General features: G+C 32.6%; 8 protein-coding genes and 1 long non-coding RNA gene across 15 annotated transcripts in view; 4 read left to right on the plus strand and 5 right to left on the minus strand.

The window, feature by feature from the left end:
* Positions 1-742: 742 nt before the first annotated feature.
* On the minus strand, positions 743-43,022 carry Mitofilin (inner membrane mitochondrial protein mitofilin). Of its 4 annotated transcripts, none has more exons than XM_011070431.2 (15): positions 42,887-43,022; positions 42,423-42,511; positions 41,519-41,584; positions 41,127-41,345; positions 41,008-41,051; positions 40,673-40,780; positions 40,392-40,602; positions 39,896-40,307; positions 39,607-39,741; positions 30,627-30,855; positions 11,393-11,551; positions 9,080-9,183; positions 8,143-8,330; positions 2,573-2,768; positions 743-1,870 (listed from the first exon to the last, which is right to left on the minus strand). In XM_011070431.2, the coding sequence occupies exons 1-15, from the start codon at positions 42,929-42,931 to the stop codon at positions 1,865-1,867; spliced, it is 2,211 nt and encodes a 736-aa protein (XP_011068733.1). In that variant the 5' UTR covers positions 42,932-43,022; the 3' UTR covers positions 743-1,864. The 4 variants fall into 4 exon arrangements, with proteins under 4 accessions (XP_011068733.1, XP_011068731.1, XP_011068732.1 ...); XM_011070429.2 differs by lacking the exon at positions 42,887-43,022 and adding an exon at positions 42,574-42,845; XM_011070430.2 differs by lacking the exons at positions 40,673-40,780; positions 42,887-43,022 and adding an exon at positions 42,574-42,845.
* mRpL35 (mitochondrial ribosomal protein L35) lies at positions 42,947-46,064 on the plus strand. The gene is made up of 4 exons (XM_011070432.2): positions 42,947-43,079; positions 44,549-44,705; positions 44,807-44,947; positions 45,749-46,064. The coding sequence occupies exons 1-4, from the start codon at positions 43,049-43,051 to the stop codon at positions 45,978-45,980; spliced, it is 561 nt and encodes a 186-aa protein (XP_011068734.1). The 5' UTR covers positions 42,947-43,048; the 3' UTR covers positions 45,981-46,064.
* Positions 46,065-46,729: 665 nt separating this feature from the next.
* Positions 46,730-56,584, plus strand: LOC105154721 (oxaloacetate tautomerase fahd2, mitochondrial). Of its 2 annotated transcripts, XM_011070426.2 has the most exons (7): positions 46,730-46,999; positions 49,522-49,683; positions 50,230-50,265; positions 53,954-54,170; positions 55,474-55,802; positions 55,873-55,960; positions 56,092-56,584. In XM_011070426.2, the coding sequence occupies exons 1-7, from the start codon at positions 46,851-46,853 to the stop codon at positions 56,152-56,154; spliced, it is 1,044 nt and encodes a 347-aa protein (XP_011068728.1). In that variant the 5' UTR covers positions 46,730-46,850; the 3' UTR covers positions 56,155-56,584. The 2 variants fall into 2 exon arrangements, with proteins under 2 accessions (XP_011068728.1, XP_011068729.1); XM_011070427.2 differs by lacking the exon at positions 50,230-50,265.
* A 255-nt stretch (positions 56,585-56,839) lies between these two features.
* LOC105154720 (nucleolar protein 16) lies at positions 56,840-58,972 on the minus strand. Its single transcript, XM_011070425.2, has 3 exons — positions 58,738-58,972; positions 57,170-57,494; positions 56,840-57,102 (listed from the first exon to the last, which is right to left on the minus strand). The coding sequence occupies exons 1-3, from the start codon at positions 58,842-58,844 to the stop codon at positions 56,971-56,973; spliced, it is 564 nt and encodes a 187-aa protein (XP_011068727.1). The 5' UTR covers positions 58,845-58,972; the 3' UTR covers positions 56,840-56,970.
* Positions 58,973-62,986: 4,014 nt separating this feature from the next.
* Positions 62,987-174,941, plus strand: LOC105154771 (atrial natriuretic peptide receptor 1). Of its 2 annotated transcripts, none has more exons than XM_087407471.1 (22): positions 62,987-63,114; positions 63,566-63,740; positions 63,950-64,158; positions 112,322-112,436; positions 116,032-116,366; positions 118,162-118,253; positions 118,506-118,644; positions 119,127-119,208; positions 124,718-124,853; positions 125,722-125,799; positions 127,075-127,152; positions 127,367-127,471; positions 128,337-128,583; positions 129,491-129,649; positions 139,220-139,296; positions 139,701-139,792; positions 150,235-150,384; positions 155,098-155,290; positions 157,555-157,729; positions 158,976-159,074; positions 170,014-170,105; positions 172,435-174,941. In XM_087407471.1, exons 1-22 carry the CDS (start codon positions 63,033-63,035, stop codon positions 173,062-173,064), a joined length of 3,540 nt encoding a protein of 1,179 aa, XP_087263597.1. In that variant the 5' UTR covers positions 62,987-63,032; the 3' UTR covers positions 173,065-174,941. The 2 variants fall into 2 exon arrangements, with proteins under 2 accessions (XP_087263597.1, XP_087263589.1); XM_087407463.1 differs by lacking the exons at positions 62,987-63,114; positions 63,566-63,740; positions 63,950-64,158 and adding exons at positions 68,332-70,579; positions 82,997-84,144; positions 100,902-101,297.
* Positions 121,733-166,370, minus strand: LOC147911005 (uncharacterized). Its single transcript, XR_015545555.1, has 3 exons — positions 162,975-166,370; positions 162,007-162,050; positions 121,733-121,783 (listed from the first exon to the last, which is right to left on the minus strand). It is a non-coding gene; the product is annotated as an uncharacterized LOC147911005 (long non-coding RNA).
* Positions 174,225-179,719, minus strand: LOC105154718 (trypsin-1). Its single transcript, XM_011070424.2, has 8 exons — positions 179,300-179,719; positions 178,356-178,495; positions 178,131-178,273; positions 177,980-178,074; positions 177,310-177,634; positions 176,209-176,453; positions 175,529-175,689; positions 174,225-175,295 (listed from the first exon to the last, which is right to left on the minus strand). The coding sequence occupies exons 1-8, from the start codon at positions 179,397-179,399 to the stop codon at positions 175,134-175,136; spliced, it is 1,371 nt and encodes a 456-aa protein (XP_011068726.2). The 5' UTR covers positions 179,400-179,719; the 3' UTR covers positions 174,225-175,133.
* A 12,760-nt stretch (positions 179,720-192,479) lies between these two features.
* On the minus strand, positions 192,480-196,660 carry LOC105154717 (uncharacterized). The gene is made up of 3 exons (XM_011070423.2): positions 196,402-196,660; positions 195,647-195,870; positions 192,480-194,519 (listed from the first exon to the last, which is right to left on the minus strand). The coding sequence occupies exons 1-3, from the start codon at positions 196,449-196,451 to the stop codon at positions 194,236-194,238; spliced, it is 558 nt and encodes a 185-aa protein (XP_011068725.1). The 5' UTR covers positions 196,452-196,660; the 3' UTR covers positions 192,480-194,235.
* A 16,592-nt stretch (positions 196,661-213,252) lies between these two features.
* The window catches only part of Sema5c (Semaphorin 5c), a 110,204-nt gene continuing 35,098 nt past the window's right edge, over positions 213,253-288,358 (plus strand). Inside the window, exons 1-2 of one of the 2 annotated variants that reach the window (XM_011070419.2) lie at positions 213,253-213,665; positions 252,447-252,561. In XM_011070419.2, the coding sequence (XP_011068721.2) occupies positions 252,471-252,561 (91 nt within the window). In that variant the 5' untranslated portion in view covers positions 213,253-213,665; positions 252,447-252,470. Of the gene's footprint in view, positions 213,666-229,747; positions 230,333-252,446; positions 252,562-288,358 lie in introns of those variants that run through there. The other variant, XM_087414079.1, reaches the window with a different exon arrangement.

Here is a 288,358-nt window from a genome sequence, read left to right on the forward strand (position 1 = left end):
ATTCTAAATCAATGCGTGATTTGTAAGATAGTTGAAAAAGTAAAAGAAATAAATTTTATTATTTATATTGCTTGTCAATTTAATTCGCGATTACTAGAGTAGTTTTAATTGCGTATAAACTATAAAATGTCCGGAAAAACAATTCGGCGTACTTTGAATTATTTAAAATATAAAGATCCAGCTTCGTAATAGGAATTTAAATTTCTAGTATTGATTCTATTTTCTCACATATGCGGTCTAAAATAAAGATTCTTAATATTTTATTATTTATTTTCAACATTATTACTCAACAAAAATTGAATAATGTAGAAAGCAAATTATCTATTGTCTTCGGGTCCGTTTCTAACTCCAAGAATATTTTCACAGACCGTCGTAAGTACATGACCTATTTCAAACGCCAGACGACTAATTAATAGCAACAACGTTAGACAAACGATACCGTCGTTATTTCAAGACTTTCCATGAGTTTTCTATTGTCTACAATCAAATGTCCGGCATACTCATCTTTTATTCTTATTCACATTCCCTATTTCAAAAGAATATCGCTTTTCTTTACTGAAAAAAAATTCAAAGAATCTGTTTAAAAAAGAAACTAAAATATTTTTGAAATAAAGACAATGTTTTTCGAAATATTTAAAATATTCCATATAATTTTCGAAGAATGCAATAATTAGTCGTCTGAAAGGAAATGATGAAATATTATTACATATTGAGTTTTCGTTGGATCAATTAACAGGACACATTATGTCACGAAAAACAATTTTATTTCCAATTTTAACAATGATATCTAGCGTTTCCCCGTCCGTCCGAAATCACGAAGAGGTTTCGAGTGAGAGGCAAAAGACGAGGTAACGGCACGCGGCATGCGCGACGATCGATGCGATACGAGCGACGAGAGTACGGCGCGCGGGAGAGAGTAATATCCGGTTATAAAGTAAAAGGCATTCAACCAGGATAGATGGATGGATGGATAGATGAATGGATGGATGAATGGATCAAGACGAAGAGTTCGAATACATGCATGTCAAGTAATCGTCGTAAATGTAAGTGCGACAAAATGGCGATTTCAGTGGTTGCGGTATGCGTGCAAGACGTAACTGCGTGTCATGCGTGTCGATTGTAAATAATTTAAATATTCATGCGTAATGCGCTGCAATAATCGTAGGACACATTTAATCGATTTTTTTTTTGTATCGCCGTCCTTAAAACAAGACTACCTTCGTTATTTACACTGAGTTCAGTAACTTTTTACTTCGTCACGATTCGTTACTTCATTCATTGGACGAAAAAGTGGTGAATAAAAATAAATGTTTGATATATACCGACTTTTTCGTGCACAGTTACTTTGGCGAGATTACTTTGTCAAATCTGGAATTCTATTCTAGATAGAAAATTCGACATGATAAGAGAAATGAATTTATCAGATAAAATGTTTATTTAAATAAAGTATTATCAGATAAAAAATTTCATATCATTGTTTTGTTTGACTCTCGAAATCTAGCCGAGGTATTTAAAATTCTGTGTATTTCATGTGTATTTCCTACTGAAAAATTTAAATCGAATCCAGAAGGCGGTATCTTAATGCGCGTAAAGTGTATTTATGTGCAATGATCAGGATGGAAAAGAAAAACGTCTCACTGTATTCGTCTCTTCCGGCACACGATATTCCTATTTTTTTAATTGCTAGAAAAGTGACTATACAAGGCTGGCAGCGATATCTCTGTGTTTTTTCTTCGTTCCTTCGTTTTCTTCACTGTCATCGATTAACGCCGTCTCTCCCTATTTCCCTCTGTCATCCCCGCCCCGTTCTTCTATGGATACCCCCATCTCGTGGTTCGGGACAGTTTTCTACGCTCTTCCCGCTTTACTTCTGCTGGAACAATTCGGACAACACCAAAAGGAAAATCAAGGGATGCTCACCACGTGGATTCACTTCCAATTACTGTAAATGCTCTTTTGTACATAGAGTACTACATTGGTAACACTTAAAAAAAAAAAAAAAAATCAGAACGAAAGTCACTTCCCATAAATTTTTGAACACTGAATACAATTTCCAAACTGTTCTACAATTCATATAATACAATTTGGAAAACAGATCGTATTTAATATCCAAAAAATTATAAAATATGACTAGTCTTCTTCCGGTAAGAAAAAGTCATTTCTGTAATTAAGTTGCATTCAAGAGAAGTAATAATCAAGTAAATACATAAATTAATCAATGTGTAACATAAAATGCTTTCTGAAAAATTATTATGTTTAGCTGAAAAAAATATTCTGCTTATTCGTAATTACCATACGCAATGCAATAAATACATTTTTTTGGCAACAAAAAAATATAATTAATCCAATTTGCAAGTGCTATCACACAGGAAAGCTATGCAGAACCTGTGTTATATGAAAACATCGTTTAATAAGCGAGTTATCATTGTCCGATATCGGAGAGCTCCCGCGGCTAGCTATTAATTACCGGAAACATATTTGGTCCACACGCATTTCTCAATGTGACAGGCCCATCGAGAGCATATCTAATCGCATTGCTTGTTTAAGGGGTTGTAACTTAGTGCGTACTGACCTTTGCGGGATCGCCGGCGCTGAGATATACGAGACCGATCACACCTGCGTACGCCAGCAGAGTGTCGATTGCTTGCTGCGTTTCCAGCAGGATCCTCGTCTCGTTCATCCAGTCACTGGCGACGCTTCTGGGAGCACCCTTGAGTAGATTCATGTACCTCAGGGTCATTTTGAAATTGCCACGATCCAACCAATATCTGAAATAAGTTAGGGGTGCGATATGTTTAAAGCTGCAGTAAAGAGATTCTCGTCAAATAATTTCATCTTTGGAATAATCCTTGCAGTCCGCTTAAACTAAAAATTGTAAAATTCAAAAAATGCAAAAATATGATCAGGCAATCAATGATCAAAATGATCAAGATCCACCTTAATCGATTATAGCCTTTTTCATTTGTTTGTGTCATTCATTTTTTTTTATCGATGCATTAATAAATGTCATACCTTTGGATAAATTCATATTGATTTGTTAATTTGATATAATCGAATGCTTCGCAAGCAATGAGCGATCGCGGTTCGCAATTTGCGGGAAGCAATCAGCATGGAAGATTTGTTGGCCGATTTCTCTATAGTTATTCATGAGTTCAACCGATTGCTGGCCACTTCATTCCAAAGTTTAGAGATAGACGAGAATATTCCTCTCCTTCTTCTTCTCCTTCCTACTCTTCCTCTCTCGTTTTCAGAGGAATGCTAGAGAGATTGCGCAATAGTTTGGCGAAAGACACTCGCGACAGAATAATTGGTGACATCCGGTAGCCGGAAGCCGCACTATTGGGCGTGATTTTCCAAAAGGAAACATTGCTTTTGGAGAGAGAGAGAGAGAGAGAGAGAGAGAGAGAGAGAGAGAAGCTACGGTTTGTTAAAATCTTCTGACCGAACTAGTATCCCTCACGAGTCATTTGTTCGTTCGTTCATTCAAGGGAAACGTTTATTCACCGGCTTAAGATTAAGTTAGTGATATCCACCGGATGTCGCTTTTCTCCTGGTACAGCAATGCTGAGTTCTCTAAGAGAAAACCGCATGCAGGATAGAATATCGACTGAGAACTTTATACACACAGAATACCGAGTCGCTTCCGATACGATAAAGTGAGATTAATGCTGTGTATCCTGGTAGATTAAGGGAGAGAAAAAAATTTTCAGTGTTTTTAAGGAATACGAGAGGATTTCTAAACAAACGTATAATTGAAAAACATTTTCTTTTTCATTACACCGTAATATCACCATTCTTAAATCGTAATGTTTATTCTGTTTATGATTTATGACAAAACGATTAGAAGAACAACGCTAATTTATAAAAGACGAAAAATATTACGATTAACAAATCCTCAAATAGAAACGAATTATTTAAACTTAATCATGTTCTTAGTTCTAAATATATATTTTCATCTTTTTCAATTTGCTAATTTAATAAATAAATACTAACTAATATGTATGTAATACAAAATAAATAAATGTTAATGTTTTCGATTATCGAGTGAACATTTTATGTCTAATAATAAACTTTGTAAATTTTCTATCTCACTTTTATGATTTTGATAAATAAATTACCAATTATTGTGCAGTTTTTTTGAAATGAAAAAATATTACACTGTTAAATTGATAATCAATTTAACTTTATTGATGCTGATAAGCATAATATTAAAAATTAATTATCGGATCTTGCTTGATCGCATATTGCTGAGATTATAGAGAAAACTAGAGGATCTTCTGGCTTTCAAAGAAAACCAGAGGATCAACTGACATCACGAACAATCCGACGTACGTCGGATGCTACAGTGCCTATCTTCTCATTACGACAGATCCTATGGAACAGCTACGTGAAATGGGACGCAGTGCGGTATGACGTGACGCGGTGTGGAACGTTTATCCATCCCTTCGGTATCTTGAGAGCGATTCGAACGTAGTCCACGTGGCCTAATTCGAGGCACGGACGCGCAACGATCATGGATACTGAAGTTTCTTGCTGCTTTTAGATTTCATATTCGGCAATATCGCTCTGTAGGAACTTTCCTGCTTGGCCTTCACTAAGACGAGCGAACAATCCTCAAGATCTATTAAGAAAATCTTTCGTTTTTATGAGTAATTTTGCTGTAGATCGCGAATAAGCTCCGGTTGTAGTAGTGTGTGATATCTCTTAATCTTCTCGTAATAATTTTAATTAAACTCTCATATAAAACAAATAATTCATTCCATACTTCCGTTTATCTACAAATTCTTCAGCCTATCTGTTTTCTTTTTTTTTTTTAACAAAGAAGCTTTTCTTGTATAAGAAATTTAAAGCTTTTATTAATTTAAGAAAATTTTGTTCACTTATTTCAAAGTAAAGAGAGAAACCTTTTAGTTTTAACTTCAGTTTTAATCAATATTTAAGTCAAACTTTTCACAAATACAATTTATTTAAAAATATCCACTTTCCTAATTCAATTTAACACTAGAAGTATCAAGCGGTCATATATTCAATTTTTTTAGATTAATACTTATTATAGTTCTTGTGTAAAATAGTATTCTGGCATTTTTGACTTTTCAATAATTGTATCCTTTATATTAATAAAATATCTAAAAATTTAGCCAGATACAGATCTAAAAATAATTTTATTGGACTGTTTATCAAAATAATTGGGCATCTCAAGCAATACTCCAAAAAGTTTTAACATTTTAGATATTTCAACAAAAAATTATCCTTTCCATGCACTTCATTATTAGTTTATTCGCCTTTTTAGTAAAAAAAGAACGTTGGTTCTTTTAGTATCAAGGAAGAGAATCGACTTTCGAAATGAAATGCAGATTATTAAATAATTAATACGTAAGGCAACTACATTTGCGCGTTTCCAGCTAATCAAATGAAAGTTGGAGATTAAAACGCGTATTCATCAAATATTCATTTGCAAAAATCAAGACAATAACGCCCCTTTCAAATTCGTGAAATCTGATACGAGGTATATACCCGTGATATATCGATCGTACTCAGCGGGACACTCCCCTGGAGCTTGCGAATTTTACTCGCGGACGTTGAAAGAGCGTGTGCATACCGCAGTGCGCCCCGAAATTAAAAATTCAGAAGGCTCACGTCCGCGTTTCAGCACGTGTTCGTTCATAGACGATGGACGTGTCGCGCGGATTATATATGTTGCACGTATTGGCAATTTTAAAGGTGCAACTTATATCAGCGTAACTTATTTCAATTGATCTACCGTAGAGATCGACCTGAAATTTATTCGCTAATAAAATGTGCCATTCGCATCAGCAACATTTATTATTTATTCATGTCGTTGAATGCCATTCATAATATCTGTCGTGCGGCAATATCAATTTATTTTGCATGAGTTCTCACTTTGTGTATAGAAGAAAACAAAGTATTCTTGAATAGAATAATTAAGTATTCATCAGGATACCGCTCATGCCTTCTATGAACGGCGAGGGAAGAATACAACTCGAATTGTTTCGTGAAAAAGCTTTGATTAAAACAGCACGTGTCGCTGCAAATTCTGCTCTGTGAAATTACGACATTACATATATTAAAATGTTATGAGTATGCAAAGACGTCAACTATTAACTGAATAAATTACATTTAATTTCGCAGATCACGATCGTATACGCCTATTCGAGAAATTACGATTTTTTTTCTTACCATATACGCTTCGCAAAAATATACCTTACGCATCGATAATGAACTTCGACATTTTTTCTTTTTTTTTCAGAATCCATTCGGAAAATATTCTGAATAATGCAGTTTTAATTCATAGAGGAAAGCACGAAGAGCAGCGATGTGTGTAGATAAGAGAGAGAAAGGAAAAAAGGAAATATAAACTGCCAGGAAAGTTGGAGTAGGGTCCATTTTCTTTTGCAGAAGACAGCTGACACTTCGCGAGTCACAACGAGCGCGAGTAAGTGCTCTTAAGTATGTAAATCTATCGTGGCATGTGAGAGACACTAGCCGATTGCTTCTACAGTATTTTATGCCATAGCAATAACGGCTGGTTTAAAGATATCCCTCGTTTGTGCATAGCGTTTTCCAGCTTGAAATTCTACCACTGCGATTAAGACACGATCGAGCAATGAATTTTTCATATGGATAAAAACATGAGTCACTGTTCTCGCAGATTTTTGTACGTAAATCCGTTCAAATATCTGATATCGTGCCAAAGCGTTTTCTCACAGCTGTACAAGAAATTCTATCGTCAAAATAAAACTTTAACGATAAATTCTCTCGCGTATCTCAACTGTAAAAAATTTCATGTGAAATTACAAAATGGATAAAATTATAAGAGAATATAGTGAATAATCTTGAGACTATTAAAGATGAATATTTACATACATAAATTAGAACTTACAAATAAAATTATTTTTCAGTAATTAAATAATTTACAAAAATAAATTTACAAACTAAAGTTTATAAACATATTATATAAGTTTATAAAATATTTACGTAATAATTCGCCGACGAATTATAATTTTTCTTAAGCTATGATATCCATAAACATAAAAATGCAAATATAATAATGATATTATCATTATGTAATATAATATTATAGAAAGCACATTTACATAACAATAGAATATTATTATTGTAATTTTTCGTCTAATTTAGATAAATATTTACAATTAGAAGTAAAAATATTAATTTTTTCAGTAAAAACTTTTTAGAATAATTTTATATATTTCTACTAAAAATTATGCAATTTTTGCATATTATTTATGTAATTTCACATATTCTTTTTACAGAGTACAGTCGAGTACAGTAGAGCGCTTTCGCACGTTTCATTTTTCGCGTAAATATTTAATTAATGCTGTAAATATTAACGAAACACGTTTGTAATGCTTTTATTGGATACATAATATTTTTCCTTGAAAAAATATAATAAATTTAAGCGAGCTGCAATACATGCCCTGCGAGGCACATACGTACGCTTATCTTTATTTAGTGTTACGCAGAATAAATCGAGAACACCTTTCATAAGAGCCAGAAACCAAAGGGCTGCTGGCACGAGAAAAACGAAGGGATAAGTCGGTAAAACGGCTTGCTAGCGGATTTTGCCGGGGATAACCTGACGAGTAGTAAATGGCGGTGTTCTTTGTCAAAGTGTACGTGGCGGGTATTACGGCAGGTGTTTTCGTCTTTCCCGCCTCGTTGATGGCCGGCCGGATATATTGCTCTACCCAGTCTTTAGGGTCTCGTAAGGATAATTTATAGGGTCAACTCGGGACTGAGCGAACAAGAGAAAGGGAGATGAAGCGTCTTGCGTGACGCGGAAATTGCCGCTCGAGTTACGAGTACAATAAAAGTACATTTAATCGGCAACACAATAAATTTAATCGTTGTCCAACATCGACAATTTTACGCCGTCGTTGTTCACTTTCGTAATCCGTATCGGTTTCGTAAATTTCGCAAGATCGTGAAATTTGCAAGAAGGAATGCAGGTAATCAATTTGCGATAAAAAAGATATTGAGGAAAGTATTTCGCTTCGTTTATAATCCGGCACGATCTCGAGTTTCTTCGCGCACAATAAATTCATTTGATCTTTTATCTTTGAAGATATGAGGGAATCTTTGACAATTTACGAGAATTCTTACCTGGCACGTTGGAGTATGTCGTACGTATTCAGTGAGTTTACGTCGATTGGCTCATCTTCGAGCTCCCTTTTCGGAATTGAATTGGCCGTTTTGATGATCAAGAAACTTTGAAGACAGCTAAGAAGATATACAGGCAGGGCTGCACCTTCTTCAGGCACCATGGCTAATCTTCTCGCCACGCTCTCTACCTAGTAATGTACAACGAGCGAACCATTTTCAAAAATTGATATTATCATTTACATAAAAGAATTTCGTTTGAGCTGATACTATAAAAAAGTTGTAAATAAAAAGAGAAACTCTAAAATGATAATGTTGTCATAAGTAATTTCTTACATCATAATAAGACGCAATAAATTTAATTGAACTTAATATCGCTCCCTTATTTACACAACAAATTAAATTTCTTAGAAAAAAAGAGAAAAAATTATTTTTCAACTTAAATAATATCGGCAAAAAAAATAATTCTTAATGTGATCAAATGTCATTCAAACTTTTTTTAAAAAACTAGCTTTTTTTAATTGTAACTATTCTGATGATTTTTTTCTCAATCTTTTTTTTGACAATTCTGAAAATTTTTTATGAGAGATTTATTTTTGATAGTTAATAGGGTAGTGTTACTTGATTTATTCGTGGTAATAACTTGAAAATTATATTTTCTAGTTGTGTGTCTTTCATTTTTGAAGTAAGGAAGTAAAAATATATATTAACAAAAATAATATAATATCTAAAGTCTATCAATAAATAATACAAAATCAAATTAATGTATAGTGTAAATAAATGTAAATTGCACAAAGTATAATTTTTTATATTATAAAAAGCAATATAAAATTCCAACGTTAATTCGCTTGTCGTTTAAATCACATATTAGCGATCTCAAAGATCATCTCATAAAGCAGAGCAATCTAATTCTAAAGAATGTGGGAAGCGCGGTAATTACCTTGAGGAACCTCTCGCGGAGGATATCCTCCGAGAACACGCCTCTCTTAGCCGCCTCCTCGGGAATGGTTTGGATAGCGGCGTGCACCAGGGAATCCTCCTTCGCTAGAATCAAAGGAAACATAAAACTGAATTGACGCGAATGAATGTGTGGCGGCTTTCTGTGGCTTTCTATTTAATTAATTGACGAAGTATCAATTTCGTACATTTCTCGTACGTCATTCATTCAGCTGACATTTCGAGAATTTCAGCAAACAAAATTAATCAGCATATGAATGTTAATTCGTATGTATATACATATATAACCAAATTTATGCTGTAGTCCAATTTGCTTTGTGGCCACCATTCATGACATTCTGGTTACGTTTTTCTTTCATTAAATGTATTGCTTACACTGCGTCTATAACGTGTTATGATACGTTCAGATATGTTTCAAATTGCAGTTATTTATCGCGAATAATAGGTATATATACATACAATAAATTTATAAAAGATTTTAACGTCAGATAATTGCACATTTATGAAAAGGGTTTGAGCATGGCAGTCATCGATTGAACTATGCGCCTCCGTATATAGTGTAATCGTCGAATTTCAGTGAAAATTGAAAATTACAAAGGTGATTTTGTGATGGAAAATTTTAAAAAATGGTGAAAGCGCTCAGGAAAAAATTTATAGACACTTGGCGCAATTAAGGGCGAATGTTCACGGTAGGGGAATAATTAATGAACATATGCGCGGCGCTCCATCAGGTCGACACGAGCTCTTTTGAAATGCCCACCAGCCTTTATGAAGTTCCACTCCCTTCCGATTAAGCAGTAAATCTTCGATGGTACTCTCTTCTGCGGTTTACCTTGCTCTGCTCTTATCACCTTGGTGGGTTGTGGCCCACATACACGCACGTTTTGAGGAAGAAAGAGAGAGAGGTGAGAGGAGAAGGGAAGAGAAAGAGACCTCATCTATTGTTCCAGCTTTTCATCAACGGTTCGGAACGAAAGTCGTCTCCGGAATAAAGCACGAATTGCTGGGACACGACGGCGGGCGACCGAGCAATTAAAAGTGCGTGCGGAACTCGTTCCCGAATAAAGGAAAAGCCGCTATAATACTCTAAAAACCGGAATAATATTCTTTGTCTCCCTCCAAATCATACAACTTTTGCATGAAACATTTTTCTCTAAAATGTTTGTTTTTGAGATATGAATCTGTAACATTTTAACTAACTCACCCTGTATATATGTATATAATATCGCTCATTCGCTAAAACAACGACATAATCAAAAAATCATTATGTGTGTGTGACGAATTACATTTATGGAAAATGAATATAGAGATATCGAGTACAAAGAAGAAATATCATGCAGATGAAATATATAAATCTCGGCATTTATATGCTCAAACACTATTGTTGTGTAGCAAAGTGCCATTGAAAGCGTGTTTCAACGCGTTAAAAATGGTGCTATGTCATGTCAAAAAATTCGAAGGATGAAACAATAATACGTCCCGTGCAAAAATAATATTTTTCGATATCACAGCACAGAATAATAATAGAGATGTATAAATAAACATTAAGCTGAAATTTAGATAAATTGTTCATCTGTTGTGAAAACGAATTTTTATATATATATATATATATATATATATATATATATATATATAAAGAGAGAGAGTACATTAAATTTTTATTCATTTCAGTCTTACTACTAGTTTTACTCTGCAAATACGTACCTATTTATTTAATATTTCAGAAGTAACAATAACATGAGACTCTACGCAATATGCGGTCAAGTTAATTAATTTAGCCTGACGTCAAATCAACAAATTTCATTTGCGAAAAAACACGCAATAATAACAATATATACAATTACAAGTAATAATAATTATAGGCAACTGCAGTACAAGCGAAACGCAGCCACTCCTAAGCTACAACTGCAAAATCCACGCTCCACGTTTCCACACTCCAAGTTTCTCGCGCTACTTTAGAAGTTATTCGCCATATTTTGTATCAGGCGGAAACCGCAGAGCCCACGGTAATATGAAATTACTTTGGAAGCCCATCGCGTTATTTCTTCGTTTGAAAAGCAAGTGTAAGCCAAATGCATGCAAGTTAGCATATATATGCATGTTAAAATACTTCGAATAAATTATCATTTGCAAGAAAAGGCGCATACATTTGCGTAATAAATTTATGTTTATGTGTGAAAATTTATCAATAAAAATTTTAACGTCTTTAATTTCTTAATTTTTTAATTCATTTATTTATATTAATTGTTTAATTTTTTAATATACCCCTAACGTCATATTTAATCAAGGTACTTACGTGCTGCTTTGAAGATAGCCTTAATTTCAGGTTCTAATGGTTTAATTACTTTATCCTTTGGTGCACCTGTCTGTATGACTTTTACTGTCCTGGCTAAGGCTTGACAAGTCGCCCAAAGGATCTGTACATTCGACGCACCCTTCTCATCCTCTATACGAGCTGAAACAAAAAATATTTCATTTAAACTGATTCATGTTTAGATAAAAATTCCTTGCGGTCGAGAAAAACTTACTCTAACATTCTCGACTATTAAAAATTTAAATAGTCCTGTTAATAGCCTGGAACGAAAGTTTATATCGTACTGATGAAAGCTTGAAAATCGCGCTCGTTTTTTTTCACTAACATAATTTTGCATTTTTGCGGTCATAAATTACTAAAAGAGCTAGCTAGTAGAATTTATATTCGAAAGTTATTACGCGCTAGAGATTTAAATATTGCAAAAATACCAGACGAAAGTTCCACTTAGAATTTAATAATTTACTTGATACATGTCGTATGTGTTCTATACGTTAATATATGCGATAAAACTTAATATTATTTATATCGTTATTAAGTCCAATATTAAATTGAGAATCGTCAATATTTTTCGCGAATTATCAAAAAAAAAAAAGGGAAAACCTGCGATCGATTCATAACATTCGCTTGTCTAATTTAATTTGTACCCACATATCCGTTATGGTTCCCCGATCATTCAAAAATTCTCAAGGGTACCGCTGTGATGTTACTTCAGTGACAAACATTTCGCGCACTTCTGTGACGTAAAATTTTTCAATAACAGCGTTCGTCATGGGAAAATCCGGATATATATGTGAATTATGAAACCATGTTCTCTCGACATATGTGCTCGCATTCTGAAAGGCCGCGCGAGATCGGCGTTATACATAATCCTGTTCATAAACAAAGATAAAACTTGGACGCTAACAAAAATGTAATTCACGGTCATTTGTTGGAACAATAAAATGTTTTCATACGCACCCGAATAAAATTCAGCCATTTATTTATATCTCGCGCTGGAGATAATAATGTATTTTGCAACAGCCATTCGGCACAGATTCACGGAACACAATAATAACTGCAATAGACGGAGAAATAAACAGTCGCGCGATAAACGGACTTTGTCGTCAATATGGTCGAATTGAAAATGTGAATATCGTTTATATCGTGTTAAATATTGTCATACGATTCGCGAATATACGCGCATGTACGCGTGAAAATATTATTTTGAAATATATTCGATGGGTCAATTAAATGGTAATATAACTGCGATATTTGTGTATTTGTTAACTTCGCTGCGACTAATTAAATCATCATTAAATTATCATGCCATGACATAATCGGCATTTAATCGAGGGCATGACGAGCATCCACCTGTCGATTGACGATTGATGAACTGTAAATCGGCTAGAAGGATGTTCGGCATGGCCGTTAACGCCGCTAAGGCTGGCGAGAGAAACGGGATTCAGCTGGATTTCGGTGCTTCTAGCGTGATTTATTACGCGTATCAATCCGGATGAGGTTTACGGAGCGATTTCTTGTCTAGAGAAAATTACTCTACTCGGTTAGAGATTTTCCGTGCTCTCTTCCGTTTCAGCCTATAGGGTAACTCCGATGTATACGCCGCACCTATTAAAAACTAATTTATGAAGTATTATTTACTATGTTTATAGTAAACGAACTATAACAGTAAAAATTTTGTACTGTCTACTACTATGAAAAAAATATTAGAAATCCGAAATATTTATTTTTCATATTAAAAAATAAACTTTTTGAAACCCTTGCATTTTTGCCGTATATCTTATAGGGGTGGGATATATGGCTACTCATAGCGGGGGAGGGGGTATGTACGGCTTATGAAAAATTTAAAAATAATGCATATAAATAAAACGTAAAATGACACAATAACTTATGAAATGTGTTTAAAGTTTTATTAAGGAATAAAAATGGTAAAAATATATATATGAAATAATAAATAATAATTACAATCTTCCTACATATATTACAAGTATTATGACATGAAATAATACATATTTCATATAATGCGTTTATTGCATTTAGTGCACTGAATTCAATCTACGCATTTTGTATGCTTTGAGCATAAATTCTATTCGCTAAAAATGTCGTATATTCCAAACAGATGGGATATACAAGACAACAAACTAAACAAAGAATACAAAAGCAAAGCACTTGTATTTTGCTATACAACATGCTTTACTATTTCACTATACGTATGTATCACGAAATAATCATTAAGTCTTTTACACACCCTATAGTGATCATTTTATGTAGATTATAATTTATGATGGCGTTACTTATTACAGTGACAAATCGATTCAATATCGACTCACAATAAATTCATTAATATTAACAGTAAGATGCTGAAATTATAACACAATACTAATATAACTTAAAGGCATGTAACAGGGTTGCGGGAAAATTACACCCACTCCTCCTATTTTTTCTGATTTCTGCGGCGTAAATCCCAGCGCGGCATATTTGCCGGAGTTACCTTATATTTTCCCAAATCAGGAAATATTGTATTTCCTTTACTTGACTGTACAAAAAGAATGATTTTGTTGAAATAGATATTTAAAAGCTCAATTACATACACACACAGATCTGAAGATAATTTTGTTGAGCTATCAAAATACTTATGTAGGAAGCATAATAGGCAATACTGCAAAAAGTTTTGACATTCTAGCAACAGCTTGAGTTTTAAATAATTCTGATACAATAAAATTATTTTCAGAGCGGTACCTAACTAGATTTTTAGATACTTCAATAAAATCTTTCTGTGTGTGACTACATGTATGCGAACACTATGTCATATGAATGAATAATAACCTTGATTTAGACAAAGCTTGATAAGTTTTAATTCTTGGATTCATAATATAATTTTCATTTTGCTGAAAACGTTTATCTAATTTAACGTTATCGTCGCTTCCCGAAATGACCAAAGCAATTACAGTTCACGCTTGGGTTTCAGAGAGAAGTGCGAAAGCAAATTATGGTCTGTAATAAGTGCAATATTACTCTTTATAACGACAATCGCTGTAAAAGCACGAACGTTTCGAGGACACGTGCGTAATTAATCTCTCGCGATAGAAGGGATCCACTCTTCCCTGCGATTTTATCGCGGCGAGTTACGGGGCGCAATTTTGTCGCCCAAATATCATTATCGTGCTTTTTCATAAAATATCCATAATACGTTCATAGTCAGCAAATCGCCGGTTATCTCTAGTTTTAAATTACTCGGGCTCAAATGATCGAATCTGTGATTCGTAGTCGCGGCAATATCATTTCTCGCAATGGCTATAAAATTCCAGTGCTCTTTAAGCTAATCCTTCGCGGGGTGTATTTTCATCTCCCCGCGACGCTTTAGAGAATGCTGGGGATAAACCGTATTATCAATTTCGCCGCATAAGCAAACCTCGCAAATTCGCAATCACAAACCAGTTCAGACCAAATTACCAAATCCGTCGCGCTATTTCGGCTTTATGGTGCCCGCCGCTTTATTGGTGGTGCATTACTCACAGACCGTCTGTCGCTATTTCCTTTTATGAGTAGATCGAGTGCGACGAGTAATTTTCACGAAAAATTGAATATAAGTCATATCAACTTGTCGGCCGAAATTCCATCCGCGGGATGATATATGCATCCGTCATGTGTATCCTGGAAACTAATTATTCTGTGGCATTCAGGTAGTTATTAAGTCCGCGGTTTTATATTCGTTTGCCAGTCATCATACGGTTTTATTGGCAATATCATTGAATCCGTTTAATGCCACATTGAGCTATCCATCTTATTTTTACGGTTTGGTGTTAAAATATGAATACATTTGATGCAAAAAAAGAAACAATTTTAATTTGAATCTTGCAAATCACGAAATGTAATCTACATAAATAAATATGCAAATATATAATAAAACAAATGTGCGTTTTTAATATTTGATCACATAATACTTAAATCTTGCTTAACTCGCAACACCCACTATTATACGTCCTCAATCGATCAATTTTCATCAACTTTATCGCTACTAAAATGCAAAGTACTTGAAAGCTATATAAATGGTAAAGATAAATTATCGAAAAGATATGGTATTTTAGACCATCGCTTTCTCACGCAGCACTACTTATATTTTCCGCATATAAATGACCGCTCATAAATTAATGCCTGGCGCTCTTCCTTTCTTCTCGGATTCCAAATCGCATTGGCGAAACGCATCGACTTCAATGACTTAAAGCGATCATAAAGCCAAAATGACAGACCGATTGCCCGACGTGCGATATATATCCCGGAATCTGTTTTCCTTCACTCTCTCTTTTTCCTCCGTTTTCTTCCGTGCTTATATTGCCGCGCGATGGACTTTCAGCGAGCGATTCTCACGCTTGAGCAGGTCGATGAGCATCGACGCGGAAAACGGAGAAGGTCGAAGGGCCCGGGACTGTTTCAAGCCGGATCCACTCCATCTCGTGTGTTGGTCCTGTTTCCTGTCCCTCTTCTTGCCAAATGAAATCACGTTATTACGTGGGTAAGGCCGTTCACTGGACCGAATGTCGTCGCGAAAAATTCCCATTAAATCCGTCGTGTATCCATAGGAATTATCAAACTCCCGAATGAACGCGTCCAATTATTCCGGATAATTACCAGTTTGTCCGAGCCGGCGGCACGGCGGCGTATCGTTACTCTGACGAAGTTCCGCTCAGCGGTTTGCCAAAATTAATTGTCTCATGAAGATTGTAATTACTGGACCGCGAATATTTTTTCCGCGTTTATCGACGGACGCAGCGCGTAAGAAAGTAAAAAAAAGAATAAATAAAAAAAACAAACATTTATAAATGTGTCTTTTCAATCCTGTTGTTTTATAAATTGCTGTTACACAACCTAACACGTGATGGTCCAATTCTATACCAACGGTGTTCTAAATTTCATCCGGGTAAATATTGGTTACTGTATATATGTAGAGAGATTTCAGTAAACTGTTTATTTATCTTTTAACTACGTGTATCAATTTTCGTACTTCGTTACCAGCTTTGTCTGTGATTGTCGCTTCATAAAAGCGTAAAGCGGATGTTACTACAACGAATGTTAGTTAACGCGAATTAAATTTAATTACAATGATATATATTTAGAGCATTTCCTCTCTGCGTTACTTGTCTTTAACTATCGTATTTTGCATTTTGTTTCGCATTTTTTTAATCCAATAATCATTTATATGCCTACCGCCGTTTATCGCAAAAAATTCCGTATGTTATCTGGTGGCACCGAGCCAAGTCATACTGCCGCCTATTCCTCTTTTATGTTCTCTCTTTCTCATGAGTTAAAAAATTCCAGTTAATCGATAAAGAGAAACGCTGGCATTAATGTTGCGAGAATTTGTGGTCAAATAATACTTATCGGTTCATTCGAATGAATCCAGACGAGTGATTTTTTTCTCTTCTCTCAATCGTTTCCGGTCCATCGACTTGTCTTTCACAAGGAAAAGCACTGATGAAATCAGTTTGGAGGGGATTAAGCGAAGCTAGACCACGTAATGTTTTACGCTCCAAGAGCTATGCGAATTTCGAGGGCTGCTCTTGAGCTCTGCTTTCATCGCCGTGCAAGCCGTCCCGCAACTTCCGCATTCTTCCTCTCTGTTACTCTTCGTCCTTTCTGTGACCCTGTTTTGCGAACACTCTCGGATTGACGAGCGTAACGATGCGGTCGATGCATGACAAAAGGGTGGATTGCACAATCCCCTATGTCATGCCGACACGCCAAACGCTTTTCCTCTATCCACCGGCACACATTGCGTCATGATGCTGCGTTCCCGCACATCAACCTGGTTAAACATCACGTAAAACACGCGACTATTACCTCCAACTATTTTCCTCCCACAGAGAAGTACCGGCCGCTGGACCAACGGTGGAGATGTGCTCGAGTTTAATCGCGAAATAAGATCGTCCGCAGCAGCAACTTTCTAATGAGGACGACCTGAGTGCTCTAAGCGTAATACGTATGGTGACATCGGTTTAAAATATTTACGATGTGTGGCCGCGCTCTCTTATCTCTGCACGTGACCCCCGGAAAGTTCGTTAGTTAAGCAAATTATTTTAAACGAGTTTTTCGGTTAGAAGATGTATCAAGCTGCTATATCCCGGATGGTATCAGAGCACTAACTCGGCCATCAAGATAAAAGCGGTAAAACATATCGGTACGAGCAAACTCTGCCGAAATTAAATTCCCAGGCCACAACAGTGCGGTCAACGTAGAACAGCGAACGGCCTGTTTAATTTTTAGACTTTAGAATACAGCGACTTATTGCGTATTAATATATAATCGCATTTAAATTCCATGTCTCTTGTACATATTTATTCAAGTTGTCTATTCTTTCCTTTTACTTGTCATTTCATGCACGCAAATACGATTTATTTAATTGAGGTGTACGAAAATGTTTACGCTAGCTGATTGGAACCGTCTTATATCAATATGTACCTAAGTTAAGGGTTACGACAAGAGCACAGATTCTTATATAACGCATAATGCATAAGAAAATCAATCAATAAAAATCTTTTATTTCATAGAAAGGAAGAAATTGAAAAAGTTTGATTGGTTCATTTTCTTATGCATTATGCGTTATATAAGACTCTATGCTTCTGCCCTTAATCTCTTAACACTAGAAGAACCGAGGCAGCCAATATGGCTCCTCGCAAAATTCAAATAACTATAACTTTTCAATTTTGCTTTCACGTGATATTCTTTTGTGATGTTTTATCATTTTTCATGTTCTTACTTTTGATAAAAAAAATTTCAATTATACATATAAAATGGTTGAATTTTTATTTAATTGTTGACTTAGAAGGATCATTGAAATCAATTTGACTTCCTTGTGTCTGAATTATATTCGCATACGTTTTATTTACAAGTTTATGACTTTAAATGTTCAATAAATTAGTGATATTGTCGTTAAAATGTTAAATATAATTATCCATACGTTTCATTACTTTCTATTTGTCATTTACGAAAAATGTATGCTTGGCGTTAGATTGGCTTCTACAGAGATTGTCAAATCTGATTCTTCTAGTGTTAATACGTATATAAATCTGATATTTTTATGTAATAAGTTTATACATAAAATTTACTGTATCTATAGCTTATTATTTTTAGATTAAATCCTAAAATAGAAAAATATAAAAAAGTTATATGAAAAAGAAACATACGCTTCGAAGGATATCACGATGAGAAATACAAAAATTGGAGTACAGACGTAGAAATGCGAAATCCCGCCATCAACGATCTTGCGCTCAAGATAATTGATTGCTGTTCATTCAAAGCTCTATAAAAACGGAAAATCTATAGCTCGAAGATCGGGTAATCGAAAGCTCTAGCAAGTAGAAAAATTCGCACATCGACGATGAGGTAATTAAAGATAATTAATCGCCGCTGCAAACGCTATCACGATGTATTGTCCTGTTCGTAAATTGATAGAAAGCGAACATAGCAGCTGTCTTACAAAAAACACTATTAATAAATCCATCGTGCGAAATTGATCGATTAATCAACCTCTTTTATCGATTGCAATAAGATAGAGTCCGCCGGTCTACTTAATTTTTGAGCGTATTAATAAAATTCTAATTTACAAGTTTGATTACATAAAGACATATATCACATATCAACAAAATGAAAATTTAGAAATAAGAGAGATTACGACAAAATAAAAAAAAAGTAAGACAGTGAAAAGTTTAATAAACTTTTCTTATTGTACTGATTATTAGTACATTTTTTGTATAATTTTCAGATACCAATTGCAATGAACTATCTCAGATTGTCATTATATCTAAATTTTCGTTTCGAGTTAATTGGAAACGAATACGAGTGCAAAGTTGTTTATCGTATGAAATATAATTCGAGCTGTTACTAGCGTGTCAATGTCGTGAGATCAAACGTTACAGTACGCTCGGAACGTAAATTTATACTTTAACAAAACACGTAATATATATAGAAATTACGAGAAAGCCAGCGTTGTTTGACAATTTATCGTTGCGTAAACAAATCGAAAAAGAACTGACATCATAAAAAACAAAATAAAAAAAAATTATCCGTATAATTCGAATTTCAAAAGCAAAAAAAAAGGACAAGTAATATTAATTATACTAAGTACACTAATTTTTCAAGTCTAAAGGATTCTCTCTTCCCTTTCGAAGTGATTTTTTTAATTCAGAAAAAGTTTTTTGAGTCATGCAAAGAGTCCTCCCTTTCCTTCCGGCGCGGTTTCTTGTGAAAATATTTTTTGGGCCGGTCTAGTATTTGTCCTTTTAATCAGAATTCTGTAACATCATCATTCTCGATTACAATCTGAAATCTTTTTTACTCCTACACTAGAATTCTCTCTTTTTCGTCAAATATCAATATATCTATCTCACTTCAAAAGTGACTAGTTCAGCTACAGAAAACAGATCTCTTGATGCGATTTCCCCTTTTATGATTCTAAGGATTCAAATAAAACAATAAGTCACAATAATATCAAAATGGCGTTAAAATAAATCGTTAATGAAAAAGTAATTTTTAATAATAATTTTGAAGTTATTTTGACGTTATTTTTATGTCATTATAACTTGTATTCTGTTTGGAAACATTCCGCAATTTTTCGAAAAACTTTTCATATGTGATAAACGTTACTTCGAGTATTCGCGCGCCTATCGAAAGAACGAAACAAGTTTTGCCGATAGAGGACAATCAATTTGGCACTGCAGCACTGCGGATGGTTTTTGATTTTGTTTTGTCGACAGGCAGACCGTTACTCTCGCGGTGGGCGATTATTTGAAGCGTCTGTAAAAATGACGGTGGACGAAAGAGCAGTGACAGTTCATCATAGTAGATTTCAATTTCAATCCCGATTTTGAGCGGTAATTATCTTTATCCATTGTTAAATCTCGTAATTAACATTTGCATTTTTAAATCACATACATCTATTGGTGTGCTACTTAAAATTAGAGTTAATCGAACGTTATTAAATAACTAGACACTAAACAATGATAAATTCTTAACAATAGAATTATTCACACACAGTATTTACGAGCGCCGATATAATTAATTTTCAATGAATAAAAAATAAGGAGTAATTATTCCCGACTATTTAATTATATTTGCTTCAAATTTACTAAATATACTAAATACATAGAGAATTTTATTTTGAATAAAAATTACGCTACATATTGTAAATAAATTTTCGCTATAAATTATGCGCTGTTGTCTTTCCAGGTTTTTACTGCTTCGCCGCAAGGGCAACTATATCTCAATTAGGACAATCGAGAAAACTTTTAATTGCCACAGTGCCAACGCAGTAGAAGCGTTCGTCCTTTTCGTATCGGCGTTCTACAAAATTCACGAAGCTCGAACAACTCGTTGACTCGATATAGCGCAACAGTCAATACAAGCGTCCATTTAATCGGTACCTACCTCGAGACTTCTCTCATTAACAGCATTGTTTTTCTATCGGAGGTAAAGAAACGTCAGTGACGCGCTGCCGGTCGACATTATTTGTAATCGTTACGGAGAAACTCCACCAGGACTTTATTTCTACTGTCGTACAGTTTCCTAGCATGAGCCGGCACCAGCGGAACACCGCGGGCCATTGAAATACGAGCCGAGAGCCCTAGTACTCGAATACCGGCTGGGAGAGAACGCGACTGACTTTTCTTTTTGCTTCTATCTTCTGACGCTAAAACCACACGACGCGAGGGAGAAATAGGGGTGGACCACTGCTCTCTCGGGGGAAAGTTGCCCATTGCATTTCGAACGGCGACGTAAGAACACGGTTAAGCCGCATTCCGACGGTATGGTATCTCGACAGTAATGCGCAGAAAAAGCATAGGATAGGAGCCATGGAAAGCGAGGATCTGCGATCATTGTACGCCACAAGACCGCGTCGAGAAAACGAGCGCTTTTCAGCTCTTCCCTTTTGGGGTATTTGAAATTTTCACCGCAGCGCTGACGCAGAATGGAAATTTACAGCAAAGATATATATTCAACACAGAAATTGTCGGAAGCAATAAAGTCGACTCTTGGAAATATAAAACGTTTAACTCGTATAAAAAAATGTTTAAAGATTTTTGTATTATTTTTTTTAACGCGAGGAAAACTGAAATCAAATTATCAAACTATGCATGTGTCACAGCTTTACAAATCAGACGATTCAAAACGATGATGACTGCTTTGAGATTCAATGAGCGACTTTTTGTCAAAGTCCAACGCTAGCGGATCCACGAGGGTCATATCTTCTCTTGGAGTTTCATTTTTTTGAAATATTTATGATAAAATATTATATATTTTTTGAATATTTCTAAAATGCTTAATCACACAAGTCTGATTTTCTAAAAATATTTTTTAATTTCAAAAATTCCTAAATATAAAAAAGAATAAATAGATTTTATTATATTATTCTTTTATGTGTTAATATAATTTCAAATAAAATGTTTTATGAATTATACATTTTAAATAATATCTTTCAATGTAATAACTTAAATATTAATTTAATATTCTATCCTTCCATATTTGACCTTAAAAAAATTTTGTTTGTGGGGTACCCAATAGTCCCCTTAATAATTTCTAGATCCGCTAACATGATGCGATAACATTTCTTCTTCATCGCAGATGATTTTTTTCGATATTATCTGTGGTAGTTCGAGTCTCACGTAAACGAGTGCTTTTCTTCTCGCAAATGTTTCCGTGCGAGGGTTATAGACGTTGCAACCACAAATGAAGGGTAAAAGAAAGACCCAACGTGGGAATCTATCAGCTCGGCAACCTATTTTCTTCCTTTTTTTCCATCCCCTTCCGAATTTGCCAAATCACTTTCGTCGGGATGAAAAGCGTACGGGATAAAAACAAACGCATTTTAAACGTGAATTTAATAAAAATGTGCAGGGGTGCGATTAATATGCATCTCAATCAAATACATATTTACGACGGTCATCAATTTTGTGAAAGAAAAATCAATATTTATAGCATATATTATATATATATATATATATATAACAAAAAGTGTATATATAAAATAAAAGTGCATATATTATATATAAAAGTGTATATATAACAAAATATATATATAAAAAAAATAGAGACAAATTTATCCATCATTTATTATTCATCAGTTTAGCTTTGACAGAATATTCGGTTAATATTTTTATGTTATTAGTAGTTTTAATATTATATATGTTTTTGACCGTTAGATTTTCAGCAGGCTCCCAAGCTTAATTAAAATATATATCGGTGGTTTGAAAGGTACATGCACACGCTCTTCCTACATATGTATGTTCCTATCAGTATTCCACCTTCGTCCTGCCCTGCGTCCCAAACTTTTACGCGCTTCCACGTTTATGCGTCCCGCTTCCAGCTGTCACGCTATTAATTTTGAGACGTTTGGCATCGAGAAACACGTACTGTCTGATTTACGAGAGAATTGCGACTCAACGGTCGTCGCGCCATTCGCGTGATCAAGAAAATATTGAATCGTAAACGCTCGAATAGTTGTGATTAAACATCCGATTCTACATTGGCGTCCGCAGTCCCGTCGGCATAAAAAAGTCGACTCTCACGGATATTGGATGTCTTTTTGCAGAGTCATCCTTTTCGCATGGTACACCGGATATATAAATTCATGTATAATATCCTTAAATATATTCACGTTTGCGAATAACATGAATCTGTTATAAGCGAAGAAAAGTTATATCTAACAATAAGTGCACACAGAAAAGTTAAAACGTCGCGCAAACAACCGTGAACGATTTAGCAATAAAAAAGCCGTAAATTAAGGCTTTTCGTAGCCGACTAAGAGATTTATTATCCTCGATTTAAATTTTTCAGCTTTCACGCGAACAATAACTAGAAACACTAATCAAAGCATTTATAAATGAAAAAAAAACTGATGCGTCGAAAAACCGAATAGTCGTAATAAATATAATAAATACAAAAAGTATTTATACAAGGAAAATTTTTATACGAAGTCTTATTTTAAACAAATAAACATTAATTAGCAATTTTATACAATGAATATGTTCTAATAAATAAAAGAGCTTTGTGTGTTCCTGATTTTAGAAGATAAATTTATTAAAACACTTTTTATGTCTCAAATAATATAATTATTTTTCATTTTTGTTTATTTTTAAGATAATATTGTATATTTTAATTATTATATATATATCTTTAAATAAAATTTGAAAAATATAGCCTATTTTATTCTTTGTTAATAAATTGTCAATTAATGTTTATTTTTAAAAAATAAAGTTTTTTTTAAAGATATGTTAATTCTCTTTTTCGAATATATTTCGCATTCACTATATAAATTGTGCATTTTCTGATCGCCATTAAAAAAATTGAACATATTAATATCTCTCTTTAACTTGATATTTTAAAGATACTTAAAATGATATGATATAATATTTTACTGTTTCTAAACACCAATAGTGAGAACTTTATAAAAATGTGTAGTCTATTCTTATCATGTCTATGTAAGAAAAACCGACGCGTTTTTTGTTTTCCCTAACAATAAATACCTTTCCTTCAACAAAAATAATTTATTCAGCAGAAAAAAAAATATATGTACTGCTACACACACACACACACACACACACGCACGCACGCACGCACGCACGCACGCACGCACGCACGCACGCACACACACACACATACGCGTGATGTTCTTCTTCAAAGATGTACTTCCATTTTCACAACATCAATTCAATTTTATGTGAAGGATATCGCGAAAGGAAAAGAATCCAAGAAAGAGATGCGTGAATCATAAACCTTATAGTAATACGACTTGCGCATTTATATTAAATATATACTATCTCTTATATACTATCTCAAATTAAAAAATATCTTTGAACTTTATGTCGTCGTTCGCAAGATTTCGTCAATTTAAATTTTTTAGCTTCCACCCAAACGATAATAGGCAACTCTAATCGAACCAATTTGTATGAGAAAAACCAAAACTCTTTTATGCTTCCGTTTACCGTCTTTTATGCTCCCTCTCAGCAATGCAAAAATAATTTATTCAATAGGAGAAAAAAAATACATGCTTTACACGATACATTGACGCTTTCCTTCAAGGTTGTAATTCAATTTTCGCGACTATGATTCAATTTTATGTAAAAGGAAGCTATCGCGAAAGGAAAAGAATTCGAGAAAGAGATTGTCGCGCGAATCGAAACCTCGCAGTAACGCAACTTGCATAACTATGTTAAGTGTATACCTCGAATTTGAATGCTCTCGTCATTCGCGAGATTTCGTCGAGAAGTTGTCATCTTCAGAACGGTTGAGAGACGAATAGTAAACCGTCAAGTGCAGCTTCTTGCGAAGTTCTCTCGCGTAACCAGCGACGCAGATGAATTTTAACGCAACGTAATTGTGGCGGAAAATATTCAACGACGGTGATTATCAATCCCGTATTTCGCGAGTGTGGAAAATTACCAAGGCAGGAATCATAAACCACATCGACGTCGAGCAGAATAACGTCGGTATCCCTACCTCCCGAAGGATTTGCGTCCAACGCGAGCGGTATCTCGCGCGAGTTGAGTAGCTCGATGTAGCATTAGTTAAGTCTCGTCGAGTACATGAATATGCACTGCGTATCGCAGTACTTGTTAGTTACAGTCTTCGTCGACGAAATGTGAATCGATTTCGTCTCGGCGACAACGAGATTAGACACTATCTTCTCACGTTCGCTGCTATCAATCCACATGCGTTGCTATCGAAAGAGAAACTTAATTTCAGAATTAGACACTTCGTCGCAGTTTCTCCCTTCGAGCGAAAACAATTTGCGTATCCCATTCGCGCTCGTTACCGTAAATTCGACGTTATTATTTTCTTCATGAGAGAAAACTCGTCGCGAGAGTAATAAACGCTCATGGAAGTGCGAGATGCAGCCGCGTTTTTCGATATACGTGAACAGTTACCGTGGCCATCGCTTTTTCTCTTCACCACCAACACTCGATGTCGTAATACTGAGCCTTAATAGCGCTCGCGAGAGACGTATGGCAGAAGTTATAATTGGAGCACACGCCGCATATGTTAGTCGGTTTGTCGAGCTGATAACCGCGACCTACGATCTCACTCGCTTTCCACCTTCATTCATTCATTTTATTGCCATTTCAACTACCTTGCGTACTGCAACTACCTTTATATCATGTTTAAATTTAAATATGAAAGTACATTAAAGGAGCATAACATTTGTACTCGTTTCTACCAATAGTTTAATTTTAATCTAGGTTCAACTAATTCTTCATTCATGATTCTTTTCTAGTTCTAATTAGAAAAAGATAAAGAGTAAGTTGAACGAGATTAAAGTTAATTTATTGATAGAAATAGGCATAAATCCGTACTCTTATTACGTACTCTTATTATAATTATTCAAATTACTCGATAATCGTGTCGTCTTAAAATTTTGCATCTGAAAAGGGCAGGCTATAACGCGGCTAAAGAATACATCTCATCTTATTATACATCTTGTTGTTTACATCACTATTACTCGTTGTTGCAGAGGGGTGACTGAGAGAATTGCGAACATCTAAGGGAAAAGTTAAATAAAACAGACGATTATTTAGCACCAATTGTAGAAGTCTTTATTTAAAGGAGATACTCCAGTTATTTGGCTTTAAACTGTAATAATTAATTGTCCTCTGTGCCGACAATATGGAATTTTAACTTTTCCGTCAGCAATAAGGGTCTTAGAAAACAGAGCAACTTTTTTTACTGTTTCAGATTAAAATCAGAAAAAATTCTAGCGTATTTGTCAAAGCTTTATCAACGAAGTTTTATCATCGTGGAAATCGGATTGTATTTTACTTATTTTTTACAGATTTATCATTACACATTTAAATTTATCTACCAGAATTCATCGTCAAAATATCGACAATGTCTTTATAAAAAAATCTGTATTACTGACAGAAGATTAACACTCATATATTATCAATATCAATAAAAAATAAAAAACTAAATCTTTGTCATTCGAAATTATTCGCCACACGCAGAGGTAATGTAAATGAGTTTTATTTTATACCTATAATTCATATTAAATCTGTTCGCATTGCTTGCACTTTCTATACTCAGCATTTTCGCTTTCTCTGTCTTCAACCGAATATATATTTATCTCATTTTAAATGCAAAAATTTTTTTAGATTTCAAGCAATGCGAACAGACTTAATAATAGTATATAAATGTTAATTATTGTAATTTAAACCAAATAATCTTTAAAAATAAATCTTCGAATAACTTCTAATATAATTGATAAATAATTATCGACTTTATTTAACTTTTCCTTCAAATGTTCGTAATCTCCTTATTCTCCCTTACATAAAAAATATCCAAAACGTATAATGATATTTACGTTAAACAGCGTGTGCGTTCTAGTCATGTATCCGAACATCCGAAGTAACAAAGTGATGTTAAGTGACGTTTTAATAATGTTTTAATGACATCTTTAATGTCAATAAGACGTCATTAAAGCGTCACCTTGCTACTCGAAATAATGGTAGTAACAATATTATTACTGCAAGAAATGAGAAGTTAATGCTAAGTACTTTAATATACTGTAACAGTATCGTTTGCATTACCCCATGTGTTCACAATTTCCTCGTTCTCTCCTATATATAAATAAAAATTTCTAATTTATTTATCCAAATAAAAATTAGAAATTTTTATTTGGATAAATAATCATAAAATAAATGCTAAATGATTCAGATTTGCTGCAGCCGGAAATATATACAGGACAAAATCCAGATCCACGCAATGTTTATCGTTATCATTATATTAATAGCAAATTCGGTAAGTAGAATGATAGCGATAAACTTTGCATGGATTTCCAAAACATAATCTAAAGTCGCCACCTTATATATATAAAGCTTCAAAATCTCTTCTGCCGTTTTTCCTTGCGGTTCTCCGAGATACCGAACATTACCCAACCGCCGTGCTATCACAACATCGCCCACGTTGAAATCTAGAAGTTTACACCTCGACGGCTTCTATCCTCATCTCTTTTCATGCCATCTTTTTATTGCTAATTTCTATTCATGAAATACATCCCTGTGCCGCCGTCGCAGAAGCGATTGACAAAAGAAAGAGAAGAAGAGAGAAATAGAAAGAGAGAGAAAGAAAAAAAAAGAAAGAAGCAGCTATCTTTTTTCTCTTGTTGTCCTTATCATACTTTTTCTCATGAGATGCTTGCGAAAAGTCAATAGTGCCTTTATTTTTATCACGCCCTCACAACGAGGATTAATAAATCACGGGATTTCATACTTTTCCTCTCGAGACTCTTGTCTCTATCTTACGATCCTTCGAGGAACTTGCATTTTATTAACTTCTATCTCCTGTTCATGCGGCTCGCTGCTTTTGAATTTTCAGTAGCAAGTTGGTAAAACGACGTAATTCACTAAATTAAACACAGAACTACTCGCCGGATAATAGATATTATGCAGCGGTGAGCACCGTATTCCACGCGTTTCTTTCACCGCTCTTCTCCTCCCGGAAACCTCTATCTACACTTCCGTCCGCTTGTTGGGCAAAGTTAATTAACGAGCGAAAAGTGTCTCCGCGAGAACAGCCGGTGCTAGCCAGAAATATCCTGGTCGAATCCGATGACACTACTTCGAGAGACAATCCGCAATTAGGACAATAATTATAAGCATCGGTAGACCACCGGGAAATTAGAACGTTTTAATCGAGAAACTCGATGAGAAACGATGCAGTGAAAATATTTCGATAGTTTGTGGGGTGCTAATATTATATTTTCGCGGTGATATAAACCGTTTGTCGGAAATCGCAATGAATTCCAACGAAATTCATTCTGTACTTGAAGAATAGGAAGAATAAAAGATATTAAAAAAATCCTTTCTTATTTAAAAATCCTCCCTACTTTCGTTCTCCCTTTGAATTGCAATAATTAATATTGTATATGCCATAGAATAAACTAAACATCGGGGACATTCTATTAGGAGAAATATCTATAAGAATGAATTATAAATTAATTAAACAGTAATTAATTAAATAATAATCGATAATGCTCAGATAATAAACGTGAACCCTCTTTGGGAAAGGGGACCATTGAAAAAGAAAAAAAAAATATCTCCACAAATGGACAACGATTTTCAATAATATCACGCCTGCGAGGACACGAGCGCGAAGTATCGATAACGTGTCACGTTTGTAATCTATTCAGTGACCGGAAAATTACTCGAACGGAAACTAATTAAAGATAGTTATCGGCATGCGCGTTGTGCAATGAGTGTATATCGTATGCGAGATTTGTTAATCGAGAATTAATCTCGATTGGTCGGATATAGGAGAGTACGGGTAGCGGTGATAAGGGAAACGGTTGGTGCCACCGTTCGGTGTGTTAAACTCGAACAGAGTTAATCCGGATTAAACTCTGGTAGCCCCTCTACTATCAGTAAAACTAGAAAGGATAAACACATATTCTGTGATATCTTTGGTCAGGCGCGTCTCAGCATGTCGTATGCTTCATACGCGGATTAGAAAGTTACCGTAAAATAATAGAACTAACAAAGGTAAGTGTAAGTTGTAAGTGTATACCCGATAAAACTTCGTTCGTTTGTCGAAGTTCGTTCAGCAAGTTTCGTTCAACATTTGATAAACAGCATCGGTATCATTATAGATAACTTTCAGAAACTTCCCACGGTATTTAAAAAAAAATACAGATTTCTTCTTTCAAATATTCTTCGTAAGAATTATTAAGACGCACGCAATATGTATTAGGTGTTGGAATTAATTCGTAGCGTTTTACAAGTGATGGGAAGTACTTTCATTAATGTATTTTTTAATGCTCATGTGAAATATTAGGTGTTGGAATTAATTCGTAGCGTTTTACAAGTGATGGGAAGTACTTTCATTAATGTATTTTTTAATGCTCATGTGAAATAAATAACATTCTTTCATTAAAAACGCTACGAATTAATTCCAACACCTAATAAATAACATTCTTTCATTAAAAAACGCTACGAATTAATTCCAACACCTAATATATTACAATTAAATATAAATAATATCTATATCGTCCCCTTGCTTCAAAAGTTTCAACCCCAAAAAATTAAGTTTTCCAGAAAAGAGGAAATTTGACTTGAAAATTTTTGATCAAATAATTAGCAAAAAGAATTTATTCTTAACACGAATAAATATTGTGTTTGTCATTTTCGTTTCACAACTTTTAAAAAAACTTTTTTATTTGTCATAATTTTGACGACTTTTTTAAAACCATTTTTTTTTAGAGTTGTGATTTTTATGATCGTTTATGTTAATAAAGTTAAATTAGTTCACTTTTGATGACTGATAAGATAATGTTTTTTCATTCATGGTACAATTAAAAAACTATATTTTTTAGTCATGTGACTTTTGAGATAAAGCAGCAATATGTTCAACGTAAAAAAAAATATTATAGAGTTAAAAAATATTACTTTTGTCAAATTTTACCTATATTGTTATTGTCTTTTCTTTCTGTTAGATATAATAACCCATCGATTTAACAACTTTAAGACCACGCTGTTAATATTACTTCTCTTTCGTGAACAATTATAGGATGGTATCTTTTTCCCTTCGTAAATATCCGTACCTAAGTTACATGTCCGGTTCGGTGAAAGACAGAGGGTTTGCAAGTAGCAAACAATACTGATTGCGCAAACGCTACACATTCGACAGTGAAATTCGATCTGTCTTGGTTCGATTCAGGACCATGAGAGGTCCATTACCGTCGAAAAGACAAAGAGATTGGGAGAAGACAAACAGTAGAGGAGATCAAGCGTCTCAAAATGTTGCCGACACTTTCTCAACATCAATGCGAGTGCACGCGGCCTTTTATAGAGACCAAGTGTGTTTTTTTGCCCCTGTAATTAAACGTCAAAGACGACAAAGGCGAAAGCATTTCCCCGAAAGATGATTTGTCGACAGAACGACACAATGGACATTTGTTTACTAGACTGGACGTTTCCATCATAGACTACCATATATGGTGATTTTTACGAGATTTGTCAGTAGTTTACAAACGGAGAATTATTGACAAGCGATCTTAATAAATTAAACAGTATATTTCAAATCGTTTCCTGATTCGCTTAACAATTTTTAATCAGTATGGAGATTTTTTTTTACGTAATAATAAATAAATATAAATCACATTGTACTTCCTTGCGGAAAGATAAACACTGATTCTTCCTGGTTCGAAAAAGGAAGATGTAGAAAGATGATACATACTTACCTTTAAGAGCCGCTGTGACAGCACGTGATCTTCCAACTACCTCTGCGAGCTGTGTCTTGTATTTTATAGAGTCGGCATCGGCTTGTTCGTGGAGCGCACGTTGCAGCGTCCTTTGCGTTTCCTGCTCTTTGGCTGAAAGTGCTTCTCGAAGATGATCGACATGTATCTCCGACTGCAATTTCAACTGGCGCCGCATCTCGTCGTTAAACTTCTTCTGCTCCGATAGCAACTGAAACAAAAAAATGAATATTTAACAGAAGCTTGAATATACTGTGAACGACATGTGTACGACTTCGTTTGTTTTTTATGATTTTTTAAAATACTATATAAATAATTAACACTAGAATCGTGGGATCTAAATTAAATTAATCCAATCGCGGTTCAAGATAAATCCGGCTTTTTACGAGAGAGGGTTGTCAGTCACCATAAAAGTAACCATAAAATTACTTGTAATTAATTATAATTATTCACAAAAATCTAAAGTTCTACGTGCAAATTCAAATTAACTTTAAAAGAAAAATTATCAAATGGATAAAAAATGACACAGTCGCGGTGTTAGTGTTACAGAGAGAAGTATAGTTTTATATAACAAAAATAATAAAATATATTCTTTTCTATATTCTTTTCTAATGTAAAAATGCCATTTTCTTTTTTCCGTATTTTTCCTCGTCTCCCCTAATAGTAATGTAGGTTTATATTTTAATATAAACTTTTTACATTTTGTTAAATATAAATGTGTCGCAAACTTGTAATGTTGCATTCCTCTGCCCTTCCCAATCTCTTATCCACAGGATAAGAGAAAATGAACGTCATGTGAGAGATAAGCCAAAGTTTCAGGAAACTAGATAAGACGTTGCATGCCAGTGCTTTAAAGTCTAGAATAAACAGTGTCTCTCGACAGTTCGGCGACGTTGTTGCAAGGTACAGAAAGACGAGAACCGTCAGTGTCTCGATTCTCGAGGAAAGATAAAATAAAAAATAAATAAATTTTCGAGATCTGCGTCACTTGATATTCTTTGAAAATAGATTGAAGATGTAAGCTAAAAAATTCTTAATTAAAAAGAATAGAATTTAACAAAGACTTGTTTGTCATCTTTCCTTCATAACTGCTGAGAATGTCCTTTCTATGTAAAAAAAATCAGAATCTCTGAGAAGTTCATGTCTCCTGCAATCACGCGCAATCACCACCTTCGGCGTGATAATACCGTTCAAGATACAGGCCCTAAGACATTAGCCTAATGAGACTTTGATGAATTATCCGCACTTAAGGCACCGGGGCCGCCCTCAATGAGCAGCGACCCAAGCCTCGAAAGTCTGGCACGTCCTCTATCTTCTCTCCACCGACGTCGATCTCGACCAACTTAGGTTCACCCTCTTACTCCCTGACCAACGTCGTGTTTTGTATGGGAAACGTCTACAGATTCGTGTTTCTGGAATGGTCCGCGGACATGCACCGGTCCGCCATTGCCTGGAACACTATGTACCGAGAGCCCGTGTCAATAATTAACGCCCGGCTGACCCGACAACTTCGTCGACCCGTTTGAGTCAAGGGTGCAAGAGGGATCGTTATCGATACCGATATATCGAGGCGCGAACCTTCCCGATCATTACGTCCATGTTACATCTTAGGTTCCACGATTTACCAGGATTGGCGAAAGGTCGGTGAAATTCTTGAGATAGTCAATGTCAGTAATGCTGATAATTCAGGAAGAAATGCTGTTGTCTTTACACGACGCAAAATGCGATGGAATCGAGAACAAATGAAAATGAACCGCAATATTAAAGACGGTCTCATTTTTCGTCGTTATTGTGACAAACTGAACATTAAAAGAAGATACCGTACTTGTTTCTTGTAATGAACTTTAATTTTTTATAAAATTTTATAAAAATTATATAATCTTTTCTAATTATAATATTTTAATTACAGAATATCTTATAAGCTATAAATTAATTTTGCCACGTAAATTAGTTAAAATTAATCGACATAAAATTGACATTTTACACGTAATAAAAAAATAACAAAAAAATAACAGAAGACAAAGCTTTTCCGTCCGATTGAGCTAAGCTGGCTCCAGCATAACGTTCTATAATCCATTTCGGCAAATCCAAAACACTTCACTAACACCGGTCGCATGCCGCAATTGCGCCAAGCCGGATTAATTAAATACGGTAGAGGAAAAACGCGAACCGTTTATATTCACGCGAAGTCACGCGAAAATTGTTCCGCTTGCAACAAATACTGCGACAGATGTTTCTGCTTTGTATCGTCAATTATGGGATTATAATATTTATTTTGTCGTAATTATTGTTTTATTAATTATTCTGATCATTTTTCTCTCTACTTTTAAAAAATCCTTATTAATACATGCATTATTTAATCGAGTGTCTATATATAAAATGAAATAATATTTAATGATATTCGCATATTTCTCTTAATTGCAAAAAGACACTTTCATCAGTACTTAAAGATATACGTATCAGATAAAAATAATACCAAAAATATATAAAAATTTAATAGATTATTCTATTATTATGTCTAAATATCTGTGTAAAATTTGAGCACAATTTCCTTATCAATTTAAAAGTTTTTTTTTTCTCTTGATTCTTATTGCGTTTTGTAATATTTATTTGCAAATTTCATAAGAAAGTTATCAAGAATTAAATCAAATTTTATACATCTACTGATCAAACAATAATAAATATTCGTACTAAAGTTTATTTGGATCCACATAAGCGAAATTGTTCCACTTTTCGATAAACTTCCGCTCTAACTCTTTTACTCTCTTACTCTTTTACTCTTTTGTTTATTCATTAGGTAAATTACCATATAGTTCATCCAAAGATGGAACAATCGATTCATTTAAAAGTTATTGATTTGCAGAAAAATATTATATAATTCTACTGTATAAAATCATTATAAACTTTGTTATTTTTTTGTAGTTAATTTTAAGACGTATTCGTGAGCTAATATCATCAAACTTTTTTAATTGATATTGGCTGTTTATTTGACTGATACTTTTAGCTAATATTGCACAGCCAAATCTTTAAGTAATATGGTTATTTATTGTGTCTCTCTGTGAGTAACGTTTATCATTCTCTTTTTCCCTCGCTCTCGAATGTTGACACTAACAAATTCCACTCGGTTCTCGCGTTTATTTCTCACGAAGATTCGAACGAACGAAATCGCAGCAGTTTTTCCTTACGTGTAACTAATTTAATGACGACGATTTGTATAGCAATCTACGTAAGCATCGAGCGACGAATGCAACGACGAGATCCTCCTCGAAAGAAAGGAAAACTGATTTGAGGCTATTAACTCGCGCGGGTCGCGTCTTGCCGACTTGGTCAACCAATCGAAAGTTTGCCGATGGAAAAACTCGAAGCTCTTTCTAGATACCATAGACAGAAATCCGCGCAATTCGCGTCCGCGATGATCGGCGGAAAAACCAGCAATGCTCTTCTTTTTATGTCGATTAAACGAAATCGAGATTGATTTTCTCTTCTTCGTATTTAAAGTAAAATGGCTGTATATAAAGGACTTTTAGAAGTTACGCATATCGCAAATCTCAATATAACTTTGGCGAAACGAAAGAATTTTATTCGCGTCTCTTTTTAAGATCTATAAAAATTCTCTGGACCGGAGAACAGTTCATTCTCATCACATATCTTCCATATCTTCGTTTTACGTTGATAACAAATAATACGTATGAGAAAAGGCTCGCGTAGAATTTATTTGTTAGCTCGCGCATATTCCCGAGTTACAAAATAGATTAGACTTTACGACAACGATTCTGTCAACTTTTCTGACACGCCAATGAAAATATTCTTCCCGTTTTGCGACGTGAGTTGGTCTCTCCATTCAACTTCTATTTAAATAAAATGTCAAATGTCAACTAGCAATTTTGAAAGTGCGATAGTTCTCCAATCAATAATTTCTTATCGGAAATGAAAGACTTTTCATTAAACTTTTGTGACATGCAATTAAACGAGAAAAAATAATCTTATTGTTCATGTCTAATCGAACTTTTATTTTTTCATCAGAATTTCAATTCGTGATTTGATTACTATAAATTTAACATTAAATTGAAAATTTCCAATAGATGAAATCTTACCGCAATCTTCCTTAACTAAAAAATTCTCGAAGTATTCGTCGTTGAAGTAAAGAACGAACGTCTTTAGATACTCCATATTATTCAATTAAAGACTCAATGAAAATTCAGAACGACGATGCCGTCTTTAAATTATTCTAGAATCTTGATGCAAAATAAGAGAGCTAACTACGATTCATGGAAAGAGGCGACAGAAAAAGGGAATCAATTTTCGGATCGGGAGGGAAAATATTTGCGGATGGTATTATGCGGTACAGCACGTACGACCATATTGGCGTTAACTTGAGAATTTCTCGATTTGCAAGACTTTCCCTACGGGAAAGAACGCTCAAATGTTTGTTTTTTTTTGCACGGCTGGTTAGTCGTCCTACACACGTCGAGTAATATTTTTCCTATCGGCAGGCACTTCCGTCGTAAAAGCGGATATACGATCAGTACCATGTCGTGCACGTGCGCTAAAGATCGTTTCTGGAGAACAAGTGCATCACTTTGCACTCGAAGAGTGCAGCCAAACGATTCTTGAAACTATAAAGTTCATGTGCTCAAAGACAGAAAGAGAATTCAAATCGAAATTAAAGGAAGCAATTAAATTAAAGGAAATAATGCTAGAGACTTTTCTGTAGCTTGTGAATATCTATCGGTATATTTATTTTAAGAAAATATAAACTCTATATAGAAAGAAGCATGAGATTTTCGCAGATTTCCATTTATTATTGTGGAATTTATGAATTTCAAACATTTCTGTTAATCATCCATGCAATCTCTTTTTTGTCTCTTTTGTCTCCAACATAAGTTTTTTACTATTAGGTGTTGGAATTAATTCGTAGCGTTTTACAAGTGATGGGAAGTACTTTCATTAATGTATTTTTTAATGCTCATGTGAAATAAATAACATTCTTTCATTAAAAACGCTACGAATTAATTCCAACACCTAATATTTTAAAGAAGTTCTCGCGCTACTTCCTAGTAAATAGACAGTTTATTCATAATAATACGTAATATAATTAAAATAATAGAATAAAAAGATTACTAACAATATCTTATGCCATTATATATAATTATTGTTAATTTTATATGTTATTAAATATTTTCAAAAAGACAAAATAAAAGTTGTAAGATGCTCATTTGATGTATACGCATCGTTCATTTGACATATATTCTAGTTTTTTTCAATGAAGAATATAAATTTCTTATAAATTGTACGGTCAGTTTAAATGAAACTTTACAAGAACAAACTTAAGTGTTTACTTTATAATTATAACAATTTTTTAATTGCTGTCTTATATGCAAGTGTCTCAATTTAAAAGAGAATAACTACAGAATAAGGTTATACTTTCAATTTGTAATGTAAAATTCTATAAACTTAGAATTAAATATCTTTAAAATGGTACGGTAAAAGTTAATGAAATTTTTTCTATTATTGATATTATTAACATTTGTATTATATGCATATTATAGACTTGTCTTATATTTCATCAAACGCGAGAACCTCCTTAAACTTTCATAAAATGTGAAAAAATTCAGAGTTACCTTTCAACATCTCTATTACATTATAAAATAATTCTTAATTTAAATGTTAAAACCTTTATTTACCTAATAAAAAATAAAATTTAAGCAGAAATGAAAAAAATGGAAATTTGTTTAAAAATATATAATAATAAGGAAAATGTCTTCTTTTATTTCAGAGAAATTTGAGAGTTAAATTTCGCTTGTAGAAAAGATCTAGATTGCAAACGGAAGATCGTGAATTTTTATCGCACGATGGTTGTTTGTTTGCGTAGGGACGCTAAAATTATTGATGATACAATACTTTGGTAAATATTGCACGGCGATGCGAAAGCTATGTTAGAAAATGGTATGAGATTCACGGGTCGCATTTTGTTTCTAGGCGATGGTAAGGTAAGCTTTGCACGCGGACGGGATAAAACAAATCGCGACAAAAAGTTTCATCGATAATTCACGTCCGTCGTGGTAAATAACTTCCAGGTGTACCGCCATAAAGATATCTCGTGACCGGGCCACAGACTGAAATCCCAAACGGCGAAGGCAGATAAGAAACTATGAATTTTTCAAGCTCCCTACGATCTTGAGACGTATCCCTACTTTGGCTTAACGGAAAATTTTATTTCCTCGTTGCAAATATACGAAACAATAAAATATTTGATAATTGGCGGCAATTTCATTTAATTTATTTTATATTCAGTATAGATACACTCCAGGTCAAAAGTTTAAAAATATATTTTTTAAATTGATATTTTTGGAATTGCTTATTTATATATATTTATTAAAATGTCTATACATATATTATAATAATCTGTTTTTTTTTTATAGTATAATTCTTTAGAATCAATAATTGTTATTAAATCTGAAGACTCTTATTGTGAAAAAAATACACTGTCATAGAAGAAAATACATTTAAGTAACTGTAACAAAGTGTGTTTACACATATATACAAACATACATACACTCAAGGCCAAAAGAGTTTAGAAAATACTTATGACAATATTTTTTTAACAATAATTCTTCAGATTCAACAGTTACGAAATCTAAAGAATTATTATTAAATATAGAATTTAATGGATCTATAGCAAAATGTTGTGTATTAACGTGTGTATATCTATATTCAATATATAAAATAAAACAAATGTATATTTATATATTTCTAGAAGATTAAATTTAAAAGATAATTTTTACTTGAATTGTTTCAATTATGTTTGATGCGTTTATATGAATGGATATTTTAATAAAAGTATACTTTCTAAAAAAAACCGATAACTTTCTGATTGTACAGTAATGAACTCCATTTTCATTTCGAATTTTTTCTAACAATAACATGGCTATCAAAATATCCAAATATATAAATGAAAGAAAAACTAATTAACTCATCTAACTCATTCGAAAATTTTGACCTGTGTCCTTTCTGATATCGATTTCATTTGACTAATGATTTGCAATGTGAATTTGCTGTCTGCTTTCGTGACGTTAGAAAGAAAACATTCAGAGTCGTTCGCGTTGACGAAGCCGAGTTGTTTTTCCAAGGCGAACTACGTTAATTAAATGATGCGAGAAAGGACCCTCTTTACGCGACAAAATGCAGCGCAAATGCAAAGTTCGTGACGACAATGACATACTTTCATTGCATTTGCCTCGACTGACGCATCGACTATAGCGGAACGAATGATCATTTGTTAACGGCAACTTATGAACAAATTATGCAATGATTACCATTAATTAATTCCGTTATCTTTCTCATATATATATATATATATATATATATATATATATATGCAATTTAATGGATGACGCAGGAAGATCGGTTGGCGATACGGCCGCCTATCTGTGATGCATTTACGATAAAATATTCGACCGGACGTTAACGAGCGGTACCGGAAGCTCGTAGACAAATAGCAATTAGAGGACACCGCTGTTCCCGTCCGAAACGAGAACAAAAGGTCGTGCAAGTCCGCGTGGATCGATTCGACAAGATTTATATTCGACGGCGCATCCTCGGCAACTAGAGACCGAGAGACGAGGGTATAAAGAAGGGAGTCGAAAAAGAGCTGTCGAACAACTATGAGGACAGTGAGTCACAATGGTTCCTCGTGGCGAATACCTCGTGGTAGCACACAAATGCCGTATACTCTAAGGAACTAATATCACCCATTGCTGTCGAAATATTGGCGTTCGGCCAAATGGAAATAAATAAAAGGACCATGAGGGACTAGTGCTATCGAGACCATCCTCTGACGCGACACATTCGGTGTATCACGTATGTGACGTTACACATGCTGCCACATTGCTTTAAATTAATTCGTCAGATATGAACAAAACACCGAAGCACCTGTGCCCCGATCTGAATACAACATATAACTCAATGTGGAAAGCGATTCGGTTTCAATTTGACTTACAAAGTTAGTATGTTCTTATTGAATATAAGAAAAAGAATATATTTTATGAAGGATGATTAAAGCTGAAAAACGCGATAAAATCTTATAAACTGTAACTTTACGAAGTAAATCGAATATTATTTTATACGAGCTATTTATCTGAGAGATCTTGCAATGCAATAAAGTGACCCGTGGCTATGATTAAAATGACCCGTTGTTATTTTCTTCTTCCGTTATTTTCCAACGCTTTAATATGAAGGCCTGTTTTATCATCGTGATCTCTCTATTCGTCCGCTTTACAACTTAAGCACCACCATTTTCATCGCCCGGTTTTTAACTGCCTCCTCTCTTTCCCCATTTTTCCCTTTCATCGAGAAATACATTTTCTCAGAAATTTTTTGCACTTCACACGATTATCATCGCGGATTTAATGAAAGAATCTTTTACGCCATCTCTCTTTAATTCGCGCGAATATATCCGCACTGTAACGACTAGATTTCACGCACAAACACGTGGCCGTGCAATCATCTAAATGCTAAGGCAACATTAATAATGGCGCTAAAGCTCACATCTATTTGTATTTGTATACTAAGAGAACAGCGATGGTGCACGTAAAAGCTTGCAACATTGGCCAGTGCACGATTTACACGCCAAACAAGGAGCTTTGAAGCTATCTGAATCGTGCTCGGATATATTGCTTCTCTCGTTACAAACATGTATATGCGCATTATAGAATTAACATCTCTCTACAATGGAACGAAGACATAATGCAACAGCATACAATGGGATAAGATCGCATTATTTTCGCAAATTAGATATGATTAACAAATGATTAAAAGTTTTGTCATTCTGAGAAATTTAAAATTAATTTTCTGTAGATAAAGTGCTTTTCTGTGCTCGCGATTTTCATATTTCAAATTAAAAATATATTAAAATATTTCAAGTTAAAATATTCAAGCTCAAACTATATTAAAAATTTCTTACCTCTTTCGCTAGCTTATCTTCTAACTCAAGTCTCTCTCGATTAACTTCGAGACAGATCAGAGCGTCCAATTTTTCTTGAGATACGTCTTCACCCGCCGTCCTCAGTGCCGCTTTCACTTTAGTTTCGTTGACTGTCTGTAATTAAATAATTTCTCTTTAAAAATACTATTATTAATGCAATATTAAAATATTAACTCCATGCAAAAATCGTGTGGTTTTGTACGAAAGCGTTTCGGAAATATAAATTTAGAGATTATAATATTTACATTAAACGATGCTAAAAACTCACTCTTAATTTCTCCAGCTCTTTTTGCAGATTGTTGACTTTGTGATACATATGCACGACGAATAAATCGAAGGCTTCTTCGCTAACAGACAGCTTCTTATCATAAATATTTATATTGGGAAACAGAATGTGCAATTCTTCATTGAAATTCTCTCGTGCTGTTTGAACCTGCTTCCAGTAGCGCTCCGCGACGTTACTACTCTGTAATTCATCGGTGTATTTTTTCTTAGCTTCGTTCACATCGTCCATAATTTTTCTAATATTTCGCTTCGCAGCCGTTTTCATATGAGCGGCCGCTTCAAGCACAGGTTCATCGATTGAATTGTACATATGCTTAAGCGAATCTAATGCATCTTTCGCGTGTTCTTCTGCTTGCTGTACAGTCTGTTTCCTCTTTTCTGTTGCCTCTTTTAACCTGCAAACGTGACAAATTTGATTACATAATCGATACATACAAGTGAGGCGTAAAATGATTATGTAAGCATATAGTGATAATTACCTTTGCCAGACGACTCCGCTTACTGTAGTGCCAGCATTTTCAATCACTTTGGCAACATCCTGATTGTATTCTTGAAGCGCGTACACTGCCTTCTGATAGGCCGTAATAGCTTTACCAGCAGCTTCTCCACAGTATGTTTCTAACTCGATGAGATTTTGTGGTATTAATTCATCGCGTCCAGTTTTAGCAGGCGACGCTGGCTTCTCAGCCACTATAAAAATATGAATTATTTAATTATCTTCCACTTAAACTTTGTAAAACGAAAAATAATGCAAACGTACCAACATCGACTTTTTCGCCCTTGTCTTTACTAATACGAATTTCGGCATAATTCTTGTTAATAGGAGCTTCTTTCTGATCGGCCAGTAGTTTAAAAGCTGGCTTGGGCGCTACAGTATATACATGCAATTGTTAAAAGTTAGTGGGAATAATTTATACATAATTACATAATTTATTAAGTATTTAATATATAATCCTAAAAAGAATCGAGGAAAGGAATTAGATCCAGAAGGCCAGAAGAGAAAGTACCAGGAAAAAATAAGGCATGGATAGGAGTTAAGGAATTTGGACTCACGTATATATTCTACAATTTGTGTGTACTTTTGTCTTGTCTGACCTGGTTCTGGCTCTGATGCTTCCTTGATGAACATGCCTAATATTCTGTAATAAACATCCATATTTCAATGAAGTAATTAACATAATTATCAATATTATACATAATTTTTATTTTCTTACGTCTGCTTCACCGTTTCGAACAAGGTAAGTACAAAATCAAAATAGCTGGAATTCTTATCTTCTTGAAAGATAACTCGGATAGTTTCATCTGTACCCGGAATCCATCCTTCGAGGATAGCTCGAACCTTTGGGTTTCCTTTTGCATAAGTTAATATTCCTAAGGTACCTATTGTTACAGCGCCTAGAGTTACCAACAATCCTGATCCCCGACTTTTGATGCTGTTATGAGAAACACAAGTAATAAATAAATTTAGTGATTAAACTAGTGATGACTTCTTTCTCTCGTAACATGATCAAATTTACACATATAAAATCACAGAAAGGTAACAAAAATATATACATTAATTTAATAAATAATATGCTAAATATTATAATTCATATTTTGCATATACCTTTTTGGTGCGGTCGAATATTTCGGCCCAGTAAATCTGGATATAAATCTGACATCCCTGTAAAGTCTAAAAAAATATAAAAATCTATATTTTTGTGTATATATTACGATCAAAACGTTAATTCAATAAATGTATATAAACTTAATGTAGTCTGTTGTAGTTAGATACATTGACTAGTAAGTATATACATTTACTAAAGTTAACACTTTAGGACATGTTCGGATTTTCATTTGGGTGTTCTCCAGTATATCATCCTTATGTCTCGCGCGTTGAAGACTATGTTTTGACGTTGAGACATTACTGTTTCCAGATTGTTTAACAAACATTAAACGAGAATGACATGACACTCGAGAAGCATCCAAATAAAAGTCAGAACATATCTTTGACTGACATAATATACATGCGGATACACAATCCACATATCAGAAAATTATTAAGCCTGTTCTTTTCAAATAAATACTTTTTGTATGATAATTTTTTTCTTTCTTTAATATAGATAGAAAATGAGAAGAGATAAACTGTAAAAGAGTTGAACTAAAAAGAACAAACTTTTTAAATAAAATTACATTGTTCGTCAAAGGTTGAACTCTCGTATCAAATAACAACCCAACAAACTAGTCAAAATGACTCAACAAACCTGACAAATACAGTGGTGATAGAATCATGAACATGATAGATGCCATTCATAAGATTACTCATCAGTCATTTTTATTTAAGAAAAACACATGCATGGACATAACCTCACCACGCTCCGATTTCACCAAATTGCTCGTAAATAACATGAAAACATAGTGTCATTCGCGTTTTGAGATTCACAAAGCACGAGCACGATCTCCACTGAATAATGACAGGTCTAACAAGCAATGATACCTGTCCAGACTTAAACTTCTGTTGAAGAGCTCACCTTCCATCTGGCTCGTACTTGATACGCGCCCGCGGTTCGTAGTGGTACCTGGCGGTTAGATGTGGCCTGGAGGAGCCGTGTTTTTTTACCTGAAAGGATAAACGTCGAGATCAGAGCTTTTGGAGTTATATAAGCCTTCTTAAAAACATGCCATCTTTGTCACGCGTGCGAGCCGGGAAACGTCGGCCGCGGTCGGACGTTCGCGAAAGCGAATTCTCGGGATCGCCGTTGTTGTAGCTAATCCGACTCCATGACGCTCGTCGTCGACTATCGGTGGACGCGCGATAGCCGACGGCGGTGGAGTCGGTCGGCGCGGGATCGTCGCGCGACACTGTCGTGAAGATAAGACATCACGTCGTCGTGTCATCGTGTGGTCGCATTCCTCGCGGTATTTTAACGCGGACGGTCTTACCCGGACGATCGCGTCCCGCCCATCTGCGATTCTCTCGCATGTGATTACGTACCCGATTTAAACCATTGTAAGGAAATTTTAATCCAATTCGGAACATCTTTCGAGTGGCCGGTCAGGCAGCCAGCGGGAAAAGGGGAACTACGGTACAGGGAGAACAGCTGGCCACGGGGACCGGACACCGGACCAGATCGGACGGAACTGCGCGAAAAGAAGAATGTTGCGTGCCGTGAGCGCGACGCTGCGAGGTGGGTATATACGTAGTCTACGGCCGATTCTGCGATCGAGGACCGCGTCGCGAGGTTATCACGCGTCGACCGTGCGCTGCACCATGATACACTAGCTGATTTCACGTCTGGTTGCGTCGCGAATAATGGAATGCGAGACGTCGGGAGGTTAGGTTCGCCTCGCCGCGGTCGCCATGACACACGGCTGGCGGAAGGAACGCTGCGGAATCGGAACGCCAGCGCGTGTTTGAACCTCCACTTGAGGGTTCTCGTCTCACACGAATGTCGAGATCTACATCTTCCTTGGGCATTTTTTATTCGCAGCATTATCATATTTAATTAATTCTTTTTTTAATTAAATTCAATGTATATCAGTAAAAATTACGCAAAAATTCCCATATAATTTAATTATATGGCTGCTGTCGATGCACATCACCAATTGTCTGTACTTATCGATGATCACCAGCAGCATCGGTATCAACTATAAAAAATAAAAATGTGTACATCTATATATACATAATATGTATATAAAATCCGTAGATAGATCTTTGTAATCCCTACAACTTTTATTTGAAACAGTTTTTCAACTTATTAAAACTTATATTTCTTTTAGATATTTCAAGATTCCTGTATTTTTTTCTTACTCTGTATATATGTATAATTTTCATGTTTCAATTCGAAAAAATCAATCTATGAAACAATTCTCAGTGAACACCATCTAAAAGTAGCATCAATGTTATAATCATATTTAACAATATAAAATGTAATATAATACATGTATTCAATAACAGTTACATTAATTATATTTAGCAGAAAAAGTAGCTTTGCAACTTTTGTAAAATTCTTTAGTGTGATTGGTTTCGTTCTTACTTCCTCACTAGATTTAAACGTATAAAATTTATAGATTGCATAGCTTAACAAATTAATTTATAAATGTATAACGTTCATGCATTTAAACCTAGTAAATACATATCAAATCATATTAAAGAATTTTACAATAGTTTTAAAGCTGCTTTTTCTACTGAATATAACCATCATCAAATGTGAAATCATAACATTGATTTATATTACTTTTAATTAGTGTTTATTGTGGAGTTTGACATTCTATTTACAATATACAATTGTACATACATGTTAAAATACTCATGCATAATTAAACATTTTATCACATACACTACCGTTAGAAAATTTAAGAGCGTTTTAAAGACTTAATTTTATGTTCTTTTTATTTAAAATATCCGCAAGTCCAATTTTATTTTTCACTGCAGGATAATATGGCCCTGAGGGTATAATTAAGTAAAAAAACAATTACCAGAATTGCATTATTTGTTTTATAATTTTATCGTAAATTATGTGTTTTAAGATTTAATTATGTGTTTATCACATTGATCCTAAATTTTCTGACGCTATTGAACATTTAAAATATAAGACATTTTTCCTTGGTTTTATTTATCTTGCAAGCACACATATTGGATTTAGTATTCTTTCAGGAATCGCAGCGAGGACGAGTACAAATGCGACAAATTGCATTACTTCAAGATGCAATTCCATTTTGAATTCCATACAACACAGAGAGTTTGGGGCACTATCAATTGCTGTCCAAAAATGGGCAGCTGTCGGACCTACGCAACATAAAACACTACTAAAGTAATGTAGAATATTGCAGAAGTGATTTGTGAAACGTGTTGATTTCTATGTAAGATACTAAAATACTAAGTTACTACATGAAAGTAATATTATCTTTTCAGCCATGCGACAACGGAAAATCGTCTAGCTTTGCCAGCAGAACCTATTAATGTGCCAATAAGAACTGTAATCAAGTTTACTATGGCAAAAGGAAAGCGGCAGACGGTGAAGACAGTCCTAAAACGTTTCTACCGACTGCACTGGTAATATTTCAAGAATATATCAAATACATAACAATACCGAAAATTATAGATTGCATCAAATATTTCTGAACAATCGTATTGGTTGATACTTATATTTGAGATCGTTTTAAGTATCATCTTAAGATGTTTAAGTTTTAAGACATGATAAACCACTCACATTAGCATTTTAACTCTTAATATACATTATTGAGTCAATCATGTCTTGCACATTTTTTTTCTTAAAAAAACTAAGATCACATTAGGTAATTAATTAAATATTCATATACAATTTCTTTAAATATCACAATCTTATTATACAAATATATTATATAAATCTAAAGATAATACTTTTTGAGGATTCTACAATGAGAGAAGCTATCTGTTATCGAGATTATCCTCTTCTGAAATGCCAACATTTTATAAACATAGTCGCAATTCACTTTATCAGGGCGAAGAGTGGTCTGATACTGATACTTTCGAAAGATATTAAAATATATGAAAAAAAATCATAATTTTTCTATATTTGTTAAAGTGATGAAAAATAATCCAAAATACAAATGACTCGTCGTGTGTAATAAAGAATTGGAAAATAATTATGTATATTAAAAATTATGATTTAAGATGGTCTTGAATATTTAGGTCCAGTTTCACAACTTACTCGGTTAATTTTTAACCGAGATTCAATTTATTTCTCATCTTTTTCCAATTCTAAAATTAAGAGGTTAAGAGTAAACTTTAAATTGTGAAACTGGGCTTGAAGAACGAATATCAGCCATTTGTAGAAACTCAAAATTTTGAGAGATATAAAATAAAATGTTGCAGGGGTATCTGGATCAGAACAAGAACAGGTCGACACAATAAGCTATGGACAAAATCGTCCGCCAGAAAAAAAAGGCTGAGGAAACATGTGTTCTGCAATGCCACACAGTCGACGCTTCTGGACAAGATGGTATCCAAGTACTGGAAGAGACGGCACTATTATATTGACGATCCGTATGAACCGTATCACAATCGCGAAGAGTTCAGAAACACTCGGAGAAATCCGTTACCTTAATCATTATCTAATTGTTAATTGCTACATTGTAAGCTTTTGATTGAATATTAAAAATGGTATTAAAGATGATACTATTAAAATAGACCGCATTCTCTTTTATTTAAATATTATATTTACTACGTAATCAAATGCTGTCCATTCTTCTGGATGTATCATAAAATATTCTGTGTAAATATTTATAGATAGTGTTTTAGATTATCATACATATCCATCTTTATATTTTTATCGAGATTTTAAACAGAATGTTAAATAATATTTATACATTATTATTATTATATTAATTTAGTATTATATACATAACAAAAAATATTGATTATGGGAAACACATTTTTTCTTCGCAATTCCTCGCTCCTTCCTCCATTACAATAAAGTTCATATATTTAATTAGATGCAAAATTAGTGACAATGTATACGGTTCTAATGTTTTTTTGTCGCAAATGTTAGAGCTATTTGTCGTTTTAAAATGATAAGATTACATATTTTGCAATGTCATGCTCATCGGTTCGCGTTCTCATTTAACGTACATTCAACAATTCCTTACGTTTTTCTTTTTTCCTCTTTTCCAGCAATCTGTCTAAAATATTGCATAAATCAGTCTTTTTGCTCTTTTTTTTTATCAGGAGATCACGTGGTTGGACCCCTAACGTGCCGCGTGACAGGCGTGCGTGACATTCGTGAGAGTTGAAAGCGTGGCCTGTCGGCCTATATGGCCTCAGTTCTCACTTCTCAGTTGCCTCTTGTCCTTCACGGTGTTCGTATCTCTCGGCTGCTTTTGAGTTTCATTGACCGATTAGCTCCTCATTGCTCCCTCTCGTTCTCGAGTCGCATATCTCTTTCTCTCTTTCTCTCTCTAATTACGCGTGTTAAAAGATGCCGTATCGCGGAAAATTACGATTACTAGGGAGAACGTGCCTTGCGATCGCTAATACGTGCGGGAAGAGTGAGGGCAATCCGTGTCTTGCCGTTGCTAGCACTACCAACTATAGAAACTTCTCCGTGAGCTGTGCGCTCGATATGAGGTGAGCATGCACATTATACAATTCAGGGCTGTAACAGACATGTGGAATCTCGTGCGTTTTGAGTAATCGAACCTTCGAACATCGTAATTCCGTCGTGATTTCGTTGTTCTGGATGCAACAACTCTGAAGTCGCTGTCGCGCTGTTCTGATTTTACGACAATATTCAGAGTTCGATTATATTTAGAGATCGTTTTAATCAATCTGCAATTATTTTTTACATTTGGTACATCTGCAATATATTTAAGACTTTTTTATCCCCAAGTTCTTTTACTGTTCTAGGTTTTCAAAAAAATGTAGAAAAATTCAGGATTATTCCCTAACATCTCTGTTGCATTACCAAATAGTTTTTTAACTCAAATGTTAAAATCTTTATTTACTCCGTCGTTCTTAACAATTGCTATTTTAGAGAGTGAAATTTTGTTTGTGCGGTGTGCCCAAAAAGACTAGCAGACTAAGATGGAGAGTTTGTTTTTTGTTCCTGCACTAAACAGCACTAGAAAATTTGCTTTCTCGCTTTGACCAAATTTCACTTTAAATGTACACTTGTTTCAGAAAGTGCATATTAGTTCAGCTGTAAAAAAAACAGACCTAAGAATGTCAAAATGCTATATAATCGTTTTATATTGATTGAGGTCTGGTTTCATTATATATAAGATTAAATTTGAATCTCAATTTAATTTATTATTTATTTTTTTCTATATATATATATATATATATATATATATATATATATAATTCTTTTTATGTGATTTGTTGAATACATTATTCCCAGATTTTCTGAAATCAAGTTTATTATTGATATACTGAAAAAATTATTATACAACTCTTAATATATGTATATTTTTTTAAGTATTAAGTAAACATTTATTTAAAGTAAATATTTACTTAAATAAATATTTACTTAATAAAAATAATAATTAAATTAATGACCTTGTATCAACTATAAATGTGTTTATACTTTTTAAATATTTATTTAGAATTATTTAAATAACTGTTAATTTAGAACTATTTAAACTGTTAATTACAATTTGTATACTTATTTCAATGTAAATTAAAGTTTCCGATCGAATTGTGAATACTGTTTTTAGACATTTGTGATACTCGGTTCGATTTTACTATTCGTTCATGTCTATCTGGCGCAACAGTCATGTGTAATATACGTCGTGTTATCTGCCTATTAAAAGAGCATACATCCAGAATTACGTCTTTAGAATCTATTAAAAAAATCTCTTTTTCTTCCTCATATGATTACATGTCAGGAAATGATAAGTGAAATCGATGTTAACGCCACTAAATGATTCATAAGAAATAATTAGAGGCTTCTGTATACATAATTTTAAGAATTTTAATGAAAAATGTTATCGGTTGCATTTAGTTTAAAAAATAGAATCGCTAATTGCGATTCTTATCGTTGGAAAACTCTGTTATTGAAATGTGAAACTTACGAAATGTTTGAATTACGAAAGCATACAACATAATGTATATTTTTCTAAATTTGATACGTTATAGACTGTTATGTTATAGACTGTTAAACTGTTATATTTTGAATGCTAACCAACACACACACACACACACACACACACATATCGCGCGCGCGCGCGCCTGCATGTTAGATATTTATGCTAATTAAATGAGAAATATATCGTCATTTTTATTTTAACGCATGTGTTAAAATATTATGAAAGATATTATATTAGGTGTTGGAATTAATTCGTAGCGTTTTACAAGTGATGGGGAGTACTTTCATTAATGTATTTTTTAATGCTCATGTGAAATAAATAACATTCTTTCATTAAAAAACGCTACGAATTAATTCCAACACCTAATATGTTGAAACTAAAATATACAGGATGTCCCGCAATTTTTTGCCAAGCGCTTTTGTGCAGATAAAGCGGACTAAATTAAAAAACTTATTCGAAAAGTTCTTAGAATTTTTTATCAACTTTTTAGATTTTTTGTCAACTGCATTTTCTTATTGGCAACTATTTTTATCAACGAGAAAATATTAAAAAATTAAAAAATTTTGAAAAAAATTTGAAAATATTTTCAGAGCTCTATGAGAAGGAAATAAACAATTTTTATTTCTTGCTGTAAAGTTGAGAGTATTTGAGTAAAAAATTATTGGAGACTAATATTCGGCAACTTTTAGTAATTAATATCTCGTTAACTATTGCGAAAATTGCAAAATAGTAGAGGATATTTCAGCTCAGTTTAGTCCGCTCTATTTACACAAAAGCGCTTGGCAAAAAAATTGCGGGACACCGTGTATACGTATTATTTATTCCTTCCATTAAGAACATTTTATAAAAAATAAATTTTACGAAGAAATAAAATTAATATTTCAAGAACTATTTATTGTTGGGGAGTTAAAATTATATAACTTAATTTTTTATTTTCTACTTCTTAGCATGAAATAATAATAAACGCGTTATCGTTATATCATACGTGACGTAACGATTAGACCGGCTCTCATGTTTTTCCTGGTCGATTAACGTGGTATTAATCGTAATATATTTTTGCAGGTTCGTTCAATTCACAAACAAAAATGGTGGCCCGCAGCATCTTGGGGTCCAGCTGAAGCAGGGAGGTGATATTATCGCCGTGTCCGCGGTTGACTCGCGAATACCGAATACATTGAAAAAATTTCTGGAGGGCGGCGACGACCTTCTCAAGAAGGCCAAAAGGTAGGAGAGCTAATCAATAACTAAATCCGGGCTAACTCAAGGCATTTTGAGAAGCATCTGATCATACAAGATACAAATATTTGCGAAAGATGACGATGATATGTCGATGTATGATAATTACAATAAGATTATAATATGATATATAATATTTGTACAGCTTAATGCGATTTGTAATCATTTAACGTGATGATGTGTAGATACTTCCCGCCAAATTAAATTAGACTGTAGAGAGATTATGATTAGAAAGTGGTTTGGTAATAGATAACCAACAAGATCACAATAATGTTACTCTTTAATATAATAATTATTCTCAATTATGTTATTTTTTAAGACAATTTCCTTGGAAATTAGTTGGATACCTTGGAAAAATACGTCTTTTAATTGAAAAAATATAATTATAAGTTCAACTTGGGGTTATTTCACAAGTTTTTTTTCTTGAGCTTATAATTCTAGACTTTAGTATATATAGATGATATATGAATTACATTAACGGGCGATGTGAAAGAAAAAAATATCCGATCTCAACGTGAACATTTGTTTCGCCAGGGACGACGATTTCGACCTAAGGAAGGCAGTAGAGAGGTTGGTGCTTTCGGAATTCGATTCGTATGATAAAGTAGTTTTCCCCCTTTTTTTCTTTCCTTTCGACTAGTTGTTACAATACTACATTCTTCGCTTACACACATATAATATGTATTGATCCTCCCTTTTTAGGTAATATATCGAGTCATATCTTTGAATCATTTTTTTTAACCGTTATCAATATAGCCTTATCAAGTTATTGATTTTATATTTAATTTTATTTCATTATAGAATTTTTCATTGCTAACAGATATTAACTAAATTCCGAGTTATTATTCGCGATAAACGAGGCGATAAAGTTATAAAAAAAGTATACATAAAACAAGTGCACTCAAGCAATTTCTTACAATCCTATCACATATTTTTTCTTCTCTCTGCGAATAGAAGAAAAATCTAAATTCGTATTAAATAATGTCCTTGATATTTCATACTGTTGGCAGAAAATGTGAGTGACTTTGAAACACGACAGCAGTACACAACATCATGATATGATCAATAATATAATAATTGCGCAACGACAAAATTTTAATCGTGTAAATAAAATTGCTATCGCTTTATCAATAATTTGATGATCAGTAATGTCAGTATGTCCAATTGATAAGGCGATAGCTATTTTATTTGTATACGATTAAAATTCTGTCGTTGCGCAATCATTATAATATTGATTATATCGTGGCATGTGTACTACTGTCGTGTTTCAAAATCATTCTCATATTTTCTGTCAATAACGTAACTTTTTGTTTCAGGAATAAAAATTCCTAGAACAAAAAGTTTTTCAAATTAAACATTTAACAATCAATTTCATAGGCTATGTTTACACTGTGCGCTTAATCCGTGACCTAAACGATAGATGATTTTGTTTAACTTACAGAATAAATAAGAGTACCTATTGTAAGTCGCGGACTAAGAGCACGGTATAAATTTCCAAAGTCATAAGTTTCCAAATAAAACAACCTAACAAATATATATTTGAGAATTTATTACCAATCTGTATATTGTTCCCGAGCATAATAATAATTAATTAAAAAATACGTGTCGCGTGACTAATATATAAATATAAGTGTTCTCGCGGATTTTATTTCTAATCATTAGTGAATGATTACTATGCGTTACGTCATCACGTGACATTTATAAATCGTGCATTGCATGTTTCCTGTTGCTCGACTTATCGATCTCGGCTAAGTCTCGACAAACATCTCCTCTATTGATTGTATCCGCGGTCTCATCACTTTGCTATCATTGAAAGTTTTTGAGCTTTCGCATAACGCATCATATTCGATAATTAAGTCGTTTTATCACTGTATTGTTAACTCTCAATTAGATGCAGCTATTAATACTAAGAGCGGAAATTCTAGTTTTGCATAATACATCACGTATGCATAAGAAAATGAACCAATCAAAATAATTCCTTCATTTTTTCCTTTCCACGAAATTAAAGATTTTGATTGATTGATTTTTTTATGCTTTATACATTATGCAAAAGTCTGTGCGTTGGTCTTAACTTAAGAAGGCGCCTCGTACTTGCCAATTGGCAGTCTGTCAAGTTTCTTTGGGACAGCTGAAATTTTTTAAGTGAAAGTAGTACGCTTTAATGAATAGAGTAACGTTTATTTATCTGCTCGTACAAAATATATTTCCATTTATTTTAAATTGAATTTATTAATCATGTCAGATGATGCTTAGCTATCAAACTAGGACAAGTGATAAGAATAGTAATCGATTCGCTCTAATAGAACATTCATTTATGCAATATCGCTTTCGTTCATTGTTATGGTTCAAGAAAACAGGCATGTTTCTCCGCACAACTTCATTTTACTTAGAAAAGAGAGATAAAATCTCTTTCTGTTAAAGTCGAATGTTTTCTATACATTCTTCATGTTATAATATAATATAATAATGTAGTCATGTTAAAAGTTACCGCATTTTAAAATTGTATGACATTTATGTTATCACTAATAATCATAAGAACTAGTGTAAATTATTAGGTGTACAAATAAGTTTCCGCCGTTTGACAAAAGACGGCGCCACTAACAAGCTATGGTTAAAATTGTCTGATGTAAAACATTATATCGTAAGGTTGGATATCTATCAACAACATAATCTTGAAATACTAGCGATTTTGTATCAGCATCATATATTTTTTTTGTGTGAAAATGTCGAGTTTTGAGTCGAAAAGCGTCATTTGCGGGAATTTTTGATTTACTTCTTTAATTTGAAGAAATCTGCAGCTGAGGCTCATCGATTGCTTGTAGAAGCATATGGTGAGGTTGCCTTAAGTGAGAGAAGTTGTCGTGAATAGTTTCAAAAATTTAAGAATGGTGAATTTGACGTCGAAGACAAAGAACGTAGCGGAAGGCCGAAAGTGTACGAAGACGTGGAATTGGAAGCATTATTGAATGAAGATTCGTGCCAAACGCAAAAAGAACTTGCACTTACATTAGGAGCGACTCAACAAGCAATTTCACAACAATAAATGCTTAATTTTTGATTAAAAACGGCGGAAACTTATTTGTACACCTAATACAATTGTAAACTATTCATTTTATTTCATCTTCTCCTATTGAAGATATTCATGAAGCCTTCCCTCAATAATTTTTGCAAAAAAGAGTGCTATTATTTTGAAAATGATATATATAGAGAAGAAGTAATTATACCATTAAAGCTAGAATAATATTAGAATGAGAGAATGTTAAATCACAATAATCGTCGTTGTTCAAATGAGTATTACATGTACTTAATTATTCAAAATTAAATGTCTTGGACATTTAAAATAGATAATTATAACAAAAGACGTTAATTTAAAAATTTAAGTTAAATCATATCATTTATTACACATTATATTTTAAGGCGCTTCCAGATGATATGTCTAATATATCAACTTTGCACATATTCGTTAAATATTACATTCAATATGGATAATTACGTATGTATTGGGTCATCTAAAAAGTATCCGCGGTACTTTGTCACTAGATATATGACCATCAACACCATCTAGTGACAAAAAAACCGCGGATACTTTTTAGATGACCCAATATGATATTTGCTAATGTTGGTACACGTTATATTGTCTATGTTGTCTGGAGGCGCCTTAACGAGAGAACTTGAGATTTTGCACGCAATCTTCTGTTACGTAATCTCTCTACGAGACGTGAATCGATATGAGGAAAACATTTGCAAAAATTATGGACACAACACGTTGCGCTACAATCGGAAACGATGTCACAGTGAACACAATAGAGACGTAAATTGTGCTCGGCTTGATTAACTGCATGGAATTAACGCTGAGATATTGGACGAATAATTGATGAGATTTAGACATAGAAGTAATTAATGAGGTTGTTCTCATTACCGTAAGTCGGATTTTCCGGGAAAATCCGGTTGTTATCTAGAACCACATATTACTCATCGATTATCATAATTAACAAGATTGTGCATGAATGGGAAGTGCAGGACGCATTTCTGCTTGCGAATTTAATCAAACTTTCTCTTTTTCCATTCTCTGCTGTTTGTTTTCTTTTGCCTTATCTTTTAACATCGCACAGCTTATTTTCTATAGAGACTTCTATAGAGACGCCACAATAAAAAAAAAGCAATTTAATCAAGTTTCATCTCGCGTGCAAGTTGATTAACTTTGATCGGAGATTCCAGAGTCCATCTAAAACGCTGAATTACGAACAATTGGTTACAGAATAGTCGCCGAGGGACGGAGCATTACACCTGAGGCCGACGTGAACCTCCTGGCGCCGATCACGCGCATGGACAAGCTCGCTTGCATCGGTCTCAACTACAGCGGACATTGTCAGGAGCAAGGTATACCAACTCCGGAGAGTCCGATAATCTTTAGCAAATTTCCCAGCAACATCATTGGACCCCGCGACAACATCCTGCTGCCGCAGATCTCGGATGTAAGTCGACAGAAAGAGAGGAGGAGAAAAATGCCGAGTTGATTACATTGTTCGACAATAAAATTATTTTTTTCCTCTTCGAAGTGCCATAGTATATACCCGGAAGATTTTTTCGCGCTGAACTCGCTATTGGCAGAATTTACGTAACACTTCAGAAGTTTGAATAAATTGAGGCAAAATGAGCAAAAATGGTTGAATAAATTGAAGCAAAATGAGCAAAAATGGTATTTTTCATCAAGATTCTTTTGGAAAAACAAAACTTTGTTTCTAAATAAAATCTATGGCATCTAAAAGTATAATTTAAACTTTCAAATAAAAATTTTAGTTTATAATCATACTGACTCATTTTTATTAAGTTATGGTTCGAATTTTTAACTTTTGTATTACACAGTTCAGCAAAAAAATCACTTTTTTTTATTCAAAATGTTATATACCTTAAAGATTTTTTGCGCTGCACACAATGCTATTAGAATTTGCGTAGCACATCAGGATTTTTAGTAAATTGGGATGTAATAGTAAATCGAAGTGATTTTAGACTAAAATTTCACTCCAATTTATTCAAAATCCTGACGTGCTACAAATTCTGATCATTGTGTTTAGCATAAAAAAAATCTCACAAACATGTACTATGACACGAAAGAATTTGAATGTTAAACAGTGTTATCGAAACACGATCTGCTCTTTGAGGATCATGACAATTCTATTGGGAATTATGTATTTTTAGTCTAGAATTACGTCATGACTCCCACTTTCATTGTTATTCTATTCGTTCCCAGCTGTGAACATACTCTATTATGACTCTTTTATAGAGTCATAATAGAGTAGTTTCTCGCGGAGTCTGCAGCGACTGGAGCTTGAATACCAATCGGGTTTGCGTCTAATTGTTCAAAAGGATATCATTAATCATTATGCACTTTATCTTTGACACTCTAAAAAAATATAACATCTGTAACAATATTATGTGTTTTATACAGAGCGTTTCGGAAGACGCGCACGCTTGGTTAATTCTCCAAATACAATTCCTTTGCAATTATATTTTTACTTTCTCTGTCTGCAATCTTCGCTACCTGCAATTTTTTTGTCTAGCCCAAGTTTTTTTTAATGTTCTCTTTCAAAAAGATGTGAAAAATTTACAGTTACTTTTCAACATCTCTATTGCCAAACAAATATAAGAAATTTTAAAAAAGGGATTCCACCCTTCTTTATTTTGGAAAATTTAAGAATAAAACTTTGCTTGTGTGTAAAAAAAAAGACTCAGATTGCAGACAGGAAGTTAAAGCGCAATCGATTTTTGGATTTACAGAAGGTCGATTGGGAGGCGGAGCTGGCGATAGTGATTGGGAAGAAATGCAAAGGCCTCAGTAATGACGACGTCGAGGATTATATCTTTGGTTACACAGTAGCGCAGGATATAACGGCACGTGATTGGCAGAAGCGAAATGGTGGTCAATATCTGCTTGGTAAAGGAATGGACACATTCTGTCCCCTTGGTCCGGCGGTAATCATCAAGGAAGCGATAAGTGAAATCAACAATCTATCCGTGAAGACATGGGTGAATGGCAATCTAAAGCAAGATGGCAATACCAGCGAACTCATCTTTAAACCTCATGAGATAGTTGCTTATCTTTCGCAGTATGTATTTTTCTTGACGATAAAAATCATGCAATTAAGAATACGCGTAATAACGATGTTAACATTTCAGATTTGTGACGTTGTTACCAGGCGACGTGATCCTTACCGGCACCCCGGCCGGTGTAGGATTCACACGTAAGCCACCTGAATATCTGCAGGTATAATTCTATGTTTAATAAATTAATTATATTCTTCTCAGCATGTGTATGATACGTCGTCATTAACATTTATTAATGCGCATTTTTCAATTTATGTAAATTCCTAAATTGTATTCGATTGCGTGTTTTAGCGTGGCGATGTACTTGAAACTGAGATCGAGTGTTTGGGACGTCTGAGAAACAAAGTGATCTGATCTAAGAGACGGAGCACCTTTGGTTAAAGCGTTAACAGAACTTCGTGATCCTTACAAGACTGGACCTATATTCCTTCAGGGATCGACATTCGCGATGTCGTTGAACTAATCTAAGAGCTATGTTTAGGATTTGATTCTACAGATAGGTATATAAAAATACGCATTCAAATACGAATGTCAATAATTTCAGTGTGATTGCGAATGTCCATATCAGAAGTAATATCGCCCCTCTTAAAAAGCTAGATTTTTATTGAGTGTCATTATCGTTATATTGTTGTTACAGCTTTTTATTATGTATTTGCGCAATGAAACAATGTAACGATAATAGAGCACAAAAAGGAAACAGGGCGCCTAACAACATCGATAATGCAACGTTAATTTTTTATCACATATTTTACAAATTTATATAATTAAAGCAAAATTGTTTCTAGTATGTCTTTATCTTATCCCATCCCACATAAAAATTTAATAACAAAAATTTTACATCGAATTATTTAAACGAAAGAATCTTTTTTATCTTGATCGCAATTTATCAAGTCATAATATTTTTTATGTATACTTCATTAAATCATTAGTCTAAAATACTGCAAAACATGTATTTTTTTATATAATCCATTTAAAAACGTATTCTATTATACGTATTCTTATTTGCTAATATATTTTATTACAAATGAAACATGCTTAATGTAATCTATTCTTTTTGTTTTTATCAAATTAGAACAAATTACAATAGTATTTAAGTCGCTGATTTATGTATACATTAATCTCGATGTAAAAATACAATCTCAATAAAATTCTAATGTACATTTATACACGTCAGGATTCCTGCGTACTGCTATTCTCAACAAATTTGTTATATTGTTCCGGAATTCCCTTAAACATTTTTATCTTGGCTCGTATTTGCTTCCAAGTTAATTGATAATGGTTCTTCTTGTCTTTCGACATCGCCTGCATTGAAAATACATAATCAGTTACGTTTGGGGATAACATTAATTTTATTTGTAAAAAATCTCACCTTATAATCTTCATCATATTTCTTTATTAAATAAGTGAGAAATTGTGCTTGTCCTTTTGGCAATTTAAGAAGTCGTTCTCTAGGAGCTTTTGCTTCAGCTTCCAACTTCTCCATCACGTAACTTTTTGCTGCAGTCATATTCATTTCTTCGTTTTCGTGATCTGACAAATCTTCATTTCCTTTAACTTTTCTCTTGGCATCCTCCAACATCTCGTGTTTTACATTAGGAATTTGCACCGCCTCGTTTGTATCATATGCCAAACCCATTTCTTTTAAATTGTCACGAATAGAATTCTTGTTCTGCCATTCTTTTTTTATTTGCTCACTAAAAGTCAAAGTAATAGAATCAATAAATAATATAATATTTACAGTATGCTAAATGTAAAAGTATGTAATAAACTTTTACCAGCAGCAAGTTGTTTGTTTATAAAATATAATAATTTACATTTATCTGTATACAATGTAAACAATGTATGGATCATCAAAATCTATGTTGTTGCAACATACTGAATTAAAACTATCTCACTTATATATTTTTATTTATCAGTATTAAAATATTAGATGAACAATTAAAAAACTTAATTACTTCTTTCTGAATTGTATTATCTAGTTTATAATAATTTACACATTTTACTTATATTGTTTACATAAAAAATATTCAGTAAATATTATGTAATATAACGCTCTCTACTTTCTTATAATTTTGTAAATTTGTATATTTCCACGCATAAAGCATATTTTGAGAAGGAAAATCATCGCTCAAGCCCCGTTTTTCGTTTTATATTGAAATTTCTTATAGCTTTGCAATAAACTAAATTAAATTAAGTTAAATTAAATTAAATCTGTATTTCTTAGCTGAAGTTCCTGCATGGTTCATCTTTCTTCCCTTTCTCTTCATCTTGAAGAAAAAAATCGAAAAGATGAACTGTGCAAGAAATTTAATTAAAATGAACAGGCATTTGTATATTTATCATTCTATGGTACAAGAGAAGCATACTTAATTGGTTATTTGGCAGAACTTATTTTTAAAGAAAATTTAATTTTAATGAATGAATTAAAGAATTTTTCAAGATACTTAGTGAATTATATTTTCCAAATCAATAAATTAAAAATAAAACAAAGATTCTCTGCTTTAATTAATTAAAAACGAAAATTAGTTTTTCTCATATAATTTGAAGTGTAGCAGAGAATAGTTTGTAATTAAAAATTTACTTTTTTAACTCTTTTTATGTGAGTTAACATTTCTTTAAAATATATATACTATAAATGTGTATGTATATAAATTATCATTTTCCTAATAATTAAAAAACTTCGAAAATTAATTTATAAAAAAATGAACTTTTTAAAGCGCCGATTTTCTTTCTCAGAATATATTCTACACGTGGAAATACAAAATATATTTATGAAATTACAGGAAAATCGGAGGCATTATATTGTATATTTACTAAAGATTCAAAATTTAACGTAAATAATATATAAATATTCTGTGTAAACGAAATCTTAAATATATCGAACAACTCTACTTTTACGATGTAATAAATGTACGTGAGTTAGGTTAGAAAGTGTACCATGGAATATTCGGCTGTTTCCTTAATTTATTTCGCAGCCTCTTTCGATTCACATTCTGATTGTACTTCTTCTTACGCTTTAGCTTTCTGATTCTTTTAATTTTCATTTTATTCAAGATGTTTTCTCAACGCACGTGCGTATTTCACCAATTATTTACACCATTAACAAACTTAACAATATGTTCCTAAAAACATCGGTGTTGCATTACCTACAAACTATGTTTGCATTACATTGAGATGGAGAAGTCGAATATATAATATAGCTCGATTAGTTCCAGAAAACGATACTCCACTATAAAGAGTGCTGTAAACGAACATGCAATTGCCATATGCGGATAGTGTGGCGATTCAAATCTGCATCTAATTTTTTTCGTATATAGTATAAAGAATTAAGTAGAGAGATAAATATAAATATATTATATTATATTATATTATATTATATTATATTATATTATATATATATATATATATATATATTAATATATATATTGGGTTATCTAAAAAGTATCCGCGGTTTTTTGTCACTAGATGTATTGACCATCAACACCATCTAGTGACAAAAAACCGCGGATACTTTTTAGATGACCCAATATATATATAAAAGCAGTATTATAAATTAATTGATAAGAACATAGTTGATCAAGTAGCATTAAAATTAAACAATGAAAATTATCTAGTTTTAAACTATTTCTCGATCAACATGCAATAACAACACGTTCAAATGTTTGGACATTAACGCTTTGTTTAAATTAAATGATGTTTAAATTAAAATAAAATCCAAATTCAAATAAAAGAATGTGTCGTTTTTGCATCGTCAAATGGAAATTTATGAACATTTTTCTAAACAATCTTTTATACGATATTTATTTGCTAAATATGTAAAAAATATTAAAATACTAGAAAGAAATATAATAATAATTGCGCAAACTTCAAAAGTGAATAAATGTTTTTTATTTCATCCCCTTTGTATAATAAGCGCATTTTATTTATGCTAAAAATGACTATAAACTAATTTCTTTCCCTCTCTCTCTTTCTCTTTATAGTAATAACTGTAAAGAGACGCAGCGAAAGGATATTTTACTTTTTACTGTACACGCTTTAAAAAAACATGTTTCATGTAAAATTATATTAAACGATCAAAATGCAGACAGATATTCTTAAATTTTAAATATCCGTCCGTAATCACAAATTTCAAAGTTCACTTTATGATTTTAATTTTACATACTGAAGAGGATCTTATCTATAGAAACTCTTATCTATAGTATGTAATATTATATAAACTAATTATATAAACTAATTATATAAACTAATTATAATTCGCAACAATATCTTGCACCAGCTCTTACAAGGAGAGGACGTGATAATAATTGATTACGACGAAATTCGTTGTAGCGATAGGTCTGCATGTCAAGTGATTCTAGATAAAGGGATATAATGCTTCTCAGGCGTTGTGAGAAAATCGATTAAAAAATTTGCCGAATATTTTAATCATTTTTTATTCTAAATACTATCAACAGAAAAACTTTACAGAAAAACTGCAAGAGACAAAAATCATTTATTTTCTTCTCATAAAAACTTTAAGAATTTTTTTAGAATTTTTTATATCAACTTTTTTTTGTCGTATGAAAATACGTATTAAAAAATTTTTTAAAAATTCTAAAAAAATTCTCAGAATTTTATGAGAAGAAAGTACAAACAATTTTCGTCTTTCGCTGTTTTTCTGTAAAGTTGATAGTATTTGAATAAAAAATCATTGAAAACCAACGATTTATTCAACGATTTTTAGTAATTTTTAATCAATTTTCTCACAAACGCTTGAGAAGCGCATTATATCCTTTTATCCAGTACCACTTGATATGCAGACCTATCGCTACAACGAGTTCCGTCACAATCGATTATTATCCCATCGTATCTTCTCCTTGTTAGACGCTTTTTATTCATTTTTATTCATTTCTTTAGAGTTTACACAATTTCACTAATTGTTTTCATAAATTTCAAACTTAATACAGAATACAGCTTAATACGGAAAACAGCGCTATAAACTTAAAAACGATAATTCAATTTGGATAGGCAAATGAAAAAAATGCAGAAATGTTCGAAGAAGAAGCGAATGGAAAAATGGCAGAGGACAATACAGAAACTAACCATCGGAGATAATCCTCTAAACGAGGGTGCGCTTGACGCGGTAGGGAGAAGACCCTCGCAGAAATTCGATCTCTCGAGATGAAATGGAAGCGGCAACCCTCTTGAAGGACTTGGGAGGGGATAGCCATGTGAGTGTGCATATCGGAGTTTTCGATAACTATTATCAATCGACGCGAGATATCCGTGATAAAGCCGCGTGTGTATGTAAGTGCTCGTTTGTCACTGGAACAAGGCGGTCGCGTGATCGTGAGGTGTCAGTGTATTTCCGGCGATCCTGATGTGAATCGCGATGTCTGTCTCTCTCTCTCCTGCTCTTTTCTTTTTCTCGCGTGTTCGGATACCTCCAAAATCTGAATTGACTACTCTTTCACGTGATGCTTTTCTTTTTTATTAATACTCTTGCGTTCTCTCGATATTAATCGAGCATTCGCGTTCTATTTGTGCTCGACGGAGTTTGAGAAAAGACAAAGAAATACGGAAAGATGCGCGAATACACTAAGGATTTTCGTCAAATCTAATAGATTCGGTACTTAGTGTTCCGTGCAAACTCTCACACGTAAATATTTTCTTCGGCGATTGCACATAATTTCGTTGATAGAATTCTTGAAATAGTCGATGGTCGCGTACGATATCCGCTTTAAAAATATCCGCGATATGAAATCTAAATAGTTTTTAAACTAATACGTTACATCTCCGATAAGCACTAGGACTCGATTATAATTACTGTAATCTTCAATGATCTTGTGCTTCTTAAAATAACAGATAACGCAATATTGAGTGGTAATAATTGATAAATTACAGTTGACGTTACATAAATACGCTGTTTACAAAATCTTTCGAAGTAAGCAAGTTTCGAAAAGTAAGCAGACCAGAAGCAGTTAATAGATGTTCGTCCGATGAAGTTTAATTTTTGAAGTTAAAAATTCGTGAGGTTTCTTCGTTTCTTTTATTTTATTACAATTTAATCTAAAGTCTTTATTCTGATTTCGAATTTTATTCTGATTTCAAAGAAGAGAAAAGTGATCATTTTACAAATTAAATTCTTATTAATCTCATTAAAGCTCCACTCAACATTATTTATAGTTTTATTGTAATAAAGCCGATCGTACGAGACATCATAACGGGATAATGCAGTTACACTAATTCATTAGAGAATAATTCGCTTAATGAATCAATATTCGCTATTAAATCAGAAGGAAGCGACAAGTGAAACAACTGTTCGATACGGTCAGACAAATCGGTAGAAACTCGAGAGTACAACGTATCGCGTTTGAATGAATTGCAAAGATCGCAGCGCGATTTTAAGACGAAATAGTGATCATATGAATCGAAATTCTGTACACGGTGGAGAGTTTTTCGCGATGATAAAGATATTTATCGGGTGATTGTGATTGTCGGTGATGTCAGGATGTTTCGCGACTTTCGATTCAGCGTGACGAAGAGCTCGATCTGATCCGAGATCGCCTTCCGATTCGTACACATGGGTTCCCGCATGAGGATCGTCGTGCTAATGATCTTATGGCTGATATATCGGGCAGAAGGCAAAGTTACGTGTCGCGGCGAGATACAATTGCGTCGCGATTGCGAGCACTGTGCAGAATGCGACACACTGTGCAGCGCGAGTCGCGATGATGCTGTTTCTTGCGAACTGAGGGTCGCTGTTCTTCTGCCGGAGGATCCGAGATACGATATTTCTCTGCCTAAGGTTCTCCCCGTCCTTGGTAAGAGCTACTCTGGGAATCAATTGTGTACACTGAAAAAATATACTAAGGATGCGGTCCACTTTATTGGCACTGCAAATTTTAGTATATTTTTTTCAGTATTTTCTTGAAACGGAATAAAAAAGTGAGCAAATTCACCACTCAAGTAGCAAGGTGACGTTTTATTTTTTAATAACGTCTTATTAATGTCACAGTCTACACTCTTGGCATTTCAAATAAGCTGGGATCAGCAAATGTAAAGCTGAATGAAATCAAGTTTTATACGCGCACGTTCAATTTTATGAAAGTTTAGCTTGTGTTAACCTGAACATTGAGAGCGTATTATCTTTTTCTTTTGCAGATTTAGCGGTGTACGAAGCGAGATCGCGAAATCTGTTACCGCACTGGCTTGATCTGAAATTCTTGCCACAAGATGATCATTGCGACGCAATGTACGCGCAAATCGGCGCGATCGACAGCTACTCGCATTGTGTGCACTTATTTCTCGGACCAGCATGCGATTACTGCGTCGGTACGTAATCTTAAATCCTTTTATTTTGAATTTTATTGTATATTCTTTAAAATTATATTTGCTACAATCTAAAAATGATTCTAAAACCCATTTTGATGTTGCTCATGTTTTAATCTACATATAAATTACATCCGTCTGAGAAAACTGTTCCATTATATAAGATTTATTCTAATATGTTATATTAAAATTTCCATAATCTTTTGCATAAAGATGTATATTTTAAAATGATTTATAATTGCAATCGCATGCATTACAAGAGCGAAAAGAAAAATTTGAACAAAAAGGAAAATTGAAACAAATTATTCATTTTTATGTTTTATGTTATGTATTCTCTCTTTACTATTTCTTTTTTATATTTAAAATATGAATATATGAGCATATTTCTTTCAAGTTAGTCTTTTATATTATACGCTATTTTAATGTGACATTAGAGTTAAGAGTTTTCTTTCAGCGGTCGTCGGCAGAGTGGTGAAATTTCTTGGAGCGCCATTAATCACCACAGGAGGCTTTACTTTTGACTTTACGGAAAAAAAAGTTGACTGTAAAGACGAATATTTCATGACCACAAGAATCGGAAGTTTGGCTTTCAGGGATATCGCTAAATTTTTTGTGGCCATAATGGAACAGTACGTACAGTTCAAAGTTTATATAATAATTTATCGATTAAATTGATACAATAAAAATTTATTCTTTGCGTGTTTCTTAATTCTTCATTGAGAGATTGTTGACAATTATGTGATGAATATGAATATTTGATAAAACGCGGATAAAAAAACTAAAGAATATGATGAAGTAATGTGAAATTTTTCGTTTACTTTTCTTTTCTATGAATTAGCTACGAGTGGCATAAAGTACATCTTATTTATGCAACGAATGGGCAAAATCAAGTCGCTGGTAGACATACGTGTCAGCTTATGATGAAGTCAATGGTTGAGTTCATCAAGAAAGAGCATAATATTACTTATGGCACTTTTGACGTCGAAGCTACAACCCCCAGTGATTATCCAGAGGCCTTGAAAGATCACGTTAGCCATTCTTACGGCGGTGAGTGACCTTTAAAATTAATTAATGTAACATTTAAGTCTTGTCCTTTAAAGGATAACTTTTTATATCAGAAAGATGATTTATGTTAAGACGTCGAATTAAATTCAAAATAAATTCCAGACTTATTCAATTAAGTCACATCTGCTTCACAAATACTTTAAGATGCATAATGGAAAATAAATTCTATATAAAATCCCATCTAATATAGTAAGCAAAGAAAATCTATAAAACAGTCATAAATAAAAAGTCAAATTTTATAAGCACTGATTTTATGAGCACTGATCACGTAGAAGTAAAAAATGAAAAAATTGTTTGTTGCTTCTACAAAACTTGACGTTATATGATAATAAATATTAAGAGGTGGATTTATTATTAATAGCATTTACAAAAAGAAATGATTATTAAAAAGTATGAGAATTTTCGAGAAATAACTTTGTTAAGATATTAAAGATTAATTATATTGATGTATATAAAAATCGAAAAGGTTAATTATTGATATATATTATATATATATATATTAGGTGTTGGAATTAATTCGTAGCGTTTTACAAGTGATGGGAAGTACTTTCATTAATGTATTTTTTAATGCTCATGTGAAATAAATAACATTCTTTCATTAAAAACGCTACGAATTAATTCCAACACCTAATATATATATATATATATATATATACTGCAAAAAGGATCATTTTTGCTTCAACATTGAATAACTCGAAGAAAAAAATCGTACAAAACTATAAAAAAGCAAATTGCAAAATGTAAAATGCATTTTTGCAAATGCAAATGCAAATTGTAAAATGCATTTTTAAACATCTCGATACAATGATATTCTTGAAACTTCCAAGCTTTGCTTTCTATATAAAGATTATGCCAGCGTTTCGCAGTTTTCTCCGTGTCCATTCTTGGAATGCTAGCGTTTCCACTAGTAATGGACTGCAAGGTTTACGAAACGCTGGCATTCCAAGAATGGATCTGAACACGCGAAACTCATAATCTTTTATCTCAATACAATGATTTTTTACGAAATTATTCTACTTTTTGAAATTTGCCTGTTTTTGTAGGGTGAAACAGGTAATTTTGTTGAGTAGTGTATATTCATTCAATGATATAATTATATATGTTTTATTTAATCCATCATATTATTTTTCCTCATATAAATATCATCCCATTCAGATGTCAATCATTGTTTCGATGATTAATTTTTTTTTAATCTGAATTGATTATCCATATTTATCACATATCTTTGCTTTAAATGATCAAGATGTAGACAATTCCAGTGCTGTAAACAAGTATTTAAATATAACCATCGTTATCTTAAAATGACAAATTTGTAATAAGAATATTTGGTTCTTTTCAAGAAAGCATAGTTGCAATCGCAACTGTAAATTTTAATATATAGATATCACTCAATAAGTAAAAAATTAATAACTAAAACTCAATTTACTTCAAACGTATTTTGATCAGATATATCTGAAATTAATAGATATGTGAATCTTATCGGAATTTTATATTGACAATAGAAAAAAATTGCTTGTAACCGAGACTTTCTAAATATACATATACTATATTATGTAACAAACTTTTATTGTATTTTTTATGTTATGTGGCAATTAAATAATTTGATAAAAATTGCCTTCGTGTAGTTTTGAATTATTTCATATTAAAATAAGATTTTACTTTACGCGTTGCTATAAATTTGACAACAATCAATATATTTCAAATTACGAGAAATGAAGAGAAACATGATACTTCCCGCACATTAATCATTTCAAGAGGTTTTGCCACAGTTATAAATTTCTCGTTTTGAGAACGTTTTTTTCTCTTAATGCTTAATGTAATGATATAAAAACATATCATAAGTTTATATAAAATATAAATATTATGACATAAAAAGATTTTATAAGAGGAAGAAAGTGCATACAGTATAAATATATATATATATATTTATTTATTTTAATTGCATGTATATATTAAAAAATAAAAATATATATAATTACTCTTTAAATTTCTTAGAGTAAAATCTCATATAAGAGTTAAAATATTGTTATTATTGAAACAAAAAAATAAAAAATCTGCACTCTTGAATAAGAGTGGTAAATTTTTATTCTTTTTTTTTTAGAGTAAGATTCATTCCAAAGGAAAGAACCTCATGCTTTTTTTTCTCATTTCAGAACTGAAGTCTCACTCCCTTAAAAAAAATCTGCTACTCTTATGCAACAGTGTAAATTTATCGTTCTTTGTCAATGACAGTTTTAACTTTTTTGAAGTGAGATTTCACTCAAAGAAATTTAGAGAGTAAAAAAATAATTAATTTTATTTATAAAGTAACTAATTATAATAAGTTAAAATATAATAATAATTATACACATGTGTTTTATATATGCTATAGTATATAATATATATAATAAATATAAAATTGTTTTTTACAAACTACAATATATTGCTGTTGAACAACGTTATCATATTGCAAAGATTTTATCAATGCTAAAAATTCAATATGAAAGCTGGTAGAAGATCCAATTATCAGATGCGGAAAATGTAATCTATTAATAAGTGGGGACTTCAGTTAAAATATTGCTCGTTTGTAATATCTTCAACGGATAAGAAAGTTATTTGCGTAATTTTTTCTTTAACTCTTTTTAATCATTAGGCGAATCATGCCTTATCATATCTTATTTTATACGTTATCGCACTTATCGCGCGGTCGAACATTTCTATTATTGATATCTTCTCACACGGCTTTACACGTCACTACGTCTATATTTAAACATTTCTTTAATGAACTTATAAGATTATATATCTATTTAAAGTATTACAAGGATTTTCTTTCCCCCAGGATTATCTCTTTATATAGTCATTCAAAAATAAATATCTATCGTGCATTTAATATATATATATATACGTAACATCATTGCGTAATAAAATAAATTAATAAAAAATAATATGAAAATAACTGGCAATTAATAGTATTTTATACACGTTGCTTGGATAAAATATGTTTTATTAAGATATATTTTATAGAATGTCGAGAAAAAAAAACAATAAAGTTATATAGCAGCACATTGATGAATATTAATCGAACTATTTCGAGTACCAAAGCATTTTATCTACTGTCGAAAGTATCTCTCACCGCAGTATTCGATTCATGAGAACGATATGTCGGTAAAAATTGTTGGCAATAATTCTATGTGACTTTGCAAGACAAAAAGTAAAACTTTCTGCGTATCAAATAATATGTAATCATGAAATACTAGTGCATGTCACGCAATTACGGTGTATATTTATATCTTTTAAATCTAAAGCTATTTTTGCAATCTTTTTATAAAAGAAAATAATTTCTATTCTCTCTGTTATTGTTACGCAAAAAGCGTAGTTGAGCAAATCACAACGTAATTTTGTAATCCATAATTTTACGCTATATTGAATCGCGAGAAAAGTTGTGCAAGAGACAACAGTGTAGACGCTTGAAAATTGAAGAATTTTACGGATGTGTCACATGTCATTTTCAGAAGCAGAGCAGAGAGAAATTTGTGAATGTTGTCAATACATTATGCATAAAATGCATTGAATATAAGTGCCCATTTGCGTATGCTGTGTTAATGCACGTGTCGTGACGACACATATGCACTGAGAGAATACGTTTATGACACTTTTCTGCGCTATATGAATATTGCATTTTTTATGGAACATGTAATAAGGTAGAATGATATTAGAGCAAGTTCGGAAGCAACTATTGTCAGAAGCGACGTTTTTCATAATAAAGCATACATTAGCATACATTAGCGAATGCTTTTAAATTTTTTCAACTTCAAAAAAACTCGGTAGAATTTTAAGAAAAATCTTTAACAAAAAAAAACTATCGAATGTGACACATATATATATATATATATCTTTTTTTATTTGGATTTGGAGATTACTTTGAATTTTCTACGTTTTTATGCATATGATTTTCTCAATTGATGTGGAGACCACTTTTTCTTAACGAAAATTTAAACGTCTTTTATATTTTTTCCATAGGTTTATTTAAATGTTTTCGTATTCTAATTTCTAGTTAAAACGTTAAAAAAAGTAACAAATATTCAAATAAAAACAATGGTAAGTCTTAACTATACGCGAAATAATGCGGGCTATAATTAAATTCTAATATTAAAAAAAAATTCTTTTGCTTATACATAAAAATATATTTTAAAAATCTATATCATTCTTAACGGTTGCATACATATTTTTTGCGACTGTTGTATTGATTTGCCAAATTGTATGACGTACTTTTTTTTTATCTCGGTAGAAATCTGTTTTTAAATGATTAAAGAACTACGTAGACAATTCTTGCGTAAATGACACGATCGACAGTTCTTTCATTTCGAAGATCAGAAAACTGACCTTGACTTATGATACATGACAAGAACACGCGTTCGAAATAACGATTACGAAAGAGCCCAAAATAGATTCGAAAATAATTTTGGGCTTAATAAACATATATTTTAAATGGTATAAGCTTATTGATTATACATTTTGAAAAATGGGCATGATTATTGCTATCAGAAAAACTTTTTTATTTAATAGCATTAATATTTAAAAAATAATAATTCTCTTTCTCTTTCTCTCTCTCTCTCTCTCTTTCTGTATATTTCTTATATCTTGATTTTTTAATAATATTACATATACATATGTTCGGAAATTAATTATGGAATAATTGAGAATAGATTTATATTCAGAGAAGAGGAACATATAGTTGATAATTGCAATCTCCGATTTATCAGTAATTTCTACTCAGTAATGTTACATATGTGTGATTTAGATACTGTGAAATCTATTTTTTCGTCAATATTTACAGGCATGCGTAGAGTAGAATAATATTTTATCGAAGCGATGTCCTATATTTTTGTTAAAGTATTTACACTTAACAAATTTGTCTGTCATTTCTTAAATTACTAGATTTATATTTATAAGATAAAATTTGCATGCTTTTAATGACCATGACATTCTTGATATAAGGCTAAATTTTTAGCGAGACACTTCTGCGCTAACTTTATAACAGAGAGATAAAAACATCTGAAAAAAAATTTATAGTAAAATTTTATAAAATATTGTTTGTCACTTTTTCAAATCGATTAAAAATATTTTACGGTTTGAATTGCGTCACAAAAAATTTGAACTTGACTTTCCTCCTCTTTCTTTAACAAAAATGTTAAGCCAGATATAATATTTATTCGTTTTTCTAATTCTAATTTTAAACTTCTAAGTAGGTTTCAAAATATTATTTTTATTAAACTTAAAGTTGAGCAGAAATGAATCAACTAACGAAGTTGCGTTCGGATCTATTTACACTCCCGGAGCTTAACTCGCCGCGCACAAATCCTTTTATTTAGGGTGTAAAGCGTGTGTCTCCGATATTACTTTCCTCAAATTTCGCATAATGTTTATAAGGCTTTTGTTAAGAAAGATAGCACTATATTCATCAAGGAGTACCTTTTCCCGAGATAATTTTTCGCGAATTTTTCTACAAGATGCTTCACATAACTATAGACATCATATATGGCGCTTTTCAAAAAGATGAAAGTAAACCAAAGTTTCGGGTATCACTTTTAATCTAAGTAGGCCTTTTAAACACTTCATTCGTAATCCATGGCGATTCAATGCGGAATGAAAGGTGTGGTGTGTATGGAGGGTATATGAAAGGATCGACGCATGCGTTCCTCGTTATGTTTCCTTCGTGGAGGCGCACAGCAATGTCTACCTACACGATCTCGGAGTGGCGTACTCGTGCTCGCCTAGAGCGAGTTGGTTGTGCGATGTGGGGGTGAGATAAAGAGGGAGGACCGGCGGCGAAGATAGCCTGATAGATAGATCGGGAGATGGATAAGGAGAGAAGAGGCATAAGAGGGCGGTGGAGGGCGTGAAGGGAGGAAGAGAGAGAGAAAGAGAGAGAAAGCTAGTGGCTGGAAGAGTACGGTAGAGAGTGAGGGGAGATGAGAACGGAGAGGAGGAGGAGCGATCGTCGACTTCGGTGGGCGATCCAGAGCACCGCGCTTTTCCTTCGGTTCGCTCTCAGTTTCAATCGCGCGTTCCGAGCTTGCTCCGGAAGAGCGCAAATTGAGAAGTCGGAGAGATCGACGATCGGAGAAACGGGAGTCGATATTAAGAATCGCGGCGGTTCGTGCGGAACAATGAGAAATAAAATATGAGTGACGAGGATGGATGATCACAATCGGTTTGATCAATCGCGTTAATCAATTTCAATCCAAAATAAAAAAATCGGCTTGATCGAAATCCTCGTGATCGGTTATTTTTGAAAGAATATCACACACGTGCGACACGTGCTCCATGATGCAATCGAATGAAAAATCTGCGGTATGGTGAATCTGATTGAGCTTGCTCGCGAAAACAGATGGATACAGTGAGGAAATTAATCTTAATGAAGGTTAGAGAACGCACTCCCTATTGTCGCAAACACGCGTTCTCTATATATCACGACCGTATATGATACGATCCGGTACGCGCAGGTCTTTCATCCTAAAAAGAACATCGGCAAGACGTACAAGATTTTCTCCTCTAAATATGATAAAGAACATCTCAAATTAGAAATTGTTAGAATTGTCTTTTGTTATAGCTGTCTCTGCCGGCTCTTTCGATCGGAAAGCACGTGACATTCCTCCACTGAGTATTCTAGACCAGGATTCTTTTCCATCTATATAGAAAAGGATTCAAACCTGATCCTTATACGAATTGATCGGGCTACTCACGTTTACAATCGACAAGCTTCGCAAAATGCGAAAGAAATTTGATGCTCTAATCTTAATAAAATACTATACTCTCACCCAAAGAAAGGTTTCTTTGATTTGAAGAAATATTTCTTTGCTGTATGGTTAAAGAAAAAATTTCTTTGATTTGAATGTAATTTCTTTGATTTAAACATTATTTTTTTAAATCAAATGAAAAAAATTATTTAATTTAAAGAAATTATGTTAAAATCGAAAACATTTTTTTTTTACCGTATAGGAAAAACCGTATAGGAAAAAAACATTTCTTTAGATCAAAAAAAGCATCCTTTCTCTAGATGCTTCATCGCGCCATTTAATTTCAAATGTGGAAAAGATATTTCTGGCATTAATTATACCGAAAAATTTGAATTTTCTTTCTTTCTGTATTTCTATGCGTGATAATTAAAAATTTAAATTGTAATAAGTGCGTTACGTAATAGAAAAAATGAATCAAACATATAGTTCGTAAGATTTGTTTTAAATGAATGGCAATTTCTATACTCGAAATTAAAAATACAAATTAGAAAGTTTTATTTTGGATTTGTTTTGAAAGATTTAATTAAAAACACAAATGAATGAACAGGACCTTATTCAGTCAGGCGAGTTTTAGTGCATAATAATGTATTGTATAAACATTTACTATTTCCAGTTTAAATAAACTTTGTCTTGAAACACGATCTTAGACTGAAGCTGGAGTATGTATAATAATATCACAAATTAAATTGCGACGTCTCCAGTTTCAATCTAAAATTGTGCTTCTCAAGACTGACAAATAATCGACGTATAATTTGTACGTGAATTGGAAATAGTAAATATTCATTCAATATATTATTAGGCATATATTAGGTTAATTTCATTTAACATTAATTAAAAATTCTAATTAAAAATTCTAAATTTATTTTCTATTCTCTAATATTGTTTTCTAGATAAAAATGTTGCTAAATAATAAAATTAGAAAATAGAGTAATCGTCGCTATTAGTATGCCTTTATAAGTTATTTGCTTATTACTGAATTAATTATTAAATATTGCAGCTTTAATTTTTGTTAATTTGAAATCAATGTTTTTAATTATTCCTTTTTCTTATAATATTTTTTTAATTTAAAAAATGTTAATGTTTTATAATAATAATATTAATCTAAATAGTAACATTAATCGGATTCGAGGTTTAAATAATAATGAAATATCGGCAAATAAGAGTATACATTTCTGAACAGTAATTCGTGCGTCAAAAATTCAATTATATTTATTTCTGCTTACATTAAATTGATAAGAACATTCTGACGTTACGACTCAATTCGAAACGTCTTAATGTAAGCAATTAATGTAAGCAGAAATAAATATACCTAATTGATTTTTTCTGCGCAGAAATTTGTATTCTCATTTGTTCTTATTTTGTTATTGAATGTTTTATAATGTTTTTAATGAAAATAAAGAAAATGTTTTGAGTTAGTCCCTAATATACCTCCAATTCGTGTATCTATCCACACTTATTTTAACAATTACTGAAATAGATAATAAATGTGAACTAATTGTTTAAGTTAATATTATATAAATAATTTTAATTATGCTTATAATTTCAATATACACTCATAATATAACGTTGTTAGCTTCACAGAGAGAATACACTAATAGAACAAGCTTAAATTCATCTTTCGATATTACTGGATTCACATAAATAAATTGCGATATGTATCTTTTGAAAAATATTGACTATACTTTAATAGAATATACTATACTTTAAAAAATAGAATATTTTCTTCGGTATTGTGTACATTAATAATTTATCTTAATAAGAAAAATATACTTTCTTATTTATTTGTACTAATTTTTTTATGGTTTATTTAAATATAAAGGCACATTAATAGGGACAGACATAGTAATAGGGACAGTTACATTATATGTGATGCAATTGCAATCGAGCTCTTTTGTCGCGTCCAGGAAAAGAATTTGTTACAATAATCTGCGATTTCGACTTTGACCAACACACTGGCTGTTTCTACGCGCTATCATCCTCGGCCGTCGGTGTTTATCAAGTATACAAAATCACGACATTTGGTACAAATCGTCCAGCTTTTTTCTCAGGAACATCCAATCAGTCGGCGCAAAAACGATCGAGACGATTGCGCGTGGTGTGAATTATAAAAAGTCATGCTAACGTTTTCCTTCCGCGTGAATTGATTGGAGAAAAGCCTGAAACAGCTGCTATGATAATAAATTTTCGGAGATCTTTCGCTTTCTACTTTTTCGACATCGGTTCATATCGGCGACACAAGAAAATATATTCACACGACCGGAAGCCTTTACTTCGTTACAAAATATCATCTCTTTTTCACTGTTGCGATGAACAATCGATATGATCATTCCGAGTCCACTCATTACGCGAATTTTCTATGATCCCACTTCGCATCGCAAAAGGAAGCTTTAGGATAGTTTGATCTTATCCTACCCGATCAGTTCGTGACTTTCATAACTAAAATGAGATTGCATAATTCAAAACTGATGCTGAATTCCGCATGCAGTATGTTAAATAGGACAGCGAATGCAAATATGAAGGAAAAAGAGAATTAATTAACACTGACTGTTGACTGTGTTAATTATCCGTGATTGGCGCTTTTTCAGTGACGTTATTGATGACTGACGTTATCATAATTTTTTAAAACAATTGTAAAGACAAATTTCATCTAATATAAAATTATGAACGATATAAACAGCTACATATATAATAATGTAAAATATAAAGTGCACTATTCGCATTATCCGTGAGGACAAAATCTTATTAATTATATTATATATAGCATTTTATTATTATATGCTTATGGTAATGAAAATTCTACTGTAATACAAGATTCATTGGATAAGCACCGTGTAAAAAGATTATATATATATATATACATATATTGAACAATTCAAATTTTATCTACCAGTCAACAAAAATCTAAATTTTAAAATTATATTATTTAAAATTAATAACAAAAACGAAACATTAAAATTGAGGAAAAATCAACAATGAATGATCACTAAACAATGAATGATTACTCGTAGAAAATTATTTTTTGTTTGCACAATTATATAACAATTAGATAATAATTTATATACATAAATTATAATTTAATTTACATCATTACATAGTAGCAAATTATCTTCAATTTACTAATTACATAGTAATTAGAAATATATATATAACCTTATTTGTCTTACTTCATCACTTTATACGACTGAAACTAAATGAATTACTAAATTTTATCTTCGCTGATTTATCTGTTTTGAAAATTTTCTGATTTAATTCAGATTGTAAGAAATACATTACTTAATTTTTTTTAATTTAATTTTCATGCATATTAGTGTGCACGCTGTTTATATCTTGGGCGAGATACATTTTTCTTAATCAGTGATGAATCGCGAATGGATGATACCGGAATGTTGTCTTACGTGAATTCATAATAATTTTACGATGCAACGTAAAAGTAATTTAGTTTTGCGGAAAGATTAATCCAGATGCTTTTAAGTAAATTAAGCATTATTACGTAATTTGGTGAACGCCATGCTTTGAATGCAGCCTGCCAAACATTAAATACTTTCGGACGTTTACAAAATGTGATTGCTGATGATTCAATTAATTAAATTAGTAACTCTGCCAGTCTCGAGAAAATGCGATTAAATTTTACGCGATATACTTTCTGATCTTCCGCGTTAAATTCCAAGCAAATCAGATCTTTCTCGCGCTAATTCGAAAACTTTAAAGCCTGGTTCTAACAATGTAAGATAAATTTTAATCTTAGTTCAATTTACTCTTTATCTTTTTCTAATTTTAGAAAATTATCTCTAGAATTATCTTATAAAGATAATTCTCTAAAATTAAAAAAGACAAAGAGTAAATTGAATCAAGATTAAAGTTAATTTTATGTTGGTGGAATAAATACATGAACCCAATGAGTTCACTTGTATTGATATTACATAATAAATTTATTAAACACGTTTATGAGAATCTTAAATAGAAGAATCTTAAATAAAAGATTTTGAATGTACAAAGTTGATTATGATATCATGAAGTTTGTAATAATTTGATATTCTGATTAAATTCCGATTCATATGGGCTTCCAGGAAATCTCCAAGAATCTCCAGGATACATGACGTCAATATCTGATAGCAGAAACGGAAAAACGCAAAAACATTTCTTTAATCAAGAGTGTCACTTTTTGCATTGCAGGATACAGTCGTATCTTTCGTTTTTCGCATCTACCAAACAAAAATGGCGAAATGTCAGAGTTATAGTTACATCCAACTAGTTATACGTATTCCATCTCGTTCCGAGTCATATGTATATAGTTATTGAAGAAATCTCGGACTGCATTCGTGCGTATAGTGAGCGTGGACACGTGTAAACGTTGGTGCGATTTCTCGTTTTAGAGTATATGTACCAAATGAAAATGCACACATACACATGCACACAGGCATACAAAAGGCCGCGATGACAGGTTGTTCAAATACATTCTCTGTACTTGACAAACTTGGAAAATGACGGATATAGATGAAATAATCGCGATCGTGTTGAATAATAATGAAAATTGAATAAGGAATAAGGAATAAGGACTGAATAAGGAATGAAAATTGAGAAAATTGGCAAAATTTTCAGTCATCTAACTTTTTGCTGTTTGACTGCATTTTCAGAAAAACAGAGAGTAATTGCAGAAAATATCTTATATTTTTACTAAAAATAATATTTCAATTTATGTAAGCTCTCTCTTGAGGAAATTTATTATTTATAATGACTACAACTGCGGAATATGTGATTATCCTTCAAAAAATGAATCTTGAGAGAATCTTGTTCATGTGTACAAATACTTCTTGAGAGAACCTTCGTTTTATTGGATTTAATATCAGAACGAAAGTATTTTGGCTTTCTATATTTACAAAGCATTTATATTCATTTCCGTATTTCAAACTACGTGGAGTAGATAAAAGTAAAACCTATTAATTTCAAATTCTCCATATTCAAGCTATTTTTATTGTCAGTTTAATGGCAGCAATTATTTCTCTTATTTAGATACAAAACTTTTTTATTATAAATTATCACTAATAAAGGTAATAAAATAATGAATAAAGAGAGAAACAATTTTTGACATTTCTCATTTTATCTCTTAATTTGAATAAAAATTAACCGTAATTTTTATATTAGTGTTGTGATCTGAATAAAAATCAATTGGAATATTTATTTTAACACAAACTAAATAAAAGAAATATGAAAATTGAAAAACGCGTTTTTTAATTTCTCGGCTATTTAGTTTTATATCGAGCTTAATTTTTCTCTTCTCTATATTCGCGATTTCTATATTCATAACATTTTGCAGAATATAAAGTTCACAAATGAGTGTTTTTGTTAAATACATTCTAATTTTACATCATTCTTTTCCTATTATAATGTTTGTCAGATAATTCTATGTTATATATATCTATTAAAACTTGCATTTCGCATATACTCTTTTCTCTAAAACTATTTTTTAGTCATTCCGATTTTGCAGAATATATGCCATATTATATTCAGAACAATATCGATTGTATAATACTCAGAGAAAAAGAGTATTCCATTCCAGTCAATCCTTTTTCTATTTGCATAGATACAATATTCAGGTTTTAACAAAAAAAATTTTTTTATTCTAAAAAATTTTATCAAAAAAATTATATATATATATATAATACATGAATATATTAAAAAAGTCGTTAGCAGTACAAATAAAATAAAATATAGTAGCAATTTTATAATTTTGGAATTATGTAAGAATAAATATGCTAATATATAAACCACTAAAATATAGGAAAGCCGTAAAATATAGGAAATGTACGTGGAAAATGAGAATATGTAAGAAATACGATTACATACGCAATACTTGGCTATCGTCTTCTAGTAGGAAAGCAGAAGAGTTCATGGAAGCATATTCTCCGAACTTTTCTCTTCGGGTCGTACCGGTGGAACACGCTCTTACAAGAGTTTCTTGAGTTTGCTTGACATTGGATGGTTGTCTCGCGTAACAACACGTCGTAATGAAAGATGATAGTACGTTCGCGGGATGAACCGACATCAGACTTACCGAGATCCAAAGTGTGATAGATGACGAACAAGAAAGTGAAGGAATACGAGATAAAGTCGTCGTCATAGACGAAATTTTTTTATGGCATCGTAATTCGAGCAAAGCACTTTTCGGGAAAATTTTTAGTATGCTTTATGATGTGGTCTGCGCTAAAAGCAGCTTTTGAGCATATTTCGCAATTATACGTCTCGTCTGTGCATTAAGTTGCATTAAATTGCGTCACGGTTAATGACTCGATGTGGGATCAACTATAATGTCAGCAATATCGATGTGTGTCTGAATTTAAACGAGTATTTAAAAAAAAAAGTAATCGCATCACTCACACACGAGTGAAATTTTTTTCTTGATTATGATTGACTCATTTTAAATTTTTGTTATGGCGTACTCATGTTAATTAAAAACTTGTGCATCTCAAAAAAATAAAGTCAAAAAATAAATTGAGACATAAAGATCTCAAGAAGGTTAATATGTAATGAATTTCTTAGATAGAAATAATTGAATCGATTTAAAAATTCCTGAATGAATTTCCAATCAAAATTTCCTGTGCTTATAAATATTGATGGACAGTTAACGATGAAGGAAGTTATAAAATTAAATCGAGAGTAATAAACTCTTGAAAAGCTGCATGCATGTCGTATTATATACATTGCATTTTTTGGGTTGTTGATGCACATTCCGAATGAATGCTAAACGTGTAGAGCACATTATTCAAGGAACGTACAAAGCTTTTGACGATTTGCACATTTGACATTCACACTGCGCGGATATAAAGTTCACGCGAGCGAATGTATAAAACAAGGTAACGTCAAACATGGAGCAGTCTTCGCACAGCATCGTGGCTTGCATTTCGTTATGCGACTCGCAATTAATTTTACATTGGCATCGACGTAATACGCCTCGATTGCATTTCATTTAAGCGTGTTTGACAGATCGTGTTCCTTTGCAGATGATGTGACGGTGGTTTGATTAAATTCATCAATGGTAAATAACGGTAGGCGTTTTCACCGACATGATCGTCAATACGATTTCTCGATGATAGTAATATTTATTCGAACGTCACATCTGATCGTGGGAAGGAACATCAATGGTTCTGACAACGGTCTTTAATAAGTTCTATCACCCATGATTTAATTAAACGACGCATTACTCGGCGACTGCTAATTAACTAGTCCGTATGCGAATTTCCGATGAACGTTAATCCACCGTTTCTCTTCACTTGAACTTCGACAAAGCCAGCTCTGGCAGTTTGCGTCTCGGAATAGTATTTCACAAAAGTCGCAAGTAGTGTCATTTGTGGAAAACTAGGCTTATTCACGCGTGATTTCATGACCTGAAAATGGTTTCAAACGCAAAATCAGATCTATTAACGGTATAATGTAACGTTGTAATAACGGGATAATTACATTTGCGATACCATATTATCATATTACAGATACTTTTCGTGTTATACGTAACGTAATTATTATATTTATATTGCGATGATGCCTTATAAATTGAACGATTTTCAACGATTTTGAATTGCTCGTAAATTATATAAAACTGTTTATATTAATTATACATTGCTTGTTCGTTACACATTAATTATCTGATAAATGCGTAAGAGAATTATTGATAAAGTAGACCGGTATATTTATAATATCTATTTTAATTAATGCATGCATTTGCATATAAAACGCGATTTATATATATATATATATATATATATATATATATATATATATATATTGTTTATATACTGAAACGATTTATTCTGATAATGAGTTCTAAATTCCGATAACTGAAATTTTATCGAATCGGAAGATAATAATTGCATCAAAATATCGTATAAATCGCGCTTCCTTCTTACCGCGAAAATTCCGTAGCATTTATTATTAGTTCGAAACTTTTGTTCTTTGCTGGATAATAAGGTGTTCTGAAATATTCTATCCCTACCGACTGCAATATTCGATTCTCGCTTCTAAAGAAGCTTCTCGCTCTTTTGTTTCGCGGATTCACTCATTTCTCGTGCAATTACATATTTCCTCCGTAGGAACGTTTCTATCTTTTTTTTTTAAAACTGCTTTAAAACTGCTTTACAGTGAAAGATATTTCGACGGTTAATTATAAGTCTTTTTGATTGTGAAAGTTTCCTCGTTGGAACGGTAATATTTTATAAATCGATGAAACCTCAAAGAACAGGATTTGATAAAAACTTATTGCGAGTACTACGTGTTGCAATATTATTCTTTTGCATAAATTTATGAATATTCAGTTAACTATTACGAATTGAGACACACTCTCTTTGACGATTTTTCAATAAGGCACAAATACGAAACAAAGGATCTGTTTCAACGAGTTTATTTAATTTGTTAGAGTCCTAAATCCATCATCATTTCATTTATCTTCGGTATATTTCCTATTTAATTGCATGTTAAGCAAATTAGTTTTCAATAAAGAAGTCTCACAATCAGTATATGCATATAGAGATAGATTAAATAAAATTAATGAAATAAATATGTATGTTTTTCAAAGACGGATCTTGTATTTCTCTTGAGTTTTTTCCAAGGACATTTTCTCTGTGAAATATGCAAACAGCAATGTTTGCATATCATTTAAAAATCTCCCTTTATATTATTGGAAAGTTACTCAAATTAGGCTTTGACTATCTGCGTGGGCGGACGCTATCCTTACAATTAAATTCAAATAGTCAGATTACCTATTTCAATTTCGGGAATCCGGGTCGAATCCGAGTTTTTGTCTGCTGTGATCAATTTTCATTCACGCGATCCCGTAATAAAACTATATTATCGACTGTATCAGAAACTTCGTGAACATTTTGTTTCTGGCAATATAATCCTTCGTTCTATTTTTTAAAAGTGAAAGAATTAGTATATTATTAGTAAAGAAATAGTAAACGTTTGTTGATGATTACATTAATTATAAGTGTAACACTGAAATCACTGATTTATAATACTTTCAGAGAGTACCGTTGAATGTGAATATGAATAGGTAAAAATCAACTCTCTACGTTATATTTGTGATTGATCAATGCCAATTTGTAACAAAATGCATGACTGCAAAAGCTTGCTACAAACTTTTATTGAAAGCGTAGTTTTATTACAGAGTGGAGTTTTATCAAAAAAGCAAATATTTTATCATGTAAAATTGATGTAAAATTATAGTGGCACAAACTATAATGTGTTATCCGAACAAAATTGCATTTTGTCAATATCGTAAAATATTGGTATAAATTCTAATAATAGCGTATTACGAATAATTACGAGAATTTTCTTATGACTTATTGGCATATAATCCGAAACATCTGCTACCCTGTTAGCATCCCTAGCGAATGCTCGTATATTTTTTTTTATCGTGGAATCTATGCATAAAATATATATGTGCCTTAATCGAATACGTGCCCGGTAGGAATAAATCAAGTATTAATTCTCACATCTACATACACGGATACGAGAATCCCACTAAATTATGCAGGACGTAAATCCATGCTTTTTCTTAAATTTCCTTACTGCTTCCTTGTATTATGCGATTAAACTAACAGCACGATCTTGTGATTTATTCCATACTCGTTATTAATATACATACATCACGAGTGACTTTAATTATCTGTTGTAGCAAGATGATATAACTTGATGATAAATAAATGTTACTACACAATGCTTATTAATCTACGGGCGAGCAACTTTAAACTTTTAAATGAGCATAATTATGTAAATTACAGAGTTATCGCATCAAGAATAATAATCTAAGAGCAAATCTCATATTGTTCATTTTGTAAGGGCACTGGTGTTAGATTACATCTTACGTCGTGACAGTCACGATATAATAAAAGAGCTGTAAAGCTAGAAACATAAAAAAACGTAAAGCAATATATAAGCAGTAAGCGAATTGACTAATCACAGCAGAGAACTACTTTACAATAGAAGAGTGAATTTGGATTTCCCAAATTTGATTGCAATATTATACTATGCACTATGCACAAGAAGGCGTATTTAAGTCCAAATTTGATCGGTTGTTTCCAGTATTTCTATCATCTTTATGCGTAATGTTATATCTGTCTTATTATCCATGCATGGTGACAGTGCAAGTTTGCAAGTTAAAAAATTACATAACATGCGTGTCTATCGCGACTCGGAAAAATTTTGACGTGTACGGTCACGTACGTCGTGTTTGCCTGACTCTGTCTATATCATGTAATAACATTATTTTTCCATCCCTAATTCAGAAGATGCGTTTTTCTGTATTTGTCTTCTCTTTTGCGGGCGCAGGCCAAAAGCCTGACATGAAAATCAAGAGACGCGACAGAGTAAAGAACGCGTTTACTTACTCCCATTATTTTTTCGCAGAGTAAAAGATTTGATAGTTTTTAGGTTGCATGTCCCGAAATAAGAATTACTCAAAGACTTGAAGAATGAATTGTTACTTTGGACATTGATGAAATGGTCCGGATTATGTAATGAGTTTCATATCATTTAGCTGCTTATCTCGTGTCAAGTTCTTTTACAGCACTGAAATCATTTAAGGATTACTTTATTAAAAAATTCAGGGGTTTAATTTAATAAAAAAATCAGATGTATATGTATAAATATTATGAACTGTTTCATATATATATAATTATATACCTCATGTTAATTTTACAGAAAATAGTACAGAAAATATAAATTTCCAATAACTTTTTGCAGAGACTATATATCAGGAATATCTTTAAATCATATTAATTAATTAATTATCTAATATTTTTATTTGGAAAAATATACAGTATTTTCTATTTTTTTCATTTATAATTAATAAAGTAAGACATTTATATAATGTTTATTTAAAATTTAAATATAATATTACAGATAATAATAATAATAATAATAATAACAAATTAAAAATTAAATAAATATTTTTCGGTACGAGTACAATACTTTTTAAATTAATAATTAATTTAATTAGAAAATATATACAATAACGTAGATCAACAACTTTAAAAAATGCTTTTGTTAAAACTGACTATAAACCATCTAAAATTTTGCAGATTTCAGGATAAAATTCAATTTCTTATTTCACTTGATGGTATATTTTAATGTGTATGTATGATATTTCAATATATATTTTATACATTATCATATGTTCAAGAATTATTTACTACTATGACATACGTACAAATCAATCTCAAGTCAAAATATGTAAAATATGTAAATCTGATTTCTTTAGTTCTTCTTTTGAATCTGACGGCACGTCATCACGGAGATTGGTTTTCAAAAGATAAAATTTTAGTACTGAATTTTTATTTCACACAGCTGACTCAATTTCACGTAGCTAATATTGGCACGAACACAATATGTATGTATTTTATTTCTTTAATTTTTTTCATATTACATAAAATTATGGATAGAATAATCCATAGAGCTTAATATTATCGGAACATAAGTAGGTATTCACAGTCAAATCTTATTTCAAGATTGTCTTAAATAATGTCTTAAGATGCTAATAGCTCTGTAGTTATAAGCTCTGTAATTGGTTTTTTTTATGATTTCTAAAGACTGTAATTAAAATACGGTTTAAGTATAAAAATCGACTATGAATACCTGTTATAATTTCTTATCTTTATAAGAAATCACGGGCACGAACTCTCTTAGGTTCGTAAAAGAAAATATACAAAACAATGGTATGTTATTATCATATTAAGAGGAAGATTTCTGCCGTATATTTTTCAATTTTTCAAGCATCGAGATAACATTGCTAAATACTCACTTTCTCATACGTTACATTACATCTCATACATTACATTTTTCAGATAAAAAACAAATAATTTTCAGGTTGAAATTATGCAATTTAAGAAAATTGGTGATATCTTATTATTCTTTGCGAATCTAAAATAAAAGTAAATGTCAAATGCACGAAATTACAGTGAAGTATAGTGTATAAAATGGATACGATTATACGTGCAATGTAACGAGATTAAACCAAGTATCTCTCACTTTCTAATTTGGAACCTATTTCGCAGCCAAACTTCTAAAGAACACGTGTATTTCGTAATTAGTGAGGTCATGATGTTCGAGATTTCTAATGATTATCGTTGCATCGAAGTTAAATTGGACCGTACCAGGAATTGCAACGAACCTCTCAAGCAAGGAGCAATATCTGACGCTTTAAAGGAGAAGCGAGATTATCTACATCAATTTTCTTATATGAGGACATAAATACACGTGGAGCTTTCAAAGCTCTTCCGTGCATAAAAATGAGTGTTTATAATATAAGAATGGTGAAGAATAAAGACGAACAAGACAGCACATGTTTATCAAAATCACAGAAGACAATCTATTAAGGACACCAATATTTTCTCTGGGAAGAATAAAGGGATGGTATTACTATATGGAAATATATTTAATAAAACATAGTGAAAAAAATCGAAAATAGGAGTCACCGATCTTTTTATTCAAATTCATATCGCATTGGATGCAAATTCCAAGATGTGAACGCATTAAATACGATGAACCATGTTGCTGTGAGATATTCTGCGGTGGAATGCTCCAAGTGAGACTCGATGTAACATCAAAATGCAGAGGGAAGAGCTACCCGAATTCCATGATGAGCAGCCGCGCGTAACTCGTTCGTCTTCTCGCGTAACTGATAGCAACATGGAAAATGCTTTGCAATGTGCAATAATTAGACTGACAGCCCCGTCGAGATAAAGGTGTAACGTACATCAGGGGGACGCGATGGCGTCGCGGACAAGAAAGCGGTGGTGTGCGAACGGTGGTGTTTTAGTGCGACTGACGCTGACCCTTTCGGGTTTGTGTGCGGGTCAGTGCACGAATGGCCTGATGACAATGACGACGACAACGACGACGAGGGTATCGACGACGGAGACGGGGACAACGATGACGGCTGGCTCCAGGGAATGCATTGGAGGTGTACGGACGATGCAGTCTAAGGATGAAGTAAAGCTAGCGGTGATCGCGCCGGGTGATCCTCACCACGAACAGAGTCTGCAGAGAGTGTTACCCGCGGTATTGCTAGCTGTGAAATACGTCAGCTCACCCAGGGGACCTTTACCGGGATGGAACATCAAGGTGGACTATCGCGACTCATACTGCTCCAGCACTTACGGGCCCTTGGCCGCGTTCGAGTTTTACATCAACCAGACAGCAGGTCGCACGATACGTTTATATCCTTCACATTTTCTTTTCTGCTTTGCTCTATTTTCTTGGTTTTTGCTCATATCTTTTTATTTTCCTTGATCGTTATTTTTCATCTCCGACGTAATCGAGAGATGCGGCATTCCGACAAGCTACACGAGTCGAAATTTCATATTAAAGAACTACAGAAATCTTTTGTAAAGATGAATATTTCCCCAAATAACTTTGGGCAATTATTTAAAAGGTTTCACAAATGCACGGTATTCGCATAATTTATTCAACGCGACGATCTTCAAAAATTCATGGTAATTAATGCATTGAAATATTTGAAAAGATAAATAACAATATACAAACAATATTTTAAATAGGCTGGGATTCTCGATTACGTTCAGTAAATACTCAACGTCAAATTTGTTAATCTTTAAATATCGAATTTCACTAACTTTGTTTGCTATCTTTAATACGTTACTGAATGCAAAGGTTTTTTAATATTTGTGATACAACAATATCATATTTTTTTACAATTATATGCTTATACTTCTTTTAATTTCCTCCTTTTGTATGTTTTCACAGTAGATATTTTTAATGAATTATATATATTTAAGACATAAAGTCATTGTAAAAGTTAAAAATCTTTCTTGCATTTTCTGAAAGATTTACACATATATATAGAGATATATTTTCCCATATTACTCTCATTATTATATTTAATATTGCAACTAGAAAGTAGATTAATCAATCATTTTATTAATTTGATTTTTTTTTTGTTTTTTCAATATTAGAAAACTTTTTTAGTTATTAGAATCACTACTTGAAAAATGTATTTATCTAATCCCTTAAGAACTAGAATAAAAATTTGAAAATAAAATTGACATTTAAGAATTTATAAAAAGCCTGGCGCTGGAAAAGAAGTATAGCACATAGCACGATAAATCACGTGCAAAGTCGGGAGGCCCATACATCAAGAAAAGTGATTTGTAAAGTTGTTTGCACTTGCTGTATGTATAGCTCTTTGCCAAACATAAGTGAAAACAGTCATTAAACATGTCCAGATGGTCACTATAAGCCATAATAATACATATCATTTCATATTATTTATCGCAAGCGTTGAACTTCCGAAAAATTTGTACGATAAAAAGTTTGTGTTGGTGTATCACTAACGATTCAAGTTTTCAATGAAACTACTTCTTGACAGCCGGATATTTGTTTTAAGTATTTAGAAGCATTCGATACTCGATTGAAGAGACAGAAAGTGCAATAGAAGCAAAAAGAAAGAGAGAGAGAGAGAGAGAGAGAGAGAGAGAGAGAGAGAAGACGTGAAAAGCACCCTCGAGCGCGCACAGTTTAATTTTCAGTGGAAACGTTGATAAACCTAGACTTTCGTTTCTATTTGCGCGCTTTGAAGATTACTTTTCCCTTTTTCCGGCTTCAAAAAGCGGATTAGATCGACCCTATACAGCGATATACGTATAATTAATCTACCTGTTGGTCGCCAACGCGATTCAAGAATATTCATTGTGCCAAAAGCGTTTCCAGATTTGTGTAACAAACGGATTTCGTTCTTATCGTACCTAAGCCGATTTCGCATTTAAACGGAAACGAATGAAGAGAGATTTGGGATAAACGTAACGTAATATGTGTATGCAAAGATGATTTCCGCGTTATTTATGAGTATACATATATAAAAGGATAGTAATGTAAAAATAAACATGGAAATCACAGTTTTACTGAAGTATCTAGAAATTGAGCCAGACCTGAAAATAATTTTATTGGAATACCAGAATAATTAAGTAGGATGCTCAAGTTAGTTACTATAGAATGTTGCAAAACTTTTTGCAATAATATTGCTCATCATGTTTTTTATATTAATTATTTTGATGGCTCAACAAAATTGTTTTCTGTATGTATCTAAATTTTTAGAAGCTTTAGCAAAATCATTTTTTCCACGTGGAGAAGTAAATTGTATTATCCCTATATATTTTATATATTCCTCGTTTTATCCTCTTAAAGTACAGAATCTGGATAAAGGAAAATATAGTATCAGTAAAAGCTTTGAAATTTTTGTTAATACATTGATATATCCTATGTATCTGTAGACTCCGTAAAGCTTTTGAATATTTCAAAATATTCTATTGCGCGTGCGTGTAAATATTATTTTGACGATATAAATACAAGTAGTGTGCCTAATGAATATAAAAAATTGGAGCTCCAAATTATATTTATTCAAAATTTTCACATAAAAAAAAATGTAATCATTCATTTAAAATTTTGAGTTTTCAAAAAATATTTATTTACAAAAAAACTATGAATATTTAACGAGTATTTATATTCATTCAAATATAAACTAAAAAAAAGCTCCAATAAGCAATCGTTACCCTCAATTATAACCGGCTATTTTAATGACTTTAAGTAAAAAAAAAATGAATTTTATTTATTTTTGTCATTTTAATATTCAAATTTTATTGGAAGGAAACTTAGAAATTTTGAAAAATATTTTAGAAAGTAATACATTTTTAAATATCTATTTGATAGAACGTCATACATAATCCGATATAATTCCGGTTACGTCACAGTAATGTCATAATCATGTTATAAGATATCTTGGGCACATCGTTCATTATGGTCTGTAGACATTAAATTCCGAGATATATTATTTATTTCCAATAAAAATATCTTTGTTTAACCTATAGATTAAAGGACGCCCATTGTAGGTGGCGGATTAAGCGCGCGGTGTAATCATTGTTTAGATTTCTATTTTCTCTTGCAAGCTTGCAAGCTATAAAATGTGCAGATAATATAGAATAAAAGTGAATACGAAACAAAAATATTCGTAATCATATTAAAAAATATTCATTCAAATGGAATGAAAAAGTATTTAGTTGTTCTTTGACGAACAAAAAAAAAGAAGTGTATTCGAATGAGTATGTTCATTCATTTTTTATTCATTTATATGAATATTAGGTGTATTCACTGAACACACAAAATACAAGAGAGATGGTAAGAAACGTCTGGTGATAAAGAAATATAGCATTGAAGTTACAAAAATATTAGGTGTTGGAATTAATTCGTAGCGTTTTTTAATGAAAGAATGTTATTTATTTCACATGAGCATTAAAAAATACATTAATGAAAGTACTTCCCATCACTTGTAAAACGCTACGAATTAATTCCAACACCTAATATATTTTGAAAATACGCGAGAAAAAAGTTAATTTTTTTTCCTACGAATCAAACACAGTCTCGACGTTTTTGCAAGAAACCATGTCCAATCGACATCGCGTGACGTGTTCACTATGAATTAGTTATAAACTCGACAGACAGATGATCGAATGGATTAAACGACGTGCTAATTAGACGTAGGAGTGATCGTGTTGTAGAAAAGGTACATCGACCTCGCGGTGCATCGTCGCCGCGTATTCCAAGGATCGTGTTTTAGAGCTCGCATCATTGTACCAATTAATCAGAGACGATATTCTTCTAAGGGCCCGATGCCGTATGTTCTAATTGGGTCCCGTAGTTAGAGCCGTGCCTTTGCCGCGGCAAACGCCTCGGTAGAACGCGCCTATTTTTATGAGAGAATGACATCAGCTTGTGTCAATTTGCAGCTGCAAACTGTCAAACAAGCTGCCGGCTGCAATGGCATGATGATGAGGATTATGACGACGAACCGCCTCTCGCCGGTCAGTCAACCAAAGCCGCGTCTTTTTTCGTCAGCCCTCTGCGTCCAGACTCCGTTAAATACTGTTTTAATTCAGTTTAATTAATCCCGTTGTGCCGGTGGCTCGCTCTTCTGTTTGAATTAATTGACCTTACGCCCTCTCTCGTAAGCCAATCATTTACTTTCTCAGGAGTGCGTGCAGATCACCGATAAAAAGTGTCTCATCTCTGTTTGCGAGATGAATTTGTACATTAATGGAAATTACGTCGATCTTTCTTTCAAAGGAGCGATGCGAGTGAAAATGAGGTAATTCGTTGCTGTTTGTCCAAAGAAAAACAACTATAGTTAGAAAAATGGCCTTCGCAAATGCTTTCAGTACGAGAGTTTTATAATTACCTGTCTACAACAAGAATTCATTATGAATGTCGACAGAGACAATATATTTTCTGCCGTTTCTATTCGATATTCGATTGATAGTCCATTACAGTTTTAATTCCACTAGCAGAGGCCTAATACGATTCCATTTCATTCTCCTGTCGGGTCTTAATATGAAATTAATGGAAATAGTTATAATTGACCTTTCTATCGATTCATGAAATTGGAATTCATTTTGAATTTTGTATGGTATTAGCGTTACCTACAATTCCTCCCACAATTTCAATTATAAATCTTATCGAAAGATAGATTCAAGCGGTTTAACTCTCAATCTATCGACGAAAGCTAAACTGGTGTATAAATCTATCCTCTTCAATCCCCGTTAAATCAACTCCGGTGTGAGTTTTTTCACGTTCGCTAAAAATTTCAAACGCTGTGAAAAACAGAAAAGAGCATTTCCTTCTTTTGCTGAAGTCGGGTAAACCGAGAAATGGGCTATTAAACATACAAAGCACTCCGGTCGCGTTTAGTCTTCTATAATTTTAATTGAACGTTTAATTATCGAGATCAATTTAAATAATCATTAAGTCTGAATATAAAATGATCATGGTGAATAATGGCTTTCCTGGAAGTTTCCCTTATCCAAAACTTTCACTAACTTGACTGAACTCCAACTTGTCAACTTGAAAACTTCTGTCATTAGTGTTAAAAGTGAAGTATCTTTATGACATTTCGTGTAGTAACAAATAGAACTTCAAGACAAGATTTAGAGATGTGATTAAATATTATCGTTTAAACTTTAGATTTACTTTGATATGGACAAATAAATATATATACAGATAAATTATGTATTACATAGAAAGAATGATTTAACTGAATTATCTACAAAATTAATTAGGTACAGATCTGTAAATAATTTTATTTGAACCATCAAAATAATTACGTAGAACACAAAATTTTCTGTATTTAACTAAATTTTTATATGCTTCAGTAACCTTTTTTTCCATATACATATGTAACTTTCTCTTTAGACTTGTGTTACTTTCTTGAACATGTTCTTCATTTAAATAAAATACGCTACTAACAAATTATGCTATTAACAAATACTAAATAACAAATACTACAAATACTAAATAAAACGCAATCGATTTTACGCTCCTCGAAACGACAGAGATTGATTACGGCAATCTCTCTGTATGTTGCAACTTGTTAATGAAAAAAAAGGTTGATTTTATTAGGCGTTAATTTGCAAACTTCTTAATTGCGATACGAAAAATTTGATCTTTTAGTCCTTTTATCTTTTTTGAATAATTATTTATTTCATCGGTCAAGTTGTAAAAAACATCGCACGTGCAAATTTATTTTCTTCCCGTGGCGAAATTTCAAAGAAGGGAGAGATGCAAAAAATAAAACCTCTCGAATGAAATTGCCAGTCGATTCAGAATATATTGATGTGTTTGTATTGTAATTCGTTTATTACTATTGCGAATAAAATTGCTGGATTGTGACGATGATAGAATTCAGAATATCGTGCTGTAGTATGCGGTTGTAAATAATGTAAATTGTACTGTAAATGCATTATAAAACGCCTTTATCTGCCTACGGCGACGTCGATATTAGTAAAAGAGTAAATTAATCATTCACCTGTTGATCACGTCAGCCTTGGTCGTCGGAAATGACCGGTTCTACACTTAATGCGCTTTGCGATGCTCTTACATCCCGTTTCGAAGTTTCACTCTCAAAGCAGAGGCGAGACAAGACTTCCTCTCAAGTTCTAAATCGCCGCAGCTTGCGAGCAATTCATTCTCTATGATGAATTCGTAATGATTATTCATGATACCTTCTCGTCGGAGCAATCGTGCTGAGTTTTTCGATAAAAGAGAAAGAGAGAGAACATTCGCTCGTGTTGCATATAAAGAAGGGTAAATGCGTATGTGAGGATAGGTTCTGCATAAAGTATACGATAAAAGGTCGTGCGAGATGCAGTAAGCGCATCTCCTTTTTCTTACGACACCCACCGGAGTTTACCTCGCCCGAGCTGTAATGCGAAAATGGTGCTGCTTTACTGTAAATTGCTCTCGGAAACGCATTCTTTTTTCTCTCTTTTTTCCACCTTAACCTATCTATTCCTCTTATGGACCGATTTATGGTGGAGGTCATAGAGATTGTCGATTATTGCGAAAATAACGAGATTTTGCGTCGCTCGTCAAATTGGCGGGAGAAATCTCGCGCTAAATAAATTGAGACACGCATTCAATATTCGTTTTTTCTTTCTGCGAATTAGCGCGATCCGTCACCGGCTGCGCGAATATCGTTCATAAATATTTATTGTGCAAATTCGACGGTGTCACATTTAATATTGATGTATAAATACGAGACGGGGTCATTCAACTTTGTCACGTTATTGTCACTCTATCTTTATTTTTTACTTCAGTGAAATAAGAGCAAATGGGGGTCCATCAACGACACAAAATGTTTCACGCTTTGAGAACTTTAATAAAATTCGCCGCATTAAGTTATATTGACACAAACGGTTAATGTTAACTAATATATCAAATTCTGTTATATGATTATTGAACAAGTTTCAGTACCTTGATCGTTTTTTCTTCGCGTAAAAAAAACTCTCGCTACAGAGGGAATGGATGTCAGGTTTATCCTGTGTAAGGGTTATTCCGTGTACTTCTTTTAATCATTGCCTTTTCAAATGGAAAAAACGAACGATTTCAATCGGCGCGGTGGTAAGTGGGTCGAGGTAAAAGCAGAACGAGAGAAAAAGAAAAAAAATATGAAGTAGGAATGGTTTAATAGGCAAACTCAATGGGCGACGACGAGTATGCGTTACCCGATGAAATTACTTCCTTTTATTCCACGCAGACGCGTCCTCTATCGTTGAACATTCCCGCATAGAGCCGGTCACGCGTAGTTTATTAACTCGATTTACCTTATTTTTGAACTGTTGGCGGGGAAACTCTGATTTGTATCTACAGTATCACGTGTGTATCTAGCTATCGCCAGATTTTTACGCACCGAGGCGCTAGATGCGTGTGTATGCATGAGAAATATTGTTGGTTTAAATTTACATTTTAAATCATCTTCGACCGACCCATAGATTTCCCATCTACCGTTCGCCATTGTTGAATCAAGATATTTTATCGCTCTTATTATTTCATTTTCGAAGAAATAAGAGTATATATATCTATATATATACAATCTTTCAGAGATATTTTGAATTTATTCGGCTGAAAAAGAGTCCATATTCTCCGCAAAAATTTTATTTTTAAACTTTTTTACATCGAGAATAAATAGATTTTCTTTATGGCAAGATTTTAAATAGAATTGAATAAATGTCCTCCTTCTCTTTGCAATACATGGTGACTTATGCATTTTGCTTTTTGATTTTATTAATAACTAACGAAGAATTTTCTATTCCTTTGCAATCATTAAAGTTCTATATATTTTAAACATGTGATAGCAAGACGAGATTAGTTCTAATTAAAATCACTGTTAATAATAATATATATTATTGTTTTCCTATTTAATAGCATTTGAAAACTTTATATAGAACTTTAATGGGTAAGGGTTTTTTACTCATAATTTTCTGAAAAATATAAATAGAAATAAAAAAAACAATTAAATATTAATAGGTACGTTAAGTAACTTATTTTGATAATATTTCTAAAAAATAAAAATTTTAATTAATATAACGTTTTTTTATTGCGAATTCTCGATAAAATTATATATTTAAAGGTTTGTAAATAATCATTAACATAATTATTTTAGAAAATATTCAAAAAAAAAGAAAACAATATCCGTTTTACAACAAAATTTAAAAAGATTATAACATTCACATTTTGTAACATTCACATATTCTTGTCACTGAAGTATAAAAACATCTCAAGTGACTATTCCTGGGATAAGATTAACTCTTCTCAACATCATCACTTACTACTTTTGCTTTTCTTTCGAAGTTAGTCATATGCCACCACTTTCTTTTTGGTAGCAAAAATACGTGCAATAAATGCCTCTAAGTTCATCATGCGCTCCGATGTAATTTACTGCATCGCTGAAAATAAATTTCCTACGTGATAGGTGAATTCGTGTCATTTCGTCGAAGTTATTCCAGGCGTTTGTTGCGTCTGTAGTCGCGATGCACTGTGTTTATGCGCCACGCGGCAATAAATCCGATCTAATCGAAACAGGCGGAAGTCATTAGTGTTCTTGATGCTTCAGATTGATGTTCACCTGATGATGGATTCAGTTACAGAGGCGGCCTACTTTTTGCACCAAGGTCCACAAAAGAACTACGATGCAAAAATTATCTATATAAATTTGATTCGTAAATGATTCAATTAATAAAACTGACGCATTAATCGTTTTTTGTTACAAAATATATCCTGGATTTTCGAGATATTTACAATTTATAATTACATCTTTAAATATAAATTTTTATTTAGTATTAAAAATTATTTATATAATTATTAACTTTTTGAGGGTGTTCTAACAAAGTTTGGGGTTTTGTTCTAACAAAGAAACTTAAAGAGGATTTTTATAAGAATTTTCGAAATCACTAAATTTGATTCTGATCTCACAATTCTAAAATTTAAATTTTAAAAATGTAATCTAATTATCATGAAAAGAGCTTCTTGATATCGTTGAGTTTAAATGTTGTTTGAAAGTATCAAATTTCAAAATATCGAATTTCAAAAAATGATCTCATCCAATTCCAGCAAGGAGAATCTAATATTACAGGACTCATAATCAGAGTTTGAGAAAGTTAAATTGGAAATGAGTAGTAATACTATTTGCATAGTACGACGAACTTTAAATAAAGAAAAAGTGGAAATTTGATACAATTTCATAATTAAAAATTCCTAAATTAAGTTTTGTGTGTGTGTGTGTGTGTGTGTGTGTGTATGTGTGTGTGTGTGATAATAAAATTACTTTTTAAAATTTTATCATGATTTTTCGTTCTGCATTTTGTGAAATTGGAACCCTGAATTTTTAATTTTTGATTTTTTGTGTTAATTCGCCAGAACTATTTTTCATTTTGAGTAGGAATTCCAGAACTCTTCGGAACTGCAAACAAAAATGTCATTTTTTGAAAAATGAGGTGCCAACTTCATAGAGATATAAAAATCGAGTGAACGGTTTACAAAATAAAGAGAGATATACCCAAATGAGCCTATATCCATAAGGATTAATTTTCTTAAATTTTGACTACGAAAAAGTACGTAATATATCAACAAAATGTTATCATCTATATAAGATGTGTAAAATTTTACAAAGTAGCTATTGTGTGTGGTATGTATCAGCAATAATAATTAGACATTGGATTCTTATGTAATTTCATATTTTTTTAGAAAGCAGATTGGAAAAAGTAACATAGAAAGTAAAATAGAAATTTATTTTATTAAAAAAGCATTATAAAAATACATGTATTTATTTGTGCATATTGTGCAAATTTGCATATTTTATGTATGTCTGCAAAAGATACCTGCATAAAAATCGAATGTCTAGTAATACTATAATTTGAGATCAAGCGCGGAAAAACAAAAAAAAAGATATGAACACTATCATTCTCTTTATAACTGGTAAATGGAATAAAAATGGAATCGATAATAATTTTCAAAATGAATTTTCCCATTTCATTGCATTTATTTTCGATTTTTGAAGTACATCTCATTTTTCCTTGAATTTAAAGATGAGCTCGGTTTTCTGTATAATGCAAGTTCGAGTATATGTATATAGGTCGCATCGATGAAAGTAGATGAGTTAAAGAAAGCAATTGAATTGTGACTGAATAAAAATATCTGGCTGTATGTATGCATACGTGTTTCATAGCAAAGATCTATTTATTTTATTTTTACGTTATGTAAGCGATAATCCTGATGTTACGATACATATGACAAGCATGCTCGAGGATTCTTTTGTGTGCTGTAAATTTTTCTCGACCAGCGGCGTTCTACATTTTCGTAATTCGAAATTATTTTGCTGAGGAACCGTGATATGCAAAAATAAAACAATATTCATATTTTCTTATACTAAAATGCATTACTTTTTATCATTAGTTGCAGATAAATAAAACAATAGATCTGTTTTTTATTGCTGCACTTTGAACCGGTGCAATAAGTTGAAGTGAAACACACATATATTTGTTTCATTTCAACTTATTGCACTGTGTGTATTAGTTCAGAAAGTGCAGCAATAAAAAACAGATCTATTGTTTTATTTATCTGCAAGCTCTGAAAATATTTTCATTGCAAATGTAATGTAATTGTATCGAAAGTAATATTATTGGAAATTTTATCGTTTTATTTCATTTATATATTCTGATACTTCAATTATTTTGCAAGTATTTTCAAATTTCAAATATTATCATTTAAACACGTTGTTCTTGTATCAAACATAGCTGATTTATTTTTTCCAAATTAAATATTACCTAAGAGACATTGATTTATATGAGACATTGATTAATATTACATATAATAAAATATATTAAATATTTTATACGAATAAACATTAAAATAATGATACTTAGAATCGTATGTTTTAACATTATATTCTTGATCTTACACATATAATATCAAATTTGACTTCATGAAAAAGTACGCTCCGGAAACTATTTGTCCAAAAACGGAGGTACTTAACAACTTTTTTATTATGAGTGATATATAGATACACATCTATTATTATTATAAAATAACGATCGTTATTTTTGCGAGGTCCTGAAGACGACAAGTTCATTTTGCTCAGGGGTACAGATTTGTGTTGATGGAAACGAGGTTTGTTTTCTATTTGTCTATCTACGTAAAACGTATAGGAAGCAAAATATTTTTATTGGTGTGAAAGATATGTGGTTCTCTCCTCTGTTTGGAATATGTCTGAAAAATATGATGCAAGTGTACATTCTATTTTTTCTTAATATTAAGTATATTATTAAATATGTCTTGTATTATGTAGATTTCCATTATTCATCTTTATAAACATGCCATTCATGTATGTTATATGCAAGCTGATCTTCATTGAACATGAAAGTCCACTTAATAAAGATGAGAAAGCATTTTTTCACATCATGGCTCTCCATTCCTTTGATGGAATTATTATGAAAGTTGAAAGATATAAACACATTGGTTGATTTATTAAAATGCGTTTCATTCACTTGACATATTTTCTTTTTTTTTTTCGAATCTTTCATTACCAAAATTTATGGTATATTTTCTCTTTTCCCGAAATAGGATTAGTCCAATAGCAAAACAACTGAACTGTGTGGTTTTTGTTATTTTAAGTAGAACAATTCTTTCGTAATATACATATTTGAGAGATGAGTGAATCAGTTCGTAGTTTCGATGTCGCGCGACAAATGAAAAAAGTTCCTTCCTGATCTATTCAAATTTCAAGACTTTAACTAGATGCATCGAAACTTCTTTCAATATCTGCCAAAGTTTACCGCGTTACATAAGATTACAAAAACTTTCACGTTAATTTCATTTCGAATGTGACCTCGCATTGGTTCTAGGTCTTGCTTTATCTCTCCTGAATATTAACTTGGAAGTAGAGGTGCAGAAAGCGTATTATGAAAGAAAACAGAGTGCCGCAAAAATCTAACATAACTTTTCATCCCAGTTCTGAAAGTAAACATATTTATGATATATCTTATTTTGTCACGATTGCGGAAAACAATACTCGTGTATAATATCTGAATGGTATGCAACACCACAGGTGTATTTTTCTTGCTACCGAGCTCATCGAGGGCGAAGAAACATCGTGAATTGAAACTAGACAACCGCGGGAGACGCAGTTTAGTTTTTAATGAGACATGGTCTCGTTGCACGTTTTCTCAGCGTTTATTATTCATCACAAAACTTCGCGTTTCATTCTCTTTGACTGTTTTCTTCAGAAAAGTGAGAGCTGGTTATTGTATTTTAAGTTTAACATATTTTTCAAGGTGCATCACACACATACATACAACACACAAAATTATAAGATGTTATAATATTAGTGTAATATTTCTTCTCTTTTTGAAAAATAGTGAGACAAGAAAATTTTTTCTTAATTCATAAATTGACAAATATTTTTTAGTCCTGTTTATGTATTAATACGACATGAAATTTGCAACTATCTACTTATTACTTTCACTCATGATTGTCATAACACAAGGTAATAATCACTGTCTTTCTCTTGCGATTGCACGTATCTTTATAATAGAATTGGATTGTAGACATTATGGTCTTGATGACATTATATTCCCAGTATAGATTACAAGAAATATGAATTTATGTCCGTAATTTAGAGAACAGCTAAAGTAGATAATACCGCGCGAGTATAATTACTCGAAATTATGGAACCGCTCTATCATTAATCATGAGATTTAATCCGAGATATTCAAAATCGTGATAGTAATTCCCATAATCTCCTATTTCGTTTGAATGAAAGACAGAAAACAAGAGCTTTTGTAAGTATAATTCTTTTTTCCTCACATTTTCATAGTAAATGTTAAATTTTTATGTTATATTTTGATATATTGACTTTATGTATACATGTATATACATATATGTATATAGGTACATATAAAAATATATATATATATATATATATATATATATATATATATATATATACACTGTACACATACAGACAGTATAGAATCAACCATGGAAGTACAACAATTATAACAAAATATATATACATGATTTCTCTCTACCTAATTATAATGAAAACGAATGATGTACGAATGTTACAAATTAAACAAAATTTAATTTCTGTGAAAATATTTTATACGTAAAGAAATTATTACTACACTAAATCCAGAATCAGAAAAGTTATTTTACCTACTTACATTTTTTTATTACGCTACAATCTCAAAAGAATAATATAATAACTCTGGATTTGTGTGCATTGTGGTAGCCGACAGTAATTACGAGATGATGTGATTCATGATATTATCTCTCACTCGACAAAAATCACGTAGACATCGAGCAAGTAATAATGAAATTGAGTTTTCGCGCTAAGTCAGCAGTACGTGACGAGAATAGCCTTTATTCTCAAAGATGGGGCTTTCATAGATAGAACGTGTCTTCGATTATCTTTAACTCAGAGTTCATCCCTATAACGCATATCTACGTACGAATTTAGAGAGTAGATAATTTTCGTATACAAAACACTTGTTGCTTTACTCGAGTCTAAAGGATGAGGGATCTGAGAAAGTCTACGAAGATAAAAATAAGTCTGCCTATAATAGTATTGACGATCTATGAAGAGAATTTAGAATATCTGAGCCAGCTGTATATACTATACATTACATTTCTTTTAGCTTAAGAAATAAGAATTTAACTAAACAACAAATTTTAATAAAATATGAAAATAATCAATTTCAATAAAATCCTATTGCACTTTTTGATGGCTATCAATAATTTTATGTTATACATAATACATTAATTTGTTATCAAATATATTTTTGGAATATACACTTTTATATTTGTCGTAAATATCTTTGTCATTATTATCTACTGACTATCGTTATACCGCTTAAACCGTTGCTGTGAACGTTTCAAAAATCGATTAAGAATTATTATTCATGATTTTATCTTTCCTCTCTAAATCGACATAAATAAATCACACTCGTAAAATTCTCTTTTTATTCGTTTCACGGTCTGTATTAAGCGCGTGTTTACATCGTAAAATTTGCGAAATGTCTCGTTTATTTATGCAAAACTATACCTGTATAACCTCTGCACGAAAATATTAGCAGTATACCTACTACAATATGGCATGTGAATACAATAACTCATCACCATCAGGAATGCACTTCGTCATCCGCGGCTTAATTTTCGGCCGAATTTACGAGTCACGTTTTCAGGCTCTCAGGTTTTAGAGTCTCGCGCGGAACAAGTTTTTATTCATTCGACGAAAGAAAAGTTTTAACAGGATATGCTTTTAAAAAGTGCATTCTATATTGAACAATGATTTACACTGAAACATATAATCTGTTTTTATACACTATATTTTTTTACATTATTGCAGATAACGTATATATCGTGCTAACAAAAAATATACGAAGTATCCTATAATAAGAATGATATATAATAAGTCAATTTAGTCTCAACAATTAAAGCAATGGGAAGCAATTGTTTGTCGCAAATTTTTTCTATAATTTTTTTGTCAATATTTAATCTTGAAATTTAATTAACGAAAAATTTTGTAATTAGATATGTGAATTCATATTTATGCTAAATCTCCCATCAAAATTAAGCCTCCCTAAATTAAATTATTAAGATAACCCCAACGTTAAGATAATAAATAAAATTAATTGCGAAACAAATTGTATAAGAAAGTAATTTAAAATTACGTAAGATACTGTTAAAAGTAAAATACTAACAAAGATACGCGCGACTTAATGCATGATCCGTTTACGATGATCGAGTCTTATAAGTTTCCACGAGAATCTTTGCATAGCGTATAGTTGCCATAAACTCCCAACAACTTTCGCAGTCTCATCGGATAAAAGCGACCACATGCATGGCCGCCAGCGACATTGGGGATGCATGCGGCGTTAATCGGACGTAACCGCTTCACGCTGGAATTTGCAGCCACAATGACGCTAGGTAACCTGACACAGTTATTATCATATTACATATAGCTTCAATCGATGAAGATTGAAAGCTCTAAATTGGATGCACGGGGATTCGGCTTGCTGTCAGTACGAATTAATGCATTTTAAACATGGGGTGTATATCGTTCTGACCGATTATTCCAAGGTAATGTTTACCTTTATGCGAAATTGGATATCGATGCAATATCATCTGTGACTACTAATTAGAACCGCGATTCCATAGAGGTACATTGCTTGCGGATAAACACGCGGGAATCGAGGGTTTAGTTTAGTTTCAGGTTTATAACGCGCGGCTTATTATTAACGCGGGGTTCATATAAACCAAGCGAATACAGTTGGAAACTTGTTGCTTGTAAAAACTGATATGCTTTAATTTCAACAATAGGCTAAGTGCATCAACGTGCGTCTTTATTATCATCTATCGTAGTATTTATTTCCCAAATAAGAATAAACTTTTATATGAGCTCAATTAATAAAACGTCTCCATTTCTCTGCCCGTACGACATTTAGTACGAAACGAACGTTACTAATTACAACGAGTATTGTGTAGAAAATAATAGAATTTTGATTCGCTTTTAGTTCGAAATCCCGTAGACAATAAACGTTCCTTGCACAGCGGGAGAGTAACAATCTATTTAATTAACCGGCCGTTCTATTATCTTCGTGTACATGTTCACATTGTTGAGCTCTCCCTCGCTAACCACAGACTCGCGATATATTGGTCGGCGAGATTTTAATTACACGTGCATTTGAAAAACATATTGTATGATGTATGTATAAATGCGTGTGATGCGAGTACATGGATACGAGACCAACAAGCCTTAGTGTCGCAGGGAATTGTGAACTCCACGTGCAATATGCTGACATAATAATAAGTATTAAGTATATTTCTCCAGACATTTATTTCGCGGGAACATTTTTTATAACTGTCACGTATCCGTTGGGCATTCAATATTAATCGTTAAAAGCGTATTTTCAAAAGGAGAATTTACATCGACGTTTCCGTAATCGGTTGCGGTATAATCTAAGTATACCTTCAGCGAGTAAGCCATGTGGGCGAACACGAAATGTTCCAGCTTAATTTAATTGCGCCCACGAATCGATACGTTAATTAACCGTATAATCCGCGTACAAGTGTACGTCTTGTACAACCAAGTCTCTTTGATAACAATGTACACTTGTTATCGACATATCGAATCATACAGGCGACAGTGATAGGATTATAACGCGGAGCCAATATTCGAATTCATAAATTCAGATTCGTGTTATGTATTTTGCTCACGTGGTACTATTTCGTTACATTTTTTTATCATAGCTGGCACGAAAGTGAACTCGATACTCTTTCTACATATTTAAAACTGTATACGACAAATGATTCGCAAGTTCACGTGCACGATAAATTATAAATATAATCATAGAGGTGACTTTTAGAATTACGATCGCTACTTATTTCGAAGCACTAAATTTTCGATAACCTTTGGGTGACCCGTTTCTATATAGAAGAAGGAAATCGCTTTAGGAAATACAGAAAGAACGATTTTCCTAAAGCATTAAAAATTTAGCTAGATACAGATCTGAAAATAATGTTATTGGACCATCAAAATAATTATGTCGGATGCTCAAATTGATTGCTCGAATGTCGAAACTTTTTGCAGCATTATTCATCATGCTTAAGATTCTTAAGCTCCGTAATTATTTAATGGCTCAATAAAATTATTCTTAGATATCTATATCTAGCTATATTTTTAGCAAAATTGTTCCTTCTATGGACACATTTTACAAGCGCTACAATCTTTTATGATTATTTATGTAAGGCATTATACAAGTAATCACAATAGACTTTCTACAATAAGCCAATGCTTAACTTTTAAGTCTTAAGTTATAAGAAATTGATTTACGGTTGAATGAGAAGAATAATCAACTGTAATTAGTCAATTTTTTACTTTAAAACTTAGGTAACGACTTATTGTAGAAAGCCTCTAAAAGATTATATTTCACGGTAATCTCGATTTTAAATGAACTTTTCGATGTCTTGCACAATGGGCCTCCCGACTAACTTCAGCGAAACGCAAACTAGCGCAAAGTACGATAAATCAATTTCCCGAATCTTCTTCTCGGATCACAACAGATGCTTTCCTGGGTCCCGTGTGCGATTACGTGATCGCGCCCGTGGCAAGGTACGCGGGTGTGTGGGGTATACCAGTACTGACAGCGGGTGCACAGGCGGAAGCGTTCCGTCATAAGGGCCAGCATTATCCAACGTTAACCAGGATGATGGGCTCTCATCGTTTGGTGGGTGAGGCGCTCAGACATATTCTACGCAGTTTTGGATGGAAAATCTGCGGTTTACTGTTTCACAATCACGAGATGGCCAGCAGTAAAGGCAACTCCGAGTGTCATTTCACCCTGAGCGCCGTATATACGGCGCTCAATCAAACGCCAGCGCACAAGAGCTTCAACCAGGAGACAGCTGACACCGATGAGTACAAGAATTTGCTCAGTTTCATCGCCAAATCCGCACGGAGTAAGTTCGCCCGCGTTCTCTCATTGCTTTCTTGTTCACGAGAATCTTCTGATTCTTCAAACGTTATACTAAATTTCAACGAAAATATTAAAAATTTAACATTTGATTTTTGCATATTTTTGCTCGCAAAAGTGAGAGAAATGAATTTATTATTAGATATGTAGGTTAATTTAAATGTACACGCGTGAGAAATTCTGAGGAACTATTTTTAACTGGATGAAAAAGTTCATGTCACATTTTTACTTACAATGGAAATGGAACTTTTCCTACATGCATGAAATATTAAAATATAATATGATCTAAAAATATATATTGTATATTCAGGGTATTCATATAAAATACATATTTATTAGAAAAGAGTCAGAATATTAATATACATGATTTTGTAAATTAAATGATAGAAAATAGAGAAAAATTTATGTAAAGTTTAATGGAATAAATCTTTTTAAAAAGTTAAAAAATTATTATACGTATAATAGGATTTTAAAAATTTCTCTTTCCGAGGATTTATATTATATATTTTAGACAAACCTTTTTTCTTTTTATATTATTTTATAATTTATGCAGAGAGACCTTTATATTAATTTTGGGCTCTCTATATTTCTTATTACACCCATCATATATCTAATATAAAATCTATTAAAAATACCTTAAATAATTTTATATTGTGCTTTCTACTTCATGTAGACTTTATATCGATCAGCTTTTATCGAAGTCGACATAGCGTGTAACGTTTAGCGTTTAATACCGTTAAAGGACGTTGCATTATGAAACCGGGCTTGATAGTCTGATAGAACAGTGAACTTCGACACCGTCATTTAACTGATATCGTTTATGAAGTTTGCATATACGAGTGTGCCCCGTGCTTTTCATTCATTGATCGCGTTTGACACTTCAAACTTGTCAACTAAGTTTACACGTGTTATCCAACATTAAATAAATTTCCATTAACAACTTTGTCCCTGTGGATGACGCACAATTGGCAGAAGACCGATGAGAAGCTTTCATCGGCATTGCTTCTGAATAAGACGACGCACATTCAAGCACATTGCTCGTATGTTTCATAATTACAATGTAATTAATCAATAATATAAAATCATAAACATTTCGAAAATTAAATATGTCGGAAGAGTAACCAAACAGAGAGTTCTCGTGTGCAATTAATTAATTTAACGCACTCGAACGCTGTGTTGCAATAATCGAGTTGTGTCATAAATCCCGAGGCACTTATCGAAACATCACATTTTATAGCAGTTTTCTCTTACAATATCGCACAGATAATTCATACGAGAGAAGCTGCATCTTGAAAATTCCTCCGTGCTCATTTCTCATCGCTTTCGACGCGTCCGTTAAATCGCATTACACAGAGTTCATGCGGTAGATTTATCCTCAATAGAAATAAAACAAGCTACAAAGTATGTTCTCGATTAGATGCTATTTGCATATGCACCACTTATAATTTCCAGATAAAAAGCAAATATTTTTGCAAATATTTTTTGACCTAAATACTGAATAATGCTTTAAATTTATTGATTGTAATATAAAGAAAAAGGTTGTTCTTATTTTTTTCACAATTGCAAATTATTCTACAAAGAATAAGAGAATTTCAAGATAGATAAATTAATGGGCATAAAAGATTGAAAAAAAATTTCGCATCTTTTAAATAAAATTCTTTGAAGTATGTTTGTATAAAGAATAATCTTATAAGAGATAAAAACAAAAATAAGAAGAGAGTCAAAAATAAAATCTTATATCTATATACTTAAGAGGAAGTTCTAGTCTAGAGGTTCAAAATTTATGTATTTTTTATCAATTTTTTTCATAAGGAAAGAAAAGAGATATCAAAACAATGCTTTTTGCATTATGTTTTTTATATTTCAATATACAAGAAAAAAGTTTTATTTTTAGAAACGTAGAAAATTACGGCTGTAGCCTACGAGTGCATCAGAGCGTGCAACACGTACGTGGCCAATTGGTGGGAAATCTTGACTGTCGACAGTTTATCTGAGACAACAATGCAATTATTAAAATGTATTAAATTTGTGGTGCCATGAATATCATTTTATTTGAAAAATTTTAAAATTTACAGAATGGCAGCCATTCAAAATTAAGTGTCAATTTTCACGAACTTCTTTTCACTTTCAACCTGTTCAAAGAAATAGTCATTTTCGAAAATTTATTTTTAAGTTCACCATTTTGGCATCATAAAAATTATCTATTTTTGTAAGAATCATCTATTTTTTGTAGGAAAAAACTTTATGTCAATCGGATGATTGGTTGAAGCTATACATTTTCCATCAGTTTGAAAAACGTGAATTCGAGAAAAATGCGTTTGAAGTTTTACTTTACAATAACTTTTTGTTACCAATATTTTGCAACTTAATCAGCGATTCCTGGCCTAGTCAATTTCTCCTCTTGTTCAAAGAACAAATTTTGCTGCATTTGAGTCCTTCTTCTTTTGATTCTTATTTGTTTTGCGCATAATAACTTGATTTTCGACCGGAAATCCAGTTCAAAAAATCATAAATTGCTTTAAAATTTTGAATATTGCAAAATTCTTTTACAGGTATTCTACACACTTTAAAGATGCAAAAAATGTAAAAAAAAATCAATTTTTTTCTCCAAAATAGAATCTCCCTTAATATATTTCACATTTTCTATAGATCATATCCAAATTTTCAAATAAATTTACAATCAATAATTCATTATTGTTTAATCATTATTGTCACCAGCATCGTGCTAAATTCTAATAATTGCGTGTTCAATTGCGACGAACTCTTGAAACGCCGTAAGGAATTCGTGATCGATCAAAATGCTGACACCATTCGATTTTCGAGAAGTCGACATTAACTTGAAAACATGGTGTAGCACGTCGTCACCGATCTACGTTTAATTACTAGTGAATGCCATAAATAGATTGGAATTCTCAAAGTTCCGTGTCTGCCAAAGAAAGGAGAGGGAATTTAAATTTTTATTGAATTTTTATCGTTATCTGCTTTACGAAAGGAATGATGATTCAGTTCTGTCTTGAGTTCTCACGATTGTGCTAAAAATAATATCCGAAACAAGGTAATCTGATAACGGGATATCTGTTTCATGTAAATTGAATATTAATTTTGATATATTGTGCAATATAACATTTAGCGTTATTGCTGTAAGATATACATTTCTGTTATAGTTTATTGTGATATGAAAATATTTACTTTATGTAGTGTATAAATATTTACTTTATATTATCAATTTCATTAAGATGAATATTTATCAAATATTTTGTGTTGATAATCATATATGCACAAGTATAGAGTTTGCTAAATGCATATTTAATGCATTTATGCATATTGTGTTTTATAATTAATTATTTTACATTTAATATGTACATTGTTATTATAGTAAATTTTATATGTGAATATTAATAATGCACAGTTTATATTAATATTATTTTTTTTAATATATTACATTAACATAAATTATTTTTGTCTCTCTCTCTCTCTCTCTCTCTCTCTCTCTCTCTCTCTCTAATCTTATTTGTCTTATAATATCTTATATTATATAATATTTTTTATTATAAATAATAAATTACTTGTGATTATGTAACTTTATTTATCTTTCTCTTTTTATTCTTATATATTATAATAAAAAAGTTCTTTAAAAAATATAAAATATAAGGTTTTATACTTAAATTAATTTATGAAATTTAAAATATTATAATTTTAAAGCTTCCAACTGTAATTCTTAGTTTTTATTAAATTTTCTCGAAACAGGTGGCAAAGCAAGTGTCTGTTGCCAGTATTATCACGTTCTCGTATCGAGAAACAAAATTACATGATGAGTTTACATTTAACTCTATTTGAACGGCTGTCTCAGATACTGTATGTCTACGGAGTAGCGAAGACGAAAGACGTGCTATAAAAGAGAAGTAAGAAGATTCGATCTATGTGATAATGAGACTCTTCCCGGATATACAGACATATAACACCGATCTACCCATTTTACTCGCATCGGCGGTTCGTCTTTTCGTTTTACACGTCGACTGCTTTTTATTGCTGTTTAAATTCTCAATCGATGTAAAATGTCATGCTCTCGATAGTCGAACTCATTGATTTATCATGCTATTCTCTGTATATATATATATTAGGTGTTGGAATTAATTCGTAGCGTTTTTTAATGAAAGAATGTTATTTATTTCACATGAGCATTAAAAAATACATTAATGAAAGTACTTCCCATCACTTGTAAAACGCTACGAATTAATTCCAACACCTAATATATATATATATATATATATATATATATATACTTCACAATCGATTTTTATCACTCTGACTCAGCGAGATTGTTTAATTAAATTTCTTTACTTGTATTAAAGGTAGTATCCTTTACCTATCTAAATCTACTTATCAATTTTCAAGTTCTGAAAGAAGATAAAAGCCTTTCCTTGATCTTTTACGAGTATACTCTTGAAATGCTCTTATAATTTATTCACGAAAACTGAATAAGCATAACGTATCTCCGTTTAAAGGCAAAGGAGTCTTAGGAAAATTTTCTGAACCCGAAAAAATATTAAATACTTATAATCAATTTTCGATAGTGTGACAAAAAAATAAAATTTTTCGAAATTAATTTGTACTAAAAATTTGAATGTACAACCGTGCAAAGAATGCTGCAAAATATTAAATTATACTGAAAAAAATGTACTAAATTTTAATAAATATTTGTTTGAATATGATATTAATTTAACATTTATCTTAGGATAAATAATATTTACTCAATAAAAAATGATAGTTAAATCAAATTAATGATTTTTATATCAAATAAATATATGTTTGCATTTAGTAAATATTCAGCCAGTATTATATATATATTCAACAGATATTTATTAAAATTTAATACATTTTTTGTGTATGATTGACATTCGCTACACTAAGAGAAAAAAGTTACTCTTTCAAAAAAATATTAGTTAATTCAAATGTAATGGTCACGGACTATTAAGCAAATAATATTTATTAATTTAAACAAACGTTTGCTAATTCAAAACAAGCTGACATGATTTGTGTATATTTAACTTAAACGTATAAATACTCAAATTAAATAATCGCCACAAATTAAACGCATTTAATCAAGTTAGCAACTTTTTTCTTAGTGTACGGTATTTTAACGTATAAAACTACATATACATATTATTGAGAAATATTTAAGTACATTAGAACCTATTGTCATTCGGAGCAATTTACTATAATAATCTACTATAATTTGATGTATCCCTGATAAGACTTTTGGTATTTACTATAATCAAAATGTTTTAAACATTGTGGGAAAAAGAAATGTGGCTGGAACAGCGAGTAAACTCCAGCCAATACTGACATCTTTAACGTCGACAGGATGCCTGCTCACATAATGGAGTGAACTTTACCCCTTTGTATCGTATGACTCTTGTTAGTCGTTGTCATCGGCGGTAGCTACGGCGGCGTTAAACGAAGAGCATCTCTAATGAGAAACTGAGTTGGATCGACCCGTAATAACGTAACGACGACGGCGTCTCGCATCTAATTGCATTTCACTGGCGTTATGAGACAATATGTCTCGTTTGCTCATTTTGTTTCGAAAATAACATATTACGACAGAGCGCGAATGAATTATATTTGAGTACGTAAAATTATGTTTGATAATATCAAATTAAACTGAAAGAGAACATTCCATGACACATCAATAAATTGATATAAAAAATCTTTGGTCAATTGGAGTTAAGACAAAAGCGATTTCCGTTACGTTCAACTCTTTTGCAATTGAATTGAAGACCTGGATAATAGCAATCAATTTACGCTGTTATTGCATAATCATCGGAAGTTCTGAAAATGAATTTGATTTTAACAGTAAATAAGGGAAATAAAATATTAAAACTTAATCATGTTAATTAATAATGTTAATTAATTCAAAGATTCATTCTTGTTTTCTTTATCATAATGCATTCATGTTTAGTAGATATATACATTAGTCAAAATTTGTATTTATATAATACTCCTGCATTCTGTGCAATAACAGCGTATATTAAGAAAATTTAATTTATTATATATTTTTAATTGCATTAGATATTCAACCACAATAATCTTTTGAAACGCCTTAGGTACCCTGGAAAAAATGTTTCATATATAATTATATATAATTGTATTATATATATCTAGAATAAGTCAATTTTTTATATAGGATAACTCCGGTCTATACGCCACATCAAAAACTTAATTAAGTATTAGTTACTATGTTTAAAGTAAACAAACTATATCACTAAAAACTTTGTACTGTCTACTACTAAAAAATATTAGAAATTCGAAATATTTATTTTTCATATTAAAAAATAAACTTTTTGAAACCCTTGCATTTTTGCCGTATATTCTATAGAGGTGGGATATATGGCTACTCATAAAGGTAGGGAGGATATGTATGGTTCATGAAAAATTTATAAATAATGCATATAAATAAGATGTAAAATGTCCCGATATTGTATTCTTTCTGAAAATGTATTCTTTAATAAAATAAAGTTTTATTAAAGAATAAGAATGATAAATATATCATATATATGTATAAGAAATAATAAATAATAATTACAATCTTCCTACGTATGTTACAAATGTTATGACTTGAGGTATATATTTCATATAATGCGTTTATTGCATTTAGTGTACTGAATCTACTTTGTGCTTTGGGCATAAATTTCGCTCGCTAAAAATGCCGTATATCCCAAACAGATGAGATATACAAGACAAACTAAACAAAGAATACGAAAGCAAAGCACTTGTATTTTGCTACACAACATACTTTACTATTTCACTACACGTATGTATCACGAAATAACTACTAAGTCTTTTACACGCCCTACAGTGATCATTTTATGTAGATTATAATTTATGGTAGCGTTTATTTATTTATTTATTACAGTGACAAATCACTCAACTCACAATAATTTCATTAATGTTAACAATAAGGAGTTGAAATCGTAACACAATATTACTATACATAAAGACATGTAACAGAATTGCGAGAAAATTACCCTCACTCTTTCTATTTTTTCTGACTTCTGCGGCATAAATCCCAGCGACATATTTGCCAGAGTTACCTTAATATATAATTATATATGTCCATTTATATAACATTTTTGTCCGGGTATTATTAAGATTATTAACAAAAATTTAAATAATATTTAATCTTTGTAACGATTTGTTATTCAGTTATTCAAATTTAAAATAAATACAATACTTTATAAACAATAAGATAGGAAACAAGACCGTTTATATTAAATAACATTACAATCCGAAGCGCCACTACGGTCTAAGTATTAAGATGTTGAACTAATATATATATTATTCAAACGAATGAATTAATTTCAGAAATAATAATTACGTCGCTTCGGATTGTAATGTTATTAAATACAATACTTTAACTTTCAATTTCTCAAAATAAATTAAATTTACTTCAGCTTGTTTCCAGGTTTTCAATTAGACTTCCAATTAGTTTAAAAGTTGTATGGAATTATTTCTTGTTTAAAGTTACGATATCTGTTAATTTGTAGCTATTATTTTGAAATATTAATCAAACGTGAACGAACGTAAGCATTCAGATCAAAGAAAATTAATTCTGCAATCTCTCTCGACGCGTTGATAGATTATCTATAGAATTCCATGATGTCTCTCAAAATGTTAATCTCCTGAATTGTATCCTAGCTGATCCAAAGTTAAAGACGTGGTTGCACCGATTAATGGCGCGTGTTGGACTTGTCGTAAAGCCGGATTATGACTTTGCTTGGATAAACGTTTATATCTGGCTTGGCATGTTGCGGTGCAACCATACGACTAGTCGCGAATATTACTTTGTGAAAGTGTATTTTGCTTAAATGTATTTCGTGAGAATTAAGACATCTGCGGAACAATTTCGCAAGATTAATTTAGCAATTTCTTAAATAACATGTCTAATACTTTAGACGTATTATTTGTTGCAGTAACTTGAATCACACAAAATCATAGTTGAATTCCTAAATTTTTTTTAAACAATATTCGAAATAATCAATAAAATAACAAAATATGTTGCTTCAAATTGCTTGAAATGATAAGATAAAATGAACGTTATCGTTACTTGGCACAATGCATGCAATAATAGTATATAACAGCTGAATAATTATATAATTTTTACTAGCAAATACGAATACAAGAACAATTTTTTAAAAATATGTATGTAATCAAAATATATATGTAAATAAAAACTTCTTACGATATATATAATTTTATATGTGTTGCATACTGCAAAACAATTTTACAAACAATAGTTTTTTAAAATATTAGATATTTATGTGAGTGAATCAATTCTTGAGAACGTCGTAATTGGATTGCTTTTTCTCTCCAAAAAATTCAAATGGTTAATAAAAGCGAAAATATACCAAGCACAAATTTTATTTAGATTTTTTGTGAGACATATATTAAAGTGCTCTTTCTGTGCTACGTTTCAAAACTTTCTCTCTGAGGAAACTTTTACTCGAAATATACGTATAGTACATGTAACGCATACTATAGCACATAGAGTAAAATCTTCCTCGAAGAGGAAGTTTTGAAACGTAGCCTCGGAATAGAAAAACGGAAAAAAACATCACAATTATTTCTGATTCATATATCAACAGAACTTTTGCAATATCGTTTAGTGTTGTTCCTCTATATTATTTTATATAGCAAAAAATTATCGATTTGTCAGAGGTTTGCTTTTGCAATGCTAATCCAGCATTTAATAACATCCACATATTTTTAATATAGATTTTCATCGCGTGTGCAACATTTCCGGATAGTTTTATATTATCGATGTGTGTGGGAGAAAGTAAAATGTAAACGTCGGCGGTGTACAGAAGATTTTCTGAATTCACGCCGGATTTTATACCTTTTACTGTAACATGATAAATATTTGTCTATCCGCAATATTGTAAGCGCGTGTGTGAAGTTTAGATAATGCGGACTTGACAAGATAATCTTTTGATAAAAGATTCGTGTACAAAATCATTTGCGCGTCAAGCATTGACATAAAAGTGACTGCAAAACATCGATCTACGGTATTCCACTTTAAAGTGAAATTCTATAGGGTAATTCTGATAAATACGCCGCGCTAGGATTTACGCTGCAAAGTCAGAAAAAATAGAAGGAGTGGGGATAATTTTCCCGCAACTACTTTGTTACATGTCTTTATGTTATATTAATATTGTGTTATGATTTCAGCTTCTTACTGTTAATATTAATGAAATTATTGTGAATTGAATGGATTTGCCACCATAAATTATAATCTATATAAAATGATCACTGCAGAGCATATAAAAGACTTATTTCGTGATACATACGTGTAGTGGAATAGTAAAGTATGTTGTGTAGCAAAATACAAGTGCTTTGCTTTCGTATTCTTTGTTTAGTTTGTTGTCTCGTATATTCCATCTGTTTGGGATATACGGCATTTTTAGTAAACGGGATTTATGCCCAAAGCATACAAAGTGCGCAGATTCAATTCAGTACACTAAGTACTATAAACGTATTATATGAAATACCTTATATCATAACACTTGTAATATATGTAGGAAGATTGTAATTATTATTTATTACTTCATATACATATTTACCATTCTTATTCTTTAATAAAACTTTATAAATACATTTTATAAATTATTGTATCATTATACATCTTATTTATATGCATTATTTGTAAATTTTTCATGAGCAAACATCCCCCCCCTCTCCCCCTCTCCCATCCCTATGGAATATACGGCAAAAATGCAAGGGTTTCAAAAAGTTTATTTTTTAATATGGAAAGTAAATATTTCGGATCTCTAATATTTTTTTCATAGTAGTAAACAGTACAAAGTTTTTACTGATATAGTTTGTTTACTTTAAACACAACTAATACTGAATAAATTAAGTTTTTGATGAGGTGCAACGTATAGATCGGAGTTAATCGAAATTTCCTTGTGACTTCCCATCTTGCATATATATCTACTTGAATTCTGTGTTGAATCCACTCGATTTAAGCTGGATTGAGTTGGGATGTCGAAACACGACGATATACAACGACGGTTATAAATTATTGAAGTTGAAACAGACGATATAATTTGTTATCTTATTGCTTTAATTTATTATCATATATTTATTGTCTTATAATTTTAGAATTTGTATGAGACTTAAATACATTAGTAGATGATCATCTGTAAACATAATCATCGGCAAATGACTATTAAATTTATATTAATTTCTGCAATCATAAAAAGTTACATAATACTGTTCAACAAAAAATGCACAAGAACAAAGGATAATCATTTTTCAATTTTTGGGCACTCATATTATAATTCTGTTCGCATTTTCCTCAAAATTGCGACGTGATAGAACACTTTGATAAACAGAATCATATTTAACGTTTGAAAAACTACGAAAAATGATTATCTTTGTTCTTATGTTAAGAAAAATAATTTTTTGTTAAATAATATTGTATAATTGAAGAACTTATTTTTTTATAAATCGTAATTCTTAATTTATATTTAAGAAATAGATATTAATGTATTATATATATATGTAAAGTTACAAAAAAACCTCACATAATCTCTAATTTTTTATCTATGAACTATTTAGAAATGTATTTGAGTCGTACAATTATAAATTTTTAAATAAAATAAGAAATAAGAAAAAGAGCAAGAAATAAGAAAAAATGCAGTAAGTTTGCTAATAAAGAGGTTAATGCAAAAATATCTTTTAATATCTATTGGTAACCACAAGTGCAATTAAACTTACCTTTTAAAATATATTTCCTAAATATACACTTGCAAATACGTTAACACACATAGGACTGTGTATTTTCGCATAAAATTAACTAGATTACATACTTATGTCACATTCATATGCAGCAAACTGCAAATATAATTGGCTCGAGCTCGAACGTATATTGTAAATTGGTTCGACCGTGATAATATTTATATAGATCTCAATGTGCCTCGTAAGAAATTGATTTTTTCCCTGTTTCAGTTATAGTGATGTGCGCTAATTCAACGACCATTCGGGAAATATTGCTAGCTGCCGAGCAGCTCGGGATGGTGGACTCAGGGGAATACGTGTTCTTCTCGATAGAGCTCTCCTCTAGGTGAGTAAATTTTAGTCGCAATTTTAGTACTAAGAGTAATATTGCATACATTGGCGTGAATAGCGTGTTATTGCGAAAGTTTCGTGCAAAATAAAAAATAATGATAAACATGTATGTGACCATGTAAACATAACATTTTACGAACATTTAAATGAGACAGGATGTAAAATATTTTTGCGTGTTTCAAACGTACAAGATAGAAAAATAGTTGCAAGAAAAACTCATGCATATCCGAGAGAACGAAATTAATTTTTTTTTTATCTATGTACTGAGAATAGAATTATGTTTGTGTATAACAGTTTTCCCTCTTTAATCCGAGAATAGTCTATTGGGGTGATTTTTATACCCCAGTATATATACAGCAAGAAAATGAAACTCAACCGTAATAGGTTTTTTTATTGATCAGAAATACGCACCTATTTTTTTATTTCATTTTATTTTTTTTTAAATATAAAGTAAATATATATACATAATAATCTCAAATGCTAATAATTGTAGAACAATTGATAATATAAATATCGAGTTAACTTTTTTTCTCTTTTTAATCTGAAGATATTTCATTTAAAATATTCTATGTGTAAAAACTTGTTAAAACTTTGTATATTATATTATGTTGTGTAATGATACAATTGTGAAATATCATTTTAGATAGCTTATGCTATAAATCAGCTTGCAATGCTCAAAATCTAGCAATACGAGTCGTATGTTAAAAAACTGGAGCATAAACAGGGACACTTGCACAGTAGCGCGCGTCTCGGACACTGAAGCCGTTTTATAATTGAAACGAATGTGGAGTCGTACTCGGTACATATGGGCTGGCTCCTTATAGAAGGAAAATTGGCATGAAATACATTGTGTCTGTATTCATGGAAGAACAAAAAATAAATAAAAAGACCTTAATGGACTCGGACGATGCCGAACATTTCTTCATAATAAATTGAAGTATATGTGCTCGTTCTATATAGAGAAAAGATTTTCTATCTATGCAAATTAGAATATAATTTCTCTGTAAAAATTGTAAATATCTTCTGTTATTAATGATATCATCGGTATATTATTTAATATATTTCGGTAGTAATTACTTGTCTCGACTAACAATAAGTAACAAGCAATTTCTGATTATCTGGAACAATGTGCTAATATTAGTTCAGTTATTTAACGTAATATGGTTAGAATGAGACAATTAGGTATTTACTTTGTTCATTCTGCTTCCTTGAGAAGCTTACTTTAAGCTATCAAGAGTTATAAATTTTAGAGTTTAGTTCAACTTAATTTATCTGTTGCCACACATCGATATTATCGACGCATGTGGTTGTGAAGCAATTTGCTCGATTAGATAAACTCACGTACATACTGTATACACAATTAAGTATGTTAATGCGCTCGCATTCACAGACTGCCTGGTATGCGACTCACCAGTCCCTTCTTTCGCAGGCTAAAGCAATAATATTGATCTCTTCTTTCGTAGAATAAAGCTATATTAACTTTGAAAAGACATCCCTTATACGTTAGAAAGAGAAATTTGATCAATGAAAATAAGCATGTCGGACGGCATTAAATTTCTTGTTTGTACGAAGTGCACATCGTACGATCGTGTTATTTAACGAAGATTTGAAAAGCTTTGTCCTGGAAAATTGCTAATCCTGGAACGTCGTAAACGTAACGTAGTATGTGATTCTTTGCCGTCGTAAAGAACTTACGATCGCATTCTTGGATATTATTTTATTTTCTTGATTTTCTTCTCGTCTTATTCGAACAATGGTCCTGTATCTGCGAATGAAATCAAAGTGAGAAAGACAAACCTTGAATTTTAGTGATCCCGATGATAAAGATCGTTCGACGTTAATGATCGTTCAGTTACATAAAGAAAATATCCGTCTCTGTGAAAGCAAAACTATTGTAGCAAATATCCAGTTGCAAATATCTAGTTGCATTTTCGCTTCGTTTTTTGTCTTCTTATGGATCTCGTTAATAAAGGATATCGCACGATTTCGGGTCGAGTGGAATTTATCCATCGGAAACCTTAAACTACAGTCCTTCGTTGAGATAAAATCGAATCAGAATAGACATTGTTACCATTGTAAACTGTATAAGTTACTAAATTGTATAATCTTCATCATTATGCCAGTAATAGCGAAACAATGAAACAGTTTTCAAAAAGAAAAATATAAGCAAAAATTTTCGCACAAATTTAGCAAAATCTTGATTTCATAAATTTTTTTCTAGTTTTCGAGAAACGATGAAAATCGGATTTAACGAGCTTTATGAGAATTAAAACAAACACGGAATAGAAAAGCAGACTTGACCGTTTCATAGCTTGAGCAATTTTTTTTTTATGCTGACTTCAGCAGTAATTGGAATTTTTATTCATCAGTTTTTCCAGCTAGAATTAATCCAATAACCTTTCTACAATTGCTAGTCCATTGCAGATGTTGAAAAAAAAAATATACTACGCGTCTTTTGAATTCACATTTATTATGCAAAAAACGTACTCGGTTTTTTCTTGGATAATTAAGCATCTCTGATGCTTTCCCATCGTATATAAAAAGTCAAGAAATTTCCAGAATGCCAAGCGGAGAAAAACTTTGTGGAGTGACTTAAGATTGCTTTCGAACTATGTCGATTTTTATTCGCTCACCTTAAGCTCGGAAGAGATGTGCAAGATATAAAAAAAAATAAACAAGTGAGTCTTCGTTGGCGCAAACGCCCACGGTGACGCCGTGTTATTCCTGACGACGTCACTTTATTTAATCACGCGTCCCGTAGTCGTTCCACCCACACCATGATTTTTTTACTACTTGAGAATTTTCACGCCTTGTAATTTAAGAGTTACACGCATTACATATGGTAGATGTTTGTGTCTTTTATATGTTCCAATTATAACGTAACGATCGAGCATCATAAAATAAAAGTTATGATCTCTGGTAACGATATAAAGGCGAAAAGCTGCTCGGTCACAGTGTAGTTAAATGATGTTTCACATTGAAACATAAATTAATTGGGTCGCATATCATGGAGTGCTTTAATATCAACGATTTCAGATAATATTCCAGGAAACAAAATATACATAGTTGTAAAAATCTAATGTTTTTAACAATTCTCAGTATAAAATATGAGAGATTATCTTTATAAATTTATTTCAATTAAATGTATTGAGCTTAAAAGAAAAAAAAAAGAAAAAAAAAACAATTTAAATTTTTACATCCTGAATGTTTTTGATATCTATATTTTTTTAAGTATATTTTTCATAATATAACCTTTTCTTAGCAGAATTTATATCACGAGCTGCTTTTATTTACGCAACATTATATCGGCTTTAATATGGTAACATTAAATGAAATGTAATTACAAAATAATTAAAATAATCTATGAAATAATTAAAATAATCTTTTTTGAAGATTTCAATATGATACGTAATAGTTTATTATTTAAAAAATGCTTACTTTGTAACAGCAGTAATGATAAAATTTTCATAAAATTAAAGTCAAATCTTTTTATCTAATGATTCGACAAACACGGGGATTTTTTTGTATCATAATGATATATATCTGTAAAAAACTTATTGCGGAGTATCAAGTGACTTAATGTATTCTAGTGATAATGATTCCAAGGAGCCATGGAGAGTCGACGGCGACACAGACGAGAGGAACGAGAAGGCTCGAAAGGCTTATCAGGCCTTATTGACGGTAACAGCGCGCACTCCAGACAATCTAGAGTACCTGAATTTTTCGCGTGAAGTTAAATCTCTGGCTCAGAGAAAATATAACTTCATTTTCGGTAACAGCTCAGTCTCAACCTTCGTAACGGCGTTTTATGATGCTGTGTTGCTTTACGCTCTCGCCCTTAAAGAGAGTCTGCCAGAAAAACCAGGTGAGGTCAATCTAGATGGCGGTAATTTGACGCGGAGAATGTGGGGAAAAAGTTTCAAGGGTAAGTTTTTCAGCTTTTCTTATTTATTACTTATATTTATAACAGAAGTTCATTCGCGCCAATCAATCAAGCACGACTTTAGCAAAAATTATGTCGATCGTGGAGATCTCTCGCGCGGAATTATTTAAGAATTTACGATAAGCGTTTTCTCATTAACGATGGAAAATCATGTTGTCCATTATCAGTATTTGTTGCATTAACGCTAACGGATCGTCGCATGTCGTTTGTAAATACAGTCGACAAAACTAGCACAGTTTTCTTTAGTAAAAAAAGCTTCGACGATAAATGTAACGATATCGACATTGTCGTTAAGAGATATAGAAAAAACTTAAACTCATAGAATGAGAATCGACCAATAACGTGAAAGAGGATGAAATTGATAATATCATTGTCAATTAGAAGAGCTTTGGCCAGAACAATTAAATTAACTATTCCGATGAATCGTTATTCGCAACAATCTGTCAAAGATATTGTCATGGCTTTCCAATTTTAATAAGGAAATTTTTACATCGTTTTTTTATCTTTCTCTCTCTTTCTAATTCCTTGAAATGTTATTTGAACGTTTATAATATTTTCATTTTTGCCACGTATATAACGTGTTTCAAGTACTAAGCGCTTCTTTGAATTTTACATTGTTCAATTAATTTGGCATCGTCTTAAAAAATATTTGCAGTTGAACGTAAATAAATTTATATTACTCAAATATTTATCAGTCTGAGTTTACGTTATTTTATCTTGCAATATGAGAATACAAACAATTCCTTTTTGCTCTGGCTTTATGTCTCATCTGTCAAGCAAGTACTTTTGAAATATGATTATCTTCTATTTCCTTACATATACATATACATTTATATACGCTACAAAGTTCCGTCCCGATCTTCGACTCGTGAGTTTTCTAAAAGAATTTTATAACTGACGTAACTGACGTAGCTAACGTCAAAAGAAATGCAAGGTTGCCAGTTTGCTTTGTATTTTAATATTTACATTCTGTTCATGTCTTATGTTATATCCTCAGAGAAAGAACGACTTTTCTGAAGTATCTAAGAATTTTGATAGAAATTAATCTGAAAATAATTTTGTTGGACTACCAAAATAATGTAATATGTATTACAATAGAAATTTCAATTAATCAAAATTATGTAGGAAACTTTAAGGACTGCGTTCTATTTAACGTTTACAATAATCCTTGCATGCATCATTTCATTTAATATTTGATAAACAAGGATAAAATGAAGAATCGATTGTGAGCGCTGCGAACGTTACTTAAATGGAACACACTCAAGATGAGTGTAAGATGATGTAAACAGTTTTGACAAAGTTTCTAACAATCAGCTTGGGCGTCCTGCATAATTATTTTGCTAACCCAACGAAACGAATTTTAGATCAATAGCTAGCTAACTGTTTACTTAAACAGAATCGTTTTACCGTGCTCTTATATACATTCTCATAGAGCATTGCGTTCCTATATATTGGTTATATCGAACTGCAGCGATCATCACATGAGATTTTATCATCGTGCGAAATCAAGTTCTTCGAAAATTAACAATTTTTTGCAACTATTGTAATATTCAATTTTAATTAAGTATTAAGTAATTAAGGCCCGGTTGCACCAACGTTACTTTGACTTTAAGCGAGACTTAAAACTCTTTTTATCTTGTTTTAAAGCTGAAAAAGAGACAAAGAGAGTTTTAAGCCTCGCTTAAAATTAAAATAACGTTAGTGTAATCGGGTCTAAACCACTGAGTAATCATAAATGTGTGATGCTTTATTTTTGCATAATTATGATCAATTCCAGGGATAACTGGTGATGTAAATATCGACGAAAATGGCGATAGAATTGCGGATTATTCTCTGCTGGACATGGACCCGGAAACCTCTAGATTCGAAGTAAGACATCTCCGAAAATTAACAATTATCTATTTCTAATTATAAGATACAATTTTACCCAAAGTCCCGCAACTAAAATAATTTAATTTAGGATGTTACGAGTTGGTGAGTGAGTTTAATATTATCAAGCTAACTAATAATACAAAATCCGACAACATCTCTAACGCGTATTGTTTTACTCTGTAACACACTCACGAACTTGTTTCATCCTCTTCCGTGCTTTCATCTTATTTATGAATTAATTCTCCGCAGATTGTAGCCAATTATTACGGTGCGAATAAAACATTGGAATATATCCCTGGAAAACAAATTCACTGGGCCGGTGGTCGTTTAGAACCACCTCCGGATACACCTACATGCGGATTCGACGGATCATTGTGTCCTGATAATTGTGAGTGGGTAATGCTTTTTTAATCTTAGTTTAAATATAATATGCAATATAGAATTGCGAAAATACGATAGAAATATATAATTGCATTTAACAAAGAATAAAACGATTTTTATATTTAATAAACTTTAATAATTTTTCGTGACTAAAAATATGTAATATTTATAACTGGACTGTTTGAAATAAAACAGATAGAACTTTTTTCGCGTTGGCATAATTCTGTGTGATTCTTTTAGTGCATAAAGCAATCACTTGATTCTCTCTCTCTCTCTCTCTCTCTCTCTCTCTCTCTCTTTCTCTCTTTCTTAGGATACATTCCAAAACGTTCTCTCCGAGGAAAATTTTACTCGAAATATAATACACATAACATTACATACTATAGTACATATAGAATAAATCTTTCTAAAAGAGGACGTTTTGGAACGTAACTTTAAAAAATATAGATAATATTTTTTTATCATTTAAATTACATGAATGTTTGACAGCTCTTCCGGGATACGCTATTCTCTCTATGGTATTGAGCTCCATCGTGGTCGTTCTCGTCGTCGGTTCAGTATTTATTTATCGGTAAGTTGAGTTTGCTTTTAAACTAAAATTTCATGTATTTTACGCGAATTTTTATCGATATTGATAACGATATAGATATCTTTGAGTATTACTTTCGATAAATTAAAATTTAGATATCAAAAAATAAAACAGAACTGATAAAACGAGATATTCCAATCAGAATAATATACTTTATCAAATATACTTCGCAAAGAGAAAAAAAGATATCTGTAAAAATAAATGTATTGTTTGTATAAAATAAAAAAACTCATGTAATAATAATTTCAATTCCAGTTATTATCGATAGCACGGTTTAAATTATGTAATAGTTTAAAGTGATCGTTTTCTTTTTCTTACTCTTTTTTCTTATTTCATTTTAATTGAAGAAAATTAACAAAATCATTTTCTTTGGAAATTGTATTTCTTATTCCATTTGTGACAAAGCTTCTTATTGAATATATTAATCTGCAATGATGTATCAAAAATAATCCAATAGTGAATAACAAAATTTTATCGACATATCATTTATATAATCAGCAGAATAATTAAAGTGAAACTGATACTAAAAACAGCAAAAATTAAATAATTAAAATAATTTTACGTTTAAAATGTGAAAACTTAATTCTAAGAGATTTAATCTAATATTCGCGCTGATATGTGTTAATTAGCATAGATTCGCTATTAGAAATTTGAAAGACATTGTCGGTTCGCTTGTTTTTTCGTGAAGTGATTTCGATAATCCCTAAGTAGCACACGTTAACTGCACACGTACCTATTGAGGAGATGTAACTGATTGTGAGAAGATCTTCGACTTCTTTGATGTATGACATGGTTGAAGGGGAGTAAGGCAAAGAAAAGAAGAAGAAATGAATGAAGCGAGATTGTGCTGAAATTTCTCAGATGCGTACTAATCGATTTAATATCATCTCCGACTCTACGTTACTTGTATAGTTAAGTGTTTTTTGTCTCTTCGGTTTGACAATTACAAAAACATTCTTAAGAGCTTAACCGAGTTGTTTCCTTCTATTTCACAGCGAGAATCCCAAAACAATTTAGACAAATATATTCGCAATTTAATAAAAAACGTAAATGCAAAAATTTCATGAGATATTAAAATCGGTTATTGAGTGTTGCCTCAACAATGAATTGTCACACTTATTTAGTTAGCATTTATATATACGAAAAATAATAATTCAAAATATCGAATATCGAATTAAAAATTTCACAAATTTATTAATGATTTTCTGATATATTAAAAATAATATATATATAAATGAAGAATATCAATGCTAAATTTTTTAGAAATTTCAGTATAAGAATTTTGAAAGCTAATGTCATCATTCAATGTCAGCATAATAGATTACGTATACATAGACGATCTATAATATGTGTTAGAATTCATGACAAAATTTATTTCATTAATGCAAAATTATACGAAACGTCAGTATTAAGTACCATATAATATAAGAAATAAATATATCAAAATATTCACAGTCTTTACACCTAACATTTGACAAAACAGAAAATGGTAATTACAATGTGCGAAACGCAATATAAAAATCGTGAAATTTATTGCAAATTAGATTTAAAATTTTTCCATTTTATAAATTTAGATCAATAACAAATTAGATTTTAAATTTTTCCATTTTATAAATTTAGATTAATAACAAATAACGCTAATTGCACACACACAAGTACTGAATTCTGCAACAAATTGCGCAAAATATATATTTGTGAATCTGTAATATCAATGTATCGTTAAATTCTGCACGGGAGAAACTAATATTTAATTATTTTATTGATTCAGCACACCTTTACGTTTTCGTTTAATTTTTATTTATAACAATCAGTAATTATTTTGGAATGCTGACTAAAGTTTAACAACTTTGAGATTACATATTTTCAATTTATTATATATATTATAAGTATTATATTTTTAAAACATAATAATATCCTCACATCCTTATCCATTCGTATGAATATTCATATTTATATCTACTTATTAAAACCTTTATTTATCCGTACTCCTATATATCCATCTTTGTATTCTTATCACGTATTCTATCCGTATGATATTTTTACATATCCCTATTTTTAGCTAGTCACGATTATATCCGAAAGGAAATAGAATCTTAATTCGGACTTATTGTATAAATAATTAAAGTTTTAAATCCTACACGGTATCTTTCCTCCATGTTATGTGCGATCGCATATGCATGCATAGATCAGTGTAAAATTATAAAGTCTATTACTATATCATATTACTTAGTTAACTCTATATACATACATATAGGCTATAAAATATTAAGCTAGATTCGCCTAGAATCGACGAATTGAATATCAGTCAGTATCTAATACATACAGAATTAATTATTTATTCTAATTTGTTCTAGCCTATCTATTTTAAAGCAGGATTTATGAACTGTAATATGTAACATTATAATATTATATGTAATAATTTATCGTAATTTGACATGTATCTATTATGTTTTGATATAATTTTCATAAATCCTGCTATTTCAATGAAAGAATTCACTTTTCACTCACCGACCGATGCGCAACAGCAGAGGAATCTGCTATGTTGACTACGTCGATACTATAACAGACAAATATAAAATCTAAATTAGTACAAAAGACAATGAATATTTCAAATAATTATTAAACACGCGTATGGTATCTATCCGCGTGTCTATCCTATAGGCTTCTTCTTTCTCCCTATTTAGGTTATCTGCTTCGCAGAACTCGACACAAAACTCTCCGGATTGCTGTTTTCTGAATTATATAAATAAACGATTCAAAGGAGAAAAACGATACTTTAGTATATAAAATTATAATTGTTAGGATGATTATTGTCAACTCTGTATTCCCTCAGCACTAAACATTCCTGAAAACGTAGAAAATCGTAATCGCATTTAAAAAAAGTATTATTATCACTTGCGAATTAATTATTATAAAATTAATTATAAAAAGTCTTTTGTTTTTAAAAAAAGTCTTCCAATATTGTTAACACGCTGCTCCTTTATACGATATGACGCGACATAGTGCAATAAATAGCATTGTAATGAGTACTTTGGCTACTCCATCTTTACGATTGTAATCCCTTTTATAGGAGTCCCTTTATCTCCTCTTCAAAATTGTATTCATGAGAAGGATTATCATCATTTCAATAAAAATTGGAATATTACACGAAAAGGGGCATTCTTTATTCTCAATTATTATAATAATAAAAATAAATTACGAGCACCATGCAAAATATGATTGACTTTAAGTACTTGCATTGTTACAGAACGTTATAGATACGATCACAAATGTATGCGTATATCCTTTATCCGCGCGTCTAAAAGATCTCATATATTTCAAAGTCATTCGACACGCTTATGAATCATTAAACACGTAATATATCGGTTATTGCAATAATTATAATAAATGCATTCACTATCTTTTGGTACTTATGGTATTCTGAGAGTTAAATGCGGAGCAGCTATGCACTGTTATCCATTCGTTCGAGTATTGGACAAGAGTTGGTAGACAAGAAATAGCGAAACAACCTTATATTTGCAACAGTATATATCACAAAAATAAACACCAAAATCAACCGCTAAAACTTTATGGCAACTTGATGCCATAAAAAGTTTAACATTTTACACAACAGTTTTATTTCAAATATTCTATGTTCAATTAACTTGAATGAGCTATCGATGCTGATTAAATCTAATGTTTATTTGAAAAAAGAAATTAATGATTATTAATTAATATTATGATATAAAAGTATTCATATAAATATTAAATAAATAATAAATTTAAATTTAATAGCTTTCTCTGTATTGTTACGATACAATCGTAAATGTAAAATTATAAGAAACTATAAATTTTGTATAAATAAAATGTACTATGCGCTTGGCTTAACACAGATAGTATATTTTACACCGATCTATTTTCGATAATTATTATTATTGTCTTTCTATGACTCTTCTTCGGAATTTATTGCGTACCGTTTTGCATTATAACTTTGCTTTACACACGTCATATATTTCCCCAGGATTTTAATCAGAGATGCAATATCGCAGTTGCACAGCTTTATAACTTGCTTTAAAGCACATTATGATCTCTGGTTAATATAGTACTATTATCAAACAACGTATATTGCTTCAATCCAACATCAAATTTACCGGTATCTTTAAAGATCTTTGTCGCAATCTGTTGAAAATATCTTAAATTATTGTGATAAATTAAAAAATTAAAATTAGTAGAATGAAATTATTTGTATTTCTTATTGAGAGAAATTTAATTTACGCGATATTTTTTATTAGAAAGTGCTGAAATGATTTTATAATCTGCGAGATGCAAATGGCAATAATGCGAGTAAAAATTCGTCTCAAAAGACAAATATTACATCTGTAATATTACACATTCGTGAAACGTAAACAAAATTAATTCTCGTAAAAAGTCAACATATTCATTTCACTCGAATGATGAGTAAGTCAATAATTCGCCAAACTTAGGATTAAATATTTGGGAGAATTTGATCAAAAAAGGGGAAAAGGGAAAAGAAAACTGCCAATAATATTTTTTTAAATGACATATTGAATATTATTAGATAACTGCTAGGAATTAAAACTGATACATAAATATATGCGTACTAACATGCGTATATGCAAAATATCGAATTTCAATGCTGCTGGATACGCAGTTCGATGCTGGTACACGAAAGTAATCCATGTGTTTATTCATGAGAGTTTGCAGTGGCGTTATATATATATTTCCAAATCTATGGAATCGATCGAGTTCAGTGAAACTGCACATATCCATGTCGCAACCCTAACAAATACATAGAGTATTGAGCTTTCGTCGGTTGTTTGCAATTCACCCCACGAACGTTTGATGGTGAACTTTCGATGCATATATCGAACTCATTTAGATCGGGAAATTCCGAACACACGAAGCCTTTATACGCGGAATAATATCCCGCCTGGGACAGATAGGCGTGTGGTTATGAGATACGTAGACACATAATTACCCCTCTTGCGCTGTTCAACGTGTACGCACACTGACGTGGTTGCGAACGTTGTTAGTTATATACTCGCGTACGTTCGTATATACATCTCGTAGATATCAGGTGAAATATGTTGAACAAGTAACATATATGTACGTACAAACAGTACGGACACCCACCCACACACATACGCGTGTGCACGCAAATTTATCGAGTTGACAAATTGCATTTTTGTAATGGATGGAGACATCGTGAAAATATTTCACGTATATTTTATATACGCTACATAATAATTACCGTTGATAAAAAGCATCTCGTTAATCAGCGAAGGAAAAGCGTGCAATCCTTTGTCATGAAAAAGAATAATAGATAATGCAATTGTCAGAAATTAATTCACACAATATATACGTTTAAGCGCTATTAAGCGCGCGATTTATCATAAAGCCATAATATATTGCACAAAACATTTTTTAACACACCTCGGCTATAGCTCTGTTCGAGAGTCACCCGCCGATAATATTGTCGTTTGTTTTGCAGGCGTTTCAAACTGGAAGCGGAAATTGCCTCCATGACATGGAAAGTGCATTGGGACGACGTAATCGTGATACCTAACGCGAAGACAAGAGGCTCTATGTACTCCCTAATCGTGAATAAGTTTCGCGGTAGTGAACTGGTAAATATGACGGAAATGCAATTTTCACATGATTTTAGAATTTATAACATCGCCTTACTTGCGGTAACGACACAATTTAATTATCTGGGATTTCGAAAAGTAATTCGAGTGAATTAAGCAAATATTTGTCGCGATGAGTTATAGTGGTTAAAATAAACAATGTCGCGATTGCGATCGAATTTTCATCATAGCTTATCCCGATAGCGTTTCCAATAATTTTCATTCCTGAGAGGATGTGGTGTTCGTACCTCAGGTAGGATCTCTAAAGAAAGGAAAGAGGACAATGGTGGAAAGTATTACTCCGCGAGTAGTGCTTTACCCACTTCCAGAGCATCCGGAGTAGCAACCTTAAAGAAGACTTTATTTCATTGTACGTTATTCTGTTGACGCGTTCTTATCATTTCTCTACATAGCGTTAAGATATAGAAACAAAAGAGAAAGCGTCCGTTTTTAAATTTATTCGTACTTTTTTTCTTATATAACGAATAAGAGAAAGAACAGAAAGAAAATAAGTCCCTTATAGCCTTGACTTTACATTTATTCACAAAGCATGTCGGCGTTTTTTGTTTAACGACAGAATCTTTGACCGATTTTCACTGAGTCCGTTTTAATTTAATTGAAATGTCAAGTCAACAATATTTTTTTCCACATATTAAACAATTATTAGTGAAAAACATTTTTCAAATAAAAAATTACATTATTATGTATTTAATAACGAGAATTTATTTTAATTAACTTTATTTATAAATTCGCGTTTAGTTTTAAAAGTTCGATTACTGAGGCCTTTAGTATTTGAAGTTTATTAATACTCTGCCTTACGTAATTCTCTTCTAATCAATTAATATTTAAGAGATGATTTTTGTTCCAGACGATATATTCTGAAGATAATGCAAGTCTGCCAGATGGTGTTGATCGAAATGTATATGTTCCGACAGGATTTTATAAGGTTAGAGTATGTTTGTTTTCATTTTATCTTTAAATCACAATGCACACATGATGATTATCAATTATGTAATTAATTTATAATGATTTTGGTTGGACATGCGAAGTAGTGCATATTAAAACCGTTATACATTGATTTATATAAGTAAAATGCAAATATATATATATATATATATATATATATATATATATATATTTCATATAAGATACAAATTTTAATATTATGCTTAGCAGCACAATAAAATGTATTAAGAACTTAGTAGTTTAATCCGTTTTTATATTTATATATTAAACACATATTTTTACGTTAATTTATGTACGATGACTTTAATGTGCATCAGTGAGCTCTGAGTGCATCCAATCGAATTCACTATTATATAGATATAAAAGAAATAAATCATGATGCGTAAGTATCGCAAAAAAATTATTTTCCGACTTATTTCCAAGTTGTTTATCGAAGTGCAATTTCCAGTATTAACAGGATTAAACACCAACGTATATTATCTACAATCGAAATACATATATATTCCATTGAACAGAAGCTTGTGTTGTTCATGTCTGCCAATCAATATTCACTTTTTTTTTTAAATAAGGATATTGCTTCAAACTAGAACGACAAACAATCGCGCGACACATACATTCGAATGGAAAAACGTAGCGTGAGAAATTAATTTATCAATAATTTCATTGCAAATGTACGACTGCATTTCGAAAAAGTTTTTTCATGTATAAGATTTAAAATCGTCTTTTTGATAGCCTTATTTTTCATAAAATTTTTTTGATATTGAATAACAAGAATTCGATATTTAATATTTATCTAAGTTATATATCGGGCTTTACAATTTATATATTTAAATTATATAGCCATATTTCAACTGTTAAAGATAATAACTTGTAACTTGAGGGCTATAAAATAGAGATGTCAAGAAAGATTTTACGTGTCAAAATAAAAAGTGTTCTGCCTGATAAAAAAAGGTGGCTCATTTGATATGGAATGTTTGATATGACGCGCGCGCGTGTGTGTGTGTGTGTGTGTGTGTGTGTGTGTGTGTGTGTGTGTGTGTGTGTGCGCGCACATATTCCTGCTGGAAACCTCGTCATGATGGGAAGATTTAGAACAAATATATACCCATGGGACATAAGCATTTTTGGAACTACCTATAAAAAGATTTTCCCTAGGGATATGTGTGTGTACATGTATATTTTTTTTCGTGGGCATTCGAGGCAGTCAAAGAACAGTCAATAATTCCATCGACCGTAAAATTGTGATTCATTTCAGAACTCGAAAGTCGCGATAAAACTCATACCGAGGAACAAAGTGGAGATTTCAAGACCTTTGTTGCTGGAGCTAAAGCGGGTAAGTAGCTGACTTCGCAAACGCATGTTTCGAGCTTCATAAATTATTGTCAATTTCAATTTGTCAAACATAATTCTTTAGCGAACACTTCGCAATACTCTCAATAACGATTCTCAATAAATCATTTTTCTCTCCGCGTAATTTCTTCTCCAGTAACCGATTGCATGTAACGGGCTTTAATTCATATGAGTGGTGATGTTGGTGACTTTCACAGATGAAGGATCTCCAGCATGATCATCTTGTACGATTTTACGGTGCCTGTCTCGAGCCGCCGCATTGTTGTCTCCTAACCGAATACTGCCCCAAAGGATCTCTCCAGGTGAATTGCATTTCATGTCCCGATTTAAAGTTTCGATGAGCAACCAAGTAAATAATTATGTCCCACGTGTCATCAAATTAAGGCAAGATAGACATACGTTACTGCAGAACGTGTCAAAACTTATTGATTTGATTTTGAAATGGCAATTCTGTTTTAATAAAAAAAGAATTAACATCACAATAATTATGAACTTATAACTATGATTTTGATTTAGTTAATTTCAAGTTAATTTCATTAGAATATTTTGAAACTTACTTACAAAAAAAATATACATATATTAAAATACAATATATTATGATAAAGAATAATTCCTGTTTTGATGTTTTTCGTTAAAAAAGTGATTAAAATATTGTATTATTATAAAATATGAAACATTTTATATGTAGTGTCTGTCTGTATATCAAATAATATTGTATATCATATAATATCGAGAACGATGCAATATACATATGACTGTGATAATACCCGAATATGTACGACTAAGCGTAGATTTTTAATGCATTTGTCTATAAGCATCGCAGACGTCCTATATACGAAACAAAAGTTCCATTTTATTGAATACTTGTCTTTCCTTATAGTGTAACTTTAAGTTCTTACTCGTTTGAATTATTAGTTTGCCTTGCCTGAATAACCATTTTAAACACGAATGAAATTTGTACAATTGTTCGAAGAAATTTTATGTCAAAGGAGTCGCACGAAACTTAGAATATTTTACACATATTGAATACGTATTTAAAGACACACTGCATATATTAAATAATATTAAAGAGTACAATATATTCAAATATTTGACTTAGATGTAAAGAATATCATATAAGAACAATACTGCAGTATACTAGTATTTTAATCTTTTGTTATTGGACAGGATATACTTGAGAACGAGCAGATAAAGCTCGATCGCGTGTTCAGAGGATCCCTGATACACGATATCGTGCGTGGTATGGTGTATCTCCATGCATCGGAAGTGAAGAGTCACGGTAACCTCAAGTCTTCAAATTGCGTTGTTGATTCACGATTCGTTCTGAAAATCGCCGACTTCGGTTTGCACGAGCTGAGAAGAAGCGTAGATGTGGATTCAGATGGCGATAAGAACAGTTACGCCTACTGGAGGAGTACGTATTTGCAAATTGTTTACGCCTCTGGATTTACAATAGGTTTTTAAACCTTTTTTTTTTTCATAATCGATTATTCTTCTCACATTTGACTGTGATTGATCAATTTCTTAAGACTTAAGGTTTACTACTCTATTGTGTTTGCGAGGTAAGCCATAAGAAATCGTAGGACGAATCGTAATCAATTATTCTCCTCGCATTCGACTGTAATTTCTTACGGCTTAAGACTCAAAACACCTACTGTAGATTTAGATTTAAGCATTCCCGAACGATGTTTCTCCAACGATCATACACTAAAATAAAAGTCTGTTAATAGTTATCAAATATTGATTGAAATAATTTCAATAAAATATTTGGTTAATATAGTAAAAAATAATTTTACTTTTCTAAATTAGTAATTATTACCAAACGGTTGATATTATTGTGTTTGGTAATAACTAAATATTATATTTAGGAGAGAAAATAAAATTATTTTTGATTATATTATAAAAAAATTTGATTGAAATGATTTCACTCAATATTTAGTAACTATTACCAAAGTCTTTTTTCGGTGTTACAACGCCAAATATTTCTCAAACGTGTAGAAATACGGATAGAGAAATACAGATAATATTAGAATCAAAATAAACGTATAAAACTTATGTTTGACAATTTAACTATTTGAACAAATAATATATTTTGTCGCATGTCACACACACATTTAGTAAACGCGTGGGAAAAATAGATATCAATAATTTCTGACATATAACAGAAATTTTAAACGCGACAAATATTTTTGATTTCGATCATGTTTCGATTTATAATTTATATTTACAATAACCATCGAATGCATGGAAAAGGGAGGAGAGACTGCGTTAAACTGCTCTACCCGGTCTGATTTTTTAGAGCAGGAAATTTGATGTTACAGAACAGCTTTGGACAGCTCCAGAATTGCTGAGGATGGAGAGACAACTGCCCGAGGGCACTCAGAAAGGCGACGTGTACAGCTTTGCTATAATCGTTCATGAGATCGTGATGCGCCAAGGGCCATTCTACTTGGGAGACAATAACGAATTCCCTCCAAAGGGTGAGTCTTAACGTCATTCGAGATAATCGTGGATACCAAAGCAATTGCCTCTCGTCACGTTTCATAATACAGGAACAAAAATTGATCTCTTGTTAGGGTTGCACTTTTTTTGATATGCATGACTTGTACTAGTTTAACTGGAAGCAACAAGATCAGAATGATTGTAAAAAATTTGCAGTTACATCTTCTTATCATTTAAAAGAGATAAAAATCATTTTGGTATAAATTTTTGGTAAGCAAATTTTCAGTATTATAAATCGAAAAAAGTAATCGAAAAAATAAATCGAAAAAATAAACCAATATATTATAATATATACATATAAATATAGATATATGTATACACAGAATATATAAGGAAAAAAATATATAAATGTTAATTAAGAAAAATAAAGTTTATTTATGTATAGCCACAAAATAATCATAAAGAAAGAAACAATGCTTCATTTCTCATACACTGTTTTACAATGACAATGCAGACAGCGATGCACCATTGATAAACAACGTTGTAAATATATTTTACTAATCATGAATGCAAGAGATGAATGCAAGAGATGAATGCAAGACGACGTATGGAATAACATATAGAACGAATTGTAGATCATTATTTTATCAGATGATAATAATAGCACAATTTTTGTAAATGCTTTGATTTAGGCATTTAAAAGAGTAATCAACGAGGCTTTGTATCTTATACGAATTATATAACCATAATTAATTTCAACGCACATAATATTGATTTTTTGTACTCTTATTTCTGACAATATACATGTGGAATATGATTACGAACATCGACGATTTGTGATGGCTCATATGTTATGATTTAGCTGACGGTAATAGATTTTAACCAAAGCGATATCAATTCATGATTAACATGCATATACAAAAATTACGGAGTCCTTCAACATGAAATTGCAAGTATTATACATTGCAAGGCAATTTAATTAGATTAATTAACAATAAGAGAATTATTAAAATGCTTTCAATTAATGGCATTTAAATAATGTAATCATATACAATTTTTATATAGTTTTTAAAATGTTTGTACATTTTATATTTTTATATTTTTATTTCACGATCAATTTTTTAAAGGAGCTTTTTGCTGTTGAAAAGTAAAACTTCATTCGCCATTTTATCGACCGCTGGATATCATTACTTGCTGAAGCTTCCGAAGAATCTTTTTCTATCGAGCTTGCAAGCTCCTATTTAGGTAATCCGTTACCAACAGTCGCTCTTTACAGAACGAACTGTTGAACTGTGTCATTTTTAATTCATCTGACAGTTTTTCTTTTTCAGTTAATTTGGATTTGCATGTGGATTTTAGATTTTTGTGATTATTCATAAATAATCATAATTAATTACAAGTAATCTTACTTTTATGGTGATATCGTAAAAAACTAGATTTAGCTTGAACCGCGATTGGATTAATTTAGATCCGCAATTCTAAACCGGAATCCATAATCCGCTCTTAATCTCAAGACCGTTTCATGCGATGTCTTAAGATCGTAATATGGCTCTTTTAGTTCATGAAATCTCAAGCTTAAGACTATCTCGAATCTTGAGTAACTTGAGTCTATGGATTCCGCCCCTAGTATTAAAATTGATTGCATTCCGATATTTATTAGTGCTGACAATTTAGGCAACGTATATTATAAATTTTTAATATTGAGAATGAATATCGGAACGCGCAAACCATATTGTTTAAATTATATATTAAAACACAAATATCAATTGTCTCATAGATTGTTTTACGTTATTAAAATTTTTTAATATGTAATTTAATATGTAAATTATTATTCAGTAATCATTCAAGCTTTATTTCTTGTACAATATAAATTAGACTGCATAAAATTAGAAAATTTATTCTCACGCTCACGAAAAATATTACCGATATATTTTAATATATGAAATAAAACAAATAACTAAATAATCTATAAAAAGTATATAGTTAAAAGATTCAAGTATGTATCTTCATTGATACCAATATCTTATCAAATATTGATTAGGAAAGCAAAACTCGGTAACGAAGCTTGCAAGAACACCTCGATTCAATCGACTGATGGCTTCGAAGGGAAGGAAAAATGTATCTAACATATGTCGATATTAGATTATTATTAGATGTCCATCACCCGATATACTGGTAAAACGACTTTACCAGACTCGAGCTTTACTACTAAAGCTCGCCACATTTTCAACATTAAGGAAATCGATAGTTAGTCGCGCCATCGGTAATAGAGTTCTCGCTCAAAGTTTGCAAGCTCACGGCAACTATCCGCGAGAATCGATCGGAATGGAATGTGTTCCATAGGAGCATGTCGAAACAAGGTCCGAAAGCTCAGTCGAAGTTCTCACGCGTCCTAGAACGCACGCGACTATCGCGCGCGTTCCGCTGAGATTCTCGTTATCGCTCTCCTTTTTCCCCATTTATCCATTTTTCTCTTCGGTATAAAAAAAAAATACGTATTCTCGGCGACGACACGTGAAATCATCGGGCATCACTTATGCCCCAGTCTGCGGCCTAAAGACGAAGTCGTAGGTGTTGTTTTAAAATGGAAAGGAGAAATCTTTCGACGAGCGGCATACCCGACAACGTGCGTGCACAACGCGTTGTGTTCTTCCTCTCTTTCTCTTTCACTTTCTTTTTTATAAGTTACGTGTAAATGCACAAAATATGTTGTCGAAATCTATTGGATTCTTCGCAAAATTGATCTCGTCGCGTGATTTACACATCGTGTAACGGTTAATCAGCGGCAGTATCGATTCCGAGTGCGAAAAGACCGCCGCACCGGGTCGACGCACCTCCGTAATATCAGCGTTACAACCGCGCGGAAGCAATTAACGTTGCATCATGGCACACATGAGGAAAAACAGCGTGCGAAATTAAATCGTCCCGTGACCGTGTTAGAGGGATAGAGGCCACTGGCCACATTAAAGGTCTCCCAATAAAACGGAATGGAGCTCTCGCCTGTGTTAAAGTTCTTCCACTGAAGAAAGTAAATTCCCGCCGGGTTAGAGAAAGAAACCTTATTTTTCTCCCAGAATTGCCCCCCAATTTTGAAAGGAAACTTTTTATTATATTGGAAAAGAGTTACCGAACATACACACACGATGGAGTAATTTTTTAACAATGTTGAGAATAAATATCTGATAAGGTTGGAAAAAATAATGTGATCCTTTTTTTGTTATATAAAGTAAAACGATGATAGTATAAATTCAAAGATCAAAGATTTATTAACAGTGTTTTCAATATCAACGAATATTAATACAGGTCGGATTATTCATTTACTTGTATCACTGATGGATTTAACTTCATTTGTACGCGCGATGCGGTTTGAACTGTTAAAGTGAACACGATTTGCTGACAGGTCGAAGAGAGAAACTCGAGCGTGGTAATCCGACAAGTGATAGATCACATAACCGATCAGACAGCGTCGTAAACGACCTGTTTCGCGTTTTGCGACATTTTCTGCGCGAGTTCATCGGCTGTTCGCCATGCAGCTATTTATTTCCTCCTCTATTTCTTACCTTAGCACGAACGGAACTTTTATCTTTTTACATTATATACTTCGCTCTACACTGTTTTTGTCGCGACAGATCGTTTTATTGTCCTGTTACTGTATGCTTGTAACAGTGAGAAATTGGAATGCAGTTCAGTGTCTTTTTTTGTCGCCTTCGTACGCTCTTCTTTTTCTTCTTTCTTTCCGAAGTTTCTCCTTCGCAATTCTTGTTTATGTGGTCATGAAACGTATTTCCCAGAGGAAAATACAATTTTTATTTTCAGAAAAAGATATTATCTTCAGGTTACGATCATTTAAACAATGTTTTCGGCAAAAATTTTTTTATTGTAAATATCCGAAGAGTCTTAATTTTGAATTATATTCATATTTAATTTTATTATGTGCAGTTATTAACATCCAGATTTTTTGTTACGTAAACTTAAATTAAAAGTAAGCCGAGAAATAAATGAGTATTATATAACGATTATATATATATATATGTAGGGTGTTCCGAAAATTTTTTGCCAATCGCTTTTGTGTAGATAAAGCGGATTAAATTGAATTGAAAAGTCCTCTATCATTTTGCAATTTTTGCAATAGTTAACAAGATTATTAATTACTAAAAATTGTCAAATATTGGTCTTGAATAATTTTATATTCAAATATTATCAACTTTACAGAAAAACTGCAAGAGACAAAAATCATTTATTTTCTTCCTAAGAGTTTTTTCAGAATTTTTTATCAAGTTTTTACTGCATTTTCTTATTTTTGCCAATATGAGAAAATACGATATTAAAAAATTCTGAAAAAATTTTGAAAAATTCTTAGAACTTTATCAGAAAAAAATAAATGATTTTTGCAGCTTTTCTATAAAGTTGATAGTATTTGAGTACAAAATTCAAGACCAATTTGGCAATTTTTAGTAATATTTTGTTAACTATTGCGAAAATTGCAAAATAGTACAGGACTTTTCGACTCAGTTTAGTCCACTCTATTTACACACAAAACGGAACATCCTGTATGTGTGTGTGTGTATATATATACATATATATATATATATATATATATATTCAATATCAATGTTACTATCAAGTTCCTTGTACTATGAACATTTCACTTGCAAAATGTGTCCCGACTGAAGGATAACGATGAAAAGCGTTCATACTAATTTACTCGGCGGTGAAATAGAGGTTACGAGTTGCTTGTGGTTATTAATTCCGCGAGACATTTTTTGGTCCCTGACAAAAACAGCGATACAAACAAATTAATTTCCTCGTTCCATGAATGGGTTGCGATTCACACGTGGAAGGTATGGCGTGTCGTGTAGTGATTAGTGCTGCAAAATTAAAATCAGCGTATATGATAAGACAAGGCTTAATGGGGTTAGTGGAAGTGAAGACAGAGATCCGGGATGAACTCAGCTATCGGGATAAACGCGAGTGTTTCCCTAATGCGGCGAAATCCTGGTAAGGTAAAAGAGAAACTGCAGGTTATATCTTAAACCTTGAAAAGAATCGGATGGCTAATCCAAGTAATTTTCGGAAACTATTTTATTTTATATATAACGGAGATAAGAAAATATTTGCGTTTGATATTTTAATGAAGCGATTTGTTACTTGTTAAAATTGTTTCCAGAAACCAGTTCATTTTTAATAATTAATTTTCAATTATTTTCAATAATCTTCAATAACTCTTTTACTTTTCCATTTAAATAAAATATTATAAAACTCTCCTTTTTTTAAATTTTGGATGTATCTTGAAATGGGGAATTATTAAACGCAGATTACGTATAATTCAGTTTAATGGCCACGACTTTTCACGAAAATTGATGCGTCTTTTGACGAAATTTCGAAAGTGTGAACTTGTGAACTCGAACGGAAACAAGATCGTTGATCATAAAATGATCACATAAGGATTAAAAAGAAATCAACGGAAAAGAAATCAAAGTCAAACGCGACGATTCAAGGCCGACAAGACGTAAGTTTTCTACGAAATTCCATCGAATAAATCGACCGTAATATCATTACACGCGAATTAAACTTTAAGATACTCATACTTATTTTAACTTCGAGCACTCTGAAGAAAGCTTTTGGATAATAGCTTTCATTCATCAAAGCTCTGTAATGTAACGTTTACAAATCGATTTAATAGAAGATGGACGTTATCTTAAAAAATATACGTCGTAACAATTTTTGTTCGACATTAGATATTATATTATTAAATATATATTTTAAAACTATACTTTTTTATGGAAACGTGACTAATTTTTTAACAAATTTCCGTCTATTGAATTGCTCAATTAATCGAATTGTTATAATAGTTATTATTTACAGAAACACTGCGGCCATTGTGGAAATATTAATGAATAATTATAAATAATTATATATAACAGTAACTGAAATTTTAACGCGGTTTTTGAAAAAATAAAGTCGCTTTAGCGATCCAATGTTTAATAAATATTATTTTAGTTTCTTGGGAAAATACGCAATGTTTTAGTCAAATAAGATAAATGCGTACTTGAAAGACGAATGGTAAATGTTTTAACAACTTGCAAAGATATCATTTATACAGTACGTCGAATACGATCCACTTTCTTTTGCATGCTACATGAACAGTAAATGAGAATTAATTCTGTATAAAATGTTTGTTGTTTGTTGCAACAGATTCGAGATAAACATAACCAAATATACGTTTATTAAGATAATGTACCTTAATTAATTGTGAAAAACATGATATAAATTTATATAACAAATGTTTCAACAATTCAAATTTTAGAGTTAAATAGTATACCTTAAACTTAAATAAAAATATATATGTGACTTAGATATTATTTATGCAAAAGGTTATGTAACAAAATTATTATAAAACGTATAAATCACGAAGATAATTTATATCTGAGTATTTATATCTGAGTTAACAGTATAATAAATGTCCCTTTCTGTCTGTATTTAAATTCTCTTTTTTTACGGAACGTTACAATAATCGAAGAATGCTGTCCAACAGTTTCCATCTGTTAAAAAACGGCACGATATTCAACGGACTTTCCGCATGAATGTGCCACATTCGATTATTCAACCGTGAAATTTCGCGATCGTTCGGAGGAATCTTGAATATGAAATTTGGAAATAGTATATATTTGCGGGTTATAAAATACTATCTCATATACATTTTTATCGGGTATGCCGACTCGGCGGAACTATAATACATTTATGTCGTGCGTGTCTGCATGCACGCACGCACGCACGCGTACGTATGCGAAGGAATGGAAGAGAACGAGGAGAAAAAATCCGATATCGCAACGGTAAATTTTCAAGGGCTGTCTGGCGAGGCAGTTTGGCTCTCCCTTGATCGACGGCCAGGCTCTTCGAGGACGAAGACAGAATGGCGGATAGAAGTTTAGCCTCAAGCACAAGCAGCCTGACCCTGCCACAAGGGTCGCAAGTTGGGACAAATCCCGACGGTGGGGCCAGTCCCAGGAGGGCCGTCAGTCCTCTCCTCGAAGTTCGCAGGCCTCATTGCACCCTCAACTGCGAATCATGCAACTTGTTCCTCGAGGACATCTACAGGCACAGTATGTGTCCGTTGTCCTTGGTGCGCAACAACGGGTTCCGATTTCCTGTAACCGCGATTGAATTCGATATCCTATCAATCATACCATAAACGTAATTATCTTCCGGCTTCCGAGAACAGAGATCCCCCAGAACATAACATTCGATATTAACTTTGGACAAAATCAAATGATTTTGTGACGTTTATGTGGATTTCGGAATATGGAAAATTTCATTAGGAATATTTCCTGCAATATATATTATAAATTAATGTCGATTTCGTTTTGTCAAAGAGAAATTTGATGAAATATGCAACGCTCTATTAGTAATTGGAATAGAATAACGTAAAAACGCCTCTCATTTCTGTGATTTTGTCACTGAATTTCATTAAAATAAATTTTATATTACATGTTTTATCTATTTTAATTTATTAGTACTTTTCGACACTCGTGCACTCACATATTGTATTACTATTATAATTTTATTTATATACGTTTATACTTTTCATGTATATTTTACATTATATATACAATTATTAATAATTTATAAAATGTATTTCTTACTTGTTTTAATTTCGTCAAATCCTTGTTTATTCCTTTTTAAATAGAAATTATGTATCACTAATTTAGCGGAATTTTTTATTTCAGGAATTCAAGGAGTGTAATATATGATGATATTGATACATAGAAATCAAATTAAATATATTTCAAGATTTGAAATAGTGCCTGCAAATATTTCCCTTCTCGTAATGAACAATATATGGAATGTTATTCAAACCGAGATTTTTCATGTAATTTCGATTCTACTGTCCGTCATATTATTTCAATTTTGCTTATGTAAACGCGTATTAATATTTCAAATAAAATTATAACAAAAAAAAGAATAAGATTGAAAAAGAAATATTAATTAAAGTAGGAAAAAATAAAAATTACATTAAACGTTATTATAATTGTTTCAATCAATTTTCAATTATAAAAGGTAGTTCCTGTTTCAGACATACTCTGACATTAATAAAATTAAATTAAAAAAAATTTTATTTTAAAAAAGTAACTGTAACAGTTACGGTTAAAATTCTACGCTAAAAATTCTATTTCCGTCTCTTTGTACATACAAGTTGTAAAAGAGAATTAAATTTCTGTTGTCATTGATACATTTACCTCCCTTTGTCAATTTACCTCAATTCGATTCTCATATTGACGTTTACACCCGTTTAACTAATTCTGTGACTTTATGGAATAGATATACCAGCTAGCAGTTAGACCAGGGTGGAGTTTCGGTAAATGTAGACACGCTAATTGATCTCTATTCTTTTCTGGCATCTTTCTGCGATAAAATTGACGTATGCTATTTATATGATCAGAAATATATACTGTTAGAAATGTAACCACGACCTTCCTTTACATGTAAATGAAACTCGTGGTTATGAATAAAATTAAAAGTAACGAATGATTTAAATTTAACTGAAAATTAAGTTACAATAGTTACTTAAATGTAATGAATGTATACATTAAATTTCATAAAACGTATACATTAATTTTCATGAAAAAGACATTAAATATCATGTACATATACACAAATATACTTTTCAGTTATAAATACATCAAATTTAATGTAATGTCATGAAATTAAATTTAAATTGTGTAACTTAAAAATATATTAAATTTCATAAAATTTTTAACAATATAGATTGTATTATCGATGATTACATGGTTTCGAACGTCCATAAATGCCGTTACTTTTCACAGTTTTATCTAGCTGACGATTCAGATTCCTCGCTAATTATGTTCAATAACTTACGCTCATCCGCGTATTATATAATTCTCATAAAAAGAAATTTATATCGCAAGATAGAATAAATTGCCTTTTATATAAGCAAGGAGAAGACATTTAAATATAACATAGACACTGATCCGGCTTGTTCCTCTTTCTCTTTCTAACTCTTAACTTTGGCAAATAAAAATTATTTTCTATAAGATTTCGTACTGTAGTTTCATGGTTCATTGATGCTTCGGGATGTTCACGTTAGTCTGTAAATATACTTTATTGAAAAAATTTGCGGGTTAGATGCGCCAATAAATCGATACAAATGATTGTACTCAATAAGGTCAAATGGTCAACGGAAAATATTTGTAGTGTGCTAGTTGCTTTTTTAAATACGTGGACAGTAGTGAAGCGCGCTAGTAGGCGGACGAAGGAGAAAGTTCCTCGCACTAAGCAGACATCATCGTCTGACGTAAACGCGGACTCGTTGAATCACAGACATAGTTTTGCGCGATTGCATATGGAGACATTATAATTCTGAATAATTGAAATATTGCGGAATATCTCGCGGTATTGCGTCAATTGTTTTTTAACATGTTATTTCGTCCTACAGAACAGTTGCACGTTACAATCGATATTTTATGCCCAACAGGCACATTATTTTCCACGCGTTTTCCTTTCTTTCTATTTTTTTGTTCCATGAAGAGATTCTTTTACATTGCCCTGTGAACTTTGATATCATGCGACACACTTCGTCTCTGTTGCAGAAATAATAGAAGGTGTTAGAAGAGGTGGCGGTTCACCCTTAAGGCCTGTAATAGATGATGCTTCCGTTGAAGAAGAGGTAAATATCATATTAGCAAATATTTTAAATGTATTCATGTTTACAAATATGCAAGATTTATTTGCACATGATAATCGATGGGTCATTCATTAGCATTAGCAATTGTGTATATTACCATAAAATATTATATATTCATATAATTCGGCGTATTATTAACACATATATTATTAGTTGCTCGCCTGTTTAAAATGTATTCTAAATTTATTAAATGGTTTGCACAAATAAGACCGAAAAAGATTTCGGCGCGTGGTATACAAAATTAGAGTAAATACAAATTCACATAGAAGTATTTAAGCACTACCGAAAAGAAGAATATAAAATTATTTAAAAAATTATAAAAATGATAAATATCGCTTTAACCGAAAAGAAGAATATAAATTTATGAAACGAATATCATTTTACAGGTAGCTACTCTAATGAGACGATGTTGGGCGCAAGAATCCGCGGACCGACCAGATTTTCCTGCGCTGAAGCAGACGATTCGTAAAATTAATAAGTGAGTAATTTCTCTCTGCAAATATGCCATTAATGTAATCTTATAGTTTAGAAATCACAATTTACAAGTCACGCGTTTTTAATTATGAATTTAGTCCACGATGATGTCAGAAACGTCACGTATACAGACAGCGGATTTAAAATAGAACCTCGAATAAATTTTAATGACCCATTCTTTCATTAAGCTAAAAGCTTGAGTTGAAGCGCGAACGCGTAGTATGATTATCGAGATCGTGATAGAAAAAAAAGTGCGTATATCATTCTTTAGAAAAGCGATAAACCTCAAGTCGGGATGTAATGCTGGCATGGAGCTGTAAAACTTCGAATAACGTTCGAACTATCAAGAGAATGCATTAACTTCGTCGAAGTATTGTCCCTGTCTAACATTATTTCTGTTTCGTCGGATTTCTACCGAATTCACTATTACGTTGAGATGTATCGAATGTTGTCGACGTATCGAAAATGTCGATAACGATAATGATTTTTTTCGGAATCAACGATGTACGTAGATAATTGCACGGCCGAAAAGGCGTCTTCGACTCAAAAAAGACGTGAGATTCAGGTCGAACGAATTAAGAAATGGCTGCCTGCGAACTTCTGCTATATGGTGTGGAACAGCGTCGTTCGTATTCAGCTCGGCAAATTGTACAGGCCATTGTAGAAGTCGACATAAAGCGTCGCCGAGAGCAGAGCTCGTGATATCTCTACGAGTATTTCTTTTTCTTCCATCATAAAGACGGGCAGTCACCTTCTTTTCTCTCTCTCTCTCTCACTCCCCATTCTCTCTTTCTTCTCTTTAGATATTGGCATAGTTGTCGACCTTCTGGGCGTTGTGCATTATCTCATACCCGAGAAAGAGTACATCATCGAGTCCAGGCACATATAATAATTCAGTAGGTCAATAACTGCACGTGAGAGAATAGCTTCCGGACGGTTAAGTGCGTTCCGTTGAGGAACAGAAAACTGAGAAATAAGCGGAAAAGACGATGACGAGAAACCGAGAGGAAGAATAAGCTGAGAAAAAAAAATGAAAAAATCGTGTCACTGGTAATCGATCATCGAAGCAATCGTCCGACCTTTTCTCCGAGGAAAATTGCACTTGCTTGCGAAAAGCGCAGCTGACTTTTCTCAGAAAATATAAATTTGTGGCTAAATCATCCACAAGATCATCTCTTCTTTAAAGAAGGTATAAACTGTAAACGAGCATATCATCTAGAGGAGATAAGATTTATTAATTTCCAGCGCACAGTGTGAAAGCACGATGAAGAAAATTATGCCTATAGAAATTATGCAAAACAGTGATCTCATTTTTTTATGTTAAGCTTCCTCTCTCATTCTTTTTTTTTTCTATTTTTAATTTACATTTTCTCGCAAGATTACCGCTAATTTTCATCAGGCAATCAAAAATGTCGAGGAGTAACCGCGTTAGTGTTCGTGCAATTATCTATAATGTACGATCTTTGTTACATTTTCGATCGCCCGATGAAAGCCAGTGGTGAAAAAATGTGAATTAAGAATAGAAAAAATGAGAAAAGAGAATGAAAGAGGAAGCTTGATGTAAGAAAATGAGATCGCTGCTTTGCATAATTTCTATAGGCATAATTTTCCTCATCATGCTTTCACGCTGCACGTTGGAATCTACGTGAAATAAGAATTCTGCAATCTCACAGGAAAGCGATTCAATCGACATTCGTTCAATATCTTCGACGGACGGCTGTTTCGATTGACGGCTCGTCGCCACGTTTGATCGAGAGCTTCCGATCTCATTTAACTCCGACGTAGTTTTATCAAAGCACTCGACAATTTTTATTTTCATTTTCGACGATAACATCCATATGACCCGTGAATTGGACCGACGGCGACGTGGCCCGGTGATTGACTTTCGTGAGAATTTTGCGGATTCGAGAGCCATATTCGCAAAAATCATTATTAAAACTATTGATTTTTAATATAGATAAAGCGGATTATATCTTACATATATATGTTATATCTTACATGTTATATACAATGTATAATCTTTATCCACATTTTTTAGGGAAATGGCTTATAGGAAAATTTTATTTTGAGCATATTTATATTTTATATCTTTTAATATCGTTACATATGACGTATATTTAATACCTATTAAAGTTATTCAATATTTATAATTAAGCAATTTTGTTAAACACATGTAACTTAAAACATTACGTCATGCAACCAGAATTATATTCAAACATGTCCTATTTTGGTTAACGTCTACTATGTTCTGTTCACTAAAGTTCTAAAGCTGCAACAACATCACAGACTCTCAGAGATACGTACAACTGACTAGCATTACTAACAGTCCCTTTAAACTTTCTAAAGCTTATTTACTAAGAAACGAGCTTAAAGCAAAAAAGTTTCAAAGCCTAAGAACATTTTTTTATCACAGTCTGCCAATATTTTTATTGAAATATTTGTCTCGGTCTTTATCTAAGAGAGATTTTTTCATTATTGATGTAGTTTATTTCTAAATCCATCACTAGTGTATTTAAAAATGAGAAATTTAAATATATGGCCATATCTGTTAACAAAAGTTTTACATTGCGTCACGGATTTATATTTGAATTTATAACTTTTACTTTTAATACAACTTCACGAAGTATGCCTACATTTTTTTGTTAATTAATGTCAGAGTTATTTACAGAAAAATATTATAATATGCAAATGTGTTAGCACAATCCATAAATAAACTCACATCGTAATGTATATTATTACCGTACATTTAATGTGTCGATCGTTGTAAAAAGTTATACGATTTAAGCAAATAAGACATTATGATAATAAAAGCTTAGTGATCACTACAGTTTCGTATATTTTTCAATTTCGCGGCGACGAATTAATGCTAATAAATGAGAATGTTAGAACGATATCACAAATGTTTCAATGCTCGATTTTATTTACTCTGACGGTCGATAAGCGTATTGTTTCACGCATAATATGTGAGTGGAATATTGAGTAACGATTTAGAATTCAACATTTTCAATATATGAACACGTTGCGCAAACTGACTCCAAACAGTCATAGAATGATTACGTTATTTGAGATTAACAATTGAGAAACAAATTGTGAATACTTTTTAATATTCAACATAAAATATCTTTTAATACTCACACTTTCAAAAGAGCGTTTTATGAGCTTTTATTCACGCGCATTTTCCAGGAAAATTTTACCACGTAGAATTTTACCACGTTTACGTGATATTGCGAGAATTCCTATTCTGAAATGATCTCGCATTTGAAACGCGTAAAAATGAACCCTACGTATTCGCCTGAAGTACGCCATTGCGTACCGCGAATGAATACCGGTGTAAAGGCGATCGGACGTGCATGTAGCACGTGGGAGGCATTGAGTAGTTTTAGTGTTCAATACTACAATGAATAGTGCGATTGGCAGCAGTAGAGCGGACGATAACATCGTTGAGATTCGCCCGTTCATCAGTACGTCGGATGCTGAATTCGCAAAGATAACATCGTCGTTTATAGGAATTTTTACTATCAGGCGTCTCTCTCGCGAATGTCGTTGCTCTAAAAGTGAAATCGTTATGTACCTTTTCTAGCCATAAAATTGAGGCTATAAAAAAGTTTGTTATTAAATAAGAAATCTAACAACGCGTACGCTCACAAAACGTTTCCTTTGATCGAAAATTGTCAAAGCCGTACAAGGATTTCGCGACAGCGATGATTCTACATGTGCGAATACCCTATATTCTTCTTTCATATTTTTTGCTCATATCAATCTTCCAGAGATACGTTTGTATCTCTTTGCTTTTATTTTTACAGGAGTTATTAAATTACTAATGTGACAGAAAGAAGCAAAGGCCCGAAGAGATGAAAAGAGAGCGAAATTTCTTATAATGTTGAAAATAAAATTAATTCAAAGCTTGATAAAGATAGATATAAAAAAATAAAAGAGAAAAGAGTATTATATATATTTTAAAAAATGAAAATAAAAAATTAAGAGAATGGTTAAAGAGAAAATAATGTTTGTAGTAAAAGTAGAAAGAAATATGCAAAAAAGCGGTCATTTATCACGCACCTGAATGAAATTTCTTTCATTCTCACTATCATAAAATTACACAAAGTATATTATATTACAAAATAACTTAGTTAAATTTTTACTTACATGCGTATATAGTTGCAAAGACATTCTAACAGTTACAAAGAGCTACTTGATACTGTTGTTTGTGAAACAACATGCGCGTTTTTAATAACTTTCTTTAGGAATTTAATTTCTAGGCTCTATGAGAGTTCTTTAAGATGAAGATTTACTTTTGCGTAAGAAGACTTAGATTGTTATGCTTGTGATGTTGTGCCAACATTACATTATAAATCACATTATATTCTATAGAGGCAAAATGGATGCGTAAGGAATATCTAATATCTTTTCACAAAAGCCCGTTATAAACTCATTCTTTATTATTTCCCAAGCTGTAAATTCGATCTCGAAGATATTTCATAATGTCATAATCATGAAATATTGAGTTATGTACAATTATGTAGTTAGAAAAATCTTTTTTTATTTTATCGCATTCGTGCCACGCAGATATGCCAAGCAATATGAATTTTTTCTCAAATATGAATACTTTAAGAACAAACTATATATTCGATATACATAAAATTGATTTTTCTGCAACAAGAATTTCATCGAGCTGCATTGCTATGATATTTTATCCTGAAAAAGTTTTTTTAGGAATTATTAACTTCGGAATCTCTCTCTCTTCCTCTTTCTATCTCTCTCTCTAAATAAATAACAACAAAATGTGACATTCTTTAGTTAAAAGACATTATCAACTAATAGAAGCTTTATAAAAGTCAAAGTATACTGACGCTAAAAATGCATAAATTCAATGAAAAATATCAAGAAATGATCATCTCACAATAAATTTTTTTAATTTATTCACAAAATATTCTTGAATCATTATAAAACGCTTTCTTTATATTCAAATTTTATTGATGGATTAACATATTAATGAATTAATGAATTATTAATGAATTACTACTAAAAAACGAGTCATCAATTTTAATTTTATTATAAAAGTCGATGTGTTTAAACAGAAACAATTGATTACTTAGCAGATGTATTCAGTTCATCAGATTTTGCTAATTCCAATGTATTGTAGTTTGTATATTTTTAATCTAATAAAAGAAAAGAAAATTCGATTACATATATTTGACAAATCAGTAAACTTCGCTTTTCACAATTTCATCATTTCAAGACTGATAATGTATAATATAATGTAATATACAATATAATGTAATTTCGTGGTTTAAATCAATAAAGTAGTAGAGCGAAATAAAGGTATTGATTCATTAACGTGTATGCATGCTACATACATTTTATTCGCTATTATACAATGTCAAACATCACTTTGTTCCTTCCCATATATCGTAGAATACACGTTGTTCGCTAACTTTACCGACAAGTTATAACTTCGAAAACATTACGGCTGACGGACTCGCTTTGTGAACAGAAACTTTAACTGTACTTCGTATAATGTTCTTCGTAGTTTACTTAGCTCATTGTTTTTAAGATCATCGTTAACAACCTTTTGATCTTTTGTAAAAAAAATTAATATTAATAAATATATTCTATGTATTTAAATTATCTTTTCTGTCAGTTAAATATAAAAAATATTTTGATTCTTTTTTTTAGCCACAGATTTTTTTTTTACTAGAAGTCAATTTTTTATCTAATTAAATATAAAAAGTCTTATATTAAGTTTTTTATACTCTAAGATCAAAATAAAAGATTTTGATGGCGTTAATTGCCATCGATAGAGAGTATCATTGTTATAAAATTATTTTAGAATATTGGCATCTGCGTTTCATTTTAAAGCATGGCGCGTCAATCTCTCCAACGTTAACACAGTTACGGCATCTCTTTGAAAGACGATTATGTGGCGTAATTCTCTACACAACTAGGTACACGTGCATTTTGCTATGTCGAAACCTGGCGTTGACGTTAGCGCACGTGCGCTACGCGCAAGTGCAAGTCGAGAACTAGAGTAAGATAATTATGTTCGATATTTCATAAGAGAATTACGCAAACATACCCACTGAAGCTTCCAGTTCGATGTTAAGGTCGCAAAGTGAAATGCATGTTCGCCGAAGGGCAAGTCCTTCGATCCTTTCAAAAATATAGTTATACAGTATCACATTGTACAATCAAATCAACAAAAAAAATTTTGTTGTTATTTTAGAAATTATGAGTTGTTATTACAACTCTTACAATATTACATTCAATGTTTTATGATCTCATAAAATCCTGATTCTGAATTTCTTACATTTTGGTCAAATTGCTATTATTTCAGTATTTGTCTGCAGTAATGTATAAAAAGATTTTGTATAAAGTTCAGATATTTCATAAAAAGGAACATTTCCTGCAAAATTTTTCTTCATAAATTACGCGGCTACTATGACTGGTAGAGCAATTTGCTTATCATTTTAGTCACGAATTGCAAGCGGAGCAAGCAAAAGGTTTTCCCGTTCTCTGTTTAGATTTTATCTATGGAAAAATTCAAATTGATAAAAAATTTTTATGAATTTGCAAAGCAAAACAATATTTTTTATATTAGAAATTATAATTTAGTTCTATAATTTAGTTCGAAATAATATTGATTTAATCTTAATTCAATATATCGTTTGTCATTTCCCGAGATTATACTAATCAATTATTCACATATATTTCAGTTTCTCCAATAACATATCATTGATTAATTATAAATAATGTATTATCTTTGTAAAAGATTGTTTTTGTTTGTGATATCGTTACAAATATCAAACAATTACAAATATCAATTTCTATAAATAGAGTAGGTATAAGTGGTTTAAAATCTTTGTAAATCACTATTAATTTATAATTCTCATCTTAAGAAAAATTTGCTGTTATTCAATTAATAAAGGAAAAACAAGTCAAACGAAAAAAGAAAGCTGCTGATTGCGCTTTAACTACCGCATTTTACTCTCATTTGCTTTATTTATTATTATTATTTCGAGAGTCATAGAAGAATTTTTCTTTTCAAAAAAAAAAAGAAAAATTTTGCATACGCAATTATTTTGCTATAAAAAAATGAAGTGCTTGCATAATGCGAATTTATTCAGATTCTCAGAAAAGTTCTGTGCGCAAAGTCGAATTTCACCGCTTGTGTGAAGTCGAGCAAAAAGTTAGTGGTGTGGCGCGTTCAATAATATGAATAATTAACGTTCAACAAATTAACTCGTCGACATTTAAACCTCTAGTTCCGTAATTAATAAAGTAGATGCATTCTATGTGTCATATATTTTATATTAACCTGAATAAACATTAACTCACATTTACTCACTTAACTTAAGGCATATTAATAATTATCTTATTATGGCGTAGATAATTTCTTTATTACTAATGATATATAATCTATCATAATTTCAAACTAAACAATTTTCAAGATTTCGGAATAAAGCCACACATCATCTATCAATTTGAATTATTTTACATGAATTACTTATGCGCACCTATTCCTGCGCTGACTCTCAGTAGCCTTAATTTTATTGTTATTTATTATTCTAAATTTTATTTTTATAATACATATAGCGATTATTTTATACAAATTTATTATTAATTAAAATTTTACTTAATTTGAGAAAATAATTATCTTTGAAATTAATCGCTTTAATTAACATATGTGTCCGTGAAAATATCATTTTGCTGAAATTAAAATGTTCCGTCGAAATTGAATAAAATCACGAAGGTGTATAAATATTTTATTGATTTTTGTTCTTTTGCTGCGTATCCTTCAACCTTCCGATATTGGACGAACTACTAATTTCCAGTAAATGGTGCGCACGTTATTGTACAGATATAGATTTATATATCGCTTCGAAGTTTTCATATCGAAAATAAAAGTTGTAAAGCGGACACGATCTTTTCCGCGGCGTACCTTCGTTTTTAGTTTTGCGATAAGCTTCTTATCTTTAAAACGGTGTAAAATGAATTCTAAAATATCATGAATTTCAGTGAGTATATGTGAATATAAAGTAACATGATATGTTATTTTAAACAAGTTTTTTTAAACTAATTTATTCTTTGAGAACGAATAACTCATATATGTAACATAATATTCATGAGAATATTGGCTAAATAGTGAACAATCGCGTTTTAGTTTCACATTCGAAAATAACTATTCATTCAAGAAACAATCGCACTCGTTGATTCGGCATCGATCCGTTATATGTTAATTCTTAGCACAGGAAAATTGTATTAATATATGTAAACTTATCGCGAATAGTAGGGAACTTTATACATATATTAAAAAAATGCTACATTATTTCTAGCGAAATTTAGCCAAATGTCAATGACTGACATTTGACACCTAAATGGAACTTTAGTGAATGTCGATATTTTTCACGTCTCTTCCTTATCCTTGGAATGCGTGTTGTGTTATATCAGCCTTCCCTGATAATCTGAGAAGTAAACCCTTACCATTGGGAGCTATTTCCGTTCATTCTTCTACGAAATGAACGAGAAAATCTTGGAATGTGTTCGAGTGACAAGGATCTCTAACAGCCAATATTTCTGTTGATAAACCAGATAATAAATTCAGGGTTGGGTAGTGCTAAATTAAAAAGATAAAAATTAAGTTAAAAAGTTAATTAATTTTAACTTAACTTAGTTACACATTTTAGACTCTTAACTTTTTAATTTAATTTAGTTACATTTTATCGGTAACTATTAACTTTTAATTTGATTTTTTTTAGTGACTCCTTAGTACATACAATGCGAGTACATACAATAATGAGTATATAATTTAGTAATTTTATATTGTATAATTGTTATTTGCGAACAAAAATAACCAGATTCTTTAATAAATAAGCTGTAAGAAAGGAAAAATACGAAAAATTATGTAAAATAGTCAAATTTTTTCTTTTTTTTAGTTGTTCGAACCAAATTTAACTTTTAATTTTTTAATTACTTTTTTTATTAACTTAATTTTTAATTCAATTAATTTTGTTATGGATTAACTTGTATTTTAAATTAAATTTTCAAAGCTATTAACTTAATTTAACTTAATTTAAAAAAAAGTTAATTTACCCAATCCTGAATAAATTATCTTCTATCATTAAACAATTTTACATCGCAAAATTTTTTTTGTTACATTTTACAAAGAAAATTATGGCGCCATTATTTTAATTTCTATCATTATTTTTATTTCATTATTTTTATATCATTATGATTCTTTATGTTAAAATTATGGTAAAATAATTATTTTTTACAAATCATATTTGTGTTCTATTACTTCATTTATTTTATTATTATCTACCATTATTTGTTTAATGCAATCTTTTCTGAATGATTTTTTTATTTCTTTCTAGAACTTTCTGCTTTTGTCACGTAATCTATTTAAATTTTCTTATTGTACATTTTATCATTTTCTCTACACAGCAAGGACTTTCTTTGATTTTCTTTGAATGTTTTGTTGTTATCACAGAGAATACTGAATTTATAAACAACCCTTTAATTTCGAGCAAAGTTGCACGCACCCGCACCCGCACCCGCACCGCGCACCGCGCGCACGCACGCACGCACAGTTGAAATATTATTTTTAAAATGCAAGCGGTGACAAATATTTCTTTTCTCGCATAATTTTCATCATCTCGCTAAGAAATGGAACGTTTCCTTTAATAAAATGAATGTTTTGTCGCGTTCTAGGTCTTATCGAAATAAGTAAGAATATTACGTGTAGAAATGTAAAATGACTACCATTGTGATACGTAATCAACATTTAAAACAAAAAATTTTCTCTCTACTGCTTAAATTAAATGAAATAATTCTCTCTATTATATTCTTCTTTATTATTTAAAGGAAATGAAATAATTCTAACATTTTAATGCACGTGCACAGTTCGTTTACTTTTTTATGAATCGCATCGTTAGATCGCCAAGAAGATGCGTAATCGATGAAAAACTTGATTTTCAATAACATCTTCATCGAAGTGGTTATCTCGGTTGTGGCCTTCATGGGAATCGATTATTACGATCTCAAACAATTCTCGATATTGGTCCCTCATATCTACATGACGTGGATATTACGTCTGACCGACCACAATCGCAGAGATTGGATTAATTGTCCTTTGCGATGGCTGTCTCGATTATGGTTTATCCTATCCTCTACCTTTACGCATTTGATCTATAGGAGCTTCTCGTAGCTTCTCGTCTGATCAAACAATATTGATGTAACTGACGGCGCGGATTAAATTGAAGAATTCCTTCTCATTGTTCGCGATTGATATCCGGTTATCAATATTCGATTACGCAACACATTCAATTTAATATTCAATTTAATATTCCACTGTGATTCGAATACTTTTTTGTAATCTATTTTCCTCCACCCAATATATCGAAGTTAAGTACGAAATTAGATATGAATTGTATTCTTTCTCTGTTTCAGAGACTATGAGAGCAGCAATATCCTGGACAATTTATTATCCCGCATGGAGCAGTATGCCACGAATTTAGAAACGCTGGTAGAAGAACGTACGGCTGACTACCTCGAAGAGAAACGTAAATGTGAGGAACTTCTTTACCAGTTACTACCAAAGTAAGTTTTCACGGAACACGAATAAAACAGACTTTTCTTAGAAAAACCGATTTGGACTGTCATTACATTTACTGTAAGCGAAAAATTTATCCGAAGTAATTTTTGCGTTTCGTAAACAACTATAAATATCTAAACAACCAAATTATTTAGACATCAATAAATTTGAAGATATAAGATTTCTAACTCGAAAGCGACATTTGAAATAGAGGAGACCGAAGTTTGTTGGCACAGTTTTCACAATTTCGATATTAGATTTTTTTTTCAATTAATTATTATGATTAAAATATACTAATATGATAGAGAGAATCTTTTCTATATTTTCATACCAGTAATGATTCCATACATTGTATAGTTTCTTTACAATAAATGGAATACGAACATGTTGCATATAGTCAACTTGTTCTGATATGTGGAGGAAATAACATATATATCACGATGTAAATTGCCTGTAAATATGATAAACTTTATATTAAATTAATAAAAACGTAATAGAAAAATAATAGAAATAAAAATCAGATAGTAGATATGTACTTCTTAGAAAAAAATGTATTTTTCAAAGTTATTTTGTAATAATATATCAAATAGCAAAATGTCATTAAAGAAAAACAAATATAAATTATTTTAAATATGAAAACGCCATCATGTTGGTCAAAGTTAGATGTTTCGAATAATGCAATATAAATTCTTTTATAAAATAAATCTTTTTCAGATATGATTGCACGCCGATAACTTTCGAACTTTCAACAGGTAGTATTTTTCGCAATAATTTTTTTACAATTCTTCTAATTTAATTTAGAGGGAATTTAAGGGGATTAATAACGTTTCATACTGTTTATGTTGAAAATTCGAAAGTTATCGGCGCGCAATCCTATCTAAAATAAATTTATTTAATAAAAGAATTTATATTGTATTATTTGAAACATTTAACTTTGATCAAAATGATGGCGTTCTTTGTCGTATTTGATGTATTCATATGTACGGTCGTTCTAAAGAATATACATATATGTATTTAAATTATTTTAGTTTTATACTTTATTTTAATATAGAAATATTAAATATAAAACGTTTTATCAAGTTGTAACAAAATGTTCACACGTGCGATATAGCAAGTCAACCTAATCTTTTCTTATTATATAAGCTAACGTATCTCATCTTTGCACACATCTGATTTTTATCATTTTACTATAACAAACATTGTTACTCAAAATAATGTGTCGTAACAGACATTTTTCTTTTAGTTAGCTTTTTTTTAGTTAGCTAATATAATACATCACTTAGATTTGCCTTCTCAAGCCGAAAGACATTAAGGGGGTGTACCAGAGTAAAGACCTTAAAAAAGGCCTTTTTTATCATTTTTTTTTGATAATTATAAGTTTTAGAAAAAAATATAAGTTGATACATCAATTTAGCATACTTTGCAGACATTTTAAGAATTTTTGTATGTCAAAATATATGGCAATGTTGCACGGTATGCTTGACTTCCATGTTCAAAAAACATGATCCATTGGCGGCGTAGAGGACTCAAATTATTGTATAATTATTTGAAATAAAAGTTTCTTAAAAATTTCGAATGAGTGATTTAGTATGAGTGTAGTTTCAGTTAAGCAATTTTTTTAAATAATTTTTTTTTACAAAAAGGTAGCGGTCAACAAAAATTTTTTAAATTTTACTATATACTATATTTTAAATATTTTAAACATCTCGCCCTTCAAAAACCAACAATTAAAAAAAAATTCCTATGCTTAACTGAAACTATTCATTTTGTGAATACTGTTCAAAGCTGAGACTGGTCGAAAATTGTTCGAGTTATAGACGCCGCCAATTGAAAGAAAGTTGTTTTGAGAAAAACGCTTTAAAGATGCATATTTCAGCACTATGCGCCCGTTCGCTAAAAGTCACATAGTTCGAGAAATATTTCAATTTCATGAAAATTTAGAAGTACATTTTTAAGACATCAAATTTTCGAAAAATGTAAAAAAATTTTCGATTTTTTGAAAATTTTATTCTGGCTACCCCCTTAATACGAAATTATGAAATTTACTTGCCTCCTCTTGAGTTACAATAGATTTTTCTATTTTTTTATTGTAATTGTTTGATTTAAATGAAACTTAAAAAAAAGTATCTATGTTATAAAAGAAATATTTTCAGTAACTTTTCCATTGTTTTTTTCGTCATAAATACGTAAATGGAACGCAAAGCCAATTTGCCTTTTATACCAACAATCCCCGGTCTTCTCTATACATATATATTTACATATATATTTTTATATATTACATTGTATTTTCAAAGTATATTTACATTAAAAAAAAATTTGTTTTAATATTATTTTATTAATTTTATAATACTCTTTATTTAAAAGAATATTTTTATTAATTCTAATAATTATTATAAGTTGCATGCATAAAATTTGAGTTTGCCTCGCTGCTATAATTAACTTTAGTTTTTAGCTCTAATTAATTTTTCGCTGAATTTTTGTATCATCACTTTTTTCTATCTGAATTATTACCTAAATTATTATCAGGCTATATTGTTAGAATTATACTAATTTAATTGGGTATAAATTATACATTAATGAATGTAAGCAAGAATTCTTACCGAACATGTGAACATTAAACGTTAATTAATTCAAATGCCTAATAATGATCGAGATATCAAATGCCTTTTACATCAAGGTGCGACAATGCGTCATGACGTAAATTAACGGTTGGAAGAATTCTTTCGTGTTACAGACAGCGTGAAATTGAATGGTGTAACGTGGAAATAGAAAATTACAGTCGAATCGAACGACTTGTTCACGCGACAGGCCGCGATTGAAAGAATATCGAAAGTTGGTCAACTTTAAAATTGAAATTGATCTAAAAGAGTGAAAATTATCAATGCGTACAGCTATAAGATGATAAGTAGATAAATGGAATGAGATGATTAAAGCGCCATTAAAGTCTAATCCGTAGATATGCAATATGATTATTATCTAACAGAAACTGAATCTTTTTAATTCAATATTGCGTATGACGATTGGAACAATGTAAAATGTAATAAGTCTCAAAATAATTTGTTAAAATTTGTCGTACATTAATGTAATTGTTACGTTTTCATTACGATGTGATAAAACAAAGTTATATGTTTTATGGTGTGATAAAACAGGGTTTCCTATTTGCTTGGAAATATAACATACTTGATAGAATCAATTAAAAACGGCGATATTAAGACAATATCAACATCATTTCACTTGACTGAGGTTTCGATAAAAATAAAAGAATTGTATCTATACATGTTCTTTATATATATAAAATGCTCATTTAAACGAAACTATTTCATTACAATGTGCTCGGTTAACATATAACTTTTCACATAACTCACGTAACTTTTAGCGAGTAAATAGATGAACCTTAATAAACTTTACGAAGATAAAAGGAAGCGAAGTACAAGGAAAATTTGTTGAAAGCTTCGAAAACTTTATCACCGCTCGTCCCTCATAAGTGAGAATTCTTTTATCGAGCGCTGTAATTAGCTTATCGAGTGATGTAATTAGTGCACTATCGCAGCCGTTTAATCGATATCATATCACGATACATGACACAGTGATACGAAATTCGTATTCGAAACACAGATCTTTGCGGGATGACAAAGTTTCCGTGTGCAATAACAATACCTTATTATTCATTCCAAAAGCAATACTTTTTATCCCCGCAGAGTTTTTTTAATTTTAGCAAAATGAGTTCTTTTAAATATAATATTTTTCATCAAATTATGTATGTATGTATAAACGTTATATCTCCGATATTACGTAATATCTCCGCGCACTGATTTTTAATTTTTGTAAAAGGCATATATAAATATTTTTTTTTAGAGTTTCAAACATATTTTAAAAGAGACTAATAAAACACCACATTACTTATACACATAGTTTTCTCTTAATTAATTTCTAGAAATTTAATTTTAAAATTTATCGAACTTAATAAAAAGTTAAAATAAATCTACGCAAAAAAAATTTTCGAGAAAAATAAATTTCCTTCATACTTTTTTAAATTAAAAATTTGTATAAATTTGAAGAAATTGTAAAAGTCAAGAATTCCCAAATAAAATTTTCTGTAGAAGAAGAGAATTTTTTCTTAAGTTTAAATTTAAATTTTATATAAATTTCTCTCATTCAGTAATAAAACTATAACTATAAAATATAAAATAAATTTGATTAATTTTACTAAAGTGCACGGTAAAAATCTTTAAAATATAGCCTTGTACCACAACTATCATAGGTGTTTAGGGTAAATTAAAAAAATTCTCTTCGTATAGAAATCTTACTTATATTATATCTCTTTTAAAATCATTTATTCTTTTTTAAGGAATATAAATAAAAAATAAGTTATAAGCCTTCTTGCTCTATTTAAATGAAATAAGCTTCTTCTTCTTCTGTTTATTTTTAACTCAAATAATAATTTGCTTTTTATTTTTCCTTAAAAAAAGTTCATTGTGCTAAAACATATATGTACATATGTATATACATATATAAATATAAATATACATATATATGACAAGTGAATATATAGTTACACAATATATAAATACATCCGCTACACATTGAGCTCGTAGGTTCGCTAAGCCTAAATGGCTTAGCCTTCTCTACAGAAATTAGTATTCCTTAAACTTCTTTTCCGCTTTCCGCTTCTTACCGTCGTCTATAAAAGGCACATATTTGTTTATTTCTGCGAGCAGATCAGTGGCGTCGCAGTTGATCCTCGGGCAAAGCGTGATCGCCGAGACATATGATCAAGTGACAATTTACTTCAGCGACATCGTAGGCTTCACGAGTTTGTCTGCCGAGAGCACGCCTCTGCAGGTGGTCGATCTGCTGAACGACCTCTACACGTGTTTCGATTCCATTATCGAGAACTTCGACGTTTACAAGGTAAATATCGATCTGTTTTAAACGTATCCCGGGAACATAAAATAAAGATGATTTAAAGCTTTGGTCGAAAGGGTGAATATTTTAACCGAGAGAAAAGAGGGAAGAGAGAGAGAGAGAGAGAGAGAGAGAGAGAGAGAGAGAGAGAGAGAGAAACAGAGAGACAGAGAGTAATGCTGCTTCATAAAATGGCGATAAACTCGCAATCCGCGTTCGATGGCGTCACATCAGCAATATCCAAGTTCTTCCGGCGCAATTTTATCGAAGCTGAACGAATAAAGCGTACATCGTTTCGACAAGTTTTTCCGTTTGTGAGAACCTGACTTCTTCTATTAAGAAACTTCGTCTACATCACTCTCTCTGTCTCTTTCCCCTCCTCCTGCATTTTCCCAACAGTTCTGCCTTCAGTTAAACGATCATCCAGAATATCATATTGCTTAGCTGACATGTTGTATTTCTCATGGAATCAAGATTTCTTGATTCTATATTTACAAAAACTTCCACGTGCCCGTTATTTGGAGCTTATCGCGAGATACTCAACCAGTTAAGAACAAGAAAGAGACGAAGAGAAAGGAGAGGGTGAGAGAAACACCGCAATTCCGGAGAACAAATCGCCCTTGATTTCTTAGAAGAGCGAATTTTCTTGAAAATAACACCACTATCGCGCGCGTGTGGAGTTGAAATTATTATAATATTCACGTGCAAGAAACGTGCTTATATAAATATGGAAGATATAAAGACAGAATAAGAATCACGTATAATACACGAATTTACAATTATAATTTTAAGTAAAACATACATATGAAATGGTGGATGTATAGTGATACGAATTGCGTAAGATATACAGTCGTGATAATACAATATCTTGCCGAGCAAAAGAGGACACTTTCACAAGATTATTTAATTAATATAATAAGAATAAAATGTATTAGTGTGAATATGAAACCGCGCGGAATTTTTAATCGAAAAAACGCCAGCATTTTAGTTTTCAAAAGTCTTTATATTTTACAGTCTAGAAGGCACTCTTCGGTGCAGCACGATATAGTCACATGATTTTACTCTCATTATGTACAAGTGTGTATATATATATATCCCCTCGCAACAGTTTCGCGAACTCCATTACTTTACTTTAATTACAGATTAAACTTTCCCTTTTCCTTTCGAATGTTCTTATCTTTTCCCTTATTCGCTTTTTAGAATATTGAATATTAAAATTAAATATAATCATCTATTTACTATTTATACTCTTTTGCATGTTTCATTTAATCGTTATCGCGATTTATTTAGACAATGATTGTATATTATCAGAGTTTATTGAAAAATAAACTTTAAATAAATTAATCATAATCTATATTTAATTTTATATTATTAATATCACATCGCTTACGATTAATTCATATCGATACAAGTTCATTAATAATTTGTCGCTAATATTTGCAAATGTCCTTTTTTATAATTATAGTATATGTCGACAGTAATTATGAGAACTTTTAAAATCGACATTTCAAGAAATAAAATGGCTTTATGTTCAGAAGATTGACGCATTATACGTACGAGGCGGACTGCGAATCTTAAAGCTAACAAAAAAATTATGAATAACGAAATAGCTTAGGTATATTCATTAATAAGGACCATATTCAAAGTCAAAACATATGATTATGTAGGTTAAGTATATGTAATTTAAAATTGTGTTATCATCATGCTTTTAGCTCTTTTAATTTAAAAAATTAAAAATATTATTGAATTTATATTTATCAGAGCCTTAATTGTTAAAATGGTTTTCGTTCATTACATTTGCAGTACTTTCTCTCATGTTTTCTGTTCCGTGATATTTCTACATTAAATACATTTTACTTTTAATCCGTTTATTTCACTCCAGTATTACGAACTTTTTAAAATCGTAGTGTCCTCCGTTAAATATAATGGTGCCATTTCTGTAGACTTTTCTTTTTCTGACACCTTCTTTTTCTCGCACTTAATCTATTTAATCCGAACAGAAAATGATATAAAAGGTGAATAGAAATAAATAAATTTAACATGAAAATATATTCGTTATAAAGGTCTAATGTAAAAATGTTCTTTTGCTTTTTAAGTGAATAGTAATAAATTTGAATACATAAATAAAACTATAATGTGTAATATAAAGGAAAAATTTTTTCATAAACAGTAAAATTTGAATTTTTTACATAAACATGTTTTTATATTATTTTTGTAATTTTTATCAATAGCACATACATTTAACATCAAGTTTCATTTGATTTTTTCAGGTGGAAACAATAGGAGATGCTTACATGGTCGTATCAGGATTACCAGTGAGAAACGGAATGAATCACGCTAGAGAAATTGCGAGGATGAGTTTAGCCCTCAGGGATACGGTAATGACATTCAGTATTCGCCATAGACCAACCGAGCAATTAAAACTTCGTATCGGCATGCATTCTGGTAAGTCAACACTTTATCCTATACCTTTTTCCACGAGTAAAGCGAAACAAAATTAGTTTTAACGTGTTTCTATAGGCTTCGTGCCAGACTCGTACTGCAATCTCAGAATTTCTAATTTCAAGTTTCAAAATACATAGATTGTGCATCATCTTATTATTGCAACTTATTATTACATATACAATTTGTTTTTCGCTAAGGAGAAAACTTTTTATATCATATTTTGTAAACTTTTCGATGTTTGATTAAAGAGAATAGCATATTCAACATGTTGAAGAATGATGTTATAAATTTCCTTTCGTGTTACGAATCGATTGCATGTAGCAAAGGTCGAATATGCAAGATATAAATTGGTATTACGAATAACATAAATTGAATAAAAAATACGGTACAATATTTCAAAATAATTCCTAGTGGAAATTTTTCCTCAAATTTACTTTCACAGAATATCCGTTCATTGAAATGATATTTAATATAAGCGGACCTGATCTAGAAATGGTATTGTTGGAAAATATTAGCAGCCGTGTGCTATTGAAAGTATGAATGATTGTATTTCTCAACTGAAATTATCATTTTCTTTCCATTAAGTTTTAAATTCATGACACGATGGTCCTTAAACTATTACGTGACGAGAATCTTTATTTTCCAGATACTAATTCGTCCTATTTCTACCTTTCGCTAAAATTTGTCTCGATGATACCAAATGTCATACGTAACTGAAGCAACATCCTTCAAGAACTTAGATTAGTCCCGCGAGAAGAAACAACTTAATATATATATATATCGAGTGGTTAGTCACAATTAGTAAAGTTAATTGGTTTTAAATAGACTCAGAGACAACCGTCGTTTCTATCTTATCTGAAAAGAATTATAACGTATTCGTGAAAGTAAGCGCTTATCAAATTTTTTTAATAAAGAATGGAAAATTGGCTCTTCGGTATCAACAAATGAAAAACGACGTTAAAGAAAAAAGCAAAAATATTTTTATGATATTATTCTAACGAATAAAATGATACTTAAAAGATATTTTTTATAAGAAAGAATCTTCTTGAAAAAAAAAATAAAAAGTATAAAAATTATACAATACTTTTTTTAAAAACGTCCGAAAAACAAATATTGTTTCAGATATTTTTATAACTATTACATCGTTTCCATTATCTTTTTTCGGGAAAAAAAAAACGGTATAAAAATAACGTCAGTGATAAAAATAACATAAAATATATAGTGCCATACATGTGTTTCCTTGCAGGACCATGCGTGGCTGGTGTAGTAGGTCTTAAAATGCCTAGATACTGTCTGTTCGGCGATACGGTCAACACAGCATCCAGGATGGAGAGTAACGGTGAAGGTAATTAACAGCTCAGTCATTCTCAGAGAAGGAAACATTTTACGTTGGGGATGTAATGGGGAAAATGAGGAGGTAGAAAGTTATAGACACGAACGACAATTAAAGGGGAAAAGTAAAGGTGTGGTGACGAGAACAAGGTCGCCGTTTAAGAGAAAATTGGCCCTCGAGTGTTACCATAGAAACCATGGTTAGCTCGTTTTAAACCATGGTGTGCAATCATAACTGTTAATTGGCTTTAATCACGTATTAACTTTTCCTACAATCATTAATAATGTATTTCACGTATTCAAGAATTATTAGTCTAATCAAATATCACGCAACTACACACACGACGCTAGAATCGATTTTTAATTACTCTTGTAATTATAATTTCGAGTTTTAATACTTCATAGATCTAACAGGACTTGATGTGAAAATCAAATTTGCTTTCTATATCTCCTTTATAATTATCGATCGTACCCCCTCTCTCTCTCCAGCATTTTCAAGGGCTTTTTTCCACGGTTAACAAGGATCTCGATCGCGGCTTGACAGAATAACACGCAACGAAATTTGATTTGAAATTGATTGTGCACTGGATCTAGTTTACTGACACGCTTACAAGATACGCACAAGTATGTGGTGTATCGCTTAATGTTGCGTGGGTGGTTTTTCCCTCACAAGGACTTTAGTACCGACGTCGCTCGTGCGAGGCAAGGACGCACCGCAAGGCGCCACACGGCTGTTTATCGAGTTTCTTCCTAACTCGTTTTGTGCGTCGCGAGAATTATATCACGCACATTAAAGTTTCCGGGTGATAGATTATCATTGTCTGAAAGATTTCACAAATTTTCTTTTCGTCTCTTATTTTTTTGACACCCCGATTATTGAATACGCATTCGAGAGCGAAGTTCTGTTTTTTTAACGACCTTTCGTGAATTGTATTATTGTACGGACTGTTGAATTACAAGTACAAGTGAAATTTAGATTTTAATTTCAATCGATCGATCAATGTTCTCGTAATCGAAATATCGAGAGGCTACAAGCAATTTCACAGGTACAAAAGAATGAAGACAAAAGACCTTTTGAAGACTATGCGATTTTGAAAAGCCATTAAATAATACTTCAGTCATAATCTCTTCATTCTTCTTATTGTTACCTTTACTCTAAAGGAAAAATAAAGAGCTTTTTAAAGATTAATTTCAGTTTAGAAAAGTAATTCTCAATAATATTTAATTTGTAATTTATTTTGATCTTACTTTCAATTCCAATTTCAATAAACTTTTTAATTATTCAGATTTAATATTAAATTTTTTTAAATTGTAATGGCTAACTATCTTGGATATAAATCATTTATTTTTATGCGTAAATCCAGTCTAAATTAAAATTTAAAAGTAAGATCATAAAATCGTTTCTATGGCATTTTCTATGTACAAGAATTGACATATAAAACTGTAAATATCACAGAAAGTTTTTGTAGAAAATTATTTTGAGAAATCTTTACGATTCATATTTGTAATCGTTATTTAAATTTTGCCTTAAAAGCGTGTCAGGTAAAATGCTGAGCAAATCAAATGAAAAGTTTCACATTTTAAGATGTAAATGATTAAATGATTTTATCTTAATTTGACATTATTTTGCTGACATTATTTTGCTGAGAAGCGGAAAGTCCAACACAATATTTATATAAAGCTTTACATAATTAAAGCAATACATTATCGCGAAACATATTGTATGTAATATTGCTTATCGTATATACTTATAAACATGTGATTTTAAATATATGATAAATATGCGATATGTGATTTTGCGTACATAAAGAGAGATTTTCAAAATTCGTAGCTTTTCTTTCAAAATAAATTCAACATAAATGATTAATTATAAAAGAAAGTATTTATAAAATTATTTATAATTGAAAAAAATTATTTATAATTGAGAAATATCCTTAAGACTCTTTAATCCGTCAATAAATTATTATCATTAATTACTTACAAAATGTATAGTTTTTATTCCAAAATAACATCGACATTTTTATTATGTAGAGTTAGAAGAATGTAGAAATTGTTAATGATGTTGACAAGAAATAATATAAGATCCGAAAAGAGTAATGCACGATCCGAGCGATAGTATATTTCTGTTAATATAAATATTTTTTATGTTCTCGACATATGTTCTTACAAATTTTTATTTCAATATCTCATTTTTTACTATATCGTCAATAAGCGATCAAAATTTTATTCTTCATATGATATATTAAAAACATTTTTAAAATATATCAAATATTCTAATAGATACAACATTGAGAAATATAATTAATTAACTTTAAAATAATTTATATGAAGATTTTTGTAATAAAAGATTATTAAATTTCATATACTTGATACTGAAATTAAAATGCAATATTCTCATGGTGTTTTCAATTAAGTCTTCTAAAAATCTCTTTTGAATTACTTGTAAAAAATACAAGCGATTACAGTATATAGTTTTATTAATCCGGAAACAAATTATTTATTTTATCACTCCGTTTATCGCTTTTTATCAAATACAGTATCCGTAACAGAGAAATGTCTCCCATTACGTTTTCGTTTTTATAAAAGCAAAATTAAATTTCCTATTAATTTTGTACATTTTGCGATTAATATTTTATTGCATAACTAGATATCAAAACGTACCAATAAATAATCAAACTATATATAATAATAATGCATATTAGTACAATAATAACTCTATTTTATGAGATTCATGAATATCTTCGCAAATATAATAATTCAACACAGTTATATGCAATATTTTAGAGTGAAATATCAAATAGACATTAATATCAAATAAACACTAATTTATCAGAGTTTATCCCTTTCTAGACAATGGATTTACATATGAGCAAGATATTATATTATCTATAATATTTACAGATCTATTTTCTCATCATAAAATATAATAATAATTTGACACTCACCGATCCGATGGTGATGCGCAGCGGAATTATAACTCTATATTGATCTGCAAAATATAAATAATTTAAATTATAGAATCGCCAAAAATAACTAAATAATACTTCAAGAAATAATTCTTGCGCCAATTGAATTATTCATCACTCTTAAGAGATATTTAATAAAATTAAAAATAATTTCTAAAAAATATTTAATTTCTAAAAAAAAAAATGTTTTTCGAAATATTGACTTTCATAAAATTTCGTAATATAAAAATTTCATTTATTTCTTACACAAATTACTTAGGCATGAATGATTTAAATATTTAATTAATAATCGATTAACAATTATAATACAAATATAAATGGATGAGAATAAATCTAATTAAAGAGAAATCCTATATTCAGCCAGAGCAGTGTTAGTGCTTAAAATTTTCTGTGTGAATTTATGTACATATTTTATTCTGCAAACTGCGTCATTAACAAGTAATTAAATAATTGCTAATAAGCACCAATTTTTTTTATAAGAATATTTTTGCAATAAATTATTCGCAAACTTAAGTTTCTCAGACAACAGATTATTAATATTTTTATGAAGATGCTTATTAGCATCAAAAATAATTAAATTGCTTGTCAATTTAATAAGTAATATTACTATTCTGATTTTGCTTTTAAGTCTGTTTTCAGTGAACTAATGTACACTTAGAACTTAAAGTGAAATAGGTATATGTTTGATGTTTGTCGAAAGCGAGGAAGAGAGTTCTAGTAAGTCTAGTGCAGGAACAGAAAACAGACCACATAATTGCGTTTCAAGACCGAAAAGGATTTCGGCACATGGTTTGCAGAATTAAAATATATATATAAATTTACACAGAAATATTTACATACTAAGATCCACTTTGACCAAATTGAGGATTTCTCTTATTTAATTAATAACAGATTATTTCTGTACAAATAATATCGAAATATTTATATACAAGTAACAAATTACTCACTCCTCGGTTGCGATATTTCCCAAGTCTTCTTTTTTTCTCTGTGTCGTTCCGTTACGACATTCAATACGTATTTACTCTCGGAAACCTGGTTAAATATGCGCGAACTGATTTTCAGAATACGACGATCGCGCGACACTCTGTCTGGCACTCTCGACGTTAGTCGGACATGTGACAGATATTTTATTGAGACGAAAGAATAACGCGAAGAAGGCACGCACGCAAAGGCACGAAACTATGATCCGCTCGCCACTCGTGACGCTTCGCAATATGGCGTCATAAATAAAGATCGCGATCGCAGCCAACTTAACGCGGCAAGTATTAGCTGTTCTATATTTCAGCGCGCGCGTTCCAAAATTCAACTCTGTCAACTTAAGTATCATTTTATCCTTATTGGTCACTGAATGTTGAATAAAGATGAAAGATATTTGGAGTTGACAGAGTCAAGTTTTGGAACGCTACTTGGCGCGCGTGTTCAATGCTTGAATAATAAATCATGTTCGGGATAAACTTGAGCTTCTCATCTTTCAATTTTTTGCTAAATACATGTAATATTTAATATGTAATATATTATATGAACGATCGATATACAGTGAGAGCAGAAAGTATTTGTATAAGAAAATTTTTTTATAAAAAAAATCTTATTTGTAAACAATATTAATTAATTGACAATTAAACATTAATTAACAATTTTATACAATGAACATATTCTGTTTTAACATAAACAAACGAGCTTCACATGTATTCCTGATTTTAGAAGCTAAATTTCTCGACTGTACAAATACTTTTTGAGCATCCAAACAATAGAATTTTTTATTTTTGTTTATTTTTCAGATGATACATTTTCTATAACTAATACACATCTTTTCGGTATATATAATTTTAAAAAACATACAGTTTATTCTTTGTGAATAAATTATTAATTATCCAGCAAAGAAATGAATGTCAATTAAACATCGAATCGACGTCGAATTGATGTTGGAATCATTGTATCGATATCGATTTGACATCAATTTAATGACTTTCTTGCTGGACAATATTTATTTTAAAAATAAAGAAAATATTTTTTAAAAAATATTTTCTCTGTACGAATACTTTTTACACTCACTGTATATATTACGGCTTTCCAATATTAGAATTAAGTCAGAGTCATTCTTACGCCCTCGATAATTACCTAATAATTACATTTGAAATCGGTGAAGTAATCATTGTCTCGTGAACATGATTTATGATTCGGATTTCTTATCGTTTCAAATTTCATTTCGGATAATTGAATATGCGCTTTGATAAATAGTCATCACTTCGATACATTTATGAGATTTTAATCGCGGTAATTAATTAATCGCACGCTGAAAATTGTTGTGTGTGAGGAAAGGCTCGATCGATTTTTTTTTCTACTACTTGTTGAGACCGTGTTTCGAAAAGTAACCTAGGAGTCGTAGTTTTGAAAAATATCACACTTAAAAATGTACGAAAATATTATAATATACGTTACGCATTATTATATTACACATTTTCTTAGTATTTTTATAGAAAAGTAATGTCAATTTGTTACGTAGAACCTTTTTCGAAAAAGCAAGTTGATTATGTGGTGTTGTTTTAACATCAAAATGGCATGTAAGATTTTCATACTAAAATGACGTCTCTAATGTCACATCAAAATGACAATGTCAGCTTATTACCCGGAAATAATATTACGACGCACAGAGCGCCGTTGCTTACTGACTCGAGTTTGACAAACACAACAGCACATTGTACGTTGATCCGAATTATCCGAAGCCAAACGGCATATATTAATTTGCTACTACAAAATATAACGCAGACAACATTGCTTGTGAGCTAAATGTTTCTATCTCTCTATTGTCTTGTTAAGTGAGATAAAGAAATAAAAAAGAATAGACACTAACCTCTGTCTAGATTGGCTAGCTCGAGTGCCTATTTTTTTTATTTTCTCTTTATCTCACTCGATGAGAGATGATAAAGAGATAAGGATGCAGACACAATAAAAGAAATAAGGAATTAGGAATAAGGAGAATAACGATTTCAATCTATCAAAAACCGTATAGGATAACTCTGGCAAATATGCCGCTGGGATTTACGCCGCAGAAGTCAGAAAAAATAGAAAGAGTAATTTTCTCACAACTACTCTGTTACAGGCCTTTATGTTATATTAGTATTATGTTATGATTTCAGTTTCTTACTGTTAGTATTATGAAATTATTGTGAGTAGAATTGATTTGTCACTGTAATAAGTAACACTATAATAAATTATAATCTAAAATGGTTACTGTAGGGCGTGTAAAAGACTTAGTGGTTATTTCGTGATATATACGTGTAGTGGAATAATAAAGCATGTTGTATAGCAAAATACAAGTGTTTTGTTTTCGTATTCTTTGTTTAGTTTGTTGTCTTGTATATTCCACCTGTTTGGAATTTTTATTCCTTGATTAAACTTTATAAACACATTTTATAAGTTATTGAGTCATTTTACGTCTTATTTATATGCATTATTTGAAAATTTTTTATGAGTCATACATACCCTCTCTTCTCTTACGAGTAAAAATATATTCTACTCCTATGGGATATACGACAAAAATGCAAGGGTTTAAAAGAGTTCATTTTTTAATACAAAATATAAATATTTTGGATTTCTAATATTTTTTTCATAGTAGACAGTAGAAAGTTTTTACTGATGTAGTTCGTTTACTTTAAACATAGTTTACAAATAATATTTAATAAATTAAGTTTTTGATAGATTGAAATCGTTGCTTATTCTTAATTCCTTATTCCTTCTAATATCTGCATCTTAAAAGCGTATACATGAGGCGAGTGCTCTCATTAAATTCTGGCATAAAGAAACAAATAATATATAAAACATAATTTTCCAACTTTGTTTCTGATTTCATTAATTTATTTCTACTTTCATTAATTTATGTGTCATGCAAATAATAGGCTGAATACTGAAAACCAAATTACAACAAATCTGAAAGAAAATTGAATTGTAAATATCATTTTTACAAATTTGTAACGCTTGCCTAACTCGTGACTCACATTATTCATAAGAAAGTTCGCTGAAGATCCTTGAAGGCTAACTTTAATAAGTATTTTAATTAGATTTATGTGGAAATATAAATTTAGCTCCCCCCCTCCGCTGACTAAAATCCTGGGTAGAAGCGTTTAGCTTACGAGCAAAATATTTAATAGGCATGATCTAACCATTTAACGCATAATAAAATAACACCGAATGTTCTGTTTCTCGTATTTCAAGTTAATTATTAACGAAGCGATCGATATATCTACTTTTGAATTATTCTATTCAACAATTCGCGTATCATATCGCTCTTTCGATTTCAAGAAATCGTCAAACTATATGTTTATTTTTTATTGCTGCATTTTCTGAATTAGTACACACAGTGTAATAAATGTAATAAATATTTGTTTCACTTCAACTTATTACAGCGGTTCAGAGTGCAGCAATGTAAAACAGAACAAAACTTATGTCACGATGAAATAATATTGCAATGAAATAATAATTTGTAATTTTCCCTATTGTTTCAATTCGCAAGATTTTTAAACGCGTGAGACATTTGCATCGATAGATAATTGTTGCCACAATATACATACGAGTTTTCAATCTCAAAAGAGTTAATCGTTTGTACGAATAAGCGATAATTATAAAGAAGGATCGTATCTTTCAGTAGACATTTATTATGATCGCATCTTAAAAAGTAATGCATACTTACTACTTATTCGGCGGCACGCGTCTTATCAATCGGAGTCTCGGCGTGCAAATATACAGTGATAGCGCGGCAACATTGTTTACGTAGCGCCACGCTGATGCCGCAGAAAACAAACACAGCGTGCTGGGAATAGAGGGCCAGTTAAATTATTCAACGTCAATTAAATTCTTTGAAATATTCAACGTATTATAAAATACAAACACGTCTAATCTCTCTTCTCTTTATTTTAAATTGATTTTATTAAATGGATTATTATATATTTTATTTTTTATTTTTGTTTATTTTTTGTTCTTTATGAATAATGTCGCTTAAAATGGTGATTAATTCCATTTATTGTTTTTTTTTAATCTTAATCCCACGAATATATATATATATATATATATATATATATATATATATATATATCATAATTCAATTACGAGTAATATGCATAAATATAAGTATATATTACTAATATCCAACAAATTTTGATTGTTACACATAAATTATTCAATTCTTTTTCATAATAAAAGTTTTAATAATTGGTCAATTACTCTATTTGAAAAGAATGATTAAATCAAATTTTTATTTAAACAATAAGATTTATTTCTGTTTACATAAAAAATATTTTAAAAATTAAAAAGTGTTAATAAAAAGTTATTTAATAAAGGAAAAAAAATTTGTTTGACAAAGGGCATTTTTACTAACTTCTCTAATAAAAATGAACTTCTCCGAATGAAATATTATTTAGATTCCTAAAAATTTCGAATTCGCTTCAAGCATTTTGTGCAGCTTCAAACTTAATCACATTTTATTGGACGTTAATTTGATCGATTATATGGCAACATATGCTATTCAAGAGCAATATATCTTTATTGAATGTCGCTGCATACGCATAGTTAATTAATGTCTCATTAACAGAGAATATTTATTATATGAAATAATTAATATATTATGTAACGTAATTAATCATCTCCGATATTATGTAACTGATTTAAAATGGAGGATTAGCTCGCTATTTATTCTCAAGCAGTTTCATTGTAGTCTCTTTTCTTGTAGGAAACGCAATCAAGTTCTTCGAGAAATAGGACAGATCATACGAAAATTGCGTATATCGGATTAGCATATTTGCGATCGCTCGTTCTGGCCGTCGGCCGTGCTGTAATCGAACTTGTACATCTAGTCGACGACGGAAGTTCTGATCAGTGCGCAGTAACTTTATTATCGGCTTAAATCCCATTAAAAGTTTTCCTGTACTACCGGTTCGAGAAGATGTGATAGCGCCGATTTATTCGCATTTAGTTTAAATTACGCGAATTTTCAATGCTGTAAATTGATTTGTACTTCATTACACCTTTCAATAGTATTTCAACATAATTTTCTCAAACGTTTAAAATTATTTAATCCTGTTTCTTATATGTCTTCTTTTTCTGTTAGAACTGAAGCACATATTTGAAAAATTGTAGCAAGTCGTTCATTTTACGCTTCTGAGAATAAATGAAGAATTAGTTTATCATTGAGCAACTTGCATGGACAATCAAATTAAATAACTTTTCAGCACATTTATTACATAGTTCATATAAAAGTTTATAGAAAATATTCTTTAAAAGTATTATACTTTATTTTTAAATTATACAATTATTAAAATAAATTGTGTTTATATAAATACAATAGATTTAGCTTTATACTTTTTAAATAATTTATGAACTACTATGTGCTTTATATAAGTCCTCTGATGAAAGGACAGAAAATCGACAGAGTCGAGTTATCAAGGTCTCCAATTCATCTCGTTTGACAAAAAAGGTTGCAAACGGTTCACCGAAAAGAATTTGCTTCTTGCGAATTTCATTGAATCCATGTCAAACGTGCATATCCTCTTAGTGACAGGAAGAAGTTAATTGGAAGTCAAGATACGAAGTTTATATGTCAAAAAGGTTTAAATTCTCTAGTTCTCCTTATGCGTTGCCTTGACGCTGCTCGTCGAAGCATCAAAATAAATCGAGTCATTTCTGTAAAGGTCACGTCAGATCGCGAAATTCATGGAAATCATACGATAACAACTCAGTGTCGTTGCATAATTATTAATGCAGTTTTTCAGAGAGTAATTTATTGCGCTTCTCTCGATTACCTTGTGTAATGAGATAAGAAATATTTCTATCTACCGAATGGATCATTATTACGTATCGCAAAATTGCAATGTTTTTGCCGTTTGGAATTTGAATTAACGTTGCTTCTGATAAAATAAATATGTATTTTGCCCCACATACTGCGTGCTATAGTTCAATTTACGTTTAAACAGACAACAAAAATAGAAGCAAATCAAAAGTTAAAAAGAAATCTTACATCCATGTTTTTTTTCTAAAACTTTTCTTCTCAGAAAAAGTTCTTAACTTTTTATTACTCGAAGATCATCGATTTTTCTTAACGTTTTGAAAAAAAACGAAACAAAAGAGAATATCTGGTTGCCAGATTCTAGCATTAAAATATCATTATGCTTTTTAATGTCCTGTAATTTAGTTGTAATTTAAAAGATAGAAGATAATAAAAGAACAATCGTGCAGATAACAAAAGTACATAAAGTTCAATACATCGAATACATCATTTTGCGCCGCGATACACACACACACACACACACACACACACAATGTGTGTGTTAAAACTACATTTAGTCTTTAAAGTGCACTATCATCACAAGCGACCGGTTCAAAGCGAGCTTATTCATGTGAAGCAGAATTACTTGAAAAAGCTCTTCTGCGTAAATTTCAGTCCAACCATTTTTTTTAATTTTTGTTTCTCATGTTCGCTAGTTGTTAAATGTCACATTTCAATATTTAAAGCGGTTTATAGAAAAAGGTACAATATATTCTCTTTAGCTGAAATTAATTTTATGAAATTAAAATAATACTAAAATCTGATATACATTATCTTTAGAGGAATAAATTTATAGAATAAATCAATAAATACCTTAAAAAAAATTTTTATTCCAAAAAATAATACGTGTATGTATTAGATTTGAAATAACTAATTTTAAAAGGTAATCACTCGAGATGTTATTTTATGTATACTTTTTATACACTTATAGAATCAATCCGATAAATGTCATTCAAAGACATTAAAATTTGTCGTGATAATTATGTAAAGGCTTAATGTACGAGAAAGGTAATGTTTATAAGCGAAGCAATTATATGGTTCGGTATTATTCTTTAATTGGTCTTTACGTGATATAACTTAATTACGTAATATATTTTAATCATTCCGAATTAGCGCTATGAGAGGATTACAGGACGCGCGTAAAACAAGTCGTTTTCCTTTTTCTGCAACAGCTTTGAAGATTCATGTCAGCCCGAAGACGAAGGAAATCCTAGACACATTTGGCACATTCGAACTTGTCTGCAGAGGAGAAGTTATATTGAAGGTAAGTTCTTGATAAATGCGATTTTTCCTCAATTTTAAAATACGTTTCTGTTTGTTTTGCTTTTTATCTTGCGAACTCAGTTGTTGCTTTTTTCCTCGAGAGCAAAAGGACTAAGAATCCATATAAGTTTATATTGTGTGAAACTGTCAGGTGCTTTTTTATGTGGCAAATGTTAGCGAAGAGAATGATCATTGCGCGAGTTCAGTTGCGATCTCGTTTTGCAGATTGCGACGGTAATGCAAATCTTTTTATTCTCGTGCATCCTTGTACAGTTTTTTGCACGTTAATCTTCATATTCAATTTAACGAAGGATTTTATTTACACTCACGAAGTAAAACATTCCATTGCAATAACTCAGAGTTGTTTATGACGCTTATATTTATTTAAAATATCTCTAATTTATTTTTATATTATACCAGGAGTGGCCAATCTTTTTATCTGGTGTGCTATTATGGAGCTCTTTCGAGATTTTTGGCGTGTCATTCTGCTGCAAAATTAAGAAAAAAACTTAATACTCATAAAAAACATAATACTTAATTTCTTCTTTTAAAAGCAAAAAGACTTCTTTTATTTAACAAAATTGTTTTCTTATATTATGTTCTGTTTTGTTTTATAATTTTTTTTTTATAGTTTTGTTTAAGTTTATAGTGTTATTTTATTGTGCTATTTTTTTGTTTTCAAAATTTTTTTCTAACAGCGTATTTTTTTAGAGCTGCTATTGAAAATATCTTTGTGTGTCGTGAAAATATCTTTGTGTGCCGTGAAGGTTGGCTACCTCCTGCTGTAATAAAGATAAATATATTTAAAATACAAGTTTATAGAATATGAGTTTTTCGTACCTTGTTATAATTTTTATTAGAATGGTGTTAATGAATGAGACCTCTCTCTTCAATTTTATTCTAACGCTTTACGTTTTATAAAATATTTATGTAATAAATATGCATACATAATAAATATTTATATTTCATAAAACATTTATATAGATTTTATCGGATGTTACCGGTTCCAGTTTTTAACGCATAACACAACGGTCCTTCAACAAGGGGCTCGACTTTCTCAACTTCGACAAATCACATTTACACCTCCGGGAGGACCTGAATTGTAAATTGCAATCGTATCCGGCGGTTAGCTTCTATATGCGCATTTCTCTTGTTACATATTCAGAGGTGCTCTACCATAACCGAGTGCGTTATGCTCTCTTGCTTAATACACATGCATCATGCGCATCACGTCGCCCGTTGTCCACAGGTGCGATCTGTCTCCGTTTTCCCAGAAGAGAACAATTCCCGCTGGTGGCAATCAATTTCAGCTTCGCATCGTCGAAATTATAGTAGTTCGTCCAGTGTGTCACTGTTGTCCATGTGATAAAGCTGGATGACACGATGGGGACGCGCCGTAGTTCCGAGATCGCAATTCCGATATCACGGGGATCATCGATATCTCAAGTGAACGGCAATAATAAGCGACCGTTATTACAGATGTCCTATTTATTTGTGATTCGATTGGTTCGCCTCGAACGCACAATCGTAAATATCGTTGACTTGTTGGTCGATTAAATACATCTTCTCGAATGATGGACGAAGGCATCCACGGAGTGATTGGATCGTTTACCGTACAATTCGGGTCAAAGTTCAGCGATCGCGAGTAAGCTCGAACGGGCGCGCGTGCATTTGCTGGCATTCGCGTAACTTTGCGGCGGTATGCAATTAATTAGTAAGATAGCGCCAGTGGAAATACGCACGGCAATTCGCGCATAGTAATAGGACTGGGGCTATCGACCGGGAATTAAAATTCAAGTACTTCGTATATCACTCGACTATTGTACACGCTACCGCTTATTTGAATATTTCACGAACTGGCCGAAGTTAAACGCATTCGCAGATCGCTATCGCGTAACAAAGCGATAATAGCTTCGCCTTTGTTATTGAATCCTATCGAAGGGCGACTTTAATTAAATCTCTGCAACTACGTACCTATACGTACATTGCGTTGACTTTGATTCTTAATTACCATCTACCGTAACTAACTATGAACAATGTAATTTTGTTAGCAACCAATCGTTTCCCGTCTCTATGAATAAATTATCCTGTACATTGTCTGTAACAAATATTTAAGAGCTGTATTAATTGTATAAGTTCTTATAGTTCAGCTTTAGTAAATAAACTAGGAATGTTATATTAAAAATATATATACTTTGAATAAAATTTTATAAAATATTAATGTTAATTAATTTAATATTAAAAAATATTAAATTTTATCAGATGTTATAGTGAATAATATCAGATCATTTTAATTTAAAATAATCTATCGTTTTCGCCAATGTTCGCAGGGTAAAGGTCCGATGACTACTTATTGGTTGATGGGCGAAAAACCGACGAATAATAATGTGCAACAGGCAAATCCGACAACGACCGTCGGCCAAATATCGATTCTTCAGGATCAACCTTCTATCACCACGCAAATTCAAACGAAGCAACAGGAGCAGCGGGCGCTCTCCGTCAACCAGCAACACAAATTTCAGGGTCAATCAGACCAGCCGTACCCGACCCAGCAATCGATTCAGTCGAGGAGTCAGGAGCCCCGACAGCAGGGACATCCGGGTCAACAGAGACCGCAGGAATTGCAGCACCAGGGTTTAATGACCGCCCAATCGCGATGCCAAGCGGTTCAGACCAATCCGTCGTCGACCACGAACCAGATTCAGGGTCAAAGGTCCGCAACGGTTAATCCTGCTTGCGTAACTGGAAACGGCGCGCCCAAATCGGTGGTCGCATCGCGTACTGTCGTCGCGACGCCGATCGGCAACTCCTCGCCGTCCCGCAATCGCACGAGTGGACCGCCGAGCGCAAATAACTCCATGCACCAGGTATATCCGACGGCCGAGAGCATGCCCAATCACACTGAGAGCGGTCCCAATGCGCCGCTCCTGTTACCTGCTGGCGCGGTCCCCAGAGTCTAGTTCCCCTAAGATGATTCTTTCCCGGCGATGCTTCGCTTGCCAGCTATCGAGCCTGCGAAGGCTCGCGATCGTGAGGAATCTGAGCTCGGATTCGTTGGTGAGAAAACAAAATATGATTGTGGTCAAAACTGAAGCGAGAGAGAAATGGGCGATGGGGAACGGACGTGTAAATGGAGGATTTGTTCATCATTCTGATCTACTAAAGCTTTTAAAATTCAGATTCTTCATTTCGGAAGTAATCAAAGTGATTTGTGAACATATCGTGGCATCAATTGTCTTCTATCAGATTTACGACAAAGGTGCTTCTCTTGAATTAATTAACATTAGTTTCATGACTGTTTCTTGATTTCTAGAAAGTCCACATTTTAAATTAGGATTCTAGTAATCAATTAGTGAAAGATTTGCTTTTAGTAGTACCATAAATACTGACTATGTTATTAGCATTGCGATAGATATACGTATAATTGAGGCGGGACCGATTCCATGCTGAAAGTGATCTCTTTCTACGAGGTATTATGGAACCAACTGATTAATGCAATTTTTAGAATAAATATGAGTATCGCGTGAGCAAATCGTGCGATAAGGATTAACAATGAGGATCGGATTAGACGATCCGAGCCCAAAAGAAGAAAAAGGGAAAAGACAATTAATTATAGAGATACACGACCGGCGACGTACTTTTGCCAAGGTACTTAGTCTTCTGTATATGGACACAGTATTATACCGGTCGTGCGTGTATGCATTTTATTTATTCGTACCAAAGTGAAGAACATTTACGTTTCCCGTTTACACGTGTATGTCCTCGTTACAATTCATTTGCGATGACACGTAAAATGCAATGGGCTTACAATTAGCTTAGCGGCAAGTTTTTCAAAGTTAACCGCAGCCAATACCTGATTCCCGTCGAGCCTTACACGTCAAATTAATTAAGATCCGTTCGCGAATGTAAGCGAATTTAGATTCTCTCTCTTTGCGAGGATCTTAGGATCCATTTTATCAAAAAACAATCGCGATTGACTAAATTTCGTTCTCTCTATATTATAATCGTAATTACTAAAAAGAAGAAAATAATGAAGTCAAATCGAGATTGATAATTGATCGTAAGGGATAGAACGATAAATTTTCTCAAACACATTCTGTATAGAAATATTTGCGTAAGCTTCTTCCAATATAAAGTTTTTATTAAAATATATTTTTCCTTCCAAACTTGTCTACGGAATCACAAATACATATAAGCATCACAAAAGACATAGCTCGGCCACAGTGTTTATCGTCGCATGCCCGACATGACAAATATTATCATTCGCAACGCGTCGTGAGACGCGCGCAAACACAAAATTCTGTACCTACACGTGTAAGGATGTTATATAAATACAAAAAAGAGAAAAAAGATATATATGTATACGCAAGTACATGTATATGTTATAAGATTAGATTATATATATATATATATATATATATATATGTATATGGCTGCAAAAGAAAAGTTAGCTAACGTCAATGTTTAGAGCCAGTTGTTGCGAACAGAGGCTGGGCCTCTCGCGAAAGAAGTCTGTGACCTGTCTGAAAAATTAATTACCGATTGCGAGTGCATATATCTGCGAATGTCCACATTTATACACATGCGCGTATTCATACACCTATACATGCATATACAAGACAGGTATGTGCACGTGCGGTCGCAATTGCATACCCGTGTTTAATGTGTGGACGAACGATGCAGGTGGCTGATACTCCGCGGTCGCTCTGTTGTAAACGGTGGTGTGGCGGCAGGAGGGGTGTGACGCATCGTAAAGAGTGAAATTCTATCTGTGTCAATCTCTCTTTCAACGATGTACCAATGAATATTCCGAAAAATAAAGTTTAGTCGTTTTCAAGATCGCCTAACAATTACCTCGGGCGTCCGATCGAGTGATCATTATTAATGAACTCGTTTCCATGTGTCGCATCGGTGGCCAAAGCCGGAAGGATCGTTCCATCAGTGGAATGTATGTCTTACGTAAGTGTAAAAAGTTTTAAATGTATAAAAGTAGAAAAATCTTTGGCACGTGAGAACGGCTACGTGACTCTTAAAACACGGCGTTCGCAAATATCCAATCGAGGTAAGAGTTCACGCGGGTATATATCCCCGGATATCCGGGATCACCACAGCGAATTCCCCAGGATACTATCCCGATGTTGACCCACCTACCGTTGGCGAGTTGATGCAGCAACGGACCACCCGAGTCACCCTGAAAGAAGAGATGATTCGTCGGATCTGGTAATACAATTAAAGTTGGTCTGTCCTTCTCTCGTCTGTCTTACATCTCTTAAAATATTAACGGATTTCAGCCAGGAAGACGGCATTCATTAGAAATGAAGTCTTTCTGGCTAATTCATGCGCATTTAGCATTTCATCACATCACCGCGACATCACATCGCGCTCGACACTTTTCTGATATAAATAAATAAATTATTATCTTACTTGACAAGCGTCGCGACCCCCCTCATAAGCGCCGGCGCACAGAGTAGTGTTCGGAATCAGTTGCGTGAAGCTACGAACGCATTTTTCTTGGATCCATACTGGTACCGTAGTTTCCAATAGCACTGTGCTAGCAGGTCCTCCGTAGTATTGTGTACCCCAACCTAATAAAATGTTTACAATTTTCAGATTGTAGATACAATTTGTACCTTTTAATTTCTTTCGCCCATTTCGCCGTTGCAGAAATGTGTCAGAGAAATTACTCAGTAGACATCAACTAAAAATAACGCAATATCAATGCTATATTTCGTACTCAACAATATAATATATAATATATAAATATAACATATCATGAGTTACAATAGTTGATGAGTAATTGTTTCATTATTTAAAATAATATTTTTATTAAAATAATTTATTAAAATAATATTTTTATATAAAGTAATAACAGATAACATCTAATGATATAAATTTTGCTTATTATATTGAAAAACATTGAAAAATTAAATATATTGAAATTTTGTATAAAATACGTAATATGTTTTCTCATCAATTTTTGGCTGTTAAAAAAACATCTACAGATGACATGTACAAATGATAGACTTAAAGAAAAATTAACAAATCATTTTGTTATTAATTTTCGACTTAAAAATAACATATCTATTGCATCTATTTGTACTGACCCGTAACGATGGCGTCTTTATTCTCGAACGATTGCTGAACAGGCGGGAGGCAGATGGGCCAGATATAGCTGTTAAACACGGTGGGTCGATGGATCTTAATGATAGCAATGTCGTTCTCGTATGTGTTTAATTTGAAGTCTCTGTGTATTCGTATCTCCGACACCATAAAATCCAACGCTCGCGTCTCATCGGCCTTAGTAAAATCATATTCTCCGAGTCTCACCGTAATGTAGTGCGGATCGTACCTATAAAGATGCAACGAAGGATAACTGTAACTTATTCTCATGAATCCTAACTGTTTATTTCGCGTTTACAGTAAAGTGAGTATATATATATATATATTACTCGCACATTAATGTCTATGAGAAAAATAACAAGAAAATGTGTCAGCGCGCCGAAATAGTACAAAGTCTAAGCACGATCACCGTCAACCATGACCGCAAGAATATAAATGCGTTACATCTGAAATATCGACCAGATCGTAATCTTTGCTCGTAAACTTTGAGATATGAGGACATACGCACCTATCTTGAAGTGAATATTATGTGCAAATTTCTTTCTTTATTGCAATCACTTGACGCAATTCTTTTTTTTAATGCAGTCGCAACCAATTCTCTGCACTATTTAAACTTATAGAGTACGACACGAATTTAATTTTGCTGATTTACAAACATATATGAAAAAAATGATGGAGATAATGAAGAATTTTTTTTCAATATATTGTAATAAAAAAATAATTTAGAATTTTAATTAATTAGCATTTAATATTGAGATAATTCTCTGTCAGATGTTGGACTTTAAAAGCATAGTCGACTTTTTTAATTATGATTTTTGATAAATAAATTTAAATCTATAAAATAAATAAAATACAATCTTACTTTTATGATAAACTTAAAAATTTGTTAAAGCTTTTATAAATACCTAACAATTTTTTTTCAAATTTTTATAATCCGGAATAATATGAAAATAGAAGTTTGAAGACCTAGAAAGAATAAAATTTTCACATTGCCGACGAAAAGTTAAGAATCCATTTTCTATTTCCATTAATTTTATTTCTAAAGACCATTAAAAATCTTAATGAATATTTATATAATAGTTTACCTATAAACGCAGTGTGCGGCTGTAAGTACGTGTCTATCAGTAATTAATACACCCCCGCAATACTGAGTTGCTTCTTGTCTGGTAAGAAGAAGAGCCGCCATCCATGGCCACTCTTTAGTGTCAGCCGATTGGTCTCCCGTGATTCTTTTCATTTTCGTGGTTATGCCGCACCCTCTAGGTCTTCGTGGCTTCCTTGTCTCTTGCTTGACCAATATCTCACCTTTTCGCAAATTCGCATCGTTGTGCATTGTTTTGTTGGCAGGTAACCCGTTCTCGTCCTCATTTCCTTGAGTTTCATCCCACTCTTCCTCATCGTCGTCGAGACCTGCGAGAAAATTTGAAATACGTATACACGTAGTACTCTCGCTCGTTAAACGGACACTGATACCACGAGTATCGCGATAGACATTGATAGATATCGTTTTCATGAAAGTGCACGTGTAAAGCACTTTCGTCGAGATGCGTTAAATTGATGAAAATGTTTATGTGCATATTTATCGCAAGTCTTATAAATAAATAAAAATGTATCGTACAATTATAACGGTTAAAGATTTATTTTTCAATCATTATTATAACAAAAATAATTTTATGATATCTATACAGTTTAATTAATAATATAATTAAAAAAAATTATATTATTTTCAAATAAATAATTAAAATTTATACGAACTCGCAATCGCTGGTAACTTGTTGGCTAAATCATCGTCAAACGTATTTTCCGATCGAGCTGTCATGACATCATCAGGACAGCACATACCTATGTATCTGCAACGAGGAAAACATTAATAATAAAACTATTGATGCATAAAATGTTAACTTACGTTTGCTCAATTATGCACATATAATCCATAAATCGCTCCGCGTTTGAACTTTTGAGGAAATCCTTTGATAGAATGCATCCACTGAAATGTTTGCAATGGCCTTTTCGATTACCTGGCGCAACACAAGCTTGATATGTTGATTTCTAGAAGAGAAAATTAATTTTTATTGCACGTTTTTATTTTAAATAATGTTTGAATTTGTAGATAATGCTTAGAATAACGTACCTGTGTATTTAATTTTGTAGTACCTGGCACGAAAAACCGTTTATTGCGAAGGAGAGGATGGGAAATGTTTCCCGAAAATTGAAATAATTCCGTATGTTGAAGACGTGCTACCCATTTCTGATTCTCGATCGCCACCGGATCTAAGAAATATGGGGATGTGTATCACATATATATGGCGAACATGATGTGCGTATTCCATACGTGTTCGTGAACGCATACATATGATACGTATCGAAATTTAATGAGGACCATAGAAGGTTAGAGCGTCTGAGTGATACATTATCGGCATTATACATGATTTCGCTATTTCCGTTAAAAGAATACGCCTTGTTGGACTTTTAAAATCCAAAAATAGATTCTATTCTTTTAATGCGATTAATTTATGTAATTTATTACGCTTGATGCCTTTACATAATGTATACTTTAAAATATTACGGTCACAAGAAGCCCACAATTCGATGTCTCGCCGAAATCTATGAATATGTATCAAAAATAGCTGCATTGTGTTGTAATTTATAAAACAGATATACAGTGTGTTTGGTTTAACTGTATACACGAATTATTTTTTTAAATAATATATTTTTTAATAATTATAAAAAAATTTTAAATAAAAGTTATTTTATATGAAAAAATTTACACAATGATTTAAATGAAAGTTTTATGTAAATTATTTTTTTAATAAACACATTTATATCGAACATATAATTTTACATATAATTTTAAATATAAAATTTTTTTCTTGTATTTTATTTTATGAAAAATGTAACAATTTATTCTAAATCAAATATAAAAGCAATATTTGCATTACTTATTTTGTTATTTTACATTACTTTTTTTTAATTATTTGTTACAAAAAAGATATAATTAAGCCAATTTAAAATTCAAATTTGAATTTAATGTAAATATTTTTAAGATAATAATGCAATAGATAAAATAATGCTTACCCGTGGCGTTTTGAAAATCGGTGGGAAGACTTCGGCAGCATCGAAAGATGTACAATAATAATAAAAAACACACAAATTGATGGATATTAATGTGCATCATTTAAATTAGCGTCAATATCAACTCTCGTTCAGGGCAACGCAACGACAACTCTTTAATAAAGACAATCACGACAACCAGAGAACTCACAATGACTCTGAAATATGGAAAACCGTCACTTATATACCTCACGCCTGTACTGTACGGGACCACGCAAACGTTTCTTTCAAACTGAATATCTTCCATTAGGCGCTCGCATGACTCGTACGTTTCTCACACAAAAATAATTTAATGAAAAATATTAATTATGTTTTACTGCTGTCAATTCAATGTGTAGCAAATTAATTATTTATTGTATAGCATTGCATTAATATATACAGAAAAATAATTTCTTTGTTTAAGGAAAAGAATGAGACACATATATGTGCAAAATATATAATATATATATATACAAGAGAAATATTTTGAAAAATTTACAAATTTCAATAAAATATCTACTGTAATTTGAGCAATAAACATCTCGTTGAAATTATTTGCTATTGAGCGATATTTTGAATCCAGTTTAACATTTACCGTATCAAATTACTAAAGTACTAAAGTACTTTGTGCGTGTAGTATTGTGCCGATTTAATATGGTAACTCGACGTCGCTTCAGTCCGCGGTCATTCAATGAACCTATTAACGCTACATAATTGACGCAAAGGCTAAGGCCGCGGATCAGAGGAGCCATTTTGTGGAAGTAGAGAAGCGAGGCGGGAGAATTACGCACGACCTGTCCGGACAAAGGTTAATTCATGCGAATACTCGGTACATACGCTTGTCGAAGCGAGAAGTAACTAGACAGCCGGTAACTTGAGAAATATTCGATTCCGTTCGACGTTTCATTAAACCGCTCGACTCCGCAACGCGACGAGATCTCGCCGGGAGCTGGAAAAGGATAGCGGGACCACTAGTTCTGAGAGAAGAGCAGAGAGAGGTGGGAACGTGACGAGGTTGGGGCGAGAGAAGTCGCGGAAGAGAATGAGAGACACGAGGCTCTCTCTTTACCGATTACCCAGCAGACAAATCCAACGGTCTTCCGTCTCCGTCTCTAAATGTGATACTCAAGAAAATGGACATCACCCACATACCTGTTCAGGCCATTGGCTTTGCCGTGCCACGCAACATGCGTATGCACGCATGCATGTACGCACACATTCATCGACATACGAGACACGCACATGTAAGAGAAGCGAACGACGATTTGTATATCTTGGAGTAATAGGCGAACAATTAGACGCATATAGACGTAACTTAACATTTAGATAAAATCGTTTTTATAACGCGAATTTAGCGACAAACATACGAAAAACAGTTTTGCTAAAGCATTTAAAAATTCAGCTGTAAAAGATCTAAAAATAATTCTGGACTATCAAAATAATTACGTAGGATGATCAAACTAGTTGCTAGGATGTCAAAACTTTTTGTAATTATTGATCATTATACTTGAGATTTCTATGCAATTATTTTTGATGGCCCAACAAAATTCTTTCCAAATCATTATCTAACTAAATTTTTAAATACTTTAGCAAAGTCTTTTTTAAATATTTTTAGCAAAATCTTTTTGGTGACAATTTTGATTCTTATTTTATATTACTTTGCATATGATCTTTATGTCACTTAGATATGAATAAAATATATTCTCTGTTTAATGTATTTTTAATGTTGATATGGACCACTTTCGGATTTCTTAACCGATATCCATAACAGTTCGCCGAAAGAAACACGACTCACAATCAGGTGCGATTGAAAGAAGCGCATTCCAACATTTTACGCATGTCAGCTACTTATTTGCACGCATCATTGATTGCTCCAAATAAAATGTAACTCGAAGTCAACCGTACCGATAATGGATCATGCTCGTTCTTATACGTTCTTTCCCTTTTTTCTTTTTTTTTGATAAAGTCCTGAATCTCTTATATTCAATATAAAACGAATATAAAATGAATATAAAAAGAAATTTAGGGGCAAAACTAGAACCAGAAATACATATATTGAAAAATGTAATTACTTTAGTCTGCATAAAATTTAATTATTCTTCTTTCTCTAACGAAAAGGTAGAACTAGATTTATCTATATTTTAGCGACAAATTAAAGGCAAAACTCGGACAAAGCATTTCCGCGAATGAGAGAAAAACGTAATTAAATTCGTAATTCTCTCAGAGAAATTCGAGTAATATACGTATTTCGCACTCGAATGGTAAAGCGTTTAGTGATACGGTTTTCAACGTTAAAAAGATGTGGTCTCTGTGTTCATTGCATGTTTAACAAAAGATATATATATATATATATACTCAAGTCCTCAAATTTCCGGATGCTTAACACACTATACGTTTAACAGTAAATTCGTCATTCGCGTCCCAGAATCCATCTTTGGTGCTGCATTGACATTGCTTGAATGAGACCTTTTGTGACAAAAATACCATGTTTCACGAGGTATTTTGTACGTAAGGTTTGCGTGCAAGCAAAATTGACCCGCTTACAAAACAACTATATATACGTAAAAGGGAGAACAGTAAATTTTTCAGAATATTCCTTGTAGAACATACATAAAATTGGATATTTTTAAAGGAATGTGCGTCAACCAATGATTTTAAAAAGAGAAAAGAATTCATACAATTGTTGAAATTACATGGATGAGAAAATTACTTGATTCAAGCGCGTTTAACTTATGATCTTTCATATAAGACCGAAAACACGAAATTTCTATCTGGTTTATTCGCGAGTAAAAATTATGGATACGCATTACATTTTTTTTGTAACAAAAAAGGAAATTATAAAAAATTACAAATTTTTGAATATTGTATTTGTAATACAAAAAGTTTAACAGTGATTTAGAACTAGGATAAAAATTATTTCAATAAAATGTAGTAATGTAAATGTTTTTAAGAAGTAATTAAAAAGATAAATTTTTCATTTAAATCATAAAATTGTATTGTTAACTTAAATATTAAGTTTATTGAACTGTTTTATATGTGTATGTATAATATTCATTTGTTTTTTGCATGTTGCTATTATTGTTATTGTATTGCTATTGTTATTATTTTATTATGTATTTTTCTTTTTTTATAATATATTTACATATTCTCATTTCAATTTGCTTGTTTATCTTGTAACATAATTTCATCATTTAGCAAATCTGCTGTAATTAATACGTAGTATTAAGTTCAGGTTTGTGTTTCAAGATAGCATTATTGCTGATACGCCAACAATAGACGTATTGTTTGTGTAACTTCTATTTTTTTTTTGCGTCTTTGTGTCTTATTTTTTTTTGCTATAGTTTACAAATGCACACTTATTAAAGTTATTATTATTATTTTTTTATACGGAAAGAATAAATTTTATTTACTTTTTGTAGAAACCTGATACATTTTTAATTTGACGTATCGAGAAATCTTTGGGTTTTAAAAGAAGATGGCTATATTATACTTACATGTATATAAAATAAAACTTATAATTATATTAAAATTTTTTAAATCTTTTTAGTCTTGCGCTTGTATTATCATAATGCACGTATTGTTCGATATTCCTCATAAAGAAAAAAAATTGATAGCAAGAAAAAGTCGAGATAATATCTTGCTTTACGAGCAAGAAATGATTATGTTAACTATGTTAATAAATTTAAATTCAGACAGGTGCCAATAGATATATTTAAGATAATATATGAAAAACTTAACATGATGACAATCCAATTCCTTGGCATCATATATCAACTTACGACCTTTCTTTAAAGATATTCGATCGTGAGATACGTTTACGCTGTTTGATAGGCACCGTAAGAAGAAATGAGAAACGCAAAGTACACGCGTGTCTCTAGAATGGCAAAAAATGATGAAAGAGGAGGCTAAAGAAAGACGGGACGAAATCCGGAGAGATCGCGATTTGAGGGCAAAAGCTTCAGGCATTACCATTTAAAGTATCCCGTATATATCCCTTTTTTGCTCCTCGCATCACTTTGGCACTCATAATCGCGAGATATTTTGCACGCTGCTATCTTCCCATTAACGTTTTATCTATATGATATTTTCGGCAAGGAAGATATAAAATGTCAGTTTAAACTAAACGAACAGAGCTAAGTAGTTAAGGTTTTGCATACTTTCGTTTTATTACGCGGATAATTTAATTAATATAACATACTTTAATTAATTAATGAATTAATAATAATGTACATTATTATAATATAATATTATAGTGTTATTATCTTACAAATGCTATATGAAAATCTATGTTTATTTGTCAGGCTATCGTGAAATAATTGTAATTCTTTATATGAAAAGTGTAGAATGTTACACACATTATGATAACTATATTATGGTAGTTGTTATTCTTACACATGCACGCATAATTATATTTGATACTTTAGAGATTAAATTACTGAGAATCACCAAACACAGTCCATGAATAAAGGAATACACATTTTTAATTTACGAGGAATCAAGAATGACCTATCTTCGTTAATGCGAAAGATACAGAATGAAGGAGTTCCTAAGAACTATCGCATTCGGAGATTAAAGGGCAGAACGGAAGATAGAATAATAAACGAGAAAGAGGGAGCACGTGCTAACGAGATTTGAGTTTCTACCTGGTCACGTCCTTCCGATACTAATGTGGTAACTAAACCTGAACTAAAACCGATGAACAAGGCAAGACATCATTCTAAGTTATTTAAAAGAAACGCTATCACGAATTTTGAGATGATAATTGTTTGACATTGCCTATAATTGTTGCTCAACTTTAATTAAAAACTGTTAATTAAAAAATTAAATACGTGCACAAAGTGCAAAGAAATATTTAATCTAAAGGGGTAAATAGTTTACCGTGGTATTTTAATTCAATATAAGGCAGAAGAGAGTACAAAGTAAAATATTCGTTAAAAGAAAATTAAATTTATAATACTTTTTTTATTTACTTTAAGAAGATTGTCTGTTATTGTAGATAATAAGAAATGCAATTAGGATTATTAAAAGGCAAATATATTTCGTAAATCTAATAAAAATTAATTATGTAAGAAAATAATTACTCCGTTAAACTTACTTTTTTTTATTATTTTATAGATGATCATCGCCGATACTAACATGTTCTAAAGAGACACTTGTTATTTCTCGAAAACTAAACATTGCACTTTATGAATATTCATAAAAAACATAATTTTTCAGATAATTAAAAAAAATTCATAATTTAGATATTTGTGGCTTATTTCTATATTATACAATATATAATATCAGCTAAAAACAAATTACTTGAAAATAAAATTCTTACGATTTTTTTTATAAAGTGTTTGGTTTAAAATTTAAATAATAATGGGAATATTATTGATAATGTTAAATAAATGTTAAATTTTTCTAGTTTCTTAAAAATGTTTTATTTATATTCTTCTCTTATTTTTCTTATAGTATACAATTCTAAACGTAAAATTGGAGTGCAACCGTCATAAACCGCTACACCTGTAAAACAGACCTAATCTTTAGATACTCGCGTTATTTGTGTTAAACAGCTCTATCAAGGAAATCATTCTTGTATTTTTACGGAAAAGTCCATCTAAAAGTGGTCACATTACGTGTTTGTGTCTTGCATAAACAATATAAAAATGCATATAAACAAAAAATTTATTACATCGGAGTGAAATAATTCCTGAAATTTTCATATACATTAACTTAGGTATTTTCTATAGATGAATCCTGCAAAAGAAAAAGAATAGAAATAAGTGGCATTATTGCCTATGTTTAGGCTATGTTCCAAAATTGCCAGTGCTGTAAATTGTATAGTATAATTGTATACGTAATATAAACTGTAGATTTTCAGCGCGGGCAGTGAATTTTGAAATACAGCCTGTATCAGTTTTGGGATTCATTTTGTCAGACACACTCATTCTTGTATATTTAAAAAAAAAGTTAATTATAATAATATTTAAAAAAGTATAATGTAAACTGTTATATCATACGGTAGAAAACATTTTCTAGTTTGTATTTATGTTTTCTAAGTTTTATTTTTAACTTTTGTAAGAAATATAATATATAAAAACAATGTAACAGTATGTTGTACCGACGATTTTTTTCTACCTTTGAAACAAGACAGTTACATTGTACTCTCAGCAAACTTGTTTATAACCATCGATTATATTCAATAGACTTCACCTGTGATAGCTTTTAAAAAGAATAGAATAGATAAATGAACTGCAAGTATGAAATGTCGCTTAAATGTAGAGAATGTCTTCCAGAAATAAAAGATCATAAAGAAGTAAAGTCATAAGCTATAAAATTGGTGCTATCCGGCGAATGCTCTACATCTTGGAAGTTTATAACTCCATTGTGCCATTGTAGATAAGGAAATATCTAGTAGAAAGTGACGACGCCCTCGAGAGTATCGTTCGTCAGAAAAAGAAAATAATGTGTTTCCTCGCACGAATTCGTCCATTTCCGCGAGTAGGATATTACAAAAATTTAACAATTTCTCCTGCTTTATTTTCGTCTTCTGATGCTCAAACATACAGTATAAGGTTTTAAGATCTTTTTAGATTTTAGGAAGTCCTATATATTATATTCACCTAAGAATTACATAAATATGTCAGAATGCATTTGAAATATGTAACGTTATAATTTCAATTTTCTTGCCGCCAGAAAAATTTTAAAAAGATCTTTCTTCTAATTTTGCTTCTGAATTTATTTACTCATGCGATTAATAACAAAGCGCAGATTCATCAACATAATGATAAATCTTTTGAATACTTGTAGGCGATAATAATAGCAAACTGTTATAACTTATATAAAATCGTGAACTACAGTAATTATAAATGTAATGGAGCATTTATTAATTTTAACTTTAAATACTTTTGTAATACTTTTTAAAGCTACACAAAAAGAAAGATGTTTTGCTAAAATATTTGAAAATTTATTTAAATAAATAGGTATTTAAAAATTGAAAAATAATTTTGTTAAACTATGAAAATAATTATGTAGAACACTTTAGATGATGTCAGAATATCCAAACTTTTTACAATATGCTCATCAAGCTTGAGTTTCCTACATAATTATTCATATTTTTTATTTTTTCCTACATAATTATTTTAATAGACGAACAAAATTATTTAGAGCTATATCAATTTAAATTTTAGGTACTTCAACAAAATCATTCTTTCCCTATACATAAATATTTTTATATACTGTCAAAATAATTATGTAAAACTCTCAAACTGATTGTTAAAATATAAAAATTTGTTGCAGCTCATTATGCTCGAGTTTCCTCAAACAACAAAATTATTCACAGTTTTATTTTCTCCTACACATAATTTGGTATTTTGATGGTCCAACAAAATTATTTTCAGATTTGTATCAGCAAAATCGTTCTTTCCACGTAAAATTTTTATACATTGAGGTTATAAGCTGAACTTTTTATCGTTTTGTAAGCTAAAAATCAAACATACGCCCGTGGCAACACGTTTATTACTACCTAATGACCAAAACCATCTTAGTCACGCTTTGGAACGGTAAACGAAACAGCCGCACGAGCGGCCGCAGGCAAATCGGGAAAGTGTGATCGGAGTTGACCAGGGAGGGCAGAGGACCCGCTGCCTCGTAAACTAACGAGATGTCGAAGCGGTAATGCCGACCATAATTCGCGACGAGTTACGAAGCGAACGGCCATGTCGTGTCACGTAGTCGTGCGCTTCGAGATGGCATAATTGGTATATAAAGTAGAAATTAAGTTGGTAGCCGTTCTGTGCGAGTGAAACTCTGTGTAGGAACTCGCGGGAGGATCGCTCGAGACTTGGCTCGACTGGCGACAATCGCATTTTGTTATTGCCTTATATTTTCGTTGGTGCGTATGTATGTTTTCCACGGACGGCGCTTAAATTACTATAAAGAAAGCGCAGCGATAAAATCGCGAAAAATACGACCGAGTGCGATAAACGACGGCGCGGTGGTGTTAATAAGCGCCGAAAGAAATATCGATGGCGAGATTATCGGACGCATATCGCGGCCAATAAGCCGCGAGCAGATCCACAGTAAGCAACATTTGTATAAAAAGTTATTTGTCAAAAATCATTTATGGATACCTTTTATGGATAAAAAACAAGAATAAGATATCACGAAATTCCTCCTAATTTTTGAATCCTTAGTACACGATAATTTTTTTATCTTTTACTACACACGATGAATTGTTTGTGTTCCGAGTTAACTTTCGTCATTTTTATAAGTAGATATATATAAAAATTATTAAGTTCTTACATACTTCAACATCTTTAAAAAGTTTTTACGTACTTAAAACATCTTCAGAAAGTATTTATGAAGTTAAAAAGAAAAAGAAAAGGATAGAGACCATTAGCTTAATGCTACTAACATTTCAAAGAAAAATAATGTTTACGACTCGAATGACCCAATTGTGTATACTAAGGATTAAATCAGTATCTAAGAAGACATATGATATTATCAAACAGAAATTTTGGCACTTTGATGTATGAAAATTAGAATTATAAAAATGTAATATTCGCATTTATTATTTGGTATGATATTTCGTATCTACAAAATTGGAAACCGAAATTCTACGACTTTCAATTCCCTAAGCTCATCCAATCTTCTCGGCAAAATCCATTCGTGTGATTCGAAAAGCGCAATACAGTGAAGAAGAGAGGAAGAGGGAGAGAGAGGGGGAGAGAGAGAGAGAGAGAGAGAGAGGTTGCACCCTCGTAAAGTAACCAAACGTCGAAGTGGTACCGCGCTGCATAATTTCCGATGAGTTACGAGACGTGCACCCATATCGCGGTTCGTAGCTCGTTGCAATCGGCATATAAAGTAGAAATTAATATGGCGCGAGGCGCGAGTCCCAGTAAAATTTCGAAAAAAAATTTGCATCCGGACCGAAGACGCGAAGAGAGATCGAAAAAAGGAGAACGAGCGAGCGTTGTTATTACCCTCTCCTCTCCTCCCCCCCCGGCTGCATCATCTTCCACTCATAACGGCACATATACGCGCATGTATGCGTACTGATGCGGAAGGGAGAGGATATATAAATATCCTTATCGTATCTCCGTAGTAATTAGCACCTATCACGACGCATTTCAATGTAAAAGTCTCGTGGAATGAAGATGTCGATCGAGTCATTTTATTGACACACGTCGCGTAATCGTAGCGATCGAGAGTGATGCTCGAATCGACGCAAGAAACGAGAGGAGAAACTTATTCTATCAATAAGTAGATTACTCTATTAATAGGATCATAATGCAATGTGGTTATATAAGATTTTATTTAAATAGTGCTATTTTATCACATAATGTATGTATATTCAAACAAAATAAAAAGTAATTAAAAATGAGTAATAATGGGAGTTACGAAAAATAAAATCAATACATTAATTAATTCTCTGAAAAAAGACAATAGTAACAAAAACATTTCTCAATTTGGGCTTCTTTCGGTTGCGTAGCATGTAATGAGTAATGAAGATAAAAAAAACTTACAGCACGTGAACGTCCAAACTCCAGACTGAATGCAGCTAGTCTTTATTAATTTGGTAAAAAGTATCACGATATATAATATATAAATAATAATAATACGCAAGTTATAAAATATAATTTACAACATTAAACAATGATTTAGCGTTTTTAAAGTTTAATGCTGTAAAAGTTTGTTGATAACAAATTCGATTATAGGCAAAAATCCTGTTAAATCGAAAAATATGATACAGAAATCCTAGCTTGATTGTTAAAGTCGAAAGAAAAACATCAAAACGGATAAAAAGGAAGAGAAGAAGATTCAAATTTAAAAGTTAAAAATTGATACAAAACTATAAATAATTGAAAAAAGAAAAAATCTAAATCTGTGATGTTTTAATAAAGTATAAAATAGTTAGTGTGAATTGAAAAAGTAAGATATAAAACTTACGAACATTGATACAAAGTCAAAGAATTTATAACAAATAACGTGTCTGCAGTATCATCATTTAAGATCTTTTAATATTAACAAGTTCCAAGTATAACTTGTATGTTTATATCTACAATGAGTTAGAAATTGAGAGAATAATATAAGATATACTATTTCCCTTTGTCGTATTTCTAGGTATTAGAATAATACGATTTTAATTTCCTCGTGTTTATGAAGTATACATATTTTCTCACGCATTTGAAAAAGTCAAAACGACGGCGGATTTTGTATCATCCGTATCGATAGCTTCATATTTTAAACATCGCTTGTTTCAGGAAATTCTTTTTTCTATGTGAAAAAAATGCTCCCTATGGATTGCGTATTTATTCGTAAATGGGAATTCTGCGTGATTCTATCTCTCCTTCCGTTTCGACGTTTCCGCTATCGCAAAGGAGGACCTCTTTTGCGCTCTTCCGACGATTACCATCTGTAACGACGTATTTCGGGATCCTCATGTCACTGGTTCTGACAAATTAGTGTCCCTAACGATTAAACATTCCCTAGAGATCTCATCTTGCCGAGCTTCCCATTCCCGTAAGAGTCATGCATTTTAATGATTTACGGTGAAAAATTTTAACTTTACTAACACGTTAAAAAAAAGAAGATGGATTCAGCGCGAAATCACGCTATGCATATCGCAAACTTGACTTTTACTTGAGGAACAACTGCATCCTGCGAACCCCATTTTATCGTTCACCAGTTTTATACGAGGGCACTCAGTTCAATTAAGAAAACAAAGGTTCGGCTTTAGAAAATGCGTCTCGCTTACGGCAAGAATGTATAGATGTGCAAAGGCAAAGGGATAGGTAATTATTTTACGTATCGTCCGACGAACGAGAATACGCGATTAATCGTTCGATGGTCCGCGAAGAAATAAATTGCTCTAACTACACACTTTATTTACATTTCCTAATATTTACATTTCCTAATATTGTATATTAATTAATCGAAGTGGAAGAAAAATTATTGATAAAATAGCATTACATTTAAATTCCTTATAAAAAGTAAATCGATTTTTGCAGGATTGTCGTACATTAAATATTTTATTTTAAAAGCTTTAATTTAACTTCATATTTCTTTAAAGAAAAAAATATGAAAGTAAAAAGACAGTCGCACCATATTAAAACTTCTATTTTTTAATCTGTATTCACATTTCACTTTTATCAATAAATGCGCATTTAGTATATAGTTTACGTTGGAAATATTATAGCTGATATTACAGAATCTCACATAAATATCGCAATTATTGATAAAAATAAGATATATACATTTTTTTTAAAGAAATTTAATACTAGCCACTGCTAAAAAAACAATAATTAATTACGTATTTTATTACAAAAAACACTATTGTTTAGTATTTTTACTATTCCAAATAAGTAATTAATTAACGTCTTTTAATAATAAATTCGCCAATATTAAATTAGCTAGTATTAGATTTTTGTAAAAGAATATAAACTTATATCTTTATATTATAATAACATTCTCATTTCGAAATCTGCATTTTTATTTTTATTCTAAATTATTTATCAGTTTAGTTGTCACGATTATTTATCCGGTGTATAAATTTTAATGAAAATGATAAAAGGGTCAATTAAATAATATGTTTCTATTAATACACATTTGCGATTTCGTTCAATTTTATTGTAAGATAATAGAGAATCTAATTTTACTGTAGGGTAGTAAAATTTCAAGGATCTTTCTAATGTTCAATGGACCTTACCAGTTTACGCCCACGTGTTTTGTGGTCGTAGTCATGCGTAGACAATGATCCCACATCCATTTAAAAAAGAAAGACCGAAAATCAACCGAAGGACCTCGCATGCACCGAAACTCATGTGGGAGTATCTCTTTCCGAAGCGCATAGGGAGTTTCGTATTACGTGCTCCTTTGTATGCGTATGTAAATCTATCGGCAATGGCGTAGAGATGAATGGCGAAAGGAAAGAAAGTAGGAAGAAAGCTCGCATTTGACGATCGTAAACCGTTGCAACTTTCGTTTTTATTCATATGTCGAGTAATTCAATATTTACGAGTAAAAATATCTCTTCAAAGTATAATATATAATATGTATATAATATGTATGTACATTTTTCTGCATACTATTTTTCATTTTGCTTCTTGTAATTTTTTAACAATTCTTTGCTTCTAATTTCTCACAATTCACATAGTTTTCTATTCGCCTAGGAAATACATTTTAGCGCTAAATTCATTTATATGAAAATAAAATCATGAAAATTGCATCATGATGAGTGTTACTTTATGATGAAACACGAAGGGAAATAATGCGGTGTTTTTGCAGCCTTTAGTGACGTTTACGAGCACGTTAAAAAATTCTATAAATATGTTAATGAATGTCGCAGTTAAGCCAAAATAAAGCACATTCTCGCCAGGCGATTGCAGACATATCAAAAACATAAACATGATATATACATATATATATATTTTTACAGATAATGCATTTAAAAATATAATTATACGTTGGGTAACGACATTTTTATTGTCAGATGCAGCTTCGACGCCATTGCATGAAAACATATATGTATATGTATGTCACATATGTACATATATTCTGTATGTGCGTCGAAACGCAAATGTAGTACCCCACCCATATCCTCCTTTGAAAATTTCGTAGTCATATATCGTAACAAATGATTCTTTATTGGTCAGACCTCTTTCTCGTGCAAATTTATGCCCGTTTTTTTATTCATCACTTTTCTTCGCCTTTCTCAATTGAAACGACCGCTCTTCTCGGTACTTCATATTTTATTATGGTTAAATGATAGGTTTCCTGTATATTAAAAGACACACACAACAAGGCCTTTCCTTTAAAGTTTGCAGCGTTTTCATAGAAATGCATATATATAAAATGCGTGAAAGTATTCAGTCATATCACTGTAACGTAAACTGTCATAATTGCATTTGTTCATTAAATATTCTTTTTTAGCTGAATATAGATAATAAAACGCTGAATATAGATAATAAAAAGAACAAAAATTTATGTGTAGTTTTACATGGCAATTATAATTTTTAATTTTAACTTTTTAATATTGTGCGCATTGAAAGAAAAAAAATGATTGCAATTAATATAATATAACTATAATTTATTGTCATTTTCGATGCCAAGAATGTATTTTCTTTGGTAGAACTAAATTTCTCTTAGTTTTAAAAGAAATAAAGGTAAACAAATGATATACAGACAATAAAATCATTTTTATTAGATAATAGATGATCAATTTTACTTAAGAAGCATAGAAAACATTGGTTTTTATTAAGAGGTTTTAACAGAAAAAGGATTTTGCCAAAGTACACAAGTATGTAGGAGAATTTTCTTTGTCATAACGAGTGCTTATTCAGCTGAACATACATAGTCAGAAACCGCAAGAAATGGATATTGCGAATTGATACCGCAAAGTCGCTATAACGTCATATTATCACATATTTTAATTTATTATTTCAAACACCCTTTTACAAAACCATAATAAAAAATTAACTCTATTTATTCCGTCAGTTTGCGCAACTTGATAATCGTGTGACTTTCCCCACCGCATAACTCACGATTTTACTGTTGCACTTTACGATCAGTTTGCGTTCTCCAACAGATAACGATATTCCGAGAAGCGTGCAAAGGTGCTTATCAAACATATTTCGCCGTTATTGATCTTCTTAACATCATACTGAGTGAGAAAAACATATTTTTCTGATGCATCAATTGCATCAAATTTTAATGAATAAAAATCCAATAGTATTTTACTTTTTGTTTTCATAATTTCTCTTACTATTTATTTTGTTATCTACAAAGGCTTGAAAGTAGCTTTATTTTTTTCTAATTAGTTTACCAATTAGCTTAATTTATGTAAAATTTTAATTCTTTGTTGCATAGTTATAAGTGCTAGAAGTGAAAAGTAGAAAAGAAGTGCTAGAAGGCACTTCTTTCTCATTGCAGTTTTTGTATGTTTTTACATTTTTACATATTGGATAATTGATTTATATTACGTATTTAGTATCGTAAAACTTGTGTGTATACGTGAATAGCAAAAAATATGTAATTATTTTGCGGTAAATATAAATTAGAAATAAAAAATCAATCAAAATTAGCGCTCTTTTTATAAAAAAATTCATGCTGAGATAAAAATGATAATAAATAAGGAGACTTCCAAAATACATTTTGTCACAAATTTCCTTTTTTTTTTTAGTTAAAGAAGCAATATAGTGTTTAATGTTGAAAGATTCATATTTTAAACTACTCTACGATGTTCTAGAAGCATTTCTATACCATCAATTTATGTGCTAAAAAAAATCTTGACATTCGAAGTGAATTACGTCTTTTAACTAGAGACAAACAAAATGTTTAATATTTTTAACAACTGTTTAGCAATTTTGTTTTCACATTTTACTGATTACAAATTGTTATTTTCTGTAAGGCGCGCAATTTTCTTATGGCTTTCTTTTCTAAAAATTATAAATTTTAGCATTTTGAAAATCTGCTCCTTAAATATACTTTCAAAATTTCTACCTATATTAATATTCACTGATTTTAAATCTGCACTCATAATTGACAAATTTTCATGACAGATTCAAAATGGCGGTCAAAATAACTATCAAGACATATTAAATTCTGATATTAATAAAACATAAATTCTTAATATTCTTAACTTTTTATATACTTAATATCCTTAATATTTTTTATAATTTTTTAATGTTTTTATAAAATTTTACGTAAATAAGCCATAATTAATTCTTTTCAATTTAGCTGCCATATTAAGTATACCATTTTGATTTTTTTAAATTTTGACTTAAGATTTGTAATCAGCAACTCCAAAAACTCCTATATACTAAAATTCAGCCAAATATAATAGAAAAATAGAAAAATTTGTACAACAAAAGGTTAAGCAAAACAAATTGTATATCATAATACAGAACATAAAATGAAAATAAAAATGTATTGTTTTATTTACAAGGGAAATATTCAGGTTGAGCATCTGGAGCATGTTCGAGCTTTAATTTCCAGCAAATTGTCTCCATAGCATCAGATGTTGAATTGTAAAAAGTCGCGTTATGTTGAAAATATTTCCCATCATTTGTATCTGTAGTAATATTCATGTACGGTGTTCCGTTTAATGTATAACCAGATTCGGTTTTCCGAATCATACTAACACCATTTACAGAATTAATTACGATGTTGCCGCCACTTGTTATTACTTGTCCATTTGTTATTAAACGTCCTTGTCCATCTGCAAAAAATTTGCGTTTTGTTTTCTCTTTTCTTTATATTTGCTTTATGTTAATTACACAATCAGCGCATGACTAATCATCAATCAATATGTATAATAATTGTTGGAAGAAATTTGATATTTTATTTGGGGAAAAGAGAAACTATTTTAAACAAATTATAATTTAATTAATTTTTAGCAGTAGTGTAATATTACAGTAGACTTTTGTTTGAGCCAGCAGTGCAGCTTTATGATACTTTATATAATACCAGGCTAATTGCTTTTAAATTACAATGTCATCAATTGTCGGACCGGTCGATTTCAAGCGGGTATTGTGGTGGTTAAATTTTTATCGCTGATGATAACGCTATTTGATTCGATACTCTCATACCTACTAATTGCATAGATAAATGTTGTGCGAAATTAAACGTCAGCAACGAATTATCGAATCGAATGAATGGAATACCGGCCGCCTTGAGACTTAATATAGAGAATGCTAAGTGTCTGCTCTGTATCATGGCCAATTGTGAAAGGGACATCGACTACGCAGCGAATGCAATTTTGGAATCTCCGTTTCTTTATCTTTTATAACGATAAAGAATATCGCTAACCGCGAACTATTATGCAAACACGAGACTTCTCTCTTCCGCGTGAGTGCGAGAAATTTAAGAAACTGTATTTTTACATATTATATTTAGATATCGATGCTCCGAGATTTTCTGAACGCGAAATGAGAGAAAACTGCATTCGAATCACAAATATTGATTCAGAAGTTTGAAAAAAATATTGGATAAAATTATATTAAATGATGTTAAATTAAGCTAAAAAATATCAATGAAGTATAAATATAAGATATAAGATAAAAAATTCATCTATTTAGTGACGCACTTCGGTATATGCATAAACATATTGCTATGATTTCTATTATATCCTTTGGATTTATTAGTTGCATAAAAAAATATATATAAATAATGCGAAGATTTAGGCGTTTATTTTCAAAAATTTTTTAAACTTTTTGATTATTTATTTAAATTAAATAATTGAATTATGCTATTAAGGATATGATTGTTCAGTTTCTATTACATATTGATGCAGTTCTTAAATCAAATAAACATTAGTAGATATTGTAAAATTCTGTGATTAATTACCTCTTGAAAGATTCTTGAATGTTTCGTCGACTTGCGCAAGTGTTTGTTGCACCGAATTCTCTATTCGCCGATTCAAATTATCTACTTGCTTATTCAAATTCTCTGTATTCGTATCCAAAATCCGCAAATTCGCATCCAAATTTTTTAACATACGATTCACTTCTGCATTGATGTTGCTTGTAAGATCGGTCTCCCAATTAGGGGCAGCCATCCCCAAATAAACACTGTAAAATAAAAAAATTGTATCAGGAACTGTCGAGAACCAATGATAAATTATACTCTTTATTTGCCTGACACGTATTCGCAATTATTGCAAACTATAGTTCGCGCATGTGAAAAATGCGATGATTCATACGCGCTGACCATGAATAAATACATAATGATAATTGAATCTGTTATCATTTGCGCAGACTAAACACTCGGCGCATTCAGGAAATAGTTTGCGATTTAAAAGTGAATTCAGACTAAGCAAATAAATAATAATATTCATTTCAATGAACGGGTATCTCAAGATATATTGTAAGTTGTTCGTATGTACTCCCGCTTGTTTGATCAGTCTGGATTCTGCTTAATTTATGAGACCTTGAGATAGAAATCAATCTCTTACACAACCGGCTGTGTTCTGAAATTCACTGTCAGTGTTGAAAATTTGTAGTGCACGTAACGTACAATATAGATTTTCAGCCCTAGCAGTAAATTTGGAACACAGCCTTTTTGCTGAAAAAAATTGACTATCTTCATCGAAAAGAACTGACCTGGTCAACAATGAAATAATCAATATGACGTGACAGGCTTTCCTGGCCATTTTCCTCCAAAATACTCTTGATCTCCACGGATTGATAGACAAATTAAATGGGAAAGTGGAGCCGTCTTTCCTTCGCGTGCGTATAGTAGATCCGGTTAGATCACGTCATACACAAGCAGATATCGACTTATTTCGCGAGCACCGGCGATCGGCAATATTGCACCTAACGTCGCTAACGTTCTGTCGCGCCACGTCGTTTCTCAGCACTTATATACACAGACAGACATTCCCGGGTTATCGAAGCCGTGACTATGTATACGTTACCATGTACGTTCATACATCGCATTATACTCGATGACCGAAGAAAGAGAAAGAGAATCCTTGCGGAATTGTTGGATAACGTCATAAATGAGATGTTGCTGATAGCAGAAAATGGGAGAGAAATCATAAAAGATTAAAGGAAATCGTTAGAGCAATATCAATAGCTACGAACTAAAGAGAATAAAAAGTTCTGATTTAAGAATTATTAAAAAATTAAAAATAATATTTAAAATTTATGTACGTTATTCTCATTTCTGCTAAATTTTATTTTAATATTGTGCACATTATTAACATTGTATGTTAATCCTTTATTATTCTGATGGGGTGTTTAGGTTTATTATAAATTCGTTAGAACTATGAATGCTGTATATTTATTCATATTGTTATATTTAGTATAAATGATTTTACAATTTAAAACAATTATTTTGCTTTTTTCTTCAACTAAAGGATGTATAGAATATTATGTCAATTTTTGTTAAATATAAATCATGAAGGAAAACTATGAAAATTAAGATATAATATTGTTTAATATGAATGTATATATAGATATAATGATTGCCGAAAGTTTCCGATTCATATAACTTTATGATGATTTTCACTTAAGTAATTACATAAAAAAACTACGCAAGTAATGTAGAGTTAATACGAAATATAATGTACTACATACGATGTGTGTAATTTTTTTATATGATAAATGATTAATATTTACTTTTTTAAATATGAAATATTTTATAACATATTTTGAATATTAATATTACATTGTATATAATAAGTGCGTGTTACTATTTTTAAGTTAAGCGACATCGTTCTTCCATTAGAGAGCACAACAATGACGTTTATTTTTTTTTTAGAGTTCTTTAATCGTCCTGATCTGCCGTATCGATCATCTTTCCGATCAGACACGGACGCTAAAAGGATAACGCAAGGTGTCGAGTCGAGATAAATCGTGTGTATCAAATTTCTCTCAAATTTTGCGGCCCTCGGCGACCGTAGCGTGGAAGACCGAGATGCGTCGGTGAGATTTATCGCGATGCCTTTTTGGACCACTGTAATTTTGCAAGATGATCGCCAGCGTAACCGTTTGATATATCGAGCTCTCGTTACACTTCTCGCCACAAGAAGAATAACTTTTCCTCGATGGCAGTCAATAAATCATGCGTGAGCACGTATCTCATTGCGTATTGTAGGATTACGTGGCCGTCCGACATATCAATATAAGCTTGAATTAAAGATTTAAAGCGATATAAAATAATACATGTGATGTAAGATAAACATCTAATGCAAATTAAAAATCTTCGGGAATTAATTAATTAAAGAAATTTTAAATGTTTTTTTATCAAATAATGATTTTATTTTTCTGTACTTTTTTTGAAAGAAAAATAATTTTTTTTTAATTAAATGTTTAATTTAACCATTTTATTTTAACTGAAGTAATTAAATAATCAAATATATATATATATATATATATATATATATATATATAAACTTTTATATTATTAAAAAAATTGATTAATTAATGTGTAATAATTAAAATTTGCCATTAATGATGTAGCAGCCAAAAGTTTCTGGCTGATAATTATTAGGTGTTGGAATTAATTCGTAGCGTTTTACAAGAGATGGGAAGTACTTTCATTAATGTATTTTTTAATGCTCATGTGAAATAAATAACATTCTTTCATTAAAAAACGCTACGAATTAATTCCAACACCTAATAATTTATTATCTTGCTCACAAGAAGAAAACACAAAGGATTTGTCATGGATTTTGATTTCCTTTAATATGGTGAATAAAAATCATAAATAAAATTTTATATCGGAACTTACATATTTATTGTTCGGAAATTTTTTATAAATAATCATTGGTGGCACAGAAGTCTGTTGGTCGGGGGGAAGTAGAAAGAGTGATTCAAAATGGTAACGCAATGCTGACTCAAGAACACGTTTTGAATCAGAACCTCAAGTAGGACACAAAGTCATAATTAAGTCATAATGACATCATTGAAGGACGTTATCATATCATTTAAAAATGTACTTAAAAATAAATCTACAATAAATAAGATCATAATGATGCTCTTATGATTTTATTATAATTTCTATGTTCTACTTGAAACTGTGTGACAAGACTTTAGACGATATCCAAAGACGATTTTTCACATCAGAGTTTTCGTAAGCTGAATCGTCAGAAGTATATTGTTTCTATATTGAATGATTTACACGAGGCGACTTTATTCGCTTAAAGCAGCGTCTAGTGATGTTATTCAGATATAGAGACGATTTAGATATCTAATGACTTTATTCAGATTTAAAAAGAGAGGAATCCAGCGTCTAGAAAAAGTTCATCACTGATATTACTGATATCAATGCCAAGTATGCCACTGGTAATCAATGAATGAAATGTGATCCCTAGCTGATCTTTGTTATATGGTCTAATTAATCTTGTTTTAGTGCATAAATTCAATGAATATGGTATTGGAAAATTGAAATTAGCAAATATCGGTATTTTAATTATATAATGTTCAAATATTCTTCCTTTTTTAGTTAAACTTCACTAATTATCAGTGCCCAGTGTGCCACTGAGTAATTAGTGACTATCCATTAATTCAGATTTAGAGAGTTTGTTAGCGACAACATATCTAATTGTGACTGCTTTCGACGCTTGTCGTTAGTTTCTTACACTTCTTATCGCTGGCGATAAACGCTTCGATTTTTATTTTTCCAGAGCGAATTTTTAAGTCATAAAGCGATTTCAAAATTTTAGACGCTAACGAATAAAAAAATAAGAGAATAGCGTATTCGCTAATGAAAGCTTTTTCTACACGCTTGTTTTTTATTCGCTAGCGTCTAAAATTTTAAAGTTGCAGCGTCGAGTAGTTGCTTGACGACTTAAAATTCGCTCTATGGAAAAGCAAAAATCGAAGCGTTTATCATCAGTGATAAGAAACTCAAGAAGTTAAGCAACAAAGTAGTATTGGTCGCAACTATACGCTAATAAGAAAAAACATCATCTAGAAAAAGTTTTTAGTAGACAATTCACTATGACGTCACTAGACGCTGTTTTAAGCGAATAAAGTCGCTCCGTGTAAATCATGTAAGAGGAATTTACTTTGAAGAATAATATAAAGTCATTTGTATATTAACTAAGTGGTATTTATTTTTTCATCATATTTATAATAAAAAAAATAATATCATATTTTTCAGATTTTTTAAACGATTTTAACCAGTATGTCACCGAGACACAGTAGGCGGAAAAATATTTTTGTTGATAAAATTTGGCCGATATTCTAATTCAAGCAAATTTTTAAAAAATACTTTAAAATTGGTTAAGAATTAGAGCGTCAACAGAATTTTTCCGCTTATTATGCACAGCATATTTTAAAAAATTATTCAAATCTGAAAAAAATATGTCATTTTTTTGAGATATTGAATCACTTTAGAGGGTGTTCCGATTAAATTTTAAAAATTGTTAAAATAAAAACTACCCTAATATATATATATATATATATATATATATATATATATATATACATTTATACATGTTAAAAATATATTCGACGAATTAAGATTCGAATAACAATAATAAATTTTCAAAATACTTTCAATCTAATAGAGTTAATCATTATTCTAAGTAATGTTTTTCATAAGACAAAAAGTAAGTCATACGATAATATAGCTAATTAAAATATAAAAAGAAAAGAGAGATTAAACATGTATATATTTTATAATACGTTGAATATTTTAAAAAATTAACTGGCATACGCGGTTTCCGACATACAATAAGTTTGTATTCTATAGCTGAACTAGAATACTTTTGGAACTTAAAATAAGATATATATATGTTTGATATTTGGCGAAAGCGAAAAAGAGAGTTTTGACAGTCCAATGCAGGTACACACAATGTATTTACAATTACACTTACGCAATTGTAGAATACGCTTTACATGCTCGGTTTTAGAGCTCTTACAAATGAACGATTTTGTAGCGCCACAATCGAAAACGCCGAGCTATTCATACGGAGCTACGGAGAAAAATGTCGCATACGGAGAAATATGTTCGCTTTTCTGTAGCGCCACAGAGAATATAACTGTATGTATATAGCGTACACTCGGCAGCAGAAAGGTTGCAACAATTTTTTTTCGATGAGTTTCGGAATGTGACGTGCGATTGGTTTTTACTTATGGGTCCAATTACGTTCAATCGCTTTACAAGCAAGACCGAGTTCCAAAATCCATCGAAAAAAAAAATCGCACCTTTCTGCTGGTGATTGTATAAACAGGCGTTTCGATTGTGGCGTTACAAAGTCGTTCGTCTGTAAGACCTCTTCCCAGAGAGAGCAAACACAAATACATCTCAAACTCATAACTCATACATAATCTTAATTTTTTGGATCGTAACAGTGATGTAAAAAGTTATGTGAATTTGCGGAGAATGTTCTCAAATTTGTCGTCCTATTTTATCCATAGTAATTACATAACAGTGAGATGATTTAAATACGAAACGGCGACAGGGTTGACATATAACAATTATGTATTATTGAGATGAAATGCATATATAACATTTACTCAATGCAAAATTTGTCACTGACATCACAAATGAGTGAAATTATTATTTATTTGTTACTTATTGACATCGATTCAATTTCTTTGATTTGAAGAAATTTTTTGATTATTTCTTGCTATTAGAATTAAAAAAATAATTTATGTAATTTTACAACTTTTTTTTTAAATGAAAGATATATTTTTTATATGTAATAAAAAATTTTCTTAAATAAAAAAGCTATTTTTTATAAAAAAATTAATGTTATCTCAACGAAAAAAATAATTTTTTTGCTATTATTTACTTTTGTTTTTCCAGTTCAATTTATTATTTACTGTTTTGCATGCCTATATTCTTATCTTCTTAACTACAATATAATTATTGAAGAACGCATCGAATTGCCGCCAAGATTTAAACCTACGATCCCTAGAATAGTAGCCTAATACGCTTATGCTGAACTAATCGCACGCTTGTGATCGAGTCATTGCCAACATTATTTATATCTTCTATTGTAACCATTCTTTATATTAATTTCATGCCTTTGCTGATAGTTTAATATTATTAATATTTGAAGAGATTACATGGAAACGAAATAATACGCTGGTATTTATTCACTTAATTAGGAAATGGTAATGATCTATCCATGTTAAATACTTATTCTTTATATTTTTGTATTTACAAAGAAAAAATCTGCACGACAATCGTATATATTATTATCTAATTGCATAAAAATAATTAACTGATAGCATAATAGAAGTAAACTATATAGAATCTATCTTTTGGATAGACTTTATGTGCTAGCGATACTGATTATTTTGATTATTTGTTACATTGACAAATAATGAGAAATAATTTGCAATAATACTTATTGATCGATCATTTTCTTATCAATTTATCATATTTGTTGTCCCTTAATATGTTTATATAACAAAGTCACTTCTCTCAAAGTGCAAAAACAAATATAATAAAATATGCTCAAACACTGAAAAAGTGACGTATAATTTAGGAAATTATGCTACATCGTAGTGATGTAATTATTTAGGAAAGTACAATCTCATAATTTTAGTGATATAACAGTTACAGATTACAGTATACATTTCTGCAGATGTAACCAAAACATGTATTATTTACATCTTTTTCCATTATGCCTTAGTGATGTAAATGTATTTTGTATTTGTTATATCTCATTCAAAGAATGGTATATGGATGTAACTGTATTACGTTTAATTTACATAATTATGTTATGTGCTAAATATATAACAAAGACATATAACAAAATTATCATATTTATATCAGAATATCTCGTTTACGCCATAAAGCTGTCTTGTTGTTATAAAACAGAGACGTCTGAATGATGACAAAAAAAATATATAACAATGCCAAGTCATGTTTGCAGGGTTATAACATACGATTTTGTTTACACGAAGTCGCGTGTTGTCATCCGCCAAATGGGACTCGAGTCGCTTTGTGAAACGTAATATTATTATTTTTCGAAACGCGATTGTGACATGTACTAGGAAAAACCCCCTGTTGTATTCCCCCTGTGAGTATTCCGATCCATGTGCGATTAATAATTCTTAACGCGCGCAATTAATTAATTACTGCAATTAGTGTCCCGTAAATGTATCGAGGCGACGGCTATTTATCAATGCTATTTCCACAGTTTAATCATTTGAGATAAAATTTCAAACAGGAGAAATTATAAATTTTATAAATCATGCGCCTGTAAATATCGCGGATAAATGATTATTTCGACGAATTGAAATTGTACGCAATTGTATTTGAACCGAGAGAGTAAAAATAACACATGAATCTGGAATAATTTGGATAATGGGAAACCGTGGTATACATACACTGCTCGTTTGTAAATAATACGTGAATTTCGCAGAATTTGAAATGTTTGAAATATATTGTAAACGTGTGCAAATTGGTATTCAAAGGGCGGAAGAGGTCCGCGCAAGTACACGATGAAGCACAGAGCGGAACGTTGCTGCAACGATAAATACGTGAAGTTGGTTGCGATTGCGATTCGTCCATTACGCCATATTGCATAGAGATATCGCGAGTCGCAGTTTCGTGCGCTAGTGCCCTTTTCGTGTTATTCTTTCGTTTCAATGAAGTGCGAGTCGCGTGTGACTAATGTTGGGAGTGCCGGACAAAGTGTAGCGCAATTGTCACATTCTAAAAATTACTTCGCGCGTAATTAATCATGTTTTCATGAATGAATGTGTGAGTAACCAATAACGGAATGACACAGAGAGGAAAAGAAGGCTTGGGAGGCATCGAGCGTCGGCGAAGCAACCCAGGAGTGAGTAATTGTTATTTATGTACAATTATTTCTATTTTTTCTCTCTCTCTCTTTCTGTCTCTCTCCATTTGTTCAGAATTAATCAGTTAGTATAATCCATTTCTTCCTACTGTTTTATTTATAAGACAGTATCTTTTTAATTTTTTTCTCCATATATATAAAAAAAATGTTCCATACGGAATATTTATATGAAGAAAAAAAAAATAAAAAGATGTTCTATAAATAGAATGGTAGAAGAAAGAATGAGTTAATATTTAAATCGTTTATAATTTATGTAAAAAGTAAAGGAAACATTCTTTTGTATTATAAATTTTACGAAAGCTAATAGCTCGAAAAGAAAAAGAATTCTTTTAGAAATTATATATTTTAATTTTATTAAATGTCTCCTTAAGAGTAATGAATAAATTCAATATGAGTAAGATCTTATCTTTTGAAATAATAAATAATTATTATAGATGATGATTTAATTTGGATCTATTTATATTTTACAGATCAATGTAGAATTACATTTTTGCTCGTATATTGTATGCATTGTATCAGTGAGTGTCAAATTATCTTCTATATTCTGAAGAAATAAATTTGTAAATAGATATAGATATTATATATAATATAATATTTTATTTAATATAATTACATAATATTAATACATATAATATATAATAATTAAAAGTTTACTATCAATAATTAAAAGATAACAATAATTATGCAACTTGCGCGCTTATGTTAAATTTATTTCAAATAATACGGAATGAGAACGCGAAAGAGAAAGTTTCTCTGCGATGTATATTAACGCACGCGATTAAATAAAATCTACGTGTAAAAATTAAGTTTTTCTATTAGTAATGAACTTGTCAGTATCAGCTAATTATATAATGTTTGTATAATGTTTGTAGCACAGAAAAGATGCAAAATTGGTCGAGCAATGAGGATTTCATCTGCAAAAATCAATACATGATAGATCGGTGCGCGTGAAATTTGATACGATTTGTTAACTTTAATCGCTCATACGAAAATTGTAGCGACATTTGTCCGACATTTTCATATTAAGAAATGTTCTTTAATTAATTTTCGAACCAGGATATTAAAATATTGCACGGTGCTTGAACATTTACGTCGTCGTTCGCAGAATCGCAACTTCACCGTGATTTAATTGTCACGTTCCGATCAATACGAATAAGAGATCACTTCTGCGTGTCTGTATCATCGGAATCTGTAATCACCAAGATTATACCGATTTTAATCTCCGGCTTACGTAGCAAAATCATGTATGTTTTTTAAATCGTGTGTCACATGCTTGCTGCGTTCTAATCGTTCCTAAATATCATGGGTCGCATAGGGTAACAAGATGCACGTCGCGAAGCCGATTAAGATTAAGCACATAAGAAGATCTGACGGAGGCAGTCGTAAGAAAAAGTACGGGCGATTTATTTCGGACGGACATCAGTTATTTCGCTTGCCGCGCTTGGGCTCGTGCGTTTGCTTTTTCTCTTTATTTTTTTTCTTGAAATAAAGTTGCAATATACTGGATGCTCCAAGTCGTTTTTAGATAATTCTCATTCGTCTTTTTTAAAAAGTTAACACATGAGATATTTGAATTTTATCTAATTTTACATGTTTTAATTATATTGTTTGCACATTTATTTATGATCAAATGGTAATTCCGATAAGAGTGATTAGCATAGATAAGCCCAATAATTTTATTGTGTAATTTTACTGTGATAAATTTGCTGTATAAAAGTAGATAAGAAAAAAGGTGAGATTAGTCCCGTAGAGATAAATCGTGATTAATGATATAAGAGATAATCTGTTTATGCAACGCGCATTAACGATATTGAGGAAGTTCCGTCATCGATTCATTGAATTTGCAAAGGACTTCAATACAAAGTGCACGTTCAAATCATCACTCTTGAAGAGTGAGATGCGCTTGATTCTTTCAATATACTTTTTGCACGTACATTTATTACGCTCTTTTCCTGTGTCCACATGTATGCCGTAGATGATGACTCGCAAGATTGCCGCAAGATTGTCTGATCAATCTGCAGTAGTACGAAATTCGTCCTCACCCTCACTCGAGACGTGTAAAATGAATTCCTAAGAAAATTACTTCCAATGAAAGGGATATGGAGACTCTAATCACTTACTCATCCATCACTATCGATATTTTTACTTTACAGCCTCATTATGTGCGATCGGCAACTACGAGCTGCATCATCTTGCCAACATCCATTCTCGTTTTATGCTACTTGCATTACATTCTCGTTAAGAAAAAAATTATTTTAATAAAATTTATTAATATTTAATTTGTGACGTTAAATTAATTGAAATATGAAAAAATTATTTCATAAGAAGATACATGAAAAATTATAAATACAGAAATTTTAATGCATATATATCATTAATGCGCGTTGCATAAATATATCGTTCCCTTACTTCAAAAGTAAAATAATTTAATAATTAAGTTTTTGAAAGAAGACAAAATTATTTTTTTTAACTTAACAGAAAATTATTGACTAATTAAATAATAATATTAGCAAAAAGTATCTATTCTTAGAAACATGATCAAATATCGTTTTTGTTATTTTTTATAATTCTTAAAAAATGTCCTTCTTGAATTGTAATATTTAATTTTGATGTCGTACAAAATTATAAAAATTTGAAATAATTCATTAAAATTTTACCATCAGGGAAGATTTAAAGTTAAGACATCAGTTCTGATGGTAAAATCTTTTTGTTTACACAGGTATAACTCAAAATGTGTCACTCTTGTAGAAGATGTTATAATCTCTTTGATAACTTTAAGATTAAAACAAGTGTTATTTGGCGGACTATGAAGTAAAGTTTGTTTACTTTTGATAATTGATAGAAAGTAATTTTTATCTGACTCATTTATGGTAATAATTAAAAACACTTTTTCTGAATTGTGTATTTATAGTAATAATTCACATTATAGTAATAATTCACATTTTAAAAATCACATTTTCTGAATTTTAAAGTAGCGAAACGATATGCTTTTTACATTTAATATATCTAGTGTTTAATGGTGAGATGAAATTTAAAAAATACAAAATTATGTGATAATATTCAAAATATTATCTTTATTAAGTTATCTTTAAATTATTTTCTGAGAAGAAAAACTTTTCTTTTGACTTCTCGAACCGTTGCAAGTAAAATTAAAGAAAATCATCATGTGAATTTTATTTATGACATACATAAAATATTGTTCTCTCTTCCCGCTCTTTCCATATTTTTTAAAATAAATTGACGTATTACATGTTTTCGAAATTTTATCGAGTTGGCGAGGCTCAGACGGACTTTTGTTCGAAGATTACGAGTCGGTACCTTAACTGTGCTGATTCGATTTCACGTTCAGGCTACTTTCGCCGAGGTACCGAAAACGTTACATCGGCTTCCTTTTTTCGCCATCTTCGTCCTTGCGGACGCGGCCTTCCCTGTAATTATTTCCCTCTCCTCGTTGTTTCGTTCCTTTTTCTCCAACATCTTTGAACGGATACTATCCGCATCTCGCGAAGGCTAATAGATTTGAAGATACTCCACACCATAGCTCTTAGCGGATATTAATCTTCATTACGGGGCTGTCTCCGACATGCGCGATATTCCTGAACCAGCTGTAAGATTAATCTAATCATTTTGCAATACTACCTAGCGATTACCTTCAATCAAATTTGAGTGCACTGTTATACACTAATGTGACATCATTCTGTCTGCATTCAATCATTCTGACTTATCAGAATTATTCAAGAGCAAGAATGACGTGCACCGATCGTTTAGTAAAGTGATATTTCATGCAGCATTATGCTAACCACTATCTTCATCCGTGGCTTCTCGTTTTTCGATTTTCCACATCGCCACGTCGTTTCACTTATGAGCTTTAGACTATGAGAGCCTCATAGATGCAATAGGTATTATTGTAAAGATAGATTACTATTAGACTTAGAATTATTATGAGAATTAGCAGAGTTAGAAATTAGAGTCTTAGTAAAATCATCACTGTTAAGATAGTGAGGTGAAATCTCGTTGTTGTCAAAAGTCATCAGTAAAGTTTATCCATATATTGGACCGTCAAGCAGCGTGATTTCATGTATTCGCTCGTCGACGTTCGTTACGTGCCTGTGTCAGGACGGAGTACGGTTTGCCGATAAGAGGCCGTAAGGTCATCTCTCACTGTGAGACGCTTAATATGGGAAGCGCAAATAATAACTGCCGGCTTTCGAGATGTACACCGGTACAGTGGCATGAAAGGGGACTTGGAGATAATCGTATTCGCAATGTGCTCCATTTCACGTACTAATTGTCCATTTGATCCCAGCTCTTTATTCATGTCGCAGTTACGTAACAGGATCTGTGAACATTAAGCGAATGTAATTAAATAAGGGGTATTAATTCTAAGAACATAGTGCAGTATAATCTTCTATTATATAGAAGAATTATTTAGAATTATTTTTGTCTATGATGTTTCTACACGCACACATACATATATATATTTATATATATATTTATTTATATATTTTACATATAATAGTATGATATGTACAGAATCCTAAAATTGTAGTATATTATACGTATATATTATTTTATATTTTATATTTTATTTTATACTTTATTTTATATTTTATATGAGATTTTTAAAATAATACTTTTTATATCTTCAAAATTCGTACAAGTTATTAGTTATTCATTAGTCATTTGAAATTGATTAGATAATTAAATGTTAATTTTATTTTGACAATAATTTGTCAAGATAATTGACAATTTTATTTTAATAATACAGAATCTTATGTGATATAAAAAATTTCTCACGACTATTACTACTTGCGAATTGCAAGCACGATCAATGCGAACAATGACCCGCATTATTTGAATGACACTCGATGAGATATTTAAACCTCTACTTTGTTCCTCTTGCATCACCTCTCTAAAATTTCGCAATGCTAATGACCATATTGTAAACAAAATCGAAGCTATCGGATCCTCTTACCTTTGACTGTCAAAGCGTAATTTTTCACTAAGAATCTCTCAAGGCTCATACTCTCTGACGCTAAAAATTGAATTACAAAGAAATTGAACGAGCGACTTGCAAGGAAATGCATAAAAACGATATCCTCTCAATTGATCGTGAGCATTCTAGTCAGCAATCAATGTATATTATGCGAATGCAAAAAACGCGTCAGTCATTATGGAGCCGCAATAAAGAGATCTAGTGTAGTCCATTTTAGCACTCTATGTCAGATTGAATGTATCCGCCATGAAAATTACGATGCCTCCTGTGAAGCGTTATATTAGACAAGGTTGTCGAATGCCGTTCTGCAGAATTTCCTTTAGATCCGAATAATTACGTGCGAGGAAGCTCCTAATTGATTCGTCGCGGAATAAGCCTCGGCATGAAGAAGGCGTATAAGGCGCATCCCGTGGGACGTGATTGCAATTTACGCCTGGAGAGAAAGTAGATCAATAGCGTTGAGTTCAATGTGCACTTTTCAGCCTCGCGGGATTCCAACCGCAAAGCCGTATGTGTACACACATTTCCCCTCCGGATTAAAGTCGATTATACGTTTTTCCTCGTCTTTTTGTTGACCATTAAAAATCGAGTGACTTTTATGTCGTCTTTTTGACTTTTTTATCGCGTACACAAAACTTCGAAGGAGTTTGGATTAATATTTAAAGAAGCTATTCTGTTTTTTTTTTTTTTAAACGCGGACTGCATCTCGTTCAAATTATAGCATAAGGGCATGTATTATGGACTTGTTCGGAATTATTCCGTTTTCCCTAAAAAATACAATAGAAATTTAGAGAATAAGAGAATTGAATAATTCTGTTCAGAATCCATTTCGAATAATAATATAATATCAAGGTCTGTTTTTTGTGATTGACTGAACTAGTATACAATTTAAAATGAGATATTAAGTATATGTTTAATTTGGCAAAAGCAAGAAAGAGATTTCTAGCGTAGAGTCTTGTGCAGAAATAAAAAAATGCCCATAGTGAACACTCATATTTCCAATGAAAAAAAATTTACTAAATTTTAGTAAATATTTGTTTCAATAGTACTAATGAAATATTTACTAAATGTATACACATATTTATTTGATTTAAGCATAACTTTTTTATTTTGAGTTTTATTTTGAAACATTTATTTACTGTAAGTACATATTTCATTAGTACTATTGAAACAAATATTTATTAAAATTCAGCAAATTTTTTTTCCAGTGTAGTGCAAATGTATTTGCAAGTCATACAGTATGTACGTTCACACGTTTCTGCAGCGTTTCTCGCGCGAGATGGAGTTCGAGGTGCTTCCGACCAACGAGATAGAGCCATAAAATCCTGGAAAAAATAACGTAACCACCACCCAAGCACTTGACATTAGGGGTTTATACGCGTTACTCTCGATGGAAATGGCTCGTGCATCTGGTCGGAGGAGCCGGATCGAAGGAAGGCCTGGCTCGAGATGGTCTCGCAAGGGGAAAAGAGCAGGATGTAGGAGGATGTTGTTGTTGACCCATGGGGCAGGAACAGGTTTCGAATTCGGATTATGCCGACCCGAAACCGCTTCTCCGTACAACACAGCCGTTCTCCTTACGATCGTTCCCCGCGTACAAGTCACGTTGAAGTGTGTGCGTGTGTGCATCGACCCCCCACGCAATCCTATAGTAAAAGCGTTCCTCCAGCTCCGATTCTCCTTCTTCGTCCTTGAAGCCTCCTCTCCCGTCGCTGTTCCCCTCGAGGTAACTCACGCGAGAGCGGCTACGTTGAAGTGCCTCCTCAGAGAGAGAGAGAGAGAGAGAAAGAGAGCCTCTCTCGATAATATATATTCACCTTCGACTCGACCAGAGCGGGAGCAGGTAGCGGGGAACCTAGATCGTAAACGCGTAATCATCCTGTTCTCAAAATAAGACGCATAAGGGCAAGATCCGAGAAAAGGATGAAGAAAGATGTAAAGAGGAAAAAAGAACTTTTCTCTCTCTTTCTCCTCTCCTTCTCCCTCTTCCCCTCTCTTCTCTTCTATTGATGGGGTCCAGTTTGAACTGACTCAAGTTCGCGGAGGGTTATCGTCCTTGAGGCGAGTCTTGGGACGGGACGTACTCCGTCACGGATGACAGGTCCCTTATCCCTTGCTTATCTTGCTCCTGTTTATCGACGGCAAGAAGATAGCAGAGAAAAGGCGCGACGATTTCTTGAGCACGATGTTCAACCGATGAGAAACAATTTTCCGCGTGACAGTTACGAATATAGGAATAAGAAAAATAATAATATTTTATATTTTTCGAGATGTTTCTTCTTACAATTTTGAAAGATTTTTCCGGTTTCTTCTTTTTCCGGTATTAAATTTTTAGAATCCCATTATAAGTTGTAACAGCAATAGGAGGCTCTTTTCTATTAATATGATTCTTATGTTTTTATTTTTAATTTTTTTATCTATTTTTTATTGTTAGAAGAAAATATTTTTTACTTTTGACGAATTAAAAATTGTACTTGTAATTTTATTTTCTCTTATTTAGCATATATTATTTTAAGAGCTCTTTACATGTGTAGTTGCATTACGTGAAATTTGTGCCGAGAAGTTCTCGCGCTTAATTATCCAGCATTTGTCGCAGAAGCATATCATTGAGAAACGCATTTCATGTAATATGCAGCGATTTGTAACTTCCCAATCGATATTCACTGCAAGTATCGCTTTCTAAATATACTCAAAGTATTTTGACATTTTTTTGCGAGATATTTCTAAACGTGCTTTCAGTAGCTCGAATAATACAAAATATTTAATAACAATCCGTTTCATAACAAGCGCGATATATCCCGAATAAAAAATATCGAGTGTCTCTTTCTATTGAAGATTTCTCTTTTATTTTGCATACTGTTTTCGTTATGGAATAAAGTTGTACACAATTTCAAATAGTGTAGAATTCTAAATAAAATAAAATTTACATCCAATATTCCAGTTTAATAACCCTCTCATCGTATGGAGGGCACTGAAAGGAGTAAAATTTTCCAAATAGGAAAAAATCGAACTTGGTCTTCGAAAATTAAATTCAAATCTTATATTTCGTTCAGAATTGTATATTTTCGAAATTGTACCACCTTATCCTATTTAATGTTTATGAATATAAAGTATGTTTAGAATGACTGAATGTTAAATGCACGAATATCTCATGTAATCGCGCAAAAAACGCATAATCGTGATTCTAGCGCGGTGATTGAAGCAAAGCCGCGGTAAAGTAACGAGCAGATGTCAATTCCCAGCGTTGTTAATAAAGCGAGGCTCTCTTAATACGGGCTACAAACAACTACGAGAGCATGCATAGAGGACGGAAGAGAAGAGTTGGTTCTCAGCCCGTACTCTGAATCGCACTTCAAGGGGTCTTTCGTTCTATTGCTTGACGACGACGCTACTTCTGTGGCGCGTACGCACTTCAGGTACGCGTCCGTACCCGCGACGAGTTTCTAACGGTGCCCCACGTATGTACACATTAGAAATTGTTTACGATTATTACGCATAGGGATCTCCCGCGGTGCAAATGTAACTTCAAGCGACAAGGATTTTTAAACTAATAAAGGACGTGCGAATGTGCGCCGCTTCCCTCTTCCTCGATCTCTGGAAATTGCATATCGATACCATTATAGCCGCAGAATATTAATATGCTTTTTAATATATTTCCATAATAATGTGGATATATAATATTTAAATTAGATTTATATACATATGGATTGCCACGTAGATTTTTAATTAATAGTAACTCAAAGAGAAAGCTGTTTATTTATTAAATAATTTTATTATATTTTTAAAATCTTTTTCTCACATCATTGAATGCATATTTAATTTTTTTACACTAAAAAACGATTTTGCTGAAGTATCTAAAAATTTAATTATAGATACAGATTTAAAAATAATTTTTTATTGGACCATTAGAATAATTTTAAATTCAAGTATAATGAGCTACAAAAAATTGGATATTCCAGCAACCTACTTGAGTATTCTATATAATTATTTTATATAGTTCAACAAAATTATTTTCAAATTTGTATCTAGTTAAATCTTTAGACACTTTAGCCATACGCTTTTTTCCGTGTACTTTACTTTTATGTATTCTTCAATTCCTGTCAGATAACGGAGATGAAAAAAGTGATGCGCTATTTATTTCCCTATAGCTTCAATAAAACGATGTTGTTTTTTTTTATTTTCCAATTATCTCGTTTCCTTCTCTTTTTCTTTTTGTCCTCTTTTTGATTACAGATTTTTGATAACCGGAATCGTAATATAATGTCTCAGAACGAAAGATTCTATTCTACATTTTAGATATGCGTTCGAGGAGACACTATTAGCGCTATTTGTGTCATTCTATCCTATGTTTAAAATAAACAACGAAGGTAGAATGACAGAAGTAGCGCTAATAGCGTCTCCCCGAACGCATCATTTAGCTACACGAATGTCTTTTCTTTTTTATTTAATACATTGTTAGTCTCATTGTTCGGTTCATTAAATGATATTGCTTTTTCATTTTTTATTACTTCACGGTTCTCTCTCTTTTCTTGAGCCCCAGGAGAGTTTAACTCCTGGAACAACGCTTCGCAAGCGTCTCAATCTCGAGAATCGCTGCGTCGACTGGCGCCAACTTAGCGGCGAACTTTCGAACTGGCTTCCACCACCGCTCGTCGCCACTCTGCTTCGTGAGAGAAAGAGAGAGAGAAAAGGCGACCGACGCGTGGAACCGATGCCAAAGCCGCGTCGTCGGCGTCGTACGAGTCTCTCGCGTTCAGTCGGCGTTTAGCTGCCAAGGCTTCGCTCAACTGCGATTCGATTCGATTCGTTTCGTTTCGTTTCATTTCATTTCTTTCATCGCGTCGTGCGATCGTACGTAAACAAAAATCGCAGGCGCGTCAGTACAATCCGTCCGTTCATCGCGGAAATTCTGTCGATCGTAGTCTTCTTTGTGAATATTCGAATGCACGTTTAGGGGCAGTGACTTGATGGTGTGGCGCGAATATCATTCACGCGACTTGACGGGACACTCAGTTGTGCATCGAGTACCGGAAATCAGCGCTGCCATGGAGCCGCGGGATTGCTGATTGACCGGATCTCTCTCAGTTTCGGCGCCGGTGAGTAAACCCTTAATGACACTTGGATTGACAGCGCACAACCCTCGATCGTCTCGATTGTCAGCGCAGCTTCTGCTGTAGGCTGCTTATTTTTTTCTTTTTTCGACTGGGACGATTGGGATGATTTCGATTGAGATTAATGAAGTGACGTCCGTTGCGCACGTGCGATCCGCGTCGAGTGCCAGAGTTTCGTGCTCTAATTTCCCGCGCATCCCTCGGGCGGCCATGATTCGTTGTTTGTTTTGATGAACATAATCGTCACGAATTTAGGCGTGCGACCGCTTACGTCACGAATAAATCTCAAGATTCGAAGTCACAGCTTTTTTTTAACATATCCAAACAGCACAGGTCTGTTTTCTGTGGCGGAACTAGTGTACACTTTCGGTAATTAAAGTGTACACTTTTTGATATTAAAGTGAGAGGGATATATGTTTGATATTCGTCGAGAACAGAAAACGAATTACTTTGTATTGTATGTACTGATAGTGATTATTATTATATATAATTAACACTCTTTTATGGCTAACGTATTACATTTCCACGCAGTGGAAATTAATCTTTACAACCGATAGTTTTATTTATGAACGTGAGCCAAATTTACATTGTAAATCAAGCTTATGTAATTGATATTCCCACTAGAACGATGTAGTATTTTTTCTTGACACCTATTGACATTTCTCGAGAAATACCTATATTTATCGTAAATATATACAATGAGAGTAAAAGTATTCGTACAAGGAAATTTATAAAAAAAATCTTATTTATAGAAAATAACATTAATTAACAATTTAATACAATGAATATATTTTATTCTAACATAAACAAACGAACTTCGCGTGTATTCCTTTAGAAGCTAAATTTCTCGTCTGTACGAATACTTTTTGAGCATTCTAACAATTTTTTATTTTCGCTTATTTTTCAGATGATATATCTTATATAATTAATACACATCATTTTGGTATATATAATTTTAAGAAACATACAGTCTATTTTATTCTTTATGAATAAATTGTTAATTATCCAACAAGAAATGATCGTTAATTAAACGTCGAATCGATGTCAAATTGATGTTGAATTTATATCGATTCGACAATCAATTCGATGATTCATTTCTCGCTGGATAATATTTACTTTTTAAAAATAAAGTTTTTTAAAAAAATATTTTCTCTGTACGAATATTTTTTGCACTCACTGTATAAAAAAAATAGTAATAACACAGTTGATATTATTTTGTTAATTTTATAGTATTAATATTTTGCTACAAAATCGCAATGTTCTTCCTATTAACAATGATGTTATTGACATTTTGCGGCGCAATCTGAAATAGCATTATTTAAGATCTCTTAGCATTATTATAATTTTATGCGTCCCATTGAAATCTTTACGTTTGCAATACCCGCTTTTATATTAAATACATTCAGTATGCATGAATGTTAACGTCGAGAAACGAGAAAGAAAAGAAATATCATTCCCGTTTCTCATTCGCCCAAATATACGAGCCGTTTGTATTCCTTCGTCCACGTCGTTTCTTGAGTAAACATTCGGGACGAAGGGTAGACCGTTTTTTTACGTAAGTCGTATCTTTCATTAGCGCTTTTACATTCTTCGACGCGTTACCGCGCACATCTCGCGCAGGAGATTCCGTCGTATACCGGGTGTGCGGATTGTTACTGCGATGCCGCGAGAGGAAGAGAGAGAAATCGAATGGCTGCGACAATTCTGGCATTTAACGATTCAGTTAGTCCGATTCTCTCCTTCCTTCGGTCACTTTGTTTATGCCGGCATATTAGAGTCGTCCGTTCTCTTTTTCTTTCTCTCTCTCTCTCTCTCTCTCTCTCTCTCTCTCTCTCTTTCATTTCCTTGTCTCTTTTGCTTCAAATGGAAACTGGCCGCCTTCGGAGCGATACAAATCACGGACGGCGACAGAGGTCATAATCTCGAGAGCGAGAGAAGAGTCTGCTGAGACTGAGAGAAATAGAGAGAGAGAGAGAGAGAGAGAGAGAGAGAGAGAGAGAAAGAGAGAACGATATATACATATATTTTCTCTATGTGGTGATTAGCACATAGTAATAATTTCGCTGCATATAGCAAGGCATGCTTGATGATGTGGTCGAATCGCTTATATCTTACCCATACGTTTATGAAGCACACGGTATATGAGAAGATGTTCCCTCCTAAGCACGATTCTACTCCCGAGTATTGTTTGACGATCGAGGAGAATAAATAATAGTAGCGTTATGACATCCTATCTCTTTTTTTTTTGCTAAAGATGCTTACATCTTGCTAGTTATCGCTATGTAATGCTCAAAGAGGTACGTGTCAATGATGTTACGAAAGTTGAATTGTCCCCGAGATAAATTCTCATTGTAGTAAAATTAACAGTAGGAGAAGAGATGATTCATGAAACATCGTATACCACTATACGATGATCAATTAAACTTTCGAGTGGGTGACGATTTAAAATACTTCACAGCTATATCGAAATGTCAATTATAAATACGTACTATTGACTTGCTTCTCAGTCATTAATTTTACTAATTATTATATCATTTGTCCATTAACCAGATTTTCTCTAAAAATAATTTGTAAATTAATATTCAATGCCGGATATAATTAATATTTGAATTAATGACATTTCATTTTATCATCATCAAATTTCGGTGAATATTTATCAAGAGTATCGTTCGTTTCATTAAAGCAAACTATTTGGGAAATACTTATTGATACTTCGAGAGATTTTATCGATTTCTCTAAAAATCTCTTTAAAAGAAGATCAGAGATTACAACTCTGTTTTTCTCTGTGTAATGCATATTTATTCTAATCCAACCTAAAGATTATATATAATCTTTAAGTTATATATAAAGGTTATATATAAGCATAATTTGTTATAAATAATATACAGTGATGGTATTATTGGTACTATTAATAGACATATACACTTGCTTTGTTCTCTACCAATTGTTATTAATAGAATTTCACATATATAAACGTTGATCGATCGATACGAAGATACCGGGCATCGTTCCCGAAGACGTAACCACTTCGCTTTTGTCGACCTATAAAAATTTATATAAAAGTGTCCCGGGCACGACTCGTGAGGACATGAATAATTTATTGAAGCGTGTCCCCTATGTTTCGTGCCTTCCGAGAAGAAAAGAAAGAGAGAAAGAGAAAGGCGTTGTGTCATTTACGATCAGAGGATGTTTGGTTCCCTCCCAAGCCGAATCGATCCTTCGTTGAGTAACAATAACAGACGCAAATTCACGCAATCGTTAATTGATGTCATGGATTATAAAACATATCATAATCAACGCGCGTGCAACACATAATTTGCACTTCACAGAGCGAACGTAATAAACTCAAAGTTGTCGGTTGTAAAACAGTAAACAAATATTTCAAATAAAGAAGTGCGCGAGTTGTCTCTTGCGTCATAAGAAGATTTAATTCAATTAAAAAAATTTTTAATTTAATATATAATTAAATATAATTAAAATATTTAAGATATTTGTATGTAATTGTGTGTTGATCAGACCTGTCCAAAATTTAGTTCGCCAGCTAATTGCTTTCTCTTCTCCATCGTTAAGCGAGACAAAGAGAAAAAGAATCAACCTAGAGTTCTGTTCAGACTGGCTGCTCTATTCTTTTACGTCTCTTTTTTTTTATTTTCTATCTATCTGTCGTTTAATGAGACAAGACAACAGAGAGGAAGGAGCGTTTTGGCCAAGCTTGAACTGGAAAAAAATTTAAATCTTAATACATACATTTTTTTAAATAATACTAATTAAACATTTACTTGCAGTAAATGAATATTTACTCAAAAAAAATTAAATCAAAGTAATAGTTTTTTTTTTTGTATTAAATAACATTTAGTAAATATTTATTTAGAACAATATTCAAATTCACAATATTCAGATATTTATTAAAATTTAATATAATTATTTTCAGTGTGGTGTAAATCTTAATTCTTGAAAAAAAAAATTTAACCGACTAATTAGTCGCGATTAACTTTTACATCGTAGATCTATCAAACACTTTGCAATTTTGATTCCGTGTACACATCATCTATACGTGCCGTTAATCGGAACATTTATGTATTAATCTTCGGAATATCTTACGAATGTACGTATCGCGAGAAGACACATGAAGCAATACAATGTGAAACGGTTCAACATGAAAACCGCAGATCGAGATACACGCGCAATTCGCGTGCAACGTGTTCGAAACACGCTGCACGTCGTGTCGCACTCGGCCTGCATGTTGCGCTGCTTTCGTATACTCGACTGTCTAGATGTAATGGCCTGTCCGACTGATGAGTACATGTAACGGCATGGTGGCTATGCGAGATAAAAAAAGGGCCGTTTAATTTATACGATTTGCTTTACACATCCGTTTATTAGCTCGTGATCGTATTTCTGCCCGCGTTGAATTTAAGCGAGGAATGATTTTATACGAATGTTCGAACGTTCGTGAGGATGACAATGGAATTTCTTTCTGAATATTGCGATTAACTGAACGAATAGTTCTCTTATTTGGGCGTGTTCGTATTGTGAAAGGTATAACCGTGAAAGGTTTTCAGATTTGAGGTTTATGATATAAATACAATACTTGGGTCTTCCGTAGTGGCGTATCTAGTATTGACGAATCCAGGTAGATATTCATACAGGTATCCAAAACAAGAATACCTAAATCTTAAGCTTACATAATATTATAATAACTGAATAATATATATCGTATAATATTTTGTTAGTACTTTTTATTAATTTCCAATATTGAATATAATTTTATTCCATTTAATTTATAATTATCTATTTACATATTTTATCTATATTAATAATTATCTATTTATATATTTTATTCGTATATACATTTATATATTTCCTACAGTTTATAATATACATAGTTATATTGTCCTTTATATAGACAATATATATTATATATTTATATGTGATATCTCTACGAATATTATTAAACAGATTTAATAGATAACGTGATCTTAATATAAGCAACTTTACGGTGGGACTCGACGATAGTCTCTCCGGATCCGTCCATAAGTTCCCATCGATGATGAGCGTGCTAATCGAACGGCGCACTTATCGCGGAAAAAGTAACGGTACGAGAGCGATGTGCGATGAGAGGAGAGGCCAGGCGTGTCCGAAGTTATCGCCGTGCCGAAGAAAGACTTTCGCAACGTGCCGTTCTCACGACATAAATTAAAATCTGGCACGAGTCGAAGCCTACTACCAAGTTTTATGATCGCGGACACTATCGTTTCTCATGACTTACGTCGATCCTAATCTCTGGATAGACATTATGGGAGCATTTCGGTATCGTAATAGGATTATCCAAGTATTAAACCCGAGCACTGCGAGGACACTGTCTGCTGAGCATTTCCTGCCCTATTATAGCTTTCTCATCATCTCGGCTAAGGTTCTATATGACTATACATTTACATAAAAGCATAAGCAGGAAAAGGATTTTAAAGTTGCTTTATGCAATTTTTATTTTGAATTGCGTTCTCTCTTCTTTAATGATCTGTTGATCTGCTCTGATAGAGATTTTTGAATAAATTTTTACTTAAACTCACTAATTAAAGGCGTAATAAAGGCTTTCAGATAGAATGATAAATAATTATTAATGGGAAAACTACTATTTGCTAATTTGTTTTATGGTGGCACTGAAGCAATGTACTTTGAAGAAGGGAATACACAATGAAATAATGAATATTATAAGAAATCATTATACTTAAAGTATAGTTGTAAGATTTTAAAAACAGACTTTCGTTTTCTAAAAGTCAAAAAATATTTTTTATTGGTAATATTAATAATTACAATTATGTAACGATCAGAGACCTGGATTTTTTATTTTTTCTTTATGGACTATTTAAGTGGACTTGATGTTAATTTGACTACGCGAATGTTTTTCATCCAGAAGAAATAATGATTAGATATTAATTTTTACGATTCCTTATTTTTTTATATTTTCAAATAATTTCACCTAATGTTTTTTTAATTTGTATTTTTAAATTATGTGATTAAAAATTCGACTATAGAATTATATTCTATGTAGCGTTAATTCCCGGCCAAGCTTAAATTGGATCGTTGATAATCATAATTACAACCCGCTGCGTTTCCTCGGGGCCGAGGAAAATATCTGGTTTCTCAAAATCCTCGGAGTTGTAGAGCTCTCCATGCTCTCTTGCGTAAAGCTTTATCTACCCCGTTCAGATTAGACACGCGTCTGTGCTGACGAAACGACGAATTCGAGACGATCAAAGAGAAGCCGGTGTTGTGAAGAGTTGGTATTATATTCCCCAGGGTGGCAACGAATCCCATATTTTAGCGGTGGCTCAAATACCGTGGTGTCATGTAAATTTTAAACTGACGCTCTCGCTCGTTTCGATGTTAATCTTGCTGACCGTCACGATACTAATATATTTGTCGGAAAAAAATATCCGCAAAGTTAACATCCCAAGCAATAATTATGCGTTACGTTAAATCTACAAATTTTATCCTCGATCTTTAAAAAATTTGAGAACTCGAAAAATTATACGTCCTTGATACCGACATCTTAGGACTAGAATTAACAGTAGCAATTTGATATTAAGATGAAAAGATAAATTTATAACGGTATCAATATAAATTCTCTCTGTATAACGGTATAGCAATATCTAAATAGTATCTACTGCTTTCGAGATATGGAACGATTATTTATGAATGCTATAAAATTCAAACGTTTCTCTATAAGTTTTCATACTGTGTTTCGAAGCTCGGTCTAGAAATCAATATCTTTTATTTATAGAATAAAGGGTTAGCATTAAAAAAAATATTGTAAAGTCATAATTCGATACTTTTTCGTAAAGTAGTTTCGAGGATAGGCTGTAAATGTTGGTCGAAATCGTTTTCGGACGGTGTCAATATCGACTGATTGCCACAACATGATTTAGTGTTTGTGACCTTTTGCAGTCTATGCCATTGTCGTCTCAGCTCGCAAGATGATATGGGCAAGATGATCCAGGTTTTATTTAAGGGTCGTTTTTTGTCGAACAAGAGCTCGAGTGGTACGAAATTTTTCCACTGCTCAGAAACCCCATGGTCGACTATTGTCAGACTATTGAAATTTGAAAAACGCTACTTAACTATCTTCACTGCGTGATTCCTAACGGAAAAGAGGAGAAAGAGGGAGTAATGGTTTTTGCCCACAGAATTTCAACGCTAGGAAATAACCAATCAGTGTTCAACTTTTAACGGGAAAGATTGGTTGGCTAATGCGTGGCTCACGCGTTGTCTTTTAATATTGACACATTCTGTATGCAAGAGTAGTCATAAAACGTTGTGCTGACTGTACTGCATCTACCGAAAATCACATATAGGTAAGTTCAATAAGAAACATTAAAAAAAAGTCTCTTCGTTTTACGGAACATAACCAACGAATATAATCACTGTAATTTTACTGCCGCTTGATTTTTGCACATTTTGCGGTTTATGTCTACGTTTCTTTCTGTTTAGGTCGACATTATTATTAATTCCGCTGCAACATCTTAATAATCGCTCTTAATTCTTATGGTACAATAATTTGGTTTTTTCTTTGAAAAAAAAACAAGAAATTTTCTAAGATAAAAAAATAGGTAACGAGTTCTCTAAATTCTTTGGAGTGAATTTCACTTTAAAGAATTTAGAGAGATTTTTAAATATTTTTCTTGATTATATTTTAAAACTTAATATTTTTCTTAATCTAGTAGATCTATTTGATCTTCTTGATCTAAAAGAGATATAAGAAATATATATTAGTAATGAAAAATTAGATTTTAGTTTTCTAATAAAGTTTGTTAAAATTCATGGATTCCATAAATTTATATTAAAAAGTCGATTATGTTTAATTTATGTTAAAACTAGCTGACTAAATCAATTTTCGAATCCCTTAAGTTTTTGCAATATAATGCTTTAGTCATCCAGACATAAAAGCAACATCTGAAAAAACCATTCTCTCAAATATCCTTGAGGATGTTTGAAAAGACTGTAATGATATACTGTTATTAAAATTTTGTAACAATACGGAAAAATATCCATCTCGTCTAACAAAGTTGTCTGTAAACAGTACGAATTATAAGCAAAAGTTTTGGTCAGCATTCAATTTTTGTAAGAAAATCTTTTTTTATTTTCAATCTTTGGAGAAGTGCTTTGGAAGCGTTTAGATCCTACTATTGTATTGTAATTCTTAGAAACGCACTGAGTGGTGGTTTCAATAACATTGCTGGCGCCAGTTGCGTCTGAGGTAGGACCGAAAATACCATGCTTATCGTTTGCGGGACGAGTGCATCCAGTCTTCTCGTGGAAAAGATGGATGTTGTGAACGCTGCGTTATGTCTAACGGGCAACGACGCGCCTGGACCGCAGTCTGAGATTATCGCGAGAAACGCTACTATATTTTTCGCCAGGGTTTTCCACGCACGCGAGCGCGTAGCGGAATCTATTATCGGATTTTCGAGCCTGAATGTCACCCGTAGCATATTTATGCGCGACGAAATCGTTGTTCGGTCACGCTTCCCTCTGAACGCTCGTAAATCGCTTCCCCGTAGCCATACGGAACTTGAAACTCATTGCAGAAATGCTCTATCATGGCTCCGATTACTCATATGAATTTAGATCCTTTTAGATCTATCTCACGTTTGATGCTAAATGTTTTAAATCACAATGTTTTAAGTTTCGTAAATCTAACGGATACATATATTAATTTCTCATACATAGAAATTGATGTACGTGTTAATGAAACGCAGATAGTGAAGAATACTAAGAATTGTGTCATGTTAATTTTGTCCGATTTCTAACGGAATCAATACATTGTAATTGAATGTCTTAAATCCTGTTTTTTGTTTTCTGTTTAACTTGTGCTTAGATTAGATTGATAATAATGTAAAAATTGTATTTTTCTATGATTAATCATTAAAAATTACTTACTGTAGTAATTTTTTAAATTACCACAAAACCATCAGTTTAGTGATCAATTATAACTGCAAAAACACAATTTTTATTATCAGATTAAATTTAAACTACAAGTTGATCAAAAAATGAAAAACTGGATCTTACAATGCGTGACCTAATGATTTTCAACTAGGATTAGAACCCATGTAGCATTTCATTAAAAAAATAAGATAGCTTTTATTATATCAAATCCGTGTTAATTTACGTGAGATTTACATTGTATATTTATGTCACAAGAGTTATATTTAAATCTACAATAAATTTTTCGAAGAAGGAATTTATAAAACGTATTGATAATTATCATCGAGATCCTTTCGGAATAACATCTTTCGCGATATCTTATCGTAAGTTGTGAAACTTTGCTCGTTATCATTCGCTACGACAGACTGTTCATAATGACGTCCCGATTCCGGCTCGCTTCTTTCGATTTGTAAGGCGTGAAGAAGGGTCAGAAACCAGTTTTCGGGTTCACCCACACCCTCGAGCGCGCCCAACGCTTCGGGTACGCGTGTATACACGCGCGAGGGAGAGTCTGTGATTTAAATTTTCGAAGGTCGAGCGTGTAGACCGCAGAGAAAGAAAAGGAAAGACACGAAGAAGATGAGGAGACCGGTAAACGGGGTACACGTGGTTTGCATCTGGCAGAGTTCCACGCACGCGCCGGCAACGAGGAGAGAAAATGAAATGAGAAGTCTTCCTTCTTATACAAAGTATTTCCTCCACAGTTTCTCGCTTTTTCTGGTCTCGTTCTTATCTCATCAATTTGAAATTACACAATGCCTTATCGGTTAATGTGCTCGTTACACTTGACGTTTTCGATATATTAATATTACGTTTTTGGTTTATTAATTGAATGCGATCAATATATTATATATGGTAGGTATATATGGTAGATATATATATATATATATATATATATAGAGTAATATAAGATATAATAATTTATAATTAAAACTATAACTCGATACATCTTGTTATCTTTGGCTGCTATTAAATCGATAACGTTGTTTTTTTTTATCACTCTCCTTAGTTAATGAGATAAGTTAATAATTGACATTTGATATATCCTTAATTACTTCTCTGAATTATTATATCTATGTTTTATATTATATTCTTGTTATTTATATTTTCCATGTAATTTTTTCAATCCAGATTATCAATGCGATAATAACATACTACAGAGAGGAATTATTCTGTTTGTTACAAGTGGTACGCTGTTCACTGAGGAAATTAAAAAGTTTCGAAAGTATCCTAATTTCTGATTTTCGAGGAAGGTTGTTCCTTATAGATTGAAGTCGTTCGCATATAGGACATCACGAACGTCGCACGACCGTACGCGGCAAACGCGAACCTGTACCGGTCCTCGCGTTTCTCTCTTTTGGCCTGAGCAATGGCCAGAGCAGCCAGCCTCTCCTCTTTGCGGTCCACGGTACGAAGGATCCGTATATGGTGCTGGCCTACTACCTCTGCTGCACGCACACTGATGCACTGATGTGTACATGCGGGTCGCTATATGGGTATAATCCCACAGTGTTACCGCGACAAGAGCTTCTCTCGGAGATGCTTGTCTCGAATCAATCGGAGGTGACGATATATGCTTGTCAAGCAGATCAAACATAGAATTATTATAGTAGAAAATATTATAGTAGATAGGTTTATCAAGAATAAAAAGAAACACTTTTAAGAATAAATATATATTAAATGTATATTAAATATTATAAAATAAAATTCGTAATTTAATATTAGAGAGTTAAGAACAATTTATATAATAGTTTACAGAGAGTCTTTTTGATATAAATTTTTTGCGCAAATGTAGAATGCGGAAGAAAAATCGCTAGCAGTTTTTGTTGTACTATAAACAAAATTTGAAAATTAAATATACAATAATGAATAATATTACAGTTAGTTACGTATAGTTTTGTACTCTTAACAAATAACAGTAAAACAAAACACAGATTTCTTCTGCACTTGGATAATGCCGTTTATTCACGCTTTTATCGTACGTGTGAAAAATGTACATTCCGCATTCGTATGCACGTATAGAAGTTGAGCCATCGTCGACTTGTAGCACAAGCGTTATTGCTCGATAAACGGTTGCCGGCAATGTCGCGTAATGGAGTTTATAGGAGAAAATCTAAGTGCGCAAGGCACGTATGTCTTCAGGTTCATCCCAGGCTCTTTGGCGTTCAGTCCATAAATTGGAGAGTTTAGATTCGCGTTCGCACGCGCTCGCTTATCCGTTGTAGCGACTTCTCCGCTTGATTCAAGGCGAAGATATATTGCTCGTTGCAGATGACATTAGACGTTTATGCACGACACAACTGCATGAAAGTCTATAGCTCGCTCGTATTACAGATTATCATATTCGCTATTGCTTTATCATTAATGTATCTGCGGGATTGTTAACAGCTAAACGCAGAGCTTTGCGTGTGAAAATCTATCGGACATCATTGATGCGCGTAATTCTAAACGCGACACTTCATTACACGCATCGTGTAATATTCTATTATTCTGTCGTTATTACAGTTGTATTGTACGTGCGAGAATTATGCGGGCAATAAATGCGGGGTTAAAGCAGAACGTTTCACATTCAGTGTCATGAAAATAAACATGCACAATTTATATCTGTACTTTACTTAGTTAAATTTAAGTCTTTATTATTTGATCTTTGGCATGCAAATGACACGTAATACGTAATCATTTTATTCTTATTTTATTCTTAGTTTATTTGTATATTTCCAGTCTACCGAACATTGTCATATAACATGTACTAGCCAAATGTGTATACCACATATTTTACATAGGAGTTAAGGCAGTTGGCCTAGTAATCGTCACGTTAAAACGCTTGATTTTGCAAATTTATATTTTTCAGATTGAAAAGTGAGTAACTGTTATTTTAGATTATTTTAAATCAATTTTTTTTTACTAATAAAAACGTCACTCTACAATTCTTATATCTACTGCCGTTGTTGAAAAAAAATTAGAAGGCACAAAATGTACGAGTTATCGCCATGCCGCCATAACGGTTTGTCCGTTAATAATCGTCGTGGGTATGTCCCACAAATCACCATATATGTTTAACTATCGGATATACAAACGATGGAATAATTCAAACACATAAATTTATATATATATACATATATTATAGTATATATATTATATTTTTTTTATGTCATATATATTATATATTTTATAAAAAATTATATATATATATTTATAATATATATATTTTTATAATTTTTTTATATATTTTTTTTCAGAACTATCATTATTACAAATTTTCAATAAATATTAATAACTGTTTCAACAGAAAAGAATTGCAAAATTAGTTTTTATTCGATATAGTGCCGATCTTTGTTCTAGATGTACCAGTTATCGATACAGAAATGATTCAGTAATCGACATTTTTTATTTGCTTGCGTATCTATTTATTAACTCGACTATGCCTATGACGATTACAGGTCCGTTGAATGTCTAGATAATAACAATTACGGATCTAATTTTTTTGAATTTTGAATACATTATTATTTGATTTATAAGAATTTTTTTCGGCCCAGTAGTCACAGTAATCGACAGATATGGCGATTATTCGAATGACTACGTGCTTAGATGAACCAATGCTTGTCATGTAAAAAAGAACTATGAAATTTGTATGAAACAATAATTTGTAATGGGGTACGTAAAATTCGATTTATAATTCGAAGCTCAATTTACTTCATGCAAATTGCCAATATTTCAAAATCACACAAGATGTCAAACAGTCTTAACCTCACAATGAAGCATTTGATCGAAATTACGCATAGGCTCGGTTGCTGCACATATTCGAGTTAATCAATAGTGAATTCATATATTTACGAGTTTCATAAGTAACACAACATTGTAAATACTTCCTTGGAATCAATAAAAATATCAGCAAGTCTCATGATCGACAGAAAGCACTAAAATACGTCTTTAATACATGAACTTGGCGATCACTGATACCTTAACGATTTCTGGGCCAATTACCTTATATCTATTGCTGAGTTTTATATTTATTTTTCACGATTTTCATAACACAACATTAAACAAATGAAAACTAAAGTAATATTTTAACATTAGAAGTTAACATCTTAATGTCCAATTTATACCTAGAATTTTAATTTTCAGCGCGAGTGTATTTTATCATATTTCACCCTGACATTCTAAAAGTTCTGTGGGAATGCCGATTAAATTTTTATTAAAAATTCTCTAACATTACTAACAAACAATTTTCTTTATCATAAGGTTAAAACGACTGACGTGCCTCAGCTGAGTCAGTGAAAGTATGTTATTTTTGAAGAACTAAATAGTAAATCAAGTGAAAAGATTTAATGGCTCCGTAATGTCTTAGAGTGAAGGGGTTAAAAGGGGCAAAGATTAAAAATACGCGGCTCGCGTATATATAGAACATGGAGCTCTCACTACATCCTTATACCGTGCGTGCACTACATGCAGTCTCGATGCATGCATACTATATGTAGTCGGGATACTTTCTCGCCTACGGCAAGGCAGCCACCTTGGCTCGCGTAGTTATGCCTATGCGAGCTCGATGCGATCTCGGTGCACTTTTCGCACTAGTCCCGGTCGCGACAAAATCTTTAGCATAATCTAACAATAATGATTCTCACAACGTCGACACCATATTGATTAATTATAATTTGCCGTTTATTTTCTAAGCGTTCACGCGAATAGCAATAGTGAAACGCAAGTCGCATTGAGAAACATCTTACAGCTTGTGTACGATACTTTTAATGCGACTATGCAAACAGAAAATATTTTTCACAAATATTCTTAGTTACCTAAGATAAAGGCATTACGATAAGGATGTTCCGATTCCGATGATAAACCATCCGCGTACTCGAATTTAACGCAATAAGTTGATTTGTCGACATTTACAGATCTTAAAACGAGCACTTAAGGCAAAAATCGTTTCTTTTTTAAAATAATCGAACGTTTATGTATTTGTCACGATAGATTCTGTCCTCGGTCTCTCAGCTCAAAGCTTGCATTACGTCACAGTTACATCGCCATGTCAATTATCCCATTAGCTCGTCGACTCGAACAGGTTCCGGCTTGATCCAGCGAATCAAGTCTCTTCTACGTTACATACGTCGACTTATCTCTGGTACGCTTTCCTGCAGTACCGCGTTACGCCTAATGTGAGCTCGCGGACAGGAAACGCAGGCGAGATCCTAATTTGTTGGTATTCGGTTTCTCTCAGCTGAGCGATCCATGTCTCGGCACTCGGGAAACAGTGGTTAGCTTATTACGCTTTACAGGAGAACGGTCGCATGAATACGCCCTTTATGCTGGTCGAACTGTTAACGTATAAACCGGCAATGAGCGTAGGAAATGGCTGTACCTTTTGCAATGTTATTTTTCCCGTGCACTAGACGAACGAAACATTTAACGCCTCTTGCCGAGACTGTGTAACAGCTTAAGCGATTAGGTAACGACTTTTGCGAAGTTATACAAGGCCAGGCGAGACATGAGAAAACAAGAAGTTTTGTTCAACTCCTAAAGAGAAAACTTTAAAATTTTGTGTACTTACAAAAATGTAATATTGTTCAATTTAATGCTGGCTAATTACTAAAAGACAGTAATTAATTATCTATTTGAAGTACTAAAAGTGTTAAACAACAGTGCTTTTAAAGTAAGTAATTAATTATTATTGTCTGTCTTTCAGTATTAAATTGGCTAATATTAGATTTCTATAAGTGTTCAACTCTTATCCAAGAGATTTATTCATTATAAACAGATGACATTATATATAAATATATATTTTCTTCTAGATAAGACATTTACGCACAAATATGAAAGTATTTATTTCTGTATATTTTTATATATATATAAAAGTAGAAAAAATTTTAATCAATAATTTTGCTTTAAATTTTATGGAGAATTTAATACTAACTTCGCATTACTTGAACAAGAACTATATTTTGAAATCGAACTTCGCATTACTTGAACAAGAACTATATTTTGAAATCGAACTACATTATCTTATAGTTAGGTAAACGATCGGCCTCGAAAAAATTCAATCTTATCGATTTGTTGCCATCGTAGAGTATCCGATAACGGACTAAAGAATTAGAGATTGCGTGGTTCATGTAACAGGTACTGATAAATTATTAGTAAGTGATAAGAAGAAGAGTATATCGCGAATTTAATAGTGACAGCATAATAGTCGTAAGCAAAAATAATTGTCTTATGTTGCATTTTATATCGTTATTTTGCTTTGCGCTGAAATTACATATTGCTGACCTCTTGTCATTAATCCATTGATCATTTTCAGCTGACTCAGCCGACGAATCGTACGACTCACGATTATTTTGCCATTTTGCAATATATCAAATATTTGCTCGCGACGAACACTGTTTTATGGAAGACTACTATTTGTTTCAATTCTTCAATATATCCAGAAACATGACATGAATAGAAGCCGTATCGATCATGTCATTGCTAGTTTGCTGCTATTGTTACATTATTAATTCGAGGTACGAAATTTCGCTATTTTATTTCGATAAACAGAAAATTTAAAAAGTATATATATTATAATATATATACATATAGATATATATATATATTTTTTTTTTAAATTTTATAGATAGAATAATATTTATTTATTCATGATAATAACTCGAAAATTACGTTTTCTTAGTTGTGTTATTTTTTAAGTCAGAGAGCGATACATATTCGAAAAGTTGGAATAGTTAAATAAAGAATATACCTATATATATTAGTTTCTTTCCTTTTTTTACTTTCTTTATTTAACTATTCCAACTTTTCAAATATGTATCGCTCTCTGACTTAAAAAATAATACAACAAAGAAAATGTAATTTTCGAATTATTATCATGAATAAGTTAAGTAAATATTACTCTATTAATCGTAAAAAATGAATCATCTTAACTTCGTAAAAAAAATCCTCAAAATCATCACAACTCAAAAAAGTTTGATTTTTAAGAATTGTGAAACAAAAATGACATTTGATCGTATCAAGAATATTTTCTTTTTGTTAATATTTGATTAATTAATAATTTTCTTTCAGGTTGAAAAATAATTTTTTCCTTATTCTGAGAAACTCAACAATTCTCCACGCCCTTTGTATCGGCTTGAAATATCATCGCGATTTACCGTAAACTTTCCCATCCGTTCACCGACGTTTTTGCACGCGAACGCGTCATTTTCCGCTCTTCGCCACGACTGCAGAGAGATGAGTACCCTCTCCGTCGTACTCTCTACCAAGTCTTACGCCACGCATTGTCGGAAGGCGCGCAATGATTCGCGCCGATCCGTGACGTACGTGCGAGACCGCGCGACGCCACTTTTGTTATCTGGATTTCGCGCTCTTCAGTCAGGTCGGCCTTGCACATGTACTGTTATACGCGCATACATACGTTCGGCCATTCGCTGCAAGCACGTACAATCTGTGTGTGCATATATCGGGAATATTTGCACGCGCACGTGATATGCTGCACACAGAGGCGTTGGATGTCCTCCACAAATTGAACCATTATAAAAATAGGTTGGATTAACGTTATCGGTATGGTTCGATTGCCACCGTGTATTTTTAAATGTTTGGAGTACCTACTGATATCGATACGTTCGCAATGTGTTCGCTATGTGCACGACAGTTGTTCGCGAAACATCTCGTTTGGACAGAGCTAGGTGAGTTATTCGAGAAATGAGATCGATATGACAGAATTAAAATATCCCAATAAATGTGCCCAGTGATTGAAAAATCAACAATGTATTTGTAATTATTGAGATATTTGTCAATAACAGCAAGAGAGAGAAAATGATGAAAAACGTTAAATGTTTTATATCAAAATAAGTAATAAAAACATATAAATTTAATTGTAAATTGTGGCGAAATAAAAATTGTTTATTTCAATTTTCGCAATTTCGTATTTTCACTCATTTTCTTATCATCTCGAGTATAGTGTGTACATTTTCAAACTTTTTAAAATATTATCATATTTATCTGTAGTGTATCTTTTATGATTGTCAAAAATTAAAAATTAAATTCAAATATTAGTTTTATTAGAAATTTGCAGTTACGAGTTTAGTTGATATGGTATATCAGTATAAAATTTTACTTATAAGTTTTTTTTTAGATTTATATGTTAGCATTTTTCAGTCATTGACAGAACAGAAAAGTTTTTATTTGGATCTTAATTTTTTTCGCAATGCTACTAATTAATAATCAATAGTAATATAGAACTTGTCCCAAATAGAACAACAAGTCATTATAATATCAAAATGACTTCAAAATGATCATTAAAAGTCAAAGTTTTTCAATCATTTCCGATTCATTTTAATGTCATTTTGATATTATCGTGACTTGTTATTCTGCTTGGGATCATATATATTCTTATTATAGTTCATATACATTTCTATAAGGCTGCACCAATGTCACTTTGATTTTAAGCGAGACTTAAAACTCTATCTGTCTCGTTTTAAAGCAAAAAGAGACAGAGATAGAAAGAAGAATTTTAAGCTTCATTTAAAATCAAAGTAACGTTGATGCAATCAGACCTAAGTCGTATATATTTTCTTATTACAGTCATTGGGATGTTTATCTATATTTAATTTTTCTTAGTTTTATTCATTTCGATTAATGTGTTGGTGACATTTATTATTTCATAAAGATGACTTCTATCTAAACTGTTTGACATTCTCTGTCAAAATATTCATTGGTTGTTACTTCTATTTTTGGCGCTCTCTCAGGAATTCGTGTGTTGCGTTTAAATTTATCAATCCTCGCGAAGTACTTTCGTGACTTTTCAACGCTACGAAATCCTATACACGTCACAGTGCTCGCGTAAAGCTGTTAAGTGCTCGTTTTGTGTGTATCGTAAAACAATCTGTATGCACTCTGTATAATAAACGATGGTAAAATAAGCCGTGTTTGGACGCATATCCGGTGTTTTGATAATCCACCTCCACTTCAAACAAGCATACCATTACGCGTTCAGCGTTAATTGATTGCACGTTACGTATTCGATCATTATTTCACAGAATAGAACTTGATCCGTAAACATGGGGAAAGTCCGGTAATATAATAATCTAAAGAGTTTTATCATTATCATTATTCCCCTTTATACATTATATACTCCGTTATGACTTATAGTTTGAAATGATATTTTATAGTTAATTAATAGGCTGATCTACTTTAACTCATTCGCGATGGTTTGATAGAAACAAAAAGAAATAAATATTAGAGAAAATATGAGAAAAGAAGTTTAATATAATTTCGCGATGTTCCGGCAAGTAACTCGGCGAGCTGTTTTTTTGCTGAGGCTACACACGAGCAGGTCGAGTTTCATCCGCAGTGATAACAGGCCATGGAAAACATACGAGAAGGAAGCCATGCACACGCACAATCTCGCGAACGCACGATGTTATTAATTAGCGCAAACAATCTCGACCATATGTCGGGTGTACACGGCGTTAACTGAGAGACTGTAATTTATTTACAGCGATATAATGGCGGCAGGCGTATACCACTCGTCTATGATTCTTCTTCGATATACGATTGCTCGCACGCGAGTGAATCACTCGCGTCTAGCTGGCCAAGAAGACCACAGTAAATTGAACAGTCGAGAGAAAGAGAATTGGAAGGAGGATTCGCGAGGGAGAATCGGAATTTACAAAAGGGGAGATAACGAATACTTTTCTAGTCCAATGCAAATGATTTAGTTGTTCAGGAATGCTAAACAACATGACATACATTTACTATGCAATAGAATCTTCATAGAATCTTGTTGAAAGAAGATGAAAAACTATTTTACGGTAGTTTTTATTTCTACGACTGTTTACTTTCAACGTTAAAAATATTTTTAAAAAAACTCTTCCTGTGATTACTCTTCCCCTGATTAAGTTTTTGTAAAAATCATTTATTTAAACTGAGTACCTCATGATTTTATTTATTTGTCGCCTAATATAGTTTACGTAAAGTTTTTATTTTCTAGTTAGTGTTCAAAGTTCATTTTAATCGATATACATCGCAATTTAACCACCGCTTCTGTAAGCAAAAGGACCGCATTTTCTCCTGAAGTCCGTTTCTCGGTTCGTTTCATTCGCATGTATAACACTTGTGTGCTCATTACCACGGTTGCCACTGAGATCGCCCGAGTCGAGAATTTAGAGATAGGATCCAAACAGATGTCCGCCTCACCCGTGACTCGTGCATTCGAGTTATTACCGCTATAAATCAGGAGTCGCTTTTTTTACACTGGCTGCGCTCTTGTAGACGAGTCCGCTCGCTGTCGCTCGATATCGGCGGGACGTTTACACGAGAAGAGGTAATCATATCAGATCGAATATGCGGTGGTCGGCGAAATCCAGCGTGGGCGAAACGCGTGTTGAATTAGCACGATGTGCGACAAAGGTCTAAATGATTATCCCTTTTTTACGAGTCAAAGATTGGCGAAACTGATACCACTAAGTACAACTCATTTGAACTCGTTTTAATTTCGATATACATCTTAGAATGAAGAATATATTATTGGGTACTTATTACTTGCAGGAATCACATTGCGTTTTATTAGGGTCGTAAGATCAGTATCGTGCGAGCAAAGCTTTAAATTTTGTAATTTTAACTATTTATAGCTTTTTAAAACATTTCTTAGCATCAATATCATTAAGTTGCTTGTCAATTTAATTTATGATATTATTGTCCTGTTTCAGTTTAAGATTGCGTTTCAAGACTGAAAATTATTTCAGCGTGCAGTTTACGGAATTGGATATATATAAATTTGCACTGAAATAATATTTAAGCACTAAAATCCAATTTAGAGAAGCCTTTTTGTTTATATACGATGTTTCTAAAAATTTTTATATTATGATATAAAAACTTGTTCTTTTAATTTTCGTGCGGAGGAACTTTTTTGCCGCAATGTAACCACGCTTTACAAGTTCGTGTAAACATTTTAAATTTTCATAACGTCAATCAGAATATAGCATCACTAAATCGCAACACGACGACGACGTAATAACTTACTGCGATCATAAATTGCAGAAAGTACACTTCTATATTTCATAATGTATAACTCGGAAGAAACTTCTTGAAGTCGTATACATATAATAGGTATACATATCAAACTTTCATATGTGCACTTATGTATATCGATCTATGTGATATCCGATGTAGCATAAGTTAACTCACTGGGTTGCATGAGAAATCGCGCCACTTCCCGTAACCACAAGTCATCTCTAGTTCGTCTCCTTCCATGGAACATCGATATTATCGTATACCAAAGTTCCAAGTACACGCAAAAGTTGTATCTTACTATCCTCTGGCCGTTGATCTTCCTCATTAGTGATTCGTGTGTATTTTATTCGAGATCAAAAGTTCGACCTCGCGAGCAATGTTGCAATCGTCGCCGCGAGATTCCCGAGGCGGAGGTCAAGTCAAGTGATAGCCCTGTTATCACGGAAGCAAGGAAGGGGAGAACAAACGAGCGATCCGCCAACCACCTGTTTTTCCCATCCGTCGAACATTCCGACGTTTTTATTGCATTCCGACGCGAAACTTCGGCCAGACCCGCGAATACATCGCGCATCTTTTAACGGCCGGCGGTCTCGACTCTCGACGATGATTTCTCATGCAAAACCACTGACGGAGTTATTTTAATATCCACGATGTTTGTGGCCTGCGGTAGTAAATTGCGCACCATCGTTGGCCATCCGTGATTACACGCGCTTTACTCCTAAGCCGCACGCAAATTAATAACAGTAATTATGAACGCGAAACGCGTGGCACGAAGGCGCGAAACCGATTAGAAGAAGGTGAGCCTCGCTGTATTTTTTTATCCTCCTGATCCGTTTTCATCGACGAGTATTTCTTATTCCGTTTCTCCTTTAACGCGCTTTCCCCTCTCGGAAACTATAATTCTCATCTCTTTCTGCAAAGCGTCTATAAATTACTATTTAACATCGATGGTTTACTAATTTTGTCATTTTCCCGTGGTGTTTTTCCGCAAAGAAAATTTTTCTTGCCATATTTTTTCTCAAAGAAAATTTTTCTACGCTAATGCTAAAAACTGAAACTCGAGACAAGTTTTTCTTCCCACTTGTTTACTCGGGACAAATTACGAACGTTAGCTACATACCACAAAGGCTTCCGGATCTTTCGAAACTTTTCTGGCATGCCTAATCTTCTTGAAAAACTCGAACATCGTTATCTAACTTTAACATCATTCGAGCATCTAAAGAACTTATCGTATCAAACTTGCAGTTATTGACGCAGATACGTAATAATATCAAATCTGTCTTAACCCTTCATCTGTAATAATATTTTTTTCTTTTTTTGTTTACACTATTTTAGGCTTTCAAAAAAATTTCAGAATTATTTTTTAACATGTTTATTACATTAATTTTTTAAATTCAAACGTGTTAAAACATTTATTTAACTAAAAATAAAATTTGAGCAAAAATGATATTGAAAGAGAATGAAAACATTCCTCCTAATTATATGGAAAATTGAGTTCCGGTGAAATGAGTTCATTTTCACATATATTGTAACTTATAATGGTAAACAAAAGATACAACAAAAGACTCAATATTGGATAGTTTTTTTTTCATGTTATGGTGAATGAAAGGTACTCTGTGAGCACAAGTTTTACACAAACATTACTATAGCTAAAAAACTATTAATTTTTTATACTCTTGTGTCTATTATATCTTTTTTTTTATCACATTGTAAGCTAAAAGACTATAATACACATGCAAACAAGCTCATTTCACCGGGATCCAATTTTCTATGTAATTAGTGCGAAGTCTTTTCGCTTGTATATAAAAAATGACTCAGATTACAGACGGAGGATGTACTCTGTGAATTATTTATCAATTTACCGTATGCTTAAATTAATGCATACGATTAATTATTATTTTAATGAAATCATTTTAACGAATTCGAGTTGTCAAGGCAAAGGGATTGAGAATTCATACCGGTGACTGTACTACCATTTAATAGGATGTGTTTTAACAACCACGGAAGCTTGGTCGATGTCGTCTCCTGGTCCCCTGGTCGTATAGATACGTGTTTCTCTCAAGAACGAGCCAAAGGGAGACTCTGCTTCTGCGAGAGGTGAGTCGCGGGCATGTTACCATGTTTGGCGACTCGCTCCCATAAAACTTCCCCGCACACGCTCCAGCGCGTGCACGTGTACGCCGATCACGGCGCACGCAGCCACGCACACCGTACAACGTGGCTCTCTCGCCGTATTTCCAGCCTACTCGCCGTGGGTAAGATAAATCGCGTCGAAGTTAACGCAAACGAAGCGTTCGCCGAGCTGGGCGCAATCGCGACTGCCACACCCCGCGAGGAGAGCACTAGAAGAGAGACGAAGAAATCTATTTATTAAAATGTACTAGCGGAGCTTGATAAACAAGTTGAATGTCATATTTAAAATATGTATTTTTCCTGTCGCTATTTTTGCCAAAGAACAATTGATTGGAAATTAGCCAACTTGACTAGTAAATGGCCACTCTAATTATACGACATTTATGTAATTGGATAGAAAAAAATTTGATTTATTTAATCCTTAAACATCATACTATGGGAACACATTAAAGTATATGGCATACTTTTGATTGTTTAGAATTTTTATAAAATCGAATATATTGTGAAGAACATTTTTTTTTAATCGAAACGCTAGACGTTAAAGCCTTAAACATAATGATAAGCACAGGCAATAAGAGGGAGGGAGCGAGAGAGAGAGAGAGAGAGAGAACAGAGAATAAGAGATTTTAACCTATCAGAAATCGTGTAGATCTAGAATGTACGGTTTTTAATAGATTGAAATTTGTTATTCTCTGTTCCTATTGTCTATGCTTTTCGTTATGTTTAAGGCTTAAGGAACATAGAAAATATATATATTATATTTTTAATAAAAAAAGTTACAGACAATAAAAAAGAACATTAGAAAAGCGTTAGAAAAAAAATGATATGTATAGTAGGGCAAAAGGTATTTAAGGATTACAAAGAAAATAAATTGCATGATTATTCATTTCTTCTTATATACTAATTATATTATTATAATTTGATAAAATGACTACATTATGATTATGTTAATTTTAATAACGCTTCAGACATATATATATATATATATAAAATACAGACTTTAATTCAAGATCAATTGTAAAATATCGGCTTAAATATATGTTATGATGTTGTGTAACACATGTTACAATCGATTGTAACAGGCAGCACAAATCATAATCGAAAAAAGATGGCCACGGCAAGACAAACAGGTTCTTAATAGCGATTCGCGAATTATCTGAAGTTCATCAGACATCGTTCTTTCAGGAGTATGCGAGATTGGTTCGTATACCTCCTCTATAACTAACGTCACGGCTAATATTGTGCAGTCGCGATCGTGAATCAATTACATGCCGTCGTCAAGCGTGTTCAATATAACACGCGGTATAAGTTTCCAGCGAAGTTTAATCAGCTGCGCGGCAGCAAGGATTGATTATCTGTCGGCTTATCCGCGGGTGGAACCGGCCGACGAGGTACCGAGGGACTTACGCGGGAGATTTAAGGGTGGACATACCTCTCGACGGAGGTAACTTAAATATAAAGAACGGCTGGACACAATCGTAGAGATTTATGACGCTACAACGCATTCTACGCGTGACGCGTATACTATATCTAGTTACTGGTTTCATTCCAGCGAGCTGTAACCGCGAGAGCGTTCGAAGATCGCGATGACTCTATGTCGAAGACGGGAGAGAAGTAAGTCGAGCTAGTCTACTGGGACAACTGAATGGATAAATTTATTCGCCATTGCGTCCGCATCGTTCGATGCCGATCTATCCGCGTGAATTGAATGCGACCGAAGGTATAGATACCGAAAAATGAACGCCAAAGGAAACAGACGATAAAGCGCTATACAGCGGTGTATCGTCGAAGATGCGGAAATCATAAATTGTAGCTCTAGCTCTACTCTCAAAGAGAACGTTGTGATGCACGGATTTTTATTACGGTTTCCCACAGGAACGACTGATTCGTACAGCATTTGGATTTAGCCAATCAACACGGAGAAAAAATTTGTTTGAATTAAACTTGAATTCTGATGGAAAATGAACGATCTAGAATTCTGATGAAATTAAATCTGCTAGAATTCTAGTAGATTTAATTAGAACTCGGGATCATTTATTTTCCACCAAAATTCTAATTAATTCAATCAAATATTTTTCTTCGTGTACAAACTAGAGATCAACATATTACGAGCCATATGTACACTTCTCTGTGACTGATAATGTAATAAACATAAGAAAAGTTGAAGCAATATGTAATGTAATTTAACAATGAAAAAAATAATAAATTTAATAATGAAAAAAATAAAATCAAAATTGATATAAATGGAGTAGGATAATTAAGCAGGATAATTTGGAGTTTTTTATTCATATTCTTTAATTTAAACATAAATTATTATATATCTTTTTGATGGTGACACGGATAAAGCCAACAAATTTTATCTTGGAAAGCTTTCAAAAATATTGGGACACTTTGATGATATCGGATAGGTTGATATTTATATCTTCTCACATCCAGACAATACAAAGACTAAAATTGGAAAAAGATGTCTTGAAGACATTTTTGTGAGAACTGTCTAAAAGATGTCTTAGAGACGCCATATTTTAGATTACTTTGTATTGTCTGGATATCTTCTTATCTTCGATATCTCCGATATCTTCCATCTTATTTCTAAGTATCTTTTAGCCAAATGTGACAAGTAATATGTCCAGACGCGACCATTTTATTTAAAAGAAAGGATTTTATATTGCGGAGAATCTTTTCTAGTTGGATGTTGAAAAATCGAAACTCGAAAAAATTCGATATCGCAACATCTTGTCACGTCGCTCTCGTAGAGTTGAAAAATAAATACGTTTTCAGGATACCTGGAATGAGGGTTCGCACTAGAAGATGCAAGCAAAAAGGTAATTTCAGGGATATGCCAACGACGTCGTCCCTTCTCCTGATATTTATAGATACTTTTGTGCGGTATACTAAGAATAAATTCTGCCCTCCGCGAATGTGGCGATGAGCGCCGACGCGTGAACTCCTTCAGAGTATAAATCCCTCCTGGGCATCACAATTTATATCTTTAGAATACCGATCGACATAACATTCGTCTTTAATTTTCAAATTTATATCTTCTCCTTATCTAGAGTTAAATTGCCGATATGAGATACGTTTAATCATACAACCGAAAATAGAAAAAAAAACATTTCTTTCTTTCTATTCTTTTTTTTTCATACCTGACAATTTTCTATATCTGTAGCGTAATATTTCAATATTTCTGACTTTATGTTGCATGCTAAAAAATTATATAGTCGAAAAATGAAAATTTTTATTTATGGAGGAGAAATTATTTTGATAGGTTGAAGTATTATAATTTGAAATACATTGTACGCTTTTTTTTTAGAGAGTTTATTAATCTTCTAAAGAATCTTATTTACTCAATCGTCCGTAGTGGTCACGTTATGCATACACTTGGCGCACGTACGCGCAAATTCGCGCGGTTCCATCGTCCCTCGCGTCGACGCTGAAATTAATCGAGCGCGTGATTACAGCCTGACACAATCTTACACGCCTACGGGGCCCAGTCAAAATATTATGCCCACGGGGTGTAAGGTTAACAATTCGGCCCGCGAATAAAACGGCGAGAAATCGCTCGAACGGGTGAAATGTTCGCGCGCGATCAAGGTCGGTTGCCCTCCTTGGCCTTGTTGCCAATTATCGGTTTACCTAATTATGTGTGTGTATGCACATCGTGCTGCATGCGTATAGATCGAAGCTGACGATACAGAGAACGCGATTAATCATGAGCTTGCCGCGACCTACGAGCGTATCATTATATCTACGCGTTTTCGAAAGTTGTGATGAGAAAACGTCGTCTTGCTTTCGTACCAGCTTGTCATCTAGCTACTGATTAATGACAAATTACTTAGTGAATTGACGGCATGCCATTCCTATTTATCATCCGACAACTTTGAGAAGTTGACGATAGAATTTTATAATCAGACCCATTTTAACGTTATCTTCCAATCGATATATTGGACAGACGTATACTAGATGTGAGAAGAACATAATCAGATACGCTAATATAACCCCATTTTGTTATACGAATTATTGCTATTACTTTAAAAACATTTATTATTGTTTAATTCTATACTATTTGTTTTTAACGTAATTACTTGTTTGTATATTGGGATATTTCTGACATCCAAATATTATATCTCAGTTTTTATTGTCCTCTTTGATTTACAAATATAATAAATAAAGACCAATAATATTATATATCCTTTGTGTATAATATAAAGAATTAAAGGTAAATGTAAAAAATTTTTTAATTATGAAACAATTTGCGTTAAATATAGTAATGTACACATTTATTCAGTATTTATACAATTAGCAAGAGATTCTGAAACAATGAAGAGTTAATTAAAAACATAACTTTTGTGTATCTTCTTTTTATTTGAGATGCTTTCTTTTAATGAATATTAAAATGAAAATTAAAAAAAAGTAAGAGAAAGAAAAACAAAAGCTTTCCATGCGGGGCGAATTGACCCATTTCATTAATCTAAAGTTATCCTTTTCGCTCGTCTTTTGCCATAACGGCGCGTGAACTTTCATTCTTCTTCTTTTTGTCCGTATGTTATTTCAGACGGTCGCGAATTTGGCGCGTTCTGCTTGGCAAGGCCTGGTTTATAACCGTGCCTGGTTTATAGTCGGCCCTTTGTTCGACGGTTAACGCGCTGGCTGGTGGTCGTAATATGCAATGTATATACCAACTCGTCCAGCGACTCATTTTGCTTAACCTTTTTGCGCCTTTGGTGTATGGAGCTTTTACTGTAATTAATCTCCCGTTTACTTCAGATGATACTCACGGATTTTATTTTGACCGTAATGAAATGATTCAGTAATGAACCTTCTGTAATTACTTTCGATAAGAACAGGATGAATGCAGCGTATCATCGAATTATACGAGATTATACTTGTATTTCTATGGTAATTTTCAGATTATTTATGATAATGTTGTATACTTGGTTTCTGTCCAATTACTTTTATCGTAGAATAGAAATCCACTGTCACGTATAGATATATGAAAAATAATTCCGATAAGCCAACGGCGTCCACGAGTCTCGGGTTTCTCTCACCACTTGTACGTGCATGTGATTCAAGAAAAGACGGTGGATAATTTTCATCCTTATCTCTCGTTCATTCAATTACATAATAAGCATAGCGCACAGGGCCCTTTTAATTCCGTACGAACTGTTGTTGTCTTGTTTCCATCCTCTCTAAGCTCTATAAGCTTTAAGCCCGATCGTGCCCAAGTAACAGTCACGGTAGATCGCTTACGCTTGACTTCGTGTTCACGCGTAACTATGAAACTGCTTGTATTTCCTCTTAACAACCAGTTTCCTTGAGATATTAAACATGACGACTCTTGTGCGACCGTCACACACATATACATACAGTGTAACTCAATTAATTTTCAATATTGTTGAGAAATCATTTCTTATACATTTATTTAACCCTGATTATGTTCAATAAAAACTATTTTCTTTTTAGAAATATTTAGCTTAAAAGAAAATATTAGAAATTCGATTGATAAAGAATCAATTTGTAATTTTGTTAATTTTAATCTGAAATATTCGATTTAAAAAAAATACGTTTAATCACATAGTATCGACTGGACCTCATCTTGTCTCTTACAGAATTCTTTCTAGTCACGTGTGATGAGATGTTCTCTGTCCGTCGCATCCCTGTAATAATTTCCGGTTGGCACAAGGAACTTCTATCGATTCATATTAATTTTCCTTCATTCATTGTTCTTTCCGCCACTTGCAAGTCTTCTTTCTTCGTATTGTAACGAACTCCAAACATTTCCTTGACACGAACGGATTTGTTGAAGTATCTCTAAAAATTTAATTAGATACAGATTTGAAAATAATTTTGTTGGACTATCAAAATAATTATGTAGGACGCTCAAACTAATTTCTAAAATGTTATAACTTTTTGCAACATTGCACAAGATTTTTAAATAGCTCTGTATTTAATTAATTTTTAGATAGATTAGATGGATTAGCAAAATTATTCTTTCCATGCACGATTTAAAATAACCATCTGAAAATTCTCTGTTTTTGCCAACAATTTATTATATCATGGGAAATATCGATGATTTATTCCCTTCTCAGTAATTTGCTCGTTGATATGAATACTCGGATCGGTAACGCGTAACACGTTGAGTAAAATCGTACCGTCGCACGATGAATTCCGATGCGGTTTTGACATTAATGTGCGTTCGCATTTTGACAGATTGATTTCGCAGCGAGTGAAAGCGGTCGGTACTGCGAACGGATTTATCCTTTTAAACCATGTATCGTAAAATCGCTACATTCATTTAGAAATCTTAATTCGTTACGGCGATTTTTGCTTAGTTTTATGAATCATTTCCTGTCACGTAAAATACACGCAGAATTATTTCTCTAAGTGAAAAGCTACTATCGCGAGATCCCCGCGAGATCTTTTCCCTTTCTTTCCGCTGCAATCTCGGTGTGATTTGCGTGAACTATTGGCACGGTATTACATCTATCCCTTCGTAATTCGCAGACACGCGTGGGCGAACATTCGCGTGTGTCTCGCGTGTAAACTTGCCCTACCACCGCACATCCTTTCTTGGAACATGTATACCTCTTTCCCACTCCTTTATCTGTTTCTGTATTCTCTTCTTATACATGCCAGTATTTTTCGCCGATGAGAACCCACTTCTGTAAAACAATGATCTTAAAGAGGCCCACATCTTCCGTAACAATAATCATAAGACGTATCGTAAGAATTAGCCAAAGTTGAAAATTTTTGACAATTCTTAACTGTCATTGGTTAACTCTTGTGGTACATGTTACGGTTACTGTTACAGAAAGTATGGCAGTTCTAAGCCCATATATATTATTGGCATATTTCATGATTATTAGCATATTTTTCTTCAATAAAATGAACTTACATTTTGTTAAATAAATTTTATCTTATTTGAAATTAATTTTATTTATATTCATTAAAAATTGTAGATTTTCCTCTCTCTTTTTAATACAATTTTTGTTTTTTCAATAAATGAACATTTACATTAGAAAATAATAGCTCATTAGTTTCGACATTTATTCGTAGAACATCCTGTACAAAAATATAATTTACATATAAAAAATAAGATTTGCAATAAGTAAATTGGCCAATCACAATAGAGAAAGATTATTGGCTTACATTTTCTATGATTGACCAATTCGCTTACAGCTTACTGCATTTTTCTGTGTTTCTGGCTTCATTCGCTGAAGACGCATCCGTACCACACGTGCAATTTTTTGCGCGGGAGTTCTTTCGTCATTGCGAAAACCGACTCGTTTCGCAATGTCGTGGACAGTGCCACCCACCGCCTTGAGAGCTCGTCGCTTTATTCTTCTCCGTCGTTCATCACTCATTGCGAAAGCACCTCTCGAGTATATTACGATAAAGCGTTTCGTACTGATGTGATGTGCCCACACCGCGAGTGGAGTCGCGCGACACCAGACACCCACATAATCGCGGCATCGACCGCTACTCACTTACTGCATCTTATATTACGGCGGACGTTAACTGAAGGGACGTAACCTTCGTGAAACCCTATAATTTCTCGAATCGATCAAGATTCGTTAATATTTTAATTAAAGGAGAATTTCTGAATTGAGAACTTTTTCATTAAAATTAAGATTAAAGCATCCGGAACGTCGCGTACCAATCCACCATCGTGGCTGTCTGCAAATTAATGCAGGTGGCGGAAGTTCGTAACTCCCGTCGCGATCGAACGAGTACGCGTGATGGTATTGGTAGCGTTAATATATCCCGACCGCCAAATTGTTCTGTCACGGGAGCGAGAATTACGAGCGTTTCTAACGACGGATCCTCTCGAGGTTGAGCGGTGTAATTATTATGTCGCGGCTGTCACGCAGAGAAGAATTCGTTCGGGAGAACCGAGCTCTCTCTCTCTCTCTCTCTCTCTCTCTCTCTCTCTCTCTCCTTCTTTCTTGAGAAAGAGCAAACCGGCCATCGATTTGCTGCTCACTCGGGAAACCGGCGGTGCAAACGCAGCGAAAAAAAAAAGAAAAGAAAAAACGTGTCCGTTAACGTGTGCGAACGTCATTAATGCAATCGCACTTAACACTCGCACCGCGAGATCGACTGTCCCTCATGAACGATTGCGAGCTTTCGTCTCTGTCGACACTCAGCTCTCGATGGTCCATGTCTCCATTTAATGCGTTTCACATTGCGCGGTACGGTATACAGCTGCAATTGCGATTTTTTTTTCTCTCTCTCTCTCTCTTTTTCTAACGTCGGCGCTTATAATTAGCGCGAGGTTGAATTTTATCGCGTAAATTTTCCGCTTCGCCAATTAATCTGATTGTCGGATCGATTGCCTTCCGTTGGCTATAATTGGTACGCTGTATAATTGTGATTTCTCCGTCAATGACAGACGTCGCTCATACAAACTGTCGAAGCAAATTAGAGATAAATGATAAAGCTGCTTATGTTAACCTCAGGGATTTAACGGGTAGCTTATTTATACACGATGTAACCGTTGCATTTTTTATCGAAGCTAGTTCCTGTGGCTGGATCATGAGATTTCTTATTTTTTTAATATCCGTCTTTGAAAACTTGTATGCTAATTTATCCTCTTGGATTTATCTTGTCGCTGAAGATGTGCAAACATATATACATACACAAACATGCGCAGAAATTGATATTACAATTTGTATACCTACTTTTGGTGGATGTTATACAAGGTGTCCCGAAATTCGAGGGCAATATCATTACTTCGTGAAACTTCGTGAAAAATTAAGTAATGAAAGTGCATCCATTTTTTTCCGCAAAGTAGTTTTTTAAGTATAAATGTTTAGTTTGGCTAATCCTAAACGTTGGTTAAAAAGTCATTCGTCTGTGTGCATGTATACAATGGTATTAGATGTCGAACACTTCGAACACTGTCCGAACATTTTGGACGAATGACTTTTTAACCAATTTAGGATTGGCCAAACTTTAAACATTTATACTTAAAAAACTACTTTGCTGAAAAAAATGGAATGCACTTTACTTAATTTTTCAAGAAATTTCACGCTGTAATAATATTGTCCTCGAATTTCAGGACGCCCTGTATATTATTTTATGTTATTAGAAATCGTCCGCGCAAATCTTGAAGTATCAAACATGAAGTATTTTTGATCGAAAGAAACAGTAACAGATCTTCGCGAAGAAACGGCATTACTATCTGGAGGCTCTTGACGACGGCGCTCTTCATTTTTTGGGTCAACAGATGTGTTATGAAACACTTGAGTTATTGATACCTCAGTACTCAAATTGAAAGATATCTTTTGGATTGAACGTTAGATCGGGCAAAGCTACGATCAACTGTGATAAATATAGACTAGATTTGGCCACATCTTATAAAACAGAACATCTCGAATAATCATAAAGAAATTTATTTTAAATATCTGTTTTATATATATATATATATATATATTTATTTATTTTAAATATCTGTTATATATATATATATATATATATAACAAATATTTAATTAAAATAAGGTGATCGTAGCTTCGCCCGATCTAACGTTCAATCCAGAAGATATCTTTCATATCTGAGTATTGAGGTATCAATATATGTTTTAACAAAGTAGACGAAAAATATTAAAATTTTTATCCGCAAAAATTCTCCTGCTTCACAATTTTTTTTGCACTACAATATTTTCATTACAATTTCATTGAAGCGTATTCCCACAAAACGCGATAGACGAAACAAATCATGCGCAATGCAATGTGTTCACTGAGAAATAAACTTTTAATCAAGAGCTCTTCACACAGATGCCTTCAATAAGAGTAGATACGAAAAAGTACACAAGATATTAATATTTGAAAGGGCGGCCATGCGTCCCTTTAAATATTTTGAGACCACTGTAGCGCTCGTATATTATTGCACGAGCCTTTTAAAATGTTCACCCTACGAGGACCACCGCGATGTCGTCCGGAATATCTTACGTAGGAAGGAAGGACGTGTAAGAAAAACACGCGGAATTCCGTCAGCTCCCTTCGTCTTACTTACAAAAAAGCGATTCTCTTCTCTCATTTTGTCAGACATCCAAGACATTTTATTTACCTTTTATTCATATTATATTTGAAGATCACAAAGATATCTTAAATTACATTTATATCTTTTAACTTATTTTAATTTGCGTGATTTAAATTTATTTTACAATTAATTTTACAGTAGACACTTAATTACAACTTTCTAAAAAATTTGTATGTATTATTTAAATAATACTAAATATTTTGAAGAGGTAGATATTTCTTTTTAAACGATTTCTTACGTATAAAAATTTTATTTACATTAATTACAATTTTAATTAATTTAATTTAACGAGAAGTAACATATTATATAAATTGAGTATTGAGTTACATCTTTAATTTCCGCACGTTTCCCAAAGTAATGAATTGGCTATGCGTTTATTATCATTATAAATATTTTATTCATCTCACACAAGAAATGCTTAACGAATTATCGGATTATCGATTTGGGTTCATTGATACATACATGTAAATATAAATGTAAAAGGTATTGAAAAGTCTCCTCCCTCACGCGTTGCACTCGGAATAGGTAGATACACACGTGTATAAAGTCGCTTTAACCACGTGGGTTCGCTTGTTCTCTCTTGTCTCATGTCCTCTTTTATGCCGCTATCTATTCATAGACGAGAAAGCAAGCTGTCATGATGACGGACGGCGAAAGACAAAAGAAATGCAGAGAAGGAAAGAGAGGAACGCTAACATATCGTGTAGTTGCATTTTTGATGATTATGCCGTTCCATTTGTTACACAGTGTATCCTGGAGCTATCGATCGAGAAAACTTATGGGATCAGATTCTCTCGCAGAAATTAATTTTTACGAAAATTCCGTCACAATTTTTTAAATTCAAACAAGTTAATGAAAATTAACGTATGAATAATTTTTTCGAATTCGTTAACGATTTTAATTTGCAACTTTTTTTACATCGAATTCGAATGAATGTATATCCCGGGTTCACAAATCGATTTGATGAAATCGATTGATTTTTAGGACCGTTTGATTTGATACCTACTAGATGTTCTATTGATCTTCGATAGAAAATCGACATTTTATCAATGCAGCGTTGATAAAACGTCGATCTTCTTCGAAGATCAATTGAAAATGTACTCGATATCAAATCAAACGATCCAAAAAATCAATCGATTTTCAAGTTAATTTCATTAACTTGATTTGGACTCATGAATCAGGATAATATTGTTCAATAATCACAAGGTAGCGTTATCAATATTGAAACAACGTTATCGATGCAGTGGTCAATTCTACATTAGACGTATCTATTGTTAGTTAAACTTTACTTTTTCCGCATTCGAGTACATGCATTCTTATCATGGCGCCAGGCACAGTGCATGTTGTGAAGGGAAAGCGGATAGAATAAATCGATCATTCGCGACATTATCGCGATCGTATTTGCAACGTCACAGTTGGTCACAGTCCCGGAGTCTCGATCTTAGCGTAAAGGAGCAGCTGCTGGTACTACCAAGTCGTAGGCGAGGTCGACGACCTTGCCAGTCTCTACCGTTCGTCTGGTGCCGTCTGTCTCGTGTAGTCCAAGTCTTGTACAGGACGTAAGCAGCCTGTGTCCACGTCTACCGCATTCACACACCTGGATCATCGTGCACAGTCCATGACCAACCGCACTCTCTTCTGATCATGGATTTTGTATGAGCAAAAGAGGACATTTGTTTGAACAAATGTGCTATGGTTGCCTGAATGGGAAATAATTACGGTTGAACGATCACGATGAATTATTTTGACGCGCGCGATCAGGAATGTATTATTAGGCAATATTATCTTTCAATATGTAACATACTCTTTTCACTGTATAATATGCCAGTGTAATATCGATTTAGCCAATATCATATCATGCTGCGATATACCGGTTCTTATCCGAATATCGATTTAGTGTATCCATGCTACTTGACGTGCCAAAATATGTTACGGTCTTTTATGGAGACAATCGTTAATCCTTAAAATATTGTAAGCGAAAATCGCTTCAACATTTACATAATAATTTACATAAATGATTACGTCATTATCTACTTGGGAGAGCATGCGAGCAAACAAATTGTGATTGTGACATATTGTATCTACACTTTATAAAGATGAATATCTACAGCGAAGAACGATAGACTGTTCTACGATGATAAAATAAAATCACACAAACTGACTACAAAGTCTGACGAATTCGTAGATTAAAATCAAAAGCGTGACAAAATATATCTAGAGTGCTTCTGTAAAATTAAAAAAAATAGATATTCGTATAACTAACAGCCTAAAAAGTAATTAAAAAGTCTGATGAAAGTACATTCGTAAATTCGGACGCAAGACATTGCGTGCAAAATAGCAAACAATGCGTCGCTGTGACACGAGAAGCGACACCATCTAACTCCTTTACATGCCCCATTTCACCGGGATAGTCGGGTATATCGTCTATTGTGTTACCTCGTGTTACACCCTGACTTTTGGAATCGCTCTGTGTGGTCTACACGCGCGCGACTCACGAGTTGAAGTTTTACGAGTTTACTTCGCGATAAACGCGGGGTGAGACGTGTCTTACTTCGCCGGAATAAAATAAGCTATGGTATAATCTTTCTCTCTCTCTGGGATATACATTCATATAAATAGGTCGCCGCGAATAGATAGGCGCAGTCGAGCGGGACGCGAGTCCGAGCACAAAATAGCGATAGATCTCGGCACGTCGCGGAACGCCGAGTATAAAGACTAATGGTGCAGTCATAAATGTCCGCGTTGCTATGGTCCACGACGAGTAAAGTAACGTCGCGCATTTCTTAGATAAACGAATAGAAATGGACGGATAGATACGTGTATTCTGCTACTCGAACCCGAGATCCGAGCGCGATAGAGGCCACGGATGCTAGCAAAATAACGGATGAGCTTAAGTTCGAGCACGACGTGTCGTAAGATACGGAGAATACGGAGGTATAGAGAGAATTCATAAACATCGACACATGAGCCGGCAAAGAGACGATATAGAGTAATGATTATAGCGAAGCGATAGTGAAAATGAAGCCGCGATTAGATTGCTTAGGACAAAGAATATAGTGATTGCTCTAATCAATGTTCTTTGATGGGTTAAGATCTTGGTCAAGTTCTTGGAATTATGTAACGATGTCTTTTGCATAGATAAGAAATATAAAAATGACATAATTTTGAAGTTACTAATCAATAGCAGTGTATTCAGCCAAGAATCGTGGATCTTGAATGTAGTTTAGTAAAGATGAGAAACTAACTCCCTGTGAGTTCAATATAAGATGTATCTAACAATTTATAAAATTCTATTATTAATAATTATTAATAATAGAATAATGTTTAATTTTAATTATCAACACTTAATTATATGAAAGAAAACAAAATTTAACTTCATTTATGTTGAAGAACAAAAAGAAGTAAAAGAATAAAGAAAAAATTAATCCATTCGCAACGAGTAACCATTAATCTCTTTCCCACAGGCAAAGTATTATTCTTTTTAGTTCCTTCTCGTTGTCTATTTCTATTATTCTTTTCTTAAGAAAGATGAGAAAAAGAGTTATGTTCTATGACATAGATATATCAATCACAAATATAAATATACGTAAATAATCATGAGTATACTTTTACCTTGTAATTCGCTTCATGTGACATACCCAGGAGAGCATACTTTCCACTTGACATTAACATCTGAAACGTTGAGCGCAGTCTAACAAATTACCGCGTGTACATATAGTACATGCATTTATCAGCTTAATTAGCTAGATATTTCTTATTCGTCATGTAGGCGCTCTTCGATAATAACGACATCCCCTTTAGATATTTCGTTGATCCATTCATCATTGATGCGCGTGTACATAAATCCACAGATGCAGTTTCGATAACGTATAAACCTACAGCTATCGTCGTCCGTAACGATTGAACGTTGATTTGCGAGAATCGCTAAATCTGTGTCTTCGACATGAGATATCGTTCAATCACTTTGGATTGATTCGTTATCACGAAAACAAATATATGAATCCCGTGCTTGTCTATCGATATTGCTCAATACTCTATTTGACATGGCGTTAGATTGATACTTAAATAAATAAAGATTCAGTATTTTCTTTTTCTCTGCTTTTTTTTTTTTTTTTTTTAATAGGATCTAAAATCCATCACTGTTAAGTGGCTTTGCCTTTATAATCTAATCCTATAAATCAGACCTGTCCAATTTCAGCTCCAAAACGCAAAGCCATCGACGCAAAAAATCAATATGAGTAAAATTTCGGGGACTGTAAAGTGTCGATACGCGTCTGACCGATCACACTTATCAACACTTTACAGTTCCTGAAATCTTACATTGAATTTTGTGTCGATGGCTTTGCGTTTTGGTTCCGAAGCTCAAATTGGACAAATCTGCTTTAAATAAATCTAAGTCGTCGCGATCGAGCGAGTATAACGTTACGTGAGATAAGACGTAAGGTCAATCTGTCAGAACCACACGGACCCAGCTGTGACATTTATGAATATCGATGAATGACGTACAACATCGAGAGTTCGCCATAGAGTATTCTCTCGCGTCACAGGCGGATCTCACGATGCCAAAATGAATAAATCATCTCGCAGGAGATACGCGCATTTGCATTCCTCGGAAGTCTCACGTGCATTAAGGTCGTTCCGATCGCTGCCGGGGTGCACACGTACAGATACCCCGCCTGCCATCTTTTTTTTCGTCGTTGCCGCAAGGCCTAAAACGAATTGGAACGCAATAATCGCGGTTGACCGTTGTAAAATAAGCGTAAAAGGAGAGATCGGCCGAATTATCCGAGTCCGTTTTTACGCGATCATCGTCGCGGAACGGAATAGAATAGAATCCGCCTTTGAAATGTCAAGACTAATTATTCTCTTTTTAACAAATAGTTTTATGGCAATTTATTGCGGTTTATTTTCAACATTGAATTGCTAGACTTTTACTGTGAGACTTTTAAGTGAGACGGTCAGAAAATAAATTTGATGAGGAAAGTTTATCTGCCTTTCTATTTGTATCAAACGAAATTATATTCCATCAAAATTAAAATATTTTATCAAAATAATATAAATAGATAGTTTCTCTCTCTCTCTCTCTCTCTAATACAATAAATTATTGATATAAGATTTTATTCATTAATATCGTTTTATTATTTTTCACAATGCTTTTGTGCATAAAGAAAGATTCTATTATATTTGATTGAATACATGTTCGCCAGATAATCGTGACAGTTTTTTATGAACGGACTGGAGCGAATAACAAAGGTGGACGTTAATTGACAGGACAGAAGCGTCGTTGATCCGAGTGCTTCGGGTCGCATAATTAATTACCGTCCATTGAGAAGAGCGGTAGCACTGACGAGATATAAAGCTTCTCTGAGGATCCCAGTCGGCATGTCCGGTCCGGTCGTGATTTTTGTTCGATCTCAAGGTGATCTGGTAATTCTTCGACATAATGGTACCGCGTCGTAAGAAGCCGATTCTACGACTGACTCGGCACTAACTCGGTTTAGCCTTTAAATAGTCGCCTTTAAATAGTCGCACGTTAATTGGATACGTGTTGAGCTACACTCTTCGTTACAAAACGCTCGTGTCGTCATTTAATCTTAAGTTCTTTTGCTTAATATAAATACGCTGCTGAAAAAAGCAATTTTTAACTGTGATGAACGAAAAGATTTACAATTAATAGAAAGAGCTTTCATTAAGAAAGCTTATCTTTTATTTACAAATGTAATAATTTTGCTTAAAAAGAAGAAAAGAAAAATCGAAATTGTTAATTAACATTGAATGAATTTACACGATGAAACAGATGTGATTATATTGTCTGTTACAAATAGAAACTCTCGTATAACTTTCTCATATTGTTGCGTTTAGTATATAGTTAGTATATAGTTTCCAGTTTCACTTCTCTCCTGTATTGTTAACTTAGTTTCTAGAATTAATAGGACTTTATTAACTTATCGAATCAGTTAAACGATACGCTGCAATTTGATCTCCACATGCGACCCATGGATTTAATTGTCGCGATTTGCATTAACGAGAACTAGCGGGACGGTTGAAAATGATCTCGAAGATCCATCCAGACCGACTAGATGAACCGTTGGCTTAATTGATGAACATTAGGGAACACACGTGACTGTGATTAGTTATGCCGTCGAGAATCGGCGAAGAAATCGTTGGTAGAATCTGTCGCAAATTACTCAGAAATGGTCCAATCGATCTTAATTGCACCGTCAAATCACGCGGTTTATCTCTGTGCAATTAATTGCAGCGTGCCGGCATTGCCCGCTTATTCGCAGGCATAGAAAATGTCCAAGGCCGTTTCGTTGGACATAACCTAACACGAACATGCAAATATCAAGGAGATGAACGAAGATAGAGAGCCTAGCTCTCTCTTGCATCAATTTGTCATTTTCTTTTTTCTCTCTTGTTGACTATTTTTATGAGCATTTCGCCCTTTTCCCAATATCCCTCCATTAGTCAAGCTTTCTCGACCCCAGTAATGCGTGATACTCGAGACGCTTTGCGTCCCAATTAGAAGCCCTGATAATCGATTCTGGCTCCACTCCCACGTGACCTGTAAAAGAATGTGTCAGAATAAAAAATTGATGTTTCACGTTGCAGAAGGGGGAACTGCACGCGGCCAAGATGGAACGGTGGACCGTGTATGCGATGACGTTGCAGATCCTCACCGCCATCGCTCGTGCTACCGAGGATTTTCGCCATATCTCGTACGAAGGTAAAAAGCTATTTGAAAACGACGAAGATATTTATATCGATATTCATTTCAATATCAGCGTACCACGTTATTGCAGAAGATCTTATTTACTATTTTCGTTATCTTTATACCTCCGTGGGTTTTGTAATCACACTCGCAGAGAAGAGTTCTTATCTCACTGATTTAACGAATCCAATTGGTAATCGCGGTATATAAAATGTAGTAGCCGATCGCGGTGACAGCTCATCGAGTTTTCACGATTTATGCATGTTTCGCGGAAATCGCAATTGAATATCAAATCACGCTCCGGATGCATGATAACCGCGAGCATCGATAATCTTTACCTCGATAATCTTTATCCCGTTAATTGTCTTATCGCTTAAGTTAATTCGGAGCAACCGCGAGTTGATTACGCGCACATCCGATTACGCTCGCGCGTTGTCGATAAGAGGTGTATACGCGACGATCGCCCGGGCGAAGCGATTTGCCTTCGAGTTTAATTCGCAATTGGCTCGTGAACAGGATCAGCAAGTTTCTAACCGCGATTATCTCGGAAAACGGGAGCACTCCTACGGATCGCGACATGAAATACACTTCATTCATCAAGACCCGCATTATTGCGCATTATTGCGCCAGGTGCGTTATCGGTGCCATTAAAAATGTAGATCGATTGATTGTGCGTTCTCGCACGTAACCACAACGGTTCGAGACTTTCGATCGTGAATTGAGGAGATTTTGCACTTTAGTCTTTGCGGAAGACGGCAATCCATTAAAAAAATTCCCAACCACTCATCACGGATCTTCAGATTGATGGCATCAGAAGAGAAAATACACAACGAATATTCTTACAAAAAAATATATTAAAATAGAAATATTTTTCAATGAAATAATATTTGCGTTTGATGGAGTACACTTGTAAAATGTACAGAAAACTCTCTCATTTTATATTAGAATAGAATAAAATTATATTTATTTCAATTCAACTGTCATATAGCTTGTTTTGTTTTCTGATTGTACGTAATTCAATTTCAAATGTATGATCGTTTATTGATTATACCGGAACACAAGAGAAGTTTTTCGTATATTTTACATATCTATTTTATTAACTGTAAATGTTGTTTTAATAAAATACTCACAATTTAATATAATTTATAGAAAGTTTTTTTATGTATTTTTCTCCATCTTGACATTAGTCCAAGATGCAATAAGTTAGGCAGCGTTAATGATACTCGAAATCTTTCAACCGTTTTTTTTTTACTCTATTTTCTGACAATGCTTTACCGAATTTGATAACTTTAATTGTTTCTTTTTGTTCAGATAGAAAAGGGAGTTCAATAATTCTCAATTATTATTTATTGTAACATTGCAATTTTCAGCATTGAGTTATTGTTGCACCATTAATCGAATTAAAGAAAAATCGTCTAAAATGAACTAAAAAACAATGTTTCGCTTTCTGTTTCGCATTCTTTCAGTTTAACTGCGTGAGAAAGTAATTTCCAATAACTTTGTAACTATGTACTATTCGATAAAGTTCGAAGCCTGATTTATCAAAGTAATCATTAACGGGAAAGCGTTAAAGAGGAAGAATATTCTACGTATCGATAATGATGGATCACGACGAAGCGATCGAGATTGCTGCGTGAAATCGTGCATAATCGTCAAAAGTAGGTGAATTTCCTCTAGGAGAGTAACTGCCCTCCAGCCGCACGATTTCCGTCCCGGAAGACTGACATAAATCCGTAGCGAGCGAGCAAGTCTCGAGCCGGCCTGTGACGTTTATGCAAATTTAATTTCGCCCATAACCGCTTCTCTATGACATTTCGACGTGTCGGGTAGGCATAGCTAATCGATAAAGGAGAATATATCCCCGCGCGTGCACGGTGTCCAAGATCGAGCCCATTAACATCTCGCAAAAATGTCGGACATTCAGGGCACTTATCGCAAGCAATGACCCACAATGTACAGTTACCACGTAGGCGAGCTCGCGGCTCGATTATCGCATACTCGCGGCCCCGCAGAGAGAAAACGCAGATCGTGTTGAAGATGTGGGACGTATAGGTCGCCTATATGGATGGAGAACAGACGCCACGCCCGTCAAGCGGAAACCGCACGGAAAACCTCGTACTCGGCCATGGATTTAAATCTTAACGAGCTTAATGGAGCTCCGTTCCTAGCTCCCGTCGGCGTGCGGTAGCCCATCTTTTTCTCGACTCGTCTCTCCGCCTTTCCTTTCTTTTTTCTTTCATCTAATAATCACTCGGGTCTCGGAAGGCAAAGAGGAAGACGAGGAAAGAGGTACCTATAAGCTCAACGGCGCGCAACCCATGATTTCCATTTGCACGTAAAATACTTTGCTCGACGATGCCCGGCTTCGATGCCCGGCGGCTACGGACGATGCGACAGTCTCTCGCAATAATCGTGAGGCCTGTATTAAGGTGGATCACGATTTCGTTACGATTTCCCGCGCTTCTCGTGGTCGCGCCGTCACGTTTCGAGCCGCGCGCGAAATGCGGAATATGATTGTTATTAAAAAGTTACATTAAACTTCGTTTATCTCCTCCCGAGTCGATTCAATCTAAAATGCAATCATTGGTGATTAAAATTTGCATATACCAGCTTGATCAAAAAGTTTCCGGAAGAGACCACCAGGTGATGCTCTGAGTCAGCTGATTTGAGTTCTTTTTTTTGGCTAGGTTGCCACATCTATCATTGACATTTCCATCAAATTTTATCGCCATAGCTTGACATTTAAAAATTACGCCGTCTTGAGTACATCTACCTCTGCGCGTGTTTTCGATTTTTTACAGTTTTAAAAATGGAGTTGAATTTGCAACAACGAGTTTGCAACAACGAATACCATCCAACAGCCATCGAATTCACCCGATATGACTCCCTGCGATTTTTTTCTGTTCGATCGAGTCAAAAAACCACTGCGGGAAACGCGTTTTAACAGCCGAAAGGAGGTAATGGAAAAATCGAAGACGGCTCTGATGGCCAATAATAGAGTTCCAGAAATGTTTCAAGCGCTGGCATAAGTGCGTTGCAGTCGCTGGAGAGTACTTTGAAGGGGACAATATCACTTTTGATGAATAAACTTGTATTTTGAATTTTCTGAATGAATTCCGGAAACTTTTTGATCAAGCTAGTACAGGGTGCGTCACCAAAATCCGGACAAATCGAACAATTCCTTGTTGTGGCAGCCTCAGAGAGCCTCTTTAATGTGTACGATTTGTATCGAAGGTCTTCCTCGGCAATTCGACGCATTGTTGGCTCGCTTACACCAACAATCGATGCTAATTTTCGCAACGATTGCCTTGGGTCATCCGAAAGCGTTTGAGCCCTTTCAACGACTGCAGGGATCCTCGCGGTGCGTTCTTTCGAGTGACTCTTCCTCGCTGGCATACTGGAACCTTCGTTGGACTGTTCTGAAGTCGTATATTTTGCCACAACATCATAAACAGTGGATCTCGGGTATCCAAAGAACCGAATTATTTCCGTTGCTGAGCGCCCGGCGCGAAGGTCTTCGATGATCGCGGCTCTTCGATTATACTCCGCACTTGGTTTCAACATCGCGGCCATTTTGAGAATATGACTGTTTACTAGAAGTATCAGGCTTTCTTGGACGCCAATAACAATCTCTGGCGGAGGCACAGTATAGCGGAAAATTTGAATTGAAATTTGTCCGGATTTTGGTGACGCACCCTGTATATCATACAAAATAATATAGAAAGATTAACATTATTGATTTTTCTTCAAATTCTTCTTGCCTAACTAAACTATATAGAGAGTGCCATGTATATTCTATATATTTTATGTAAGTTAATTTGTTTTATCATATATTGATTAAAATAGCGTAAATCGTCAATGAAAATTGTATCGGCGTGAAATTGAAGGTCGCATGTTTTTTTTTGTCTATTGGAAAATAAAATTATTATTGTATTTAGTTTGTTCAGGCCAGTTCAGGCAAACGGACGGCATTGACGATAGCCTCGGAATGTCGTTATGATAATTTGTGATCCTGAGGCAAACCATTCCACTTTTCGCAGAGAGACAGAACAATCGCCGACAAAACAACGGCACATATGTGCTGATAATACGCGTAATGTATGAGATATTTCTCTTTCCGTGAATTTGCGATTACTTTCCATGCAATCTGCGTTTCTGGGGAATTAAAATCTCGCTAATAACGGCAGCATCAGTATCAATATTTATTGCTATTTGCGAACGCAATATTTGTTGCGGCTATTGACTAACAAAATGAAATTGAAAAGCCGTCTTTCAATACAAATTATCACTCAATTTAATTCAATGTTTATTGATATACAAAAATATGTCCTTCTTTGTACATTGAATGTAGAAACTACGTGTTGAAGCTTTAAAGTAGTACACTTTAGAAAAAAATTAAACGTACAGAGTGCAATACTTTTAGAAAATGTAACTCAATCCGAATCTATACTATATCGGGTACAGAGTATCATTTATTCTCCGCTATATCTCTTTGTCTCTCTGTTATGAAATTCAATTGTACTGACTCATACACTTTTCAAAACAAATGATCCGATTGTTGAGAGTTCCCCGGGTGATTTTTAAGTCTTGGACTATGATAAATTCTCCCACTCGTATTGATCAGGCGTGCGAATAATAACCGCGAATAATAATCTACGGTCTCTCTTTCTCTTACTATAGAGTTTTTTCCTTTGTCATTGTGTGGGTATTGTTATGCGACTAGGCATTGTAAATGACCACATTGTTAACGTTCACGAAAGTGACGAACGTTATTTATAACGGTATCGGGTTGCTAATGTGCGGCGAACATCTCTCCACGGATCGATATCAGATCTCTTACATAAGAACGATTGCGCGAAAATTTGCAGGCAGAAGTTTGCTCGTTAAATCACCTCACACGATTGGCGTCAGGAGGCAACGACACCAGATGTACACGATATGCCTAGGATGTCGTATTCTTGTAACGGTATTATTTGCACACTATCTGGATAGCGTACGGCGATTACCTAAGTATGGTAGAATATGCATTGAATAACTGAATACGCTTCGCTTTATAATTGACGAATATTAGCACGAAAAAGTGGTAGCCGATTCATATTTACTACATTATTTTAATACTGTAAATGTGTCACTACTTTGAACAGAAGAATTTTATATGTCTTCTTTTCATGATAAAAAGAACAATAAAATCTCGCAAAAAAAATCAACTTTATCGGAAATCTGTTATCCCGTATTTTTTAGATATTCTGTAACAATGTAAAAAGTCCGAGTTTTCCTCGAAAAGAAAAAAGTTGTGCTTTTTCTCATTATCACTGCGTAATTACATTGCAAAATGACGAGAGTCTCTCATGGGGAGAGACTCTATTCGAATCTAATTAAATTCCGAACACAAGGGGCACAGACTGCGCGTAGATTGTGAATTGCGACGAGCTTGTTAAGTGCCCTATTGCACGTCGAAAATGACAAAGCAATTCTCTTCTAATTATCCCGATATAAGGCTTGTCGGGGGCACATTGTGGTCGTGCTGAAACGTTTGCTTTCGATTCGCTCCTGAGAACCGGCGGCGATTGTTTGCGGTGTGTCCGTTTGATCGAGTCGATTCATGAGGAAACAGTCTTCAGCCGACCGTGGAAGTCCCCCGGGTATCGACCGCAATGTCTCGATTACGGAAAGCGATCCGCTTATAAGTTGTGATTACGCAATCGTATCTTTCGCAACGCGCGTCGGCTCGCGCGAGAACGCATAAAAAATTTTACAACGGACGCGCTCAATATGTAGCAAATGATTTTTTTTTAACAAGATAATACACGTTTTACGAAGTTAACGATCGCTCGTTCAAGAGGGTAAGTTTCGGTCGATAGTCTTATAACGAGTATGTCTCAATGAAGTTTAGAGCAATATACAAGTAAAGAGAAAATAAATGACAACTGTAGAAAGCAGAATAGGAAAAGAATCTTTTTTAATATAGTAGACAGACATAACAGAAAGAGAAATGTTATATAAGGAGAATATAGATTATCCAAAACCGTGCATTATAATTCGTGTATAAGATCACTTTCTTTAACATAAAAATGAACTGTTGTTTATCTAGAAAATGTTAAGTTGTTAGACTACGTAAATAACAAAAATTGAAAATCAATTTCTAAAAATTCTACAAAATTTGAGGATTCTATTATACAATAGAAAATAAGAATCTTATTGGAGCACAATCAATAGAAAATAAAGGCTCATAATTGTCGGTCGGAGCTGAAGCTTCAATAATCTGCTTAAATAATTTCATGTGAATTTGTATATACTATATATGTACATACACATACGTATACTAATTTGTAATTTTCAATTTACAATACTTTTTTCGTGCGGTGTATATAAAATAGTAGTGATAATTTTAACGGAGTTCTAAAAGCTAATTTCCTAATTAACATTAACGTCGAGATAAATTTTTATTATTACAACATTAGTCGAGATCAATTTTTATTATTATAATATTCGTTCCTGCACTTATGTACTTTTGCTGCATTCGCCGTCGCGCCACGTTGCCCTGAGGTTTATGGCGCATAAATTTATACTAGCTGTGCTCTGTGTCGCGTGGCGTAGCATTGCGAACTGGCGCCACGATAATTACCGTTTTGCCATTTATATAGCTGCATTTTGCGGAAAATTATCAGAAGGTACCGCATTAATTTCCACTGCGTGGTGTGTTCCTTGCGGCGACGCGATTCGCGCGCTATTGTAAGCGAGTTCATAATTATTCTCACCAATGTAAAAGCCGAACGTCATCGATATTGGAAGCAGCTAGCTCGCAGCTACGACTCGATCCCGATTTTCTCGCTCGCTTTTCTCTCCCTTAATTGCCGGCGTGATGTCCGTGGTAATCGAGGCTATCGGATCGACGCCTACGATACAAGATGAAATCCCCGCGCTCTCTCCATTCCTTTATTTTCGTTTGTGGCGACTCGAAAGTGCGGAGATGTCCCGTTGATTACCGAAGCGTGAATAAAAAGTCGTTTTATATACCGCCCCCGTGGACTGAAGGCTGCTGGAAATGAAGAGGGAAATGTATTCTTGTGTGTATGTGTTTCTCGTTACATCGACGTCGAAAGTAGAATTCCATTTTAGCCGATAGTGCCTTAAGGGAACGCAATCGTGCGTACTGATTTACTAACTCTACCGTTTCTATATTACGCTTTTGACATAACATATATGGATTTGAAAGATGGATCCTTCCCTCATCTACATTTTCAACATTTATAAGTAAAAAATAAAATATCCTTTAGAATTCGAATGTTGAATGCGAAGTTAATATCAATTTATTAAAACAATAAATTAACAAGTAAATAAAATAGTAAATGTAGTTATTATTTATTTATTCGCTGATTAATTGTCTTAACAAATTGACATTAATTTTGTATTAACAACCGTGTTGGTTCTAAAAGGCATTTTATTTTTTACTCGATTTATTATTTATTATCAGAGTTTTATTTAATATTTTTATTGTTATTTCAATATTTATGACATTGTATTCATTGCGCTTATGTAACTACAAGCCGGATTAATCTTTAAATATTGTCATTTTTCTCTGAATTTTTTATTTTTTGAAATCCTTGCGCATATTTTATTTTTCGTTTTTTTATTCCTTTTTTATTCGATTTATGTATTTTTTAATATAAATTTAAGGATTAAAATACATGCATGTAAGCTGCCTGCTTTTCAGAAATGTGCAAGGCACTGTGAAATTTATGACGGAAAATAGTACGTCGTTCTTGAAAATACAAATGTATGTGCACGAAACTTTTTCGTCAGCAAAATATACGTCGTAACATATTCTCGAAGGTTTCGCGTTAAAGAGAAAAAGAAAGTAGATGTAGCGATTTGCAAAGCGTCAAAACATCACGTAGACGGCGCAAACTTGGAGATCGTTTCTGTCTGCAAGCATGCAGAAGGTGTATTGTTTCTACTTTTAAGTTATTTGTGGATATAGTAATATAAACACGCGCAACGCGATCAGTAAAATATTTCCAATATATTTATACAATTATTTATTATTAATTTTACATTTTTTACGTAATTAATTCGGAACATAAAATCGTCTTTGTGATATATCAGTATTGAAAAATGAATATTTATAGATATACGTGTACGTATATGCGTGTGTATGTATATATTCCTTTTTCACTCGACTTTCACTTCGTTTTTTATAAATACTCTACGAGTCTACGATACGTAACTCATTGTCAGTCATACAATTGTAAATCCACATGTTCCGTAATCTTGCGTCGGGTTAAGGGTTAACATAGATGCTTCTTTAATAGCATAATATTTTAAATACAACCTGCAGTTTAATTTAATCACGGCTGCGCATCGCGCGCTTGTATATTCTTTAGGAGCGAATGCTAAGCCGCAATTATCTCTCCATCTATAATCACGTACTGCTTTCTTCGTTTATACTGGATATTTTCCGCGAAAGATTTCGTACACTTAGGAAATGAAAGTTAAGAAAGTTATACCCAAACCGATTGCCACTAAGAGCTACTCCTGTTCTCTTCACTTCTGAAGAAGGGAGTGGCTAACGTACGGACGGGCTATACGAACAGGAGCAACTACCGTAAATCTTGGTACAGCGTGGTAAATCAGGTATTTATTCCCGTTTCTGCGTCTTGTGGAAGCTCGCGAGGTTTTCCACTGAAAACCGTTGTACGCCTCGTGTACACACGAGTCTCATTACGCAGCAACGGCCGCGGCGGTCATCGATGTTCTCCAATCCGCCAGCTAAAGTAAATGAGTACCTTAAGCTGCAGAAATGCGGATTTCAAATGAACAATCTATCAAAAATTTTAACACAAATGAATGAAGAAGGCTATATCCAATTAAGGTAGATCTTGGTACTTAATAATGTTTTTAGTGTGAATTTTATAATTTCCAGTTCAAGCAAACTATATTATATTCGGCGCGCAGTTTGTTTGAAGTGGAAATTGTTAAATTCACATAAAAGTATTATTAGGCATCAAGATTCATTTTGATCGAATATGGCTTCCTTTACTCATTTGTATTGAACATTTTTTTCAATCAATTTTCACTTATTATTTATATTGCCTGAAAAAGTGACGTTCTTCCTATATGTATTCTGATTATTGTGATTAATATCATGCCTTGGTGGTCGAATTGGTAAAATGTCCGCGTGGAATGAGGGAGATCAGGTTCATATCTCGGCTGTGATATTTTTCGCAATAAATTTTTTACAGTGTTTTAAAGATGCTCATTAGCATTAATATTAAATTGCTTGTCAATTTAATATTACGCAATCCAATTTCAATTTAGAACTGTGTTTCAAGATCGATAAATAATTGGCGCGCAATTTGTTAGAACTGGAAATTATTATATAAAAATATTATTAATCATCAAGAACCGCCTTGACCGAATATGATTTTTTCACTCATTTGTGTTGAACATTTCTTTATCGAAAATTTGCATTTTTCTCACAATTAATACATATAATCTTATCATAAAAATATCTCAAATATCACATCTCGCTTATTTTTACTCGGAGAGAATCATCCCTTATATAATATATTTATATAACATATTATATTAAAAATATGGTACGGTCCCTCGGTATAAAAAGTATCAAACAATTAATGTAACGGTTACGTGTTAACGGCTGCATCTTGTTTTCATATTTTTTCGTCATTATCAAGGATAGGAGCCACCCTCATGGTATTTACCTTGTAAATGCGCGAGAGAAAATTGCGACAATTATTTGCTTTCGAGAACGGGTTTTTCAAGTGAGCCCGATATCGTTACGCTCATTTTGCATTAACTCTTAAGTACGCTCATCCGTGATCGCGATATGCCTTTTATAAACCGGCCGGGGCTTATTTAATATAATTCCTCGCTAACGACGCGCTTATTTACATATCAGTGATGCGGCATGCGTTGCAAAAGAGACGAATATCTCAAACAGCCATATATACGATGCACTTTAATCAATTAAAGATTTCTCTTCATCCTCTAGTCGAGCCAACGACAACGTTCGCGATCTATGTTTTTAACGTTCTTAAAAGAAGCAGAAAAGAAATACTAAACTACATTGATTATGGATTGCGTTTCGTACTAAAGGTTATATTATCAATAAATTATAATATGTATATTACTAGACTCGAAACTACTGCGAGAAAATACATAATATACGATTAAATATTATATCAATTTCAATTCTAAATTCAGAGGTAAGAATTCCGTTTAGACAAGAGGTGTAGACAAGAGGTGTAAAAGAGACGAATATCTCGAATCACCTATATTATACATTTTGAGATTCAATTAGAGACTCCATCTTCTAGTCGAGCAAACGAGAGCGTTTACGAGCTATGTTTTTAATGCGCGTAAAAGAAAGAGAAGAAATATTAAACTGCATCGATTATGGACTGTTTCGTAATAAAAGGCAACATTACCAATAAATTATAATATCGCTCGGCTCCGCACTATGACGAGAAAATGTAATTAAATATCATATCGATTTCGATTCTGAGCTCAGACATAAAAATTCCGTTTAGTTCGCGCGCGTGGGCAGGAGGTTCGGCACGCGTCGTAAGCGTGCTGCCGATCCAGAACCGATTCCAACTGCATCGCCGTCTGTCGTTCCGAACTGTGTGGAATTCTCACTTCTATCTTTCGTGGCACGCACGAAAGATAGAAGTGACATGCGCTCACCACGACGCAGTTGCCGACGTGGAGATCGCAGGGCAAATCCCTGTATTTTACTATTAAATTTTTAATGTTAAATTATACTTAATTTGAGTTATTTTTTAATTATTTCTATAGATCTGGTTTTACTGAAAATATCGTTAATGTAATTAAAATGAAGTTAAACAATTTAATTCAAGAAAATGTATCAAATTTGTTTATTGTTTATTAAGGGCACACATAATGTGGATGTTACTTTGAAATTAATCATAAGTGAATAAGTGATTTACATTTCGACATACACGAAAATGAAAAATAACAAAATGTTATTGAACTCAAAGTATTAAATTACTATTGCTCGTTTGATAACTAACGGTGTTGCACTGGGAACTGTGTTCTCCATTTTACGAGTTAAATATAACAGTAAAATTTGAATACATTTCTCTATTAATTATTATAATATTTTATGTCTGAGGCTCATTTGTACCAATGTAGATTAACTTGAATCTTAATTTAAATTACTTTTTATCTTTTTCTAATTCTTAGAAGAACCCTAAAAGAAGATAAACAGTAGGTTAAACCGAGATTAAAGTTAATCTATATTGACAGAAACGGAGTCAATTAAAATATTAGAGAAAGGCATCTAATATCAACAAATCTATGTCAAGACAGTTAACTATATATACCGTAAAAAGAAGTAATGTTGATAAACATTACACACCGTAACGCGCGCGCGCGCGCGCGCCTGCGATTTTTCAAATCGGTGCAGCGCTACACGCGCTCGTAAATTTTTGTTTTCCTAACGAGAGAAATGAGGAGAGAACGCGAGAGAGACGCAATCAGAGCCGAAGATAGAAAATCTTCAGCGCGTGTCGCGCGTGGGCGACGCTTATGGCACGCGCCGACGCGCGCGCATACGCGAGTTTCTTTCTCTCCCCACGTCTCTCTACCGAATGTATGTTCCACCAGAGAAAGGTATTCTCCTCTCTTCGGGTTCCTCGGCTCCGTATCATATACCGAGATCGTTCTCACTGCGACCGTTCTCGCTTTGCTTTACTGTTGCGATCGTGACGCCGCGCGCCGTTTCCATCACTTTCTAGAATGCCACACGCTTGTAACGAAGCTAAATTTTCTCATTGTTGTATCTTCTTTTCTTTGTATCATTTCATGGATCAAATAAGACAGGAATACATCACGGACTTAGGGTAATTTTATAATAATGATTTATATCTTGTAACGTGTTGAAAAGAGCAAAAGGAAAATAAAAGTCTTTTGCTGTAATTTGATTAATTTTTACGAGACGAAAAAGCCACTTATCACCGACGCTGAAACAGAATCATATTTTGAAGCAAGAATAAATTAAAAATAATAAATTATAATAAATTTTACTCGGAAAAAAGCTGTAATCTGTATTTTAGTAATAAACGAGATAAGTAAGGATCCCGAATGTCCAAAATTAAACAAAAAGTAAAAATAGGTTAATGAGAGTCGACGTGGCAATTAGTGAGTTTAAAAATAAATCTTTGTCATCCAAAGGTTAACTCTCAACTGGCATCGCATGGCCTTTTATGAACTTCACGATTTTAATTACGTACCTTGAAAAGAGAATTACGTATTTGTCTTTAACGTGCACAAAGTATATTGTTTAACTTTTTCTTTTCAAATAAAAAAATTTATGAATTCTATAAATAATCTTCCCATGGAAGAAATTATCCATATCCAAGAGTCTTTCGCTTCTTTTTTCACTGTGTTCTTTTTCGCTTGAGCGGTTTGCTGGCTATAATAGCTACCAATGTCCTGTGTCTGAGCACAAGCTCGAAGGCGTACGCTTCCTTTCAGTGGGTGGATGGTTTATAATCGCCACGGGTGGCGCAGTAGGAAACCGAGTTGATAAATTCGTTGCAACGAAGCGTTCGTGGCTCATCAGCAATAGATATCATACCAGGAAGAAGAATCTCCTCTTCTTCGATCTGTGTCATTATCAGCGATATTGCTTCAATAATTGCAGCTCGATTTCATTTGATCGTAACGGTCGTCAACTTGGTTATTTATTTTCTAGTCATTTGCTTAACGAAGATATAAATTTAATTGGAATTTTTTTAATATTCAATGTATAAATAATACTTGAAAGTAATGGAAGAATGTTAAAAAATGATTAATATGAGAAATAAATATAATTAAAAATTAATTCAAAAGTTCAGTCATTCGAACGTTATATGTGAATTGTATTTCTTAGACTTAACATGTGTTTGTACAAAATCGAACGTTTCGGTTCCGTTCGAGCTATTATCATTGAACATCGCTGATGATAAGGTCTAAGAAATACAATTCACATATAACATTCGAATAACTGAATTTTTTAATTAGTTTTTAATTGTATTTATTTCTCATATTAATCATTTTTTAACATTCTTCCATTACTTTCAAGTATTATTTATTACAATGAATATTAAAAAAATTCAAATTAAATTTGTATCTTCGTTAAGCAAATGACTAGAAAATAAATAACCAAGTTGATGACCATTACTGTTTCGAATAACTGCGTCACATTTAAGCTCTCAACCGCCTGAATTAATTTTTAATTATATTAATTCTATTTGTTATCTCGAGAGATCATTTTGATCTTATTGTAATTATTTTTTACTAATATGAGCTTACATATATGTGTAAAATTAAGTATATTTCGCTGTGTTGATAGAAAAGTAACACAACAAAAATTAGCAACTTTTTCATAGAGCATTTTTTAAATATTCTTTCTGAATTGATACAATGTTTTAATTAGAATAGTAAATACACTCAGAGAAAGGTTTCTTCGATTTAAAGAAATGTTTTTTTGCTATACGGTTAAAGAAAAAATTTCTTTGATTTATGAACGTTATTTCTTGGATTTGAATATAATTTCTTTAAATCAAATAAATCTTTTTTATTTCCAAGAAATGATGTTTACAAATCAAAGAAATCTTTTCTTTAACTGTATAATAAAGAAACGTTTCTTTAAATCGAAGAAACCTTTCTCTAAGTGTATACATAACTCCACTTTCTTTCCATATCATATTTTTAGTTATAACATATTTTTTAAACTGTGTTCAAAGGTTTTTCAAAATTTAAATACTGCAACTTTAGTATGGTTGTATGAATTCATCCTTTATCAGAATTTCTCCGTATAAGGAATGTGTTGATAACAAATGTGTCGGTTTTTTACAACGATATATGAAGTCGATTTCTTTTTAGGTCGATTTCCTTCCATCATTTCAAGAAAGCTAATTTTTTATTTATGTCACTTTTCTATTAACACGATAATTTGTCGATTTATACGGAGATCAATTTCTGTTTTCATGTATTTATTTATTCTATTTGTTGAAAACCTTAAAGAGGCAAAAGTTATGATGAAAATTACAAGAACGTGAACGTTGTAGTATATATCCTATAATTTAATTTCGCCAAGCGTTTTCGCCTGGCCTCGGTGATCACGAAGCATCAACGACTTAATGAAAGTAACGAACACCGCGCGCGAGGGCGACCCACGGGTTACAAAAATGTTTATAACGCAATAATGGCGCAAGCAGCCGTCTTCGTCAGGCGAGTCGTCGATGATCCTTTGTTTGGCACGCCTCGTTCCTGATTATCTTTCTATCATCTAGGATCGACTAGGATCGGATCGTTATTAAAAGTGGCCTTCACGGCCTTCGGCGTCTACCTACATCACCCTCGTACAAAAGCGTCTAATTGCGCTTTAATCGCGTTACGTCAGTTTTCGATGGTTATCGCCGATGTTTTTGCTCAAGTGCGGTCTCAGCTGTGGGCTCAGGTGCTTATAATGTGTTTCGCGAAAGGGACTTCTTAACACCTCCGAGCATTCTCCGAAAGGAACTCGAGCTCGAGACGACTGAAAAGTCAAAAAGAACCGCTATTCTTAGAAACGATTATCCATTATCTCGTATGACAGAATCGATATCACCCAATTGCTCAAGGCAATTTTCTTGAAAGCGTTCTTCACCGTTTCAAAATTTACCTAGTTTTTGAAATATTACATAAATGATGCATAAAAGAGATATGCATAACTTTCCTTGCTTCTCTCTTCAAAAATTGAAAAAATGGAATAAATGGATATCTGTAAAAGTGAAGTAAGTGGATATCTATAAAAATCGAATAAGTAGATAAAAGCATTCTTACTTTATTAGAATTTCATCAACTTTTCGAATCATTAATATTTATCAGCTTTTCCTGAATACTTGATAAAGAATACGATTGCAAAAGTACACAAGATTTCTCTCGTTTCTTTTTTTTTTTCAATTTTTTTTAAAAGGATGCAAATCTTCTCCGGAGAATGTACATCTTCCAATGCTAAGTTACTAGAAGCACTCTACATCAATTTGCAAGACGCTTCGTCAACACCTTGAAAGTATTCCTCGAAATGAACTCGAATCTGAAACAAGAGATGAATCGTCTCCAAAAGGAACCGCCATCCATAAGGACAGTGGTTATCTGTTATCGCGTGGCTCAGCAATCAATCGATATCATTTGATCGCCCGAAGCGATTCTCTCGGATGCGTTAATGTTATCTCACGTATTGAGCCATCACGTAATTCGCTGAAGACGCCTCCATTTCGACTCAACCTCGAATTCTTTATGTATATACAACATGTAACGTGGACAAACGTCGATCATCGTTGCCGCAAGCAACACCTTCGCAACTTGATTAAATCACTCGCGAGATCGAGGTCGCATCCATTAACATCTGAGTTTTACGAAACGCAATGGCATAAAATTCATTCCCGGCATAGAAAACAGTGAAAACGACGCCACGAGAAAAATTATCCGATGTTATTTACAGATGCAAATAAGGATAAAGAAATCTCTTTAAACTTCGCTCGCGAGAGAAGATTCTTTGGAGAAACGACAGCTGAAACGACATTCTCAGTTCTACTGAGAAATGGGTGCTTAAAAATTGCATTATCTTTCGATAGTGGTCCATTAACTGTATTCAACAGAAAAAGCAGCTTTGCAACTATTATCAGATTCTTTAATATGATTTATTCATTTAGATCTAATGAATTTTACAATACTTACAAAACTGTTTATTCTACTGAATGCAGTCATTGTTTCCATACTGATAATGAGAAAAAGTTTTAGATATTTGTGACTACAATTACATGATACTATAATTATTGTTATCATTGTTATATACTATAGTAATAATAATTATACGTATAAATCTATCAAAAAGTATCTACATAGTCATTTTTGCCAACTATATATATGTATATATTTTTTATAGAACTATACATATATTATCACTAATATTATAGCATAATTATGTACATATACGTGTAACTATAGTCACAAATACCAAAAACTTTTCTTTTAGTTAGTAATTACAATTAATAATTTTTATTGATTTCTTCAATTGATTGCACAATCTGTCTTTAATATTCGACTTTTTTGAAATCTTGAAGATAGAAATTAAATAAATCAATAAAGAGATTCTATGTATATATATTTATAATTCATATCATACTGCGAAGTTGTTGTGACCATAAATGCGATCTTGCACGCGTTTTTACTACGTCAGATATTCTCGCAGTATCATCTGTCCCTCATCGCGAGGCGTGCCCACGTCCGACATGATCGTCCGTCTGCCTTCATGCGACTTACGAGAATAATCCGCCTACGCGATTTAATTTCGTTTTAAGGCGCGCATGAGTAACGTCTCGTCTGCGATAAATCGTTCTCGGACGCAGTGGATTTTGCATGATGAGTGCAACAGAAGAGACTTCTGCGCGTGGCACCCCATGGTTGTTTCTACGCCATAAAGGGTATTATATCGCGGCCGACTACAAGTGGAGCCAAATCTCTTTAGGGAGAGTTGGTTACCTAGAGCTCTTTCTTTATTGCCCCGTCCATTTTCTCTTTTATTTTCCTGCGCGCGTGTATACGTACTATATAGCGCACCCATTTATTCTTTTTTATCTGTATTCTTTTATATAGTAGATACTCCTTTTTGTAGTTGCTTAAGAGCTTGGATTATATGATCTTCTCGTGTTAGCAAACAGCGTTCTGTTAAGGAAAAAAACCTCACTTTGAAGCGAATAATTAATTACATTGTATTTTGATGCAAGAGGTACTTCGTTTATAACTGGCTCTTTAATATCTACTCTTTGTAAAAGTGCACTCTTTCACGTTTCTTATTTCTCCTTCCGCATTGATGCGCTTTCTAGATGTTCTAAAATTAGCAGCTGGGGTCTTCTTAAAATGTACTCAGTAATTATTATTATTTTATAGTTTAAAGTTACATATATATATTTAACTTTAAACTATAAAATAACAATAATTACTCAGTATATATATATATATATATATATATATATATATATATATAAGGCTTAGGCTTTTTTGAATTTTTAATTCTTTAATAAGTTTAAGAAGAACTCGCTCGATATGCATCAGTAAAGGAACTATCGTCAGTTAATTCGTTTGAAAAATTACGTTTTAAATTTAAAATGAAAATCGCTGCTGATCATTACAAGTTGATTATGCATACTGATTCGAACTGCAAATATCTTCATATGAGGTATTATTACACCATGTGCGAATCATGGAGAAAGTTTGACGCATCGATCGAGAGAACCGTGGACATATCCGAAAATTTTTATGGTCGAGGGCTCGATTAATGCGCGTCGCTAATAATAAGGTGTAATCGAGCACGCTGACTTCGTCGTAAAACCGTAATGATCAGGCGCGTATCTGACTGTTAACGATCTCATAAATGGCGGCATCCAAGGTCGCAAAAGCTGCAAGGCACGTTGATATCCGAAGCGTTGACCGCGACGATTTCTCTCACGGTAGAACGAGGTGACAGAGTGTAGTACATATGTAATTCTTGACATTTCTCGCACTCGCTCCCCACACGATCATTTGAAGAGAAGGAAGATTTATGTCTGAGCTGCTAAAATGGGCAGAGACAAATGGATGATTTTTATAACCCATTCTTACGAAAATCGAAATATTCCCATGAATATATTCTTACATTCTATTATCTAGCAAATCTAATGATAAGAACAATAAAAAATCTTATTAAACCGTACATGAGACTACACAACTAATAGGAACATTTTTCAATATCGAAAAATTAATTCGGCGCAGTTTGGCGGGATTTAATATATAAATTTTCACACCGAAATTCACACGTTCTTATTCAAGCACAAAAATTCAGCTTCGACCGTTATAGGCTTTTTCATAATGATTATGTATTCTGATGATAAGTTATATTTCATCATGTAAAAAATAAAATATCTTTGGTAAATCTTGCGTTTATTTTTCTTGCCTTATTTTTCTATTTGTCAATATCAATTTAGATTGCTGAACTATTTGTCAGTCAATACTGATCAATTTAATATTGTTCCCTCACTTTATTTGAATTTATTATAATTTTGGAGGATAACAAAACCATCACATCTTAAAAAAGGTGGTTTTTTTTTAAGGATTATAAAACACACAACACAAAAGTGACATTTAGAATGTTAGTTGCCTCTTAGAAACGTTTGATCATGTTTTTAAGAGTATATTCTCTCTTTTCACCGATATTATTTAATTACAATAAATAATTTTTTGTTGAAAAATAGTTTTTCCCTTTTCCAGAGAACTTATTAGGTGTTGGAATTAATTCGTAGCGTTTTTTAATGAAAGAATGTTATTTATTTCACATGAGCATTAAAAAATACATTAATGAAAGTACTTCCCATCACTTGTAAAACGCTACGAATTAATTCCAACACCTAATAATTTTTTAAGTTAGTTTTAAGATCATGTTTTTGCAGAAAACGTTATAGCTTTTGGATCTCTCGTATACAGTTTAAGTGTACGAAAGTTTTAATAAAGTTAACCTACAGATGAAACGATTCAAATAGACTTGATTGCCCGTAAATTGAATTTCAAAACTCTGCGAATATTGCTGAGCGCTTTTCATCTACCTGAACGTTCAACCATCGTTAAACTTCCAATAGCGAGGTCGACGGCAACTCGCCCGCGGTTAACGAGAACCGATCTTATTCTCTAGCTAAGGGATCTCCAGACGTCCAGACTTGGAAGCCACTTGCCTGTATGATCACTAAGACTCCGGTGGGGCAGTGTGCATCTTAGACGACTACTCTCTTGACCATTCTTCTTGCTCATGCTTGATTATCGTTTCGTGATTACGTCCGTCTTCTTTGCTCCTTTTCGTTCTTACGCTTCTCAGTTCGCTTCTTGCCCAGTTGATACCGCTTCTCTATTTTTGTTTCTCAGAAACCCGCAGTGGTTCTCGGCATAAACGTTAACGTGCAATTAATCTATTCAATTATATTATCGACACGATGAAAATGTTGCTTTGTCATATCGTAGTAAATGTGTTAAGGAGATTTCACGCGTAATAATAGAGTACATGCAGTTTAGGGTTTACGCTTTGTACGCGCGTAACTGTGTGTGCTACTTTTTAGGGTTTCCTCAACGTCGCTTCTGTTATATATCGTAATTAATCATTCTTAACTGTCTACATTCGTGACCAAGATAGATTATCGAGGCACTCTTTTAAAGAGATATTTCAGTGTCTAATAATATTGATCGAATAAAAAACAGTCAGTTAAGCAGTCAGAATAAATTAACGAGCGGATTGCGTGTTGGAACATAGATTGCCAATTATCTTTCATACTAATAAATTATTTCTTGATTTTTCGATATTGTCTTCCTCGCGAAGTTAATTATCCTACAATGATATAATAAAATTTCAACAAGTTTCTTGCGGCAATCTTTTTTGATCCCGCGACTTCAAAGAAACGTGACGGTGCAGCAATTTTTGTATCTTACTAGAATCGCACAAATGTAATTTTACTCTATAAGAATTTTTACGATTGATATTTAAATTGATATCACAATTGTAAGCGTCACGTATCAAATTAAAAAAAATTAAATATAAAGCAAACAAGCAGGAAATACGAATAACTTTTATATCTTATTCACTCATGTGTAATCTTACACAAAAAATTTCTACAAAAAATTGTATTGATTGGTATTTTAATTGGTCTCACAAATGTAAACGTCATGTTCTTAGTTAAATTTGAAAGAACATTTGAAAGTATAGAGCGAACGAGCAGTGAATGCGAATGAACTTTGTTAAAGTGAGATGATGACGTGCGTCGCAAAATGAATAGGAATCAGTGCTGATTAGTACTCGATTCGCAATCGATTAACTCGTCACTGACGGCGTATGTCAGAGAGAAAGTTTTAAACAAATTCAATTTCGCGCCCGCCGTTCGTTTGCATGTCGTATACTCGACCTTAACGAATAATACCTTAATCCTCTTAAACGTAACCCACGCACGTTTAGAGCTTACGCTCTTTGATATTACAGTACGTAGTATCGGCATCATCGAAGCGTCGATCGCCGTTAGTAAAACCTAGATCGCAATTGTTGCGATACGTGACTGCGATGTTGCGTTACAGAAGAGAGATAAGCTTGCGGGGCGTGTTTACCGTAATTACGCGAGCGGAATGTCGACGTGGGAATTACGCACGCACGCACGCACGCACGCACGATGCATCTGCGATTGCACTCTTCGGTCTCAGCTCACGAATCGTCGTACATCGAGAAAATCGATGAAACATACGGAGGAGCGGCGCATACAGCAATTAAAACGTCGATAATCAACGCAAATAATTGGTAAATACGAAGGAATTAAGAGGAAAGTTGAGCTTTTACTTCATTTAACCTTCTAGTAAGGTCGAGGTTAAATGTGACCCTACGGCTTCGTCAATTAAAGCATCTTTGTTTTACTGCAATTATTTAAAGTCATTTAGTAAAGTTTAGTTTTAGTAAAGTTTTACTTTTTAGTAAAGTTTATTGTGTTTTTTGCAAATTGTTTTTACTGAAAATTGTAAGATTCACTCAAAAATATTAAAATATTATTAGGCACCAATGTCTAGCTTTCTTTGTCCTGGAAAAAGGATTTAGTTGCATAATTAAAATTTTAGTTGAAAAATTTCTCAATGTGTTTATACGTGTATTTCTTCTTTGTAAGTAAACATATTATTATTTACTTTTTTTTATCCATATTTATATTGATTAAATAAAAAATGAACAAAACAAAGCATTAGGATCTGACCCACCTTCTTAAATATGTTCTGAAAAAACCTACTATTAGAAGGTTAATATAGAAAGAAATCATAGAAAGAAACATGAATGTATTCTCATTATTTCATTCAAACGAGGTATCATGGATTATATTGTGTGCTTTTACAATAGATTTATATATTTTATAATGGTTTTTGTACATGTATACGTGTATAAATATATACGCATTATAGATAAGACGCGCATCGTTGAACTAATGGCATGATTTGCTCCATTGTTAATAAATCATCTGGTTAAAAAGCGACACAACAACATCGGCGGCGAATGGCGGGTAACAGGCCGCAACGCGAAAGAACGTGTGCATGCTTTTCCTATTAAATCGTGGGAATCGAAAGCATCGTCGTACGGCATCGATACGACGTATGTACAAGAAAGGCAGGCTAAAGGCGCGACAAGCAAGCGCGCACGCAAACGCAAGCGGGTATAATATATTAACCAAGTTTTTATTTAATTACCAGGCTGTCACGCCATCATTACGCTCCTTAATAACTTTATCTCCAACGGGTTCCGAGTTAATACCAGACGCGCAATTGCAGCCGCGCTTCCTCGCTAATTCAGAAAAAAACAACGGAGAAGGTACGTAACAGAATGTCACATTAGCTTATCATACGTATTAAAAAAAATACTATGTGTGTACACATTGAACGCGTCGGCTTTAAACTCCGTCGATTTTAAGCTTATGCTCTTAAAGTGTCTGAATTTAAATATTTAGTTGTAGATTGATTTCTCTTAACTATCCCTCGAAGAGGAATGATTCTAATCACTCCATAATAAGAGAGCAGTGATTATAATTTTTCCAACGTAAAACTTTTCCGTATCGAAAAAATCGATAGGAAAATTATACGGTCAATAAAAGTGGAAATATATTTTACAAATATTTTATAAATTGATAAATATTTATAATTTTATAAATATTAAATTGTAAAAATTATTATATGATTTATTCATTGCGAAATAACGGATAGTAGAAAGTAAAATTTTATTTTCGTGAAAATATATTCATCATGCATAACTCAACTTTTGGTCTTCATATTTTATCATCTCTCCACTGCTACGTCGAATTGGGAATTGCATACGATAATACTAACTCGAAAGATCGAGAGTTCTCTTCATTTTTTTCCTTTCTATTTCTGTGAGATAACCGGCAACAGTGGACTGATTCATCTCGAGAATATACGTATCGCTATAAATTTTTCCTGTCTATTGATAGCGTTACAATCATTGCAAACCTGCACGCTCGTAAAATTAACGAGCGTCGCATTTACTGCTTCATGTGCGTGAGCGCACGCGCACACTGCAATTTTTCGTTCGCAATTGCTAATGTATGATGCCTTGGTCTTGTTTCTCTTCGTGGACTTTTTTCGATGTCAGCATTCACTGACTCACGTATATATTTTCTTGCAAAAAAGGGATGTAACATGTTGGAAGTGAGACTGTCGTTATACAAAAATAATGTTTTTTTGTTTTTTTATTATAAAACGTTAAACATTAATTACGGTTTTTAATTTTCTTTTTAAGTAATACAGGATGTGACTGAACAATAAAGTATTTTAAAAACATCTAGAAATAAATGTAAATTATCATTGCAACTGTTACAGATCTCTTACAAAGTGACAAAGAAGTCAATAAATATATTATAAAGTTACAATAAAAAATTGTTATATATCTCTCCATTTAATTACAGTCACAGGTGTAAGATGGTGTACTTTTTTTCGCAAATCTTCGTTGCTTTCTCTCCATAAATGATTCGCTGCCGATGGCAAGTATAAAGCTGTTACATTGGAGTAGTCTACCTTCGGCAGACTTGCTTGTTATTTATTTAATTCGACAAGCGATCGATCGCAATACAGTTTATCGACCGGGAGTTGTACATTTTTTAATAATCCAAATAATCCTAATAAATATACCTTTTCGCGATTCGGTGATCGCAAGATTGACAAAGGATCACAATTGTGATTCTTAGTTTCTCCAATTGATCTAACAAGCCTCAAAGTGAAAATGCCGCTAACGAATAGTCACGCTTGTGAAAGAAAAAAAAGGACAGAAATGCCGAGACTCGCCGACGCATGAAAACATTCATCACGCTTTCCTGGGAGAACCGGCACTACCAACAACCTCGGCGTTTATCTGCCGATCGGGGCGTCGAGCGTAAACCAGTAGACAGAATCTGTTCGTGCTTTGGTACTACATAAATTTCTGGCTCTATTTTCAGCTAACTGCGATCTATCTTTGGATTGATTCCCGATCAGCGCTGACCCGTGCAAAACGACAGCTCTATTTATATATTCGCAAATATCCATGCGAAGTGGCGCTTGGCGAACGCGATTTTTTTCCCGCTGCTGATAACCTGCTGCGATATTATAGACCGTATCAATATTTATCGATGTTTCTAATTACCGTGAAACGTCATTTGTCACAACCGTACCGTAGTATTGAGTTAATAAAATTTTATATGCTTAAATACAAAATAAGTCAATTGTTCTCACAATTGGAAATGATATTTTTATAAGTGTCGTATCAAAACAAAGATTATTAAATAATTTTTTGAACATTTGTGTACGTATGCACGAGAAAAGAAAACGGAATTAATGTCGCTAACACTATTTCAAATCATAATTTTATGTAACTTCATTTTTAACGATAAAGAAATTTTTAATTTAATTTTATTAATTAAAAAATTTAAACAGATCGATTTATTATGTTGAAAATTTAGTCAAAAACTTGAACATGCTTTCGAGGATTCACGTTGAAGACGTCATAGACTTTGAAGCGACAGATAAAGTATAAATGACACATATCGCGATCTGGATCCCTATTCTTGAAAAGAAACGTAAAAATTAGGAAAATATACGTTATGTATATTATAATATTGTAGTATTTTCCTAGCTTTTCATATATGTTTTTTTTTTCAAGAATAGAGGCCCTGTGCTGCAATCAATTACACTTAATTAATTACTATATATGTAATCTGGTTCCCGGTTTGTCTACTCGACGGAAATAAGTTGAAACGTGTTAAGCGCTCGTATATTCGTTTTCATATTAAGTGGATTACTTAGGTAGATAAGAGGGCAAATTTGCGAGCAGTCGTAGATACACTCGCTAATAAATCTCGTGTTGTATATTAATTCGTAATTATTAAACTTGACACGCTATAATAATGCGACATAAAATATATTAATCCGTATCAGAGATCGCGCGCGTAAAAATCATCTTGATTAGCCGCGAGTGACGAGGCGTACAAACGCTAATAATTTTCGACTCCTGCGTTAATTTGCAATTAGCGCATTTTTAAGCGCGTTTGATAAGGCGTTTGATAAGGCGTCTGGTACTCTCTTTCTTGCCTAATAATAATATATGATAAAAGATAAGGATAAAAAGATAAAAGGGAACAAAAGTTTACGTGCTACCGTTTGACGATTTCTATATTTATGGATCGCAAAGACGAGCTTCCTTTTGCGTCCCCAGGAGGAAGGTACGCTCTTCCTCGTTCTGATACCTGTCTACTGCCATGTCGTAATGTCGTAATGTTTTCCGCGTCAACAGAACGAGGTAAGGTTCGAATGGTCCAGGTTTACGAGTTGGCAAGCGGCGGTTTTCTAGTAAGGAGCCGCGTGTGCTACCTACGCGCAAGAACAAGCTGCGTACGTGCGATGCATTCTTCGGGCACGCGCGCGAAGAGAGGTCGAAGACCTCCATGGTTTCTGGCAGACGCTGCACCATGCATCGTACTTGTACTTTCGACTGTTTGTTTCAAAACTTTAGCATAGCGACTTGTCATCACGTACTTGAAATTGGTTATCCATTATTATATTCAATAGAATGGGAAATTGAAAAGAGAATCCAAGTTTCAATTTGCCAGACAATTTTCAACTATAATTATAAAAAATTAAAGATAGAAAAACTAAAAAGTAGAAAATAATAATATAATAGGTACTTAAAAAACTTGATTTTTTTAGTATCTAAAAACGTTTTCCTATATTAGAATGAATATATAATTATTAATGAAAGTTTTCTTTGTAGCATATTCTTCAAGTAAATACATGTCACACGTAAACACATTATATTTTATATTCATATATATATATATATATATATATATATATATATATATATCTAAATATTTACTTTATTATTCTGTATTAATGACAAAAGCTTCTCGTTCATAAATGTATTCATATGTATAAAGAAATGAAATTTATGCATGTGTTACCCGAAGAAATATTTATGTGCAATCGACGGGAGGATCGTAACTAGCGCGTCGAGGTGCACTATTAAAAGATTCTTCAATTAAGTTTACGACGCGAATTATTGATTTAAAAGCGCTCGCCGACTCGTATCTCAGAAATGTCAGCTGCGTTTTCAGAGTAAGACGCGCACCCCACGGTGCGGAGAGAGTTCAACGTGTGGAACGAAAAGCGATATATCCACGGACAATGCATCGACAAGGTATCGTCCTTGTATGGACGATCAACGAGGACTCAACTTGAATCTGACGGAATGGAATGCTGCATCCAAGTCGGTATATAGCCGGCCACTAGGAAATCTCCCCGCATTTTACTTTGATCGAACTAAGGAAAGATGGAATGCCAATTATCGTACGATTGTAAACCCGCGTTCGAATACTTGAATCGATCAGCGGCGATATTTAATAGCGTCGCACAAGAAAAGACCTTAGTTGATTGCTAATCGAGGACTTATTTGTTCGAGAGAGATTCATTTGATACAAATAGAGAGAACATTTTTATTTTATAAATTATGCATTATGAGTGTAGATTTTTTCGGGGAGGAGTTATCAATTTCATTTATCACATAAATAGCAATTTTTTGCGTTAATGAATTATTTTTTTTTTTTAATATTTTAAATCTTGAATTGTCTCCTTTTTATTCCTGATTTTGAATGATAAAAATATTAGATTTTGTAAATCAACTTTTTTTCTGAAAAAAAAATATAAACAAAATGCAGTTATAAAAAATGAAATGTATAGTTCTTTAATATTGCTATTATTATTATACATACAAAATATTTGAGATATATTATTTTATCTAGAAATAAAAAAAATTAAAAAAAGTCTAGAAAGTCTTACTGTATGAAAAACATCGTTAAATGTTAAATAATATACGAGCATAAAAGCCAATTCGCGGGATTTACGTGCAAGTAGATATATGCTAAATAATTCTTATGTACATGAAACAATATTGTTTTATAGACATAAGAATTGTTTAATATATACTTTTATGTGTATTCCTGTATTATTCATTATTTTTGACATCGTTCAGATAACCATAATATTATTTTAATTAAATATTATTAAAAATATGATATTACACTAAAGTTAAATAAAAAGAAAAACCAGAATAATGAATAAGGAAAAATTATACACAGAAATTTATTCAATAAAATTTACCAAATTAAAGAATTATGCGATGGATTTTTCTGAAGCGGTTCAACACATTTTTTTTTAAATTTGGAGAGAATTGAACTGCCCAACCTTCCTTAGATGCATTCATGCGCATTATACAATATAATATGCGGAAGAAGTGTTTAATTTGATAAAATTCGATATCGTAACCGGATCATACAAGTCTCCGAGTTCTTGCATCGAATTAATGGCGTGTAGATTTCTAATCGCTTCTCAATCTCGGTTTCTTTTGCTTCTTCATTCGCTTCCTTCGAGCAGAAGCTACTCGATAAAATCTCTTCTCCGTGAACGGATTCGCCACCTGTTCCGATAGAAATTACGAGGTAGGATTCTGTCTCGTTAAGCCGCGAAATTAAGACCGTAGTAATTCGACCTGATCCATCTCTGGATTAGCACTCCTGAATGGATGTTCGCAGAAAAACATAAAGCTGGAAGACCGATCGATTGAGCGCTTTCTTTTGCTGCTTCTGGCGATCCAAATGTGAACAAGAAACATTCCGCGGTTTAATCCCGGGAATTATCTGGGAAACCCTTGACCGCGCCAAGTCTCACGAGAATGTATGACCATAAAAGCGCTCATTACCGTCACGAACCGTCAGAGAACCACGAAAAGTTTAAGTTAAAGTGGTGTGTCGCAATATCCCATTATCATTAAATTCCGTTTTGAGCAGAATTTATATATTTTCCGAATGATAAAACTGATGATATCTACGTACGATCACCTTGTAAATTCGCGATGAATGTCTCGCAGTATAATAAATCAATGCATATCTTTACGACCGAGGATAAGCAAACACTGAAAAGTATATTTATGGGCATGCTGCGGGTGGATTAATGTAGATCGTGCGAGGAGGAAGGCGATCCACATTAATCCATAGCAGTAAGGAACGGCGCCTTTCCCACGTCGTCTTACGGAATCTCTCTACTGCCGGGAAGACTTTACCCGCTGCGCGTCGTTTGTGAAAAGATCACAGCACAGCGAGAAATCATTTCTCGTGAACCGCGATCGCGGGTGACGCAGGATCCGTGAAAGGCGTCTATTAGCGTCACGCATCCACAGAATGAAGGAGAAGAGAAAGAGAACGCGGCCGCTAAGTGTACAATATCGCGCGTACACAAAGTACACACGCGTCACGCAATGCGTAGCGGCATGTACAAAGGAAGAGAAAAGGAAAAGAAGAGAAAAAGGAAGAAAAATCAGGGTGAAAGAGATGAGGAGGAAAGAAACAGGAGGTGGCAGATTTCGCCCATAATTACAATCCTGCGAGTGAGATCTTGCAATGCAATTCGCCGACGTCGCGAAGATATCGCAGTACAATGATCATGATCGCGGCGGGGCTTGCTTTATGAATATGCGAATATATATAAATGAATATATGCCTCGTCTTCATCCTGGGAGGTGCGTTTTGTTCAGCCACATATGCATATATTTGCCGTGATGCGCCTCTATCACCGACGCGACCTTCCATCGAGGATGCGGATCCTTAATCGAGGAAACGAGCGGCATAAAGATGAATGAAATTAATGACTACTCATCTTTCACGAAGTTCCATTTATTAACTTGGATCTTTCAAGGAAACACTTCCATCGTAGATGTAGTTTCTATGGCTGGTATTCATATAGTCCGTTTTTATTTCAGAACAACAATCTTGAGTAAAAAATATAGAGAAATAATGCCAAGAGAGTCAACATCGGTTGTACGTGTATATACGAATTTATTAAAATTTTTGGTATAAATGTGATGTAGAAAATATTTTGATTATTTTTTTTTTAAGTCCTTTTTAGTACAATTTTAAATTTTATTAATTTTGATACTAATCTAGTGGAAATTAATAAATTGTCATTATATGTAGTCAGAGCGGTAATGGCTTAATTATTAAATTATTAAATTTTAATGTGATCAAATGCAATATAGTTATATGTCTATATTAAATTAAAATTTAATACATTAGCTGTCAAATCAACATGTGATGGTTAATGATATCCCTATGCCATGTGTGTCAATGATACGGTTATCTGCACTAGATCATCTCCGTTGATCCGATAATTGACATATTAAATTTTACGTAGACACACAACCATATTATAACAATACATTGATCACATTACAATTCAATAAGTCTCTACTGTTCTGATTACATATATTGACAACTTATTAATTACCTTTGAATTCGCACCAAAATTGAGCTTTTGTAAAAAATTATTAATGATATTTATAAATATATTTTAATTATTTATGTTAAATGCATAGTAATCAGGATATGCATAGTATTTTAATTATTTATGTTAAATTCATAGGATAATCAGGATATTATTAGGTGTTGGAATTAATTCGTAGCGTTTTTTAATGAAAGAATGTTATTTATTTCACATGAGCATTAAAAAATACATTAATGAAAGTACTTCCCATCACTTGTAAAACGCTACGAATTAATTCCAACACCTAATAATTAAATTTAAAATTGTACTGAAGATGATCTAAAAAGAAATTTTCAATTTACCATCACAGTTTATATGAAAAATTTTAATAAATGTGCGTTTACATACAACTAGTATTGGTTCTCTATTGTCATTATTATAATATTTTTAATTCAATTCATTGGCGCCTAAACATAACTGATTGTTTTTATCTTAAATAATATCTTAAGAAGCTAATATGACTATGACTATTAATTTACGATATCTTAACTACACTTATAAAACGGTCTCAAATATAAGAACCGTCTACGAATACCGGCCTGTGATTTCTACTATAGAAAGAACGATTTTACTAAAGTATTTAAAATTTAGCTAAGATACACAGATTTGAAAATAATTTTGTTAAATCAAACCGGTGAGAATTATATAGACAGTGCATGTGTTAAATCCATATCCATATCCATTTAGTGTATTTCAATAAAATCGTTTTTTCCATGTGTAGAGATTTCCTCTCATATATTCTACAAGTAGTAAGTATAAACTGGAAGAGATATTGATTGCGAATTCCGCCTTTTTTTTTAATGTCGCGAAAGGTCTTTAAAGTATCGCGCGCCGGAATTGGGAATTTAGTTTGGTTTTATGATCGCGAAGTTACAATCGGCCAATGATCCTCGGAGCGATCGACAAGAGCGCGTTACTCCACGTACATACTTCTTATCTAACTCGCTATTCCACGGACGAGTTCTCTGCGTTCATCGGCTTTCCGCTTTTTCTCGTTGCGTCTCTCTATCCCTTTTCTTGTTTCTTCCTTCTTGTCTTCTCTCCACGTCCTCGTCGTCATCCTCATTCTCGATCTCCTCTCCTCTTTCCTTTCACGAGCTTGCCATCGTAGTCGCAGTTATTGCAGTCACCGTCGTGCTGTCGCTGCTTCTTCTTATCCCCGGCAATGCCACCGCACTCACGTTCCGAGAAACCGGATGGCATTTTCATCTGCGGTCTGGTGTACAATAAGACCCTGTCGTTTCCCCACAGATCGAAGATCGCCAATCGACGATTCTGATCGTAAAGTCGGCGAGGACTCTGTTTTTGCTTCGACAGTGTCTCATTACTTTCGCAGTTGCGTGGAAAAATGTCGACTAGACATCCAGTATCTTCTCGGAGGAAGAAAAGTTGCGAAAATCACGTAAAATGCGACATAAACGACGTTCCTGTATACAGTGTGTTTTGTCACACGCAAGAAAGATGATGGTTCAGGATTGTGAAGTAAATTGGATGTAAAATCTGAGTTATTACAAATTCCTTTACAAAGCAGCATTATTTATTATGGATGTAAATTATAGATGTATATTATAGGTGTAAACTGTACATATATGTCAACAAATTTATTTTAATCATTACTTTAAAGAAATAATTTTCTAACTATATATTTTGAAAACAAGAACAAGTAGGAAATAATTGTAACTTTTAATTCTAATACAATTTCTTAATGCTAGGATTTGAGTAAAAAAAAAAAACACAAAAACCGATTCTAAGCAATAATTCAATTATAACTAGTTGTTTTTTTAGATAATAACGTATGTCAATTATAACTCTTATACTCTTTCCCGTTATGGATTATGCATAAGAACGCATGTAAATTATATTTATTTAGTTTATAACACCACTCACTCATACGCTTTGTACGAAACACCGGAAACAAGTTATTTACGTGGCACGCACACTTCACGCTGATGCAGTACGTTTTTTTCTTTTCGCAATTATGCGAGCATAGCGAAGGACTTCGTTAATTCAGAACACCGTCGTGTGGAGGCCGACTACCGATGGACCGTTTCTCTAACCCGTTTCTTTCGCCCGTATCTCCTTTGATTCTTTTTGCAAAAATGAGCGAATAGTAGCTCCATTACCTGACCATCAATCTCTTGCCCCTGATCCCCCTCTCTTCGTGTTCTGTCTTCTATTATATCTCTTTGCTCAGATCGTAGGACGAACGGAATAGGAGGGAAATCGAAGAAGAGAAACGGGACGAAAGATACCGGAGGGGCCTTCGAGATCAGGTTATGCTAACTGGGACTCTCCCTCACTGGTCCCACAAGTATTCGCTTATAAAAGCGTAGGTCCCTGCGACGAACGTGTGTATCTTTTCTCGTATACGTACGCATACACGTGTAGATCAGTACATGGAAATGCATGGAGTCGCTTTTGCGGAATCGACTCGTCGCGAAAAGAAGACGAAGAAGAAGGAGAAGAAGAAGAAGAAATAGAAGTACGGGGCTGATACATGAGCGGCTTCGTGACCATCGTGAGCGTATAAGGGTGTCTCTCCGCTTCTCTTTTCTCTTATACTTCTTCATATATACTTGGGCAAGTGTGCGTCGGGAAAAGGAGCGCGGTTGAGGCGAGCAATCGAGAGACGAGGGCTAATGTACCGATGTGATTCTCTACGACGTGCCCAGCTCCCCAGGATGGCCTTGCCGCTTCTGAATCGCAGATCGCGATATCGGGCAATCTCGAAGGCTGCACGAGATAATTGAAGTCCGTCGAGGAAAACGGCGCGGGAAGCGATATCTGAAATGCGCCGCATCGAGAAGCCCGCGAGATACGTGGTCTGACGTCTAACCAGAGGGTTACTCGTATGAGATCATGCATGTGTAATTACTTGCGAGTATAATGATAATAGATTCAACGAAAATTTATTAAACTGGGAATGGGATGGTAGGCAAAGTCTTAAACGTATACTGATATATCGATATCTGCAGCTTATTTAAATTTCTTAAATATTTAAAAATTCGAAAGAATACACTTTAAAGGAGAACATTAGAAAAAAAACATTTTTAGAGAGAATTTGCTTGCATATAAAATGAAGTAATGGTATGAGAATGAGGGAAAGAAGAAGAAATGTATCTTTCCTTCTTCATCGTGGAATCAGGAAATGAAAAGAACATTGTAGCGAGGATCATACAAGATAAGAAGTCATTAGTTAGTCACTAAACACAGAGCGTACACATGCTTTTATGGACCTATAATTGATCTGATTTATATATTATATTAGATTTGTATTTTATATGTATAAACGCGAGATTAGATTTGAGTCTTTAAAGTCTCCGTATGTTAATAACTTGTCTATTTTTAATGCAGTAAGCTTCTTTTACGACTTTTCAAAACGCGGATTATCTACGTAACGCGGCACTCAGTTTCGCTATACAAAAAAATCAATAGACTCTTCGCTTGTTGCTTAGGATCTTAAGAAGGTTTAGACAGTTCGAGGACCAAACGTCCGACGGTATCCGTCATTCTTAAGTAGGTGAATACCACATCACAGACGAGACCTAACTCACGCATTGCTTTAGAAAAGAGATTAAAAGGGGATAACGGGTGCGTTTCCTACGCGTGTTATTCGCTACTTTTAGCAAACGCGACCTTAAGACGTCTCGAACAAGAATCGAATTAATAAATTGCCATGAGAATAATCTCAACGGGACTCTAAAAGCGATCAAGCATTTGCATCTTTCATTCGTGCTATATTTTTTATGCTTTCCTTCACAAATCTGTAATAAATAAATTCTTAGTGAAAAAGTACATAAATCTATCTTTAAAGCAATTACAAAATTCTAAAGCCAACAGATGAGTAAGTAGATATAAACAATAAGTAGATATACTTTATTGCAATAATCTATTTAAATCTCGTATTCTAAATGTTAAAGCAAAGGAATTTTTATCATTGTCTAAAATAAAAAAGATTTAAGATAAAAAGTTTAACATTTTTACTGAAGGATATTTTAAAAATATATAATTTGAGGGAAAAAAATTACAATTTTTTTCTATGTTAAAACAACTTTGAAGGTGAAACAAAAAAAAAGCAACAGGAATATTTGTCACATTTTATTATTATTAGAAATAAAAAAAATATAGTTTTATATTTTATATTTATATTTATATATTGAATTTGAAGAGAGAAGTTCCCTCATATGAGGGATTGGTACGATTTTGTATTTCGTGTTGCAGATAAAAATTTATTTTATTAGGGGTAAAACTTACAATGTAATCTTGGTAAACATTGTGGAAGATGTGACGAGATTATTTAGGCCTAGAATAAAGATATTCAAGAAATTATCGTTCGAGGATGATTTTATTGGGCCACTCCTCGAATATGCGGAAGCGGTCGTTTAGAAAGTATCTGCTGGCACATTGAGAAGACGATGCTCTCTCACTCACTCACTCACTCACTCTCTCTCTCTCTCTCTCTCTCTCTCTCTCTCTCTCTCTCTCTCTCTCTACGAGGGCGATCTTACAATTCGCTTTCCTGATGGCCGGAAATTGAGTCATATTGGATGGACGGGAAATTCAGACGTGATACGATTATCCGGGATATTGGACGTAGTGAAATGTACTCCGCATGTACATGTAGCGCGCAGAGAAAATTTCAGACATTTTTCAAAGCATTATAGATTCAGCTGTGATTCATCTTGCACTTCTTATCGTCCTGAATATTCACATTTTAGTAACAAGTAAATTGATGCCGATTTTTCTCAAATTTTTTACAATCATCTCTTTTATGTCGATAGTAGTATATAAGGAAAATAAGTAAGTATATAAGGAAATGTGTCATTTTAGTTTAAGTTGAGTCTTCTAATTAAAAATATTTTTTTTATTTTACACAAATATCTCATTGTATACATATTTAAAGCAGTATTTTTTAAGAATTAATATATACTGTTTTTTAATTGTTATTTTGATATTCTATATATGTGTGTGTCAAGCTTCAAAAAATCGAATGTAGATTTATCCTTAAAAAATATTGTTATAAAACACGTGTAATCAGATATTCGTATAAAATTAAAAAAAAATTTTAATTAAATACTAAAAAATGTAATTTAAGCTAAAAGTAATAATATATTTCTTCATATTTTGACATAAATAATTTAAAAAATTAAGAAAAATCAACGTCTGACATTCCCTGATGAGGTTTACTTATATGAATTGCACGTTGGGTGGTTGCGAGAAATACTCAAACGATCCGCTTAATCTTACAATAGTTTTGAAAAAAATAAAATTTTACTTAGAAAAAGTTTACAAAGAATTCGTTACATGACAGAGACATCCCGTACAGCAGTGACATTATTATAACTCGCAGCGAGCACGGTCAATAATTCGTCACTCTTTTAAGAAGCGGAGATAAGACACAACGAAACGAGTCTCTCGTGAAAAGACATAACGTTGTAAACGGAAAGACGTAACGCGTAAAGAGCGAATGCTCAAGTAAACACTGCCGCGTCTTATCTGCGTGATTAAAGCAGACGTTTATCTCTCAGCGAAGATAAGCGCAAGACGTGCATACGTTGATACACGCGTTCACTTATCGGCGTACGATGGCCTTTTCTTTGAGAAATGCGTTTTCTTGTCGGTCGCCTACACTTGTATCGTGTAGCATCGGCGCATAATATCGCGCTTCGATAATTAGAACTTACATAAGTAATAGACGCAATATCACCAGAGGTACGTATCCACCCCATAATTAGGCAAGATAAATAAGGATGTATCTGGATTCTGGATCGACGCATTACAGCCGACGGCGATTTTCTGGATTCTCGGGATCCAACGACGATGACGATGGTGCCACGATATCGATCGATTTTTACGAGTGCGACCGACGCGCGACGATCGTAAATTTCAGCACCTCGCTTCGTTAATCATCTAATGTATTACAGATGATCGTAAAACTGCTCGCAAATCATTCACAGCTAAATGGAGTGTAGGCGGCATTACGTGCAGCCGACATACACGCCGGACTTTGCGATCGTTCGTTATTTGCATAGAATTTTCATATCGACGTCGTGATTGCAATCGCATTGCTATTAAGAAAGGTTTTAACGAGAAAATATTTTCTCTTGCTCCTGAGAGAAAATAATCGGAAACTTCTCTCTCTTTCATCTCTCTCTTTTCTTCTCCTTTATCTTCTTTTTTTCTTTTCGATCGTCGCTCCTTTTTTTCATCACGACACGCTTTACTCGCGAAATCGCTCGTATGGTCGAGCTTACGACTACGACGATTCACGTGCGATTTCACATTTCGCTGCTTCCCCGCGGCCAATTTCGTAAATTATCGGTTGCCTGTGAACCACCCACGTATTTCTCCATCGGCGTGAACACGAGGGACAAAAAAAAGATTCCGCAAAGTCGAAGAGAAGAGGCGGCTAACGGCGAAGAAAGACGCAGGGAGAGCTCGAGACGTACGGTTGCACACACGAAAGTACATATTATGCAAGACCGGGTGAGACCAGATCATTGACGTATCCTTATTTGCAGAGAGTGCAATTTCGCGAATATCCAAGGAAAAAAAAGTGCGACAACGGAGAAAGAGCTAAAAGGGAAAATTGACGCGGATTATCGACAAAGTCGAGCCACCCACGTGGCTGCAATCAAGTGCGGCTAAACGATCGCGCACGTGGACACTGGACAATCGGGAAACGTACGGCATTGTACTCGCACCGCGTGGCGATTTGATAATCCGCACGCGATGATGGCCGTGTTTAATACAATGTGACTGTTTTCAACAAGACACACAGATGACACAGCGTTTAGGATGTAGATATAATAAAAGGAATAAGGAATAAAGATTTGAACTTATCAGAAATCAGATATACGTATATCGAAATATACAGTTTTTTGATCAATCAAAATTGTTATTCCTTATTCTTTTTATTATGTCTGTGTCCTGACACTGTGTTCAACACGAAGTGTTCCTTGGCAAAAAAAGATTAATAAAGGACGATTGAGAATGATAGGATTTCTATCAATTTGTATCGTGTTTTATAAACTTATATCGTTTTTTGTCGTCAACTTTGTGAGCATCGGATTGATAAGATGTATATAAATACTATCATATTTTATCGGGTTTAAGATTCCTAAGATTTGATTTAAATTAATTAATTCACGAACTAGATTCCATATTTAAAACGATAAAATTTTTCTATCGTTCTCTGTCAACTTTTTTTTACCAGAGTTCCAACTGTGACGGTGTTACACTGCTAAACGTTGTGAAAAATTAAGTACGGGCATGTAAAATATGTCAGTGTTATCAACTTTTTAAAAAATTATTTAATAACCTATGCTTATTTTGTAATAAAACTATT

Source organism: Acromyrmex echinatior, chromosome 1 (assembly GCF_024713525.1).
Source record: "Acromyrmex echinatior isolate Ae372 chromosome 1, ASM2471352v2, whole genome shotgun sequence".
Lineage (NCBI taxonomy): Eukaryota > Metazoa > Arthropoda > Insecta > Hymenoptera > Formicidae > Acromyrmex > Acromyrmex echinatior.

What these genes read in the sequence shown, in the direction of transcription:
- Mitofilin (XM_011070429.2), bottom strand. Translation starts at nt 42,789, where the DNA reads ATGACACGACGACGTGATGTCTTATCTTCACGACAGTGTCGCGCGACG. An exon ending in AAGTACGAGCCAGATGGAAG is followed by an intron (nt 41,585 to 42,422) that starts GTGAGCTCTTCA and finishes ATATTTTTTTAG; the next exon opens with ACTTTACAGGGATGTCAGAT. An exon ending in TTCGAAACGGTGAAGCAGAC is followed by an intron (nt 41,052 to 41,126) that starts GTAAGAAAATAA and finishes TGTTTATTACAG; the next exon opens with AATATTAGGCATGTTCATCA.
- mRpL35 (XM_011070432.2), top strand. Translation starts at nt 43,049, where the DNA reads ATGTTGCGTGCCGTGAGCGCGACGCTGCGAG. An exon ending in CAACATAAAACACTACTAAA is followed by an intron (nt 44,706 to 44,806) that starts GTAATGTAGAAT and finishes TTATCTTTTCAG; the next exon opens with CCATGCGACAACGGAAAATC. An exon ending in CGTTTCTACCGACTGCACTG is followed by an intron (nt 44,948 to 45,748) that starts GTAATATTTCAA and finishes AAAATGTTGCAG; the next exon opens with GGGTATCTGGATCAGAACAA.
- LOC105154721 (XM_011070426.2), top strand. Translation starts at nt 46,851, where the DNA reads ATGCCGTATCGCGGAAAATTACGATTACTAGGGAGAACGTGCCTTGCG. An exon ending in CTAAGGAAGGCAGTAGAGAG is followed by an intron (nt 50,266 to 53,953) that starts GTTGGTGCTTTC and finishes AATTGGTTACAG; the next exon opens with AATAGTCGCCGAGGGACGGA. An exon ending in ATAGTTGCTTATCTTTCGCA is followed by an intron (nt 55,803 to 55,872) that starts GTATGTATTTTT and finishes TTAACATTTCAG; the next exon opens with ATTTGTGACGTTGTTACCAG.
- LOC105154720 (XM_011070425.2), bottom strand. Translation starts at nt 58,844, where the DNA reads ATGAAAATTAAAAGAATCAGAAAGCTAAAGCGTAAGAAGAAGTACAAT. An exon ending in AAACAGCCGAATATTCCATG is followed by an intron (nt 57,495 to 58,737) that starts GTACACTTTCTA and finishes TTTGACTTTTAG; the next exon opens with TGAGCAAATAAAAAAAGAAT. An exon ending in AATATGATGAAGATTATAAG is followed by an intron (nt 57,103 to 57,169) that starts GTGAGATTTTTT and finishes TTTTCAATGCAG; the next exon opens with GCGATGTCGAAAGACAAGAA.
- LOC105154771 (XM_087407463.1), top strand. Translation starts at nt 83,712, where the DNA reads ATGGCGTCGCGGACAAGAAAGCGGTGGTGTGCGAACGGTGGTGTTTTA. An exon ending in CAGTTACGCCTACTGGAGGA is followed by an intron (nt 128,584 to 129,490) that starts GTACGTATTTGC and finishes TTGATGTTACAG; the next exon opens with AACAGCTTTGGACAGCTCCA. An exon ending in ATGCTTCCGTTGAAGAAGAG is followed by an intron (nt 139,297 to 139,700) that starts GTAAATATCATA and finishes ATCATTTTACAG; the next exon opens with GTAGCTACTCTAATGAGACG.
- LOC105154718 (XM_011070424.2), bottom strand. Translation starts at nt 179,399, where the DNA reads ATGATGCACATTAATATCCATCAATTTGTGTGTTTTTTATTATTATTG. An exon ending in CGATTTTCAAAACGCCACGG is followed by an intron (nt 178,496 to 179,299) that starts GTAAGCATTATT and finishes CATATTTCTTAG; the next exon opens with ATCCGGTGGCGATCGAGAAT. An exon ending in GGGGTCGCGACGCTTGTCAA is followed by an intron (nt 175,296 to 175,528) that starts GTAAGATAATAA and finishes CTCTTCTTTCAG; the next exon opens with GGTGACTCGGGTGGTCCGTT.
- LOC105154717 (XM_011070423.2), bottom strand. Translation starts at nt 196,451, where the DNA reads ATGGCCAGGAAAGCCTGTCACGTCATATTGATTATTTCATTGTTGACC. An exon ending in ATTATTTCATTGTTGACCAG is followed by an intron (nt 195,871 to 196,401) that starts GTCAGTTCTTTT and finishes TTTATTTTACAG; the next exon opens with TGTTTATTTGGGGATGGCTG. An exon ending in ATTCAAGAATCTTTCAAGAG is followed by an intron (nt 194,520 to 195,646) that starts GTAATTAATCAC and finishes AATTTTTTGCAG; the next exon opens with ATGGACAAGGACGTTTAATA.